Source organism: Phascolarctos cinereus, unplaced genomic scaffold, assembly GCF_003287225.1.
Source record: "Phascolarctos cinereus isolate Bilbo 61053 unplaced genomic scaffold, phaCin_HiC Scaffold_726;HRSCAF=1367, whole genome shotgun sequence".
Classification (NCBI taxonomy): Eukaryota; Metazoa; Chordata; class Mammalia; order Diprotodontia; family Phascolarctidae; genus Phascolarctos; species Phascolarctos cinereus.
The window spans coordinates 347,843,841-348,107,133 of NW_027556098.1; the positions used below are offsets into that span (position 1 = coordinate 347,843,841).

Here is a 263,293-nt window from a genome sequence, read left to right on the forward strand (position 1 = left end):
ACTTTAGCTCTTCCAGGAATTCTTGCTGGGCTTGGGTCCAATTAGCATTTTTCTTTGAGGCTTTTTTGGTGGTAGTTATTTTTACATTGTTGTCTTCTGAGTTTATGTCTTGGGCTTTCTTGCCACAGTAGTATCTTTTGATGGTCAAAAAAAAATTTTTTGTTTTGGTTTGGTCATTCTTCCACTCTGTTTCTTGACTTTGAACTTTATGTTAAAGTTGGGCTCTGCTTACCTGGGAGTGGGGAGGCATTGTCCCAAGCTTCATCCTTTTTCATGCTGCTGTTTTCAGAGGTAGTTCTGGGACTTTTGCAAAGTTTTGGTGTTTCCAAGGTGATATGATCCTGGGAAGGTATGGTCATTTCTCTCCTAGTCTGCTCTCTGATCTAGAGGGGGCAGCTAAGTGACACAGTGGATAGAGTGCGGGCTCTGGAGTTAGGAAGACCCGAGTTCAAATCCAGCCTCAGACATTTACTAGCTGTGGGACCCTGGACAAGTCACTGAATCCTGATTGCCTCAGTTTCCTCATCTATAAAATGAGCTGGAGAAGGAAATAGCAAACCACTCCGGTATCTTTGCCAAAAAAACCCCAGATGGGGACATGAAGAATCAGACATGACTGAAACAACTGAATGATGGCACATTTACCCAAGAAGTGCCCCTGATCCCTTGCAGCTGCACACTCTAGCACTTTTCTTTGCCTTGGAACTATAACGAGGGCCTCTTCTCCCTTGTGACTGATTACTAGTCTTCCAGTCCATTCTGGATCTGCAACGTAGGACTGCATATGGGCAATAGCGTTTCCAATCAGTGTCAGCTTTACCTAGTGCTAGCAAAGGGTCCCCTGTAATTTTCTTTTAACTAGTTGTCCGACCCATTTACCATCTCTGGGTGCCACTACACGTGTGGGCTTTGGACAGACCTCCGCCTCTTTGTTACAGGCTTCTCCTACTGAGCTCTTAAGCTTCCTCAGGCCATAAAAATGTCTCACCTCAACTTTTTATTGGCTCTGACACTCCAGAGTTTGATTTGAGGGATTATTTTAAAGTTATTTGGAGGGGAATGTTGGGAGAGTTCAGCTGAGTGGCTGCCGCTAATCCTCCATCTTGGCTCTGCTGCCTTATAATCTTTCACTTAAAAGCAACTGGAATACAGTTATGTATAAAATTGAATTAAAAAAATAACTAGAATCAGTGCTCCTCCTCAACAAAACTTCACCATAATCATCATGAAAGGTACCATGTTATCAAAGGCCCCAGAAATGGATACAGCTTCCAGAAATACAGAAGGAGTTGCATATGATTTCTGTTAGGAACTATTCCGCTTTTGCAACATGCTATGGTTCTCATTGTCTCAGGCTTATTTATGTTGGAGGTCTCCATCACCATTACAAATTTCACTTTGGAATTTTGTACAGCTTTCTTGTGGCGGTACAGAAGTCCGAGTGGAATGCTCTTTGATCCAGAGGTCTTTTTGATTGGAGAGAACTTCTTATCTATTATATTAAGTGATATGTGTAATGTATAATGAACCTTTAGTTTATTTTCTGTGGGGATACCTCAGAAGCAGAGAGGTTTAATTTTCATTGGAGATTGCCTTAATACACATCGCCACCTTGAGAGTAGCAGGTTGACCTGCTGAGCCTGGTCACCAATTTTTTTTTAAAATAAATTTTATTGATATCTTTTATTTTGATCACTTGCATTTCCTAATGTATCCATCTCCCTCTCCTCCACTTCAAGAGCAGTCTCTTATAATAAAGAACAAAAAGAAGGGGAAAACAAACTTAACCAACACATCAAAAAAGCCTGACATACATAATGTTCTGCAGGAAGAAAGGAAAGGAAAGGATTAAGCAAATACTTGTTCCTACTCTGTCATGGACACTGTGCTAAGCACTTTACAATATTATTTCATTTGATCCTTACAACAACCCTGTGGAGTTGGTGCAGACAGAAGTTAAGTGACTTGCTCAGAATCACAGCTAGTAAGAGTCTGAGCCTGGATTTGAATTCAGGTCTTCCTGAATCCAGGCCAAGGGCATAGTCCCCAATTTCTGTAAAGAGGTTGTAGAAATGTCATCTGTTTCACCAAGTGTTTGAAAGGCCTTTTAAAGGGAAAAGTGAATGGAATGATGGTTCTAAGGAAAACTGCCTGTATTTTGTATTTAACCTGCATTTCTCCCTCAAGAGCCCTCAGTCTAACTAACACTGCCTCATTAGGCATCCCTCTTGGGAAAGAGGCAGTTAGTAAATAAACTCTAGATTGTGTTTCTGAAATAATAAAGACAGAGATATTGTGCCTCACCTCTTCCTTAGCCAGCACCTATTCCTTCATACCACTCTTTTCCTAAGGTCACCTTGAGAAAGAGTCCTAGTAATTGGTAATTCCTTTACTTCTCTATTCATTAACTTGATCCCATCCCCTTTGGAAGATTGCCCCTACAGTCATCCTGTCTCTTTTTTTTATTCTTGAGTTTGTCTTCTTTCCTACCTATAAATCTCCGCAGGTTTCTCCTAGCCTTTAAAAATATCCATCACTTGTCCCTGACAGTATCTCTAAGCTATCATTTTATGTATCTTTTCTTTTTCACAAATAGAATCCTAGAAAAAGCTGTCTATACTTTTTGCCTCTGCTTACTTTATCATTCACTTCTTAACCCTTTGTAGTCTAGTTTCTGACCTCATTACCTAACTGAAACTGCTCTTTTCAAAGTTTCCTGTGATCTCATAATTGCTAAATCCAATAGCTTTTTCTCAGCACTCATCCTTATTGACCCTTCTGCAGCATTTTACACTGCTCATCCCTTCTTTGGTCCTCTGTCTACTATGGGTTTTTATGACACTAATCTTTCTTGATTATCTTGCCTATGTACTCATTCTTTTTCAGTCTCCTTCCTTGTATCATTATTTCCTATCCTGCCACCTAACTATGAGTATATTCCTAAAGGCTCTGTCCTGTGCCCTCTTCTCTCCACGCTCTTTCTCCTGGTGACTCCATTAGCTTCCATGGGTTCAGTTATCATGTCTATGCACATACTTCCCAGATCTACATATCTTAGACCTAGTCTGTTTCCTGAGCTATCGTCCTACCTCATCTTTTGGAAAGATTGTATTTGCCCCATTTCTCTTTCTAGGAGCCCTCAAAATTGGACGTTTTTTAAAAAATTGTCATTTTTTCCTCATCAAAATTTTAAAAAAAATTTATTTGTTTATTTTTAGTTTTCAACATTCACTTCTATAAGATTTTGAGTTCTAAATTTTCTCCTATTCCCTCCACTTCTCCCTCCCCAAGACAGCATGCAATCTGATATAGGCTATACATTTACAACCATATTAAACATATTTCCACATTAGTCATATTGTAAAGAAGAATTAGAACTGAAGGGGAAACCACAAGAAAGAAGAAACAGAGAGAGAGAGAGAAAGAAGATAATATGCTTCAGTCTCCATTCAGACTCCATAGTTCTTTCTCTGGATGTGGATAGCATTTTCTATCATGAGTCTTTTGGAATTATCTTACATCCTTGTATTGCTGAAAAGAGTTAAGTCTCTCAAAGTTGATCATTACCCAATGTTGCTGTTACTGTGTACAGTGTTCTCCTGATTCTGCTCACTTCGCTCAGCATAAGTTCATGTTACGTCTTTCCACATTTTTCTGAAGTCTGCCTGTTCATCATTTCTTATGGGACAATAGTATTTCATTCCATTCATATACCACAACTTGTTCAACCATTCTCTGATTAATGGACATCCCTTCAATTTCCAATTCTTGGCCACCACAAAAAGAGCTGCTCTAAATATTTTTGTACATGTGGATCCTTTTCCCATTTTTATGATCTCTTTGGGATACAGATCTAGAAGTGGTATTGCTGGGTCAAAGGGTATGCACATTTTTATAGCCCTTTGGGCATAGTTCCAAATTGCTCTTCAGAATGGCTGGATCATTTCACAGCTCCACCAACAATGCGTTAGTGTTCCAGTTTTCCCACATCTTCTCCAATGTTTATCATTTTCCTGTTTTGTCATGTTAAATAATCTGATAGATATGATGTGGTACCTCAAAGTTGTTTTAAGTTGCATTTCTCTAATTAATAGTGATTTAGAGCATTCAGAATTGGACATTTTGAACTGGATGTCCCACAGGCATCTCAAATTCAGCGTGTTCAAAATTGAACTCACTATCTTTTCCCCATAAACCATCCGTTTTCTAGACTTCCCTGTTATTGCCAAGGGTCCCCCCATCCTTTTTGGTAGCCATTTACCTTTGGACTACAGAGATAGCCTTTCCATTTTACACATGGAGACAACAAGTCACAGGGAAGGTCCACTCAGTGGCACAGCTAGAAGTAGAATTCATTTCCTGACATTTTTCAGTGCCTTATGAACTAGACTTTAGATTTTGGCTTTTTGAAATCATTGCATCTTATTTTCCCCAACATATACAACTGTTTCTTGTTGACCTTATAGTTACTCAGTTTTCTAATCTTGGAGTCCTTTTTGATTCTTCACTCTTCTTCCATATTCACTCACTCAACAGGTCTGATCAATTTGACTTCCTCAGTATTTTTCACATTTCTCCCCTTTTTTCTTTTCCCTTGGCTATTGCCCTAGTTCAGCACGTCATTTCCTGTACTATTGCAGTGACCTCTTAACTCATCTCCTTTATTTCAGTCTCCTCTTCTAAAGCTCAAGTCAAGAACTGAGGCATGGAAATATTTGCTTTTAAAAGTATTATCTGTAGTAATATTTATACATGAAAAGAAATTGAGATCCAGAATTTACCCAGTCAAAGATATGATCAAGACTATTTTCCTAAATATTGTTGTCAAGTGGTATTTTAACATTTAAGTTCATAAAGGTGTTTGGCAGGGTAGAAATGTGTTGAGTCTTTTGTATTTCCAAAACCCTTTCATCCTTTGAAAAGTTTTTTAGAGACTGGAAATCCACTGTTAATAATGACCAAGAAAAAGAATCTGCTAAGTGTGTTGAATTGACTTTTTAATATACATAAAGCCTTATACTAGGCACTTAGAGTCTGTAACCTTAAAAAATCTAGTATAGAAGATTAAACAAAGACCTTGATAAAAAAGAGGCAGAAACTGAGCAGCAATAAGAAGCACTCTTAGAGACAGAAAGCCTGGGTTTGAATACCGATATTAAACTGAAAATGAAGGAGGCAGCCATTCTCTCCCCCTCCCCCCAAAGGGTCAAAGGATATGAACAAACTGTTTAAGAAAAGAAAGAAATCCAAGCTGTCAATCATATGAAAAATTCTCTAAATCACTTATAGTTAGAGAAATGAAAATTTAAAGCAATTTTGACATTTCAACCTCACACCCATCAAATTGACAAAAATGACAAATGTTAGAGGGTTATATGGGAAAACAGGTAAAGAAACTGCTTGGTCTAGCTATTCTGGCAAACAGCTTGGAACTGTGCTCAGAAAATTGACAATCTGTACATACCTATTGACCCAGTTATACTACTGTTAGGCCTGTGTGCCAAAGAAATCGAAAAAGGATCCATGTGTACAAAATATTTGTAGCGGCTCTTTTCATGGTAACCAAAAATTGGAAATTAAGGGAGTGTCTTACTGGAATGGCTAAACAGATTGTGGCATATGAATGTGATGGAATATTCTAGTGTCACAAAAATAATGAAATGGGTAATTTCAGAGGAAACAGAAACTTTTATGAACTGATGCAGAGTGAAGTGAGTAGAAATATAGAACAATTTATACAATGATAACGTGATAGGGAAGAGGAGCTTTGAAAGACTTTATTTAGAGTGCTGATTAACACCATGATAAATTACAAATTCAAAAGAATGAAGATGAAACCCACCATTCGCCTCCTGACAGAGGTAATGAACTTAAAATGCAAAAATAGATGTATTTTTGGACATGGCTAATATGGCAGTTTGTTCTGGCGGACTGTATAGATACATATTGAGGATATATCTTTTGGATTTGTCTGTGTGTTTTTAAAATTTGCTTAATGGGGGAAGAGGGAAGGACAGAATAATTTAAAAATAGTTGTTACAAAACATGGACATGACAGGTAGACAGCCAGAGTGCTTCATTGGAGCCCTGGAGATGTTAGAAGAAAAGTGAGGAAGGCCTCTAGCACACTGGTTGCTAGGGTACCCCCTCTGTTGAATTTATTAGAAAAAAGAGGAGGCTCAAAGAAGGGATAAGGGACAGCAGAGAGAAGGTATAGCTCCCTAACTCTCATTTGGCTTTACTTCTTTCTGCAAAAGGGAAGGGTTTTAGACTGGAAAGTTTGAACAGAAGTGTCTTGTAGGGAGTTAGAACCCAAGGTAAGTAAGAGAACACCTGATTACCCTTAATAAGTTTAAGTGACTGGGCCTAACCACCTAATCCCATGGTACTAAAAGAATTGGCCAGTGTGATTACTGAGCCACTGTCAGTGATCTTTGAAAGATGGTGGAAGAAGTACCAGTAGGAGGAAGGAAAATGTCCTGATTCCACACAAACATATATGCCCAAATGGAAAAAGAATGGAGTCTTCAAACTAAAGACGAGTATCTGTCAATTTATTATGTGCCAGACCCTCCCCTTAACTAAGTGCTGGGGATACAAAGAAAGGCAAAAACATAGTCCTTGCCCTCTAGGAGCTCATACTCTAATGGAGGAGGAAACATGCAAATAAATATGTATATACAAGATATATAAATCTTAAATGGAAGGTAATCTTTGAGCAGTGATAACAGGATCTAGCCTGATGGGGGAGGGGTTTGGGGAGGGGTACAGGTACTAGGAAAGGCCTCGTGCAGAAGGTGAGACTTGAGCTGAGTCTTGAAGAAACTGGGTAAGCTTGGAGGCAGAGATGAGGAGAGACCATGCCAGTGCAAGTAGGAAGAATCAGAAGATGGTATATTCTGCATGAGGAGCAGTAAGTAAGCCAGTGAGGTGGGATCATTGAGTGCTTAGAGGGGAATATCCAGCCTCTAATCTGTGGATGGCTGGAGCAGGTTAGAGACAGGAAAGTCAGGAATCAAAAAGAAGTTTAATTTCAAAGTGAGGGAAATGGCTTTCAAGGAAGAAAAAAAGACAAATGTGCCGGGCCTCACTTCTAGTAGGGGGACCTCCTTCATGTGGCTGAACCTTGATTTATGTATTTGTGGCTAGATAAAGAGTCGATCAGTGTAGCGTAGCCATAGTAGTGAGGCATGACGGCAACAGTGAGGCAAGGTTGTTTAGTGACAAAAAATCCATTCCCTACCTAGCAGGGCTATGACATGAGTCTGGGCCTGTTGGTGCTTGCGCAAGATCAGGGACCATCAGTTCATCCAGAGGGTGAGCAAAGGATTGTTGTTATGCCAGGCTCCAGGCACAGCTTTCTTACTGGGCCTTAGCTCTGGGAAACAGGATTTCCCCCAATATCTTAATAGGAGTAAGGTGTAAGAAGACTGGAAGGGTAGGAAGGGGCCGGGTTGTGAATGGTTTTAATTGCCAAGGATTTTATATTTCATCCTGGAGGTAATCAAGAGCCCTTGGATTTTATTGAGTTAATGTGATAACATGGTCAGATCTGGGCTTTAGGAAAGTTAGTTTGGCAGCTGAGGTGGTTTGGAGTTAATTCCTAACAGAATTCTAGAATGTAGTATTAAATGGATCATTAGTAAATGTCTAGAGAGAAAGTGATAGAACAAGTCATGTCACACAAACCTAATTTACTTTTTGGCTAGCATTATTAGCTAGGTATTTGGCAAAGTCTCTCATGGTATTTTGGGAGGCTAGATGAAGAGATATGGGCTAGACCATTGCTGTCCAAACTTTTTTGATTATTCATCCTATCAGTAAAAAGTTTTTCATATGCATATATTTGAGCTCGAATATATGAATATTTCTTTTTTTTTTTTTGGCAAGGCATTTGGGGTTAAGTGACTTGCCCAGGGTCACATAGCTAGTGAGTATTATGTATCTAAGGCCAGATTTGAACTCAGGTCTTCCTGACTCCAGGGCCAGTGCTCTATGCATTGCCTCAGCTAGCTGTTCCATGAATATTTGTTTCTAATGATAAAATAAGCAATACTTTAAAATAATTTTTATTTACTACTAGCTCAAAATGTTTGCCTCATTAAAATACTATTAATTATTATTAGCATGTAAATGTTAATATTTTCCTTAGAGTAGTATGTTTCATTTTTTAATATCTTGGTTGATACTTTGTGATACAGTGATTTGAAGATATGGTTCTAAATTCAATTTATTTAAATATGTAGTTTTAATGACTGTCATAGTTTAAAAAGATAGCTTACAAAGATACTTAGATCCAAATGGGGCAAGTGTATTGTTGATTCAACTTTTTAAATCTTAACCAAACAAAGGTTTTTGTTGAAATTTCACTAATAACCTTCCATCATTCTTGATTTCAAGCTGTTCTTGCAAACTAATTGGAAGATGTCACATTTTTATATTATTACTGAAAGGGTCCATAACCAAATGAAACTATTCATCTGGAAAATTTTAAACATTAAAAAATTCTCTTCCCGTATTTTAAGTGTGTAGGTTTAAGAGCTTTGATAGGTAAGAGGCTTATTTTTTTCCCTAGCAATACGAGCTTAATTTTTAGATTTTACTAGTTCTTATTGTTTCATACCATCAATAACTATTATCTCAAGGCACAAATATACTTTTGGGTAGGGTTCTTCACTAATGATTATGATTATAAATCTATGTTTCAAATAATCTTAATTTCAAATTTTAGGAGCTGTCATTGTTTTAAACCTTGTAATATGGCTGACAGTGATCTTATGCCAGAAGAAAAAAATGTCAGTTATTCCATTTTCCTGTTGTTCATATCTACTCATGTTATTAGTATTATCTTCAATTTTTAATGTCTTTGCAGAAAACTTTTTAAAAACCACTTATTCATTCTGTGAGGGTTCGTTTAGTTAAAACTAGGCAATCCACTTAACATAAATCCTCTTAACAGGCAAATACAAACTGCAGTATGTCAGTCACTGTATTCTAAAAGTGAGCAAAGTAGGGAGGGTACCATTGCCAATCCCTCAACATTGTGCAACTTCTTCTCTTCCCTTTGCATACCTCTCATGGTATAGCTGACACATAGTTCTCTGACATGTGGACTAGATAAGAATACTAGTATCTTTTTATTAAATATTAGTAAATCTCAAGTCCCAGTATCTGCCCCCCACACCTCGGTGCTTCATCTTGCCCAGACCACTTTGGAAACCACTGAGCTGGACAGAAGTGTTTTTTAGTGGCTTGAGAATTGGTTGACTGACTGGCAACATCCAAAGAATTGCCGTTTAATGGGTTGAGGTGTTCAGCAGTGTGTCCCTAGGGATCTATACTTGATGATATAATGTTTAACATTTTTTAAAAATGGAACTTAATCAAGCAACTTAGAGTTTAAAAAGAAATGTACAAAAAATGGAAAAAAGACCAGATAGGTAACACGATGAATTTGAGAGCATCACTTGGCCCAGTAAAAATGGTGTCAGGAGTGTTCAAGCTTATAAAGAACTGAAGCTGGTGTGGAAGACTAAGGACAACAAAAGGAGAGTTGGTTGGTTTGTTTTTAGGACCTTACTTGGGGTGGGTGATCCAATGATAACTGACAACAGAGCAAAGGAAAAGCTGCTCAATTTTTATTTTTTTCTGTTTTCACTGAAAATGAAAGGAAAAAAACCACGACTAATTAATACCCAAGATAAGAGAATACTAAGAGAATATCTAGTTGTCCTGATGAATTCAAGTCATCGTGACCCAGATGAACTACATCCTTGGTTAATGCAAGAACTGGCAGATGTGATGGCTGGGTCCTGCCAGTGACATTTGAAAGATAATGGAAAATGAGAGCTACCAAGAGTTGGAGAATGGTAAACGTTGTCCTGATTTTCAAATATGGGAAAGAACAGAGTCTGCCAACTATAGGCCAATGAGCTTGACTTCTCTTCTTGGGAAAATTCTGTATTGGTTCATTAAGGAATCTAGAAGAAGAAGCAGAGATTACAAAGAGCTAGCATGGCTTCATCAGAAAAGGTCATGTCAGACTAACCTTATTTCCTGTTTTGACAGGATTACTAAACTAGTAGATGAGAGAGGATGCTTTGAGTGAAGCAGCTCATTTTATTCTTGTGGAGAAGATAGAGAAATCTAAATAGATCTCTGGAATAGACGATAATACAAAAAAATGATTTCAGAACTGATTAAATAGCCGGACTCAAAAAGTAGCTGATAATGCCTTACTTAGTGTCAGCATGATAGGAAGTCTCCTGTTGAGTACCTCACAAATCTTTGTTTTACCCTGTGATGTTTAACATTTTATCAGTTTTAACATTTATGCCTTGGATAAAGGCATAGATGGCACACTTAACAAATTGGGAGATGATATAATGCTAGGAGAGAGAGCTCACACATGGAGGAAAGAGTCAGGATGCAGCAAAATCTTGACAGGCTAGAACATTTGGCTAAATCTAATGAGATAAAATTTAGTAGGGGATAAATGAAGTACAATTAAGTTTAAAAAATCAACTTCACAAGTACAAGATGGGGGAGACATGATTAGACAGCAATTCTGAAAAAAGTCTGAGAGTTTTAGTGGCCTGCACGCTGAGTCAATGAGTCAGCAGTGTGATGTGGCAACCGAAAAAAGCAAATTCAAATTTCAGCTGCATTAAGAGAAGTGTGACATCCAGGAATGGGAAATTCATAGTGGACCCGTACTTCACCCTTGTCAGACTTCATCTGGAGTATTGTATTACGTTTCTGGGCACTACAATTTAAGAAAAACCTTGGCAAGCTAGAGAATGTCCAGAGCAGGACAACCATAAGGTGAAGGGCCCTTGATTCCGTAATGTATGAGAATCAGTTATAGCTATTGGGCATGTTTAGCCTGGAGAAAACTCATGTGAGATGTAATGGCTGTCTTCAAGTGTTTGAAAAGCTGTCATATAGAGGAAGGCTCCAGAGGTTAGAATCAGGAGCAGTGGCAAAAGTCGAAAAGAGGCAAATTCAGGTCTGGTGTTAGAGAAAACTTCCTAATGATTAGAACTGGCCAAAAGTGGGTTAGGTTACATCAAGAGATGGTGGATTCTTCCTCCTTGGAGGTCTTTGAGCAGCGGCTGGACAACTTACTTGTCAGGCATGTTATAATAGGCATCTCTTTCATGTATGATTGGTTTAGACTTCATGGCCACTGGGGTCTCTTCCACCTCTCAAGTTCTCTGATTCTATGAATGACTTGCCTAAAGGTGGAGATGGAATGCTTATCAGATGTGTAGATAATAAAAAGCTGGAATGGGTAGCACATTAGTTGAAAGGATTCAAAATGATCTTGGCAGGATAAAATGGGGCTGAATCGAATTGAGGTGAAATTTGATGGGGATAAATGTAAATTCATACACTTAGATTCAGAATTGTCAATTTTATAACTCCAGCATGGGAGGGTTTTATAGTATATACAGCAGTATATCTAAAAAAAGATCTGGAGGTATTAGTGGTTTGTAAACTTATACTGAGTCAGTAGTGTGATATGACAGTTGCAAAAGCTAATCCAATTTTATTAAGAGAAGTCTAGCTTCTGAGTCAAGGGTGGCTAAAGCCTGGCTGGCTGTAGTATGCTTTGATCATACTACACCTAAAATATTATGTTCAGTTCTAGACACCACATTTTAGGGTCAACACTGATAAGGTAAAGAGTGTCAACAGTAGGGTAACTGATGTCATTAGGTCATTGTGATTGTGCTTTATGAAAATGGGTTGAAAAAACTGGGAATGTTTAGCAGTGAGACTTTTAAGGGGACATGATAGCTATTTGAAAATCTATCACATGGAACAGAGAATAGATGTGTTCTGTGTAGCCCTACAGGATAAAACTAGGAAGATGGAAATTTGGGCTTGAGATAACAAAACAATTCCTAACAATTGTATCTACCCAAAAGTGGAATGGGCTGCTTTGAGGAGTGGTGGTTTTGCTCTCATTGGAGGTCTTCAAGCAAAAGCTGAACAATCACTTGTCAGGCAAGGTATATAGTAGATTCTTGAAAAGGTACTATTTTAACTCCTGAGGTCCCTTCCAACTTTGAGACTCTGTCAAACTGTGAAGTAGTATATAAATATGACCATTATTAAGCAGGGCTTTGAAGAATAGATAGAATTTTGACAAGTAGCAATGTAGGGTAAGGCATACCAGGAACAGGAAACAAACCCAGCAAAACCAGAGGTGAAAACATTCCAGTCAGGTCCAGGAAATGAGTCATCTAATTAGGCTGGAATACAGGGCAGCTGGGAGTGGGGGCTGGGGGGCACAGATAATAGTGAGAAATAAGAGTGGAAAGGTTAGTTGGTGCCATGTTATATTGTGGATGCTCAGATATTGAATTTTAACCTGTAGTGGAACTAGTGAAGATTAATTAGATAGCTGAATTATGACACAAGAGATTATTATAACTGGAAGAGACTCTGGGATTATTTGGCCCCCTTTTTATATCATAGTTATGCATTAGGAAGTTCATTTGGCAGGAATATGTAAAATGGATTAGAGACAGGAAGAACTAGAAAGGAGACTATTTTGGTGACTATTGCAATAATCTATAAGTGAGAGATAATGAGGGTCTGGCCCAGGATAGTAGCAATGGCAGTGTCTAAGATGAGATAGATTTGGAGAGGCCTCAGGCTAGACATGGCAGGATGGAGATGTACTGATTTGGAAATAGTAGTAAAACTAGAAAAGTGTATTGGGGCTAGATTGTGAAAGGTTTTATTTACTTTTAATTATATATATATTTTCAACAAATAACCATTTATTTTCTGTCCCTCCTACATCTCTCTCCTCACATTGAAAAAATTAAAACATAACCCTCGTAAATATGCATAGTCAAATAAAACAGATTCCCATGTTGGTCAGGTACAATTTTAAATTTATTTTTTTTGGCCTCTTGATTATTATCTCTCTGTCAGGAAGTGGGCAGAATACTTCATCATTAGTCCCCTGGAATTATGGTTGGTTGTTGTATTGATCAGGGTTCTAAAGTATTTCAAAGTTGTTTGACTTTACAGTGTTATTAATTATTCTGGTTCTGCTAACTTCAGTGTTTATCAGTTCATATAAGTCTTCTCTTTTTTAAAAAAAACTGTTCCTTTCATCATTTCTTACAGCACAATAGTATTTATCTTTTTAAAGAGGCAGTCAGGTTTAAGTGACTTGCTCAGGCTCACACAGCCAGTATCTGAGGTCAGACTTGAACTCAGATCCTCCTGATTCCAGGGCTAGTGCTCTATCTGTGCCCCACCCAGCTGCCCCAACAATAGTATTTTTAAGAAATTATTTTTGTTAAAAATATTTTTTCATAAAAGATTTTAAATACCAAGATAAGCCAACTGGGGTTTTTCTGCCATGAAGCTGTGAAGAGGCATTTGATCAGAGATGTCACGTAATATCTTTGTACCTTACTTTTCTTATATATGAAAAAGGAATTTGTACTATGCAGTTTATATTTCTTTGCTGCTTTAAGGTTTGTAAAACATTTTTCTTTCAATGACCTGTGATATAGCAAGTATAGGTATCATCATCATTGTTGTGAAGATGAAGAAACTGGGGCTCAGGAATATTAAGTGAATTACACATGGTCACACAAAAGATGATAGGCACTATGGTTAGTCAGTGACTACTGTTTTAATAAGTAGTGAGAGGACAGGCAGGGAAGCAGGTGCTCAGCTCTAGGGTATGAAGAAGTCTGGAGGAATGCAATTTAGTGCAGCTTAGTGGGAAATGCAAAAAGGGGTGGCTTGGTGCTATCAGGAAGACTCATCTATAAAATGAGTTGGAGAAGGAAAGAGCAAACCACTCTAGTACCTTTGCCAAGAAAACCCAAAATGGAGTGATAAAGGGCTGGACATGACAGAAATGACTGAACAACAACAAAATATGGGGCTTCCTATGTGCCAGGAACTTTATTATCTCATTTGATTCTTATGACAACCCTGCAAGGTACGTGCTGTTATTATCTCTATGTACAGTTGAAGAAACTGAGGCAAACTGATGTTAAGTGACTTGCTCAGGATCACACAGCTACTTAGTATCTGAGGTCAGATTTGAACTTGGCTCTGCAATACCCTGGGTCCAGCGTTCTATCATACCACCTAGTGGCTCGAGTCTCATCTCTGACACTGGCTATCTACGCTGGCTATGTAACCTTAGGCACATCACTTAACTTCTTCATGCTGCCGGTAATTCTCCAAGACTTAAGTTTGCAGAAGAGGCTCTGGCCTGTATTGTTAGAAGGAGTTTATTTACTAGAGAGTTTTGGGTAACAATGAAATTCCAGGTTCAGTCTCTATTTCTATCCAATGCATAGGCCACAAATACAATGTTATAATGAATAAGGCTGACAGTCTTCACAATGTAGGCAGGGTTACAAGGCATGGACACATAACTCCAGTATAGTATGAGACGATTTAAGAGAATTAAAAAGGTTCCGGTAAAGTGCCATTTAAAGACAGAAAAATCAGATCTGCTCAAGAAAATCACAGAAAGCCTGCTGGGTGGAAAAGGCAGCCTTTGTTTGGGGTTGTGGGGATCAAATTCGACATATAGAGATGCAGTGGGGAAGGAAAAAGGATAGGGAATAGTGCAACCAAGGGCAAAGAGCACAAGCAACAGACTAGCTCATTTTGGCTGGAACATAAGGCACAAAGGTGGAGGTAACTCGTAATCTGACTGAAGAGGCCAGTCTTCTGAATTCCTAGGCCAGTGCTTTTTGTGAAGCTGTCTCTTTTGTGATCTCCAGCTCCAAATTCTCTGATTCTAAAGAGAGATTGGGGAAACTGGTTGCAATCTTTGAGACACTCTGGTGAGGAGGTCCGTTTTGATGGTCTGGTAACCAGAGAGAGACTTCTGAGAAGGATTCAGCCAATGGCCATGCAACATAGCTTTAATATAGGACAGTGGAAGGCTGCCATACTTCACTGAGATGTAGTACCTTTTTTTCTGTATCTAGCAGTGAGACATAGTGCTTAAAAGTTCCACATTTTGTTATTCTAGCTTGTGAGAGTCTCTTAGCTATTTTCCACTCATCCATTTCTTAGTAGTTTTTTTTCCTCTCTTGACATGAGCTTTAATAGCTGCCTTGTTGATGGAGGAAAGTGGCAGGGAAGGGAGCCTGATGAGGACTTATCCTTTCCTGAACTTAGAGCATATGGTTTGGAGTTAGAGGGTTAGAAAAAACAGCAATAGAAGCAGATAAGAGGATGGGAGGTGGTGGTAGCTCTGGGACCACCAGGGACATGATACGAATACTGTGGGAAGTATAGGAAACTTACTATCACACAAGGATTTGTCTATTTCTCATCCCCTTTTTATGTATGAGTGTGCATGTCTGTGTACATGCCTGCGTCCATACACACATGCCCAAATCATATAATTATCAGGGCCCTCCCAGCTTCTCAGAGTTCTATACAGGGAGAGAAGAAAGATAGGAGATATTGGGCTTCCTTTGTCTGTCTCTACCCCCCCCTCCCCATGCCAGGTTAAGCTAGATTATCTGGGTGAGTGTTGAAGCATCCCCTTCAGGCTCTGTTAGGTTGCCTTCTCTGATCCCATCACATGATGCTGCTGCCACTCTTGGCTTGATTTTTGCTCATCTAAGCCTTAGCATCCACCCGCATTCAATGATGTGTAGTAGGAAATGTGTGTACTGGACTTGGAGTCAAACAGCCTGAGATTAAGTCCCGTTTCTGATTTAGTAGTGTCCAGGGGGCTTTGGACACTTTGCAGGTCACTGAGCTATAGTTTCTGCATGTGTAAAATGGTGATACTTGTAGTAACTATAATAAGATTGCCATAAACAAAATGTTTTGCAGGTTCAGGTGATATGGAAATATGTTCTTCTTTGGTAAGTTTGGATTTGGAAGGCCAAATGTTGCTGATTGAAGCCCTCTTAGTCATCCAAATACTGTGCATGTAATTATGTTCAAGAACACAGAGGTGTTCAGGCACATCAGTAATGTTATTGGTTCTGGGAATTTAGAAAATCAACATTACAGGGAGCATTTTATTTTGGGAACCAGGTCACTACCTGACTAAAATTCACACTATTCAATTCTTACATCTTTTAAAAGGAGAAGGATGGGGCAGCTTGTTGGCGCAGTGGATAGAACACCTGCCCTGGATTCAGGTGGACCTGAGCTCAAATCCGGCCTCAGACACATAACACTTACTAGCTGTGTGACCCTGGGCAAGTCACTTGACCCCATTGCCTAGTCAAAAAAAATTAAAAGGAGGAGGATGTGGTGGAAAGCAGACTAGACTTTTAAGTCAGAAGACCTGGTTTGGGTCCTGCCTCCTCTTCTTACTTGCAGGTGACGGAGTCATCTCTGTTCTCTGAACCTGAGTTTCCTTTTCTGCAAAATGAGTGTACTGGACTAGATGATCTTTCATATCTTTCAGTTCCAGGGCAGCTAGGTGGCGCAGTGGATAGAGCACGGCCCTGAAGTCAGGAGGACCTGAGTTCAAATCGGCCCTCAGACCAAACACTTGACACTAACTGTGTGACCCTGGGCAAGTTACTTAACCTTAATTACCTTAAAAAAAAATGAAGATCTTTCAGTTCTTTCATTCTATGATAATTTTTATAATGGTAATACCAATTCTTCCTTCCCTGCTCCAGGCTAGGGTGGGTGAGGGTGTGCCATTAGGGAACTAAGTGGATAGAATATTGGACCTGGAGTCAGAAAGAGCTGAGTTTAAATTTGGACTTGAGACACTAGCTATATGACCCTGAGCAAGACACTTAACCTCTGTTTCCTGTCAGTTTCCTCACCTATAAAATGGGGATCATAATAGCACCTACCCCCCAAGGTTGTTATGAGGGTCAAATGAAATATTTGTGAAGGGCTTACTTAGCATAGCCTGGCATATAGCAGACACTATATAAATGCTTATTTCTTCCTCCTTCCATCTCTTATATACCTTTGCATTTATGGTAATATAGGAAATTAGAGGCTTGATGGGTGGTGTTCTAGTCTTCTTGGTCTTAAAGGTAGTATGGAAGGTGGAGATCTCATAACATTTATAGGCACTGCTGTGAGCTTGCTCAGCAGTTTTTAAATTTTAAATTTTTTTTTTTTGCTTTTTGGTGAGGCAATTGGGGTTAAGTGACTTGCCCAGAGTCACACACCTAGTAAATGTCAAGTGTCTGAGGCCTGATTTGAACTCAGGTCCTCCTGACTCCAAGGCTGGAGCTCTATGCACTGCACCACCTAGCTGCCCCATAGCAATTGTTTTCTGATGGGCTGTTTTTTGAAAGGCTCCCAGGCTACTCTCAGAGGATCATCACTCAAAGAGTAGATGGAATTTGCATTTCTAGAATTCATTTTTTTCCTTTATGGAGGGTTTATGGAAAGACATAGTTGAGAATTACACAAGATGGTAGGCTGTGAAGGGACTAAGATCTGTGCCACTGGACCGATTACCCATATTAAATGACACAGGGCCTGGCACATAGTAGCTTAATAAATACTTGATGACCTGTAAACTTCATAACATTACAGATCCAGCCAAGAATCTAAAACTGATGTGGCTTGGTTATACTGTATTGACATTAGTGCAAAACAGTTTTGTTCTGGCTGACCTCATCTAGGTCATGCCTGTATGAGACATCATCCCTACCCTCAGAGAGCTTTTATGCTTTTTGGAGGGAGACACACAGTAACTGACAATATCAGGCAAATAGATGATGTGCCAAATAAGTGATACAGTTATTAATAGTTCAGAAGATGAACAGTTCAGAATAGAGTGGGATAATGAGAGGCCGATTCACAGAAATATTGGCACAGAATCCAGTGTAGGTCTTAAAGCTTAATACTCCTATTTTATAAAACAGGAAACAGGCTTAGAGAGGCAAAATGAATTGCCCAAGATTATACAGATACTTGGGATTTGAATGTAAGGTTCAGATAGACAGGAGAGGAAGAATAGTATTCTAGTTATTTCTCACAGTTAACACAGTATTTAAAGGTTATCTAGTTCCACCTTCTATAAGCCTGTCTCTCACCTCTGCTTTGAACACTGCCCGGGATAGCAAACTCATTTTTACTACTGTAGTAATGGCATGAACTGGTATGCTGAGACAGGAATCCCCACGATTTTCATTGTAGACAGTTTATAGACAGGATTGGCTGGAGCCAGAGGTGTTTTGTAGGAGAGAAAGGTAGATAAGTGATAGTCAGAATGTAGAAAATCTTGAATGCCAGGCCTAAACTCTGTTTTACTTAGGATTTCTATAATAATACATAATAATTTACATTTTTATAATGTTTACAGAGCACTTTGTTCATAACAATCCTTGTAAAGTAGGTGGTACAGCTGTTGCTATCTCCATTTTATAGATGATGAAACTGAGACTAGCTAGGAAGTATAGGAATTGGATTCAAACCCAGCTCTCCTGATAAGTCTAGTGATCCTTCTAACAACTGTTTGTATAAGATAATGTTACAGAAATAAAATTAGATTAAATAGCTGCAAAGACACCCTGGTTCGTGGTTTTTGCATTGGGTGTGGGGGTGGCAAGCCTTCTCCATAGATGTTGTATAGGATTCTCTCTGATCTGTCTCTATTTCTGCTATACCTGTAGACTTGGGGGAGAGCAGTGAGCTTTGGTCCTACACCCTATTTCTGCTCCCTGGCTCTTCCTGCCCCTCCCCACAGATGCACAGCAGAACAGGGGATTAGGTTCTGGCAGCTCTGCTGGGGTTTTGTCAGCTATTCCACACTGGACAATAGCCCATAGTAGCCCGTCCGGGAGAGTAGCAGGCTGCACACTGGGGCCACAATCATTTTTGTTCCGGGTAGCCGAGGGGGAGGAGCAGACAGCCTGGAACTTGGCCTTGCCAAGCAGAAGGTATGGAGCAGAGGGAATTCTTTTGGGGAATGGATGTGACTGGCAGCCATGTCCTAGAGCTGGTGGCACCAGCGGAACTGGGGTGTGGGTGTGTGTGTGTGGGTGTGTGTGTTTACAGGCAGAAGCCCCGCACCAGCAGGAACCTGACCCAGTTAACCAGCCCTTGAAGGCTTCAGGGACTCGCTGAAGGCTCAGCTGGTCCTTCAGGGGAGCCCGTCGGTCCTGGGGAGCTGGCTGAGCTCTCACTGATGACGGGGTGGGGGGGGGTTGCCCTGAAATATTTGGAAAGGGAATTTCTGGGATCGGACAACAGGTCTGACAGCCAGGCCTCAGAAAATGCGTTTCATGCGTCTAGGGTAGAGCAGGCTGTGGCCACAGCTCCTCCCCTTCAGGCAGGGCCCCCAGCAGCCCGGGCCCCCCCCAGCGGCCGCCCCCCACCCCCGCCTGGGAGGAGCGCGCCTGGGCGGAGGGCTCTCCCGGCGGCGGCGAGAGGAGCCGGGCTCGCTGCGCCTTTAAAGAGAGCAGACTCGGGCCGTGACGCACGCCTGGCCCGCCGCCAGCCCCCTCGCTCCTGCCAGGCTCGCCGAGGAGAAAACCAACAACTTTTCTTTTGTGCGTGGGGGCTACTTTTCTTCCTCCCTCCTCCCTCCCCATTTCCTCCTCCTCTTCCCTCCTCCCTCCTCTCGAGTCCTTTGCCTTCCAAGATTTAAACGCTAATGGCGGATTAAAAGGCCCAGACGCCTTCGGCTTTAGAAGTCGGGTAAGGCCCTTCGCACGAAGACTTTGTCTTGGGGTTTTTGTTCGAATTTGGAAGGAGGGGGTGGGGTGGCTTTTGCGCCCCCTGCGCTTGCTGCGCCATCCGGCTGGTGGGGGGAGGGGGAGGCGGAGGGGAGGGGGCCGAGCGGAGCCGAGCGAGTAAACAAGCAGGCCCGGGAACGCGGCTTGGTTTGGCTTGGCCACATCCGGGACTTGGCGCCCTTCGGAGTAAGGGGGTGGGGGACTGGCCTGTTTGCTTCGCCCCCTTGTAATGTCAGCGGGTTTTTGTTTAGGGGAACGGTGTGTTTGTGTGTGTATACGTGGGTTTGTGTGTGTATACGTGTGTCCGCGTGCGTCTGTGTCGGCCTGCGCGTTGAGCTACCGAAGCAGGCCAGGAGACGGTTCTTTCTCTCTTGGGAGGCCTGGAGGTAGTAGAAACAAATGGTGTCCAGTGGTGGGGAGCAGGCTGGCTTGAGTCAGGGCGGGGGCGGGGAGAAGACAGGTGTGGGAGCGAGGTCTGGAGAAGGGCTTCTGAAGGATTGGTCACCAGCCTGACAGGTCAAGGGGGATGTGTATATGACTGTCCATCCTCATAGCTTACCCCAAGTCTTGTGGCTTTTTCCAGGCCTGACTGGGCCGATAAAATAATTTAAAATGGAGTGATAAACCGCAGAAAATAGCTGAGAGTCAAGCTTCTCCATTGCTCTCTAGGGCCTTTGGGTCAAACTTCAAAGAGAAAGTTAGGCTATGTGTAAAAGGGGAGGGCCTGAACCCAGATTTGCTCTTTTCAGAAAGCCAGGTTATATGGAAGGGAGCCCTTCCAAGAAGCCAGTTGGCCTGACTCCCTAACCCAAAAGTCCAACAAGACCCTACAGACCAGAGAGCCATCAACTTGGCGCTGTCAAGAATTAGGATCTCGTTTTGTCTCTCTTGCCTTTTTTGGGTCTCCCTTCCTTTCATGCATTTCTAACCTTCAATATAGAGAGACACAGGTGTACCTCTTTCTTTCTTCTTCCCCTTTAGGGGGGATACGAAGTAGGCACACAGTTCTTATTCCTCTCTGTATTCTGGACAGATTTGTCCTATATGCCCCCATGGAGTTTCTGAGAAGGTGAAACCTTGATGTTGTCCCTCTAACCCCACCACACCTCCATATACATTGTTCTGAAGTTGCTGGAGGAACAAGAGAGCGAGGGACTTATTCTGCAGGTGGGTGTAATTGCATTAGAGGCAGTCTCAGTGTTCCTTTTGGAGACAGATAAGGAATCTGGGACCTTATAGCTAAGGGCAGATAGAATATTACTCACTTGAGTGATGTGATTGACAGTCCTGATTTTCAGGAACCTAGAGGAGGCATTTGATTTATCTAGGAAATCTCTTTGTCCTCAAACCCTTTGATTGGTGAGAAGCTAACTTAAGGGAGTGATCTCTTTGAGTGGGCAGCCATGTCCTGGTAAGGGAAGGAAAATGTTAGGAACATGTAAAGGAATGAGAAGTCCTGCATGTACAGGGAACTTTGGTTAACTCCTCTGTGGTGTCAAAGGTTACTGTTTTAGGTATTATGTCAAGATAAGCCTGCAGTTTAAGTCGGGCAAAAGGAAATAACAATCTTCAAGGGAGCTGTGAGCTACCTGGGTGGAGACACCTTGATCTCCCCATTAAGGCTACCAGGAATGGTCAACATGAATCTTTCTGTTGTCTCATTTTCCTCCTATGAGCATGTGGTTTGCATTAGCTACAGTCATAGGCATGGAGCTGACTTTGGTTAACCCGTTGAGTCTCAGGGAAGGTTTAAACCTGGAAGCCCAACTGACTGGTAGGTGAGAAACCGCCTTCCCTCCCTACAGCTTGACTCTCATAGCACTGAGAGGGTTAAATATAAAAATATGAGAGTAGGTCCTGCTAGGGAGGAGTCTATTTGCTTTATCACAACTTTGGAAATATGAGGTGACTGCTAGTCTTTAGTTAAAAGCCAAAGAGAGCAGGAGTCCTAGTAGGCTTCCTTTAGGCATCAAAGATAGGGAGAACTAAAAAGCTGTGGGAACAAATGCTGAAGGTCATTCAGAATTATGGGGTGGGACCTAGCCTGACTGAGATCTCTGTAAAATGGCCTCAGGTTCTGTGAGTGCGGAGGATCACCCTGTTTTTCTGTGTCGCCATCACCATGGCTGTGTCTTATGGGTGGGGCCTTCCTCAGATTTCAGAGGGAGGGAGGAGAGGATGGAGCTCTGGCTGAAATCCCTTGGGTTCCTAGCCAATGCCTCTTTAAAGCCATAGTACCCTCCTTGAACAGAAGGACTGGCTATGCCATTCTAGAATAATTCATTAACCCTGTTTTTACTTAGAAGGAAACAGTGGAATGACTGACTCCAAGAGGTGAGGAATGCTTCTGTATATACCTTAGATTAATGGCTCATAGATCGAGTTGGAAAGTACCTAGAAGCTAGCTGGCACAACCTGTGAAGCACATAGGGATTGGGGGGAGAGGGGAAGACAGGACAAGGGGAAAGTGGTGCATATAACAAAAAACTATATTGGTTTTTCCAGCAAGGGCAGCCCTAAAGTGGAAATAATGATTACTAGATGATATCCAAGAGTGGGGTCAGGGAGAAGCTCTACTCATTCCTTAGGATCAGCCCTTAAGAGCTTTTTTCTATACAAATCTCAGATTGTCAGTTGATAGAACCACTTTCTTACAGAATCATAGAATTTAGATCCAGAAAGAACATTAGAAATTATCTAGTGAGAGATGTTGTGACTTGATCAAGATAATAAAGTACTAGTACAGTAGTAGTAGTAACAGAGCCAAAATCTGAACCAGCTGCTCTGACTCCAAAGTCACATATTCTTGGAGTAGAAGGGACCTCAGAAGCCATTTAGTCAAGCCTACATCTGAACAAGAATCCCGTCTAGTAATTAATCATTTTTGAAGGCCACATGTGGTGGAGGAGCCACTGGTCCTTCCTAAAATGTAGTGGTTAGAATCAAACACTATACTCTGTGATTTTGCCAGTGTAGATTAGAACAGACCTTTTCACAATCCTGCCACTATATACTATGCCTTTCATAGTGCAGTTTAAGATTACATTAGCTTTTTTGGCTGCCATATTATGCTCTTAACTCATATTGAGCTTAATGGCCAACAGTGAGTCCCTTAAAACATTCAGATCTTTTTCAGATGAACTTCTGTCTAGACATACCTCTCCCATCTTGTACTTGTGAGGTTGATGCTTGGAAGCAAAGTGTAAGACTTGATAAATATCCATATTAAATTGTATGTTATTTAAAATGATAGTATTTTTCAAAAACAGTTTATATTATCAAATTAGGAATCTTGGAAAGTACTCCCATACACCCATTCTTCAACCCCTTATAATCAAATTTGTGTCTTTACTGCTCTGCTGTCCACTCTTTCTAGGGCAGTAGTTCTTTGGTATTCTTTTATTTCACGGAATGTGAATACCAGTTTTGGCAGGATCATGTTGATACTAACACTACTTTTCCCTCATATTAAATATAAAATTATGCATTAAAATGGCAATTTGGGAAAATAGGCTTGATTTTCCATATTTTGGTGCAGAATTTCTCCATTTGACTTTACCCCTTTAATCTGGGTATTCTGGATCCCTGGCTCCGAAGACTAATATCTGGAGAGGCAACAGAGTGAAGTGGAAAAAGCAGTTGATCTGACAGAGGACTTAGGTTTTAAGTCTAGGCTTCAACACTGATAGCAGTATGACCCTGAGCAAACCACTTAATATCTTTGAGCATCACTTTTTTCATCTGTTAAATAGAAGTAGTGATACTTGTATCCTCCAAGTTTGTGTTGAGAAAAGTGCTTTAGAAATATAAATGTGAACTGCTATTACAGACTTTAAATGTATTTCAAAAACATTTGGCCAAATTTGTTTAGGAAACACAGTTCTAGGGAGTGGAATAGTGTGACCTTGGGCAGTATTTTACCAACTAGACTTTTCTCCTCGTCTGTAAAATGGTTACTAGTGGTTATATTAGGTGATCTTTTAAGTTTCCTTTTAGTTCTAATGACATAACTTTTACCCTTTACTCCTGGAGCAGGAGTAGAAACGAAATCTGTTTACAAATGTCTTTTCTATCACAAGCTTTTGTTCTCATCACTAGGAAGGTAGATGATTGGTGGGAGAGTAGAGGAGACCCTAAGGAGTGATGGGAATAATCCAAGGATGAGTTTGGTCTCAAAAAGAAAGATTGAGATTGAACTCTTGCTCCAAGGTGGGAATGAGCAGAGAAGGAATTTAGCCTTACTCCCCTTCCCAAAAAGCAAGGGAGACCCAAGCTGAGCCAAGAGAGTACTTTTGTCTGGCCTCTGACCAGAGTATTTCCCCTCAGGATTCTTGCAGTTTATAAACCAGCAAAATCTTACTAACCCCAGGGCTGGTCAGCTATCACGTAAGGGCTACCTAGTGATCATGAGTAGATCTTGCTGTGTGGTTAGGACTTAGTCAATAATAGAAGCTTACATTGATCAAATAATTTCACATCTGTGATTCTCAAAGCAGTTCCGTAGAGTAGGCATTCCATTACTTGGGCTCCCCCTTAATTTCTTTGTTCTCTTTTTTCAAATCTCAAGTGAATCTAGTTTATCTCTAGGACTCTGACAATGGCATAACATGAAAGAGTCAATAGATTCAAGAGGCCTGAATTCAAGTGCTGGAGCTGTGTGTGACCTTGTAAACTGTAAAGCACTATAAATGTGATCATCATCAGAAAGCACTTCCTTGATTATATTTAGCAAATATGTGTCACTAATATTGTTAAGTGTTATTTCAGGTGTGTTTGTCTTCCTTCTTCAACTAGATTATAAATTCCTGCAGGTTAGGGATTGGGTGGCACAAGGGGATAGAGCTCCATCCCTGGAGTCAGGAAGACCTGAGTTCAAATGTGGCCTCAAACACTTACTAGCTGTGTGACTCTACCAAACCTGATTGGCTCAGTTTCCTCATCTGTAAAATGAGCCGGAGAAGGAAATGGCAAACATCAGTAAATTTGCCAAGAAAACTCCAAATGAGGTCACAAAGCGTAAAACACGACCAAACAACAGCCTCTCTAAACTTGAGAATATAGAAAATCTTCTAAGCGCATGGACATAACCTTACTGCTCTAGCTCTTCTCCAAAAGGTCAGACTAACTATGGGGCAGGGTCTGGTTTTAATCATTTCTGGTTGTCAGGAAAGGGTAGTGTGAATTACTGGGAGGTATATTGACTTCCAGAGCTAAGGTTCTTCAGACAAGCCAGCATCTGCATTGATTACTTCCTAGGGCTTCAAATTGAAGGGAAGTTGGGGCAAAGAATTCTGGGACAAAACCCTATTCTAAGACTAATGTGGTTGGTTTTGAATATCCAACACCTGATATATCTTACATGTATTTGGCACATAAATGGTGATTTGATTGGATTATGATTATGTATTATAGCCATCTGTGTTGTTGTCTTATCTGTCTACTAAACTCTAGGAAGGCAAGAACCTTATCTAAATTTGCCCTCCTTAGCAAAGTACTCTCTATATCTAATAGGTACTGAATAAATGTCTGTTAAATTCTAAATGTCCTAAGTTATCTCATGTTCTCTTGAAGAGCTGGATTTATATTTACTTAAGGAGCCTTGGTTTTGACATACAATTCTAAGGTGAGGCATCTTGATAGAGTGAAAAGGACACCACTTAGATTTGGAATCAAACTTGGATTTGAATTATAGCTCTCTCTACCTATGTTACCATGGACAGATCACTTCTCTCTGGACCTCAGTTTTCTTATCTTTATGTAAAATGAAGAAGTTGGATTATGAGTAAAGTAAATCCTAGGTAACTTAGATTTTTAGAAGACCCTTTAGGTTCTTCTACCTCAACTAGTAATATTGAAAACTTAGGATGGGAAAAGTGAACCCTTCCCTGAAGACCTGCTTATGTGAATCAGGCAGGATTTTAGGAAGCCTTAGAATCTTGCCATCTTCTGCTTAAGGGGGAGGTCTTCACAGAATACGACTATGGTCCAGCCTAAAAAGTTATCTTTTCCAAAGTACTTGGATAGAGCATGAACGTTGAATTTAGTCCAGTAGTCTTCTCTGTAAGATTGTCAGTGATAATCTACTTTTGGGCAGCAGTAGCAACTTCTCCAATCTCTGGAAAAATTGTCTTATTACCTAGAATGTTGCCATAATTGGGCCTAAGCAGTGGGTACAATTTGGATTGCTTGGAAGCCTAAACAAAAACAGTTTTTCTTTCCTCTTATAACATAGTAAGTTAACCTGACTTCCCAAACTCTAAACTGCTGCTCTTCTTCTCTTTAGGTTCCAGGTGTGGTGGGCTGACCATCTGACATCGCCAGTATGACTCTTCATGCAACCAGGGCAGCTGCACTCCTGTCTTGGGTAGGTGATTATTCCTTGCCATTTTCTCTCCCTTGTTTCTTCTTGGTGGGCAAAGGGATTCCTTTCTTTGTTCCAGTGTTTTGTATTTTCTAGAAGCTGGCTTTTGAGCTCTGTTAAACTTACTGTAGACTGAAACCAATATTGAAAGTTCATTTAATTTCTTCCATAGCCTTCAACCAGGAACTCACTTCAACTACTAGCTTTCTTTGTGTACTTGAAGAGTTATTAAATCTCCCCTAAATCACCTCCAGCCTTATTGAATTGACTTCTCTTCACCTTTCATTTAAGACCTCAAGTTCACTAGTACCTGAACAAGAATTCCATCAGCATACTTTACAAATAGCCATCCAGCCTTTGCTCAAAGATCTCTAGCAAGGGGAGGACCCAGTACTGCAAGAAGCAGTCCATTCCTCTTTTGAACGGTTCTCATTTCTTGAGGTTTTTCCTTATATCAAACTGGAACCTGCCCAGTAACTTCCACCTTGTTCCTAATTCTGTTCTTTTGCCAGGAAGAACTAATTTAAATCTTTTCTGTGTGACAGACCTTCAAATACTGGAAAACCTTTTTTATGTAAAGGTCCTTCTCCCAATTTAGATAATAAATAATATATAGTTAACATAACCATCTCCTCATTCTTTATGGAGAAAAAGTGGTGTCAGGGCAGCTAGGTGGCGCGGTGGATAGAGGGCCAGCCCTGGAGTCAGGAAGACCTGAGTTCAAATTTGGCCTCAAACACATAACACTCACTAGCTGTGTGACTCTGGGCAAGTCACTTAATCCCAATTGCCTCACCAAAAAGAAAAAAAAAGTGTATATGAGGCAGAAAATGCTATATAACAATAAAAGTAGAAAGAAAAAAATGGCCTCCTTGCTGTTCTTCATACAGAACATTCCATCTCCTATCTCCATGTCTTTGCATTAGCTGTCTCCAGTTCCCCTCCCTCTACACTTGCAGTGTAATCTTTCTTCACCTTTGCATCTTAGAATCTCAAATTTCCTGCAAGTTCAGCCAGTACCCACAGAGGCCTAGAAACCTTTTTTGATCCCCTCAGTTTCTTGATGAAATTACCTTGTGTTTTTCATGAGACATAGTGTCAAAGTGTATAGAGATATGACCTCTGAGTCTGGAAGACCTGATAAAATATTGCCTCTTGGTACATAGTTGCTATTTGAACCTGGGCAAGTAACTTCTCAGTGCCTCAAGGCAACCCTCTGTGACTACAAATTGCTGAGCTCTTGCTGATCCGTAATAGAAAAGGGAGTTTCCTTGCTGGAAGTCCCCTCTACCAGGGAAATCACAGGTCCAAATTTAAAATATACATTTTGCACATACTTTGTGTGTAAATGCCTTTTCCTCAATAGAAAGTAAGATCTTTGAGGGCAGAGATTGTGATTTTTGTCTTTATATCCTCAATAGTTAATGTTGCTGTTGTTTAATCATTTTCAGTTGTTTGGCTCTTTCTGACTTTATTTGGGGTTTACTTGGCAAAAGTATTAGAGTGGTTTGCCATTTCCTTCTCCAGCATATGTTACAGATGGAGAAACTGAAACAAACAGGGTTCAGTGACTTGTCCAAGATCACACAGCTGTTAAGTGTCTGAAGCCAGATTTGAACCAAGGAAGAGAAGTCTTCTTGTCTGCAACCTGGCACTCTATCCACTGTACCATCTAACTGCTAGTTAATAGTAGGTGTTTACTAAAAGCTTGTCGAGCGCAGCTAGGTGGCGTAGTGGATAGAGCACTGGCCCTGGATTCAGGACGACCTGAGTTCAAATTCGGCCTCAGACACATAACACTTACTAGCAGTGTGACCCTGGGCAAGTCACTTAACCCCATTGCCTAGCCAAAAAAGAAAAGAAAAAGAGAGTATGCGTGCACTTTAGGGGCAGTTAGGTGGTGCAGTGGATAGAGTGCCAGCCCTGACGTCAGGAGGACCTGAGTTCAATCTGGCCTCAGACCAAATACTTGATACTTACTAGCTGTGTGACCTTGGGTAAGTCACTTAACCCCAATTGCCTAAAACAAAAAAAAAACTTGTTGAATGACTGATTGGTCAGCCATATCTCCCAGTTTTGGGCCATTTGCAAATTTAATGATCATGTTATCCATCCCTTTAGCCAAGTGGTTAATAAAAATGTCAAGCAGCTCAGGGCCAGGTGGTTCCCTAGAATATTACCCTAGAAATATTCCAAGTTGACATCAAACCATTAGTGACTTTTTGTCTCAGGTCCTGAAACCAGTTCTTAATCTGCCTTAATAATACTGTTTAGCCCACCTCTCTCTTGTCTACTAGAAGAACATGAGAGGATTTGGTAAATGCTTTGATAAAATTTAGGTAAATTGTTTACAGTAGTTGTCTGTTCTACCATTCTATTAACCTTGCCCCCCCAAAAAAACTGAGTATTGTCTAGGATGAGACTTGCTCTTTATGAAACCTTGTTGGTTCTTAGTGATCTCTGCTTCCTTTTCTAGTTGTTCACTAGTGATTTCTTTAATAATACATCATGGAATTTTGCTAGGAATCAAAAATATTTTTTAAAAATTTATTTATTTTTAGTTTTCAACATTCATTTCCACAAGTTTTTGAGTTCCAAATTTTCTTCCCATTTCATTCCTCCCCCCACCCCAAGATGGCATGCATTCTGTATACCCCTTCCCCTAATCTGCCCTCCCTTCTGTCTCTCCCCCCCTTCTCTTATCCCCTTCCTCTTCTATTTTCCTGTAGGGCGGAATGGATTTCTATACCCCATTTCCTGTGTTTCTTATTTCTCAGTTGCATGTGAAAACAATTTTTTTAACATGTCTTTTTAAAACTTTAGGTTCCAGATTTTTTCCCTTCCTCCCACCCCACTCACCCTCACTGAAAAGGTATCTGGTCTTTTCATCAAAAATGCTTGAAAGTCCCCTATTTCACTGAATGAGCATTTTTTCCCCTGAAGGATTATACTCAGTTTTGCTGGGTGGGGGATTCTTGGTTGTAATCCTGTCTCCTTTGCCCTCTGGAATATTATATTCCATGCTCTACAGTCCTTTAATGTAGAAGCTGCTAAATCTTGTGTTATCCTGATTGTGTTTCCACAATACTTGAATTGTTTCTTTCTGGCTGCTTGCAATATTTTCTCCTTGACCTGGGAACTCTGGAATTTGGCTACAATATTCTTAGGAGTTTTCCTTTGAGGATCTCTTTCAAGAGGTGATTGGTGGATTCTTTCAATTTCTATTTTACCTTCTGGTTCTAAAATATCAGGGCAGTTTTCCTTGATAATTTCTTGAAAGATGATGTCTAGGCTTTTTTTTTTTATCATGGCTTTCAGATAGTCCAATAATTTTTAAATTCTCTCTCCTGGATCTATTTTCCAGGTCATTTTTTTCCAGTGAGATATTTCACATTGTTTTCTAATTTTTCATTCTTCCAGATTTGTTTCTACAGTATCTTGATTTCTCATAAAGTCACTGTCTTCTAATTGCTCCATTCTAATTTTTAAGGAAGTATTTTCTTCAGTAATCTTTTGGACTTCCTTTTCCATTTGGCCAATTTTTCTTTTCAGGGCTTTCTTTTCCTTGTTGGCTTTTTGGACCTCTTTTGCCATTTGGGTTAGGTTATTTTTTAAGGTGTTATTTTCTTCGGTATTTTTTTGGGTCTCCTTTAGCAAGCTGTTGACTTGTTTTTCATGATTTTCTTGCATCACTCTCATTTCTCTTTCCAGTTTTTCCTCTGCTTCTCTTACTTGTTTCTCAAACTCCTTTTTCAGCTCTTCCATGGCCTGAGACTGATTCATATTTTTCTTGGAGGCTTTGAATGTAGGAGCTTTGACTTTGTTGTCTTCTTCTGGTTGTATGTTTCGATCTTCTTTATTACCGAAGAAAGATTCTGTGGTCTGACTTTTTTTGGACCTTTGTTTATTCATGATTCCAGCCAATTATTTGAGTTTTAAACTCTTTGTTAAGGTAGGGGTCTGCCTCCAGTGTGGAGAGTGTACTGTCCCAAGGTTCAAGAGTTTTGTGCAGCTGTTTTCAGAGATACTTAGGGACCTGTAAATTTTCAGTTCTTCCAAGGGGATATAAGAGGTGAGGCATTTACTCTTTTCCTAGCCTGTGCTCTGGCCTGTGAGTGACCACAAGCACTCTTTTCTGCCTTGGAACTATGAGGAGGATTTCTGCTCCACTGCCACTACAAGCTCCACCATGCCAGCACTCTTTCTTGCTCTAGGACCACCACCCAGAACTGTGACCTAGATCCAAGCACAGGCAAAGCAAGAGAATCCTGTACCAGCAGAGAGATCCCTGCAGTCCCCTTCTTATCAGCCACTTGATTGCAATTCCCCCTCAGTCTGTGGGTTGGAAGCTCAGGAAGCAGCTCTTGCCCTGGGGTCAAGCTTGGGGACTGGGACAGGAACAGTGATTCTTTCTTCCACTGCAGTAACAGACTTTTCCCACCAATCTTTTAAGTTGTCTTTGGTGTTCATGGGTTGAAAAGTCTGGAAACTGCTACAGCTGCCTGTGATTCAGTCCTCTGAGCCCTGCTCCAGGTTTGCACCAAACTCTGTTCCTCTCCCCACCTGACGCAATATGCCTTTCCAGTCAACCATCCAGGCTGTCTTGGGCTGGAAATTTGTTTGTCTTTTTGTGGGTTCTGCTGTTTTAGAATTTGTTTAGAGCCATTTTTTATAGGTATTTTGGGGGAGAGTTCATGCAAGTCACTGCTTTTACTCCGCCATCTTGACTTAGCCCCCTAAAATATTTTTAAATGACACATATTTTTTAAGGTTTTAGGCTTGTTTCTTTAAAAAAAAATCAGAACAACATTTGCTCTTCTCTGATTCTTTGGTATCTTTTTTAACTCTTTATGGTTTTCCCAATTCAGTTTTTTTCAGGTTCATATTCTCTTTCTCCTTGGCCACTGGGAAATCAAGGAAACGAAAATTCTTCTTATACATATGAGTAGTTAAAACAAAACAGATTCTTACACTGGCCATGACCAAAAAAAGTATCATCTGTATTCTGAGTCCATCGCCTTTACTTTTAGGAGTTAAATAGTGTGTTTCATTATGAGACCCCTGGAATTGTGGTTGGTCAGGGTATCAATCAGAGTTTTTAAGTCTTTCATAGTTGTTTTGTCTTTTTGTTGTTGTATAAATTGTTTTCCTGGTTCTACTTAATTTTTTTTTTTAAAGTAAGGTAATTGGGGTTAAGTGACTTGCCCAGAGTCACACAGCTAGTGAGTGTTATGTGTCTGAGGCTGGATTTGAACTCAGGTCCTCCTGACTCTAGGGCCAGTGCTTGATTCACTCCACCACCTAGCTGTGCTGTCTACCTACTTTTGCCTCATTTCATACAAATATTCTCAAGTCTCTCTGAAACCATTCCCTTCAACATTTCTTACAGCACAGTTACGTTTGATCACATTCATATACCAGAACTTGTTTAGCCATACTCCAGTTAATGGACACCCCTGCAGTTTCCCATTCTTTGACACTACAAAAAGAGCTGCTATAAATATTTTTGTACATATGAGTCCTTTCCTTTTTTTTTTTCAAATCTCTTTGAGGTATAGTCCTGATAGTGGTATTGCTGGGTCAAAGGGTCACAGTTTCATAGTTTTTGAGCCCTGTTATCTTTTTTTAAAATAAAATTTTGGGGTTTAAAGGCGACCCAGCTGAACTCTCCCAATATTCCCCTCCAAACAATTTTAAAATAACACCTGAAATTAAATTTTGTAGTGGAAGAGCGAAGAAAAGTTCAGAGTGAAACATTTTTCCAACCTAAGAAAACTTAGGACATCAGCAGGAGCATCTTATGATACTGGGGTAGAAGCTTGTACATGCAGTGGCAGTAATAGCGGCTATAGTAGCAACTTTGAGAGCTCTCAGTCCAGAGACTGTAAGAGGGGTCAGACAGCTGGTCCGAAAGAGATTATAGCTCACCCTTAGCTGGCACTGGGTAAAAATGGCAATGATTGGCAACCCTATCACCCATACACAGTTCTGGATTGCAGTTCCAAGGTGGAGAGGAGTGCTAGTGGTCAGTCATGAAGAAACAGAAGCCCTAGTTGTAGTTCCAAGGCAAAGAGACTTCTAGAGTTTGTGGCTGCAGGGCTCCAGGGATCCTTCCTGGGTAAAGATCAGAGTACAGACCAGGAGAGCAGTGATCATACCTCTGCCAAGATCACACCACTTTGGAAGCACCAAAAAATTGCAGATGCCCTCCCCCTCCCCAAACTAGCTCTGAAAACAGCAACACTAGAAAGCTTGAAGCTTGGAGCAGTGCCTCCCCACTCCCAGGTGAGCAGAGCCTGACTTTACCATGAAGTTCAAAGTCAAGAAATGGGCTGGAAACATGAGCAAAAATGGTGGCAGGGAAGACCAAAAAATAAAATCAGAAGGAGATGACAATATGAAAACAGCTACCCAAAAAAGTCTCAAAGAAAAATACTAATTGGACCTAAGCCTGATGAGAATTCCTGGAAGAGTTGAAGAAAGAGATGAGAGCAGTAGAGGAAAAATTGGGAAAAGAAATGAGAATGATGTAAGAAAATTATGAAATGAGAATAAATAGCTTGGTAAAAAGGGCACAAAAAAGTACTGAAGAAAATAACACATTGAAAAACAGAATTCGCCTAGTGGTAAAAGGTACAAAAGCTAACAAAAGGAAAATAATTCCTTAAAAGTTAGAATTAAGTAAGTGGAATCTAATGACTCCATGAGACACCAAGAAGCAATAAAACAAAGTCAAAAGAATGAAAAAAATTTAAAAAAGTGAAATATCTCATTGGAAAAACAGCTGACCTGGAAAATAGATTGAGGAAAGATAATTTAAATTATTGGACTACCTGAAAGCCATGATCAAAGAAAGAGCCTAGACATTATATTTCAAGAAATTATCAAGGAAAACTACCTCAATAGTTTAGATCCAGAGGATAAAATAGAAATGGAAAGAATACACTTATCTCCTAAAAGAGATCCAAAAATGAAAACTTCCAGGAATATTTTAGCCAAATTCCAGAGCTTCAAGGTCGAAGAGAAAATGCTTCAAGCAGCTAGAAAGAAATAATTCAGAGAGTGTGGAGCCACCATAAGGATCACAAAAGATTTAGCAACTTCCACATTAAAGGAATGGAAGTCTTTGAATATGATATACCAGAGGACAAGGAGCTGGTATTTTAACCAAAAATCACCTACCCAGCAAAACAGAGTGTAATTCTTCTGGGGGAAAATATGAATATTTAAGGAAATGGAGGACTTTCAAGCATTCCTGATGCTTGAAAAGGCTAGAACTGAATAGAAAACCTGGCACAAAATCAAACACAAGACATAAGAGAAGAATAAAAAGGTAAATATGAAAGAGTAATCATAAGGGGCAAATAAAGTTAAAGTGTGTACATTCTTATATGGGAAGATAATACATGTAATTCCTAAGAATGTTATTATTATAGCAGTTAAAAGTTATTGGAAAAATCTCAAAAAAAATGAAGAGGTGAGAAAGATGGATGCATTGTGAAAAGAGTGAAGGGGAGGGTAAAATGGAGAAAAAATTCCACATAAAAGAGATGCACAAGAAAGAGCTTTAATGGTGGAGGGGGAAATGGAGAGTGGGGAGAGGTGGACAATGTTTGAACCTCTCTCTCATTGAAATTGATTCAATATTCAGTTATGTATGAAAGTGTAACTTAATAGGGAAATAGGAGGGGAGGGAGATAAGATAAAGAGGGGAAGGATGATAAAAGGTGGGACAGATCAAGGGATTATAAAAGGAAGGACAGATTAAGGGAGGCAGTGGTTAGAAACAAGATAGACTTTTGAGGAGGGATAGGATAAAAAGAGAAGAAAAACAGTAGAAAATGGGATGGAGGGAAATACACAGTAATCATGACTGTGAATGTGAATGGGATGAGTTCAGCCATAAGATGGAAGCAGATAGCAGAATGGATTAGAAAACAATCTTAACAAAATGTGTGTACAAGAGACAGGCTTGAAGTAGGAAGATACACACAATTAAAATAAAGGGCTGGAGCAGATTCTAATAAGCTTCAGCTGAACTTAAAAAAAAAGCAGGAATAGCAATCATGATCTCAAAGTAAAAGCAAAACTAGACCTAATTAAAGAGGATAATCAGGAAAACTACATTATGCTAAAAGGTGTCAGTGAGACAATGAAGTAAAATAAAAAATTTTTGTACCAAATTTCTTTGATAAACACTTCATTTCTCAAATATATGCTGAGTATAAAACTGAGTCAAATTTGTAAAAATAAGTCGTTCCCCAGTTGATAAGTGGTCAAAGGATGTAAATAGTTTTCAGAAGAAGGAATCAAAGCTATCTTATAGTCATATGAAAAAGTGCTCTAAAACACTATTGAAAAGAAAAAGGCAAATTAAAACAACTCTGAGGTACCACTGCACACCTATCAGAAATGATGAATGCTGGAGAGTATGAAGGGAAAATAGGTACACCAAGGAACTGCTAGTATAGTGAACTGGTCCAGCCATTCTGGAGAACAATTTGAAACTATGCCCAAAGGGCTATAAAACTGCATGGCATTTGACCCAATAATACCACCACTGGGACTGTACCACCAGCAAGATTAAAGGAAAAAAAGGAAAAGGACTTATATGTACAACACACACACACACACACACACACACACACACACACACACACACACACGCAAAATTTCTTTGCGATAGCATAGAATTGGAAATGAAGAGGGTGCTTATCAAATCAGGAAATAGCTGAATGAGTTGTGATATATGATTGTGATGGATAACTATTCTGCTATAAGAAATGACAAGAGCGGTGTTTTCAGAAAAACATGGCAAGACCTTTATGAACTGATATGAAGTGAAAAGAACCAGAAGATCATTGTATACAGTAGTGGCAGTGTTATAATAATGATCAACTGTGAAAGACTTGGTTACTCTGATCAGTACAATGATCCAAGACAATTCCAAAGGACTTAAGGTGAAAAAATGCTATCTACCTCCAGAGAGAGAGAGCTGATGAACTCTGAGTGCAAATTGAAGTATAATTTTCTCATTTTTTAATTTTTTTTTTGCTTTTGGGGGGGGAAATATTTTTCATGATTTTACATGTATGGTTTTTTTTTACATGTAAATTGATATAATATATGGATGGGGGAGTGGGTGGAAGGGAGGAAGAGAATTTGGAACTCAATTTAAAAAGAAAAAGCAGCTAAAAATACTTTTTAAAAAAAAATTATTCTGAGCTTAAATTGCCCAAAAAAGGGCATTTCTGGGCATATAATAAAACACAAAAAGATGATTTTCTATGAAATTAAATCTTTATTTCATGTCTTATTTTGTTTTGATTTTAAATTTTTTTTTAAGGCAATTGGGGTTAAGTGACTTGCCCAGGGTCTCACAGCTAAGTATGCGTCAAGGTGTTTGGTCTGAGGCCAAATTTGAACTCAGGTCCTCCTTACTTCAGGGCTGGTGCTCTGTCTACTGCGCCACCTAGCTGCCCCCTATATGTCTTGTTTTTTAAATATATATATACAATAAGTTCTACACATTACTTTCAAAACTGTCCTTCTTGTCAGTACTTCTTCAGAACTTCTTTCACTTTTTTTCTATGTGCGTTTAAAAAATGTTTTAATAGTTTCAGTCTTCCAAAGATCATTGTTAGTAGCACAGCAGTCATATCTTCTCAATTCTTTCATAACCCTAGAATCTAGTTTATCTGGACCTGGTGACTTGAATTCATTAAGGGCAGCTGTGATTCTTCCTTTCATCTCCTTGCTTATTTTGGGGGTGGGGGGAACCCTTATTTTGATGTTCTTCATCTTTTCTCAACCACAGCTTATTCTGAGTTTTGGTGTTCCTGGGAAAGTTCTTATAAAATCATGATTTTGTTAAAAAAAATTTTCAATTTTATTTTCACTTCTGAATTCTCTCCTTCCCACTGCCCCTTCCCCATCCATTGAGAAAGCAAGAAAAACATTACCTGTTACATATATGTATAGTCAGGCAAAACAGATTCCCACATTAGTGAGTGATGTCCAAAAAAATACAATGCTTCACTCTGCACTCTGAGTCTGTGATCTCTCTGTCTAAAGGTGGATAGCATCATGAGGCCTTTGGAATTGTGGTTGATGACATAATTTTCTATTTATCATCTATCATCTGCCTTTGCATCTTCTGTATTTTAAAAATCTAAGTGATTTGATAGATTCTCTTTACATTTGTATAGATTTCTTTGAATAATTTTTCTTTTTTCTCTCCACTGGACTGTTTCTTACAGCTTTACAATCTTATTTCTGAGAGCTTTCTGTCCCTCTTGACTTTTGTAGAATTTTAGTCCATGGAATTCTACCTGCCCTTTCTCTGGTCCTTTGAAGTCAGCTATCCAGAAATCTAGGGTGCATATCATACAATCCCCAGATTTCCTTCTTTATCAAAATTAGTTATTTCTCAATTATCAGTGTTCCTATTATTTCCCTCAAGGAATCAATTCTACCTTCTTGGTGAGAATTGAGTCTATAATAATAATTCTCCTTGTTGGTTCCTTTATCTTTTAAAGGATGAAATTATCATTAAAACAAACCAAGAAATTAGCTATTCTCTTTAGCCAAGGGAGGACTGTGACAGACATCAGAATAATTGAAGTCCCTCATAATTGCTATATAGGGCTTCTGTGCCAACCTTGTGATTGGTTTGCTGAAGTCATATTTGCAGTTGTAGCTTTTAATGATGTCTTTTCCAAAACTTTTTCATCTTTGATTTCCAAAGATGGTGTTTATGAGACCTGTAAATCATGGCTTACCACTTCAGTAGTGCAGAGACAAAGCTCTATGAGGTAGGGACATACATGTCCCCTATTGATATGGAAAATCAGGTAGTCCTTAGCTGTGCTACTGAGAAGCCTACAGGCATTTACATGTAAATTTGATGGTAATTATTTCCCCATACCATTCTAGGAGGTAATTTTTTGACATCCAGGAGAATGAGCCAGAAGAGGTCATATTTGCCTTTGGAGGCCTGCAGAAATGGGGCTGTTTCCCCCAAATGAATAGTTTGATCAGTATATCTAGCAAAGTCATCTTAATTGACTACCTGTCATCATTTCTTCAAATCTTTCTTTTGACTTTTTCTTAGTATTCTTTGTCATCTACTTTTGTAGTACAGGATATGGCTGATTATTTTGGCAGATAAAAATAATAGAGTGGCATGTAATAAAACTTCTAAGGTGGCAATAATAATACTGTAACAATTTCTTAGGAATGGATGACATATGTAAAAATTGGTTCAAAACAACCACTTTTTTGATTGCCCATTTTGTTCATAATACTGTAGCTGGCACTGAATTATCCCCGACATCTTGGAACTTACCATTTATTGAAAAGCTCTTGTCTCTTTAAGGGTCTATAAACACTTTTCCTTACAACTCTGTGAGGAAGCCAGTACGAGTGTCATTTTTTCCCATTTTGTAAATGAGGAAATTGAGGCTTAGCGAGATTAAATAACTTGCCAAACAGCACTCAGCCAAGACACTCAAGTCCAGTACCTTCTCCTTTACATCTTGGCACTTAAGCAGTTCAAACAAATAGAGGAAGAAGGACCTTAGGGAAATAATGGCTCACCTGTCTTTTTTTTTTTAATTAATCAATTTATTTTTCAGCATTCACTTTCATAAGCTTTTGAGTTTTAAATTTTCTCCCCTTCCCTTCCTGCTTCCCTCCCCGAGATGGCATGCAATCTGATATGAGCTCTACATATATATTACTATTAAACATGTTTTCATGTTGTAAAGAAGAATTAGAACCAATAAGAGAAACTACAAGAAAGAAGAAACAAAGCAAAACAGAAGGAAAAACAAAAAGAGCAAATAGTATGTTTCAATCTGCATTCGTTTTTTATTTTTATTTTTCAGCCAAAAACAAGATTGATTAAAGATCTGCCATGTTAGCCAGATTCTTAAGGAATCTGAGCATCTGTGGGCTATTGGTTAGATTGTAAAAATCTGAGCAGTGGCTAGATTATAAGAATCAGAGCTCGATCTGTATTCAAATTCCATAGTTTTTTCTCTGAATATGGACAGCATTTTCCATCGTGAGACTTTTGGAGATGTCTTAGATCATTGCATTGTTGAGAAGAGCTAAGTCTATCAAAGTTAGTTATTGCACAACATAGCTGTTACTGTGTACAACGTTCTCCTGGTCCTGCCCACTTCACTCAGCATTAGTCCATATAAGTCTTTCCAGGTTTTTCTGAAGTCTACTTGCTCATCATTTCTCATAGCACAGTAGTATTCCATTACATTCATATACCACAACTTGTTCAGCTGTTCCCCAATTGATGGGCATCCCCTTAATTTCCGATTCTTTGCCGCCACAGAAAGAGCTGCTATTTTTGTACATGTGGGTCCTTTTCCCATTTGTATGATCTCTTTGGGATACAGACCTGGAAGTGCTATTGCTGGGTCAAAGGGTATGCACATTTTTATAGCCCTTTGGGCATAGTTCCAAATTGCTCTCCAAAATGGTCGGATCATTTCATAACTCTGCCAACAATGCATTAATGCTCCAATTTTCCCACATCTCCAACATTTATCATTTTCCTATTTTGTCCTGTTAGCCAATCTGATAGATATGATGTGGTACCTCAGAGTTGTTTTGATTTGCATTTCTCTAATCAATAGGATTCACCAGTCTTAATTTGAAAGAAATGCAGATTCATTACTTTCAAATAGTAGCATTTTATATAAATCAGATTACCTTAGATGATGATTTAAATCATCATCTAATTTAGTATTCTCAAGAAAATTGAATTTATTCTTCAGAAAGTACAAGAATTAATCAGGTTAGTTTTAGGTTGAAGTTAACATTTTGTCTCCTCATGCCTCCTGTGAAAAGTGTAATACTCAAAGTTATCCTAGAGGTCAGCCACTTCTGTGTATTTGGTATGGGAAATAAGCAGTCCAAGTGGTTGAAATTTAGGAGAGCAAAAAGGCCATTTTTTAGCCTTAGTCGCATTGAATTTGGAAGGGTATGATATGTGGCAGCAAGAGAGGAAGCCCTTAGATATGATTTGGGAAATCAGGGTTCTGGTCCTGTGTTTGCTGCTTTACTGTGTGATCTTGGGCCAAGTCACATCCCATCTCTTGGGGCTCAGTTTCCTCATAAAGGAGATTGAACTAAATGGTGTCTAAAAGGCATTCCAGTTCATTTCTTGAAAAAGGATATTTCCTGCAATACAGATTACAGCCTTTTCATTATTCCGTGTGAGTGTGTGTGTCTGTGTCTGTAAACGTGTATATGTGTACACATACATACACACACACTTTTTGAGACTCTTCAAACTTAGACTGGTCCTCAGAAGACATGGACCTTGTACTCCAAACCTATCAAACTTTTCCACCTTTTTGTTCTACTGACATGTCCTTTTTGAGAACTAAAGTTGCCTTCAGGGTTTGGAAGAGGGCTTTAGTAGAGGATCCTTGAGTACTTTTTTGCCATTGAGAGAGAAATTTAATTTTTAGAAGGTGTACACTTAGCTTTTTCCACAGAGCAGTTCATTTGAGTGTGTTTTGTAAATTAAATTTATAACTCCATTAAAAATTTGTATTATTTCCCAAAATTAGAAATGTGATGTGTACAGAGCATTTGTCTTATACCTGAGAGACCTGAATTCAAGTCCTGAGCTCCATTTTATAGTAGCTGTATGACATTAGTTTTTTAGCTTCTGTAAGCCTCAGTTTCATTTTTTTATTCGATAGGGACAATAGTATTTAGACTACATACTTCAGAGGTCTATTGTGAGGACAGTACTTTGCAAACTATAACCTGTTACGGAAGCATGAGCTACTTATTATATGAACTAGATATTTTGCAAATTCCAGGAAGAGATTAAATAGATGTTTAGAGAACCATTTGCTATGTTTTAGGAGGGAAATTCTGTTACTAAATACAACAAATGTCTAAATTGTCTTAACTAAAAAAAGGAACTCATTCTGGGTATTTTTCTTTAGCAATAAACACATATTTTGCCAAGACAAACATAGGCTTCATTTTTGGATGTGTAACTTAATTATGTTCACATTTTATTTTTAAACAAAAGTAGTCTTTGAGTTAGGGCAGTGCAAGAAGCCTAAAACACCAGATTTTGCAATGATTTGTCTTTATTTTTCTTTTTCTATTTATTCATTGACTAAAAAATAAAAAAGCACTTTTTGACTTTCTAAATTCTCAAATGATTCTTTACTTTTGAGTTAATTATTTTATTTGATTTTTAGGCTATACATATACATTCCTATTAAACATATTTTCGCATTAGTGATGTTGTAAGGAAGAATTAGAACCAATAGGAGGAACAACCAGAAAGAGGAAACAAAACACAACAGAAGAAAAAAAATAGCAAATAGTATGTGATGATCTGCATTCAAACTCCGTAGTTCGTTCTTCTTTGTGGATCGCATTTTCCATCATGAGGCCTTTGGAGATGTCTTAGATCCTTGTATTGCTGAGAAGGTTTAAGTTTATCAATACCAGTCATTGCATAACGTGGCTGGTACTGTGTACAACATTCTCCTGGTTCTGCTCACTACACTCAGCATCAGACCATGTCTTTCCAGGTTTTTCTGAAGTCAGCCTGTTCTTCATTTCTTTTTTTTTTCTTTTTTTAAAAAATTTTTATTTTTTTAAAATTTTTTTTCCATATACTTTTGAGTTGAAAATTTTTCTCCCTTTTTCTCCCCCCCACCTTCCCCAAGACAGCGCACAATCTGACATAGACTTTACATTTACATACCCATTAAACATATTTTCACATTAGTGAAGTTGTAAGTAAAAATTAAAACCAATAGGAGGAACCATCAGAAAGATGAAACAAAACTCAACAGAAGGTAAAAATAAGTGAGAGCGATTCGACTTCCATAGTTCTTTCTTTGAATGTGGACAGCATTTTCCATCCTGAGGCCTCTGGAGGTGTCTTAGATCCTTGTAATGCTGAGAAGGGTTCAGTTTAACATTCTTAGTCGTTGCATAACATGGCTGCTATTGTGTACAAAGTCCTTTTGGTTCTGAAGCTCACTTCACTCAGCATCAGACCATATAAGTCTTCCCAGGTTTTTCTGAAGTCAGCCTGTTCATCATTTCTTATAGCACAATAGTATTCCATTACATTCATATACCACAACTTGCTCAGCCATTCCCCAATTGATGGGCATCCTCTCAATTTCCAATTCTTTGCCACCACAAAAAGAGCTGCTATGTATATTTTTGTGCATGTGGGTCCTTTTCCCATTTGTTTGATCTCTTTGGGATATAGCCCTAGAAGTGCTATTGCTGGATCAAAGGGTATGCACATTCTTGTAGCCCTTTGGGCATAGTTTCAAATTGTTCTCCAAAATGGCTGGATCATTTCACAACTCCACCAACAATGTATTAGTGTTCCAATTTTCCCGCATCCTCTCCAACATTTGTCATTTTCCTGTTTTGTCATGTTGGCCAATCTGATAGCTTCGATGTGGTACATCAGAGTTGTTTTGATTTGCATTTCTCTAATCAATAACGATATAGAGCATTTTTTCATATGACTATAGATGGCTTTAATTTCTTCGTCTGAGAACTGTCTGTTCATATCCTTTAACCATTTATCAATTGGGGAATAGCTCTGTTCATCATTTCTTATAGCACAATAGTTGAATTAATTATTTTAAAGAAATCAAAGAGTTTTTCTTTACTTTGAAAAGATTCTTTTACTGTCCTAATGATTATAGATTGAAAAAAAACTAAATAAAATTTTATCTAACAACATATTAACAGATTATTAATCATGACCAAGAAGGGTCTGCCATAATTAGGTATGCAAAGCTGTTTAAAACTATTGGCGTAATGGAACATATAAACATATTACTTTAAAATGACATTGATAATTGCAAAAACAGACTGAGAAAATACCAATGTTCATTCTTGACTTTTAAAAAGAATAGGAATAGAGACATTTTTCCTCAGCATCTGCCAGTCATTCAACAAGCATTTGTTAACTGCCTATCATGTGCTGGATGCTGGGGAAGCAAAAACAACAAATGATGAAATGCACACCCTCAAGGAGTTTATTTAATAAGGGAAAATAATTTATACGTATATAGATACAGAATCATTTTCAGGATGGGCAAAATGACACTGGCCTCCTTGGAGGGTCAGGATGAACCTCTTATAGATCATCTGCAGTTGAACTTTTAAAGGTTGCTCAGCATTCTTAAGAGCAGAAGTGAGAATTAAAAACATCTCAGGCATAGGAAAAAGTCTTTGCGAAAGGGAAAAAAAAACAAGAAATGGAAGGTCATGTGTGAAGAATAACAAAGAAGGCCAGCTTGTTTGTATTACAGAATATGTAAAAGGCAGTGCTATGTCAAAGTAGTGGGTTGGAACCAGTTGTGAAGGGCTTTAAATAACAAATAGATGAAGTTGTAATTGATCCAAAAGGCAGTAGGTTGCCACTGGAGTGCTTATTGCTCAAGGGAATGACCTAGTTAGACCTGTGTTTTAGGGATAACACTTTGGCAGTGATATAGCAATGTATTGGAGAGGGAATATCTAGACCAATTTGGAAGCTAGTGGAATAACTCTAAGCAAGAGGTGATGAGAACCTTGAACCAGGGTGGGTGGTGTTGGTGTGAGTGGAGAGAAGGGGATGGATGGGAGATGTAGAGGTAGAATCAAAAAGACTTAGGAACTGGTTGGATTGGTAGGGTGAGGGAAAATGAGGAGTCATCTAAAGATAACTTCAGGGTTATGAACCCAAGTGAAGGGGAGGATGGTGGTATCTTCTACAAACAGGAAAATTTTGGGAAAGGGTGGGTTTGGAAAGAAAGATTATGTAAAAAGGTTTTGTACATGAAAAGATTATGTATAAAGTTTTGTACCTGTTATTTTGAGATCCTTATAGGACATCCAGTTGGAAGTATATTTTATAGGCAATTTGTGACGTAAGACTGCAGTTCATGAGATAGAAGGTGAGCATATAGATCTGGAAATCATCTGAATAGATATGGCAATTGAATCCATGGAAGCTGATGAAGTCACCTAGAGATAGAAGAGAAGAGAGCCTAGGATAGAGCTTTGGAGTACACTCCCAATTAGAGAGTAGGACATAGATCTAGCAGAAAAGACTGAGATAAATGGCCAGACAGAAGAATCAAGACTTGGCTTTGTTTCTGTTAAATAGAAAGAATTATTGGGACAAGACAGATGTACTTGGTTGCATGACACAGGCAGTTTTCTCTGTAGCCGTACACACATGTTCTCACTTTACATAAATTCACATTATGCAAATTTGGATTTATGTCAAGAATTCTGAAATCTGCATTTCAGAAATATTTTTTGAAAATTCTTTATGCAAAGCAGGCATTGTACAATGCAGGTATCATAAATGGTGAGCTAAGAAGCCTCTCTAAGTAAGTTCCCACATGTCTACAGACAGTGAATGATACTGTACTTCTCCCTGTGTTCAGCAGTGATCCTTATGTTTTCATCATGTCTGGCGGCAAACGTGCCCTTAAGGGGAAAAGTGAACCATCTCCTAAGTGTAAGCTAGTAGACTTTGTTATATAGACTAAGTGAAATGGGTGGATAAGGGAACGTTCACCTTACATAAAAATCACTTTATGTAGAGGACCACTTGAGTAAAACAAGAACCATAGAACTATCTAGAAAGAGGGAGAATGAAGAATAAAGTCTAAGAGTCATAACATGGGAGTGATAATATTGAAAAAAAGAGAGAACATTGGGAAAATATTTATATCAAAAGTGACAGATAAAAACCTGGCATATAAAATATGTAAAGAACTATTATAACTTCATCAAGACAATTTTCTGTCCATAATGGATAAATGGCCATGGGATGTGATCATTTTGCAGAAGACCAAACAGAAATTGTTGGTAAACACTTGAAAAAAATGTTCAACTCACTAATAATAACTAATAATAACAGATACAAATAACAATAATATATTATTATATTATTAATCTTATATATTATTATAATATGTATTACATGATAATGTAATCTCACTAGTAATAATAGATACAGATTAACATAACTTATAAGTATTACCTCATACCTACCAAATTGACCACAAAACCCAACAATGAAACATTGCTGTTGGAGTTGTTGAGAACTAATCAGATATATTAATTTATTGCTAATGAAATTACAAAGTGGCAGAAGGTTTTTTTAGCTAATAATTTCATTGTTAGGAATATTAGTTTGGCCAACTAAGCTATTGAGAGAACATTCCTTGGAACCCAAAAAACCCAAACAAACCTGAAAGGAATTATGTGTTCCTTTATATATTCAATAATAGGGAATTATGGATTAATGAAATTGTATACTAATGAATATGATAATATGGTTAAGATCAACCGGTATGAGGATCATGGAAGATATCTGGAAGGAACTTTCTGAAATAATTCTAAATGGGAGGAAAAAAAGCAGAACCAAATTAAGGGGTACAGTCTTAACTACCACATGTAAACAGAAAAGTAAATGGGAATGTACAAAGAAAGACTGTTGGAGACTTACGGGAAGCAACTAAAAAATTAGGACTTTATGTGTTGAAATTTATTTAAATGTAACAGAAGCTGAAGTAGTTAGTGATGATTAATGTTGTTTGTAATAAAATTTAAACTGTTATACTGAATTATCACTTGTTTAATTGATAAGTCCGTGTTATATGAGTTATTACATTTATATTATTATTTCAGTCTCATCAATAAATTTATATTACTCAGCCCTTAGCAAATACCAGTAAAATAGATGTATTATGATGGCATCATTGCTAGGTCCCGCTATCATTGGTGACTCTTCGTTTTCAACAATTAATATTGAGTCAGTTTCATAGGATCATAGCCTTAGAGCTAGAGGAGACCCAAGAGGTCTCTCTTATTTTAGAATTGAAAAAAGTTGGGCTCAGAAAATTTAAGTAACTGTGTAAGGTCCCACAAATGGTAAGTGGTAGAGCTAGGATTCTAATAAAGGTACTTTGATTCCAAATCTAGCCATTGAGTTTTGAGACTACTGCCACTAAAAATGAGTTTAATGACTATGCATAGCCTATTGTGACTTAGTTGCCACAACACTTATTAAACATTTTGTAAAAGTTTACAGAAATATGTTGAATACTCAGTAGCTTTCTCTCTCCCAATATTTTGTAGCACATTGCCTAGTACAAAGGTACCAAATACGTACTCATGGACAGCGTGTGGCCTGCAGCACTCCTGTGTGTGGCCCAAACCGGATTAAAATGTAATTGGGACAATTACAAAACAAGTAAAACAACAAAATAAGTAAAAATTTAAGAAACCACAGATAATGTTAACATGTGGTTTTGGAAGTATGTACAGAGATCTTAATGGCTTTTGACCTTGACCACAATGACCTAGTACACTGTCTCAAGCAAAATTAATGCTTGATTATATTTATGTATGCCAGGGATACAGAGACAAAAAGAACATAGTCTGTGATGAAAAGAGCTAACATTGTATTGGGCAGATGGCATTTATGTGTGTGTAAATAGATTGAAAATAAATACAAGGTGATTTTTTTTGAGGGGGAGCGTTAGTAGTTAGGGGGAAGGTGTGCTTGAGCTGAGATTTGAAGGGAAAAGGAACCTAAGCTGAGAAGGTGAGGAAGGGAGTACCCTCAAAGCATGGGGGACAGTCAGTGCAGAGGCACGAGGGAATGTAATACGTGAGAATCAGCAAGAAAGTCAGCTAGACTGCATAGAAAGGGGAATAATATATAATGGGACTGTTTATGAAGGTCCTTAAGTAGCAGCCAGTTTGTATTCTACCTTATGGAGCCGCTAGAGCTCATTGAGTTGGAAAGGGGCATATCAGAGAGTGCTTAACAACTCTGGTCACAATTTGGAGGATGGAATGAAGGATGGAGAGAATTGAGTAAGGGAGACTAATTTTTAGATTTGTTGTAATAGTCTAGGCAAGAGGTGATGAGACTCTGTACTAGGATATGGCCGTCCGAGTATATGAGTGCTAGCTTTATCATCGTTATCATAATAGAGAGAAGGGAATGAATGCAAGACTTCTTGGAGAGAGCAGATCAACAGGACTTAGCTGAGTGGCATGGTAAGTGGAGGAAAATTCAAAGATAGAAATAAGGTTGTAAAGCTGAGAGGCTGGGAGGATGCTTGTCTCCTGAATAGTACTGGGGAATACTGGAATGAATTCTATTAGGTTATAGTTTCTTTGAGTCTTGGCTCTATTACATACTAGCCATATGACTGTAATCTCTCTGAGCCTTCGTTTCCTCATCTGGAAATTATAATCTTTGCCCTGCCTATTTTGTAGGGTTGGTGTGAAGATTAAATAAGAGATAACCAATGTAGAAATTTGTTCTGCTCGACTATACATGTTTGTTATACCGGTTTTTTCTTTTTTTTTCTTTTAATGAGTGAGTAGAATTTGTAGACTGAGAAAAATAGGGGCAGCTAGGTGACACAGTGAGTAGAGCATTGGCCCTAAAGTCAGGACGACTTGAGTTCAAATGCCATCTCAGACCAAACATTTGACAGTTACTAGCTGTGTGACCCTGGGCAAGTTACTTAACCCTAATTGCCAAAAAGAAAAAAGTTAAATTTTAAAAAGATCAAATGAGGTAATGTACATAAATAATCAGATTGTGTATGTATGTGTGTATATATAATATATATAATTTATGAGTTTAAAAAATACTAGCCTAATAATAAATAATAAAATACTAGATAATACTAGTAGTATTATCTCTGATTTACAGATGAGAAAACTATGGGCCAAAGAACTTAAGAGAGCCTAAGGGTTAGTGTGGTGCTTTGTAACCATACAATTATATAAATGTGGGCTGTCATTGTTATTCTCTCCTTAAAAATTGTTGAGGGCTTTGTTTCCTTTTTTAAAAATCATATTAATGCAGCTGTGTGACAAGTCACTTAACCCCAATTGCCTAAAAACAAAACGAAAAAAACAAGAACATATTAATGCAAATACAAAATGAGAAAGCAATGAACCACAAGTCCAAAATATTCTGGAGTAATATTCTATCCCCCTGAGAAAAACACTGTCCTAAAGCTCTGAAAATCCAGTAAAGAAAGCCCTGCTTCCCTCTCCCTACTTCGCTAAGCTTAGTGAATTAATGAGATTATATGGTCCCACGGCTTGGGGCTGAAAAAGATCTTAGAAGGCTGTTTAATCCAGCTGTTCATTTGGGGGAGGGGGGGTGAGGCAGTGGGGTGCAACATCTGGGAGAAGTGACTTACTAAGGTAATGCAGGCATCTTCTCTGGCCTTATACACCTTCCATTACACCACGAGATAATATGGGTCATGTTTGAGCCATTTGTGAGGCAGCCATATGACAATACAAAGCCTTTTTAGCATCATTAGCAAGTAATTAAGTTCCTGCTTTGTCACATGAAGAAAGCATATTGGGGAAAATCTAAACTTGATATATGTATTTCATTCTTGTTCTTAAGCAGCATGCCAATTGGGGACACCCATTACAAGGCAAAATATAGCAGTAGGTTGAACAGCAGCAAACTTGACCATTGATTTTGACTGAAATGACTTGAATATCATTATTATTTTTACTATTCTACTAAGGTAATCAAAAGAGAACAAATGATCAGCACCTTTCTTGGTGTCAAAATCTGGAAAGTCAGAAGGAGAATAAAAGTTGCCAGACCTGGGAGCCTTCCCAAAATGGAGGCCTCAGGAGGGAGGGGGCCAGCACAGCTGAGTGATATTCCAGAGTGAGAAAGTTGTAGTTATTGAAGGGTCTCAAAAGTAAGAAACAGCTACAGGGCATCAGGGGACAGAAGGAGATAGATACCTTGCTAGGTCTGTTATATTCTTATTGCTTAGAACTGTCATCATTCCTAACTTTTATCCAGCATTCTACAATTTTCAAAGGTTTCCACAAATATAGTATGCCTTTTTCATTGTAACAATTCTTTGATCAGGTAGTATATCCATTGTTATTTATACCTATTTGACATGTAAGGAAACTGAGGCCCAAGGTCATATAGAAAGTTAATTATTACTGAGAATATAACTTAGTTCTCTAGACTTCTAGTGTGGTGCTTGGTCCACTGTTTATAATAGTCAGAAACTATTTGTATGCAAATAATTACTGTATTAAAGTTCTTAGCAATTTACTATTTAAATAAGTTCAAACTCACACCCCTCTCTACCCCCCACTCCTTGGTTTACATTTACATTTTGCTTTGCAGGTTCTTATATTTGATAATGTAGTGACAAATTCTTGCCAACAGTGGCTGGTTTTGAATGTTACATGAACATTGGATTTTTAGTCAGAAGCCCTAGGATCAAATCCCAGTATATTCTGTTCTCTCTAGGTTTCTGGGACACCTTTCTCCTGGTTCTCCTCCTATCTGACCACTCTTTCTCAAGTCTTTATCCAGATCATTTAAGCTAACCTTAGGTGTTCTTCTGGGCTATCCTGGACTCTCTTCTTATCCCCCACTATACTATTTCACTTGGTAATCTCCTCAGCTCCCTTGGATTCAGTTATCATCTCTATGCTGATGATTCTCAGATCTCCAGTTTTATATCTCTAGTTGTCTATTGGACATCTTAAATCAACATGTCTAATACAGAGTTCATTTTTCCCCACTAAATCCTCCTTTCTTCTGAACTTCCGATGTAACTGTTGAGGGCCCCAGCAATCTCCTAGTCACCTAGGCTGGAAACCTAGGTGTCATCTTCAGGTTCTTACTCTCATTGCCCATATCCAATCTCTTGCCAAGTCCTGTCATTTTGATCTTTAAAACATCTCTCCAATACACCCCCTTCTTGTCTCTGACACTGCTTCCACCCTGGTCCAGGCCCTCATCAGCTCATGCGTGGACTTTTGCAGTAGCCTACTGGTAAGTCTGCCTGCGTCCAGTCTCTCCCCACTCCAGTCGATCCTCTACTCAGCTGTCGAAGTGATCTTTCTATAAAGTGCAGGTCTTACCATGTCACCCTCATACTCAATAAATTCCAGTAGCTCCTTATCAGCTCCAGGATCAAATATAAAATCCTCTGGTATTCAAAGCCCTTTATAACCTCCCTCCACCTTTTCCATTCTTCTTATTCCCTCTTCCCTCTTTTTCTCCCTTCCCCAACAAACTCTTCCATCCAGTGACTCTGACCTCCTTTGCAAGCATTCTGTCTTTCAACCCAGGTGTTTTTACTGACAGTCTCCCCGTGCCTAGAATTCTCTTCGTCGTCTCTTCTTGGCTTACTTGGCTTCCTTCAAGTCCCAGCCAAAACCCCACCTTCCATAGGAAGCCTTTCCTAATTCTTCTTAATTCTAGTGCCTTCACTCTGTTGATTATTTCCAGTACATCTTGTTTGTATGTAGTTGTCGTCTCCCCAATTAGACTGTGAGCTTCTTGAGAGCAAGGACTGTTTTTTACCTTAGTATCCCAAATGCTTAGCACAGCACAGGTGCTTGATAAGTGTTTACTGACTGACTGACCTTCTCTTTGGGCCTTAGTTTCCTCATCTTTAAAATGATATGATTGTAAAAAACCAAAACAAACTAGAAGCAAAATAAATAACGATTGATTAGGGAATAGTCAAACAAATTGTGCTACATGAACGAAGTGGAGGAGGAAAGAAAGAAGCATTAGCATCTTCTGTGTGCCAGGTGCTGAGTGCCTTACAAGGATTACCTTACTTGATCCTCACAACAACTCTAGGAGATTGGTGCTGTTATCATCCCTAGTTTTACAGTTGAGGATTGTAAAAAGTTAAGTGACTCGCCCGGGGTCACGCAGTTAGTAAGTGTCTGAGGCTGAGACTTTACCTTGAGTCTTCTGAAGAATTCAGAAACATGGAAAAACATAAACTAATGAACAGTGAAATAAGTAGAAATAGAAAAACAGTATATACCAAGATTAATAATAATATCATTATTAAGGTTTTCAAAGCACTTTACAGTAATTACTTTATTCTTACATTAACCCTGGGAGAGGTAGATGCTATTATTATCCTCATTTTACAGATGAGGAAACTGAGGTTGGCAGAAGTTAAGTGATTTACCTCAGGTCACACAGCTAATATCAAAACTCAGAACTTTCTGACCACAGTGTAAATGGAAAGAATTACTTTTTAAACTCTGAATTCTTTGTAATTATGACCAGTGAAAAGTTGAAAAAATCTACTTCCCTCTCTTCTTTGCGGTGAGGGCTGTAGGTGTGGAAATGGTACAAAAGACTGCAAGACACAGTTGATATATGTTGGTTGGTTTTGCTGAACTTTTTTTTTTCTTTCTTCTTTGTTACAAGTTATGTCTTGCTAAGTGGGAAGAGGGTGAGAGAAATAATCAGGTTACTGAAACGTAAATAGCATGAATGAAAATTTTAAAACCAATTAAGGATTAGATGACCTCTAATGGCTCTAAATGTATTAAACATGAAGAAATATTTGTCACTCCTTATTGTGGAATTCCACCTATTCCTGAAGGAATATCCTCTGTAACATTTCCCAATAAATGTTCAGCCTTTGTTTGAAGATTTCAAATGAAGGGGAAACTCACTATCTCTCAGGGCAGCCCATTCCACTTTGGCAGAGCCCTTAGGAGTTACTCTTTTTTTTTTTTTTACATGAAGATCAAATTTACCTCTCTGCAGATTTTCCCCCTTGCTGTTCCCTTATAGAGCCAAATGGAAGAAACCTAATGTCTATAATAGATCTTTGGATACTTGAAGACAGTTATCATGTCTTCTCTTAGTTTTCTGTTCTGCAAGTTAAAAATCACCAGTTCCTTCTTCCAATCTAAATATGATGTGATCTTGAGGACTTTCTCTCTGCCCCCAAAACTAGTTATTTGCCAAGTCTTTTTTATTCCTTAACAATATCATACGTCTGTCCTCATCTTTCTGTTCATACAACCCCAGTAGTTAGTAGAAGGGCGTATGCATTGACCTGAGTCCTAAAAGTCCTAAGCCTAAGAAAGGTCTGACCTTCGAGACTGCCCTGCTAAGGGCCAGTGACTGCTGCTTTATCTGGCTCTCTTCTGTCTTGCAGGTGAATAGCCTCCAGGTTGCTGAACCTGTGACTTCAGTGCTAGAGCTCCAAGACTGCAACATCTTCATCCAGATCATCAATCGCATGTGAGTAGGAACCTTCCCTTCTCCGGTGACCTTTAAGAGAAGCAAGAGGCTCCTGGATGGGGAACACAGTGTCCAAGAGACCCTCTCTCCCTAGGGCCTGTGTCCTAAGGGGATAGATATGACAAGAATTGGTTGTCCATAAGTGAGTAACTAGAGTAATGTAGATTGGTCTATGTAGGGATCATGTAAAGGAACCTTGAGATGTTGAGCACAAAAGAGAAAATTTGAGGGTTGAGAGAGACTAGCTCACTATCTTCCAATCTCTGAAAGGCTTAATTCAGGGAAGAGGGATTAAAATACCTTAAAGGGTAGGTATGCAGATGGTAATTATTGATGATTACCGAAATCCCTAGAAGGTATTCTAGGATATGCCCCAGTTAAGTATTTATGGTGGGATTGGATGGGGTCTGAGAGTGGAGATCCTGTAGTCCAAAGGTGTCAAACAATTCTTAGGCCAAAACATAGATAATATTAGCTTGTAATTTTCTAAGTCAGTATGAGGTCCACAGGGATCCTTATGCATGGTATATTGGCCCACATTTCTATTTGAGTTTGATATCACTGACCTAGTACACCCCTCCGGCCTTCTTCTACCTAAAAGGACAAACAACAGTAACACAGATAAGCAAACTAAAGTGTTAAGAGTGGAATGACTTGCCTGAAGTCATACAGATGATTTATAGCAGAGATGGAATTCAGTCCCAGGTCCTGTAATTCCAAATCTGGAGATCTTTTTGCTATAAGAGGCTAGTTGGCACAGGGTTGATTATCCTAGGAATCTTCTTTGTCTGAGAAGTATTGCACTGATTTCTGCTTTGCAAATGTTCTTTACTAGCAGTTTGGCAGAAATCTTATTTTTTTTCTTTTTTCTTTTTTAATTAATTTATTTTGATTTATCAACAATCATAAAAAACATAAGCTTTTGAGTTTAAAATTTTTCTTCTCCTCCCTCCTGCCCCTCCCCAAGACGGCATGCAATCTGATAAAGGTTATACATGTACATTCCTATTAAACATATTTTCACGTTAGTCATGTTGTAAGGAAGAATTAGAACCAATAGGAGGAACCACCGGAAAGAGGAAACAAAACAGAAGAAAAAAAATAGCAAATAATATGCTTTGATCTGCATTCAAACTCCATAATTCTTTCTTTGGATGTAAATAGCATTTTCCATCATGAAACCTTTGGAGATGTCTTAGATCCTTGCATTGCTGAGAAGGGCTAAATCTGTCGCTGTTAAGTCATCACACAACATGGCTGTTATTGTGTACAACATTCTCCTGGTTCTGCTCACTTCACTCAGCATCAGTCCATACAAGTCTTTCCAGGTTTTTCTGAAGTCAGCCTGTTCATCATTTCTTATAGCACAGTAGTATTCCATTACACTCATATACCACAACTTGTTCAGCCATTCCCCTGTTAATGGGCATCCCCGTAATCTCCAATTCTTTGGCAGAAATCTTATTGAGCAACATCTTACACGACATACAAAATAAGTAAAGGTAGATACACAACCTCAATATTAAAGGTCACTACTTTTTTTAAAAGCAGAAAAAAAATCAGATCAGGTACACCTTTGGTTGAAGGGAGAATTCTTAACCAAACAAAACTTAAAGGGAGGTAATGTACCATTTTGTTTACGTGAAAATGGAAAATGTTTTGCATGAACAAAATCTTTGCATCAAATATCTTTGACTAAAGTCTGATTTCCAGAGTATGTAGGGAACTAACAGATTATGTGACCATGAGCAATCCCCAAATGGATGTGGTCAAAAGAGATGAACAAATGGTTCTCAAAAGAATTGCAAATTCTAAATAGCTATATGAAAGACTGCTCCAAGTGCACATCAGAACAACTCTTGAGGTTCTGCCTCACACCTAGAAAGCTGGCAAATTTGTCAAAAGATGGAAAGTCACTATTAGAGGGGTTATGGAAAGACAAGCACACTAACATACTATTGAGAGAGCTGTGAATTGGTCCAGCAGTTCTGCAAGCAATTGGGAATTAGACTGAGTCTCCATGTGTCCTCTGTCCTGGTTATACCACATGTAGAGGGTCATATCCAGTTATGGAGCCATGTTTAGGGAGAATGTTGGCGAACTGGAGATTCTTTAGAAGAGAACAGGATGATGAAATTGCAGCAGGTTGTGCAAGGATCAATTAAAGGAGCTGGAGATTTAGCCTAGAAAAGAGAACTTAAGAGGGCTTGATTTCCTGGCTACAGCCATTCTGAAGGCATATATGTGGAACTGGAATTTGAGTTATTTTGTTTGGCCTCAGAGGGAAGAATTGGGAGCAAAGGAGGGAAAATGAGAGAGAAGGGACTAAGTTTGACTAGATACCTTCTGAGCTTATAGGACTGCAGATTTAAAGTTGGAAGGAACCACAAAGGTCATCTAGTATAACTTATTTTACAAATGAAGGAACAAATCCATAGAGACTAAGTGACTTGCTTAAAGTTAAGTGCAGAGATTGGGCTTTGTTTGAAAAGAGGTCCTTGATTCCAAATCCAGGGCTTTTTCTACTAAATCCTCATGCCTTCTTGTAAGAGTCTAATTTTCAAGTCTGATTCTATGATTCCATGAAACTTCAGAGTATACTGGCCTTAGCCCCGGGCCCTGTTCTTGTGGCCAGAGATACTTCATTGTACTCCCCAAAACCTCAGGTACTTTTGATTCTTTCTCGTTCCTCTCTCTCCTCATCCATAACCCCAGCCAAGCAATTGTCAAATCCTATCGATTCTTCTTTGAGTGTCTTTCCTTCCTGTTTGTCTTCCCCCCCCATAATCCCTGCCCAAGGCACTGCTGCTGTGCTTAGAAAGCTACTGCAGTAAAGGAGAAACAGTCTTTTCACTACCACCTCTCTCTGTCTTCTGATACAGTCCATACATTGATGTCAGGCCAATCTTTCTTAAATGCTGCTTTCATCATATCATTTTGCATATGAAAAATTTTCCCAACCCATCCATGGCTCTTTTTCCTCCCCTCCATGCCCAAATCCTATTTTGTCTTTCATTATCCAGATCAAGGCTTACTTAAGACAGAGACAAAGAGAAAGAAATAATTTAAAACTGATTAAATAAACATTATTAGGACAAAAATTGAGGTTTCCACCTGAGTACAGTCTTTTAACCAATTGGATATATATGTGTGTATGTATATAGGTTGTATGTGGGTTAGGTGTACATCTGTGTATGTATGTTGTATGTGTGTATGTATATAAGTTGACACACGTACATAGCATCCCAGTGGAAACCCTTTCACAGGGGTTGTAATGTAAGGAAGAAACCTTAGGGATGATCTGTTCTAACCTCCCTCCTTATGAAGAATTGAATTCAGTTCAGGAAAACATAAGGTTCCTACTGTGTCCTTTTGAGAACAGGAAGCTGAGAACCCCACCACTACATATGAGGAATAACAAAAAGAATGCAGGGAGGCCCACTGTGGCCACGCCAAGGGAATAGCAAAGACTTAAATGCGAAGAAAGTAGACCCAAAAGAACAAGTACAGGTTGACGGTGTTGATAAGGACAACAGTAACAGCAGAAATCCATGTTTGAAGCTAAAAAATGATCCCAAAACAAGGGCGTTCTAAGTTCTGTGAGGTGAAAGCAGCATATACATATATATTTTTTGGATGGAGCTGATCTATAAATAGAAGTTTATAGACTATGTAATTTATAAACTCGGTTTTGGTTTTCATTGACTCATAATTCTTTTGTTATTCCCTTGTTTCTGTATTTGTTACTTGTACTTGCCAATGGAAATTAAGGTAATTTTTATTTTTAGAGAAGAAAAGTCTTGGAGGAATGTGGTCACCATCTTTTAACCAAGACTGTCATGTGAAAAAGGGATTAGATTTATTATACTTGGCCTTGGACCAGTGGCAGTAGTGAGTTCCCATCACTAGAAGTCATTAAGCAGAGTTAGGAAACTGAATTTCTCTTCAGGAACAGGTCAGACTAGATAACCTCAGAGATCCCTTCCATCTACGAGATATTAAAATGTCATAAGAGAAAGAGTTGTAGGAATAAAGCAGGGCTTGTTCCTGGGTGGGAAAGCTCACAAGCTAAGGAAAAATTAACGTGGGTTTGCCTTACCTAGCATTCAGTCTTTGCTACTTCTTGTCTTGGGATGACCAGTTAAAGCCTTATTTTTAAAACAGTAAGGTGACAAACTAGACAGCTTTGAGGTGTACATTGTGGCCAAGGCAGTGAAGATTGACTGATGAGCTCTGCCAGGAGACTGAGTAGTGAGGTTAACAAGGCACGTTTTCTTGCCTCTGTTTAATGTATAGGCTAGCCCAGGTCTGTCAGCCAGTAAGGATGCCTTAAGCACCGTGCTATGCATGATAGAGAATACGAAGACACATAAGATATGCTCTGTGCCTGCCAGGAACTGAAAGTGCATTAAACTGTTAGAGAATGTTTAAGTACTAGCTTTGTGACTCAGATTATGATACAGTAGTTCAGACTCAGGAAATAGGACTGGGGCTGGTGTACTAGAGACTTCTTGGAAGAAAAGAAGAGACTTACTGGGGTGACCTTGGCCTTGAAGGATGGTCAGTATTTAGATGGGAAGAGAGGCATTCTAAGGTGGGGCAGGTAAATGTGTAAGTTATTAAGGCAGGAACTAGCAAGAAGGATTTTGTTGGATTTTAAAGCCAAACTTTTGTTCCTTTTATCTGTTGTGGTCTGTAAAGCTGTTGGTTTTTACTCTGATTTGAGAGCTCCCCCTGCTGCCTTCTTCTCTGTCATGGTTGGCTTTGTTCCTGTTTTGTGCAGCCTACTAAGTAAATACTAGAGATGGTGGGATTCTTGTTCTCATACCCAAGTTCTGTTAAAACATGTAACAACTTGGTCTTTTTACAGATTCTGTTTGCCTTCAGCCTTGTTCAGTGGTGAATTCTGCCCTGTCTCTCCAGAGCCTCTCTTCTCTTTTCTGTACAGTCATTTTCATTTGTTGGTCACATCTCAGGATCTCCACAGTCCCCATTCAGTGTTATCCTTTGCTATGTCCAGGACTTTTCTAACATCGTGTCCTTTCTTTGGTAGCTCTTCAAGAGCCATTGGCCTAGCTTTCCACTCATTCTTCCTTCTCCCATCTGTTTTTACCCTGCCCATTCTTGCTTCTTCCGTTTCTCTGGAATCCTGAGAATTGCAAACAAACCATGACCACTAAATGTGTACTATTTATAGAGCCCCAGGTTGAGGGTTGGGGGACATGTAAGGTTTAATGTAGCACAGTCTCCTCAGGGAGGTTAGAGTCTGGTAGCTGAATAAGATCCCAATACGGGTAGTCATGGCATACGTGAGTAGTGACCCTGAGTACATGAGAAAACAAAGATCCAGAGGGCAAAGACTTAACTGACTGAAGGGTTGTAACAAAAGCTTCCTGGAATGGGTGGTATTTGAGTTAGATTTTAAAAGAGGTATAGGAAGTTTAGTAGGTAAAGAGCAAGACAAAGGGCATTTGGACACAGGCAATAGTAGTGCAAAGTCATGAAAGTGCAGGTATTTGGAAAGGCAAAGAACTGTCCGTTTTGACCGGATTTTAGAACAACTGATGTGAGATAAGACTGGAAAAGTAGAATGGTACCAGATTATTATAGAGGTCTCTGAATACCAAGGAGAAGATTTTTATGATAGGCAGTAGTGAGCCACTGAAGACTTTTGAGCAACGAAGTGACTTGAATAGATCTAATCTTCTGTTGAGCTTTCCCGTATTGGGAGGTAGACTACATCTGACCTCGGTCTTCCCCAGATTGTAAAATGTCTTAAAGATTTCTATCTGAAAAGACTTTAGAGAGCATCTAGCTTAGCTCCAGCAGCCCTTTTACTCTAACATCCTTAAAGAGTGGTCATGCAGCCCCGTTATTTCATCCTTCTTCCTTCCTTTATACAGAAGCAAACACTAGATGAGGAAGGTAAGAAGGCTGTGAATGGTAGACAGATTGTTTTTTTATTCTCTTTCCCAGAAACAAATGCGGGGCTGGCCTGCTTGTAGGACTCTAGGCCTCAGGCAAGGCAGGACTTGGGAGAAGTTGTTTGGGGATGGAATGGAGCAGTTATCTATCCAATCACCCTTGTCTTAATATGTCCTCTCTTTCTAGCCATGGCACTGAAGAGGGGCAACAGATCCTGCAGCAGCCTCTGCTGGACAGATTCAACTTCATCTCCAACTTTCTGCAGAGTAAGCATCTTTCTCAACTTGCTGGGAAAGGAGTTTCATTTTCTTATCCCTTGGGGACCAGGGAGCCAGAAGGTGAGGTCTTAGGGGCCCTTGGAGAAAGGAGAAGGCCTGGCCTTTTTTAGAAGAATAAATAGGACAGAGCCAGCTGTGATCCCACAGCCACCCTCAAGACCTGGAAACATCTACACACTGAGAGATGTAGGTGTCGTGGCTAAAGAGAACCTTGTGTTTTATGAGTCTGTCTGAGGCAGCATGTCATACCGTGCATGGCTTTCTTTCCCTCTCAGCCCTGAGGAGGGAGTGGGGAATTAAAGACTGAGGTCTCTCTTTCCTTCCTTGGATATAAAAATTGTATAAACTTTTGAGCATATTGCTTCCACTTTGCCTGCTGAACCTCACTTTCTTCACCTGTAAAAAGTGGGGGATAGCTACCTTCCTTTCCTTATAAGGTTGTGGGGAAGGTGAATTGGCACAGATAAAAATTCTGAAAAAGTAAAAACAGTAAGATAACTCCAATTTCTGTAGTGCCTTTAAAGTGCAAACAATGTTCTTCAAAACCCCACTGTTAGGTAGGTAGTGCAAGTATTGTAATTCCAATTTTGCAGCCCAGGAAACTGAGGTTCAGAGATATTGCCTAACTTTCCCTGGGGTTACAGTCCAGTAAATATCCATCCAGGACATGTGACTCTAGGGCCAGAGCACTTTCCATTATAACACGTTGTTTCTACTGATTCAAGTCAATTCAGCTCAACAACTGAAGTAGTTGTTTATTAGGTGACTACTATATGCAGAGTGCTGTGCTAAGTTCAGGAGGTAGTAAAACAGGAACAAATGGTCCCTGCACTCCCTCAGAGTACATGTGTCTCAGGACAGTCTGCTAGAGAGACATCCTGTATTTATTTGGAGAGGAGAAGATCACTAGCAACTGGGAGACGTCAGAGAAAGTAACCCTTGAGAAGGGTTTGAAAGGAAGCAAAGAATGTGGATGACCAAGGGCTTTTCTGGTGGAGGAATGGGAGATGAAGTATCACACACCAAGAGCACCTTCTCTTCCTACTTGCCTGGAATGTAACTAGTGTGAATAAGGCCAGGCTGTGGAGGGGCTTCAGTGCCAAGCCAAAGCATTGCTGTTTTAGCCTCATGATGATGAGAAGCCACTGGAGCTTTTTGAACAGGAGAGTGACAAGGCCATACTCCCGTTTTCATAAGATGATTTGTCAGCTGTGGTGAGAATCGTTTGGAATGGAAATTCTAATTAGGGATCCGTTATTGTAGTCCAGAAGAGAGGGAATAATGGCTTTGACTAGGCTGGCGGCCACGGAGAAAAGGCGGTGGATATGAGAGATGAGGCAGTTGAATTGAAAAAGGTTGCAATTGGGGCAGCTAGGTGGCGCAGGGGAAAGAGCACTGGTGCTGAAGTCAGGAGGACCTGAGTTCAAATTCGGCCTCAGACCAAACACTTGACACTTACTAGCTATGTGACCCTGGGCAAGTTACTTAACCCCGATTGCCTCACCAAAAAAAAAAAAAAAAAGGAAAAACGAAAAAGGTTGCAATTGTTTGTTTAAAAAGAAAAAAGCAGATTTGGGGAGATGATGAATGGTTCTGTTTTGGACACATTAATGTTTAAGCTGTTAATGGGATCTCCATTAGGAGTTATCTAGCTGGTAGTTGAAAATTAAAGACTAGAGTTGAGAAAAGACATGAAAGCAGGCTATGTGGATTAGGAAGTCATCTGTTTAGAGAGATCATTGAACTATGAGAACTGCCATGATTATCTGGGAGGAGAATACAGAAGGGAAGAATGCCCAGGTTCTTAGGAGGCATCCACTCTACAATGATGAGAAATGGATGATGATCTGGTGAAGGAGAGCATGAAAAATCAGTCCAAAAGGTAGGAGAAAAACCAGAAGAGAACATTGCCACAAAAGCAAAGGGAGGAGAAAGTATACAAGATGAGAGAAGGTAATTATGGTGTCAAGCTGCAGAGAGGTCACGAATAGGATGGGGATTGAGAAAAAGCTGTTTGAATGAAGAGATCTTTGGTAACCTTGAAGAGAGAGCAGTCCCATTTTGCATTCAGAAGTCAGACTGCAAGTAACTGTGGAGAATTGAATGGGTGGTAAATGCTAGCTAGCTATTGATAGGAAATGGAAATGAAGGCAGTGAGTGTAGACATTGACTGCAAGGATTTGAGCAGTGAAAGGGAAAGGAGATATAGGATTGTAGCTTAAGGGGGCATAGTAGGCTGAAATGATTTTTTTAAAGAATGGTAGACTTCTGTATGTTTATATGTAGCATGAACAGAGCCATTAGGTAGGCAAAAGTTCGAAATAGAGAGAAAGGAAATAATTGGTGGAGCAAGCTCCTGGAAGAGATAGGAAGGAATGGAATCAAGGGCATGGGAGAAGAGGTCATCCTCATCAAAGAGAAAGACTGTCTATCCTCAGACATATAGAATAAAAGGAAGAAGAGATGGATGATAATGTAAAGGAGTTTTGAGCTATGGAGCTAAGGTCTTAGGGCCTCTCTAGAATTCTGGGCAATTAAGAATTCATAACCTGTTATGTTATAACCTTATAATCTGTCTTTTTTTTAGTTTGCTTTTACAGCAATAAGGAATGACTAAATCAGACTATTGCAGGCCAAAGTAGACACTATCCCCCTCCCCACTCCCAAGTCAGTTGTCTTCCATAGCTAACCTGCAGCCTCAAGCAGGGAAGATCTGTGTTGTGGGAGAGACATAGATGTCACTGGATCTCTGATTACCTATCTGTCAGTCAATGAGTATTGCCTGGCAAATGACTTTCAGGGATACCATACTTATGATCAATAAAAAAACAAAGGTCAGGCAGAGTAGGCAGTTACCTGAGATACAACATGCTCACGTGTTGGCCAAGGGTAGGACAGAGAGGAACACTTTGAGATATTACTTTTTACTAAATATAAAATCGAACACTGGTGTAGGGGTCAAAAGACATGGGATCAAGCTGTTTTTACATATGCACGTGCTTTTAATTTTACTCTTTGTAACTTGGAGATGTTGATTTTATTTTTTCACTGTCAAATGCATTACAGTAATGACTCAGAGCTTCTGACAGAGCATATAACACACAGGGGGCAAAATTTACGTGTCTCCCAAAGGTGTAGAAGTTTACCTTGACTCTGGCTGGCGTATTCCTTAGGCAGGGTTTAGAGTGTACTCACTCATGCCTTTTTCCTGCTTTTTTGTCATTGTAGAGAACCGCAAACATCAGTCCTCCTCAGAGAGCCTAGTGTCTGTGCAGAAGCTAGAAGATGGGGAGGAGCTGGAGTTGGCCAAGGTAACTAGTGGTGCCTACACCTGGGTGGGGGGTGAAGCAAGATAGATCCTCTTAGGCCTTTAGTCCCATATATAGAGATGTTGTGGGCACTCTGTTCTCAAAAATAAGCAAAGCCTATATGTCTACCTGCCTTGGTTGGTTTAGACATTCACCTGCTCAAGGAAGGAGGGAAAAGAAAGTTTGGAGTAGACACAGCTTCATTTGTCTTTCCAAACAATCAGTGAAGACTCCTTTCAGCTCAAGGATTGTATTAACTTGTCCCTGTGTCAGGGGCATCTGAGGAACAGGAGATAGTAAGGAGCCAGCAGGTGGACCTTATTTGAGAATTAGGGCAGTGTCACCTTCCAATTTTAATTTAGGTCTGCTTATCTCCATCTAAGCTCTCAGCTTCTTTTGCTTTTCTTCTGGAAGGTAGAGATAAGCGTGTGTGCTAGGTGGGGCAGCAATGCTTAATTAAATCGTTCTATGCAGCATGCTTCAGACCTTTCCTCACAGCCCTTGACCTGACATTATCTGGACCTGTGATGAATGCTAACATAGGATCTTCCCCACTGCAGGTACTCAGTCAGTGTTTGTTGACTCGCGAGTGCCCTCTTGGTCCATCACATGGGCTGGGAATATGGAACAAGACACTTAGCCTCAACGTCCCTACACTTTAGTTCCAGTAAGGCAGGCAGATACACAGATAGTACCATTGGGTGTTGGTGTGTAGTTACAGTATGTAAATGGATATACAGACCCAAGTTGGGAGCATTGGGAAAGGGTGACTGAGAACTTGTCTTCATAACTGATTCTAGGTGATCATGTTACTCTTATACCATTCCACCATGAGTTCCAAAAGTCTGAGGGACTGGAACCAATTTGACTACAAAATCCAGGTAAGCACTTGCTTCTCCACACTCTATACTGTCCAGATGTTTGGAGCCCTTGGCTGCATCATTAGCTCTCCCCATTTTTTAATGTGAATCTTTTCTCCAAGAGGATGGGGTAATGAAACTATGACCTCTGCCTTCCATTCTTCTGTTGTTCTGGGGCAGTTGTTGCCATTCCTTTCTTTTGTGCTGTTGGCCCTCTGGCCTCATTTCATGGTGGAGTGGATGGATGTGGTTCCCAGAACAGGTTTCGGACATGGCCCATCATGGTGCCATCCTAACCTTCTCTCTAGTCTTACCTTTCTATTATTCCTCCACAAACCTTCTGCTCAGCTGAATTGGTCTACTTTCTATTCCTCTAAATGCACAATACTCCCTGTCCTCAGTGCCATTGTTTGTTTTTCCCTGTGCCTCGGATGGCCTCTATCCTGCTCTGCCTGTTGAATTCCTACCTATCTATCCTTTATATCTCAATTAAAATGCCTTCTCTGGTTCTCACCCCCACCTTCTACTTGGCAGCTACTTGTACCCTGGAATCTCACACACAGCCTTTTCTTTCTTTTTTTTTCTTTCTTTTTTTGTTAGAGAACAGCAAAAGAAGTTCAAAGAAACCTTAATTTTTTTATTCCTGGATTCCTTTGAAGAAATGAAAGAATGAAAAAATTAAAAAATACTTAATTATGTGCCAAGCACTGTGTTAAAGCATTGGGGATACAAATACAAAAGCTAAGATGGTCCTTGCCCTAAAGGAGCTTTAATTCTAAGGAAGGGGCAACACACATAGACAAGTGGTAGCCAGAAAGGAGCACTTTGGTCCTGAAAGTTAAAGAGATGGTGAGTGGAACTGTGGGGGAGTCAACTGACTTACCCCGTCCAGGAACAGTAACCTAGTTTAATATATCATGGTTCCTTACCTGTATAGGGGGGAGAGATGGAAGGTGTACGTGCTCACCATCAGAGGTTGGCCAGGAGGCCCATGAAAGAGGATAAAGCACAGGCTTGAGAGTGAAGTGAAGCATGGCTGGCACTTCCCTGAAGTCATTGTACTGGAGAGGAATCCATCAGGAAGAGCAAATTGCCCGAAGTTTGTAGTGAACTGAGCCGTAGGCTACTTCTTACTGTCTTCAGCAGGGAAATTTGGAAAGGAAAGAAATTAGGGGAGCTACAGTCCTTATTCATATTCCTCATGCCCTGGGCATATATTCTCTTTCTGTTCCATCTCTGTCTCTTTCTCAGGCGGAGTTGGCTGCCATCCTTAAATTTGTGCTGGATCATGAAGATGGGCTGAGTCTGAATGACAGCTTAAAGAGTTTTCTGCAGAAAGGTGAGCAGGCATTGATCTGCAGGCCTGAGGGGGTCCAGAGCTTGCCAGAGGCACAAGCAAGGATCTCTTTAGTTCGCGTTTCTGCTGTGTCCTCAGAGTATTAGAGAGATATCCATGCAATTCACGCTGCTTCCCAGTCCCTAAGGCTCTTTTGCTTCTTTGTCTCAGCAGCAGTTTAGCAAGTTTTCAGATGATTGTTTTATCCATTGAAGTATGTTCTAATAACCAGTTCATTGCCTCCATTAGTCCTGTCCCAGGAGTTACCCTAATGAGACCAGTCACTGTCGTTGAATTGGCTTAAAGATTCTAGTTTCCCTGATGGCAGAACCCCAAGTTGTTCTCTGTGTTTTGTGTTTGGTGAATTGATTAATGTTGTCCTTTGCTGGGCCACAAACAGGCTGTTCCTTTGACCCACCTAGCCTTTCATTAACTTTTGTTTGTTTTCTCCCCACTCAGCTCCTCTCCCTCCCAGTAGTCCTAGCACTAGCTCTGAGGAGCTTTCCCCAGTGACTCCCCAACAAGCCAAGAAGGAAGTTCGATTCTTGGAACTGCAGAAGATTGGCTCCTCATCAGGCCTCAACAAGTGAGTCCTGGGGCGTGTTCTTTTCAGTTCTAACCCTGGCATCTTTGCAGCCCAGAGGCTCAAGAATTCTCTTCTTTTGACTATAATGGAACATTTTGGGGCTCAGTGGACAGTGTAATGTAATCTTCTTTACCTTACTTAATTCCACCTAGGGAAGTGAGTCCAGGGGTATATTGGGCAAAAACTGAATGGTTGAAGGAATGAATGAATGACCATAAATAAACTCTTTTTTCCTAGAAATTTGACTGACTTGTATCAGTCCTCTTCCTCCTTATAAAACCTATGTTACGGGGCAGCTAGGTGGCGCGGTGTGGATAGAGCTCTGGCCTTGTAGTCAGGAGGACCTGAGTTCAAATCTAGCCTCCACACTTGACACTTACTAGCTGTGTGACCCTGGGCAAGTCACTTAACCCCATTGCCAAAACAAAAACAAAAAATCAAAACCTATATTGGAGTCTTCTTTCCATTCTGTAAAGAAAATGAAAACTAGAAAATGAGATTTGCCCCAGGGTCATTTTGAGAACAGAACCAATTGTCTAGGCTGTTGTCCTGGCGTCTGCCTTTCCTGGGATGTGGGTGGCTTCTCCAGCCTTGACGTCCAATGTTCTGATTTGGGGTCCCTGGGATATCTTCCTCAGCTTCTTGTCAGGGTCTCCTGCTTCTCCAATGGGTGATATCCTTCAGACCCCCCAGTTCCAAATGAGACGGTTGAAGAAACAGTTGGCAGATGAACGGGCCAGCCGTGATGAGTTGGAGCTGGAGTTAGCCAAAAGCTGCCAGCTCCTGGCTGAGAAGGGTGAGTAGCTAGGCGAGCAGATACCCGCCTGCCATCTCCTCCCCTCACAGAGAACTGCTACATCGGGTCCCTTCCCTGAGGGAGTACTGGGCTTACCTGGGAAACGTCCCGTCAGTGTCCTCTTCATCTCTCCCCACAATCAGGCCATCTCCTCCCCTCGGCTGTCCCCAGCTCTCTGGGTTCGTGCAGAGAAGAGGGCAGGTGAGCCGCGGGGCTTTGACTTTTTTGGAGGTCGGTCCTGTGACTTTGGCTTTCTAGTCTTTACCAGATTGTGGGAAGTAGCCCAGTTAAGAGAGTGGTGAGGTTGGTTTCCTGGGAGGGCCCCTCTTCTTGCCCTTTCTCCTCATCCATCATTTCCCTGTCTTCAGTTGGACCTTAGGCTAAATACCCCCTTGCCACTCCCATTGCTACCCATCCCCTAACACACACCCTCCCGTGCTGTGTTAAAAAGTGCCACATTTGGGTTCCTGCCTCTGAGCATCTCTTCTTACCTCCTCCAATCTTGGCAGACACCCAGATCTCCACGATGCAGCAGCGTGTTGATCGCTTGGCTCTCCTAAATGAGAAGCAGGCCACAGGATCCATGGAGTCTAAAGAGCTGGAAGAACTGCGTGGCAAGAATGAGAGGTATCACCTTCCCTTAACTCCCTTCTTCCAGCCTCATCCCTCTCACTCTGGGCCACAGTCTGGCAGTCAGGGGTGGGAAATGAGCTCCCCTCACTGTTCTCCTTTTCTTCCAGTCTGAGCATACGATTACATGAAGCCTTGAAACAGTGCCAGGACCTGAAGACTGAAAAAGGCCAGATGGAACGCAAAATTGACCAGCTATCTGAGGAGAATGGGGACCTTTCTTTCAAGGTGTGTGGCCTTAGGTGTTGTACCATGGTAATGGGATGTCATGACTGTGCATGAGGCAGCTGGCTGTGATGCTCCTGGAACAGGATAGAAGGGTCACAAGGTAGCCTTATGTCTCTCCAGTGAAATACTCTGGCTTTGCCTGTTCCCAGTCTCCTATGATTGGTTGTTACTTAGGTTCTGGAAAGCATCATCAAATTCTGATCTGTAGGGACAGCTAGGTGGTGGAGTGAATAGAGCATCGGCCCTGGAGTCAGGAGGATTTGAGTTCAAATGTGACCTCAGACACTTGACACTTATTAGCTATGTGACCCTGGGCAAGTCACTTAACCCCTCGCCAAAACAAACAACAAATTCTGATCTGTAGGAACTGAATCAGGGATGTGATTGGTGGTAGCTGCCTATCTCCTTTTCTTGGAGTGTGGAAGTGTTCTGTTCCTGGCGGGGGGGGGGGGTGTTGGGCTAGGAAGAAAAATGGCTGGTCTAGGTCTTAGATTTAGAAAATTCTTTTTGTTTATCTGTCTTAGCTTCGAGATTTTGCCAGCCATCTGCTACAGCTACAGGAGGCTCTCAATGATCAGACAGAAGAACATAACAGCTCCACAAAGGAATGGAGGGAAAACAAGCCCACCTGGAGACAGAACTCAGCACCACCCTGCAAGACAAGGTGATAACCACCAAAGTAACAGCACTTTCCTGAGAAATGAAGACTGAGAACTTTGCCCAAGATCCTTTCCCAGGCACCTGATGAGGAGCCAGCACATCCCCAGTTGAATCTGCCGATTTTCCTCTGCTGGGCCTTTAATTTTTCTTTTAGTTTTAAGCAAGGATGAGAATGATTCCATTGTGTGATCCCAGAAAGAATAAAGAACCTGAGTTTATTGAGCTTTTTTCATGCAGAAGTCATGGTAGGTGGTCAGGAAAGTAGCCTGAGGAGGAGGGCAGGCTGTGATCAGGGCTTCTGCAGAAGTACAGTATTATAGAGTAACAAAGCCCTTAGCGTAGGAGTTATCTGGGCTGACCCTAGCTCCAGCTCTCTGATATTTCTTCCCAGGTTTACCAGCTGAATTTTGTCACCAGGTCTGTCATATAAGCAGGTTTACATGATTGATCTTTGACTATTCAGGTATGAGGCTAAGGGACCTGAGAGTCTCAAGGGACTGTTCTGTGGCTCCTGACTACTGTTTACTCATTTTGGTATCTTGTTTCTTTCTTAGAAATGCCTAGAAGAGAAGAATGAAATCCTCCAGGGAAAAATCTCACAGTTGGAAGAGCAGCTGGCGCAGGTTGGGAAGAATCCATCCCTAGAGAAGGGAGAGGTGTTGGGCGACATCTTGCAGGTAGAGAGATGGTGATGTGGCTGTTGAGGCATCAAGAAAAGACCCTGTATTCCAGGCTCATCCCTTCAACTCTGAGGTCTTAACAGTGTGCTTGGGATTGAACTGGAGGCAGTTTCTTTGTCTGTTTCTCTAGTGCTCAAGAAGGGGAGCCTGGAGATGGACACTCACAACCCTAAAAGCTCACAGTTACTGCTTTTATTAATGGTTTCCTCTCCACATGTTCTTATAAAAAAATACCTGTACAAGAGATGTTCTGAAGAGATCACATGGAGAGATGGTATGGTATAGAAAAAGCACTGGGCTTGGGTTCAGGAAACCCTCCTGAAGGGAAATCATAGATCTGCAGTTAACTTGATGTGAAATCTTGAGTGAATTGGTTCATTTTTCTTAGTCTGCTTTTCCCATCTTTGAAAGACCCACCCCCTATAATCCCTGCCAAGGTGGGAGGATCCCTTGAGTTTGAGAGCTCTTAGCTGCAACAGGCTAAGAGATATCTTTTATCAAGTTCTTCTTTAATTTGGTGGCCCCTATGGAATTGGGGGAGGGGGGAGGGCTGCGGGAAACCAGGCTGCATAAAGGAGGGGCAAACCAGACCAGGCTGGAGTTGGAGCAGATCAAAGTTCCCTGTGCCAGTCAGAGTGAGCTGACGCTCACAAATAGTCCCTGACACTTCAGCCTAGGTGAAACTGGGAGTCCGGGTTTTTTGTTTATTTGTTTTTAACCAAGCGCAAGCTGTGGAGAGTAATAAGATATCACCCGTTTTCCTTCTTTCCATCCCTCTGGGCTGCAGGCATGGGGCTAGCACCTAATGCGTGTCTCTTCTTCTTACTAGTTGGAAGCCCTGAAACAGGAGGTAGCCAGCCTTGCTGCGAAGGAGGCTGAGCTTCAAGGCACAGTAAAGCAGCTGCAGAGTGAACGAAATCAGTGGGAGGCAGAGCTGCGAGCCGAGCAGCACCGCTTCGAGGAGGAGAAGCAGCAGCTGGAGCAGAAGGCTCAGGCCCAGGAAGCTCAGCTGACCGCCCAAGTGGCCACCCTCCACACCACCCTTCAGCAGCAGGACCGTGATGTGGCTGACCTGAAGCAGCAGGCTGAAAAGGAGCGAGCGCGACTGACTGAGACCCTTCGACAGCAAGAGCTGGCGTCCCAAGGCCTCCGGCAGCAGGTGGAGCACCTGAGCGGCAGGCTGAGGCAGGAAGAGGGGAAGCTACAGGAATTGGTCCGGGATTGGGAGGTGACCAGCCAGACCAAGGACCGGCAGCTAGCAGCAGCGACGGAGGCATGCGAGGAGGCCCAGCGGGAAAAGGGGGCAGCCCTGCAGCAACTGGAAGAGCTGGCGAAAGAGAAGGCCACGGAGTCGGGAGCTCTGCAGCAGCAGCTCCGAGCTGCCAAGGAAGCCTGTACCAGTGCCCAGGCTTGTGCCACAGAGGCCGAGCAGGAGAAGACTGTGATGAGGCAGAAAGTGGAGGAACTTGATGCTCGGGTAGTTGACCTGACAACCTGGCAGGAAGAGCATAAGGCAGAGGCTAAATCAGCAGAAAACCTTCGAACTCAGGTCCAGGAACTGGAGAGCCAACTAAAGGCTGAGCAACAGAAAGTGGCAGAGAAAGAAGGGCTAGCTCGGGAGAATGCCCAGCTCCAGGAACGACTGCTCTCCTTGGAAGAATCAGTACAGAACACTAAGGGCATTCTTGAAGACGAGAAGCGACGGGCTGCAGAGGCCCTGGAGGGGCAGCTGCAGCGCATTTCAGAGCTGGAGGCAGAGACGCAGAGCCTGGCGCAGCAGCGAGAAAAAGATCGGCGGCAGCTGGAGGAAGTGAAGGCTGGGCGGCGAGGTCTGGAGGCTCAGCTCCAGAAGCTCGGGGAAGGGCACCAGGCCAAAGTAGAGGCCTTACAGCAGGAGCTGGCGAAGGTGGCGGCTACCCAGCAAGAGGCAGAGGGAGAATGCAAGCAGCTGGCTGCGGAAGCAGCCTCCTGGCACGCTCGTTTTGAGGAGAGCCAGAAGGAGGAGGCACAGCGTGGCGCCCGGCACAAGGAGCAACTGAAGGCTCTGAACGAAGAGTGCGAGAGAGTGCGGCAGCAGCTGCAGTCGGCCCAGGAGAGAGTGGTGGCGCTAGAGGCACTCAACGATCGCCGGGATACCAAGCTACAAGAAGAACATGCCCGACTCAAGGCTGACCTGTCAGGCACTCTCCGGCGACTCCAGGAGAAGGAGGAGCAGGCTGACAGTCTGGCTGATGGCCTGTCCAGGCTGCAGGAGGAGGTGGCCCAGCTCAAGGCTGCAGCCAGGAAGGCAGATGAGGAAAAGGAAACCTCTTTACAGAGGCTGGCCGAAGAGCAGCGGAGGGCGGGAGAGCTTGAGGCCGCAGCCCAGCAGCTGGAGGAGCAGCAGGGCCAGGAGCTAAGCAGGGCCAGAGCAGCCCTGCGGGCCAAGGAGCAGGAAGCAGAGCGGCTAGCGAGGGAGCTGGAGCAAGCACGTGGCACTCTGGCTGAGAGCCGTGGGTGCCAGGAGGAAGAGCGTGCCCAGCGGGAGCGGGAAGTGTTGCACGTGGGAGAGGAGCGAGACCAGGCCAGGGCAGACCTGGCTGCTGAGAAAGCGGCCAAGGCAGAGCTGGAAAGGAGGCTGCAGAGCTCCCTGAGTGAGCAGCGGGTGGAGTTCGCTGCCCTGCAGGAAGCCTTGGCCCAGGCCCTGGAAGGATCCGAAGGGAAGGAACAGCAGCTCAAAGAGCTACAGAAACAAGAGGCTGCCCTGCAGGTAGAACGGGCAGAGCTGCAGACGACCATCAAGAGGTTGAGAGAGCAGCTAGCCAAGGCGGAGGAGAAGGCTTCCCAGACAGGCACTCCTGGAACCATGGTGTCAGGCACCCAGGAGCTGGAGGCTCTGCGCACTCAGCTGGGCAAGTTGCAGCAGCAGTGTCAGGAGCAGGAGGAGAAGACCTCCGAGCTGGAGCGCCGCCTCGAGGCTGCTCGGCTGTCCCAGGCCAGTCAGGAAGGCACCACCACCACTCTTCAGGCCCAGCTGGAGGAGAGTGCCCAAGAGCTGGCTGCCCTCCGAGCCACCGCCCAGGAACAGAGCAAGGCTGAAGAGGAGTGGAAAGCCCAAGTGGCCCGCAGCCAGCAGGAGGCGGAGAGGAATAACAGCCTTATTGGCAGCCTGGAGGAAGAGGTGTCCATCCTGAACCTCCAGGTCCTAGAGAAAGAGGGCGAGAGCAAAGAGCTGAAGAGACTGGTGCTGGCCGAGTCAGAAAAGAGCCAGAAGCTGGAAGAGCGCTTGCGCCTGCTACAGGCAGAGACAGCCAGTGCCAGCACACAGGCAGCAGAGCGCAGCGCGGCCCTGAGCTCCGAGGTGCAGGCACTCGGGGAGGAAGCCGAGAAGCAGCGAGCAGCTGCAGACAGTCTCCGGAGGGAGCTGGCCTCCCAAGCTGAGCGGGCCGAGGGCCTCAGCCAGGAGCTAAAGGCATGGCGGGAAAGGCTCTCCCAGAAAGAGCAGTCCTTGTCCTCCATGCAGCGTGAGCTCACCGCCGCCCAGAACCTGGTTGGGGAGCTGCTGCCTGTCAAGCACCTCTGCCAGCAGTTAGAGGCCGAGCAGAGTGTCCTGCAGAGCCGTCACCGCGAGGAGCTCGAGCAGGGTGAGAAGGCCGCAGCAGCGCTGCAGGCGGAGCTTCTTCGGGCCCGCCGCGAACTCGGAGAGCTTTCCACACTGCGACAGAAAGTGGCAGAGCTAGAGCGGGCAGCCCATCAGCTGCGGGCAGAGAACGCCAGCTACGTCGATCAGCTGAGCGCGCTCCAGCAGGCCCATGGCCAGCTTGCCAAAGAGAACCGGGACCTGGGGGAGCGGGCCAGCCATGGGCGGCAGCAGCTAGAAGCTGAGCTCAGGAGGGCCCAAGAACTTGAGGCTATACGGGCCAAGGCAGAAGCCCAGGCAGCCCAGAGCCGAGAGGAGGCTGTGGACACAGCCCGGCAGCTGGAGACCATGACAGCTAAGTATGAGAGTGCCAAGGGCAAGGTCGTGGAAGAGAGGCAGAGGTTCCAAGAAGAGCGGCAGAAACTCACTGCCCAGGTAAGGTGCCCAGCCCCAGTGTTAAAGCAGAGGAGGAGGGACCTAGTCACCTCAGGATATCCCCTCAGAGTCCACAGTTTAAGATCCTCCCAGACCCAGTTTTGTTCTGCCTACTGTTTTTTGTCTCGGGATATTGAGAAAGTTGGCAACTAACTACCTCTTCGTTCCCTGGGTAGGCTAGAAAATGCTGATAGAACCTGGAGGACCATGGTCCCCTTATCATGGCCTAGCCCCAGGACTCTTCTTTCTCTTCACAAGTCCTGAGGTGTTGTCAGCCTTTTTTTCTTTCCTGTGATGGATCTGAGACCAATGAAGAGGATTTGTGGTGAAGTCATTGGCCTGTTCCACAGGGGCAAACGTGTGTTTTAGGTGTACTGGATCACTGCACAGTGTGGTCTGGCTGCTAGCTGAGCAAATGGAGGTAGACATTTGGCTGAGCTGAAAAGATGTATTCCTCCTACCCCCATCGGGAAGCCAGTGTCCTAGGATAAGCAGGAGATCTCCCTATCCTTACCCTTACCTGACCCTTGGGTGCCCACCCCAGATCCCCAGCTCTGAACCCCAATTGAGGTAAGCCTGGCAGCAGGACCATGCCTTCATCTTGTCCCTATCCCTAATCTCACTGTCTCTATTGCTCCCTCCCACTTACACAGGTGGAGCAACTAGAGGTATTTCAGAGAGAACAGACTAAGCAGGTAATGCCTGGGGTTCCCGCTAAACACTGGCTGCTTAAGCGGTGACAGTGCATGACCCTGGCTGCAGCTTGCCATCATCATCTCCTGCTGGGAGCTGTTTACTGCGGTGGGGCCTCCCCCCTCTCTCCCTCGGGGTGGGGGATGAGGACGGGGGGTGTGCAAGTGAATAGAGGCCCAGGTCCTGGGCTGCTGTGGAGTATGCTGGGTCTTCCCACAAGGAGACAGGGCCAATGCCTTGACCTCATCTGCCAATTCTTTCTGCAGGTTTCCTCAGTGGGCCTCCTCTACCTGCCATGCTCTCTGTCATGTTAGGCCAGTGGGGTAGGAATGAGACACACATTCCAGTGCTACTTCTTACTTTCCGTAATTTGGTTGTATCCTCTCCAAGCTGCGCTCCAGAGAGACAACCCTTTTAACTTCCCTTAGGCTGCCTTCTGCAGCGTAGATCTTTGGTTCCTAAATGAAGTCTGCAGCCGGCCACCCCCCAATTACCCTCTAACCCAACCCTTCTGATCTTGTTCCTGAGCCAGCTGATTGCCAAAGTGAAAACTAGTGGAATTCTGGGGTTTAGCCTTTAAGTACCATCCTCCTGGTAACTGTGATACCAGTAACTGAGTTCTAGGCGCAAGCCCTGCCCTCTAGCGGGAAGGAGAGGAGCGGTCTTCACAACCTGCTCTTCCCAAAGTTCTATCAAAGGAGCAGAATTGAGCAGGAAAGAGAGCTAAGCAAGGAATACCTTCCATCCTTTGTAGCCCTTCCTACTCCCTCCCCCCCCACCTGTGATTATGTCTGTTTCTCCAGAGCATTTTGATAGGAGTAACCTGGGACAAGACTTTGGATGGGGGCACAAGGAGTAGGAAAATGGCATGGAGGTCAAATTCCTTAAAAGCATTGCTTTTATACATACCTGGGGTAAAGTTGGACCCCTAGACATCTATAAAAGCACCAGCCAAAGAGGCATCATGGTCAGGGCAGATTAGGCTTCTTCTGTCTCAGAGAGAGACCATAGTTTGTCATAAGTCATCACCGCTTCCTGTTGGAAACAGCTCAGAGAAGAGACCATTCCTCCGTGCTGAAGGTAGTAGTAACCCATCAGTGCCCTTCCCAAGTCAATAGCTGGATTCCTACCCCTTCCTCCTGTAATGGACCCCATAGACAGTTGACTCTTTGGACATCAAAGAGTTGACAGTGGATACACCTCCTTATCCCCACCACATAACCTGAGTTGGTGACTTTGTTTCCCTTCCTGTCTCTTGGTGGGATCTGGGTATGCTGCTAACTTGTAGTGCTTCCTAGGTGCTCACTCACCCCTCCATCCAGCACTCCCTCTCCCAACGCTAACCACATCACCGTAAGCTACTAATGCCTCTGGCAACTTGCCTGGCTGTTTGTGAAGTGGGAATTGGAGAGAACAGCTAGGTTAGGAGAAGAAGCTTAGAAACTGGTTGGTGCTTCTGAAAAGCTGATAAGATTTGGCTTTGCTACTTCTAGCAAGGGGGTGGGGTTTAGAGATTGGTTGACCTAGGATGAGTGGAAAGGAGATGGAGGAGATAATATTCCTACCACTGTCTGGGAATATAGGCAGCTGAGGTAAAGATGAAGCATACAACAGCTACATCTGCCTATAGTCCTTATCAGTTCCTCGAAGATAATTCTTCAAGCTTTGGCTTGGAGGTAGATCTGTGTCTTGATTATCGGGGGACAGAGGAGGAGTGGGTTGGGAGTACAGGAGGAAAAACAATAATAACCCACATAGTACGTGTTCATTGTGGACGCTGAAGCCTGCAACTACTAGTACAGAGAAGGCCATTGTTTGTGTTGCATCACCACCTCACTCCTAGAGCAGGTCTGGGGATTTGGGCCCTTCTTTGCATGCTTAGATAGGCCTTTAAAACCTGGTCCCTGTATCTGAGTGGGGAAGGCTCTTCTAAGTCCTTTCTCCTTCCTCCTGTCTGCCTTTCCTTCTCTGTAGGTGGAGGAACTGAATAAGAAGCTGGCCCAGCAACAAAATCTGAAGGTAAGTTATGGGAGCAGGGAAGGGTATTGATTTTGTTCCAGGAGGAGCAAAAATAGTGCCTCCAGCTAGTTCTAAGTTGTGTCTCTTTGACTCTTTGTGTCAAGGTTAGAGGGGAATAAAGAAAGTGGTTATGGCACTGTGGGTGCCCTTACCTTTGTGAGCAACATCTCCAGAGGTTACCTGGCTCTGGTTCATGGGTCATTGAGTGCAGAGGGGAAACTGCTCTGAGGAAGAGACTGGGGTTTTTCTTTCTCCTTCTACCCTCCTTGTAGCCTGAGCCCTAGTCAGATGCCACCAGGCAGGCTAGGAAGCCATCACTCATTGGTAGGATGTGCCCAAAGTTCTGCCAACAGCAAGTGAACCCATTTGGACTGAATGTGGAGTACCTGAAGAGGAATGGTTAGTGTGAATGTCTGGAGAAGTGGTCTAGAGCTAGGTTATGAAAGGCTTTCAGGTCTAAGGTCAGTTTGTATTTTATCCTTGAAATAACAGGAAGCCAAGGAAGCCTCTTGAGTTTAAATAAGGCAGTGATACAGTTGGTCAGGCCCATCCTTTAGGAAAGCTGTTGTGTTAGCTACTGTAGGGTGGGATGGGTTAGAGAGTGGAGAAACTGGGAATGAGGAGACCAATTAGGAAACATTCACAAGAGTCCAGGCAAGAAGTGGTTGAAGGCCTAAACAAATCTTGGGGTTGTGTAAGTAGAGGGAGGCATGGTAAGAGATGGACATAGAATTGACAAGATTTTGGCAACTGTCTGGGGACAGGGAGGGAATGGGACAAAAAGATGATGATACCGAGGTTGCGGACATCTGTAGTCTAACATGCTTCAACCTTCAAACCTACCCATACTCCTTTATGTCTGGCCCAGTGCTAGGTGCTGTAGGGCAGAAGGACTTAATAAGTATTTAATGAAATATGTATTTGAGAAAAGAATACTAGATTTGAGCCCTGACTGTCACGTAGGATTGCTGTTCTTGGGCAAGTCATATAATCTCTCTAAGGGTCAGTTTCCTCATCTGTAAATTGAGGATACCTCCCTGATTGTATTTGGCTGGGGGGGGGGGAGGTACCACATGTGTTGAGTATGCAAAAACACCTTGGGAACTGGCGTGGTTTAATCAGATGTGAGGGGGTAACAAAGGAGGTGAAGCACATATTGGGACAATCTTAGGAAAGGTGCGCAGAAGAACTGCCAGTTAGATGATTCTGCTTTTCCAAGAGGACGGTATCAGCAAGGAAAGGAGCAGTGGGGACAGGAGCTGCCTGGCAGACTCAGGTCCTCCCTGGGTGTGCCGTGTCCTCTTTTCTCCGATGGTATCATGGGATCACAACTAGAAGGGACCTTCAAGGCTCCCTAGTTGAACACCTTCGTCTCACTCATAAGGAAGCTGCATCCCAGAGAAGCAGTGTGCTCACAGCCATACCCTAGCAGTTGGCATAACCAAGATTCAGACTGAGACCAGCTGACTCCAGATCCAGTGCTCTTTTCTGTTATGTGATGCCAACTTTTTACCTAAAACATTAAGAAACAGGACTCTTGGGAGAAAAGACCCAAAATGTGGGGTTCCCAGGCATTGGTGGGGGCTGCTTGAGTCGGGAAGAGTTCGAACTGGCCTCATGGTTAACCTCTTCCTCCCTCCTTCTGTAGCCCCATGAAAGTGAAATCCAGCAGGAAGCTCATCTTCACCAGGCTCAAATTAGTGAGCTGCAGGCTCTACTGAGCCAGAAGGAACAGGCCGCCGAGCACTACAAGGTGCAGGTGAGGAGCCTCAGCCCCTTAGTACCATGATGGTGGACCCACTTCTGGGAGGAAGGTCTCCTGAGCTCTTTGTTGTCTTCCCCCTCACCTGCAGATGGAGAAGGCCAAGGCTCACTATGATGCCAAGAAGCAGCAGAACCAAGAGCTGCAGGAACGGCTACAGAGCATGGAAAATCTGCAGAAGGAGAATGCAGAGCTTCGGGCCGAGTCAGAGAGGCTTGGATGGGAGCTGCAGCAGGCTGGGCTGAAGGCCAAGGAGGCCGAGCAGGCCTGCCGCCACCTCACAGCCCAGGTTCGGACGCTGGAGGCACAGGTGAGAAATGAGAGACTTCTGGGAGCTGGGGGCAGGGCAGAGCAAGGAAGACACAATCCTAACCTGGAGAAAAGGTATGGGAAGTTGTCAGGCCTTCCTCTTGAGCAAGGGAAGGAACCTTTTGGGGTTCTCCTACTTTTTTGTTTCCTTGGTGGTTTGGTGCCCACCACAAGTTAGAACCCCAGTCCGTGGGCACCCCCTTTCCTTACAATCTTTTACGGTCCCTGCTCTGAATGTTTTTCTATACAAGGGAACTTTTTCTTCTGTCTTTGACTTCCTTAGGGGTATATGCCTAGTAATGATGTTGCCTCATTCGAGGGAGGGCATATTTTAGTGACTGTTTTATTTTAATTCCAAATTATTTTCCAGAACGATTGGACAAATTGGCAGCTATGCCAGTAGTGTGTTGGTGTACCTGCCTTCCCATAGCACCTGCAACATAGATTATCTTATTCTTTTGTTATCTTTGCCAAACTGATGAACACAAGGTGAAACCTCGGAGTTGCTTTGATTTGATTTGCATTTTTCTAATTAGTGTTTTGATTAGTGATTGGCTCATTGTTCAGTGATTCTTTTTGATAACCTGCGTTTATTTTTTTTTTTGTAAACTTACCTATTCATAGCCTTTGACCACTTATCTCCTGGGGAATAGCTGTAAGCCAAGTATTTCTGACTTCAAGTCCAGCACTTTATTTATTACTCATTGCTGTCTCTCCAGGCAAGCTTTTCACAAGTATCAGTTGAGCCTGATTCTAAGTAGGTTTCCTCTTCACCTTCCTGAACAAGGACAAACAAGCATTTCTCTCTCTCTCTCTCTCTCTCTCTTCTCTCTCTCTCTCTCTCTCTCTCTCTCTCTCTCTCTCTCTCTCTCGCTCTCTCTCCCTCCCTCCCTCCCTCCCCTCTCCTGCCTGCCAGGTTGCCCATGCAGATCAGCAGCTCCGAGACCTTGGAAAGTTTCAGGTGGCAACAGATGCATTGAAGAGTCGAGAACCCCGGGCACAGCCCCAGCTGGACCTGAGCACTGACAGCCTAGAACTGAGCAGTGAAGAAGGGACACCACTGACCTCTACGAGATCAGCAGCTCACCGTACCCGGTTTGTTACCTTAGCAACATGGTACATCTTTGCCTCAATCCAGCCTTTGAATGAGAAATCTCAGCTATGGCTAGATCCTGAGATTTGATAAGGGCTGGATCCTATGTCTCCATCTAAGATGCTCCAAGGGCAGCATCCATGTGGTAGAGGTCAGTATCATGCCACTGGCATAGCCTTCATCAGGCTGCAGTGGAGTCCATTCCAGGCACAGCACATGAGCAGAGATGTGGAGATGGGAGAGAAGAGAATGAGAGGATGGAATGTAGACTGCTATGACCAGAATGAAGAGTTTGTAAAGGGGCACTAGAGGAGGCTAGAATTGTAGGTTGGAGTCGTCTTAGAGGACCTGGCATGGCAAAGTAAAGAGCTTCTCCATCAGATGGCGCTGGGTAGTCACTGAAGGCTTTTGAGTACGGGAGGAACATGATCACAGCAGGGCTTAAAGAAGATAACCTAAGCAGTGGATGAATGTGGGAGGAGGTGGGGAGGCTAGAGACAGGGGGAACAGGACAGAATTGGACCTGAACAGGATTTTCAGTGGGCATGGAAAGGGCACAGATACAAGAAAGGTTCTGAAGGTAAAATTGACAAGACTTGCCTGCCACCTGATGGGGTATGAGTGAGAGGGGAGAGGCAGAGGTGACTTTAGGGTTGCAGCCTGGGCTGGTACAGGAAGATAGGTAGAAGGAGAGATTTGGGGCATGCATTCAGTGTTGATCACTATGAATAACCATACAGTGCTTCACAGTTTTTAAAATGCCTTCATATGTTCTTTCATTTGAGGGTCACAGCTTTAGTAGTCTGCAGTTCCTTAAAGAAAAGGACAAGTGTAAGAGCTATGGTCGACTTTACCATCTCTAGTTCTTAGTCTGAGTTTTCTTGTCCTTTTATGTCGTCTTTAAGTAGTTGTTAAAATGATATATGTCATTCTTTTTGGTTGGACTTTTCTTCATTCTGTGTCACTTCATTGAAGTCTTTCCATAGTCTCATACACATCATTCCTTATTACCCACTAATAGTCCATTGCATTCATGTAGCACAATTTGTGCAGTAATTCCTCTAATTTATTATTGTAAATACTGCTTGTGTGAATATTTGTGTAAAAAGAGGTAGCAATTTAAGCTGACTCTTAAGTGATAAGTAGAATTTCAACAGGTGAAGATGCCATAGATGAGAAAGACATTCTAGGGGATAGGGTAGCATGTGAGACAAAGGGCATTTGTTGGGGCTGTATAGGTGTATAGGACCTGTGGAGTATTGACAGGCAGGCTGTTCATTAGGGAAAGGTTTTCCAGAAAGCAATGATGTTTGCAAAGGGAGAAGAGAACATGACTTATTGTGGAAAATGAGTAGGCCCCTCTCTAACAGGGCTTATCCTGTCATTTCAAGATTCAAGGTTTAGAGATTTGAAACAGAAAACCGAATGCAATTTTAGTTCATTTGCATCTGTCGTTTCTTGCCACAAAGATAGCACAGATCCACCAATGGCCAAAATTGGCAAATTTGTGCTGCATATCTTAGGTGGTAGACCCAGCAGGGATGAAAATGGTTACAGTGCTGCCCAGACATGAAGAGGCAGCATCAATAGCCTCCAAAATGCCTTGCAGCCCCAAGGGTTTAATAATAGGTTTTGCCTCCATAGAAAGTCATCCCGAACCCAGCCTGATGGCACCAGCCTCCCTGGGGAGCCAGCCTCCCCCATCTCTCAGCGCCTGCCTGCCAAGGTGGAGTCCCTGGAGAGCCTGTACTTCACGCCAATCCCTGACCGAGGACAGGCCCCCTTAGAAAGCAGCCTGGACTCCTTGGGTGACATCATGTTGGATTCTGGTCCCAAGACGCGCTCAGCCCGAAGGCGTACCACACAGATAATTGATATCACAATGCTATCCAGGGTGAGGCTGAAGTCGGGGAAGAGGGGAAATGGGGATGATTTTGGACCCAGGAGACTAAATTCAGGTGCCTCAAGTGGGCACTCATCTAGTTACTTTCTCATCACTTCTATTAGAATGTAAATTCCTTCAGGTCAAATGAGATGTTATTTGCATAGCACTGTGCCTGCACCTAGTAGGTTTTATATAAATACTTAGTTCCTTCTTTCTTCCCTACCTTCCTCTCACTTTTGCTTTTATGTCCTGAGTGCCTAGCCCACAGTAAAAGATCCTCACATCTCTTCACAATGACAGAGCTAATTAATCACCCCTATTTGATAATATTTTGAAAGTGAGCGCAGAACCTGGTATCAGGTGTTGCACAAAGGCACTTGGTAAGTTCACATTAGAATTGGCAAAGCCCAGGTCTCCTGACTTCCTCCCATGCCGTGCCGTGTGTACTTCATTCGGTCTCTAATGAAAGAGGATAAAGAAGAGTGGAATGAAGGAAAGGGTTCAGGCTCCTTTAGATTCTCTTTTATGGCTGAGATGTCATTGCTCCTCCAAAGTAAGTTGTGGCTCCTGGCTGTGGTCTGACCTTGCACTCCCTAAACCCGTGACTCCATATTTTTACAGCATTTGGTATGACTCTCAGGAGCCTCATCTCTCTCTGGCTCAGATGGGGAAACAGAATGGGAAGGTGTTCTGGGTGCACAACTCTCTTTTCAGAACAAATTTTAAAAATAAGAGAAGATAGTTGCTGACCTCAGGAAGCTTAATCCTAAACATATTTAGGGCTAGGAGAAAGAGAGCAGAACTGAGAGTCAAGATCTGACCTATATTCTTGGCTGTTCTGAATCTCTGAACCTGTCAAGTTGTAAATGTAAAATACTCTACAAATGCAAAGGAGTGTTTTTATTAGCAGATGTTGCCAGGACTGACAAAAACAAGAATGTTTACAAAGGAATGTAAACATAACAGCTAGATGAGAGGGTTCCACAGTAAATAAGTTCTAAGTCTGCGGGGTAGATCAAGGTAGGTTGGCTCAGGAGCAAAAAAGGTGAAGCCAAATGATTTCTGTAGAGAATTGGGCTGAGACAGCCTCTCCCCTAAACTGTAACTCAGCCATCCTGTCTTTCAGAAGCTGGATACAGATGAACCTGACAGCTCGAACACATCCTTCTACAGTACACAGTCAGCCCCTGCCCCACAGCGTGGCCTCCGTGGTGGCCTTCGCTCTGCATCCTCAGCTCAGTCCCTGGGTAACTGCCCGTCCCGGGAGTCCCGGACCAGGCTGAGTTCTCTGGAGGATGGTAACTCAACCCTGTTCAGCCTTCCTGGCTACAGGCCCACCACACGCAGCTCAGCCCGGCACTCCCAGGCCAGAGCATCAAGTGGGGCCCCTTCAGGTGAGAGACCCCAGGGGAGAGGGATGGTCTACAAAGGGGGCTTAGAAGTCGGCAGGTTCCTGCCAGGGGACCAGGCATACAACTAAAGTAGGCTGTCAGCAGTCCTAGCGTTGAGAAGCTGTTATCTACTCACAACACTTTGGAATATTTTTAATCTACCTTGCGTGGAGCTGCATTGTGTCACTCCTTGACATGCTCCATTCGGCCTCTGGGCCAAGCCAATGTGTGTTCTCAGGGACTGCAAACTAAATTTAAAATCAGTCTGGGGCGGGGATTCATAATTGGGATGCTGAAGAAAAAATCATACTGCAACCCGGTGTTTGAAAGCTTGTGTCCCTCGGGCTATTTGCCGTCCATGGAATCGGTAGATCCTGGGGTCCTAGATGTCCAGTGGGGCCAACCCTCTCATTTTACAGATGAACAGCAGAAGCCCAGAGAAATGAAGTGACTGACCTGCTTTGGCACAGGTGGCAGGGCTCCTATGAATCCAAGTTCTTGAGAATAGGGGTTGTTCTGTTTTTTTGTCTTTGCATTCTCATCACCTATCCCAGTGCCAGCAGACATAATAGTAGGTGCTTCATAAATATTAACAGTGTGCGGTGTGGTCACGATTTGTGACCAGGTCTCCTGCCTCCAAATCTAGTTTCCTTCCACTGTGAATTCTCTTTTTGCACTGTTCCCTGGCATTAGCTTAGGATTAGCCTTAGGTAATCAGAAGCAGACTTCACAGAGACCACGGAAGTTAGATTGCCTGTTCCTGTGTGTGGCCCCAGGTGTAGTCTTCTCGACTGGCTCAGGATAATAATCGATTATCTTTCGCCCCTTGCCTCAGAATCTGGAGTTCTAGGCATTTGCCTTTTGGTCTTACCACTCCCCAGGTCAGTGGGAGGCACTGGGGGCTGCTGCTCCAGTCTCTTTCCCTGGGTCTCTCTCACCCACACCTATCTGTTGAGCCTTATGGGAAGGGATTTGGGATAGAAGGAATCCCTGGTCTCCTCCAAATTTGATCATCTCTGAGGGTCAATGGATTTAGAGTACATCAGGGAAGCAGAATGTTAAGTGCAGGAAAGCCGGCTCATCTCCTCTAGGCCCTGTCTCTTTTTCCTGTCCCACTGCCCCCCTGTCCATCGCAGGTCGAAGCAGCTTCTATACTGGCACCTGCCAGGACGAGCCAGAGCAGCTGGACGACTGGAACCGAATTGCGGAACTGCAGCAGCGTAACCGTGTCTGCCTCCCCCACCTGAAGACTTCTTACCCCTTGGAGGCCAGGGTGAGGCCGACTCCACCAATTGGGCCCCCAACCCTCTCCTCTTCTCCCCTGCCCACCTAGAGTCTGGTGTTTCTCCCTTCTCCTTGGCCACTTTGACTTAGCCCAGCTTTGTACAATTTTGTCAGCTCTGCTGTTGAGCCCTTTAGGCCCCCAAGGTGGATATGGAGATCAGGGGCTCAGGCTTCTCCCTCTCTTCCTTCCTGTCCCCCGTGTCTGAATGTGCTTCTGCCTAGAAAGGATATCTACTTTTACTTATCCTTGCTCTGAGTGTCCATCCCCACTTATCCTTTATACTGAGTCTTCAGGTAGACATTTCCATGGCAGAAACTAATTATATTTACTCTGTCCATGGGTTTCTTAGATCAGTTTTCTAACCTTAGGTAGTCATTTCAAGCAGGATAGGAGCCCTCTGAGTGAGAAGATTTAAGTTTCTTAAGTCAAGTATGGCCATTATACACGGGCCCTGGGAACCTCCCCTGAAGTCCCAGCCCACACTATGTTACAAGCTACTTGCCTGTCTCATACCTACCTTCTTTTTGTCCCATGCTTCCCTCAGCCTTCCATGAGCCTGACCACAATTACAGATGAGGAGATGAAGACCGGAGATCCCCAGGAGACCCTTCGCCGAGCCAGCATGCAGCCGGCCCAGATCAATGAGTACAGTGCTACACATCGTATCCCCTCAAGTGTCACTACCCGGCAGCACCGGAAGCGTGTCTCCACTGAGCCTGACCAAGGCCTTGGCACCCCAGAGGTATGTGGTCCCCCGTGCCTCATTTCCCGTTATCAGATCCTCACAGGGAGATGGGATTGGGGGGCCAGTGGTTGGAATTACCATCACTTCTTTACAGCGATCAGAATGAATCTCACAGAGGTGGTTGGTAGTGGAACATGGCCTCTGGCCCCATCGCCCAACTTGAAGTTCAGGCTTTCTGTGCTAGGGCACATTGTGAGGAGAGACCCCTTTTTGTGTTGTCATGGGACCCTGCTGGGTCCCATTAACCTGTTCTTTTTTGTCTCCATGTTTGACCCTCCACTGTTTGCCCTTCCTGAGCCTGCTCTCTTCTCCCAAGCTCCACGCTTCTGACAGTAGAGCAGGGTTCAAGCCAGCCCCCACACCTCCTCCCAGTCTCCTTCAGGAGAATCCAGGAGGATCCAGCTCTACTGTCACCCGCTTCCTCTTCCACAGGCTAAGAAGCCAACCAGCTGTTTCCCTCGTCCCCTTACTCCCCGGGATAGACATGAAGGTCGGAAGATGAGTGCCGCTGAAGGCCATAAGAAAGGGGCTCTTGCGTCCAACAAGCAGGTGAGGGGGATGGTGCTGAGAGGCGTACAAGAACCCTTGAGGGGTCATTGAGCTCACCTCAAAGATAAGGCTGTGGATGGGGAATATTCTCCCACAGAGCAGGGCACTGCCCACCCACATGCAGGCAGCTTTCTTTTCCTCCTTCTTTTCAGACCAGCAGACGCCAGTCATTGGCCTTCAACATTCTGAACACACCCAAGAGACTGGGGAACAGCCTGCTTCGGGGGGCTGCTAAGAAAGCCGCAGCCAAGGCCTCTCCCCTCACTCGAAGTGGGACCCGCCGCTCCCCTCGCATTGCCACCACCACTGCTGGCAGTAGCACTTCTCCCCGGGCTAGGGGCAAGGTAGGGAGCCAGGGAGAGGGCGGGTCTCCCCAGGCATCAGAGTTCCCAGGACAGTGTTCCTCCATCCAATCTACTGTCCTACCTGCAACCCTCCTCAGACCAGGGATCTGTCTTCCTGCTGCATAACTGCCCCACTATGCCCCAAGGATCCTGTGCAAATAATGATGGTCTGGGGACACCTTTGACCAAAGACAGAAGTGCTCTGACCCTCTGCCCAACCTTGGGGGGAGCTCGGTCTGGTTTGGAGCCAAGATTGTTTCAGGACCCCCAGCTTACTCTTGTGGGGAAGCTTAAGGGCATTAGATAGCCAAGGATTGTGAGAAAAGAGACGGCCAGTCCCCGAGTTCAGGGAGTGGGTTATTTGCTCCAGGGCGCTTCACCTACCTGCGTATCTCGTCTCTTTCAGGCAAAGCACTGAGGGACCAGGATCTGTGAGCATCTTCTGCCCATATCTTCCATGACAGCTCCCATTCCCCCTCGGGGCCCTCGTGCTGGGCCTCAGCCCACTGTTCTCCAGTGCCTTCTTTCAGTGCCCCAGCATAGGGAGACTTCTCATCTCCCTAGGGACACTGATGCCTGCCTCTTACTTCCCCTGCCTGGAGTCCCACACAGCACACCTACCCAGGGAGGCAAGTGGGGAACCAGAGGCTGCTTCCTGGGAGCTGGGGCCTGGCTGATTCCTAGCCAGATCATCCTCTACCTGTCCCCCATTTACCTTGAAGCACAGTAATCCCTCTTAGCTCTCCAGCAGAGAATGGAAGATCCAGTCAAACTGAGACTGTCTAGGTGGCCAGGCCCCAGGGACCAGCCTGTCTGGCTCCCCTTTCCTCCCTTCCTGAGCTTGTCTCAGCTATGAGTTTTGGAAAGTCCTGTCAGTCACAGAAGCGGGTCTGCCTCCTGGTCCCCTGTGCCTCCCATTAGCTCTATCCCTAGGGGTGATTCTTGTGCTGATGGCTGTGGTTGCTCCAGGGGCTGACATTGGAGAAGCCAAGTTCTCAAAATTAGTTGGAGAAGAGTCTCTGCTACCTACATCCCAGCTGCCTGGGCTTTTCTGCCTTTCTCCCCAAAGGTGGCCCCCAGCCCCCATCACAATCCTCCTCCTCGTCTAATGACTAAAGCTTCAGCAGCCCCTGCCACCTCTAAGCCTCTTTCCTGCTTCTCAGTGCTTAGCTGCTCTGAGGAGGCATTTGCCAGCAGACAGATGACCCTGAGGCCCTCAGGTCACCTCACCCCCAGCTGATGGAACCCGTTTTAAGGGGAACCTGGGGAAACAGACTGGATGGCTGTGTCCCCTTTCCCATCCTCTGCTCCTGTGGTTCAGAGGGTAGTCAGAGGTACCCATCATGACACTTCCTTCCTCTGGGTACTAACTGCTTCCCTGCTCCTTAAAGATTTTGAAGAGACAAGGAATAGGGAGGGTATAATGGGACCTGGAGTAGAAGGGAGGGGGGTAGGGTCAGGGGTCATCTGTTTGAATTTTTTAAATGTTATTACTTGTAAATAAAGTCTTATTTTTCTCCCTGAGGGCTGGGCTGGCTTTGGGGTTGGGGGGAGGTTTAAACTACTTATTCTCAACATTGTCCCTTTTCCCCTGTGCTGGCTGGGGCCCCCACGCCTGCTTCTCCCGCTGGTGTTTGCCAAGGGCAGGCGAAGCCGCCAGACTGCTTCACTCAGAGAAGGGGTTGTGAAAGCACCTGCAGGTTCTTTCTTTGCCTGGCGTTGCCCCCACCTGTCCCTGAGATCCTGCTCATCCCCTTCTGAGCATTGGTTCCCCACTTCTTGGTTTCCCTTGCTCCTCTTTTCTCAGATTTCTAGGGCTCTTTTCCTCTGGGTTTTAAAGGGTTTAGTAGAAAGATTTTTGGATTTTGAAGTAGAGTTCCTGAGGTTCAGCTGTGATTATTCTTTTTTGTCAGTGGGATTTCAGAGAAATCACTTCTCCCTACACCTGTTTCCCCATGTGCACAATGAACAGATGCTCTCTTAAGGAGCAGCTCCAAATTGCATGATTCTGTTGGTGTGCAGACCCCCTCCCCACCTCGCCCAGTCAGCCAGCTCAGGGTGCTGGGCTATCGGGCTGAGGCCTGAGGAACAGATCAGAGACCACCTATCACCTGCTGTGGCCCTTTTGAGGAATCTGATGACTTGGACCCAAGGATGAGGACCAGACAACGCCTGGGGTTAACATTTTATTGTGAAGGCTTCTTGTCCTGTCTCTGCTGCTTTGACTGGTCAGGGCCGGTTGGATGTCATTGGGGTGACTGCCTGGGATTCTTCCCCAGGTCTGGAAGTAGTCAGGGATGTGACTGGACTGGGACTCCTCGGCTGGTGGCTGAGGTTTGGAGTTTGGGATGTTCTCATGTCAGGTTCCTGATGGGAAGTAGAAGGAAAGGCCTAGGATTGGGTGTGCTTCTGAGGGAACCCCCCCCCCCCAGCCCTTCGTAGGACTAGGCATATCTAGCAGGTGCTAAAAAAGTGGCCCCTTCTTTGCTTTCTGAGTCTAAGAGAACACCTGGATGGATGACCTGGGCAAGGCCTTTTCTCTAGCTAGGCTTCTGTTTCTGATGTGTTAACTGAATCTCTGGACTTTCCTAGGTTGGAGCAGTGAGTCCGTGCTTCCTACTGTTGTCCTCTGGGTCATCCTCTAGACAACAGGGAAGGGAGGAGGGGCTTATCTGCACAATTACATTCACCTTTTCACAGACAACCCTGACCTGTGTGCTCCAGCGTGTGCGCTTGCGTGCACACACACGTGCGTGCACACACACACGCCCCCCACCCCATCCCTCCTATTCTTAGCATCCACCCTCGGTCAGTGTGCTTGCTCCACTCCTTCCCTTGGTCCATCTGGCCACTCCCATTATCCTCACCCCAAGCTGGGCCAGGAGCACATGGTGCTGAATGACCTGGGCCGGGTCCACTAGAACGCAGGAGAAGTTGGTGCTTTGCAGAGTGGGGCTCAGCTCCTCCAATACAAGGTCTCGCTGTAGCCAGGTTACTCCACTCTGTTGCTGCCTCCTGTGGAGGGTGTGAGTAGGTGAGGGAGAGAGCAGAGCACCCTGGGCCTTGGATAGACTTTCTTCCTAGCCTCCCTCACAAACCCTTTCCCCTAGTTACCGAGTCTTGTCCTCCCGTAGTTTGCCTGGAAGATGTTCTATGAAGGAATGGTTCCCCAGCCAGTACAGGAAGCTGGAGTGGGCAAAATGACTACAGCCTTTGCAGGACAGGATCAGCGTCCCATCTGAGGAGGTGTGAGACAGTGTTCTCAGTGCTAGGGCCAACCATCGCCCCTCCCCTTTTCTCCCAAACTTCAGTCTCAGTTGGAAAAGACTTACTACACACCTACTGTGTGCCCTCAACAAGCGTAAACATCCATTTTCCCTCCCCACCCTCATCTGTGCACAGGTAAGGAATCTAAAGCCCCTGGAAGAAAAAGGCCTTACCTGGAATAGAGGATAGACCCTAAGGCTTTTTAGTTCTCATCTCCCACTCCTTAAGTTGTTGGCTTCTTACCTGTCTCTGCTGGAACCACTTTCTGGAGGTCACTAGCAGCCTGATTCCAAATACACAGACCTAATTTCAGTTTTCATCCTGGCCGCCTCTGCCTACTCTGAAGCAACAGATTGCTTCCTCCAGCTAGGTCCTCTCTTTGGGCCACAGTGGAAAAGAATATTGGGCTTGGAGTCAGCAAGACCTGGGTTTAAATCCTAATTCGGGTATCTTCTAGCCGTGTGACCATGGCCTAGGTCATTTCAGCTTTCTGGGGCCTGAGTTTTCTCATCTGCAAAATGGGGGTGATATGCCTCCTCATGGGGCAATTGTGAGGATTCAAGGTAAAATGAGAAGGTAAAGTATTTTGCAAACTTTCCAATGCCATGTAAATGTCCTTTGTTGCTTATTTTGTTACCCAGTCCCTTCCCTGACTCATCCAACTTTCTCATCTCCTTCATTGAGAGTATTCTCCAAGGCTAGTCCTGAGTTGCAAAACTGTAACCAAGGTGAAGTTCTCAGGAAGCAGGTGGGCAGTCCACTTGGAGAGCCTGTTTATTCCACTCTCACTTCTTCCCACGTCCGGGACCACTTCTAATGGTGTTCTGCTGGCTCTATGCCAGGACCCCAGTTGCTGCCTCTTCCAGTTTCTCTGGAGCAGCCGACCCTTAACCCTGTGCAGCTGCCTAGACTATTGGCTTGCTAGTTGACCTGAGCTTCACAGAATGGCCACCTCTAAACAAGCAATGCTAGAATCCCAGATCCCAGGTGAGCTGCTCTGTGCCTGGCTCTGCCCAGCTTCCTCCCTCTTGATCTCCCAGAGGGCTTTCTGTCTCAGGACCTGAAGTGTTTTCTACCTACTTCCATCCCCATCCATTTGCCCCAGGTACCCAATAATGAATACTGGCTCTATCAAGTTCCCTTTTGTCTCCACCATCACCCATGTCTCTTCCATGCCCACAACTCTTAGAACTTGGGTAAATGAGTGAAGGTATGAGTGGCTAAACGAAGGTGGTGTGTGGTGGCTTCAGGGTAAGAGGAAGATGGATCAAATAACGCTTGTTCTTAAAATATCACAGCTGAAAAGATCCTTAAAGATCATCAAATCCAAGGGTGGCGAACTTGCAGCCTTGAGGCCACATGCGGCCCTCTAGGTCCTCAAGTGCAGCCCTTTGATTGAGTCCAAGTTTTACAGAACAAATGTTTAGATTCAGTCAAACGGCTGCACTTGAGAACCTAGAGGGCCACATGTGGCCTTGAGGCCACGGGTTCCCCACCCCTGATATAATCCATGCCCTAATTTATAGATGGGAAAACTCGGGCTCAGGGGGTTATGATTTGCCCAATGGTAGTGCTCGCAATAATGTCAGCTAGAACTTTTCCTCCAGCCCTATGATTTCTCCTAAGCCAAGGGATATTACTCCTTAGGGGTGGGTGCCCTTGTCCACCTACCTTCAGCCCCTGCCCACCGACCTCCCCCCAACCCCTGCCTCCCAGTGTTCTCATGCCTCCTTACTCGACATCTCAGACTCTGTCCTTTTCACCATCACATCCAGGGCCGTCTCTGGGCACAGCAGCACTGTGGGCAAGAGTGGCTTATAGTAGAGTGGGTATGCACATTGCTGTACTCTGGGGCAAGCGGTTCTGCCTCCCGTCATATTCCGGGTGAAGAAGCTTTCATCCACTCCATAGCATAACCCAAGCACAGAAGGCAGTTAGTGAATGAGAGACCTTCTTCCTAACCAAGTCCCCTCTTCTCTCCTCACCTGTATCCTGGGCCCGGGCCAAGCCCAGCGTCATTGTCAGCAGCATTGGGAAGATGAGTGAGCCAGACTGGACCTCGGGGCCTAGAGAAGGGAGTGGAGTGGGTGATTGGGGCTGTGGAGGGGGAGGGAGGTGTCCCTTGCTGTGTTTCTCAAATCCTGTCACTGGGGAGAGGGAGCAGACCAGGTAGGAAAGGGGCTCGAAAGGGCTTGGAATCCTCTGAGGTTCTCAGACTCTAAGGAGCAGGGCCAGATCTAGGGTCCCAAGTATCACAGCACTTGCCCATGTTGATTTGTCAGGCAATCCTATCTCCGCTGCCTCCCTCCCACACGATCACATTCACCTTTTCACAGACAACCCTGACCTAAGCGCACGTGCGTGCACACACGCACACACACATTCTTACACTGACTCCTGTTCACCATAGATTTCATTCACCCACCTCCTGTCCTAGGCTTCCTACTGTTCATGGTGTTGGTCTCTCTCCTTGGGTATGTTACTGGTCCAGCTAAGGCTGGACTTTATATTGTCTCCACTTCCCTCCCACGCCGGTTCCATTTCCTCTACTCATCCCCACTTCCCTGGGTGGTGAGGGCTGGGAGGGGCAGAGACGTCAGATCAGTGACCACCAGTGTGACCCATGAAAACGAAACGTGTGTGTGTGTGTGTGTGTGTGTGTGTGTGTGTGTGTGTGGTTTCAGTAGCACCATAAACCATCTTCACATCCATTGTCCATGGGGTCCATATAAGTACCCGAAAGGCTGAATCACACAGTCAACTGGGAGTGAAGCTACAACTGGAGGCAGTGATGCAGTGTTGCGTTTGGAGTCAGAAGACTGGTTTCAATCCTAGCTTCACCTCTTACTAGCTATGTGTCCTGGGGTGTCGCTTCATCTCTCTAGGACTCAGTTTCCTCACCTGTAAGATGAGGAGGCTGGGCCAGATGATTTCTAAGGTTTCTTTCAATTCTAAATTCATAATACTATGATCTGTTTTCCTGACTCAAGCCTGTAAGTGTGATACTTTTCTTACCTTTCCAGTCTTCTTATATTTTACTCCCCTTCTCAAACTTTTATGAGCCCTTGTAGCACGTGACTCTAGGGACGTCTCTTGATTTCATGCCTTTTCACATTCCAGCCTGGAATGATCTTCCTCTTCACTGGTCTCCCATTTTCTCCAGGAGATGTTTCCCATTCCCCTATTCTCCCCTCCCCAAGTCATCACCCCTGCCCCAATTTCTTCCCTCTGACACTCTATGCTGTATTGATCTGGATTGCTATATATGCAGTTGATTTCATGTTTCATGTAGACTGTGAGTGCCTTGAGGGCAGGGACTATGTATCTGCCTTTCTTTGTACCCTCAGAGTTTAGCAATGCTTATTACTTAATAAGAATTTAATACATGTCTGTTAATTGATTGTGTGCTCAGGTACCACTTCTCCAAAATCACAGAATCAGAAGAGCTGGAAGAAGCCTCAGGGACCATCTCAGCCCACTCTTACTGGGAATAATTTCCTCTACAACATCCCTAACTAGTGGTTATCTGTCCTCCCCCTGAATAGCTCTAGCAATGGGAAACTTACTACTCACTGAGGTCATCCATTCTACTTTGAGACTGTTGTAATTTTCCAGAAATTTTCTCATTATATTTAACCAAAATTTCTTTGCAACTTTCCAATAATTATTACTAGTTTTGCCCCTGTGGCTAACCAGAACATAGCTAATCTCTTCATGACAACCAAAACTCTCATAATCTAGTTGGTGAGATGGGACTTCCTTCAATGAGTTTAATGACAGTAAAAGAGAGATGTCACAAGATAGTTTATGAGCCACATGAGTGGGAAGAGACTATGAGGACCAGAGGAGTTCTGAAAAGTGAGACATCCTTAGTGGGTGGGTTGGAAAGACTTCTTGGAGGACTCGGAGATCTGCATTGGAGGATCAGTGAGATTTGGGAAAGAGAAGTGAATAGAAGGAAGAGATTTGAGTGTGTTTGTAAGCCACAATTAGGAAACCTAGAAGTTCAGGGACTTCGTGTCCCACTAGGGCATTTCCTGATATTACTGTGATCAATGATAGTCCATTAACTCTTCAATCACTAGAGAAAATTCTCCCTTTTTAAAGCATTGGTAATAAACATACTACAGCCCATTTTCATCCAAGAGTATTTCTCCATTGCTTTTTGGATCATTTTCAAATGTGATTCTTTAAAGATCTTGGTGTTCCATGATTCCCAGACACACAGCATCACAAGATTGGTATTTAGAGTACTTCCCACAGAGCTAGGCATGTGCTCTGGCCCCTTTGACATGTATAACTCAGCAACTCCTGAGTGGCTCCTCAGTCTCCACGATTGGGGTTGTGTGAAGACAATAGATGCATGAGTCAGGAAGAGCCTGTCCATTTCATAACCTAGAGAAGAATTGAGGAGAAAGGCTTTACCCCTCTTTAAGCAGGCTTTTTTTTTCCTTTTTGGGGGGAACTCTGCCAACTCTCCCTTGGACTTTCACTGAGGGAGGGGAGGGATTTATTTTCTTATTTCCCTTCCTCCTCCCCAGTAGCAATATGGGCCACACCTTGAGCTCATGGCAGTGAGGATTTTTACTTGCCAAGTCCTTGATTCTGCCTGTTTCTTCCCTGGTGATCCTATGAAATGGACCTTTCTAGCTACAGAGGCTACTTCATGAGGTTGAGTGTTCCTGGGTTCTTATTGGTAGCAACTATCCTAATGCAAGGTGATTCCTGCAGCTATGCTTCTTGGAGATGGCCACCTACCTACAGGAGCATCCGATCTGTGCAGGAGAGCCATTTCCAACCGGACAGGACACCTGGACCTCGTAAATTATTCAGCTAGTACAGGTCTGGGGTAAAGCGAAATGTGTTCAGCAGCCCCACAAAAGCACCTTTACCTTTTGAGGTGATGATAATGATAGTGGAGAGGCAGCATGGCAGAGTAGATAGAAAGCTTGCCTAGGAGTAAGTTTCAAGCCCTGGTTTCCAGTGCTGCCTCTGACACTTACTGGTTGGGTGATCCTGGAAAAGTCAGTTAACTTCTTCATGCCCCAGGTGACAAAAATGATGCATTGCAGAGCAGCTGCCCTTCTTCATTGGTGGTGGGACCAAAACAAAATAATGATGGTAATGGGTTATTGTTTCAAATCTGAGAGATTTGTCAATGTATGCTTATGAGTTTACTTTAAACATTTCTTTTGTGGTAGAGGAAATAAATAGCTGTTATAACTAATACCTCGTTTTTCTAGAAGGGATCCTATTAATTTCTTTGTGGGAGACTCCAGATGAAATGGAAGGAATTAGTCCTTGACCAACTAATTTTCTCCACCCCAGGATATAAACACAGACAAGTGAGATGGTACATGAAGCAATATGGCAGCTAGAGGTGGTGCAGTGGATAGAGTGCCAGGACTGAAGTCAGAAAGACTTCTTGAGTTCAAATCAGTTCCCAGACACTTACTAGCTGTGTGACCCTGGGCAAGTCACTCTTTGCCTCAGTTATTTATCTGTAAAATGAACTGGAGAAGGAAATAGCAAACCACTTCAGTATTTTTGCCCAGAAAACCCCAAATAGGGTCATGAAGAGTTGACACAGTTGGACAACTAGAAGCAGCTAAGTGGTGCAGTGGATGGAGTGCTGAGCCTGGAAGACTTGAGTTCGAATCCAGCCTCAGACGCTTACTAGCTGTGTGACCCTGGGCAAGTCACTTAACCCTATTTGCCTCTGTTCCTCACCTGTAAAATGAGCTAGAGAAGGTAATGGCAAACGATCACTCTAGTATCTTTGCCCAAAAAAATCCCAAGCGGGTTCATGAAGAGTCAGACATGCTTAAAAAAATGACTAAACAACAAAAGTAAGCAAAGAGCAACAGAGATGATGGTTAGTGTTCAACAAGGCGTCGACACTCTCAATCAATTGATAAACATTTATTTAGCACCTACTATGTGGCAGCCACTGTGCTAAGCACCAAAGGTACAAAAAGAGGCAAAAGACAGTCCCTGCCCTCAGGAGCTCACAGTCTAATGGGGAAGACAACTCTGCTACCTCTTTAGGAAGTATGAAGCTCTCTCCCTGATGGAATTAGAGAAGCAGTTTACTTTGTTGGCTGGCGGGAAAATGACCACTTCCTCAGTCACCTTTAAAAAGCTTGCCTGCTAAGCTCTGAAGTCAATGAAGCTAAGAGAGGGCCCCATGAGAGAAGGGGGTATGATCTCTATTCTCATGCTCTTTGGCCATGGCGGGAGAGCTACTCCCTGAGTAGGAGATAAAGCCTCCTTCGGGGAGCACAGACCTCCCCGCTCTCGGAAAGACACACAGGACCCACAGAGAGGGAGACCAGTTTAGTCACCCGAGGCAGGAAGCGGCTTCACAGAGCGGGTCCTCTCACAGTAAAGAAGATCTATCTATGGGTTCTAGAGAGTAACAGCCCTAGCAATTGGGAATTGAGCTTCATCAGGGAGCAGCTCCTGGGAGCACAGCTCGTTGACCTGCCTAGCAGAAACTCTGTGGCCAGAGGAAGGGAGGAGGAGGATTCCACAAGAAGAGAAAGTCTATATGGAAGTCCTCCAGGACCAGAGACATGTTGGTTGCATGTGCTCCCTACATGGGGGTCACTAAGTCTGAGCTCACTCTTCCTATAGATGGAGGGATGGATGGATGGATGCATGTGTTTGTGGGAGAGTAAATCCCCAGGTTTATGGAGAGAATGTTTTGTAGCTATTATTCTTACTATGCCATTTTAGGAAATGTCATTACTTTTGAGTTAATTGTATCTATTGGCTGTTAAAATGAATGTGATTTGTTGGGGAGGGGAAGTCAAGGCTCATGAATTATATAATTTTGGGAGGTCTGGACCACAGATTGTTCTAGCAACAGGAGGTAGCAGCCACCCTCTGGGTGCCTGACCCTTAAATACAAGTGCAACTTGGGAGAAAAAGGGAAAGGAGGTGTTACATAGGTAAGAGCCATACCTAAGCTTCATTTTAGATTTTTTCCATACTTCCTCCAGAGTGGGGGAATAATGAGTCAGAGAGTGAGAGAAACCTGATCCCTTCTCTTTGGAGTTAGGCTGTCTCCAAGAGGAATCTGGATTCCATATAAGTCCAGAGTAGAAGTCATTTGGAACCCCGAGGCCATAGGGCACTTTGAAAAAAAATGAAGTTTTGCATCGGGGAACAAATACAATAGGAATCACTGCGAGCATTATACAACATCCCAAATTCAAGCCAGTCCACTTTTTTCATCCTATTCAAATGCAAGCCCATTTCATTAGCTATGTGTAAGATCTAAACAAGATACGCATACTAAATGATTAGTTCAAGTGGGTTGTCTGTCCAAATGCATATTATAATTTAACAAACTGATCACGCCTTCGTAAAGAGATTATGAAGTTTAGCGGTTGCAGCCTTTCCAGTTTCCCTTTTTTTCCTCTTGGTTGATAATTATAGCTTCTGTAATCTTTTCCATTCTTTTGGAATCTTTTACTATTTCACTCGCAGTAAAATCCATCACTTGAGAGCCATCACAACTGCATGGACTTCTTCTAGGTGTACTTGATTAGGTGGGGCTGCTTTTCCCTCCTTCCTCTGCTCCAATGCCTCCTCCATTTCCTCATTTAGCATCTCAGCCACAGAGCTGTTAGAAGTCCGCATGTAGAGATTGTCTTGTCATCACTGATGAGACCTGATTTGAGAAATGTGGTCAAGGGGCAGTCAGATGGTGCAGCGGATAGAGCACTGGCCCTGGGGTTAGGAGGAGTTGAGTTCAAATCCAATCTCAGACACAGGCTAGTCACTAGCTGTGTGACCCTGGTCAAGTGACTTAACTCTGATCGCCTCGTCCCCCCCCCCAAAAAAAGGTGGTCAAATCTGTTTTATTTTGCAGCTGTTTGCTGTTTTCGTTCCCGTTTTGTTTATAAAAGCTTCTTGAGACTTAGCCGAGTCTTGTGGCTAAGTTTTCTCTGACTAGTTTGCTTCTCTAATGCTGTTTGCATGTTTATGAGGTCGATCAAAGACTTAGAACATCCTGCCATTTTTTTTCATAATGCTTTGCAAATGAGCTTGTACTCTAAATACATGAAGCCCAAGGCTGCTGTATCTCCTTGTTTGTAAAGGAATCCAATGCATATACTAGCATGTGGCCTTGGGCAAATCACTTATCCTCTCTGGGCCTCAGTTTCCCCCTCTGTACGATAAAAGGGTTGGACTAAATGACCCTCTAGCTCTAATTCTATTCTAATCCTATAACCACGGGGATTTCTGGACTCTTTATGGTGACTTTTTTTTTAACCTCCTCTGAACTTCTCAAGAAACAGCGACAATCAGGATCAGTGTCCATTTCCCACTTTTCCAGAGTCAAGGGTTTGTTTAAATAGGCTGGGTTGGAGCTGTAATTACCCCCAGCCGTCTTCTCATCTAGCTCAGTACTAATTTTGACCTTTGCTTTAGCAAAAGATTTGACTGCACATTATTCAGAAATGCCTCCCACGTCAGTAATGAGTAATTTCCTTTCTAATGCAAGCCACTTTCGTTTTGGGGGGATGCTGTTTCACTGCTCACCTCGCACCTCCTGACAGTCTTCGAGTCGCACAGGCAGGCCTCTGAGTAATCAGTCCACACGCATCTCACTTCACGCACGCCTTACTCATGACCACATTTCCAGCTTTTTGTCCTCCCTGATCCCACCTTCATGTAGAAGTCACTGAGGAGCAAGGGATATGGTATCTTGGTGGAGCCTGCCAGGCTCTTCGGGGAGTGGGGGAGGGATTCTCTGAATCTTGTTCCACCACAGGGTTCAATGCAAAAGCTGCAGCGATCTTCACGGTGGTTTGTTCACCCCAGCTCTTCACGGGTGCTGCAATCCGAGGTGACCAAGCATCCCATGAAATGATGTCAAATGAGGGGGTTGGCTTCCTCTCCTCAAATGTCACTTCCATTTTTTTCACATTTCTGAAAATTTCATATTTCATATTACTGCTTCCGTCATCAGCTAATAATAACGACTAGCATTTATGTTGTATATATGCGCTTTACAGCTAGGTGACTCAGAAGATAGAGAGCTAGGCCTGGAGTCAGGAAGACCTGAGTTCAAATGTGACCCCGATACTTCCCAGCTGTGTCACCTCGAGTAACTCTCTTAACCTCCGTTGGCCTAAGTTTAATGCGATCTACCTCAAAGCACGGTTGTTGTGCGGATCACATGAGATATTTGTCAAGTGCTTAGCACAGTGCCCGGCACATAGTAGGTGCGGCCGTCAATTCAGCTTCACAATAAACCTGGCCAGTGGGATTTTCAGCCCTATTTTATGGATAAGAAAAAAAGGCACAGAGATCTAAGTGACTTGCTCAGTGTCATACAAGTAAAGTCTGAGGCAGCAGACAAACTTGGATTTTTCTGACTTACAATTCCACACTTTTATCTCCGGATTCTCCTAGCTGACAACAAACTGACCATTCCAGAAATGCTGCCTTTCCTGTAGATGGTCTCTAGCATCCTTTGCAGCTCTCCAGCCTACGTTCTATGACCCTAGCTCAGGCACCAAACTCCCTCAGCTTCTTTACCTTGTCCTCCAGGTGTAAAGCACAATTCTCTCCCGAGTCCACTCAGTTCCACATTGATTCTCTTTGGCTTTATCCTCTGCTTGTTGGGGAGGGTTAGGGTATTTTGTATCTTCACTGGGTTTAGGATTGGGGTGGGGAATGAAGGACTGGAGGAATTTCTCAGGGATGGAGTGAGGGCCAGGGAAAGGTTGAGAGAGGAGGCTCAGGTACTAGGACTGTGACTTAGAGTCCTCCAAAGTTCTGCCTCTGCCCCCGTACCCCCAGCCTCTTCAACAACGGGAAATGAGTACAAACTCAGAACCCTAAAAATATTTAGAAACCTCACCTCAAGCTCCTCCCATTCACTTTCACTTTGACCAAGAGACAGGGAAGCCATCCAAGACACACAATGATCTCCGTAGTCAGACTTAGTTTCACAAATACACGACACATCTTTACTCTCAGACTCCCTTCCAACTCCCCAAAACACACCCACATAAAATGCTACCCAAGGGGGTGCCTGTATAGTCCAGCCAAGTCTGAGGGTGAGCGTGAGTCCAGTGTCTTCCAGCTGGGGTGTCCAGTCACGTCAGGGGGTCAGCCAGTGACTGGAGGCTTCCTCTCAGATACGAAAGCCTTGAGCACTGGCCAGATGGACGTCAGCCCTGGAATACTGATTCAGGGGGATGGCCAGAGACTCCCACTGCAGTGCAAAGAGGGAACATTTTTATCGCTTGGCGGCCTTATTCAGCAATAGTTTCCACAGTCATATCCAGCGTCTCCTGTGGGGATGTCTGTCTTGCCCTCCGAGAGGGCTTCTCTTGCTGACTAGGTGGGCTCTGCTGCTGCCTTATCACACATTGAAGGTGTGACTCTCTCCCCACTGTTCTGCTTCCCTCTTGGGTCTGGGAGCTTCCTGATGCTGCCTCATACCTCATGTCCACCTGCCCAGTAACCATCAGGCATAAAAGATCACTCCTGTTGCCCTCTCCATGTTTCTGGTTCTTAACCTCAATTCCTTTGCCAATCTTGTCACAACTGTGGTGATGGGAAGATGGACGTGGGGTAAAGAGGGCTGAGGTAGGGATTGAAGAGGTTCTCCCATCACACTCGTCTGGCCAGCTCCACCAGCTGGTGTGGAGAGGCCTTAGATGTCCTTCTACCGTAATCCCAGCAATTCTGGGTCCCACATAACGCCAACCCATCTTGAATTGTGTTTTCCTAAATATATTTTAAGTCTCTCAAGGGCAGTAATGTATCCCTTTTTCCTCCAAACTTCCAGTACCCAGAAACAGCCCCAGCACCCTTTGTGCCTGGTTGGATCAGGTGTCCTGGGGAACTCTGAGTAGATGAGGAAATGGAACTCAAGCATATAAGAAATCTCATGCCAATTTTGGTAAAGTTCAGACAGCCAGGATCAAAAACCTCTACCGTCTGGTTTCAGTCTCCCTTTTTGGGCTTATTATCACATCTTCCTCAGGTCAGTATCTTCTCAGGCACCACAGTCAAGTTCCACTTCTCCATCTTTGCTTCCTCCCCTTCACCTCCACTCTGCAACCTGGAATGTCCTTCATTCTCTTTCCCACCCAGCACCTACTCATCATTTGAGGGTCAGTTCCCATGTTCCCTCTTCCAATAAACCTTCCATGGCTTCCTCCCACTCCATGTATATTTACCAACCTGTCTTTGTTTTGCTTCCAATTGCTTGGACATCATTCTGAGTTTTCCATTGCAAAACCTATCAGGAGCTTCCCCATCATACTGGCAGGGCCCAGAGCCTCCATCAATGGTTTTGACACTGAATAAGCTCTTCCCATTATCTCTGATGAAGTTAGAAGATGGTTCTGTAAATAAAGGTTGTACTACATAGCGAATCCCCTAGCCCCAATATGACTGTAGTCATAGGCAGGGGGTAAGCTGGGGGCAGCAACAGAAATCTGGTCCTTGGGGGAGTGAAGACTAGCTCAGCGTACTCCAGGAACAATGACTGGGAGGACATGAGTAACCACAGGAAGGGATAGCTAGCTAGGTGTTCGGGTGGCAACTTTGGCAGAATCATCACTTGAATAATACATATCGATCACAGACTCAAAGATCTAGTCCCAAGCCCTCATTTTATAGATGAACAAACTGAGACCCAGTGAGGCTGTGACTTGTTTGGCCTGAAGCATAGAGGTTTAGGGAGAGCCCTAGGTGGGCAGGAACAGGCTGGTGCAGAGATTGATGGTTGGCCCTGTCTCCAGGGAAAACAGCCCTGGACTGCACCTCTTCCTCTGGTTACAGCGATTCTGTGTTTGGTCAGTATCTTGTAAGCCCTGAACAAATGAACCCGTGCCTCATTGGTATGGAAGCAGGCAGAAGATTCTGAACGCGGTGGCATTGTGCCAGCGAGGTTCAGTCTTTCTTCCTGGAATTGAGGGGATGGGAGAAGCCAAGGAAAAGGAACTCAGGAATTTCTCTCAGCTCACTGGGTTTTATTAAAACTGGAGTTGTGAGAAAGCGTGGGCCCACCACCTCCCTAGGGGACAGGCTCCAGGCCCTGGAGTTGACCCCAAAAGCTGAGGGCTCCCCACTTCCCAGTCTGGCTTCTGCCCTCCCATGATTCCCACCCCCTACCCCGACAACAACTGCAACAACAGTAACAAGAAAAACCTATTAATAACAGCCCTCCCTCCCTGGGGGGGGGAGGGGGGTGTCCAGCCTGGGATGTGGCCTCTAGTGCAGAAGCCCAGGCAGACATGTGGTGCTCCTTCTTCTTTCCTCCCTAAAACTAGTGGCAGCCTCAGCTAGCCTGAGAACTGAATGTGGGAAAGGAGAAAGAAGAGTTCTGGCATCTTTAGGGATTCCTTAAGGCCAGGAGATTCTTCAATTGGGGGGGGTGATGTCCCCAGTTTAAGGGGCCATCCTCTGTCCTCTCCTTTCTCTTATCTCTGGTTCAATGCTCCTCCTAAACTGGACCAATGACTCCTGACCTCAAGAAGCATGGTGTGGGCACTGTCTAAAAGCTGTCACCCCAGTCTTTCTAGCCTTGTGGGGCTCAAGCTCGCTTTTCCTATTGAGGGTTCTACCCCCAAATCTTAGGCTGCTCAGGGATGCTGATGATAATCCAGATATGCACAGCTGATGACTGGCCAGCTTTCTAGTCTGTGAGCCCATGAAAGTAACTTCCCTCTCCCCTCACAGCCCTCGTTACTGGCCCAGTAAAGAGCCAGGCCAAGCAGCAAACGTACCCAGCCCTTGCGTCGGGGATTCCCTCCCTGGGTTGGCCTATTCTCAGCAACATAAGCACAGATCCAAGAATCTAGGAAAGTCATTACTAGGGGAAGGATATGATTTGGCTTTGGCTCCAAGATCCTAATTTCCTTCTGACCTTTGGCACATCAGTCACTTCTAATTTCACTTTGAAAACCTGCTTCATCACACACGCTTTCAGACTTTCCTGCCCTGGCCCAAATCAAGACCCAGTGTGGACTTTCTCTCCAGTTCCCGAACGCCTTGGTTTCTCTGGTTCCCACAAAGCTGTGGGGGACAACTCTCCAGCCACTTAGGGACAGTGATGGTTCTTTCAGGGTGCTTACATAGCCAGATGATTAACATAAAAAGACCACCACCCCACCCTCAAAAAACCTGGCCATAATGAGGAACTCCCAAAGGAAGGAGTAACTTCACATGGTCAGGTCATGATAGCTCTTCCTGAGGGGCAGGCTCAGCCCTCTCCATGCTGCTCCCCAGGCCTATAGAAGGACCACTGAATGCAACTATTTTCAACTGAGATCTCCAAACCACTAAAACAGTCTTGGGTTTCCAATTTTGAAAACATCAAGAAGTGGGGATGAGGAGGTAGGGTGGATGTGGATGCATACATGTGGGTATGTCTGGTGGGCCAGGACAGGATCCAGGGGGAAAGGATGGTTCACAGATTTGGAAAACTATGTCCAAAGCAGTGGTCATTTACCCTGGAAGAGGGCCCCACCCAACTCGATGGAGGCTGCTGAAGGCCAGAAGGGAAGGCACCCAAGGAGATATCACTGGCCAACTGAGCACCTCAGAAGAGCCAGCATTACCCAGGTGCACAACTGTCATCTCTGGGTATGTGACCACCTTAAGAGGAGATGGGATCCTGTGGCTAAGTATATAAAAGGCAATGTGGCCTCGTGCTCTGGCAGACGTAGGTCCTTTCATCTCTGCAGCCCTAGCCTCTGCAAAGAAGCATTAAGCAGAGATACCTCATGGTCTGGCTGGCTCTTTGGAATGCTAATACCCAGAAATCCTGACTGACAACACTGCTTAGCCACAGAGGGGGATTTGGACACACTTCCTTATGTAGGCCCAGATTTCCAGGTATAGTAGCTGTTAGGGAAACCCTCCAACTCTGCATATCATGCAGGGCTATGGCTCTTTCCAGAGCTGGGGAGACCCTCTTTTGGGAGTTACAAAGCGCTCCAAAGGGGAGATGGAATGATGATTCTTTCAGGTTTCTGCCACACGTTTCCCATTTCAGTTTTGGGCTCTCAAGCCAGCAGACAGGGATGAGGAAGGGTAAGAGAAGTGGGGAGAGGGGAAGGGAGGGTGGTTGTCACTGCCTCACATTCTTGCAATAAAAAAGGTTTTTAAATATAGTCATTAAAATAATTTTCTTTTAAAAAGAACCTCCCTGTCCAGGAGCCCTCATGGGCTGGTTCACTGCCACACCCCCAGAAACAAGAGTCGTCCTTGGAGCTGAGGGAGCGAGTGTTCGGAAGTGGTTGTAGAGGATGACGAAGTCTTTGCCAGCTGTGCTGAGGGGAGGGGGCTGGTTTGGCCCAGGGCCTTGGACCTCGGGCTGCTGGCCACAGACCCCTGCGCCTCGGCTTCCCTTCTGCTCCATGGAGTTACTCCAGACCCAGGGTATAGTTGATTCCCTGCACCAGCCCGATGATGACCGGCTGCCAGGCCACGAGGTAGCGGAGCCAGTCGAGCAGCTGTCCATACATGACGTGAGGCCGCTCCCATCTTCAGTGCACACAGGTTAAAGAACAAACAGAAGGTTTGTTAGTGGGTCAAACAAGTGATCTGTCAGGACCGCAGGGGACTTTCTGATTCATGACTTGATCCTCCCTGGTCAGTGACATGCCTAGACTAGGCCTCCTAACTTCCCTGACAACCCCATAATAAGACAACTTCCACTGAGAGAGCTTCTGATGCCCAACAGAAGCTGAGTGAGAGAGAGGAACTGAAACCACTTAATGGCTGCCCATCACCATTCCTCCACCCCCAACTCCCCATCCCTGGCTCTAGCAGGGTCTTACATCAATATGGGCAAAAAGATGGGGACGGACACACAATACAGAAGCGATAAAGAGAAACGGAAGAAGGGAGGGCAGGGAAAGAGGAAGAAGAGAGGAATGAGGGAGAAAAAAAAGGGAAGGAGGTAAAGGGGAGAAAAGAGCAATGAAGAAGAGGTGAAGGAGACAGGAGGACAGCAGATAAGGACAAAACAACCATCTCGGAAATGCTGGGCTAAGGCAGACAGAAGGATGAATGGGAAGAAGGTGCCAAGACCGAATTTTAAAGATTTGAAGAGTAATTCCCAAGTTGCTGATTATCAGGGAAAGCAAATGCTTTCCACTTTCCTTGGATCAGAGAATTTGAATTCAAATCCTAGCTCTGCTTGGACACTACCCTGGACAAGACACTCACCCTCTTCAGGCTTCTATTTTCTCCTCTACAAATTGAGGGGGCTGCACTAGATGACTTCTAGGTACCTTCTAGCTTTGGATTAAGCCCCCCCCCCCTTTTCTCTTTCCTGGCCTGCCAGCCAGGGTTAGTTGCAAAGCTGCTGTTTCTTCCCCAGGTGCATAAGTATTCTCCAGCTGGCCAGGCAAAAAGAACCACACCTCCTGGCTCCCCGGGTATGGATGAATAGGGAAAGGCCATCATCCCAGATGCTGCATGACCAAAGACGAGGAGCCATGATCAGACTCTCACTTAAGAGGTCTCAGTCTATCTGGAGTCCTACAATTAGACATGGCTATGGAGAAGCTGGAGAGTGATGCATGAGTATGACTGAATGACAGGAAAATAAAGCTGATGGGAAAAGGAATTGGTTTAGTTTAACTTGAAGAAAAAAATCTAGAGGTGGGAATGTGGAGAGGAAGGTTGTGGTCTTCAAGCCTACAAAGGAACACAAGGCAGTTGTGCTCCTTAAACATACTGACTTTAACTACAGCATGAGGGCCTGAGGCTAAAGCTATATAAGGAAAAATTCCTTCATTTTCAGAGGAAAATAGGGGGGAGCTGCTAAAATATCTAGCTTTTGAGTAAGAAGGCTGTAATATCTCTTCTTTGTGTTATAATCGTAAGGGTCTGATGTGATTGCCTGTAAGAAATTAGAGATACCAACAGTGAAGACAGCATGGACATAATGTCAGAGCTGGTAGAACATCCAACATCTAAGAGAACATCTAATTCAAGTCATGCCTGAGGAAGAAGCCCTTCATTAACATTACCAACAAGTGGTACAGACACAGAATAGGGAAGGCAGCTAGAAGACCATGCATGTGGGGGGAAAAAAACCCAACAAACGAGGAGGTTTTAGTGGTCAATATAGATAAAAGAATGACATGACAACCAAAAAATGCTAATGCTGCATGAATAGAAGCATTATATACAGGTTGAAGACAGTCAGAGCACCTCTTGCCCTCTATTCCGGTCAGACATCTTGAATATTATTTACACCTCCCAGTACCATATTTTAGGAATGGCAATGACCAATTGGAACACATTCTGAGAGGAGTGGCAAGGATGGAGAGGGACCCGGAAAACACCAAATCAGAATCAACTGAAGGAACTGGGGAAGTTTACTCCGAAAAAAGTGACACTTCGGGGGTTTTTTTTTTTGGGTAGGAGGGAGAGGGGCTAGTGTCTGTAAAGAACAGATCTCTTCTTATTGTTGAAAGCATGTGTGTGTTTCGCTAGTTTAAACCTGTAGTAGGGTCCTGGCAATGACCACTTCCCAGGGAACTAAAGGAAGAATTATCTGGCAAGTGGATAGAATGGTAACCTATACTGTGATTATTCATAGGCTCAAGACCAGTTCTGTCAGTGAAGCGAAAATTAGGGGAGACTTTTGAATAATAAATAAGAACTCATCTGGAAAGCTCCACCAGGGGTACAGGTTTTGCGAAAGGAAATGAAGTGATTTGTTTTTGGAATAAAAAACACAGAAAAAAATACAAGTTCATGCCCTAGATGCGTGATGGTGGACTAGACATTTAGATGTTTACTTTCTTCCTTTGCAAAATGAAAGTAGTAATATTTGCACTGCCTACTTCACAAGGCTGTTGTGAAGAAACATTCTATTCTATGCAGCTCTTTAGGGTGCTCTCTGGTCAGTCATGGCTAGAATAGGGGGCTAGTTAACTAGTCTTGGAGCTAGCCTAGGTCGACAGGTGAAGGAGTTGAATCACTGTTATAAAACCTTGTTAGGGCTGAGACAAGGAATAGGAATGGGCTTTCTAGTCCATTTCCCTCTGAAAACACGTCAGCCAAACCCATACATGGCTAGACTGTAGTTACTTTGAAGACAGACAGATTACACATATGAAACTTGATTGTAGCTTCTATATTTCCCACTTCTTTAACACCTCATTTGCATAGTGATTCAGAGGTTTACAAAGTACTTTCTCCAGTAAAGTTCCTTTTGAAAATTCCTCATCTTGACTAGGCTGAGTTAACTGAAGGGGTCTACCCAAATGAAGACTTAGGAAGCTAAGGGGGATGAAAAGTCCTTTGGAGTCAACAATCCTGGCAGCTGGTGAAAGCAGAAGAGTTTGAGCTGGGGGATGGGAAACTGGGCCATTAGAGAAATGAAAACTGAAGTGATCTATCTCTTTGAATACTTGAGTCATATGAAATAGGGAATAGACATGTCCTTGACAGCTCCAGACAACAGAATTAAGAGCAATTGGAGGGAACTGGGGAGTGTTACCAAAAGAGAGTTCAGCTCAATACCTAGAATTATCAAAATAGGTAAAGTGGTGGACTTGGAGGAAGGAAAACTTGGGTTCAAATCCTGGGACTTACTGTGCGACCACAGGCAAGCCAATGAATTTTTCTGAGCCTGTTTCCTCACTTAAAAGGTAGGAACAACAATATCTGTAGTATCTCCCTCACAGGGTTATTATGAGGTTCAAATGACAAAACATCTGTAAAGCACTTTGTAAATCTTAAAGTGCTAGAAAAATAAGCTAGAAAGATTGCTATTAATAACAATTAGCTATCCTCAAATAGGCCTAGCCTTGCTAGGCAGGGGCTGGGTGTCCCATCAGAGGCTGGCAGGGAGGCCAATAATCAATATGGCTCCATTTTTATAGCACTTTTACATTTTACAAAGAAGGACTGCTTTGGGAAGAGGATGCTACCAAACCTCTATATTCCTTTCTCATCCTACTGAGGCAATACATTGAAAAGCACTTTGAAAACTCTACTTCGCCATGTATCTAAGTAAAAGGCAGCATCGTGTAATGAAGAGAGCATGGAATTTCCTGCCATCAGAAGACCTCAGTTCAAATACCGGCTACAATTCTTTCTATATGATCACGGGCAAATCACCTTTGTAAATCCATTTACTCATCTGTAAAATACTGACACTTACACTACATACCCACCTTCACAGGGACTCAAGTGTTTTGTAAACCTTACAATGCTATGGAAAGAGAAGTGATGGGTATGTATGGGGTTACTGATAGCAGCTACAGAGAGAAATCAGAGTAATGGAGCACTGTAGAGTGTGGTTAAAGGAGACAACGAAACAGGCTTGTCCCCTGCTGTGATGTAATGGAAAAAGCACTGGACTTCAGAGCCCAAATCTTGGCTCTGCTCTTTACTAGCTGAGTCTCTAGGCAAGTCACTTCACCTGATGCTGCCTCAATTTCCTCATCTATAAAATAATCCCTGCTCTATTTTACGAGGTTGTTGTGAGGTTCAAATGAGATCATATGAGGGGGCTTTGGAAAGGGTAAAATGCAAATGCACTGCCAGCTGGCATGACTGCTACTATCCTTCAGTGACAAGAAGCTAAAAAGGGATGAAATTAGAGACAATGAAGGACTATGAAGGAAAACCAGGCAGAGCTAGCTCTTAGCTGGGAAGGGACTGAAGGGAGACATCCTAAGAGGTCCCTTCAGGGCTGAGCTGTGTATCTCTATGCCTACAGTGAAGGAATGTTGATAGTCTCAATAAACTGGCCTAAGAATGTGTTGCCACTGGTGAGGAGTCTGGAGAGAGGAGTTTGGGAAGAGGTGAAAGGGCTCTGGTCCCAAGGCTTTAATGCCCAAGTTCCTGGGGAGCAAGTGCATAGACACCAAGAGAGGGTCATGTTGCTATAGTGACCTTAACAAGGCCTCTGAGTAGCATCTCCTCCCCACCACAGGTTTGATCTTAAGAGGCAACACAGCCTGAGGGGCTGAGACTCTCTCAAACGGCATACCTGATAGATCCATTCCTGAAAAGATGTCACTGGGAATTAAGAGTCAACAATGCTAAAGGCTGGGGGGAAGCTTCAGTAAGAAGTCTGGGTAAGAGGTTCAGAAAGGAAAAGGGGACAGATGCAGGGAGGGAGAAGACTGAAGAAAGTAATTCTGAGGACCAGTGTGGGGGCCGTGCTCTGCTTTCACTAGCAAGAAGCCAAAGAATGCTGGAGAGAAACTTATTTTGACTTCAGACCAGGACATTCCATCATAGTGCTCCTTCTAAGCTCATCCCATTCCTTTGTTGCCCAGCCTTCCAGAAGGCGTCCTTGGGAGGGAATCCATTGATCCAGAATAGGCCCAAAAGGATACGGGTTACTGAACATCCGCTTGAGATCCACCTTCTCTTTGCAGTAAGGACACGTCTGCTTCTTTCCCACGATACACCATCCACGGATGCAGAACTCGTGAAATCTGAGGACACATTGTGGTTAAGAGAAACTAGGAGAGAGAAGTGAGCTCATTTACTGTGGCAAAAAACCCTCCTTGGGCCAGCTCAATTTATCCCCAAATGATTAACATTTCTCTGTTTGTCCCATCCCCTACCATGGTCTGGCTCTGGGCCATCCAGATTGACCTTACAGCATGGCTGGAAAGCCACAGTTAACCACTCTAAGGGAAGAGATATAGTTGGGAATGTCTTCCTCTATCTCAGACTGAAGAGGGAACCACTAGGATCCACTTGGCCTGTTAAGAGGCCACAGAATATCTTTTCTTCCCCCCAGCATTTCAGCTTCTTTCTTGTCACTGCCCTCTCCCTACATCTTATATGTTGCTTCTACTGAAAGTCTTTATGGCATGAGTCACCATAGGAGCTGTGAGTCGACTTTAGGTATTGAGTCCAGGTAAGGGAGCTAATTGCCACTGATCTCAATCAAGGATTCAGAACTGAGAAAGACATCAGAGGCCATCTAGTTCAACTAAACTGAAATGAACTAAAGCCATGAATCCCCCTTCACAGTCTTCCAAGCCAGCCATTGTTCAGACTCCATTTGGAGACCTTCAGTAGTGGGGAGTTCACTATCTCTCCAGGCAGTACATTTCATCTTTGGACAGCTCTATTAGGAGATGTTTTTCAATATGCTCACCCTAAATCTGTTCCTTTGCAACCTTCTCTCTCTCCCTTCCCTGTTCTTTGGGGGAAAGTAGAACAACTCTAATTGTTCCGCCTTCCACTCGACAGCCCTTTAGTATCTGGAGTCAGATAAAATGAAGCTTCCACTCTAAACATCTTTTATTCCTCAAATTAAACACTGCCCAGACCTACTTTGTCATCTAGGTTGGTGTCATCCCGTTAGCAGGATATAAGTAGTTACATCAGCAATTGGCAGCTTTTCCCAGGCTACCGACCCCCACTCTTTACCTTGTCCAGTGCTTTCTGGGGTTCAATTTCCCCCTCCTCCTCCTCTCCCCACACCACTGAAGCCCTGGTCTCCCTTTCTCAGTACCTGATCTCAGCAAGACCTGATGTTCCAAGTGAGCAGTCAGATTCTACTCAGTGTAAGACTCTTCAGGTCAAGTCAAGGCATTTTCCTCTCCAAAACTTCTGGATCAGATACCTGAAGTCACATAACACCATGTCTTGCCCCTCCTGTTTGCACTACGATTCTTCTTTTAGACAGCTCTAATTGTTTGGAAGTTTTTCCTGACATGTGGCCTAAATCCCCTTCTCTATGACTTCGACCCAGTGACCCTGATCCTGCCCTCCAGATCGGGACCAAATCAAACAAGTTGAATTCCTCTTCCATGACAATTCTTCAAGTATTTGAAGACTACTGTCCCCCCCTTTCCCAATCTTCTCTTCTCCAGGGTAAACATCCCTAGTTCCTCTATCCTCTAGACAGGTTTTCCAGTTCCTTTTACCAACTTGGTTACTCTGTTGTGGATGCTCTCCAGCTTGTCTACGACCTTCTTAAAACGTGGCACCCAGATCTGAACACAATATTGCTGATGCGGCTGACCAGGGTATGCCAATCTCTTTCCTTGCTCTGGACACTAAGCTGCTCAATGCAACATAGGACATAATTAGCTTTTATTGTTGTGCTGTGTCACACTCATACCAAACTTGCAGGACACAAAAAAATTCCCCGTCTTCTTCATGCTGTCTGTTGTTTAACCACATCTCTCCCACTCTGTACTTATGAAGCTGATTTTCTTGAAAACAAATGTCGAATTTTATATTTATACTTACTGCATTTGATATTTGACTCAGCCCATTGTTCTAGACTGAGACCATCTTGGACACTAATTCCTCCCAACTCTGTGTCATCCAAAAACCTGATGAGTACATCTAAGTCACTGATAAAATGCCGACAAGCAGAGGGAGAAGAACAGATCCTTGAGGCACTCCATTAGAAACTAACCTCCAAGTTAATATCAACCCATTAATGATTATTGTAGGGGTCTGATCTTTCAACCAGTCTATCTAACTACCTTATTTATCAAGTTCAGCTCTCCAACTTTTCTATGAGGACAGAATGAGCAATTCTGTCAAATGCTTTGCTAAAATCTAAGGATACCATGTCTTCAGAATTCCTGTGTTTTAGTAACCCTGTCAAAAAAAAGAGGAAGTTTAATCTGGCATAAGACTTGTGCTTCATGAGGCCATAGGAATTATTAGTGATCACGGGTCCCGTTTCTAAATGTTCACAAGCCATTCCTTTAATGTTTTCTACACTTATGCCAGGAATATAAAATTCACTGGACACTACCTCTGCTCCACTTTTTGGCAAATCAGGACACTTGTCTTTTATCAATCCTGTCATGGTTCTCCAAGACTTTTCAAAGATCACTGATGGATTCTCAGTAATCATATCACTTCATATCCGAGCCATTGCAATAGCCTGCTGATTGGTGGTCTCGTTTAAAGTCTCTCTCTACTCCAGTTCATCTTTCACTCAGTTGTCACACTGATCTTCCTAAAGTGCAAGGCTGATGATATCACACTGTACAAACACCCCCTTCCCCCATTCAACTGCAGCTGAATCTCCTCCTCTATCACCTCCAGGACCTCATAAAATCGTCTCTTTGGCTTTTAAAGCCTTCCATAACTGGGCCTTTTTCTACCTTTCCAGTCTTCTACCTTCCTCCCCTTCATGTACTCTGTAACTCACTGGCATCAGCTTCTTGCTGTTCCTCAAACATAGCACTCTATAGGCTAACTCTGGGCATTTTCACTGGCTGCCTCCCATTCTTGGAATTCTGTACCTTTCATCTCCACCTCCTGGCCTTCCAAATTTCCTTCTAGTCCCAGCTAAAGTCCCACATTCTACAGGAAGACCTTTCCAACCCCCTTAATTCTGTGAATTATCTCCAATCTATTTTGTCTATATCTTGTCTATACATAGTTGCTTGCATACACTATCTCCGGCTAATATTAGACTGTGAATTCCTCAAGAGCAGGGTTTTTGCTTCCTTTGTACTGACAAGCATTAAGAAGGAAGGAAACAAATATTTATTAAGCCCCTACTATGTGCCAGGCATGGTGCTAAATATTTTACAAATATTTTCTCATTTGACCTTCACAACAACCCTGGGAAGTAGGTACTATTATCTCCATTTTACAGTTGAGAAAACTGAAGCAGACAGAGGTTAAGTGATTTGCCCAGGTTCAACTCTGGTCTTCCTGACTCTGGGCCCAGTGCTCTAACCACTTCACCATCTAGCCACCATGTAGTAGGTGCTTAATAAATACTAGTTGACTGATGGACATATGCCAGTTCTTTTGGTATGTTGGGATGTAGTTTGGTCAGCCCTTGTGATATGAACTGAGGATAGTTAGATGCTGCTTTACTTTTGCCTAACTTGCTAACCATTGTTATTCTTTCCTAATACCAAAGATCATTTTCCTTAGAAGAAAAAATAGAAGTAAAATAAAAGTTGAATCATTTATGCTGTTATTATCAGGCCATCCACTCCAAGCAAAGATCCTATGCACTTTCTAAGGGAATTCTTATTCCTCATAAATAAAAACCATCTCCCTCTGTCGTCCTTAGTATTTATCAGCAGCCTCATGTCAATCCAGATGTTGGCGCTTTTGTTATTACATTTATAGGTCTGTGCTACACTTCTTTATTAATCCTTATTTGCCTTTGTGTGTTCTGGACTTGTCTTTACCAAAATCTTGTTCAGGGCAGCTAGGTGGTGCAGTGGTTAGAGCTCCAGCCCTGAAGTCAGGAAGACATGAGTTCAAATCCGGCCTCAGACCAAACACTTGATACTAGCTGCGTGACCCTGGACAACTCACTTAATCCCAATTGCCTAAAAAAAAAAAAAACACCAAAAAAACCCCAAAACAATACCAAAATCTTGTTCGGTCACATTAGTTTCTTTAGGTAACTCCCCTTTTTCCTTTTCATGGAAATAACTTAGGCTAATCTCTTCAGGATTATATTACGGAGACATTTCTGTCTCTCTTGAGCCAATTTCCCCCTCCAGAATATTAGGCCATGGGAGCCTACCTTTCCTTTCTCTGAACTCTTTGAAATCCATTCATCTAAAATTTGGGATATAAGGCATATTCTGCCTAGCTTAGCTCTCCATTCCTAGCATTAATTCTATAATGGAAAGAAAGCTCTTGTACTGTAGTATTCAGTTTCTACTGGTTTGTTGTCTGAATTGGGCCCCAGAATAGCAGTTCCCTTTGTTGCTTCTTCTACCTTTTAGAAAGATGAAGTCATTAAGTTATGGCCTGATTTCGGCAGAAATAGACCTCAAGCAGATAACCAGATCGAGGCCCCCATCATTATATCATCATGTTTCTGTTTGTGATTGATTTCCTGAATACCTCATCAAATCTCTCCTTCCTGGTAGTTCATAGTGCAGTTCCATGACAGTAACATTTTATAATGGTTCCTCCCACTATCTCTTCCCCTCCAAATGCTTCCCACCATATTTTAGTCCTTAGTGTCCAGATTTCAACCTAGGTATATCTTTTTAATATATAATGCTACTAAATCATCCCTTCTACCTATATTCCTTTTGAAGAAGGTATGCAGTTTTAGAACCATTTCTCAGTAATGAGTTCTATCCTACTATATCCCACCTAAATCCATAAGGTCAAATTGGCCTCCTTAGGTTTGGATATCTAGTTCAACTGGTTTACTAAACACACTCTGTACATTTGTGTATAAAAAGTTGAATTTTATTCTTGAATATTCTTTCCTATAAAGTCCAGGTCCTCTCTTCTGTTATCTTTCTTCCAGTGGTACCCATCGCTGCATATGTATAGGGGTAGCTTTTTTCCCCTCCTCAATCCTTTTCAGTTTAAAACTCTACAGATTATAGTTTTCTTAGGTATCTATACCATCCCTGATGAAGAATCCATCATTCTTCTATTTTAAACTGCGGCTAAGAATTCCAAATCCTGCTCTCAGACACCATCTTCTTAGCTAGATAGTCATTTCCCAAATCTGCCTTTCTCTTCTTAACCTCCTCCCTTCCATTCATAGTAGTGATGAGAGGACCCTAAAGTCTTCATTTTAATTTTTTTCCCCCAGGATTTCATGGTTCTTAGCAATGTTTCCCAGGTTCCTTTTGGTGATTTTTCTCATCACACTGACATATCATTTGTCTTCACCTTGATAATCTGAAATGTACAGTAATTACTGAGTCTGACAAGTCTTGGAAGCCTTCTAACACTTCCTAGATTCATGCCCAGGAAAGATAGCAGACCACTTTACTATGTGCTACAGGTCAACAAATAGCCACCTTAGTACCTCTCAGCAGGAGTCACCAACCACTGCAGCTTGTCTTTTTCTCTCTGATGATCTCTCAGCTAATGGCCCCTTTAGTTCCATAGCAGACGGTCCAGTTCTACCCATGACTGGAAAAATCTTAACTCTGGTGCTTAGTTCCAAATGTTTGGTGGTCTTCCTTCTTCCTTTTTTTCTCCTGTCATAGTTCTCTATTCTACAACCAAGTTAGAATTCCCTTGTGTCTTATCACATTTGCTGTCTTATTTGTCTCCTCCATGAAGGATTTCTTCCATTCTTTCTTGGAACAATTTACTCCCCACCAATAGACTGTGAGTTACACGAAGAAAGACAATGTCTTATCTAAACTCTGTATCTCCCTCAGTGCTGAGCACAAGCCTCTGAACACTGTAAGTGTTTAATAAATGCTTGCTGAATTTAATCGGCTTGCTGGTCCCCCCCACCTCCCACCTGTGGCTAGCTTGGGTCATAGATGCAGGCCCCAGTTAGCCTGGTGACATGGATACCACCCTTTCCTTCTTCCACGGCCAAAAGGGAAGCCTAATGGAAGGAGTGTGGACTCTGGGCAGGATACACATGATTGCAGGACAGTCTGTATGTGTTCTCAATGATTCCCTCTTCATTGACATCCACGAAGATCTGCTGGCCACACACTGCACAGACACTGTCCGAGAGATGCTTGGTAGGCATCCCTGATGCACTGTAGAACTGGAGGTGAGACAGAGAAAGAGAGAAAAAGAGAAAGAGAGAGAGAGAGAGAGAGAGAGAGAGAGAGAGAGAGAGAGAGAGAGAGAGAGAGAGAGAGAGAAGCAAGAATGAGTCAAACTCTGTCCTTTATGGCAGAACAAAAAATGACCATTATCTTGTGAAAAGAATGTTGGAGCTGGAAATGGGAGACCTAAGTTCACAGTCAGAGTCATAGAATCATAGATTGAGGACTGGAAGGTGCCTTAGAGGTCATTTAGTTCAAAACCCTCATTTTACTTATGAAGAAACTGAACCCTAATATTTCCCAGCTGTGAAACTATGAGCAAGTCATTTCCCGGTCTAAATCTCAGTTCCCTCAACTGTAAAGAGAGGAAAATAACACATATACTACACCTCCCTCCTTTACTTCTATTTCTTTAGTCACTTATACCAAGGCCCAAGGTTGTTATGAAAGAAATGCTTTAGCAAATCTTGAAGTACTAGAAAAATGTGAGCAATTGCTATTATTTTAAACAATAATATGGGTTGATCATGGCTGCTGAGATTAAATGTGAGTACGGAGGAAAGCAGAGTTATGGACTGAGATTGAAAAAAAACTGGCTCAGCTAGTAGTGGACTTTAGAAAGTCCCAGTACCTTTAGGCCTAAATCTTCTCCTCTGTAAAGAGAGAAGGATAGATAAAACTATCTCCAAGTATTTTTTCCAGCTCTGACTTCTATGGTTCTATGACCTTTAAAACAGGTGGAACATTCCTCCCTTTCCTGATTCCCAGGGGTTCATGAGGAAGTGGAAGGACATTTTGTGAAAATCTGGGAAGTCCTCAGAAAAACAATGCTATCTCAGCATCAGCACTAAATGTTCTCATTTTATAGAACAGACATAAAAATTTCATGTCTATCGCTGAAGTGTGGGAAGGATGTAGGGTCAAGTAAGTAGATAGGGAAATCATGACTGAAATACAGCCAAGACTACCTACTGTGCTTGGCCATGGTTTTGCTGGTCCCTGGGTATTTCTTTAACAGTAAAGGAGAAAGCAATACAGACCTACCAATAGGGAGCCAGGGCTCCTGTTCAAAACAGAGGAGACCAATAAAAACAACAGCAACCACCCTTTACATCTGTATAACTCCTTACCATTTACCAAGTACTTTCGCATTCATTATCTGGCTAGCTGTGTGATCTTGGGCAAGTCACTTCCCCATTCTAGGCTTCACTTTCCCCATCTGTAAAATGAGGTAATTGGATTAGATGATCTCTAAGGTCCTTTCCAGCTATAACTTTGTGATGTGGATAGTTTTACCTGAATGTCCTGTCGGCAACCACAAATTGAACTCATTACCTTCTTTCTCAAACTTAGCCCTCTGCCCCCCAACTCCCTAGTTCTACTAAGGGCATCACTATTGCCTCAGGCACCTAGACTAAAACACAAGTAATTTTTAACCTTCCTTTTCCCAGAACAGATAATGAGATACCAAATCCTGTTAATTGAAATGTCTTCTCAATCTCTCTCATACTGGCCCTCCCTCCCCCTCTCCCACCCATTTACATTGCCAATACACTAGTCAGGACCCTCCCAGGATTATCATAACTATCTATCAGTCTTGAATTCACATAGCTACCCTAGTTATCTTCCTAATGCACAGTGCTAATCACATTGCTCCTCCATCCCAAAATCCTCAAGAGGCTCTGTCTTTCCTATCCAAGGTCCTCTATGATCTGGTTCTGACTGACCTTTCCAGCCTTATCACATATTATACCCTCTCCATCCATTCTAATTCTAATCCAATAGGGTTATTTCCATAACCTCTTCTTCTCTCTCATTTCTTTGCCTTTGTTTATGATATCTAGTATATATAGAATGACTTCTTTACCTAATCTGTCCACTGAAGTCCCCTCTCTCTTCATGAAGCCTTCTTTGGACACCATCCCCCCCCCCCCCAGCTGAAAGTGAACACTAACTCCTTAAACTTAATATTGTTTTGCATGGCTTTTGTATACAGGAAATTGACCTTTTTTTTTTAAGCCAATAATGAGCCTTACAGGGTTTAGTCCAATTTTCTATCCTATCGAGATCTGTTTGGATCATGACAAGATCTTTTTTTGGGGGGGAGGGGGACCTAATAAGTGAGTCTGGCCTGTAAAACTAATGTGTCTTAGAGTGGAAAGAGTCATACACTGAATTCTTTGAGATAGTTTTGAGTCTAGGCTCCATCACTACTCATGCATTCACTCATCTGTAATGGAGACAGAGTAATACTTACTCAATATCTCTAACTTTCCTCACCAGTTCAATTCAGCAAATGTTTCTTTGCCTATAAAGGATGTACAGTGACTTGTTTCACACACACACACACACACACACACACACACACATATGCAGAGAGAGAGAGAGCAAGAGGGCACGCACATAGGTCCTACTCTCAAGGAGCTTACAATCTAAAGGACAGAACAGGGAAGCAAGCAGTCAAATCACTGATGAAAGAAAAAGTTCAAAGGATCACTTTGGATTCCACAAACATTTGCTAATTATTAAAATACTTACTGTGTACAAGGAGCTGTAATATAAAGATGAAAGTGACATATCTTTGGGCTCTTAAGGTGCTTTTGGCCTAACTGGGAAGAGTAGGGAGATGAGACTATAAAATGCAGACAAATACTTACAAAACAGAATATGATGACGACAACAAGAGCTGTTGGACAGCTCCTCAAATCAAGGTTGGATGACTACCTGTTGGGTATTTTGAGGAGGAAATTCTTTTTAAAGTATACATTGGACTACATGATCACAAATGTGCTTTACAAATATGAACTTCTTTAAGATTAGTTTTGGTGTAAGAACCATTTCTATAGGTTACTGGGAAGAAAGTGCTATAAGACAGTAATGCCCATTCCAAAGGAAAAATCCATAGAAAGAAATAAATGTGTCCTGTTCAAGTACCAACTGAAGACTTCTACTGAAGTGGAAGTTATATAAATGGTTACTTTCTTGAGATATTGGAGGATTAATCCTAGGAATTGACTTAGAAGGAGGGCAATCTGAGAGCACAAAGGGAAATGGCACTGATATAGGTCTAAGTGAAAACCCTTTAGGATCTCCCAGTCCAAATCTAAAACCAGCATCACTTTGGAATGCAAGGTGATATCCTGGATCATGCACTAGGCTGGGAGCCAGGTTTAATGAAGGTCCAATTCAGCTTCTTCATGTTCCAGGTTCCTTGAAATAAAATTGATCTTTTCCTCTTCAAATTTCTCACAATACTTAAAAAAAAAAAGCTCTAACACCCTCTCTATACATAGAGTCTTCCTTATTAAACTGCAAACCTGTCAAAGGCAAAAACAATCACTTGTAAATTTTTCATATCTAGTGCCATGTGAGGGGCACACTACCTGCAGCAGGCATTGCAATGTCTGATGAGCTGAAATGAGATGAGTTCTAGTCCTAGTGATGACACTAACTCTGTGTGTGACACTTGTTTCTCTGGGCCTTGGCTTCATCATTCAAATGAAGATGACCTTTAAGTGCCTTCAAGTTCTAAAGCACAGTGATACTTCATCATTACAAGAACAAGATTGACAGAAGAGACTATGAAGAACTGGGCTTTGGCCAGAAGGAGACAGATATGCCAGGATAGAGTTCCCTCTGAGAAGTAAGTGATTCAACTTTGAAAGACTTAGAAACTCATATCAACAAGATGATCAACCATGACTGCAAAGGATGAAGAATGCTGTCCATCTCTTGACAGAGAAGTGATAGAGTAAATAAGCAGAATGAGACACACATTTTTGGCCACAATGTGGAAATCAGTTCTGCTTGACTATGCATATTTTTCTTTTCCTTTTTCCAGCAAGGGAGAGGAGTGGAGGTGGGAGAGAAAATAAATACTTGATTTTTAGAAATAGAATTTAACATTGAAAAAAAAAAAGGAATGAATCTTAGCTAAGCCCTAGTTAATTCTGTGCTTTCAGATGGGACAAAAGAACAACAATAAATCCTTTCCATTTTAAAAAGAGCTTTCAGAAACAAGTTCAGAACAAGGAGCGGATTTCCCTTCTGTTTCTACCTAAGGGAAGGAGAAAATCCAAGAACTCTAGGGAAAAACATGGCATCAGAGGATTTAGAGCTGGGAGGGCCTTAAAGACTATTTAGTGCAATCCCCTCAATTTGCAAATGAAGAAGTCCAGATAGCCTTTAATGTTATAAATTTTGATGCTGAGTGAAGTAAGCAGAACCAGGAGGACATTGTACACAGTAACCACAACACTGTGCAACAACCAACATTGACAGACTTAGCTCTTCTCAGCAATTCGGTGATCGAAGACAATTCCAAGGGACTCATGGTGCAAAATGCTGCCCACATCCAGAGAAAGAACTACAGAGTCTGAATGTAGATTGAAACATACTATTTTCTCTTTTTTTGTTTGTTTTTTCTTTCTCGTGGTTTTTCCCTTTTGTTCTGATTCTTCTTTCACAATATGACTAATGTGGAAATATGTTTAATAGGATAGTACATGTATAGCCTGTATCAGATCGCAAGCTATCTCAGGGAGGTGGGGCTAAAAACTGGAACTCAAAATCTTGTAAAAGTCAATGTTGAAAACTATCTTTTCATGTAATTGGAAAAAATAAAATACTATTAAGTGGAATATAAATTTTATAACACAAAAATAAGAATCTAGCAAATATTTGTCAATATTTAGTTTTAGACTTTATTTCACAAAATTACTATTTTAATACCTTAATTCTTTTCATAGAATTTTAGTTCTGGATGGGACCTTAGAAATAGCTTTTCTCCTTAAATCCTCTCATTTTACGGATGAAAAAAACTGAGGCCTAGAGAGAGGGGGAATGGTTTGCTTAGAATCACACTTCTAGTAAGCATCAGATTAAGGATATGGGATTACACAATCTCACAGCTGGACAGGATCTGAGAGGTCATCTAATTTTACTACTCCTTCAACAGAACCCTCCTCTAACAAAGGTAAGAAATAATGAAAAAATAATCTTTATCTATCTCAAAAGATTTCTGAACAGGAACCTTGCAGGTTCATGAAGGCAAGTAGCAATCTGACTTGAAATCCAGTGCCTCTTTTACTATATGTCCCAATGATTCCTGACCCCTGCAGGTCAGCAACCAAACCCCATTCTCCATCTCTCACCACCTGATTCCCATCCCCCTCAATCCATCTACCCCAAAGTCCCAACCAACTGCTTCCACTGTGCCCTCTGGAATGCCTGTTTCATAGGCAACAAACTTGCTCTCATCTTAGAGCTTTTCCTTTCCCCCTCCTTCCATCTTCTGACTCTGAGACCTGGCTTCCCCCAAGTGACAAAGTCTCCTTGGTCACCCTTTCCAGCATTGGTTGCACTAATTCCCTTTGGTTCACTGGTTTGGCTCACCATTGCCACTTTCAGGTTTTCTCCCTACCACTATCACTAAGTAACCTCTCCTCTTTTGAAGTCCATACAATCAATACCTTCCACACAATCAAAATCCTGGTAGCTTTTGTCTATAGATTTCTAGGATGTTCATAATCTTTCTCCCTTCCCAACTCCTGTCCTCATACTAGGGTCTTCAATATATATATATATATATTGATACTCCCTCAAACATTCTAACCTCCTAGCTCCTCAGTCTACTTCTGATGACCTACTCCTCTACCCCACCTCAGATATACACAAACATTGATACCCTTGATCTTTTCATCACTTATAAATGCACAACCTCCACATTCAAGAACTCTGAAATTCCTTTATTTGATCTCAAGTAACTGGCTTTCCAACTCTCCCTCTGCTCACGTATACCCAAACCTCATTCTTCATCCATACCGTGATGTCCAATCCCTAGACCTCTCAGTCTTCTCCCAGGCCATCACACCTACACTAGCTATTCCCCTTTCCCTCACACTAAATTCGTGGTGAACCAATTCAACTCCATGCTGTCCTCTTCTCAAATCCCTTGCCTCCTTATCAATAGTACTGATTGTGGCCAGCCAACTCCCAGTGCTGGATTAATCCCAACATGCACTGCCTTCACTGGGAACTCTCTGCTGAACAAAAGTAGATAAAAATCACAAACCATTCTGAGTAGGTCCACTACAGATTTTTGTTACATAACTTCAACTAGGGCCTCATTTCTACAACTTTCTTATCAACTCTCTGACAGCTTACCTCAGTGCCTGGCACATAGTAGGAACTTAACAAATTTTTACTGACTGAGCTAAACTTAATAAGATACAAAATGGAAACACTCCGTGTAAACCTTAAAGTTTTATAGAAACGCAAATCATTATTATTAATAAAATCCCAGAGTGCTGTAAATTATTATCTCCATTACAGAGATGAGGCAGCTTAATATCAGAGAGATTAAATGACTCGCCCATGGATCACATATTAGTGTTAGTGGCAGAACAGAACTTAGGTCTCTCCTAAGTCTGGTGTTCTATTACACTACAATGTCTACACTATGCTTCTAGTAGTATTAGCTTTGGACTACAATATGTTAAGAAATGAACTAAAAGAATGAATCAGTGATAGAGGGAAGAGTTAAGAAAAATTAGGCTGAACTCCATTGACGTTTCACCACAGTCCATGGCTACTAACCATTTTTTAAAGTATTATTAGGTAGTATTTTTAAGCTTTTTGTTAACTTTACCCCTTTGTTATTTCAACCCCCTATCTGCATGCTTGGCATGATAGTAACACCGGTTAGAAAGACTCAATTTGTTTCAGAAAACAGTAGGGGCAGGGAGGGAAAGAAAGGACAGGTAACCTCAGTGGTTAGATCAGACCAAACTATGCTTCCTAGTCCATTCAGTAGTCCATCCAGGACTATCTCTCTGCTGCCATGTGCATACAGCCCCACTCCATATATATTGATACTCTCCCTCTTTCCAACTCTTGCTCTGGACATAGTAGTCAAATCAATGGCATCATTGTTTTTGGAAAGGGCATGTCAATTAACTGTCCTATGCACCAGCTTACCATTCCTATGATTCCTCAGAACAAAACGCTCTTCCTTGGCTAATCCCCCCTCCCCAAATGTACTGGATCTCATCTGAATGTAAGCTCCTTGGAGACAGGGACTACCTTACTTTTTGTATATTTCCTGTGCTTAGCACAATGGCTGACACATACAAGCTAAAAATTATATATTTTTTCACTTCTTCATTCCATGTTGGCAGGGCACGCTGGCAAAGATAGGCAGGATGATAGTAGCAGTAATATCAAAGGCCAAATCAAGCTTAAATCTCTCTGAGGGAAGAGAATAAACATTTACATAGCACCTACTGAGTGTCAGGTACTGTGGTAAGTGCTTTTATAAATATTACCTCATTTGATCCTCACAAACAACTCTCCAAGAGAAGTGCTATTATTATCCTCATTTTAGAGTAGGAAAACAGAGGCAAACAAAGGTTAAGTGATTTGCCCAAGGTCACACAGATACTAAGTGCCTCCAGCCACATCTGAACTCAAGTCTTCCTGAATCCAGGCCCAGCACTCTTCTCTACTATGCCATCAGATGGCACTCAGCCTTCTGACTGGACATGGCAGCCCACCCTGTAATCCTGGCTGCCGGGAAGGCTGAGGCTGGCCTATGTCTTGAGCTATAGTGAGTTCTGCTGATCAAGCATCCACACTAAGTTTGGCATTAATATAGTAAGCCACTGGAGAGGGAGAGGAGGCTGCTAGGCTGCTTAAGGAAGAGTAAATGACTCAAAGCTGAAAGTGGAGAAGGTCAAAGCTCTTGTGCCAAATAGCAGTGGGATCAGGTCTGCCACTAACTAGAATCTACACTTTCAGGGTGAGATAGCATTTTAGAATTATTTTAGAATTATTAATGAAAAGCATAAAGAAGTCTCTCTGCAGGTTTCATGCCTGGTAAATAGCCCCAGATGACAATGCTCATTTGATCATTTCTCAGGCTTTTATGTGATGACATGTGGGAGGATAAAAGAAAAGACACATTTTCCTAGTGATTTCTCAAGAATAATGGAAAGCTCATTAGTGAGCTCCTCAAGGGCTGGCACTATCTTTTACCTTTCTTTGTATCTCCAACATTTAGCATAGTGCCCAGAACATAGCAGATGCTTCATAAATGTTTACTGACTGACTTTCTCTTCTACTAGTTGAGTAATCCCATTAAAAAAGGAAATAAGGAAAATGAAAATGAAAAAAAGGAAAAGGAATTTTCTCACTCTTTAATGATCTATTCTAGAATCTATTCTAGTCCCAGTTAATCAAGAAATATTTATTAAGAATCTACTATGTGCCAGGAACTTTGCTAAGCAATGGAGATACAAAGAAAGGCAAAAGACAGTTCCTGCCTTCAAGGAACTTACAATCTATGGGGGAGACAACACACTAACAACTGTTTACCAACAAACTGTGTACAAAATATGTGGACTGGAGACAATCCATAGAGGGAAGACACTAGAATTAGGGGAATGTGGAAGGCTTCCTATAGAAGGTGGGATTTTAGATGGGCCTTGAAGGAAGCCAAGAGTCAGAGAAGACTGAGACAGTTCCAAGCATGGGGGGCAGACAGTGAAAATTCCTGGAATGAGAAGATGGCATTTCTTGTTTAAAGAACAACAAGGAGGCCAGTGTTACTGGACTGAAGACTATGTAGGGGGAGAAAGGTATAAAAAGATTGGAAATGATGGAGGAGAGAAGGTTATTAAGAACTTTGAACAACAAATAGTGGTTTTGATCCCGAAGGGGACAGAGAGATACTGGAGTTTATTGAGTAGGCGAGGGAAAGCTGACATAGTCAGACTTGCACTTTAGGAAGATCATTTTGGAAGCTGAGTGGAGGATGGACTGGAGTGGGAAGAGATTTGTGGCATGGAGCTCCATCAGCAGGCCACTGTAATTGTCCAGGTGTGAGGTGATCAGGGCCTGTACCAGGATGGTGGCAGTGTTAGAGGAGGGAATCAAGTACACACAAAGATGTTATAAAGGTAAAATTGACAGATCTTGGTAATAGATTAAGGCAGGGAAAAGAGTGATGGGTCAAGGATAAGAACTGGGTTGTGAGCCTGGATGACTGGGAGGGGGTGATATACTTGTCAGCAACAGGGAAGTTAGAAAAAAAGGAGAGTTTGGGAGGATATTCACATTGGATATTTTGTATTTAACATGTCTATGGGAATGGAGTTCTAGATGTTTAATTGGAAGTAGGAGTTGCGAGATGAGGAGGTCAAGAGGGAGGTTAGGGCTGGATACGCAGACCTGAGAATCATCAGCATAGAGATGAGAATTAAACCACAGCAGCCAATACAAGTAAATGAGTATAGAGGAAGAACAGAATAGGGCACAGGATAGAGCTCTGTAAGCAGACCTGATGAAAACCCAGTGAAGGAGACTGAGTTCCAAGGAACAATCAGATAGGTAAGGAAAGAACCAGGAGAGCAGTGTCACAAGAACCTACAGAGAATACAGTATCAAGGTCTTAGAAGAGGGTGATTAACGATGTCAAAGGCTGCAGAGAAGTCAAGAAGGATGAGAACTGAGATAAGATGAGATCTGACATTAGATATGACAACTGGGGCAGCTCCTTACTCTCTCTCCTCCTTTTTATTCCAATTTAGTTTAAAGTGAACAAATTCATTTTTGTCATCTTTTTTTTTTTAAAGGCAATTGGGGTTAAGTGACTTGCCCAGAGTCACACAGCTAGTAAGTGTCAAGTGTTTGGTCTGAGGCCAGATTTGAACTCAGGTCCTCCTGACTTCAGGTCTGGTGCTCTATCCACTGTGCCCCCTACCTGCCCCCATTTTTGTCATCTTTAGTGTCCCTTGACAGCCTAAGTTCATCTGAATTTTAGCCTTCTTACTATTTTTATAGGGCTGTGCCACGCTCTGTTACTTAGCCTTGTGTCCATTTTATGTACATGTCTTTTTAAAACTGAAGTTGCTTAATGACTCAGTTCCCCTTTATCTCTTCAGACAAATCCAATTTTTCCTCCTCATCTGAATTGTTTTTCTTTGCGTCCTTGGAATTTTATTCTTCTGCATCTCCTATCCCTCTTGGGCTCATGCTCCCTGAAGCATTTACTCCATGGGATTTTATCTTCCTTCTGAGCTCTTTAAAATCTGCTTTCCCAAAGTCTCAGGTGTATATTAGACAACACTCAGATTTCTCTCTTGCATTACAAAGTCTAGAATGAAGTGGCCACTTCCCCTCAAAGTCCCCATCATTTCTACCACAGCTACTACCTACTCTCTTGAGAATGAAATCCAGAAGAGAATTTCCCTTTGTTGGTTCAATTATCACTAAGGCAAGACTTGGGAGCTATTGGTTACTCAGCTTTCTTTTTTTATTTTATTTTATTTTATTTTCTTGTATAAATTTATTTATTTTTAGTTTTCAACATTCGCTTCCACAAGTTTTTGAGTTCCAAATTTTCGCCCCATCTCACCCCTCCCCCACACCAAGATGGCATGCATTCTGACTATCCCTTCCCCTAATCCGTCCTCTCTTCTATCTCCCCAACCCATTCTCTTACCCCTTTCCCCTTCTATTTTCCTGTAGGGCAGGATAGACTTCTGTACCCCATTTCCTGTATTTCTTATTTCCCAGTAGCACGTGAAAACATTTTTTTAAAGATATGTTTTTAAAACTTTAGGTTTCACATTTTCTCTCTTCCTCCCTCCCCACCCACCCTCATTGAAAAGGCAAGCAACTCAGTATAGGTTGTACATGTGTAGTTATGTAAAACATGTCCATAGTAGACATGTTGTGAAAAACTAACTCTATTTCCCTTAATCCTATCCTGCCCTCCCATTTATTCTATTCTTTCTTTTGACCCTGTCCCTCCTCAGAAGTATTTACTTCTGATTACCCCTTTCCCAATCTGCCCTCCTCTCTATCATCCCCCTGCTCTCTTGTCCCCTTCTCCCCCTATTTTCCTGTAGGGTAAGACAGATTTCCATACCCAATTGAATGTGTATGTTATTCCCTCCTTAAGCCAAATCCTATGAGAATAAGATTCACTCATTCCCTCTCACCTTCCCCATTTCCCCTCCACTGTAAGAGACTTTTCTTTTCTGTTTTTTTTTGTGAGATAATTTACCCCATTCTACCTCTCCCTTTCTTCTTCTCCGAGTATAATCCTCTCTCATCCCTTAATTTTATTCTCCAGATATGACCCCTTAATCTTCAACTCACCCTGTGCCCTCTATCTATCTATCTACATATACATACATACAATTTTTTTTCCTCCAACTACCCTAATACTGACAAAGGTCTCATGAGTTATAAATATCATCTTTCCATGCAGGAATGTAAACAGTTCAATCTTAATAAGTCTCTTATGATTTCTCTTTCCTGTTTACCTCTTCATGTTCCACTTGAGTCCTGTATTTGAAAGTCAAATTTTCTATTCAGCTCTGGTCTTTTCATCAAGAATGCTTGAAAGTCCTCTATTTCACTGAATGACCATTTTTTCCCCTGAAGGATTATACTCAGTTTTGCTGGGTAGGTGATTCTTGGTTGTAATCCTATCTCCTTTGCCCTCCGGAATATTATATTCCATGCCCTGCGATCCTTTAATGTAGAAGCTGCTAAATCTTGTGTTATCCTGATTGTGTTTCCACAGTACTTGAATTGTTTCCTTCTGGCAGCTTGTAATATTTTCTCCTTGACCTGGGAACTCTGGAATTTGGCTATAATATTCCTAGGAGTTTTCCTTTGGGGATCTCTTTCAGGAGGAGATCTGTGGATTCTTTCAATTTCTATTTTGCCCTCTGGTTCTAATATATCAGGGCAGTTTTCCTTGATAATTTCTTGAAAGATGATGTCTAGGCTCTTTTTTTGATCATGGCTTTCAGATAGTCCAATAATTTTTAAATTCTCTCTCCTGGATCTATTTTCCAGGTCAGTTGTTTTTCCAATGAGATATTTCACATTGTTTTCTAATTTTTCATTCTTTTGGATTTGTTTTACAGTGTCTTGATTTCTCATAAAGTCACTAGCTTCCAATTGCTCTATTCTAATTTTTAAGGAAGTATTTTCTTCAGTAATCTTTTGGACTTCCTTTTCCATTTGGCCAATTTTTCTTTTTAGGGCATTCTTCTCCTCATTGGCTTTTTGGACCTCTTTTGCCATTTGGGTTAGGCTATTTTTTAAGGTGTTATTTTCTTCAGTATTTTTTTGGGTCTCCTTTAGCAAGCTGTTGACTTGTTTTTCTGATTTTCTTGCTCACTCTCAGTTTTTCCTCTACTTCCCTTACTTGCTTCTCAAAATCCCTTTTGAGCTCTTCCAAGGCCTGGGACTGATTCATATTTTTCTTGGAGGCTTTGGATGTAGGAGCTTTGACTTTGTTGTCTTCTTCTGGTTGTATATTTTGATCTTCTTTGTCACCAAAGTAAGATAATATAGTCTGACTCTTTTTGCACTGCTTGCTCATGATCCGGCCAATTACTTGAGTTTTAAACTCTTTGTTAAGGTAAATCTGCTTCCAATGTGGAGAATGTACTGTCCCAAGCTTCAGGGGTTTGTACAGCTGTTTTCAGAGATACTTGTAGGGACCTGTAAATTTTCAGTTCTTCCAAGGTGGTATGATAAGGGGCGAGGTGTTTACTCCTTTCCTGGCCTGTGACTACAAGTACTCCTTTCTGTCCTGTAACTGTGAGGAGGGTTCCTCTCCACAGCCACTACATGCTCCACCACAGCCAGCGCTCCTCCTCACCCCAGCAGCCGCCCAGAACTGTGACCCAGATCCAAACGGGCAAAGCAAGAGATTCCTGCCTCAGCACTGGCAAAGAGATCCCTGCAATCCCTCTCTGATCAGCCACTGGATTCCCCCTCAGTCTGTGGGCCGGAAGCTCGGGAAGCAGCTGCCCCCCCAGGGCCACGCTCTTGGGGAATGGAGCTGAAACCCCACCTTCCTTTCTCAGCACCAACAGAAACAGACTTTTCCCACTGACCTTCTAAGTTGTCTTTGGCATTCATGGATTGAGGAGTCTGGAAACTGCTGCAGCTGCCCGAGATTCAGTCCTCTGAGGCCTGCTCCAGGTTCGCTGCAGCCTCCACGCCCACACTGTGCTGCGCTTCCAGCCCAGTGTGATAACACCTTTCTGATCAACCATCCAGGTTGTCTTGGGCTGGAAATTTGTTTCACTCTGTCTTTTTTGTGGGTTCTGCTGCTTCAGAATTGTTTAGTGCCATTTTTTATAAGTATTTGGAGAGGTTTGGAGGAGAGCTCAAGCAAGTCACTGCTTTCACTCCGCCATCTTGGCTCCATCCTGGTTACTCAGCTTTCTGCAACTGTCTGGATCACAGAAGTGCCCTGTCACTACTCTATTAGGCCTCTATGCCATCCTTGTGAGCTGTTTCCCAAACTCATATATTTCATCTTTCTGTCTAGAGGATCTACTCCAATACTCCAATGACTGAAGGTCTTCTTATTTCTCTCTTCTTTAATGCTCACATAAATACTTGCTTCCTCACTCTGGTTTCTGGATTTCCTCACATGACTATGCTTTCTTAACACCTAATCCTATGTCACTGCACCTTTCCCATCACCAGTTTGTTTTTTTTAAATAAAAGTATATCCATCTAGAGCCACAGACCACTCAAAAGTTTCATAGCACCAAGTCTCAGTGATAAATATGAGGTCCAATTTGTCTCTTTGCATTAGACTAGAGGTTCTTAAACATTTTTGTGTCATGGACCTTTTGTGGAGTCCTACGAAGTGAAGCTTATGGACCCCTTTTTGGAATTATGTTTTTAAATGCATAAAATACATTACAAAGGAAGCCAATTATATTAAAAATATCAAAACATTTTTTAAAAGTTCACAGATTTTAGGTTAAGAACTTTTGCCTAATTAAATTGTATCATAAAGCAGCAATCATCAAAACTTCTTGATACTGGCTAAGAAATAGAGTGGTGGGTCAGTGGAATAGGTTAGGTATGCAAGACACAGTAGTCAATGGCTATAGTAGTCTATTGTTCGATAAACCCAAAGACGTCAGCTTCTGGGATAAGAACTCACTATTTGACAAAAACTGCTGGGAAAACTGGGAAAGTATATGGCAGAAACTAGGCATAGACCAAAATCTTACATCATATACCAAAATAAAGTCAAAATGGGTACATGATTTAGATATAAAGGCTGATACTATAAGCAAACTAGGACAGCAAGGAATAGTTTACCTGTCAGATCTATGATGAACAGAAGAATTTATGACCAAATAAGAGATAGAAAACATTATGAAATGCAAAACTGATCATTTTGATTACATTAAATTGAAAAGGTTTTTGCACAAACAAAGCCAATGCAACCAAGATTAGGAGGGAAACAGAAAACTAAGAAAGAATTTTTACAACCAGTGTCTCTGATAAGAGCCTCATTTCTAAAATATATAGAGAACTAAGTCAAATTTATAAGAATACAAGTCATTTCTCAATTGATAAATGGTCAAAGGATATGAACACACAGTTTTCAGATGAAGAAATTAAAGTCATCTATAGTCATATGAAAAAATGCTCTAAAGCACTATTGATTAGAGAAATGCAAATCAAAACAACTCTGAGGTACCACATTACACCTATCAGACTGGCCATCATGACAAAACAGGAAAATGATAAATGCTGGAGAAGATGTGGGGAAATTGGAACACTAATGCATTGTTGGTGGAGTTGTAAACTGATCCAACCATTCTGGAGAGCAATTTGGAACTATACCCAAAGGGATATAAATATGTGCATACCCTTTGACCCAGCAACAGCATTTCTAGGGCTATATACCAAGGAGATCAATAAAATGGGAAAAGAATCCACATGTACAAAAATATTTATAGCAGCTCTTTCTGTGGTGGGAATGAATTGGAAATTGAGAGGATGCCCATCAGTTGGGAAATGGCTGAACAAGTTGTATATGAATGTAATAGAATACTATTGTTCTATAAGAAATGATGAGCAAGTAGACTTCAGAAAAACCTGGAAAATCTTGTACGGACTGATGCTGAGTGAAGTGAGCAGAACCAGGAGAATGTTGTACACAATAATAGCCACATTCTGTGATGACTAACTTTGATAGACTTAGACCTTCTCAGCAAAGATCTCCAAAAGTCTCATGAAGGAAAATGCTATCCACATCCAGAGAAAGAACTATGGAGTTTGAATGCAGATTGAAGCATACTATTTGCTCTTTTTTTTTCCTTCTGTTTTGTTTTGTTTCCTTTTTCTTGTGGTTCCTCCTATTGGTTCTAATTCTTCCTTAAAACAAGACTGATATGGAAAAAAAAAACTGAAGAGGTCTTAAAGTCATCAATCCAAACCATTCCTTTGATAAATGAATTCCATAGAAGCAAAGTGATTTTCTCAAGGTAAAACAACTAGTAAATAGCCAAACCAGGGTTTGAATTCAGGTCCTCTAACTCTAAATATGGTACTCTTTCTACCTCACTAGGATGTTCTGCTTCCAACTTGGTGCATTTCTCCTGTTTGACAAATAAAAAGTCCCAGAGACATAACTTCTGGGTAACTAATAATCAGTTTTCTTAATTATGGCTAGCAAATAATTAATAAAATGAAGTCAGTGGCACTTGGGGAAGCCAAAGATTCCCCTGTCTAAGTCAACTCCTCTCTGCAGAGGAAGAAACTAAGGTTAAAAAAGTAGGAGGAACTTGCTTAAGAGCATTCATCTTTAATAACTAAAAAATTTAAAAATATTCATGATTTCACTGTGGTGACTGGTTAAATACTAATATGAAAAAAGTCCCATGATCCTTGAAAGTACAAATATGAGACTACTGCCCAGGAAGTAGTGCTGAATACTGTGCATTAGAGGTCCAGCAAAGAGGCCTGTCTCCTGGTTTAATCACCATACTTAAAAACCAATGTGGGGGCAGCTAGGTGGCGCAGTGGATAGATCACTGGCACTGGAATCAGGAAGACCTGAGGTCAAATCCGGCCTCAGACATGACACTTACTAGCTGTGAAAGTCACTTAACCCTGATTTCCCCAACAAAAAAACCAAAAAATAAAAACAAAAAACACCAATGTGGAAACACTGGAGAGGGTCAAGTAAGGGTAAATAAAATAGGCAGAGGGACAGAAAGTAGGTGTTAGGAAGAGAAGCCCAAGGAATAAGAATAGCTTATTCTGGAGAAGGGAAAGCCTAAGAGGGTGACTCAATGACTCTGGAATAGGTTACTGAAGAGGACTGTGGAGTCTCTATCCTTACAGACTTTAAAGAAATGACAGGCAGGGATTTGCCAAATAACTTCTCAAGAGCCTTTCCAGCTCTGCCATTCTGTGACAGTAACTGGGTGACAATCTTGGTGTTTCATTTTGTTTCTTCATTAAAAATAAATACTTCATCTATCAAGGGTAATTGGTATAAGTCCTTCTCCGACTAATATTCATCCCAAACCCTTGATGCCTTTGTAAAAAGGTCTTCATGTGTTTGTTGTGGCCCAAAAAATCATTACCTGGAGGCCTACTTTGAAAGGAGCAATATTTCTTTTTCAGGGCTGGTAGATTGGGCTTGCTTTTCTTTTCCTAAGGCTCTGCCCCATACAGGTTAGGCTAATTCTGTTCCTTAAGAATTTCAGCATTGAAATTTTTCTTGAGACTGGATTGGCTAAGAACTGGCTCAAGTTGCTAAAGGACCTTCCTGATTGTCTGAATACAAAAGGCCAGGAAGAGCTCCAACTTTCTCCCTGTGCCTTATGACTATGAAATGACAGTAAGAGTAGCACTACAAATTGGTGCTCACCTGAATTAATGTGTATACTCACTGGATACCTTTGCTGAATGTCTTTCGTCAGCGATGGACAAGTACACTCCCTTCTGTTACCTGCTGAATGGCTTACTATCATCTCATTTCATTCAAACTATCAGGGGACTGGTCTGTGTCAGGCCTCACCCACCACAGCCATGCTTTGGTGATGACCCTGTCCACAATCAGCTAGGATGATCTTGGATGACGGACATACAATCTATAGTGGGAACAACCCAAACTCAGTCTTTCCAGATTGGTAAAGTACTGGCAGAAACTCTGACAACTAAAACAACTCCTCTGCTACAGTGAAGCATCATAAGAGAACATGTACATTAATGGTAATAGCTCCTGAACGTCATAACGCTTTACAGGTCACAAAGCAGTGAGTTACCTGACAAGAACCCTTTGAGTTTGGGAGCACGAGTAATGATATCACTGAGGAAGCCAAAGCTCACAGGTTAAGTGGACTGACTATATTCACATGGCTAAGAAGTAGCTCTTTCTACCACCTCTCTCTGCGATACTGAGCCTGGCTTCTCTGGCCTGTAGGAAACAACGATGGAACAAGGAGACAAATAATATTACAGAGAGAATGGATCTCAAGGCCAGGATTATGCCTTATATGGGGATATAATGGAGTGCAAAGCTGATCGATTTAACTGTACTCTATAACATCCTGAAAGTGAGGGATGGATGCTGAATATCCAAAGTTACCTGAATTCCACATTATATTAAACATGATCTACTAAATAAAGTACTTTCCCCCTGGAAAATACCACAAAAGTGTGAACTGTTATTCAATCCATTCTTTGACCTACTTGTATTTTCAGCCCACGTAACAATTTTCACATATAAATACCCATTGGGCAAAAGAGTATTTCCCTTTATTGACCTACCAGACCTTCAGAGAGCAGACTTCTGAGACTTGGTCAACAAGTACACGTTAACTTTTATTTTCATGCTTAATGATTTTAGAGACTTCAATCATGTATTCTCCCTCGGCCTTTATCTTGATAGCCTGTTCTCAAAATGGTTGACATCATGTCAAGCTTTGCAGTTTGCAAAGCAGTTTATAAACTATTATTGGATAGTAGCCTGGGTCAGTGAAAAGTACAGTGATATAATTGTGGAGTAAAAAGACTTAGATGAATATCCTAGCTCTGACACTTCTTAGCTGTTTGACCATGAAAATGTCACTTTCCCTCTCTGAGCTTCAGCTTTCTTATCTATAAAAGGGGGATAGGAACACATAGACTACCTGCCTCACAGGATTTTTATGAAGAAAATAAACCTTAAATATATGAAAAGAAGGAGCTATTCTTCATCTATAAAAAAGCTATCATACCTATAGTACCTAATTTAAAGTTACTGTAAGGCTCAAATTAGAAATACACACACACACATACACACACACACACACACACACACACACACGTATATATAGCACTTTATAGACCTTAAAACTTTACATAAATTTCAGTTATCACTACAATTTCCATTGTACAGATAAGGAAACTGAGGCCTAGACTGGTGAAGTGACTTGTTCAAGGTTAATACAACTAGAAAGTGACAAAGGATTTTCAATTTCATATCTTCTGACTCCAAATCCAAAGTCCTTTCCATCACATTTCCCCCAGCCCATTCCTGATACACTCACACCTGAGATATTATCCATGGTTCTCTGGTGACAGCACCAAAGTGAGCCTTGTCTTTCTGGGTGAACTTACCCCTATTGTGGAAGCCATGTAGTCTGCACACATTTCCGCAAAGTCTCGCTCAAGGACTCCATAGTAAAGGCCATAAAACAGAAGGGAGATCCCAAAATCCATTGCATCTTCTGGTTTGACTCTGTAAGGGAAGCAGGAGGATCACTCAGGGAAGCATAGGATTGCCCATGGCCACATCTAGTCCCTGTCTGGGGTATCCCTCTGGCTCCAGCACAAGCCTAAGATTATAACTGAAAAAAGAGCACAAAACTTGAGGGGGAAGGGGCCCAGCATTAGGGATGGGGATGGCGCATGGCAGTACACTTAAAAAAAACCCGCCTCAAAGCAAAGCTTGCCTCAGAAAAGGAGAAGCCCAGGGGCAGCTAGGTGGCACAGTGGATAGAGTTCTGGCCCTGAAGTCAGGAGGACCTGAGTTCAAATCTGGCCTCAGACCAAACCCTTGACACTTACTAGCTGTGTGACCCTGAGCAAGTCACTTAACACCAATTGCCTAAAAATAAAAAAAAAAATTTGAGGGGCAGCTAGGTGGCTCAGTGGAAAGAGCACCGGCCCTGGAGTCAGGAGGACCTGAGTTCAAATCCAGCCTCAGACACATAACATTTACTAGCTGTGGGACCTTGGGCAAGTCACTTAACCCCACTACTTGGCAAAGGAAAAAAAAAAGGAAAAAGAAAAGGAGAAGCCTTTTTTATCCCTTGCATCACAGATGACCTCTGAGGATGAGTACAGGAAGATTCTGGTTTCCATGACAGCAACATGCTGTACTAGACGCAAAGCCACTCCTTCCAGCTCTAGGTGTACACAGCATCACTAACAATAGGCTGGAAAGCCAATAAACTTGGGAGACTGTTTCAAATTACTCTACTGTGAAGTTAATTCCTGGATCCCTAACAGCCTGCTCTTAGTTTTCTTTATTTTAGTGGACAGAGCCTAGAATCTCAAGTTACATAACCTTATTAGTTCATTTACTCAACAGGTATCTATAAAAAGGCTATGTTAAATTCTCAATGCTGGACATCATCCTTGCCGTTAAGGCTTAAAACAGTGCCTGGTACATAGTAGGCACTTAATAAAGGTTTACTGAATGATTTTAGTAGGGGTAAATAGAACCACACACAAATAAATATAAATTAGAAAATCAGTGGATAAGGATTATATAAAGTTCTATGAGATCAGATGAGGGTGAAATGACTTTGAGATTGGCAGGAGAGGGGAGGGAAAGTTTCCCAGATGAGGTACTCTACATATAACAGATGTTTAATAAATGAGTTGTTGAAGGAATGAATGAAGGAGTTGTGCCTTAAAGCATGAATAGGATGTTAGCTGGCCATTATCAACTCTCCTGCCAGAAACCTTCAGTGGTTTCCCATTGCCTTTAGGATTAAAATATAAACTACTTTGCCTAGCATTTAAGGACTTCCCCAAAGTGGCTACAAACTATCCTTTATCTCACATTATACTTCTACTTCATGCATTCTACTTTCCAACCAAGATGGACATTAACTGTTTCCTAGTTTACCCCCTTGTTTCATTCTACCTGCTTCTATGCACAGGCAATAACCCCAGGGCAAAAATACATTTCCTTCCACATCAGCCTGTTCAAAGAAAGAAGAATTCTTCTCTTTCTTTAAGGCAAAGCTCTGGTGTCACCATTCTCTATACTTTTCCATCTTTTCCAAAGCTGAAAATATTCTCTCTTCCTCCTCAGCATTCTATCTGGGATTCTCATTTGTTCCCATTACCTCACCCCCTCCACACACACTTTAGAAGGGAAGCTCTTGAGAGAACATAATGTGTCATTCATCATCTTTGTATCCTCAGAGCTGAGCACAATGTCTGGGCATGTAATTGGTGTTTGTTATCTGTTTGCTAAGTGGGTGATGGTGGTAAAGATGGCATTCCCGGTGTAGTAAATTATGGAATATGTTTGGGGCCTGGCCACTACTCTAGTTTGGTCAGACACAAAATAATATGATGAATACTAGTATGAAATAGAAGGGAGAAGGAAGGGAATAAGCATTTATACAGCATCTATTATGTGCTCGACACTTTACGAATATTACCTCATTTGATTCTCACAACAACCCTGGAAATAGGTACTGTTATAATCACTATTTTACAGATGAGGAAACTGAGGCAAACAGAGGTTAAGTGATTTGCCCAGGATCACACAGCTAATAAGTGTCTGAAGCTAGATTTGCATTCAGGTCTTCCTGATTCCAGGCCTGGTGCTTTACCCACTGTGTCACTTACAAATGATAAGGCTAAAAAACTGCTGTACGTGGAAGACCCTAAAGACTTAAGAAGAACATGAGAGGGATCTTCAAGTATTTGAAAGGGTTGTCTTGTGGAAAACATATACTTACTCTGTTTGGCTACAAAGGGCAAAACTAGGAGCAATGTGTAAAAGCTGCAGAAAGATAGCTATTGCCTTGATACAAGGAAACATTTCCTAACAATTAATGCTACAAGTGAATGGGCCACCTTGGGAGGTTATGGGTTTCCCCTGACTGGAAATCATGGAAGCACAGATTTAGAGGAGGAGTGAGCCTCTTTTAGTTCCAGCCTCCATTAAGTCCAGCCTCATTTTACAGATGAGGCAATGATTACAGAGAGGCTAAATGATTTGTTGAGGATTACACAGATTTTAAGTGTCTGAGGTAAAATAAGAAACCAGATCTTCCTGACTCCCAGTGTTCCATCAACTACAGCTCTACAAGTCTTGTAGCAAAGGTTGGATGACCATTTGATGTTATAGAGGAACAGATGCCTGTCTAGGTAAAGACTGGACTCTAGATAAACTCTGAGATTCTTTCCAAGTTGACAATTCTGTGATCCTAATTGAACTTTCTCCTCTAGGCACTGGAGGCCAAAAGAATACCACTGAAGGTTCTGAGCTAAGGAGGGACATGACTGCAGCCAGGCTTTAAGAAATTTAATGTGGCTATAATGTTTTGGGTGGATTAGAAAAAGCTAGAAATGGGAACGCAGGTTAGGATGCTAATTTAATAGCCCAAATGAAAGGTGATAGAGGTGACAATGCCTGTCCTAGGTTAGGATGCATCTTTGGAAAAACTGAGGATGTCCTCATATATCAAATGACAAAAGGAAGAGAACATCTATTCAATTATTTCTGACACAACTTACCACGGGCATGTTTCAAGAGCTACAACTTGAACACTGCGGTCATGGGTGGGACCGGGTAATTGCTAGAAACTGAAGGAAGAAAGGCACATAAGAGTTGTCATCTTTAGCAGACCTACAGCAGGATGCAGCTAGGTACTAATGTGCCAACCTGTAAACAAGCTGCCAGCTCTGACTGCTTGTAGCAGGGGACTAAGTAGCTCAAAGTTATTCTAGGAGACAAGTTTCATGGGGGAAACATAAACTCTGGACACAGCAGGAAAGATCCTAAAGACTTCTAGGGAGATCTTTACTGGCACCTCCCTACCTCAGCTCAATTTAAGAAGCATTTATTAAATACCTAGGTTCTGTGCCTTGGGTGCTAGAGAAATGATGAAAACCAATACAATCCCTGCCCTCAAAGAGCTTGCAATTTCCCAACAGATATATAACATGTATACAGATAAATATGATACAAGGAAGAAATATGAGAAGGGCATAGGAATGGTTAGAAAAAGTACTCTTGGCCCTTGAAGAAGCAGAAAGACTTCAATTGGTAATGATGTGGAGGGAATGTATTTGAGGCATGGGCAATGGCCTTCAAGAATGCACAAATCAAATATTAAATGTATCTGTCTATGCATGTAAAGTGTTTAGTAAACCTGAAGCCATCACATAAATGTGAGTTATTTTTTATCATTATTCTATTCTCTTTACTAAACTGCAAATACCACGAAGGCAGGGACAATGTCTTGGCAATAACTTTCTCTAGCACCTGGCAAGGTGCTGTGTGTATTGCAGGTACTTAATAACTGTATGTTACTACACTAGAATGTATTTACAATCTAATTACATTAGATCGGAATTTGCTTAACAAGACAGTGCTACCATGTACCTATGTATATCTGAGAGGACTACATTCCAAGGAAGAGACTGACAGGGACCACTGAGGGCATGTGTTCTGGGATGACCAGGCCCACAGAGCATTTTTGGCAAGCCAGGTGAGTCCTTCCTGGGTTCTTCCCTTCTAGAACTGCTCTATTTCTCCTGGTTTTCCCAGGATCCCAAGCTTTGGTCTTGGACTTGGCTAAACTTAAGAGGAAAGGGATTTGTTCCCACCTTAGTCTGAACAGAAACATAGATCAGGGCACCCAGGAGAAGCCAGGCATGATGATGGCTATGCCTGTTTATTTTGGGATCCCAGAGGGGTGGGAGGAAGAGACGGAAAAAAAACACAGACAAGGAACAACTGAGAACCTGGATCTGCTCTTGCCTCGGATTCATAAGAAGCAGCCCAGTGATTGCTATGATGTTGGTTGGGCTCAGCACAAGCAATTAAAAGCTGCCCCAAATGGAATGGGTGGTGATTTCACCATCACTGGAGGTCTTTAAGTGGAGTCTACATGGCTTTATGACAAGCTTTTTACAGAAAGCCTCAGGTAGAGGTTGTACTAGATGACTACAGAGGTCCCTTTAAGGTCTGATCTTTTTTTGACAATACATAAGCTCAAACGAGAGGAAATTTCCAGGGTTTATAACATAAATGCCATAGAAGAATAAGGAGGAAGACTCAGAAAGCTCCCCAACTGGAGGTGGAAACATGACCCCCAACTGTAATCCATAATCCAGAAGGAGAGACAGATCTTTGTTTGTAAGGCTAACTTATTCAGCTTTCTGGATAACTAGAGAAAAAAAATAGTTGTACATAGTAGCATTTTTTTATCTCTTGACCAACCGACTGGGTGGAGGGAGAGATGCTCAGGGCAGTGACATTCTAGTGGGGAAGATGTATTTTGTTTTGGGGTTGAAACAGAATAGCACAATGGGCTGTGGGCTCTAGGCCAAAATCAAATTAGGTTTGGGGACTTTTAGATAAGGATGATGTTGGCAGGCTTAACTATTATCCAGCTGGAGCCCTATTCTTAATCATCATACAATTTTCTTTTCCCTTGTGAGTAAACTCTAGAAATGAACTCTTGTAATCCGGTTATGTAGAGATGATAAGAAAGGTGAGAGACAATGAATACCAGAATTGGGCACCAAGAGGCAACAAGAGATAAGAGGAATTAGTAATTAGAGATCTGGGAAGCAAGTTTCTAAATCAAAGGGACCAAAGGGACCAAGCAAGCTCAGGGGCCAGTAAAGTTGAAATTTAGGACATAGGATTTACTGACAAGTATGTAGAGCAATAAAAGAAGAAAGGCTCAGGCAAAAGGCAAGGTCTCCAGTATTGGTTCCTGGAAGGAGTTGACAGTAGAAGGTAAGGTCCTTGAGGATAAGGATGGTTTCTTTTGTGTTCTTTGTAACCTTGGCTACTAATACAGTGCTCTACATGGTGCAGGTGCTTAATAAATGTGCTTAACAAAGAAGAGTTGAAGATATGATGCCCTAAGAACTACAGCAGTCAGCAAGGCCTAGAGGCCACAGCAAGATGCTTTCCACAGTCTCCTCTACCCCCTGATGTCCTTGCCACGTATTGTATTGCGTATGGTAGTTATGTTTGTAGCTTAGATCCTCTACTAGGTTCCACTAGCTCCAAGTACTTCTCTAGTACCCAGAACAGAGTTTTACACACAGGAGGTACAACCCAATATCTGTTGTTATTGACAATGACCCATTATGGAAGCTTCATCCAGGAACAGAAAGCAAACTTGCTTTTCATTTGTCCTAAAACTCTCCAAGTCTCAAAAGCTGTCCCCAGGGGGCAGGGAAAAGTTCACAGAATACCCTCTCCTTTCTCTTCATAAATTTACACAATCAAGATCTTTACAGCCTAGATGAAGGGTAGGGAACCTGCAGCCTTGAAGCCTTATGTGGCCCTCTAGGTCCTCAAGTGCAGCCCTCTGACTGAAACCAAACTTCACAGAACAAATCCCCTTAAAATAATGAATAAATAATAAAAATAAGTTTGGATTCAGTCAAAGAGCTGCATTTGAGGACCTAGAGGGCCACAAGTGGCCTAGATCTTTCCACAACAAAGTTCTTCCTGAGGCAGTGTGGTATTTGAAAAAGTACTGAGCCTGGAGTCAGAAATCCTAGGCTAGAGCTTCAGTTCCAACATTTAATAATGCATAATTGCCTGCTCAAACCACTGTATTTACATCAGGATAAAACAGAAACTTCTTAGATCATTGTAACCCTTCCATAATATGGCTCCAATCTATCTCCTCTAGTTTCAATTTCATATTACTCTCTCTTTGTACTCTTGTTTTAGCCAGATGGACCTACTTGCTAACACTTAATCAAATCCCGGCTCCTCCCACTTAAGTGCATCAGTCAAGACGTCAAACTCACCCCTTCTCATCTGTAATTATCTATTCCTTGGAGGCACAGCTTGGGCATTACTTCATCCATAAAGATTTCCCTGACCACCCACCCAACATGACCCCTTATTCCTCCCTTGTCTACTGGAAACACTTCTTATTTGCTTACCCATACCCACATTAGTCTTTCTAAGCAATCTCCTTTAGGGCAGAAAACCTAAATCTGTGTTGAATGGAACTGAATAACAAGCTAGGAAAGCTGGGACAAACTGCTTAACTTGGGCAAGTCACTGAAGTTTCAGACTCCCCATTTGTCAAATGGGGGTAATACTTATATTGCCTACCTCCAAGGGCTACATGAAGGTTCAATGAGGACGTCTGTCAGCACCTTGGGAAAGTCAAATCCATCAGAAGAGTGAGCTACTGTGCTTGTTCTTATCTGCAGCTGAGCTTGGAAAGTGCATTAGAACTGGTCTCCTTGGGATTCCAGCCTAGTCCTCTACTTCTGCTGTAAGCCAACAACCAGGACCTGGGAAGCCTGGACTCATATCTGCTCAGTAGGAAAACTTTTCCAAAGACTGTTCACGTTCATTTTCTCATCTATTTCTCACAATAGCCCTAGGAAGAAGGCAGCTCTCAGAGCAAGGACTTACGTTCTAGTCCCAACTCTGTCACTGACTTGCTATATGATTTTAGCTAAGTCTCTTTCTTCTGCTTCAAACCACTTTTGGGCCTCAGGATCCTTCCCCGGAAAATGTAAAGGTTGAACCAGACAATCCTTAAGGATCTTTTTAGCTTAAAATTCTATAATCAATCATTGCTATTGTTCTTTATGTCTCAGGGAGACATTCAAGTTGGATAGATCTATTACTTCTCTCCCACATTATTTTGACCTACTAGTCAGTTTTAGCTATCTAGACTCTTCTGCTCTTCATTACCATAAAGCACTGAGAATACGTTCTATTGATAATGGAAATACTGTCACTTAGATAAGGCTTTACCTTCATTACATCATTGGACCTTCAGAATAGTTCCATCTGGTAGGTAAACTTCATTCTCTCTGTTTTACAGGTGAAAGAACTAAGGCTCAAGGACATCACGTAAATCAACTGAGGTCAGAGAGTCAGTTTTCCTAGCTCTTGGTGAAGGTTTCTTTCTATCATACCAAGGCCTCAGATGCAAACCCCTCCCCTGCTCTCTGGTACTGGCCCCACATACACTACTATATATAGTACACATATACTAAGCAGTGCTTTTTGTAGTGTTCTTAAGAGAGTTAGCACTTAATAAATGTTTGTTGACTGAACAGATGAATAAACATTTCACTCAGCTGGGAACCCCTTAGAAAACAAGGCCAAACCCATCCTTTCCCCAACCTGGGAACTAAAGCACAACATACACTGGGCATTTACTTACCTGAATAACAAGTTAATCCCGAAGAGGGTGAACATCACAGCCATGTAGCCAACAATTCCAGTGGCATAGCTGATTTTGTATATTAGCAAGAACCACTTATAAACCAGCCTAGAAAAAAAACATGGAGAAGGGAGGATCAATACATCCAAGTTCTCAAAATCTCTTCCAATTTTCTTCCCAAAGCCAACGAACATTAAAGGAAGTGCCAAGGCGACCTACTGCTTTTTTGTTTATCTTGAGGCAGTGGCAGCCCTGCTCAGTCCTCAACAGATGGAATTGTGAATTCTGGAGGTTACTTCCCTTAAGTTAGTTGGGATTTGCCAGGACCAGAGGTAGGAGGAGATAATTTCTCCTTTTAAATGTCATGGGGCAAAGTCCCTGACATCTGGAACAGCAAGAATTACTGGGTACTAAGGCCAATTCATGTAGCATATCCTCTCCACAGAACCATCCTCTTTTCTTCTGCAACCTCAGTAAGATAGCGAAACAGGCCTAACCATTACAATGCCATCTTGCTCTGCTGGGGTCCCGAGGTTAGCTTCAAGGTCTCTCTATCTCTAGGGCTGTTTCTTAATGAAGATACTTTGAAGAATTCCATCATAACCCTTCTAGACGTTTTTAGAAGACAGGATGGTACAGTGGTGAGATAATATGTCTTGGACCTGCCTTTGAGTTCAGGTACAAAGCAATGCAATATAAGGGAAAGAGTACTGGTCTTGGAGACAGAAAATCCTCTGGGTGTGGGTTCAGATGAGACTGTTACTATATGGGTAAGTCACTCCTGCCTGCCCTTAACCTGGAGTTTCCTCAACTGTAAAATTGAGTTCAAAATATTTGTATAACCTTCCTTGCAAATTCTTAATAAACCTTAACACAGTAAAAAAAAACTGTGTTATTATTATTTCTATCACCCTGGGACAGGGATGGAATATGCTCCATATATCCTGGACTTTCCTTAATGGCTTCCTACGGCTCTATCATGCATACAGCTATGCAAAGCTTAAGTTTTACATGCACTCTAGCTAAGGAAGGCAAAAGCCTGGAGAACCAAAGAAAAGAGCTCTCCATTTCCCTGGTAACCAAGAAATCACTGGAGTGGGTGGAGGGTAAAAAACCAAAACAAAACAAAATCAGGGTGCAATGAAGAGGAAAACAGGCTTCTTAGACAAGTAGCAAGTAGATGTGATGGAAGAAGGTTAAGTTCAAAAGGCTGGACAGAAAGATACAAGACCAAGGTATCTGTCTCACGATAACCTCACGTTGCACACTGGTAATTTTGCCAACCCACATGTAATGTCTATTCCTCTACATCCACACTTTACAGCACCTTAACTGGCTGGTCTGAGGGTAAGGTTGCTATTGTGAATGATGCCAAGCTGTGACCTTGTGGTCACAGCCCAGGAAGGAGGCTGGCCAACTTTTTTTTGAGGAGGAAGAGGGGTGTGGCAGAGGAAATAATGAAAATAAAAGGAGATGGAATGATCTTACTACTTCCCACAAAGAAGGAGTAAGGGATGCAGAGGATGGAGGCCCTACCTGAGTGATCTCAATGTCTCTAGCCATGCTCACTTGTCAGAAACATGGGGACCCGAAGGCCCCAAAATCAAATCTTCAAATCTGGGATCACATATTATTAAAGTATAAGAAGAGAATAGAGACAAGGCTGATACCTGTACTTCAGGTCAAATAGTCCAAACTTCTTCTCTGCTATTAAACAGCTTCCTGACCCATGGAAAGGCACTTAACTTCTCATTTATTAAGCCACCAGCCCCACCCTTCGCATTTACTGTGCACCTACTGTGCGCTAGGCACTGTGCTAAATGTTGTGTGGTGTGTCAGGGGTTGACACTTACTTCACGAAGTGGTAGTGACAATGCCAGATCATGGAAACAACACAACATAGGATTAAACCTGACACCGCTTTACATGAGAAAACTCAAAGAATCCAAGAGCCTTGCCCAAGGTCACGCATCTAATGACTGGCACAGCCAGGACTTGAAAGCCTCTTCCTTTAGGCTCCCAGACCACAGCTTTTTCCATTACACCAGGCACCAGGACTACAGCTATATTTGTGATTAAAGGGACAATATCACTTAAAATATCCTTGCAAAAAACACGGGGAGATCTGGGCTACATGATAGTAAAATCAGGGGGACTTTTTAACTGGCAGAAAAATTGAACCTAAAGAATAATTCAAGTCAGCCTGGAGGGAAGTCTCAAGGCGCAGCCTCTTGAGACTGGTCTCAGACAACTTTTCTCATCAATAATCTGAACAGTGATGTTGATGACATGCGTGAAGAGAACCATGAGAGAACAATATTAAGAAAACCGAGGCAAGAAAAGGTGTCTAACAAATAGAAAATAGTCAACCGTGTCAAATATGGCAGAGAATTCAAGGATGAGCACTGAGAATAACCCATTGGCAATTAACAAACCACTGGTCATTAGATCAGACATCAAGCTGCAGTTGAGGTTGGGGACTGAGGAATGTAGAAGTCTTGGAGTATGAGAAGGAACACTTGGGGTGCAGTGAATTAACATTCTGAAAGCAATAAATATTTGTAATCACTTGCAGTTTGGAAGGACATTTTGTTTTGTTCAGAGTTTGATGGTTTACAACATTAACTCAAGCTCAAAAGCAACTGAATTTCTAAGAATGGCCAAAGTACGAAGTTTACAAATAATAAAGTTTTAGATATCTGGAGAGCAAAATTTCATGGCATCTTTGGTGAAAATCCCCTGGCCCATACCCTTGGAGAAACACTGTGTGAAGACACTGGGCTTCTGGGCCAGATAATGTCGACTCACGAAAGGTTCTACAGTCTCCTTACTCATTCTTACCAATTCCCCATTAACCACTTCTGCATGTTTTTTTTTTCCACTCTAACATTCTTTTTGGCAGAGCAAACAGAAGCAAAATAAAGATTAGGCAACATTATCTTTCCTCTGTCATCAATTATCATTGTCCCAAATACTGCTAGCTATAATCCTAACATAGCTTAAAAAAACCCCAACAACAACAACCTATTTCTTATTCTTAGCTTTTCTTGTCTATTTCAACTCAATCTGAGCTTTGACTCAGGTATTTGACACTATTTTTACAGACTTGAGACATATTTTTACATTCATCTTGCTACCTGCTATACATTTCATTTTCTGTACATGTCTTATAAATTCTCTGTGAATCCTCATCAGTCCCTTCCCACAACTCCCATTTTCCCTCCAAATCAGAACTGTTTCCCTTTGTGGCTGCAGACTCTCCTTTTTGAGGGCTTTCCACGTCTCCTGAATTGACTTCCTTTGTAGAATTTTAGTCCATGGAATCCACGTTTCCTTTGTCTCAAACCTTTAAGATCTGCTTTCCCAAAATCTAGACGAATGGCAAACTAAGCCTGGCTTCTCTCTGTCTCTGATTTTATTTTTATTATTATTTTTTAACATTCATTTTTTGCCTTCCTCATCACAAATTCTAAGAGGGAGTAGTTTTGTCAAAAAGTACCCATTATTTCTATCCCAGAAACCAGTTCTTCCCTATAAGTGAAAATCAGATGTAGAATAGAATTCTCCCTTTCCGGTTCCAGCACTATTTTGAAGTCCATCTAGTCCAATTCATATCTGAAAAAGTGTTCCTTTTACAACAGACTTTACAAGTGATCATTCAAATTCACCTTGCAGTTCTACAATGATGGAGAGTTCACTATTCATCCACTTCACCCCTGCCTCAAGGAAACCTAATGCCATGTTTGGTCATCTAGTCCAATCCCTTCGCTGTTTTTTCATTTTGTTTTGTTTTGCTCAGCAATGGGGTTAAGTGACTTGCCCAGGGTCACAGAGTTAGTCAGTGTTAAGCATCTGAGGCCGCATTTGAACTCAGGTCCTCCTGACTCCAAGGCCGGTGCTGTATCCACTGTGCCACCTAGCTGCCCCCACAACCCCCTTCACTTTGAAGATGAGTCCTTCCTAATCACATTTTGCTTGACTACTGACTGCGGTTACAAACCTGGAATGGACTTCTAATGGCAAAACGCCCAGGAGGAACCAAACTGTAAGGCAGCATGGTCTCTAGAAGCTCTACACTGCGATGACTAGCCTATCAGAGAGCTAAAGCATCCCACCAGGCTTTACAAGGCAGAGGAGTGAATTCTGCTCAGACAATTCATCTCTATATTGGTGGAGAGAAATGGGGGGGGGGGGGAAATGGTGAAAAGTAGGGTGGCATTCTAGATAGAGCTGCCTCTACAATGCTACGATTCTATGACCCAATCCCTCCCCTTTGCCCTTCTCCCCTGCATAATTCTCACCTCGGGGTTGTCTGCACCAATGGTTTTCGAGTGGCTCGGAAAGTAACAAAGGCAGTAACAGCAGAGAACAGGACCCAGATCACTAGGAACCTCCACCAGTGTAGCTTCACTGTGAAATAGAGGGGGACAACCCACATCTGAAAGAGGGTCACCATCTGAAACACAAATACAATGATGATAACACAGCTTACATATATAAAGGCTTTATGTTAAAAAGCCCTTCTACACTTACCACCTCATTTCAATTCAACAGATATTTATTAAGTATCAACTATGTGCAGAGCACTCACTATGTTAGGTACTGGGGGAATTACATAGTTTGACTAACACATAACCTCTGTCCACATGGAGCTCATAGTCAGGCAGGGTTAATATGAAAGATACACAAATGATATAAAAAGATAAATGGTTAAATACATAAGGGAAAGGCAGACAAAGTGTTAGGTGAGAAATACTGGAGAGAATTGGGAGAGCAAATAAGTAAGAACAAAGTGAAAAGTGCACACAGCAGAGAACAAAAGAAATCTTACAAGGAAGCAAAGAAAAAGATGGACAGCTCTCAACACAATGCATAGTATTTATTATATGGGCTTTCTTGAAATGGAAATTATTACTGTATATTTTGGATCCTCTTACATTCGGCTATGCATAGCAATGCTTTTTTCCCCTTTTCTTATTTCGTATTTAGCTTTCCATATTTAAGTTTATGTTTCTTTTTCTTTGCTTATTGTGTATTTAAGTCTAAAATTTACAAAATAAAAGCTTATTGATTGAGAGATTGATTGTAGTACCTCCCTCACAAGGCTGTAAAGATCGAGTGATATAATGAATGTAAAGCATTCTGAAAACCTTCAAGCATAATATCTGTTACTATCAAAGTAAGAGTGTCAACAGGGCAATCACAATGTCACGAGGCTTACGTGAAAACCAGGTTTATTATAAGAGAAATGAATACGCATGTGGAACCCAAAGAGTTCACAGTCCTTACAGAAGCTTGCTTAGTTAAGACAGTACAACAAAAGAAGGAGCAGAAAACATAAAGGAGCATGGCACAGGAGGGGACAGGTGCAGTAACACTAGGGAAAAGGACAAAAACAAGGGGATGGCAAAAGTCGCATTCTTTTCTCTTGGGAACCACTAGGCTATGAAGATAGGAGGGTTTGTTTATCAGCAAAGGACCCCAGCTGCACAAACCTTTTCCCAGCCTGGCACAGATTGCCTAGCACCTGTCTTGCCTCCCAAGGATACAAAGGGAATCCAGCTTGGGGTGCAAATTATGTCAGCTGGGGAGTTGGGGGGGCCTCCTGAATGCTCTGGGTCCAGTGTTTCTGGAAAATATGGAAATTTAAAAAGACAAGTTCAGGGGACCCCTTAACAGTACTTAACAAAATAGAGCTGGCTTTGGAGTTGGAGGGCTTTGGTTTGAATCCCAGCACTGCCATTTGCTGTCTGCGTGACCTTGGGGTCACTCCCTGAGCCTCTGGTTCTTCACCCAGAAAAACGAGAAGATTGGATTAGATGGGTTCTGAAGTTTCTTCCAGCTATAGATTTATGATCCTATGACAAAACGACCTCTGTGGTCTATTCCAACTCCAGATCTGTGAACCTATGACATGCCAAGTATAGAGAATGACATGAACTAAAGGCACAGAATGGTGAGGTCTGATCTGGCTCAATGATTCCTGGGGTAGTGTGAGATGAGGCTGCACAAGGAAGGAAGTACCAGACTGTGCAGGACCTTGAATAACAAGCCCATGGTGAAAAAAGGAGTGACATAAGATATGTATTTAAGGAAGATTAGGAGGAGGGTAGATTGTCCAGAGTACCCAGAATGCCAGCCTAAGGAGTTTATACTTTATTAGTTAGGCAGTATAATATTTATTCTCTAGGGCAGGAGTATTTCATTTCCTGTCTTTGTATCGCCAGTACCTAGCAGAGTGTCTTAATGTCTGTTAAACTGAATTTAATGGGCAGTAAAGAGCCACTGTACGGTTCTGAGAAAGGAGTACCAGCCATAAATAAGATAGAAGGAGTGTTATGTACAGGGTAGATTAGAGTTAAAGAGATTCAGTAGCTTCGTTCTTCAAAGCTCAGCTCCAAAGCTGAAAGCTTCTTCATGGTTCTTGATCTCAAAGCTCTACAGCATTTTTAAAACACGACACACACTACAACAGGTTGTGGAAGAACTATTCCTACCCAAGCAAAGTGTGTCCTACTTGAAAATGTTTCTGTACTTTTGGCCTCCGGTAAGCTTTTCAAATAGCTGAGTAGTAACTAACAAAGTAACAGTCATGGTGCTCTCCCCTGTTCTTAGGATCTGAGGTTGTGAAACAGCACTGAAGACAAAAGCTACAAGCTTAGGACACATGCTTCCAAGACGGAAACTCAGGATGCAAGAGGAAGGAGGACAAAGCAAAAAGATGAGTGTGGCTTGGTGGCCTTAGAGATTGAGAGATTTGATTCACAACCAGAAACAGTGAACATGATTATGAACAGGCCTATCTTGCAACATAACTGAAACAAAGTAAAGGATTTTTCTAGTTTTATATGCTATGTTATATGATATATTATATACACATACACACACACACGTTGTGTATATAAGCACATATACATATGCTTATATGCTATATATATATCTGTTCAGTGTTTAGCTTTCAACTCCGAAATTTTAAAGCTGTTAAAAAAGCAACCTAATGGGGCAGCTAGGTGGTTCAGTGGATAGAGCACCGGCCCTGGAGTCAGGAGGTCCCAAGTTTAAATCTGGCCTCAGACACATAACACTCACTAGCTGTGTGATCCTGGGCAAGTCACTTAACCCCAGCTGCCTCACCAAAAACAAAACCACAAAGAAACAAATTCCCTAAAGAGTTTTAAGCAGGAAATTCTCCAACCCATTTTTCTACAGCAAACACTAGGGTGATTATCACTCCGCCATTTAAAAAAACCTTCAGTGATGCTAACAGCTTTATATATCACTTGGAGGTTGGATCCTCACAATGACCTTGTGAGACAGGTGCTGTAATCATTCCCATCTTACAGATAAAAGAAAAACTGAGGCTGAGAGAGGCCAAATTTGAACCTAGGTCTTCCTGACTCCAAATCCAATACTATTCACTACACTACCTAGCTGTCTCTGGGGTTCTTCACTGTCTCCCAGAGTCTAAAGCTCTGATACTAGCATCCTCAAGGTTCCAGAATCTAATGGCACACTATTTTTCCAGCTCACTCATACTACTTCCATTCATGTACAGGACATTCCAGCCAAACTGCCCCCAGGCAGAGAGGCAGCATGGCATAGTAAAGAGTTATCTTGGAGTCAGGAAGACCTGAGTTCAAATCATGCCTCAGATACTAATGAGTGCTTCAGTTTCCTTATTTGTAAAATGAGATAGCTGGACTCAAAGATCTCTCAGATCTCTTCCATTCTGAGTCTACGATTTTATCTTATTCTCTCCTCTTTCAATACCTAGAATTAAGCTTGCCTCTTTCAGCCTCCTCCCATCTACTGACACTTTTTCCTTCTCCCTCTGTTCCTCTGAGACCATTTCAGATGCATTCTCTCCATGAAGCCTTCTCTGATACTCTCTCACACACAACTCTTGTGAAAGAGCTTTCCTCTGCAACTTTCTCTAATTACCTTACAGAGATCTCACATTTGCAGCTAATTTTCCGTTGAATCACAACTGTTAAACTTCCATCCTAGCTACTCCCTAGCATCATAGATACAAGAATTAAATTACAGGCTCCCTAAAAATAGGGACTATCTCTTATTTGTTTTCCCAGTGCCAATTACAGAGTCTTGCTCATTAGAGGTGCTTAACATATTTGTTGAAATCAAATGTTCTTTCAAAGAAATCACATGTTCTTGTGACCCTTGAGATGACCAGAAAATTTAGATGCCTTGATGAAGCATTGTAGAGCTTTGAGTCATAGGAGGCACGGTAATGTGAGAGAAAAAAATGTAGATTTGGAGTAAGAGAAAAGACTGTGGTCCAAATCCTAATTCTGATACTTACACTTTTGTAACGTTGGGCAAATTACTTCATCCTTTAGGCCTCAGTTTCCTCCTCTATAAAACAAGGCTGCATTTATTGGCTTCTAAGAGCTCTTCCAACTCTATCCGTGACCCTAAGATCTATGTTTTGGCTATGGTTCTGCCACCTACACTCTCTCTACCTCTGAAAATTCCCATCTCCTTTCTGAGCTTCAGTTTCCTCCTCTGTAAAATAGAAGGATTTGAATTAATGATCTTATGTCACATTAAACATTAACATCCTATGTCCTGATGAATAGGCAGGGTTGAATGAAAACTCATAATGATTGAGAGAGCATAAAAGGAGACAAGAAAGCAAAGGCCTAAAGAATAGATACCAAGGTTTGAGATGAAGTTAAACTCAAGGATGAGTTCAGCTTTCAGACCTTCCTATGGCTAAGGTAAATGGTAGCGATACAGGCAAAACAGAATTACCAGGGACTTTTAGTTAGCATATATTTGGCCAGCATACATTTGGAGAACTTTGTTCAACTCTGGAACTTAAGTTTTAGGAAGGATATGACAAGCCAGAATATGAGAGAGTGACCAGGACTGGGAAGGGACTGAAACCCAGGCCACAGGAACATAAGAAGATGATCAAGTGGAGGAACTGGAGATGTTTAAATCTGGAGATAAGAAGAATTGGGGGTTAAGGGTGGGGTAACAATCATTGTTTTCAAGTATTTGAAGAACTGTCCTGCTCAGTCACTGAAGAAAGAACTAGAAAGAAAAGGGGGAAAGAGAGAGTTAATGGGAGGTAGACTGAAATTCAATGGAAAGAAAAACTTCCTACTAAGAGTGGTCCCAAATTATAATGGGCTCTTTGACAGTTACTGAACTCTCCATCACTCAAAGGTCTTCAAAGGGATGCTGGGGGTAGAGGGGAAAGACTTGCCTGGAATGATGTAGAAGGATTCCATGATTCAGATTGTGTTGGATGACCTCTGAGGTCTTTTCCAGCTCTGAGATTCTATGATGTTAACATGAAAAGTGAGCAAATTAGTCTCTTGTCTGAGTGTTTTCTCCATTTTCTTTGCTCTGAAAGTGTTTTCTGTGTTATTTATCATTGTTTAGCTTAATAATCTCATTTTAGAAGCTTTACTATAGAGCATTATTAGAAGTTAGTGTTGCTAACAAACTCAGAACCCCAACAGACTCTCCTGACATCTGGTGGTAACAAATGAATACGCAGTATAGAGCAGCTTAGATTTATAAAGTGCTTGACAATTTACAAGCACATTCCTTATCATTTTCTCATTTGAACCTTATAAAAACCCTATGAGGGAGGTAAGGAGAAATTAAATTATTCTTTTTACTTAACAGATAAAGAAGCAGGCTCAGAGAGAGGAAAGAACTTACTTATATTAGGTCACACAGCTAATAGGCTGAGGAGCCAGAATCTGATTCCAAATAGTGTGCTTTCCATTACACCCTGCTGAATGTCTCACTACCAAAAAATGCAATGTTGGTCAAAAGGCTATAATGTATATGAGAGAAGGGCTAGATTTGTTCTGCTTGGTTTCAGTGGGCAGAACTTGGACCAAAGGATAAAAGTTTGAGCAAAGAAAATTTCAGTTAGAAATAGAGAAGGACTTCCTAACAATGAAAACAATCCATGAGTAGAATAGACCGTTTTTGTACATAAGGAATTCTCTACCATTAGATAGGTGCCCTCAAGTATATCTGTGACCGCAGACAAATCATTTAACTTCACTGGGCCTAAGTTTCCTCATGTGTAAAATGAAGGGTTTAGACTGGATCACCTCTAAAGTCAGTTCTGGCTCTAAATTTAGCATACAGTAGTCATTTAATAATTGTTAACTAATCCTAAGAAGATGTAAGTCTGGATGGCCATTTGTTAGGGGCACTGGAGAAGAGATTCTAGCTAGATGGCCTGCTGGCTACATTCCTTCCACACCTAGGATTCTCCATATTCACTAAGCACTCTGTACAAAGCACTCTACTCAGCTAGTGGGAGGCAGGGGAAGGAGGGTGTGGAGAAGTGACTGGGATGTGATGATAAGATGACTAAGCAAGATATCTCTCTTCTAGCTATTGGAGAGATCAAAGTACACTTGAAAGTTCAGGGAAGGCTTCCTGGAGGAGGACAGAATCATGTCCAATCTTGAGGAACGGTAGGGTTTCCCAACAGAAAGTTGTAATAAAGGGCTGAGAAGGGAAGAGTTCAAAATCCTCTAATCAGTGCTGGAGTGTTGTGACGTTGCTCACCTTGAGGCAGTGCAGGGAGGGCATAGGAAAGATGAAAACTGTTAGTAACAGCAATATTGTAACAATGATCAACTGTGAAAGACTGGGCCACTCTGATCAATACAATGATCAAGACAATTCCAAAGTACCCATATAATGAAAATACTATCCACATCCAGAGAGAGAACTGATAAACTCTGAGTACAAATTAAAATATACTTTTTTCCACTTTCTTTATGTTTCTTGGTTTTTCCTATTTTTCTTTTTTTGCAAGATGGCTAACATGGGAGGTAAAAAAGAGAGAAGAAATAGCGAGTGGCAATACTCAGCTCTGTGCCCAGGCCCTCTGACCCCAAAACTAGCCCACTTTTTACTACAGCCTCTCCAAGTGTTCCAAACAACATAGCATCATTCTTCCTAAGTCTATAGAAAATGGTCTCTACTCTTAATTGCCTCCATTTCCTCTCCTCTCACTCACTTCTCAAACCTCTGTAGTTTGACTTCCATACTCTTCATCCAACTGAAAAGGTTTTCTTTAATGCTGTTAACCTTGAATAGATTGTAAGCTCCTTAAGGGATTGTTTCATTGTTGCGCTTGTATCCTCAATAGCACAATGTCTGCCATATAGTAAACATTTGGTAAGTGCTTGTTAGTTGATTGGAAAAAAAAAAGGAAAAAAAAAGAAAAAAAGATGAAAACTATTAGATTCTTCAATCTAATGTCCCTCAAGATCTGAAGATAAAAACAGGAAGACGTTTATACCCCAAGAGATTGCCAATCAGACATCTGCACTTTATACTTTTTATCTTCCCAGTGTATCAGGATCTTCTATTACTTTATCATTTCCATATCTTCTTAAAGTATGAAGCAGGGAGGAGACACCATTGTTTGGCTAATGGGGAAACTGAGGTCTGAGAGCTTAAACTTGCTTAAAGTAGTCTGTAGCAAAGATGGCTAACTGGGCTGAAGACAATACAGAACTGGTGGTATAAAGAGTGTTAATTAATGGATCCTTGTCAAACTAAAGAGAGACAGAATGAACTGAGGATATTTAGCCTGGAAAAGAGTAGACTTGGGGGACAAGATAACTATCTTCAAATATCTGAAGAGCTATCATAAGAAAAATGGAGCCAACTTATACTCCACGGTCCCAAAGGGCAGAATTAGGGCCAGGAGAAAGACACCTCAGGGAGAATTTTTGGTTTTATTTAAGGAAGAACTTTTAAAGTGTCCAACAATCTTTTATAAGTTTTTAAAAGCTGGCTTATAAAACAGGAAGCTCCTTGTCACTTGAAGTGTTCGAGTCATGGCTGTATGACCTCCTCTGGAGTGCACTGGCTAAGTACCTAAACTAGATGACCTGCAAGGTCCCTGGCAATCCTAAAAATTTTTTTAAATTACCTCAAAATAGGTTAGGAATAGGGCTTACTAAGGGCACACTGGTAGGCCAGAGGCCCTTTGGGACACAAAGAAATGAAGGATTTATATCAGAGGATTAGTTTTATTTTTCTTCAAGACTTTAGGATTTTACTTTTATAGATACTCCCACTCTACCATCATTGGTTGGTTAGTTTCAGACTTTTTCAATGTGCTTACCAGTTATGATGATTTTTTCTCTCTTACCTTTTTTTTTCTAGAAAATGTTATTTGTAATATGGGATAGTTTTCTGAGAGGCAGAGGGGAAGATATACTGGGGAAACTTATGGTGATAAAAAAAGAAACAAATGACATCAATAAAAATTTATTTTAAAACAAAGCAATAAACAAAAATTCTTTCCTACTCTTAGGATTCTATGATTCTCTATTTCTGAATTCATCATGATGGGGAATGGTTGTGAAGTGCCTTAGAGGGGATATTTTAAGCAAATGGGAGGTCTAATCTAACCTTTCATATCCAACTCAAATAGCAACTCTTTCATGAATCCTTCACTGATCTCCCAGTAGTAATTATCTTCAGAAAAGGTTAATTACTTCCTCCAAAGAGTATCTGAAATTTGGGGACTGAAAAGAGTAGGACATTTTTAACCCAAATGGCAGAGAAATGTTATGCTTAGTCTACATTCTCTCTTCTCTGGAAGCTAAGGCTGCAATAGAATACTCTGCTGCCAAAATTTTACTTGACTCATGTTGACTCCATGTTAGCATTCCTGAAATGGATACTAGTAGAAATTACGGTGACATAAAAAAAGGGGCACTAATAAAAATATATTTAAAAACAAAGCAATAAATAAAAATTCCTTCCTACTCCTAAGATTCTATGACTCTCTGTTTCTGAATTCAGCATGGGAAATGGTTGAGGAGTGCCCAGAGGGAGACATTTTAAATAAATGGGTAGCCCAAGCAGGGAAAAGCATTTTAGGTGAATACCAAAGGTAAGGCAAGTACCCCAAATCAAAAGAGGCAAATTTCAAAATCTGGCTAGATGGAAGCTAATGATATCACCTTAGTGACAAGTTGTACCCACTGATCCTATCTCTAGCAGTTTCCAGGACTAGACAGCCTGTTGTTATCCTTTCAATAATACCTTATCTGATAGAGGAAGTTGTGAAACTGGGCCTCACTGGTCTAATTCAGAATTGGAATAGCAAATAATTTTCTATAGTACATTATGCTTTACATACAAGGTACCTCCTCAAACAACCTGTAAGGCAGACAACATAAATATTGTTACATTTCCATTTTATGTAAGAAACAGGCTCAGTAATATGAAGTGACTTGCCTGAACTCACACAGAAACTATGAAGGCAGGATTTAAACCCATTTTTCTCCTGGCTTCCAAGTCCAGGGCTCTTTCCAACTAAGCAACACTGCCTCTTAGTGTAAACAAGACACTGGAGGTAATCTAGAACTTTCTACTCACCTAGAGTTAGCTAGGTGGTACAATCAAGAGAGCACTGGAACCAGACTCAGTAAGACCTGAGTTCAAATCTAGTCTCAAGCATTTCCTAGCTATGTGACCCTATGTGACACTTAATCTGTCTGCTTCAGCTTCCTACTCTATAAAATTGTTTTAGCACCTACTCCTCCTAGAGTTGTTGTAAAGATAAAATGAGATAATATTTGTAAAGTGCTTTGTAAATCTTAAAATGTTACACAAATGTTTTTATTGCTTATTATGATTATTATTATGATTATTATTACCCAAGGCAAGAATCTTCTCTGGCATCTCCAACAAAGGTAACCAATCAAAGCATTAACACTTCTAGTAAAAGGGACCTCACTACCTCATAAGTCAATTATTTGAAAGTTGGACAGCTTTGATTGTTAAGAAGTTACTCCTTGAATTGAGAACAAATCTACCTCATGAGACTTCTACTTTCTGGTCCCTAATTAATGATAATATCAACAAAAACTAACATTTATACAGCACTTACTTTGTGTCAGGCACTGTACTAAGAGCTTTACAATTATTATCTAATTTGATCCTTACAACAACCCCCTCGAGCAGGTGCTATCATTTCCCCCACTTTACAGATGAGGAAACTGAGCAAACAAAGGTTAAGTGACTTACACTCAAGGTCACATAGATTTGAACTCAGGTCTTCCTGACTGCAGGATGGAACCCAGAGCTATTCCCACTGTGTCATCTAGCTGGCCTAACTCTGTCCTCTGTGGTCGTCATAAGCCGCTGTAGTCAAAGAAACTATCAGCAAATGACTTCACGCTATCCATTGCTGGGCTCATGGTTGGAGCCCTGACAGCTTGGTAGGACCTGCCAGACCTTATGTTTCACTAGCATAGCCCTCGAGATCCCAGGTCTGCCTCTCTGCTTTGATGAAGCATCAGAGGGGAATTGATTATTATTCAAACCTAATTATCATTTAATCTTTCAAATACTAGGAGCCAAAGATTAGCTCAATTACAGGGGAGTCTAATTCTTACCTATTTCTGAGCTTGCTCATTCCTTTTGGTTGTAATACTCTTTGGCCAAGGACAGCACTAAGAAACCTGCACTGAGAGAAAGGGACTTCTCCATGGTTATGTGTCACAGCAGGAATGGAGCTGACACAGGAAGTATAGTTTAGGGAGACATGAGAGAAAGCCTACTGAAGTGAATTCTGGGCATCATTCTAATCATACAATTATGTCACCCACTATGATGACAGTCTTGTCAACAGTTTTCAGGCTAGCTGAATTCAAATGCTAGTTGGAACCAAGTGTAAGGTTAATAAAAAGCCTCACATCTGAATATATCCACGTTGGACCTCTATCTTTCCTCTACTCAAAGGCCCTTTTACCCCACTGTCCTCCACTTAGCTTTGAGAATTATTGTGGCTATGCTGTATACACCGAATGCCCTCCCTGGCCCATCATTTACTGTCAGTAAAGAGCTCCTGGAAACCACTGAGTTCATGAAGGACCACTCTGGTTACAGAGACCCATAAGTCTTCTTTCTTTCTGAAGAACCCACTTACCTGGATTACAGTCAAATCTCAGCTTTCTGGAACCTTTAGGGAATAAGGCAATTGGAATGACCAATTTTGGAGACCTTCTTTGGAGAGCTAGGGGTTCAGCTTGCTATGCACTCAAGACCTATTGTATTTTGAAAATTTTCCTAAGACATATGACACTACCTTTCTTTTTCTTTTATTTTTCAAATGACACTACCTTCTTAAGCAGAACACATAGGTCATAATTTTTACTCTTTTTCTGTCAACTCAGAATTATAATTATAAATACCAATTATTGCACTAGTTTATAAAATAGCAATGCTCTCAGGGGATTTTGAGATGCGTGACACTATTTCCTTTCTTTTTTTTTTGGTGAGGCAGTTGGGGTTAAGTGATTTGCCCAGTCACACAGCTAGTGAGTGTTCAGTCTGAGACTGGATTTGAACTCAGGTCCTCCTGACTCCAGGGCCAGATTTCTATCCACCGTGCCACCTAGCTGCCCCATTTTTGTTTGTTGGTTTTTGCTTTTTGGTGAGGAAATCAGGGTTAAGTGACTTGCCCAGGGTCACACAGCTAGTAAGTGTCAAGTGTCTGAGGCTGGATTTGAACTCAGGTCCTCCTGACTCCAAAGCCGGAGTTCTACACACTGTGTCACCTAGTTGCCCCTCGTGAGACTATTTTCTGCAGTACTCAGGGGCCATGAGACTACTGGTTTTAAAATAATAATTCACACTTTAAATAAAGTTTTATGGTCTGAAAAATACTTTTTCTTTCTTAAAAAAAAAAACCAAACAAAATAAAACCCAGCAGACAGTGCTTTTAAGTTTGAAATATATTAGTTACTACTTTTGATAATAAAAAAAGCTGCTCCATTTTCTACTCTTCTTTAAGTTATACAAAACGCTTTCCTCAATTAACTTGTTGAGATTGGTGGAGATTTTAGCCCATTTTACAGCTGAGGAAAAGGATACTCAGAGTACATAAGTGCTATGCCATAGCAAGTGACAGAATCAGGCCCTGAACCCAGTCTCTCTGACTCCAAGTCCAGTGGTCTTTTCCTTATACAATGCTGTTTTTTAGCTCTAACATCAGCTTTTAAAATGCATTTTCTGTCTCTTCTCTCATTATCAAACTCTTAGTTGTGACATCTTGCTGCTGCTAACGTTATCTCTTTCTAGCATATAAATCACAGGACCTACAGTTCAAAGTTAGAGATCATCGAGGCCAAGTTCTTCATTTTATAGGTCAAGAAAATGAGGCCCAGAGTGGCTTATCCAAGGCCACACAGGAATAAGTCACAAACATCCAAAATGTTAATTTAAGTCCTCTCATTCTAGGTTCAGTGTTTTTCATTTTTTTAATTTAGTATTTTATTTTCCCCCAGTTACCAGTGTTTCTTTTACTATGCTAGGTTGTAGCCTCAGCCCACAGTCCTAATTTGTTGTGGACTTAGAAACTAGAAATCCACACATATTTGGATTTCACATAAAATAAAAGTTAACAGTATGAGTAGGAACTGAGGGGCTCATCACTACATAAAAGGGAAAAAGTTTTTAACCACCTTAACTACTTTCCCTATTTAGAGACCTTTAAAAAAATGTTCTACCTCAGCCACAGACAGCCTGGTGCAATAGAGTCTTTCTTGTATTTGGAGTCAAGAGACCTGGGTTCAAGTCCCAGCTATTCCACACCCTTAGCTACGTGACCTTGGGCAAGTCATTTAACTGCTTAAGAGCCTTAGTTTCCTCTTCTGTAAAATGAGGAAAATAGTATGTGCCAGACTTATCTCACAGGGCTCTTATAAAGAAAGCATTTCATAAAGCTTAATGTGTTAGAGAAATGACTGTCTTATCATCAAATTATTATGATATAGGGATGGTTATCACAAACTGAGTTCAAAACAGGTGGGATGTTACTGGATATATACCTTCCCCACATATGCATGTGTACTGAATGGCTTTAATTTTTGGTGGAACTGTTGTCTGTATCAGGGTTGCTCAGTTCACACAAGTTCAAGAGAACTTGCCCGCTGCTACATGCATGTAAGGATTCTCTAGGAATAACAGAGGCAGAGGAGGAAAAACGGCTTACATTATAGGATCGTGGATGCCTCTGCTTCCATTGCACCAAGAGCAGCTGTGCCACCACCAGGGTGGCGATGAGGATGAGGACCATCTCTGCATGCATGGCCTCGTGGCCACGGTGCTTGGCGTGCATCCGTGCGTGCTCGATCCTGAAAGCCAAACAAATGTGTTAGACAGGCAGTGGGGGAATTAGAAGCACCCCATCCCTGCTACTACAGATTTAGAATTGTAGCACATCATAGCTGGAAGCGCTCCCAGAACACAGAATGTAGAATGTTGGAACTGCGAAGGACCTGAAACAAGCATATAAAATATTCCTGGCACTGGTGATCTAAAGCAAAGGGAAGCCTAGTTGCAGGATGGCTCACAATAAAGTCTCTTATCATCCAACCTCCAAACTGTAGCCTAGATCTAGAAAATCCTTCCATTTACCTTTTTGCCTGCTGAATCTATGTTGTTGTTGGTGGTGTTGTTTTTGTTCAGTTATTTCTGTTGTGTCTGTTCATTCTTTGTGACCCCATTGGGGTTTTCTTGACAAAGATATCAGAGTGGTTTGTTTCCTTCTCCAGCTCATTTTACAGATGAGGAAACTGAGTCAAACAGGGTTAAGTGACTTGCCCAGCATCACACAACTAGTAAGTGTCTAAGGCAGACCTGCACAACCTATGGCTATTTTCCTCCACATTTTTCATACGCCACTTGAAATCCTTTGGTGTGCTGCAAGTGGCCCTCGGGCCATTATGGTTCACAGGTTGTGCAGGCCTGGTCTAAGGCCAGATTTAAACTCACGAAGATGAATCTCCCTGACTCCAGGCCCAGCACTCTATCCACTGCGCCACCTAACTTCCTTGCTGAATCTATACCCCAACTCAAATGATACCTTATCTCCTTCATGAAACTTCCTTGACCTCTCAATTAGATAAGGACTCTTTCTTCCCAAAAGATACACCTCAGACTAACAAAGTATTGTGTACCCCTCCAACTCATTTATATGAGCGTATATCATATACTGATTAGACTTTAAGTTCAAAGTAGGGGAGGGACGGTGTCTTACCTAAATTCTGAATCTCTCTCAGGTTATATTTTCCAAGGCAAGATCCTTGTCTCACTCACCATTGCTTTTCTTTTCTCAAATCCTGTATCCAGTTCACATTCTTCCTCTCCAGCTGAAACCCTTGTCCTTATGCTTGAGAATTATAATATAGCCATTGATGTTCTCTCAAACACTCTAGCTTCACCAACTTCTTCATTCCACTGTAACCCCCAAAGTGACAGCTCATATCCTTGATCTCATTATTACTTAGAACTACCTCTATATCCAAAACTCTGAATTCTTCTCTAAATATAAATTCCTATCCTTGCAATCTCTCCCTCTGCCTCACTCTTCCTAAACTTATTCTTTGTCTTCACCACAATCTCTACTCTTTTCATATCTTCCTGTTCTCCCAGTCCACTATTTCAGTCTATCTCTTATTCAGTCTTGACTCTATGGTTAGGCAATTAAACTATACATTATCTTCCATCATTGAACCATTTACCCCCTTGTACTACTGCCTGACACACTTTGTCAAATTCCAAAATTGGGTTACCCCACCATCTATTCTCACTGTTCCTCTAAATGTTGCTAAATGTTGCTAGGGGGAAAGGCTCATTACCATGTTAACTGGGTTCATTAAAAATTTATGTTATCTAATCTCAATTGGGCCTGCATGGCTACATGGTAACCCTTTCTTCCCTGACCTGCTGTCACACTCACCACAGCAGCTATTCAAATCTCCTCAAAACCAGGGCTTCTTAAGCTCTTTCCACTGAGGACCCATCTTCATGTTTCAGAAGCAGGTGTTGCGTGGCTTGGGGGCATGCACGGTGCAAAGCGCACAAGTTTTGTGTTCAGAACCAAGGCTACAGTGAAGTGGCCTGCTGCAACAAGGGCAAGTGCTGCCAGAAATAACTCGGATTCACTACGTGTTTGATTTTAAATTAGTTTTTGGTCGTTGGGCATTCAGAAATATTTTACTGTTGCCAAATTTTTCACAAACTCACATGGGGTCGTGACCCACAGTTTAAGAAGCACTGACAGCTATATCATCCCTTTCTCCTCTGTCTCAACAGAATTTGCCTCTTTATGGAAAAAATGTTAACCACCTGTCATTAACTCCCTCTTTCTCTCTTGCTAGAACTTCTTTTACATCATCCTCCCATTCTCTCTTCCTCTGTTCCAATCACTGACAAAAAACAGTCCTTCTTGCCAAGACCAAGCCTTATACTTGTAATTTTAATACTCATCTCCCAAGTTTTCTCTGAAAGTTTGCCCCTTTGGTGACTTCCTTTCTTTTTCTCATCTTCAAGCATTTGTTAAATGACTGTTACTTAGGTTGTAGACATACACGAAACCAAAAAACTAAACTGTCCCTGCTTACATTTTACTGGGGAAGACAACACACACTTGTAGATATAAAGTAAACATAAGGTAGGAGCACTAACCAGCTGCCAGAGGGAAGGGAGTGGATCAGGAAAGGCCCCATGCAGAAAGTCACACTTAAGCAGACTTTGAAAGAGGCATTCTAAGAACATGAGGTGAGTGGGGAACAGCATGTGCATAGGTAGCAATGACATGTGCAGGCCAGTTTGTCTGCAGTAAAGGGGAGTAAGTTCCAATGACTCTGAAAAGGCAGTCTGAAACCAAATGCAAAGGGCTTTAAAAAACCAAACAAAGGAATTTGTATTTTAGGCACAATAGGGAGTCACTGGAGATTCCTGAACAGGGCAGTGGCAGTCAGATGTGTGCTTTAAGAGTAGTCCTTTAGAAGCTGTATGAAAGATGGACTGGAGGAGAGACAGGCAGGAAGACTCATCAGGAGGCTATTTCAATAGTTTAAGAGAAAGGTGATGAGGGTTTGAACAACAGAGGTAGTAGCTACATGAGTAGAGAGGAGATAGACATGAGAAATGTAGAGGGACATTGACAAGACTTGGTAATTGACTGACAAGAGGAGTGTAAGAATGAAGAGTCAAGAATGACTCCAACGTTAAGAAACTGGGTACCTGGAAGGTGGGAACTTCAACAGAAACAGGAAAGTTAACAAGAGCTATCAGAGTAGATATAAGTTCCAAAAAGAAACTCAATACTATTTCTCCCCAACCTATCCCTCTTCCAAACTTTCTATTTCTCTGCTGAGGGCAATATCATCCTACTAGTCCACCAGGTTATAACCTGAGAGTTATCTAACATTTTTTAAAAATAAATTTTTATTGCCTTTATAAAACCTACATTTCCCAATATTATGTCTCCCCCTCCCAGAGAGCCAGTACTACCTTCAAAGGATAAAAAAAGAGGAAAAAAACCCCTAAGTAAACAACAATAACCAACGCACTAAAAAAATGTTCTACACCCACAGCTGTGCCACACCTTTGCAAAGAAGGAGTGTAGTGGAAAGGTAGTCTCCTCATACCTCTTCTATGGGACTTACCCTGGTCATAATAATTTTATAGCATTCAATTTCAACTGTTTTACTGTTGTCATTCTGTCCATTTACTTCACTGCACTCATTGTATATATTATTGTCCTCTCTGGGGATAAAGACAGTTTCTTATGTAACTTGGTATCTTATCTAAGACCTAGAATAGTCTTTCGTATATAGTAAGGAAATAATAAATATTTGTTCTATTATATTGTAAATCCTGTGATTCCTTGTCACCCTCCTCTGAATGCATTCCAGGTTTTTATGATATTAATTGCTAGTAACTCATATTTACATAGCATTTTCTCACAACAGCCAACGTAAACCCCTCTACATGCACAAGTAATGCCATTCTGTCTCATCTCCTCCAATATCATCCCCACACTCTCACTTACCTTCAATCTCTGCTATCTACTGCCTGCTTCCCTAATACCCATAAACATATCCATATCTCCTCCATCCTCTCCCCACCCCCGCAAAAAAAAAGCCTCATTTGATTGATCCATTTCTGCTACTTATTGGGCCTATATCTCTTCTTCCTTTCATGGCTAAACTCCCTGTGAAGACCATCTACAACAAGTGCCTCCACTTCCTTTCCTCTCATTCTCTTCTTAAGTTTCTGCAGTCTGACTTCCAATCTCATCATTCAACTGAAACTGTTCTCACCAATGTTACCAATGACCTACTGACAAATGTAATCAATCCTTATCCTTCTTAACCTCTCTGTAAACTTTGACAGAGGCTGCAGAAATTTCTAATAGGTGTGAAAAGGTGGGTTGAAGCCAGATTGTGAAAGGCTTTAAATACTAAACAAAGGAGTTTGCATTTTATCCTACAGGATGTCTCCCAAGACTATGCCAAGGATATCCTTAGGACTCCTAAGGCTCTGTCCTGGTCCTCTACTGTTCTCTCTTTACGATATTTCATTTAGTGACTTCATCAGCTCTCATTGACTCAGGTATCTCTAAGCAAGTATTCTGGTCTATCTGTCTAGCCCTAACTTCTCTCTTGACAACACCTGCCTATCAGACATCTAGAACTGGATGTCCCACAGAAATTTTAAACTTGCAATCTAAAACTGATCTCATCCTCTTTTCTCCCGAACCCTCCCCTCTTCTATTACTGTCACTTCTATTACTTCTATTACCACAATCATTCCAGTCATCCAGGCTCAAAACTGAAATGTCATCTTCAACTCATATCCCACAACCAATCTGTTGCCAGATCCTTTCATCCTTTCAATTCTACTTTTTTTTTTTTGGCAATTGGGGTTAAGTGACTTGCCCAGGGTCACACAGCTAGTAAGTGTCAAGTGTCTGAGGTTGGATTTGAACTCAGGCCCTCCTGATTCCAAGGCTGGAGCTCTATCCACTATGCCACCTAACTATCCCTACTATCTTATATTTTTAAAAAATAAATTTAAATTGATATCTTTTGTGTTTTATATAATTAGTTATCCCAGTATTCCTCCCCTTCTCCCTCAAGAGCTATCCCACATAACAAACAGTATTTTTCAGAGGGGGAGAAAAACCCCTGCACAACTAACCTGCCATTTTCTGTCTTTTCTGCCCATTTCCATGGTGTGAGATGACACCTCAAAGTTGTTTTGATTTACATTTCTCTTGTTAGTTAGTGATCTGGAGCATTCTTTCATGTGACTGAATACTTTGCAGTTTTTTTGGAAACCATTTGTTCATATCTTTTGACTACCTATGCATTAGGGAATGGCTATTAGTCTGATATATATTTATCAGTTGTTTATATATTTTGAATACCAAATTCTTATCAGAGAAATTTGATGTAATTCTCTCCCTGCCCCCCCCTTCAATCACTTCTGTTGCAGAAGCTTTTTAGTTTCATGAAATCAAAGTTAGCTAGTTTATTTTTTGTAACTGTCTCTATTTCTTGTTTGGTTCAGAATACGACTCCTACCCATAGCTGTGAGAGTTACGTGATCTGCTTCTTTTCTAATTTTTTTAAAATAATATGACCTTTAATATTAAGGTAATATATCCACTGAGACCATATCATGGAATATGGTGTAAGGTGTTAATCTAAACCTAATTTCTGCCAGACTGCTTTCCAGTTTTCCTAGCAGTTTTTAATCAAATAAGGTGTTTTCTTCTTAGATAATTTATATTTTCTACTTAACCAAACACAGTTATTGAGTTCTATTGTTTCTGACTCCCCCTTGTCTAGTATGTTCCATTCATCTATTTTTTAACCACTACCAGACGATTTTGACAACTGCTGCTTTATAGTACAGTTTGTAGTTTAGAAGTACTATTCTTTCTTTCATCCCTACTTCTTTTCATCATTTCCCTTAATATTCTAGATCTTTGTTTTTCTGAATGAATTTTGTTATTATTTTGTCAAATTCAATAAAGTATCTCCTTGTAGAATCAAAAGTATAAATTAAATTTGGTTATCATTCTATTATTTTGGCACAACTTAGCTATGAACATTGAATATTCATCCACCTATTTAATTTCTTCTGTGGGAACTGAGAGAAAACCATATTGTATCATTTGAACCTAGCTCTGCATACCTGGTAAGCTGGATCACCTCTTAGAGACCCTAAGATTGATGCAAGGAGTTTTCTCACAATTATACATCTCAAGCAACCCATACGTCTTATCTGAAAACTGGCCCCATACTGATCACTCAGTTATTGTTTCCATGTTGCTTTGGTTGTTTACAAACACGTGGGTGAGTGGGACGCCTCTTTTTCTGATTTCTGAGAATTGTACCTGTTTGCTGTCCCTCTCCCACCTTGCAAAGTCCCTAATCTTTCCTCCAATTAGCAATCAGATCACCTAATGTTGCATCCTGGTTGCTTCCTTTTAATTAATTGGCCTTATTTGATTGTTTTTAACGTATAAGAATCTGTCTCTCCCTATATTCAGGGTCCAGTGCCAAAGCTAAGGAAGGCTATTGCTTTTGATTTGTTAGGCAACTGGCATGCATTGCTTAATAAATAAAAATGCTTAGAAGCTTGAACCTTTGTTTCCTCAGTCATTTCAACTTTCACTCCCACAGTTCTTTATTTCCAATAAGGAGTCCTTTGTGACTGAATCTATACAAGTCTTTTGGGTGCTCTGGTAGGTTGATCCCTAGATATTTTATATTGTAGTTATTTGAAATGGAATTCCCTTCTTAGGTTTTATTATATTGAAATGCTGTCGATTTTTGAGGATTTGTTTTGTAGCCTGCAACTCTGCTGAAGCTATTAATTATCTCACTTAGTACTTTTGCTGATTCCCTAAGATTTTCTAAGTATATCATTATACTGTCAGTAAATAAGGATAGTTCTAGTGATTCTCCTACTGTATCATGCTCCCTCCCAATGTGTCAATACCCCTCTTAAGGCAGAACTCAATACAATACTCCAGATATAGTCTAAGTATTAAAGAGAAGTATGGAATTATTAACTCCCATGACCTGGACACTATCCTATTAATACAGCATTAATTTCCTTTAGGAGTTGTATCATACTAATGGCTCATTCTAAGCTGAGAGTCACCTACCTCCTCAGGTTGTTCTTCCAGTCATGCCTACCCCACCCTACATTTGTACATTTGAACTATTTAACCTAAATGCAGGACTTTATTCCTACTTAATTCCATTTAGTTTATTTTATCATAGCTTTCCAAACATATTCTTTTTTTTTATTTTGTCTGGAAAATTACTTTAATAAATGCCAAGTTGTTTAAAAATAGCATGCTGAACGTGTAGTACACAAGAGAGAAATCTGAAAATCCAGGCACTAATCTTCTATTCCCCTTTATCTCATTTTGTTTCATGGTATCTTTTAATGCCTACTTTTCAAGAAATAATTATATAGTCTTGAACTTTTGGTCCTCAAGTGTGGACCTTTAAAAAAAATTTTTTTAAAAATAATTTATTTTTAGTTTTCAACATTCACTTCCATAAGATTTTGAGTTCTAAATTTTCTCCCTCTTCCTCTCCTACCCCCGCCCAAGACAGCATTAATCTGATACAGGCCCTACTTATACATTCATATTAAGCATATTTTCACCCAGCCCATTCCTAATCATGGTTTCATCATTCAACATAGAAGCCACAGCTTTCAGCTCTATATCACCCCCAAATTATTTGATTTGAGCTTTAGAGAAACCTTGTCAAAAAGGAAGAATATGTGTTAGTTCCATTTTACAGAAGAAAAAACTAAGACTGAGGGAACTTAGATGACCTGTCCAAACGTAATATGTTTTTTGAATAGCATCTTACCTCCATGTAAGTTCAGGTTGTTCCCCATTCCTTGAATGCATTCCTTTTGTATCTCTGCCCTTCAGAACCCTTCTCTTACCTCCCCTGGGAAGTCTTTTCTAAGTTCCCAACAAAAGTATTCTCTTTCTCTTCAAATTATCTTACAGCACTTTAACTGCAACTCTTTGCCTGATCACATTCTATCTTGTATATTTATCTGAATTTCCCCTCAGTTTTGCAAACTCTCAGAGAACATCCAATTCTAACCTTACCTAATAGAGTCCCTTCTATAACATTTCCTAACCCTAAATACTTTGAGTGAGGGGGAAGCCACCACCTACAGAGACAGCTCATATTGCCTTTTTATTCCTTACTTCAGTTTTAAATCTGCCTCTCTGCAATTTGATTTATTCTTGCAATAAACATTTATTAATCATCTACCATGTGCAATGCACAGTGCCCGTCACTGGAGAGACAAATGCCAAAAGGCAAATAATCTCTACCCTTAAAATGATTACATTCTAGTGAGAAGGAAACAAATGGGTACCTAGATTAAATCAATTTAAAAATATACAAAGTAATTTTGAGGATGTGTAATGGGAGGACACTAACAACTGAATGAATCAGGAAAGAACTAAGCCATAAAGATTAGAAATTCTAAGAGGCAGAAGTGAAAAGAAAGTATATATTTCTCATTGTAGACTCTCAGGTCAAGCAACACAAGTTGAATTCCTCTTCTGTAGGACAACCATTAAAATATTTGAAGGCAGCTATCATATCCTATCCTGATCCTCCCATCATCCTCTCCCTATGTATTCTCTTCTCCAGGTTAAACATCCCCAGTTCCCATCCCACAGCATGATCTTGAGGCTCTTCACCAACTTAGCTTCCCTACTTTAGATGTTCTCCAGCTATACAAAGAGGACAAGCTGTGGCCTAAGCAGTGCAATGAACTATAATAATACTTCCAACATGCTGGAAACTATGATTCGTTTCAAGGAGATGAAGGTCAATGTAATAGACTGCAAGCTCCCAGAGGACAAGGACTGTCATTTTTATCTCTGCATCTAACACAGTGCCCTGAACATAAAGGCATTTAATATTTACTTGCTCACTAAACAGTGAGACAACTGATTGTTAAAAAGTTGTTCACAATGTTTAACCTAAATCTGCTCCCAAACTCAAAATTTTCTGACTCCCAGGGTTATTGCTACAATGGGATTTAGTTTGTTAAGGGGATTAACGTGCTCTTTTTCCATCTGCCCCATCCTTCACTGCAAAGGAGAGGAACCTTGAGTGTGGAACACTGCACAAAATAACATCAAACTTTTTTGATATGCTGATTAGTCTTGTGGAATTTTTTTTCTTTCTCTTTTTAAATTCTTTATTATAAGTAATGGCTGTTTGGAAGGTGGGAGGAGGGATACAGTAGATAATGTAAGTGATATAAAAACAAAAGATATAAAAATTCACTTTAAAAAGCAAAAACAACCCAAAATTTACTATTCTTCAGGTGCTGGAAGGGACTGATTACAGACTGAATGACCCATGTCCTGGGCAGAAACCCTAAACTTTTTAGTATTCTTGAGGTCTTTAGGAACAAGAATGACTTTTAGCTTGGCTGGATACTATGATGCTGCTGTCAGATATTCGCTTCATATAGAATGTTAGGCGTCAGGGGCCCTTAAGAACAGGGGTCAATAAACTGATTTTAGAAATATTTTGTTAACTTTTTGACTTAATTGGTTTCATTTGTAATCCTATGTATTTTATGCATTTAAAAAACATGATTTTGAGGAGTCCATTGCTTTCAGCAGACTGCCAAAGGGACCTATGACACATAAAAGGTGAAGAACTCATTTTATAAGTGAGAAAATTAAGATCCTGAAAGATGAAGAACTTGCCCAAGGTCACACACACAGCAGAACCCTGACCTTCTAACAATAAATCTAGGACTCTTCCCACTGAACCAGACTACATGATGAAGTCAATGGACAATCAGTTCACTTTGTTCAGTTCCATGCAGGTCCATCAGTTACTGGGCCCTCATCTGGAACAGTCCCAGCAATAGCACTTACCTCCATCGTTCCTCAGGGGACAGGTCTGAAAGATCAACCTGGAGAGAAACACCACCAGAAAACCAGTTACTAAAACTGTGACAAGACAAACCCTGCTAAACATTTTACTGACCATAAGCATCTTCAACAATGGTCACCAAGGTCCCTAGACGAAGTACCAGGCTCGTCGCCTCTAAGGAGCTTTCCCTGATTACTCTATCCCATACTGCTCTCTCTTCTCTACCTCCCAAGCACATCATCACTCACTTTGGTCCTTAATTGTACAATGAAACAATTATTTAACTTTCAGAGAGATACCATGAAGCAGTAGAATAAGCACTGAGTTAGAAGCAATGGAGTTCAAATCTTGCCCCTGCCACTTACAAGACATCGCACTTGGTCAAATCCTTCACCCTCTCTGGGCTTCAGTTTTCTTATCTGTAAAATGAGAGGGCTGAATCACAAGGTCCCTTTCAGCCCTAAATCTATGATCCCATGAATATTTGTACCAATTTACATCACCATCACTCATTTTGGTCCTTAATTACTGGCATTCTTATGTTATCCCCTCCACTAAGGCCTACTCCCAATGCTTCTACCACAACACAAAGGTGAAGGCCCAGGGGAATAAAAGTTCTGGCAAATACTACCAAGCAGGAAAGGATTCCAATGTGACTTTGGAAATGGTTTGGGTGCCTGTTATGCAAACACTAGACCAGCTAAATTAGAAAAGGCTTGCCACCAAGAGGCTAGTTATTAGATGCTGATTTTTTTAACCCCAGAAACTCCTGAAGTACTCTGACTAAGGCCTAGAGTGAGTAGGTATCAAATCTGGTGGAAGGAGGACCTACATCAGTGAAATCACAGATTCTTGAAGTGTTGAAGAACTGAATATGGAGTCAGATCACCTGGATTCAAATTCTGATTCTCCTAATGCAACGTTAATAATGATCGTAACAAAAGCTGACATGTGTGTGTGTGTATGTATGTATGTATGTATGTATATATGTATGTGTGTGTGTACATACATTACCCGCATATATACATATGTAATTTTACAGTTAATAAACCAGTTTAAATGAATTCTCGTTTGATACTTTAAATAATTCTATAAGATAGTCAGGGCAGGAAAAAAAAAAGTCAGGGCAGGTATGTCCCTATTTTGCAGATGAGAAAATGGAAGCTCACATAAAGTGACTTATTTTCACATCTCTACTAAGATTCAGCAGGGAATTCATGCCAGCTGGGATGCAAATCCAAGTATGTAGAATCCAAACCCAGAGCTTTTTTCCACTAGACCACAGATGATGCTACAGTGATTAAATAAAATGATGAAACATAAAGCACTTTGTAAACTGATATGACCTATTATCATTATCATGAACACGAGTTAGAAAGCTGAGAAACTGTTGGTCTCCTACCCATATGCTTTCACTCCTTTTGAGAAAGGCAGGCTAGTAGGCAAAAGACCATAAAAGCTGATCCTGTGATCTGGATAATAAACCTAAAATCTGGTTGGCACCTGGAAACACAAGTTGATAGTCAGCAAGTATTTATTAAGTGCTTATGTTCCAGGTGCTATACTAAGCACTGGGGATTCCAAAAAAGGACCTACTCTCAAAGAGCTCACAGTCTAAGACATGCAAACAACTATGTAAAAAAAAAGATACATATGGGAAAATTTGGAAATAATTAACAGAGGGAAGATACTAGCAGTAAAGGGGATAATGAAAGGCTTCTAGCAAAAGGTAGGATTTTAGCTGGGACTTCAAAGAAGGCAGGGGATGGAGATGAAGAGGAACAGAGTTCTAGGTATGGGGAGAGCCAGTGAAAATATAAGAGCTGGAAGACTGAGTGTTGTGTTCAAGTAACAGCAAGGTAGCCAGTGTCCCTGGATCACAGAATGTATAGAAGGAAGTAAGGTACAAGAAGACTGGAAAGGTTAAGGTGGGGTGGGGTGGGGTGGGGAGGAAGGTTATGAAGGACTTTGAATTTCAGAGAAAGCATTTTATCTTTGGATAGCTCTGGAGGTGATAGAAAGCCACTAGAATTTATTGAATTGGTGGGGTGGGGAAAGGTGGACGATATAGTTTGACTTGCACTTTAAATAGACCAATTTGACGGCTAAATGGAAGATGTACTGGAATAGGGAGAAACTCGAAGGACCAACTAGAAGACTATTGCTATAGGCATCCATCTTGACCAGCAAGTTGGGTTATTTAAATGATATTCAAATTTTCCTCTGGGTAAAGTGGCCATTCATTCAGTGTAAGAACAAGGAAATTCACAAACCATACCTACAATTAACCGGTATGGAAGTCTAGAAAGTCACCTTTATCTTACTGTGTGAGTTCATTCACACAGAGCTAAACACCCTGTAGCCTAAGTTACCCAGTCTGGAGCCCAGGAAGTCAGCAAGTAATGCTGTTAATTACCATGTATTCTGATGCAAGGAGATATTGAGATCCAGGATTTTCATCCTGTAAAATCCTTATCTATAACTTTTGGTAAACTGTCCAAAGCATATTAACCCAAAGTATTAGAGGTCTTCCTTTGGTTCTTTTAACATTTCATGTGTACTATCAGAATACTCTATCTCCCTACTCTTGTTACATGACCAGTCATCCTTTTCCATAATGACCAAACGTGTATCATTTAGAATTAGAGTCGGAGGCATTTAGTACTAGATTGGGAATAGCTGGATTAGAGTTCATCTAGTTTAATCTCTTCATTTTATAGATGACAAAATTGAGGTCCAGAGAGGTTATACAACTTTCCCAAAGTCACGGTGGTAAAATGTGCCAGAGGAAAGACTGGAACTCAGGCCCCATGACCCTAAGGTCTGCATTCTCTGCATTGGGCTGTGTTTCCTAATATCCTTCCAGCCACTGTTTTTGTTTGTAAGTGACCATAAGATATATGTGAGCAACATTACCAATACTACTACTAGCTCCTTGCCTTTTCTGTAATGCTTTAAAATTAACAAAGCTTTTCCCCTACAAACACTGTGAGCAGGTTGTGCAAGTATTATTATTCCTATTTTACACAAGAAAATGTATTCTAAGAACAGTTAAGTGGCTTGCCTAAGGTTACACAACTGATAAGTAAAAGAGCCCACACTTGAATACAGGTCTTCTAATCTCAAGAAGTAGTCATTGGCTCTGGAGTCAGAACCTGGGCTCAAATCTTGCCTCTGATACTACTTGTGTGACCTTGGGCAAGTCACTTAACCTCCTCAGGCCTCAGCTTCTTCCTCTGTAAAATTTTAGAGATGGACTAGATGGCTCTGAGGTGTCTTCCAGCTTAGGACCTAGACAGTGTTATTTCTTCTCACTCAACAAATATTTATTAATCATCTATCCAGCAGGTAGTATGCTGGGTCTTGGAAATATGGATACAAGAGCAAAATAATACCTACCCTCAAGGCTATTATGTCCTGGGGAACATGTACACATATAAGTAAAAACAAAATATTTTCAAAGTAGTTGGCAGGAGGCATTAATAGCAGATACAGGAAGTGGCACTTGAGTTGAGCTCTGAGTCTACAAGACTAGGGAGTACAATTTCAGGTATAAGGGGCAGTCTGTATAAAACCACAAAAATAAAAAAAGGAATGTTGTATTTCAGAAACATAAAGAATAGTTTTGCTAGAATATAGAATATATGAAAGGGAATAATGTGTTATAAATCCGGAAACGTAGGGTGGAGACAGACTTTTAAAAGCAAACAATAACCACCACAAGCTTGTTATTGTACTTCCTTGACCTCTTCATACTCAAAGACCTTCCAGCTCACTCAAAGAAAGAAGCCTATTCTTACTATCATAGAACTCAACTGCTTGAGTTTTCACTCAGTAGGCTCACTCCCTCTTCTATAACAATCATGTTCTTCCCTCTTTTAAAGATCATGGTCAAATTCACCTGGCCCAAGGAAAAGCCCCTGGAAAAAGTACTCAGTGATTCTAGTCAGAACCTGGCCTCAAATCTTGCCTCCGACACTACTTGCGTAACCTTGGGCAAGTCACTTGAGTTCCTCAGACCTCAGCTTCTTCCTCTGTAAAATTCAGGAACTGGATTAGATGCCCCTGAAGTGTCTTCCAGCTTAGAACCTAGACAGATACTATGATATTCCCTTGAATAACCCCACTCAATTCAGACGACTCACTCTATATTCCAGTCAGTCTGCAGTGATGTGACATTAACAATAACAACATATCTATAATATTTTAAGGGCAAAGATTCCCTAACAACAATTTTATAAGATAAGTAGTTTAAGCATTACCACTTCCATTTTTTTCTCCAGATTAATGATATACTAGTGCCTTCTCCTCCAACTACTTTGTATTTAATTATCTTGCATTCATTTGTATTAATCTTTTAATATTTATTTTGTATAGTCTTAGATGTGCTTGCTGTCTCTCCTGACAGAAGGTAAGCTTCTTTAGGATAGAGACTGTTTCATTCTTCATATTTGCATGCCTAGTATCTAGGCATTAATTGGTTGATCCAAGAAGTCAAAGCACATCTATAACTGTTCTCTAAGTTACAGACTTAGAGCAAGGGTTTCCCAACCTTTTCGGGTCCCCTTACCCTTAGGCTTCCAATAAATCTTTCATTAAACCCTACTGAATATGAAAGGATATAAATTCCAGAGTTTGCCATGTCTATACATGTAAGAAACAAAATGTTCTTAATGCCCAGTATTTTGATGCAAAAAGACACAGGGATTCAGGAAATCTGCATGACTCTACTCCATGGGGTCGTGGTTCTTGAGATAGTATTGGATAAGATAATAGTTCATAACTTTATACTTCCATAGCTGCTGTTCCAAATTTCCTCTCACCAAGTCTTCCATGTCATCCTCAACTCTCAACTACTTAGATGAGCTCACCTCTTACTTCACCAAAAAAAAAAAAAACTTCCAGAGCCCCTCCTTTTCCTCTCCTGCTCATCTCATATCATTTCGACATATTCCTACACTATCTCTCTCTTCCTTCTGGTGAAGAAGTCTCAGATGAAGAGGTGGCCCTTCTTGCCAAGGTAATAACAACCCTCACTTGATCCATCCATCCCTGCTAGCTATTGTCCAATTATCTCCTCTCCCTTTCCCAGTTAAACTAGAGTAAAACATCTACAATCAGTGATTTCCTTTCTTTCTTCTGCCTGTCTTCAAAATTCCTTTGCAAATCTGGCTTCTTCACCTGAAGTTGCCGTCCTCAAAGTTACCAATAATCTAAATGCCAAAACCTATACTCTTTTCTCAATCCTGATTGTCCTTGATTTCTCTGCATCATTTCACACCATTATCACCTGTTTCTGTCTCCCCAGTCAGTTAATAAACATTTATTGAGCGCATACTACATGCCAGGAACTGTCGTAAGTGCTGGGGATACAAAGAAAGACAAAAGACAGTCCCTGCCCTCCTGCTCTCAAAGAACTTACAGTCTAATATATGTGTGTGTGTGTGCATATGTGTGTATGTACATACATACATACATACATACATACATATACATGCATATGTGTATGTATAAATATAGAAATAATTAAGAGGGATAAGGGAAGGCTTTTAGTAGAAAGTAGGATTTTGGTTGAGAATTGAAGGAAGCCAGGGAAACCAGAAGGTGGAGATGAGGAGGGAGATTTCCAGGCATGGGGGACTGATGGTGAAAATGCACAAAGTTGAGAGGTGAGAGTGTCTTGTTCAAGTAATGGCAAGGGGCGCACGTTAGTGAACTTGAGAAGGTAGCGGGTAGGGAGAGGAGTGAGGTGCGTCTTTAAGAAGACTGAAGGGGGTAGGGAAAGGAGGTTATAAAGGGCTTCGAAAGCCAAATAGAGGATTTTATATTTTATCCTAGAGATGACAAGAAGCCACTTAGAGTTTACTGAAAATGGAGATGACATAGTCAGACTTGTACTTCAGGAATATCATTTTGACAGCTGAGCAGAAGATGAAGTGTAGTGGGGAAGACTTGAGGCAGAAGGCCAATGTAATGGTCCAGGTGTGATGTAATGAAGGCAGATGATGGTGGCAATGTCAGGGGAGAGAAAGGGGCATATATAGAGATATTACAAAAGTAAAATTCACAAGCTTTGGCAACAGACTGGGTATGTGGAAGGTAAGAGAGTGTGGTGTGGAGGAGGCCAATTAGGTTGAAAGCCTAAGTGGCTAGGAGGATAGTTGGTACTCTCAACAGTAAGAGCAAAGTCAGGAAGAGGGGAAGGTTTAGGGTAAAAAATAATAAGCTCAGTTTGGGATATGTTGAAGTTAAGATGCCTATGAGGCATCAAGTTATAGATAGGTAGTTGGAGATGGAGTTGAGATCAACAGAGAGATTAGGGCTGGCTAAAAAGGTTTGACAATCATCAGCACAGAGATCATAGTTAATCCGTGGGTGCTGATTAGATTGCCAAGTGAAACAGTATAGAAAGTAAAGAGAAAAGGGGCCAAGACAGGGCCTTCTGGGGCAGCCTCAGTTGGCTGTTGTGACTTGGATGAAGATCCAGCAAAGGATACTGAGAAGGAGCAATCAAATAGGGGAAAATCAAGAGGAAAGTAGCATCACAAAAACCTAGACAGAGCAAAGTATCAGGGAGAGGTGACTGCCTGTCAAAGGCTACAGAGAAGTCAAGAAGAATAAAGATTGAGAAAAGGCTATCAGGTTTGGCAATCAATGGATTGTTAGCAACTTTGGAGAGAACAGTTTCTGTTGAATGAGGTCCAAAGCTAGACTGCAGAGAGGAAAGGAAGTGGAAGCACCTACTGGTGTTTTTTTTTTAAAAGGCAATTGGGGTTAAGTGACTTACCCAGGGTCACACAGCTAGTAAGTGTCAAGTGTTTGGTCTGAGGCAAGATTTGAACTCAGGTCCTCCTGACTTCAGGGCTGGTGCTCTATCCACTTTGCCACCTAGCTGCCCCTAGGAAGCACCTACTGTTGATGGCCTCAAGGATATTAACCTCAAAAGGGAGGAGAGATACGGGATAACAGCTAGCAGAGGTGGATGGATCAAGTGAGGGTTGGTTGTTTTTTTCTGAGGATGTGGAAGACACAGGCATGTTTGTAGGCAGTAGGAAAGCAGCTAGTAGACAAGGAGAGACTGAAGATAACAAAGTAAAGATAGAGGGCAAAATCTGCTAGAGAAGACAGAATAGAATGGGATCACTTGTGCTTGTAAAGGGGTTTGCCTTGGTAAGGAGAAGGACCACCTCATTAGGTGAGACAGGAGTGAAGGAGGAGATAATGGCAGAACGCATCCAGGTCATGTAAGATTAGGAAAAGGGGGAAATAGCTCTTGGCAAATGGCCTCAATTTTTTTCCATAAAAACATGAGGCAAGGTTCTCAGCTGAGAGTGTAGGGGCAGGGTGTGAGAAGAGATGAAAAGGTCTAGAACAGTCACTGTGGTGAGTGGGATAATGTTAATTAGGGAGGTGTAAAAGGATTACCTTGAAGCAGGAATGCCTAGTTCAGGTTGTATAACATAAATTTGTAGTGGATCTAGTCACCTTTCAAAATTTTCATGACTCTGCTCTTTTGTGTCTCCTGTCTGTCCATCACTTTCTAGCTGAACCTTGGGCAAGTCACCTTTCCGAGCCTTTACTTCCTTATCTTTAAATTAGGAATGATAATAATTGCACGCCTTTACCTTTCTTACCTTAGCTTCCTCATATGTAAAATGGAATGATAATAATACTGGCATTCTTCCAGTAAAGTCTTTCTCTAATGCCTTACAATATAGAAGTGACCCTGGGTCTTCAAAGGCTATACCACTGAAACATGAACTCTAGCAAGACCACCAAGCTGAAAAGGTGTGCTGCATATCCAAGAACTGATATTCATCATTAAGCACCAGTCTAGTTAAGGACTGAATAGGCTCAACACCAAAAGGTAACCATAAAATGATGCGTTTTTCTTTTGGCCATAGCAATTTCTACAGATGGAGGAGTTGCAACTTTGTTGGAGAAGCAAGTGACTATACTGTTGAAACCACAGGTTCTTGACATAATACTTGTATTACCTACGTCAGAGGGTAGCTGAGGAAATGCTTTAGAAAAATTAAACTGCTATATATAAATTTAACGGTTAGCTATGGGCTGGTCAGAACCCCTCGGCTTTAATTTCATAAGTTGTAAAATGTAAATGATGGAGGAGAACGGGATGTTGGGAAAGTACTCTTATTCACAGATCATTAAGGTTTGCAAAACTATCCTACAAAGTAAGACAGGCAAACACGATCACCATTTTACAGATGAAAAACCTGAGGCTCAGATAGTTTTAGTGATTTTTCCTTTATTACACAGACCCAAAAAACCTAGGGGTAGGGGTGGAGAGGAAGTTAGAAGAATGTTTCTTAAATGTCTTACTTTGTAATTCATACTACCTCAAGCTCGAGTTCAGGTCCTCATCACCTCTAGCCTAAATTTGGCCTCCAAATTCTGTTCCATGTTCCCCACCTTCCCTCTTTCTCTGATACATTTTACACAACAATGCTATATTCATCTTAAAACTGTCTTGCACAAGTGTCTCCTGTGTCCAAAACTTTTCAGTGGCTCTCCAGCAACCAAATAAGTATGAACTTTTTTGTCTAAATTCTTAATTCTGACCTTCAAGGGTCTCCTGTAATCTGGGACTAATCAATTTCTCAATAAAACTCAACAAATATTTATTAAGTACCAACTTTGTACAGAAAACAGTGCAGAGTGCTGGGAGAAATACAAAATTCAGATTAGAAGGGGCAGCTAGGTGGCACAGTGGATAGAGCACCGTTCAAATCAGGCCTCCAACTGAACACTTGACACTAGCTGTGTGACCCTGGGCAAGTCACTTAACCCCAACTGCCTAAAAAAAAAAACCAACCCCCCCCAATTCAAATTAGACAGAGTCCCTGCTGTCATGGAACTGGTGTGTGGTACAACCTAAGACATCACAGATCACTATAACAAACAATATTAAATGATAAAGGCAGTAGACCAGGCTAGAAAATGGCTTTGGTTGGATACACTTTATTTGAAAGAAACAGGACAAGTTAAAGGGGGCAAGGATGCAGCATTGTATAGTAGGAAGATACACTCCTGTGAGGAAATCCAGGAACCAAGGATGAAAGCATGGTGAACAAAATTTGGATGAAGATCAATGGAGAAAGAAACAAGTGATTCTGTCATCAAGAATATATCCTACAGACTACCTGAAGAAAAAGAGAAAACAGAAGAGAAGATCAAAAGTCTGGCAAAGAGCCACAACACAGTAATGATGGGACATTTCAATTAAGTAGACATGAATGAAGGAGTGAATGAAAAAATACTTTTTATGGCTTACTCTGTACTAAGTACTACTGTAAAGTGCAGGAGAAAAAAAATATAAAAGCAAAGACAGTCATTGTTCTAAGGGAGTTTATATCCTAATAAAGGAACACTGGGGCCAGGGAGAGAGAGATTTTGGTTTCTGACAATTACAATTTAATCCTTTAAAAGGTGGAGGAATCAACAATAGGACACTCTATTCTGGACTTGATTCTTAGGAATGGGAAGGATCAGATTCCTGGGGTTAAAAAGATGGTAACCGGGGCAGCAAGGTGGTGTAGTGGATAGTGTACTGGTGCTGCAGTCAGGAGGACCTGAGTTCAAATCTCCATTCAGACACTTGACATTTACCAGCTGTGTCACTCTGGGCAAAGTCACTTAACCTGAATTGCCTCGGCAAAAAAAGAAAATGACGGTAACTTTGGGAAAAAAAGTGACCACTCCTGGAGTTTGTAAAAGAGGAAAGTAAAAAAGAGTCTGACTTGAACCCCAAATTTTGGGAAAGCAGATTTCTGAGGTATCAGAAGTAGGCTATATAGGATCCCATGGCCTAAAATTCAATAAGGAAAGCCAGTTTAGGAGGAATGATATACTCTCCAGAATGAAATTCTGAAGATACAAAGGAAAATAATTGCAATGCAGAGGAAAATGTTGTCTCAAGAGATCACTGTGGTTAAAAAAAGAAAAAAAGGTACAAAAGAAGCAAGGGCAGGGAACAGGATGAATATACAGGATCCAGCTCTTTAAGAGTGTTAGGAATGCTAAAAGTCAGACTGAGCTAGAGCTGGAGAAGGAAACTAAAGTCAATTAAAATTTTTTTTTTAAATTATATTTACGGAGGGGGTTGTAGGATGGTAGGAACATTAATACACTGCTGGTAGAGCTGCAAACTGTTAGAACCATTTTGAGCTTATACCCCAAGGAAGCCACTGATAAGAATAAAATCCCTTATACACCAAAACATTTATAGCAGCACTTTTTGTGACAGCAAAAAATTGGAAACAAAGTAGATGCCTATCTATTGGGGAACGGCTAAACAAATTATGGCACATCAGTAAGACAGAATATTACTATGCTATTAAAAATTATGTATGTAGGGGCAGCTAGGTGGTGCAGTGGACAGAGCACCGGCCCTGAAGTCAGGAGGACCTGAGTTCAAATCTGGTCTCAGACACATAACACTCACTAGCTGTGTGCCTCTGGGTAAGTCACTTAACCCCAACTGCCTCACCAAAAAAATAAAATAAAATAAAATAAAATAAAATAAAATAAAATAAAATAAAATAAAAATGATGTGTATGATGAATACCAAGAAGTGCAGAAAGATCCATATGAATTGATGCAGAGGAAGTAGGCAGAGACAAGAAAACAATATACACAATGACAACAACATAAATGACAAGAACCACCAACACACAAAAAAAATCAAAAGTTAATGTTAAGAAAATTATAAAGCTCAAGCATGACTCGAAAGAAGAGATGTGAGAGGACAACCTTAATTCACCCCTTCATGAAGGTAAGAACACAGGTGTTACACATTGCACATGTTTTCAGACTTTTCCCATTGTATTGTTTGATTCTGCTGATTTTTTCCTCTTTTTTTTTTTGTTTTTGGTCCTTTAAAAATTCTGTTATATGGGATGGCTCTCTGGGAAGAAGAGGGAAACTAGGGAAAACTAAGATAATATGAAAAACAAAAGCACCAAAAAAACCCTATACAAATTATAAGAATACTAATTTCAAAAAAACCCTTTTTTAAATAGAATTATGTGAACAAAAAGAGGATTCCAAAAGAGATCAGACTATTTAAGGTGAATCTGATGATAACTGAAAACAGAAGGCAGAGATGCTTACTTTTTGCTTTGCTTCTATTTTCTCTGCTAAAGAGAATGATCTTTGGAATGCAAAAGACAGAACAAAAAAGCTAGTATGTTGTAAAAGAACACCTTTATTTATTTATGCCCTGGATGAATTTAAGTCACCTGGCCAAGAAGAATAACATTGTAGGGTAGTGAAAGAACCGGCAGAAATGTGATTACTGAGCCTCTGCCAATAATACGTGAAAAAGCATGAAAAACAGAAGAAGTGCCACAGGCCTGAAGGACAAATGGTGACCTAGTTTAAAAAATAAATATGAGAAAGAGTCTATAAACTATAAGGCTAGTGAACTTTACTTTAGTTCCTGGGAAATTTTTAGAATCGATAATTAAAGAGAGGATCAGTAAACATCTAACCAAGGAATCAGTGATAAAACTTATGAAGCACAGCTTCATTAAGGTCACATCATGGCAGAGTTACTTATTTCCCTTTCAAACAAAGTTACTAAATTAATGGATCAGAGGAATTTCATAGATACAGTTTACTTACATTTCAGCAAAGCAATCAATAAAGTATCTTATACTGTTCTTATGGAAAAATATGAAGGCTGAGGACTAAATGGTAATACAATCAGATGTATTTGGAACTGGTGCAAGGGCCAGATTTTATGAGTCAATGTCTCCAGTTAAGTGCTCCAGGGCTCTGTGGTCACTCCAGAACTATTTAAAATTTTTGTGAATAACTTGGAAAGTCACAGATGCACAGTAACCAAACTTGCAGATGACTCAAAGCTGGAAGGGATAATTAACACATTGGAAAACAAAGTCAGGATACAAAAGGATCTTGACAGGCTAGAGAACTGGGATAAATCTAGGCAAGAAATGAAAAGCTCCCTACTGAAGGTGGTTTTTGAGTTAAGTCTTGCAGCCAGGGGATTTTAAGAAGCAGAAGTGAAGAGTGAGAACATTTTAGACACAGAGGACATACAAAGACACAAAAAAGGGAAATGGCTTCATGTCAGGCAACTGGAAGAAACAGCAAGTAAAATAGCATGGCTAAATGTCAGAGCAAGTGGAGGGAAATAAAGATAAGAAGGGGGGCCAAGGGATTGAGATTTAAATGCCAAATAAAGGATTTTATATTTGATCCTGGAGCTAACAAGGGACTACTGGAGTTTACTGAGTACAGGAGTTACACATGATCAGACTTTAACTTAAAAAAATTTTCTTTCAAAGGTGAAAGGATGATGGAATGGAATGAGGAGAAATTTGAGGCAAGGAGACCAACTAGAAGGCTACATCAATAAGCCATTTCAAGGAGCCCAAACTAAGGACAGTACTTGTATAAGTACAAAGAAAGCGATATAGATAAAAAATGTGAAGGTAGAAACAAAAAGATTTGGCAACTGACACAGCAAGAGTGAGAATAAAGAGTCAAGGGAGACACTGAAGTTGTAAAGCTGGTGGTACACTTGATAGTGGGAGGGACATTACAAATTGGATGTCCCATGGACAGTAACAGGGAAGGGGGGTGGGGTTTAGGGGAAAAATGATTCATCAAGTTCTGTTTTGCATGTGCTGTGTCTGAGATGCCTATGAGACATATAATTTGAAATGTCCAATGAACAATTGGTGATGAGGGTCTGGAACTCAGGAGAGAGACTGGGGCTGGATACACAGGTCTGAAAATAAATGAACTCATGGAAGTTGATGAGAGAGTGTACAGAGAAAAGAGAAGATAGTCCAGAGATTGGAGGGGGGCGGGGCGGAGAAGAGAATGAGGATGACATAAATGAAAATCCAGACAAGGAAACTGAGAAGTGTCATCTAGGTAGGAGAAAAGGTGCAGTATCATAAATACCTAGAGGGGACCAAGTATTTAGAAGTTGGTCTATAGTGTCAAATGCTTCAGAAGTTAAGAAGGATGAGGATTTGGGGGGGGGGAAAGGCCATTACATTTTGCAATTAAGAGCTGACTGGTATCTCTGAATAAAGTAGTTTCAATCAAGTGATCAGGTCAAAAACTAGATTGCACAGGGTTTAGAAGATAGTAAGAGAAGAAGCTGAGTTACTGAGTATCTTTTTCACAGAGTTTAACTAAGATGGAGAGGAGAGATACAAAAAGCCAACAAGGAAAAAATTAGTTGATAGGAAAGGATGGCAGATAGAAATCAAGAACGACAGTGAGGATGACAACCCATAATACATTTCCAAAGTTCCCACTACACAAGGTTCATGGGCATCTTGTGGGGATTGGGAAGGAAGGGAACAAACATTTATTAAGTGCCTACTATGTACCAGGCATTGTACTAAGTTCTTTACAAATATCTCATTATCTAAGAATTAACTGCAAAAGGAATTGGGAGAAATAACTATGGAAGATTAAAGAAGGCAGTCTTTAATGAAAAACATTGCAGAAGGGAAGAAGAAAAAGAAAATGAGAATAAAGCCAAAGAGCAGGAATCGACACCATTTCAAGAGAAGCTGGCTGCCAGTTAATAGGCACAGTCCCAAAGCTGCTATTCACCTTTCTGTTTAATTTGCCTTGTTCTAGGCCAGGCACACGCTACCATCACAACCCAGCCTCTGGGGCAGAGGGGAGCCCCCCAGTGGCTTGAAGTGGAAGTGTAATCAGTTGTGTAACGAAGAGAAATAGGGTAAAAGAGGACTTCTAGGAAGGATCTAAGCAGACACACAAACAGTCCACCACATTTCCTTCCTAAAAGCAGTTTGGAGAATAAAGAGCTGGCTTGATTTCTTTATAACCAATTTCCCTGAAATAGAAATCATTCTTAAGTCTCCCTTCTTGCCATTCAATGAGAAAACAATTACATCAGAACTTCTATTAACACTCTGCTCCTCTCCCTCCAGAAAAGGCCTTAGTTCTGGCTCTAGATTGGAAGTATCTTCCAGAGAGAAAAGCAAGGAGAAAACCTGTCAGGCTGGTCTCACCGAAGTACTGCAGGAAAGACTTCCCTGGGAGAGTTAGAGTTACCAGGGCAGTTGAAGGTCTAATGTCACTGTACCCAAAGGCTCCTAACCAGGATTCTAAATGCCACAATGGGCTGCACAAGTGCCAAGGAAAGTCTCAGCGGCTTGTGTAAGGGGTGAGAATTAAAAGTTCAAAAGGTCCAAGGTTCAACACCTGGTAGCCAATATGCTCAGCAAAGGAAGCTTTTGTATTTTCCCCAAGGGGACCAAAAGCAATTCACAAAGCACATGAATGCCAACTACATGCCTAACACTGGTTTAAGGCTCTAGGTCAGAGCATAGTGAGGGAAGACTTTATGGAAGGGTAATGTGAATAACAGTAATAACAACAATAATAACAGCTATAACATTTCTAAAATGTCCTATAGCTACCCCCAAGCATGGGACACACTTCTCCAATATCTTTGCGTATTGAAATCTGGCCAGGGAAGCCAACTCAGGTTCCCTGTTCCCCTCTCCTGGGAGTGACCCTTTCCTTTCAAAATTTTCCTAGAGTAATTTCTTTAAATTTCTCCTTCATCCTTATTACGTCCTCCTTTGTATGATGTTTATTTGTGAATATGTCCCTAGTAGACTGCAAATTTCTTGAAGGCAGAAACTATTATTTTCCATCTTTCTATCCCCTAAGCCAAGAACAGTCTTACACATGCAAAGTGCTTCAGTATCTGTCAAACTGAACTAAATTTACATAGGGCTTTTCTTCTAAGGAGAAAGAAGAAAACTGATTTATGAACAAAGAACTGGTCAAAAACTGAATTAATCAAGAGTGCCAGAGAGAGCCAGGTATGAATAAATTCATGTGTCTTATCAGTCTGCATTTTTGTGACTGCTGTAATAAAACTGTGGTGAACTGTTAGTATCAAATAGGCCAGCAGAGACTTCAGTTATCACAACCTGAGGCAGATTGAGCCTGGTCTCCTAAGAGACTCCATTCTCCAGGGATGTCTGTGCTTTCAAGGCTCAGTTCCTCCTGCTTTCTATCCATTCACTGCTCTGGGCACCAATCCAGGGCACTACGGGCTAGGGGGAGAGAAAGATACACAATCTGAGACTCAATGGTTAGAGGCAATGTGAGATTAAGAACAGACTACAAGTGATTTATAATCAAGAAATGTTAGGTCTTGGCTCTGCCTAAAAACTTGAATAGTAGGTAAACATACATTAACATTTGCAATTTAGTCAACTATGTTTACTCATGAGCAGAACCCAAGGGACCCAGGCATTACCTTGTTAACTATTATAAAGCAAGAGGGTATCAGTTTCTTACTATATATGAATATTAATAACAACAATGATGATTCATGTTCATAGTTTATAAAACACTTTCTCAGAATCATGTAATGCTGGCCAGGCAGGGATTATCAACTCCATTTTCCAGTTGGCCATGAGGCCTATGATCACATGGTTAGTCAGTAGATGAGCTAGAACTCAAACCCAGATCCTCAGGTTTCAAATTCAGTGCTTTTCCCATTACAACAAACTGCCTGTGGGTCTTCTGAAGGTTTTTCTCCCAGTTAGGCCTCACTTCTCTCAACACAAAACAAGTAGCACTTACTCTAAACTTTAGAATATCAACCCAACTGGATGGTAATCACTTCCTGGAGGGTAGTGAAAACATGCCTTTTATTTTTCCTCTTACTCCCATTCAGCGGGAGCATAGGCCTAAGCATTTTGAATAGCACTCCATAAATTCTGGTAAATTATTGGGTAAAAGTATATTCTTTACATACAAGGGCTGGGCAATTTTGTACAACTATGAATGTGAGCTAGGAGTAGCTTTTACATTTAAAATAAAATTTTACTTAAAAGAATATACATTTATTCATTCAGTCATTTTACAAGTATTTATTGACAGGAGGCTCCCTCCCCCTTCCCCCACAGGGGGCAAAGAAAAGAAATAAAAGGCATGTATTCATTGTTCTCCAGGAACCAATTACTATCTGGTTGGATTGAAAAGATAGATATACAGACTTGAGTTCTATGAGTGACTCCACCTACTGGGTACTTCAGCTGCATTTATCAGTTCAAAAGTTATTTTGTCACTTTCTCTTCCAAGAAACTGACAAGTTGTCAGTTTCCTCCCAGGTAAAAGGAAAGGCTGAACCTTACCTCTATAAGGCCCTTTTAAAATTTGTGATGCTAAGATGAAAAGGCAATGTGTCACAGCTGGCCTTTAAGTCATGAAGACCTGATTTTGTCTCTGACACATACTGGCTGTGTGACCCTGGAAAAGTTGATTAATCCTTCAGTGTCCTAGGCAACTCTTAAAACTATGAATTGCAAAGCTGGTGGCAATCTGCATTGGTGGAGAAAGTTTCCTCAGCAGGTATTCTCTCTATCAATGAAGTAACAGATATGGACCAGAAAAAAAATAAAATCAGCAGCAGAGCTGAGACTAGAACTTGGGCTTTGATACCTGAAACCCAGGGCTCATTCCACTAACTTATGAGAAACACTGTAGTAAAGTAGTAATAATACTCTGGCAAAATGGCTAAAGTACAATTCAATTCAACAGCTGTTTATTAAATGCCTGTGTATAGAACAGAATACTTTTGGAGCACCAGTACTTTTTAAGAATCTTTGTTTCTTTAAAAGTGAGTCTACAGTTTTTTGATTCTCTATTAAGAAGTTTCTTTACTTTTGGTGTTAGTTTAGGCTTGGGCTTGAGGCGAACTCTGTATCTATCCAGCACCAGAAACTGATAACAATATGGACACTGGCCTTCTGAAACCAACTTTTCATTCAACAACTGTTTATTAAATGCCTGTGTGTAGAGCTCTGTGCTCAGTGCACAGAGATCGGTGTAGATTAGCTCCCCAAGGAGCTCATTGCATTCTACACTCTGAATGACAGATACAAAGATAAATGCAATACACAATAATAAAAGTGCATTGGAGAGATGCAAACAAATACTTCTATAAGGAACAGAGGGAAGACAAGTTTGACTGGGTCAAAGACAGGTGAGTGGTGGTGGTGCTGAATAATATCCAATAAGGCTGTAAAGACAGTTTGGGGCTAGATTGTATATGGTTTAAAAGCTAAAAAAAAGAGTTCAGATATGATCCTAGATAGAAGTAATAGGAAGTTCCTTGTCAAATCAACAAGCATTTATTAATCAGCTGCTATGTGCCAAGCATTATGTGCTAAGCATTGGGGATACAAAGAAATGCCTTCAAGGAGTTCATTTTTTAATGGGGGAGGCAACATGCAAACAACTATGTACAAGCAAGATATTTACAGGATAAGTTGAAGGTAATCACATAGGGAAGGTACTAGCATTAAGGGACACTTCTTGCAGAAGGTGGGATTTTAGTTGTGACTTGGAGGTTAGGGAAGGTAAGGAGGTTGAGCTGAGGAGGGAGAGAGTTCCAGAAATGGAGGAATGCCTGGGAAAATGCCTAGAACTGGGAGACAGAGAGTCTTCAAGAAACAGCAAGAAGACCAATTTTGCTGGATCAAAGAGTGTGGCTGGGGGGCAGCTAGGTATTGCAGTGGATAGAGCACAGGCCCTGGAGTCAGGAGAACCTGAGTTCAAATCTGGCCTCAGACACATAACACTCACTAGCTGTGTGACCCTGGGCAAGTCACTTCACCCCTTTGCCTAGCCCAAAACAAAACAGAGTGTGGCTGAGGGGGGTGGGGGGGGTGGGGAAGGGATTTGTGTATAAGATATAAGAAGACTGAAAGGTAAGAAAGTGTCAGATAATGAAGGGCTTTAAAAGACAAACAGAATTTTATATTTGATCCTGGAGGTGACAGGGAGCTACTGCAGTTTATTGGATATCGGAGTGACATGGCTAGACTTGTGTTTTAAGATGCTAGCTGTGCACAGAGGAGACTAGAGGCAAGGAGACAAGCTAGTAGACTTCTGAAATAATCCAGGCGTGAGGTAATATGGGCCTGCATCAAGGTGGTGGCAGTGTCAGAAAAAAGGAGGAAAGAAGGAAGTGAAAAAGCATTTCTTAAACACCTACTATGTGCCACTATACTTTACAAATGTTACCTAATTTAATCTTCCCAGCAACCCGGGAGGTAGATGCTATTATTATCGCTATTTTACAGGTGAGGAAAGTGAGGCAGATAGGTTAAGTGATTTGCCCAGGATTTGGAACTCAGGTCTTCATTACTGCAGGCCAAGAGCTCTGCCTGAAAGAAGGAAGTAAACAGCAAAATTGTACAGGCCAGCCTCTGTGTTTGGAGTGTACCCCTTTCTGAACTGTGTCTCATATTCAAATGAGCTTATTAACTGCCCAACAGGCACCCCCCCCCCCACCATGTAAATTTAGTCAATGGGAGTGGGGATGGTTTCACTGTACTCCCAGCTCTGCGTCAGTGAGTTCATCCCAGACTTGGGATGTGCCTCCAAGGCCCTGTGCTAGGCTCTAAGGACATTAAACAAAGAAATCCTCAAAATCCTTCCTCATAGAAGGAAGCCATATACTTTTTACATACAAGAAAATACAAGGTAATTTTAAGAGAGGAAGAGCACTAACAACCAGGGGAATCAGGACAAGCTTCACAATAGAGGTGGGACTTCTTGTGGCATCTAAAGTTTAGTTTTGAGAGTACCCTGACCCCCTAGAATTCTTATGGGGCACAATGGCGTAGAGTTTTAGGCCTGGTGTCAGGAAGACCTGAGTTCAAATACAGTCTCAGACACTGACTAGGTGTATGACTCTGGGCAAGTCACTTCACCTGTTTGACTCAGTTTCCTCAACTGTAAAATCGGGATACTAACAGCACCTACTTCCCAGGGTTGTTGTGAGGATCAAATGAGATAATAACTGTAAAGAGCATGGCTTCCCCGCACATAGAAAGTGCTATATAAATGTTAGATATTATCATCATGTTCTTTCTAGGCTCAGCTCACTGGCTCCTCCCAGGTAAGGTTTTCCTAGGTCCCTTCAGCTGTAGCACCTGCACCTTGCCTCCACCCCTGGCCAGGGGAGGAACTCGTTTTTTTGTCTTTGTAACCCTAGAACCAAGCACAACACTTACATACAAGAGGTGCTTAATTAATGTTGGCAGAACTGAATTTAGTCTAAGCTTTAGGCAGGTTTTCTTTTGGCACAAGGTTAGTAGTACTCATTTAATCCCCTAGTTGGGAACTGGCTCTTCTCCATGATAAGAAAAAGCTTTCTAAGGTCCAAACTAGGCTGGCCAGCTACATAGGGCTATTTCCAGTGGAGTACACATGCTCCATGTGTCTTTGCACCTGCCAGAATAGTGGGCATTATTCCAGCAGACTGAGTTTCCTCTGGTCAAGCCAGCTTATTTTCCTCACAATTCAAGATGTACCTTTCTCTTAAACTCTTCCTTCCCTTCTAGTAGTACCACACCACTCAGACACCAATTTGCTCTATGACCCTATGCAAGTCATTTTCCCTCTCAAAGTTTCCATTTCCCCTCTATACAATGAGAATTGGATTAAATTATCTTTTACTCTAACTGAACTAATCTTATCATCTCCACTCCTTTCAGTGAACTATCTCAAAGTTGCAGAATGCTCTGGCCCAGAAGTCAGAAAATAAGTTTTGGTCCTGACTTTTCACTGATTCACAATGTGACCTTAGGCAAAACCATCTTTTTTTCCTGGGTCTTAGTTGTCTTATAAAGTGAGGATGTTAGATTACTTGTCCTCTTCAGTCTCTTCCATCTCCAACAGTCTAGAATCTGAGTATCCAAGAAGGGTCTAGCAGGGATGGGGAACCTGTGGCCTAAAGGCCACATGTGGACCTCTAGGTCCTTCGACTGAATACAAACTTCACAGAACAAAGCCCCTCAATAAAATGATTTGTTCTGTAAAACTTGGACTCAGTCAAAAGGCTACACCCAAGGACCTAGAAGGCCACGTGTGCCTCGAGGCCACAGGTTTCCCGCCCCTGGCCCTAGTACATAGAGGAGAGGCTCTGATGGCATCCCCCTTTCCAGCAGACAATCAGGTTCATTCTTGCTGCTGATCCTTTGCTTTACTTTGCTTCCTTTCCTCTACTCTGTCTATTCAATCTTATCTATTCTTCAAGGTCTAGCTCAAGTCCTCCAGGAAACCTCACAGATTTCTTAGAGCTCTTATAGCCTTGCTCTCTCAACACTGCATTTGGACATTTATAGTATCTGAACAACTTTAGGCAAAGGATTATAGGCCTTACTTTCTCATCTTTAAATTGGAAGTATGTCTTCCCCTTCTCCTACATAGGAATGTTATGAGAAGTCTGAAGCAGTGAGAGATGAATTCTGTCACAGGGAGGGAAAAGAGAACAAATCAGAGTTGATGATGAAAGCTCACACTTATATAGAAAGGGCTTTATAGCTTCCAAAGTGATTTCACGTACATTACTTATTTTGATTTCCAGAATGCTCCTATGAGATAAGGAGAGCAAAGATTGTAATTTTCATTTTACAGGTAAGAAAACTGAGGTTCAGATCAAGGGACCTACACCTTAAATCACAAAACTGACAAAGAACAAAACTGGATCTCAAACTTGGGTCTTCTGATTCCAAATCAAGGCTCTTTCTTGTCTAATCAGCAAGTGTTTATTAAATACCTACTATGTGCCAGGCACTGAGAGAAGCATTTTTCACAAAAGCAAACAAGGCATCCTCACAGAGCGCAAAGAAAGCAATGATAAACACTGGGCTACTTCCTTGGTCAATACAGTCTTTTTGTTTCATGGTATAATTTTGGACATGTTAAGGTTTCCAAGAACCTTTCAAAGAGTACTGCCTGAAGGGCATAAATGTTAAACTGCCTTTTCTCAGTCAACAATTTCTACCAATGGCATTAGACAGGTTAGAGCAGATGAGCACAGAAGTGCAAATCCATTTTGCTTTGTAATGATACAAGTTTTCAACAGTTTCCAGGAATGTACTGTGGGACCAAAGCAGGAACTGTACTTTAAAAAAAAATTCTTCCCTGTGATCCTATAATTCTATGAATTTATATGGTAACAGTGAAACTGTATACAATTATTTAAAATAAAACTAACATTTTCTCTATGCTTTGATGCAAGACAGAAGGTACTCGTTTAATAAAAGCATTTGGTTTTAGAGTTGCAAGACCTGGATGGGTTGAAGTTCTGGTTCTGCCACTTATTAACTGTGTGATTGTGGATAGGTCCTTCCCACATTTTGTACCTTACCTTCTACATCTGTTAAATGGGAATAACAATACTCAGATTAGGATCTCATAGGCCTGTTGCGATGAAAGTGCTTTATTAATTGTAAAGTGCTACAGAAATGGGGATTATTTTTTATGTAGCATAAAAATGCAAAATGCTTTCCAAACCTTGATCAGTTTTTTCAATTCACTAGGAGGTTAAAAGGAAATTTGTATTGCCCCTGACAAACAGAGGCAAGGTAATCCCAGCAGTGATATTCCACAGCTAGGTGAACTTAAATATCTGTAATGCAAATCATGATGGTTCATGTACTACAATGTCTCTTGTTCTCAACAGGCACAATACTTGGAATAACCATTCACCATGTCCCATATTCAAAACCTTTTACTCTTTCCTCTCCCAGCATTCATATCCAATTACCAAGCCCTACTAACCAACTTAGTAGATAGTCTTTGAGAGGTGCTATGGTTGTGATCAATCTCTGTCTTTGTATTACATGCCTAGTAGTCAGTCTAGCACAAAGTACGTACTTAAAATGCCAGAATTTAGCACAAAGCTAATGTATTTTCTTTCATTCATTCATTTGGTAACCCAGGTTTCACTATAACTTTAAGTTTTAAGGCAAGTGTAGATGGGCATTTTGGCAGGCAGGTAACAAGCTGAATATCACAGGTCCAGTCAAAATCAAAAACAAAACCATGCAGAACTTTCTGGTCCAGTACTGTCATCTCTGTAAAGAACAAACACTACACGCCAGGATTTTCTTGATATCTCTTCTTTCTGGGTTCTCCCACTTATATTAATACTCCTCAGCATCCTTTACAGGATCATCATTCAAGTCCCGTTTCCTTTTCAAGGTGTATCCCAGGGCTTTCTCTGACTTGGGCTATCATCTATTCTCTTTCTTGATGACCTCCTCAGCTCTCATGAGTGAGCGCAAACTCATTAATTCACTACCTTTAACAAGCTTCACATATACCTCAGATTTGCCCTGCCAGGGTGCACATCCTAACCTTCTCCCTGTCCTTTCTACCTCTTGTCCAGGAAAAGTAATCAAATCAATACTACCACTTCCCTGGCTACCACTTCCCTATATATGTGTCTCACTCAATTAGAACATAAGCTCCTTGAGAGCAGGAGTCCCACATCAATGGATTCCAATGACTGGAGGAAAGAGTAGGGCTAATCACTTTGCGTAGTTCTGCCTCACCTAAATCCAACCCACTTGCAAGTCATGACACCCTGTCAATCCTGATGGATTGATCCTCTTCAAGAATGAAGGATGAACAATAGTGTTTGGCACAAAAGAGCTTAAAAATGTTTTTTCATCCATTAATCTTTATGCAGATAACTCTAATTTAATCTTTCTCCTGAGTTCCAGTTTTGAATCACCAACTGCTTATTTGATATTTCCCTTTGGATTCCCATAGACATCTCCAACTTAGCATGTCCAAAACAGAACTCATTCTTTTTCTTCCAAAATTTCCTAACTTTCTTCTACTAGGGGCACCATTATTCTTCCAGTCACTCAAGTTCACAACATCAGAGTCATCCGAACTCTTTGTTCTCTCCAATATCTAAGCAGTTGCCAAATTTGCTACCTCCACAACACCTCTCAAATCTAACCCCTTCTCTCAAAAAATACCTCTGCTTAACATTGTTTCTAGAATCAAACAGATTCCTTCATTTGGCATTTGAAGTCCTTTGCTATCTGGCTCCAATCCACTTTTTTAAGCATCTACCCTTTCCAGTATTATACAATACTCCCCTTAACACACTTTACAATCCAGCTAACTCGACTTCTTACTGCTCCTCAAATAAGATATGTCTTCTCCAGTTTCTATGCCTTTGCTCAGACTGTCCCCAAAGCTTGGAATGCTTTCCCTCCTCACCTCATCTTTCCAAATCCCTAGTTCTTCAATGCTTGGCTCAAGTGCACTTGCTATAAGACCTCTTCCATCTACTCCAATTCTTAGTACTCTACTCTCCCAGACTTCTTGAAATTACTTTGTATATTTTCGTAGCTCATGCGCCACCTCCTACAGGAAGCCTTTTCTGACTCCTCCAGTTCCTAGTGCTCTCCCTGCCTCCACAAAATTACTTTGTATATTTTGTCTTTACTTATTTGTTTAAATGGTCTTCCCACAAAAGCTTCTTGTAAGCAGAGGTTGTTTGAATTTTCCTTTGTATTTCTGGTAACTAGCTCAATATGTTGTACATAGGTGAGGGCTTAATAAATGCCTGTTGACATGAATGTTTTCTGTTTTCTCTCCACAATGCCTATGTGAGATACTCAGGATGGTCCTTGGCTCTCATTATGTGGAACCCAGGACCAATAATCTAACTCCACACGGAGCAGCAAACCAACCATTTACTTCAGCCTTTTTTCTTTGTGAGGCAATTGGGGTTAAGTGACTTGCCCAGAGTCACTAGTAAGTGTCAAGTGTTTGGTCTGAGGCCACATTTGAACTCAGGTCCTCCTGACTTCAGTCTTTTTAATAGCTTTATTCCTTTACATCAAGGAGCTCAAAATTCTCTCAACTGTCAGCAATTCTGATAGATTTGCACATTTATTAGCTGGGGAAATTCTACAATTTCAACAATTTAAAATTCTACAATTTTAACAATTCACCCTGACACAAACAGCAGCACAGGAAACAATACCACCATCCATACTGAATGTAAGTTCCCCAAGTGGTTTCATAATGAAGTAGAAAAAACTTTGATTTGGAGTCAGAAGATCTGAGTTCCAGTCCTAACTCTTGCCAAGAACTCCTTGTATGACTTCAGTAAATATCCTCCTCAATTTCACTTCTGCAATATGAGGGCACTGAATTAGACAATAGTCCCTAAGGTTCCTCCCAGTTCTGACACTTCTGACTCTGACATTCTCTATTCTAGTCAATCTAATGCTCTATTCTAAAGCTCCTTTCTATACCAACATCCAATGTGAAATAATACAAATAAAGCCCTTTACAAACATTAGCTATTAACATGGTTTAAGATCACTTCTAGCTCTAACATTCTGTATCTTGTACCCTATTTAGGACTTTCTCAGTTCGGATATTCTGGGGTTCTAAGATCACAGTATCATCATTAATTAGGACTCTCAATACTCAGCCCATTCTTCTAACCACCTCACCAATACATAAGGCCTTAGTTGATAAAGCCCCATTTCCCAAGTTTTAGGATTATCCAAAGGGGGAAAATAATACAAGCTTCTAGTAAGGAACATACATAATAGATGGACTAACAGCTCCCCCTTCACAGCTCGTATTGTGTTAACAACATCTTAAACCCGTGTTCCTCATAGCTGCCTCTACAATTCTTGCACATGGCAGGAGCCATTTTTCCAAAGGAAATGAAAATGCATCAGTCCTACCACTCAGCCAAGTTGTTCATTATCTAAAGAGCTTTCAGGCTCTTCTTCTTTGGATAACTGAGACTCCATAGGAGTATAAACCCTCTACTACTACAGTTGGGCAGTTTGATAATAACTAACATTTTAACTGCTCATTATTGTATATTTACAAAGTTAAGAGGGGAGAGAACATTGAACCTGGATTTTTGTCTCTGCTCTGCTAATACATGGCCTCCAGCAAGTCACTTCCCATCTCTGGGTTTCTGGAGATGATCTTCAATGTCCCTTCCAACTCTAAAAAGTTCAGAGATTCTAAGAGTTGGAAGGAACTTGAAATCATTTAGTTCAAACCATACCTAAGCAGGAATCTTCTCCAAAACATCTCCAATATTACAGCCACTCAGCCTCTGCTTAAAGACCTTCAATGACCGGCAACTCGCTACCTCATGAGAAAACCCACCACACTTTTTGACAGCTTTACTTGTTAGAAAATTTTCCTTACATTAAATCTAACTCTGTTTCTCGGCAACTTCCTTCCTCTGCTCCTAGATCTGCCCTTTGGGTCCAAGATGAACAAATCTAATAACTTTTACAGTTCTGTGATACTGGTGCCAGATGCAAAGAGTATTAAATGCTCTCCTCTGTGGATGAAGGATTCTCAAATTCAGGTAGAGCCACAGAGGTGAGAAATGCCTGGTCCTTTTACAGTACAGTATGTTGGCAATATTCTCACTCTAAAGTTAGTTCCTAAATCAAACGTAGGAGTTTCTACCAGTCTAGAGTTTCTAGTCAAACAATAATTTATAATAATAATAGCTTATGTTTATGTTTAAGGTTTTCAAAGTGCTTTAAGCACATTTTCATATTGTATTTATATATATTATACCTTGATCATTTTCCTCAACATATAAAACCAGTTACTTGGGTCCCCTCTCAAGGGACTAACAGATAGTTATATGAGAAGCCAGGTCCTAGGTTTTATTCCCACAAGTTATAATGCAAAGACACCATTCAGAAACAAGGATGTCTCAGAAATTAGAAGAGAAGAAATGTAGTACAAATCCCATAAGGCTTGTATTTCTTTTATATTTAGCTATATCTCTGACCACCCATAAGGTCAGTAGGCCATGATACTTAAATTATATACCCATCTCACCTTACATGTATATAATACTTCATACTTCTCTCTTCCTCTTCTCAATCCCTTGAAATCTGACTTCCAACTACATTGCTCAGCTGAAACTGCTCTCTCCGAAGTTACCAATTATCTCTTAATTACTAAATCTAACGGTCTCTTCTCAAGCCTCATCTTTTTTTTTTAGTTTTATTAATTTATTTTGGTTAATCAACAATCACTTCCATATGCTTTTGAGTTGAAAATTTTTCTCCCCCTTCCTCCCCCCCTCCCCAAGACAGAGCATAATCTGATATAGGCTTTACATTTACATTCCTATTAAACATATTTTCACATTAGTGAAGTTGTAAGTAAAAATTAAAACCAATAGGAGGAACCATCAGAAAGATGAAACAAAACTCAACAGAAGGTAAAAATAAGTGAGAGCGATTCGACTTCCATAGTTCTTTCTTTGAATGTGGACAGCATTTTCCATCCTGAGGCCTCTGGAGGTGTCTTAGATCCTTGTAATGCTGAGAAGGGTTCAGTTTAACATTCTTAGTCGTTGCATAACATGGCTGCTATTGTGTACAAAGTCCTTTTGGTTCTGAAGCTCACTTCACTCAGCATCAGACCATACAAAGTCTTCCCAGGTTTTTCTGAAGTCAGCCTGTTCATCATTTCTTATAGCACAATAGTATTCCATTACATTCATATACCACAACTTGCTCAGCCATTCCCCAATTGATGGGCATCCTCTCAATTTCCAATTCTTTGCCACCACAAAAAGAGCTGCTATGTATATTTTTGTGCATGTGGGTCCTTTTCCCATTTGTTTGATCTCTTTGGGATATAGCCCTAGAAGTGCTATTGCTGGATCAAAGGGTATGCACATTCTTGTAGCCCTTTGGGCATAGTTCCAAATCGTTCTCCAAAATGGCTGGATCATTTCACAACTCCACCAACAATGTATTAGTGTTCCAATTTTCCTACATCTTCTCCAACATTTATCATTTTCCTGTTTTGTCATGTTGGCCAATCTGATAGGTGTGACGTGGTACGTCAGGGTTGTTTTGATTTGCATTTCTCTAATCAATAACGATTTAGAGCATTTTTTCATATGACTACAGATGGCTTTAATTTCTCCACCTGAGAACTGTCTGTTCATATCCTTTGACCGTTCATCAATTGGGGAATGGCTTGTGTTCTCATAAATTTGTCTTAATTCTCTATATATTTTAGAAATGATCAAGCCTCATCTTTCTTTACCTCTCTACAGCATTACACACTATTGAACACATTTTCTTCTGTTTTTGTGACACTGTTCTCTCCTGGTTTTCCTCCTCTGTCTCCTTTGTTGGATCTTCATCCTTGTTACACCAAATGTGAGTGGACCCCAAAAGTTATCTTAGACCTTCTCTTTTTTCTACATTTTCTTATTTTCAGAGTCTCTCTCCTGAACCTCAATTTTCCATTGCCAGCTGCCTAGTTCACATTTAGATGTGGATCACAACTCCTCTTTCCCCACAAACTCACTCCTTTTCTGAACTACTCTATAATCATTACAGGACAACAACATCCTTTAGAACACCCAGGTTCCCAGCTTCGATATCATTCTTGACTTATCACTCTCACTCACCCTGCACATCCTCAGTCAGCTGCTAAATCTTGTTTCTATCTTTTGAATATTCCCCCTCTCCTCTCTTCTACACTCACACAACAACCACACTAGTTCAAGCCCTTATCACTTTTCACCTGGATAAACGGAACAGGTTCCTAATTGGTCTCTCTACTTCAAGCCTTTCCTCATTCCAAACCATCCTCCATACAGCTATTCAAGCAATTTTTCTAATCAGAAGGTCTGATCATGTTACCTGTCCCCAATCCAATTCAAACTCCAGTGGCTTCTTGTTAATTCTAGGACAAATTATAATTCATTATAAATACAATGGGACTTAAATCTTTTCCTAATCTGGCTCTTTTAACCTTTCTAGGCTCCCTAAACATTACTACTCTCCATGCACTTTATGATCCAAACACAGGAGAATTCTCAATCCACCTCCCTGTCTTTACAACTCTGCATTTTTCCTCCATGCTAGGAATTCACTCCCTTCTCTCTTCTGCCTCTTGGAATTCCTGGGTTCCTTCAAGATCTAGCTCAACCACCAACTTCTACATGAAACCTTCCAGGTCCCCAAGCTTCTAGTGTACTTCCTCTCAAAATTATCTATTTGTCTGGTATATATCATGTGTACATACTCACATATGTACGTGCTGTCTCCCCTGCTACATTACAAACTTCTCGAGGACAAGGCCTGTTTCACTTTTGTCTTTGTATCCCCAATGCTTAGCACAGAATCTGGCACGTCAAAAAGCATTTATTAAGCGTCTACTATGTGCTAGTAACTGGCCAAGCAGTAGGAATACCAATAAAGGCAAAAACAGTCCCTCTAAAAGGGTGCTTATAATTTAATGGTCATCAATTGATCAATTTTCAAAATGCTTTCATACGCACTATATCATTAGTATCTCAGAATCCTAGGGCTGGAAGGGACCTCTGAAGGCATCTAGTCCAAGTTGAAATATTCTTTACAGACAGCCAATTAGTCTCTGTTGGCTCCAGACTGCTCCAGTGACAGATAATCATTAGATAAGAAAACTTAGGCCAAGCTCACAGAGCAAGTTAGCAGGCAGGGAACTACAGGAACCTGGTTCTTCTGAATTCCAGCCAGAGACTGCTAGGACAAAAAGCTTAAGTTTCTCAATTCTTATCAATTTCTCAGGCTCAGTCTCTCATCTATCCTCTAGCCCCTACTTGTGACACCCTTGGCTCCCCCTGGCTCAGAGGCTCCTTTCCCCTTTTTATGGGCCCAGGCAGAGCTCTTACTAACTAGTTGCCTAGCAATCACCAAATCTCCACGATTCTATAACACGCTTCCACAGATGTTAACAGGTAGGTGACTTTCCCTTTGCTAGAAAGGCACTCTTTTCTCTCCCTGGACCCACCGGGCTTCCTTCTTGACCCTTCAAAGTCCTTTCCCCTCTATCCTAGTGACTTCTGCACCATCTTCCCTGTCCGACTACAGGATCATAGATTTAGAGACTGAAGGAGCCTGACAGCTCTGGTTCAACCCCCTCATTTTATACAGAAGGAAAGAGGTGCCCAAAACAGTGAAGTGCCCAGGAAAATGAAAATTCCTTGAAGCCAGAACCGGTCTCATTTTTGTATCTGCACACCCAGCATCTATCACAGAGCCTGGCAAACAGCAGGAACATAATAAGTGCTTATTACTTGACTGCCCAAGGTCACATCGGTACTTGGTTGCAAATTTAGGATTCGAACTCAGGTCTTCTCTATTCCGAAACTACCACTGTAGTTCCCCCGTTTCGCTGCCTCTCCAAGCTTTCCCCTCAGTGACCCTCCTTGGCACGCCCTCCCCTCCCCTCTCTTCTCAGGATGCACTAGCGCCCCAGTGACCCCCTCAGTCGCCCCTCCTCAGCACCCGCTCTCGTCCTGCAGGGGCTCCCTCAGGCCCTGCGCCTTCGGAGCTCCATCGCTGGTCCCCGGGAGCCTTCGAGGGTCCGCCCCCCCGTGACCCCTCAGGCCCTTGTCCCTCCCCCACGCCTGTCACCCGTCGCCCGGGGACCTTCCCCCAGGGACCGCTCCTCAGACTCTCTAGGGATCCCCCCAGGCCTCTCACCTCCTCCAGGTCCCGTTCGCCGGCGGCACCTCCAACCTCCACCTCCACCACCGCCGCCATCTTCCCCACTCTCGCTCTGCGCCTGCGTCCGCCCCCTCAGTTTTAGCGTCAGCTGCTTCCGCCGTTCGGTATCTCCTAGCCAATCATCGGCGGCAGCTTGGTCCGGGAGGGGCGGGGCCTCGAAGCAACCTAAAGGTGCTGTCAGTGTTTGAGGGAGCGTCGTCCTGCTCCTCCCTCCGGACTGCTTCCGTATGTCCCCAACGGAACCGCCAAGCTTTGGAAACATTCCCCAGTCCTATGAATAATGTAAGCGTAGGTCTAGTTGAGGGAAGCTGTGCATCTCTTTCTCTGAAACTCTTCCTGACTACTCCTCTAGGGCCCAGTATGGTCCGAGGAAAGGACGCACTTGGGTGATGCTCCCTTAGCTCACGCTCAACGCTCCTCCCCCCTTCCACATCGCAACTCCCGGCTCTGAGGACTACGGGTCCCAGTGTGCACTGAAAGATTGTGATGTGGAAAGTTACCTAGGAGAGGACGCCCAGAAATAGAAAGTCGCGCCTTCTCTCCCTAAGCGAGTAAAGGGAGCCCGCGCGAGGGCGGGGCCAGGGGTTGGAGGTTGGAGGTCAGAGTGCTGTAGTGGCGGGAACCTAGGCGATGTGGCTGGAGACGCGAGAAGGGGAGGAATGAAAAGTGAGGCTGGAAAGGTAGGTTGGGGGCAGCTTGTGTAGAAGCTCGAGGACCTGAACTTTAGGAAGATCCCTTTGGACCGGAGTGGGGAGAGAGCTGGGACAGGGAGACCGGCAAGCAGGCTCCGCGATCCTGGCGGGAGGGGAGGAGGCTCTCAGCAAGACGAATCTGCAAGCACTTATTAAATGCCCACTGTGTTCCAGGCTGGGACAGCTAGCTGGCGAAGGGGGTAGAGGTCCGGGCTTGGAATCTGGAAGACCCAAGGTCAAAGGTGGCGGCAGACACCTACTAATTGTGAACCTGGGCAAATCACTTAACCCTGTTTGTCTCGGTTTCCTCATATTGAAAATGAGCTAGAGAAGGAAATGGCAAACCAGTCCAGTATCGTTACAAGAAAACCCTAAACGGGATTACGGAGAGCCGGACACAATTGAAACGACTCAACAACAACAAAGCGTTCCAGGCGCGGAGGGTGCAAAGAAAGGCAGGAAAACAAACCCAGTTCATAGTCAAATGGGGCAGACAGCAAGGAAACAGCTACGTACAACAAGAAGACTAGGAAATAACCGACAGAGGGAAGATCCTAGCATTGAAGGGCTTCTGTAGAGGACCGAATTTTAGTTGGATTTGAAGGAAGCAAGGGTGGAGGGGAGTCGGAGATTGAGGAGGGAGAACATTCCAGGAATCGGCGACAGCCAGCGGGAAGGCCCAGAGTAGAGATCCAGCAAGGAAAGGGATAGAAAGAAGTAAGACCCTCACCTCCACCATTGTCAGCTTCCTTATGTGTCTGGTCTTCCCCTTCTTTAGATTGTAAGCTCCTTGAGGGCAAGGACTTCTTCTTTTTCTTATATCCCGGGTACTTAGCACAGTGAATAGACACTTAATTATCGAATTAAACTGAAGTATGAGTAGAGAGAAAGGGATAGATAGGAGGATGTGAAGAATGTAGATTTTAGGAGTCACCTTCCTGGAGAATACAGTATTTAAACTTGAGGGAGCTGATGAAGTCTCAGAGAGAGAAAGAAAAGAGAAGAGGGCTCAAGACCTGAACTTTAGAGAACACACGCGCACACACACACACACACACACACACACACACACACACATACGGTTGGAGGGAGGGGAGGAGGAGCTGGGGTAAGATGTGGGGAGTGATTCCACAAAGGAGACTTGAGAAGGAGCCATCAGACAGAAAGGAAGGGTTCAGAGAAGGAACCTAGTCACAGAAACTCAAAGAGAGTATCCAGGAGCAAAATACCCAACAGTGTAAGGGGGAAATTTAGAGATCGTTTGGAACTTTGGAGAGCATAGTTACTGTAGAACTGGCCTGTGCAACCTGCAGCCTGCAGGCCACCAAAGGATTTCCAAGGCCCATGAAAAATGTAGAGAAGAACATCCTTTATATGTAGAGGAAATCCTTTGACTTGCCACAGGCTGCAGCCATAATCAGTGGTGGGTCGTGCAGGCCTGTTGTAGAGTGTTGAAGTCAGAAGCCTCTTTGCCTAGGGTTAAGGGAGTGGGAGGTGAGGAAGTGGTTGTCCGGGACTATACACCCCTTCTGGGAAAGGGAAGAGAGATAAAGGATAATAGCCTGAGGGGATGGTAGGGTCACTTGAGGGTTTTTTTTTTATGGCTAGGAAGATCTGGGCTATTTTGTAGGGTTGGAACCAACCCATTAGAAGAGATTGAAAATTATAGGTAGAGAATGATTTGTGGGGCCAATTTGCTTCCATCCTCACACTCAAACCTACCCTGTGAATCTCTCCATCTCTCCCCACCAGCCAGCCCTTTACACCGTGGCTCATTTCCTGTACTCTCTCCTTGTTCTATGTTACAAATCAATACCTCCTTCCCCACTGACCTGCCCTACAACCACTCCTTACATCCACTACATTGTATACCCCTTACATATGACCAGCCCTACCTGCCCTGATCTATCTACTTTATCCCTCATTGAATATTCTTACAAGTCTTTAAATGGACCTCATATACCCTGTCCCATTCCCTAGGTCCCTACACACTGGGTGACATCCCCTGCACACAGACTGGATGGCTCTAGACACATGCATACCCAAGAATCTACATACATCCCTTCCACATCTCCTGAATAGTGTGTGTGTACCTCAGATATCTCAAATTGCATATTCCTTCACATATGTATGCACACAGCAACCCACCTAACATTCACAATTCCTGACCACATGACACTACCCATTCCCCATTATGCACCCCGTCTTATCCCCTGTACCCTCCACACTGCACATTCCCTCACACTCATGCTGACCTGCTTTCCCCCACATTCCCTATATTATCCGTATGATACATTACACACAAAAACAGATTCCTCCACTACGTACATGCAGCCCATCTCTTTCCCCTATAACCTCACTGCACATACCCTTACAATGCACCACTAATCCACTCTTTAAACCCTCTTGTTATCCTCTTTAGCCCCCAGCTGCTCCCCACTGCACACATTCTCATACATAGTGACTAGACCTACACACCCTTGGCCTCATTCCCAGTGGCCATTGGATTTCCTATCCACATGCATACTCTCATCATTCTCACCCACTGCATCTGTTCTATTCCCTTACAATGAATTTTTCTTACTCACACTGTACTTATATGACCAACCCTAATGCTCTACTTCATTCCTTACCTCACCCCCTAATACCACCATATACCGTTCTCTAACAGAGTCTAAATACAGGCACACCACCCCTCATGTAGCTACACCCATTGACATGCTTTTTCCCAGCATCCTCTCATATGCATTCTTTGACTGGCCTAATCTCTCTACACTGCACAATTCCTGTCTCACTAATCACTACCTATGCTCTCTACCCAACACGACCCTGTCTGGTTTAACATTCCACTGACCAAACCAAGTAGCCAAACCCACCATACCTCCTACAACCCCTTCTACTCCATATGCACTCAGACCACAGACAAATCTCTATGCAATTCATATGTTCACCGTGTTTTTAATTGAATTTGTCCTGCACGGGCATGTTCTGGTTGCTGTAGGGGATAGATAGAAGAAGACAGGTCCCTGTCCTCCTGGAGCTCACAGGCAACTATTGTACAAGACAGTGTATAGCTCCCATCTCTCATGTGCTTTGACATTTATACAAGTTTTTGCATAATAACCTTATGAGAAAGGTAGTATGAAGTGTTATTTTACAGATAAGAAAACTAAACCTTTGAGAAGAAAAATTACCAGATAGCTACTAAATGGCAAGGATTTGAACCCACAACTCCGTCCTCTTTCCATGATACCCCACTGCTTCTCAGTACATGATAAATGCTATAGAAATGGTACAGACTATATAAGTATTAAGTTCAGAGGAGAGAGATCTTTAAGTGGCATAATTAAAGGCTTCATGGAAGGGAGAATTTGAAATAGGGTTTAAACTATGGCTTTGAATTCAGTCAGTAGAAACTGAGATAGGGCATTCCAGGCAGAAGAGGGAAAGGCATAAATGTGAGAAAGCACAGGTATGTTCCAGGCTCAGTGGAAGGATGGCCTGGCTGGAGAGTGTAAGTATAGGGTGTAAGAAGGGGACCAGTGGGAAATGTGATTGGAAAAGTAAGGCTAGGGGCAGCCCCCAGAGACTTTGGAATGGAAGGTGGAGCAGTCTGGATTTTATCCTGTAGGCAGTGGGGAGCCATCGTTTATTTTTGAGCAGGAGAAGAGTGTGCATTAGGAAGAGTAGTATACAGAATCATAACTCTCAATTTGATGGGACTTCAATTTTACCAAGTTATTTTTCTTACATTGACCCTATGAGGAAACCAAGGCTCAGAGAGGGTTCAGTGACTTGTCCGTGATTGCCTATGAATAACTCACGTTTATATCATTACTGATGATTCACAAAGTGATTTTCTCAAGATAGTCGGGGGGGGGGGAGGCAGGAGAATCTTCATTAGCCCTATTTTATAGTTAAGGAAATACAGGTTCAAAGAGCATGAATGACTTGCTTAAATTGTGCAGCTGTTGTCTGTTAGAAGGTAAATTGGAGGAAAAGACGCTGCAGGCAGAGGGGATAGTTAAATGTTATTTTGCATTTGTTCTCCATTTGTTTCTTGGGTGTGCTTCTTTGCTAGAAGAGACTAGATGTTTCTCAGAGACCAGAACAGGCCTTCCTTCCCGATGTCCTTTCACTGCACCTAGTTGAGGGCTGTCTGTTTGTATACAAATTGACCACTTCACGGATGCTTCTTTCCCAATAGATAAGTGGACTGTTCCTTTGGGCACATTTTCTTCTCTTGCTTCACCCTGCCCCACACTCCCTCCACATTTCTTTCTCCTCAGAATCATCGTCTACTGAAGGGACCAAGAAGAAGCTGAGAGGGCCAATGTGGTGACAGGGTTTGCGTGCATCTTGAGAGAAGGGGCTTGTGGCTGCCCACCTTCTGTGACTGTTTTTACACCGCCTCATGGCTCCTGTGAAGATCAGTCACGTGGTATCATTCTCCTCTCAGGTAACGGGGAAAATTCAGGCCAATAGGATCCTCCGTGGGGTAAAAGATGCAGCCCTTGGGCACCTCTGAGTCAGGGGGGAAGTGTGGTCCTGTTCTTGGGGTGCCCCAGATCTGATGGCGGGGATGTGGCCCTTGATCTGATAGAAGGACACAGCTCTCCTCTTGGAAAGCCTCCAGTTTACTAGGGGAGATACGATTCCCAACCAGGTGGATCCACGTGCTTAGGAAGGAGATGCCTGAACAGCCATTTGGTTGCCCTTTGTGACACTTCCCTCCCCAGCATTTGTGATAGGCCATATAGGGATGCTGGACTTGGCATTGGGAGAACTGGGTAAAATCAGCTCCTAATACACGTAGCCTGGAGAAAGTCACTTAGTCTCCCCATCTATAAAATGGGAATAATAATACTTAGACTATCTACCTCTCAGGATATTATGAGGAAAGCACTTTTTTAAACCTTAACATACTGTATAAATGAAAATTATTAATCATAAGGCAGATCTTTTTTCTTAGATTAGTAGTGTTACATCAAGCGCATAGAGAGCCCTCCTCAGAGTCAGGAAACCTGGGTTCAAGTCCCACCTGACACATACTGGTTGTGTGATCCTGAGTGAGTCACTTAAACTCTCAATGCCCCTAGTAACTTTAAGACTATAATTTACAAAGCAGAAGTAGAGAATGTTCCCCCGGGGACCTCTCTGTGCTGATGAAATCACAGGTCAGACCAGAATGTTGGGGAACATCCTTGCCCTCTGAGGCTGGAGTCAGATAGTGGCAACAGTGGCCCTGAGCCAGAGCAAGTGGGGGAATGACAGAGCTGAGCCCACGTGGGAGCTCCTGTTCTCATGGCATTGTGTTAGCCTTTCTTCCACTGTCACCTACTCTGCTGCTCCTTCTCAGATGATCCTCTCGGGTAAAATAAAGGAAAACCAACTTCTCTAGCTTTCCTTGGCACAAGAAGTTGGGGCTTATTCTCAAAGGTATCCCCCCCACTCTGAGGAACCCCCTTCCTTCTGGCTCAACGAGGCCTCCCTTTGATGACCTCCACTCTTTTTTGTGGCCCCTGGCCCAGGACTCCAGGTACCCTGTGGAAAACCTGCTGGACCCAAATGAACCAGTGAGGCCTTGGCTTTGCTCCCCTCAGGACCGCAGTGGGCAGCTCAAGGTGGAGCTGCAGCTGGAACGGACTGTGCCCATCAGTTATATTGATGTGGGTAAGGAAATATAGCCAGGACCCTTGTGGTACAGGGTGGAGGAGGAGGACAGCAAGAGCACTAAGATCCACTCCAGATTCACTTCCAAGGGGGGTTCAGCAGTTCTCAAACTTCTTGGTCTCAGGACCCCTTTACACTTATAAATTACTGAGGACCCTTGAAGAGCTTTCATGTGTGGGGGTTATAGCTATCAATATTAACCACATCAGAAATTAAAACAACAGTATTATTATGAAAAGAGTTTTGACCTTGCAGATACCCTGAAAGGATCTCAGAGACCTCTAGGGTCATTGACACTTTGACAACCATTGAATAAGGTCATTTTGGTTGTAAACACTGAACAGCTGCCATGGGTAGAGTCATTTCACACTTGAGGAAAAACAAGGACGAAGAGACCTAAGTCTAATGTGGGAACCTGGGTCCCTGTCCTCAGTGATTCCTCAGGGACCTTCTGATTTAAAGGGAGAGAATCTGCCTTGAGGACGCTCCTAGTCTGAGAGGGGAGAACACACACTGATCTCTGCCTTCAGGAATTCCCCCTTTCCCAATCTGATCCAAGAGATAGGCCTCAGGTACTAAGAAGTAGTTGTCATCTATGCCAAATCATAGCCGTGAGCTGCTGAAGGGATTGGGGTAGGCAGAGGCTTCTTGGAGGAGATGGGGCTGTGTAAATTGAGAAGGCTATATAATAGGGATAATATGAAGTGAAAGGGCTTGGCAAGGATTAGCAGAGACTTCTTCATGGGCAGAGGGGGATGGCTTGGATGGTGTTGAAGCACCCAAAAGTCATTAGACAGAGCCAAGATTTAGCCCTGTCTAAATCAAGTCCTGGAAGGAAGAGAGTACTCTTAGCAAAAGCTAATTGGCTCATATTCAACCCCCCAGCCAATTGTCTACAAGTAAAAAGAAAGTGCTCATCACTCTCCTGCCCTGTTTGTCCCTAGGGAACTGTGGCTGCGCCTTCTTGCAGGTGGATGTGGGACGTTCCTCCTGGCCCCCAGGCAGGCCTTTTCTGACCCTGCTTCCCATGGCCACACTGATGTCACCAGCTGACTCCAAACTGGGAAAAAACCGTTCAGGGGTCCGCATGTTTAAAGACGGTAAAGAGGAGAGGGGAAGAGAGAGAGAGAGGGTGTAGGTATGTGCAAAGTGTGATGGAATTTAGCATGAAGGAATGATGCTCTATGGGAAGGCGTGTGGGGTATGTGTATGTATATATATATATATATTTTTTATGTGTATATTTTGAGGAGGTATATGGTATATGATATTGGACGTAGAGTATATATGCAAAGTGAAAATATATTTCGTGCTTACAGGCTGTGTGAGAGAATAGGTCTTTGTATAAGGGGTATGATCTTGGGTATGTGAATGTATAGACAGTGATATTAGGTCTACGCATAAAGGGTTTGATATTAGGGATACAGAGGGTAGTATTGGGTATGTGAGATGTTTGGTCTGTTGTGTGTAAAGGGTGCGATACTGGGTGTGTAGGAGGTCATGGATGTGTTGGGTCTATGCATCGGGATGAGGGTGAGGGGTGATAAATATGTATAATGTCTGATCTGTGTGTGCAAGGTATAATATTGAGTGTGTGTGCGTGTGGCAGGTGGCAGTGATGGACTCTTTTTGGAAGGGGTTTGTATAGAGTGTGTGTAAATGTATAAAGATGATATGCGATGTGTGTGGCAGGAGAGGACTGATAGAATAGACATGATGTCAGCTTCTTAGGCTCAGGGATTGTTTCATTTTTGTCCTAGCACCTGGCGTGCAGTAGCCACTTCATAAATCTTGTTGCTTAATCAGTTTGGGTAGTAATATTCCATGTAAACCCAGACTGGAGAAGACCGTCTCAATCATGTCATTTAGGAGGTGGTTTGGGAGGTTGATGATAAAGAGTTTCCAGTGTCTGCTGTGTGCTACCTATAAGCCAGGCCTTCTGCTCCTGTTTGTCCCAGTGTTGAACATTAGCCATAGCAGACAGAAGTAATGCAGGAATACTGAGAAGGTGGCTGCTGCTGGGGGGCCAAGGAGGTGGTGCTGCTGGGGCATGGTGGGAAATGAAGCTAGTAAGGCAGGCTAGGCCAGACCTGGCCTTTCTTTTGGCTGCAAGGCTCAGCTGCACCTGGTCAGACCCTTTGTACTCTCTCGCCTGAGGGAGAATATGAGAAGGCAAGCTCTTTTTCCCTTCCTCCTCTTTCCTTTCTGTTCTCTCTTCCTTCTATCCACATATCTTCTTCTTCCTTCCCTTTCCTGTGTTTACATTTCCTGCCTCTTTCTTTGTCTTGTTCTCTTCCTCCTCCCTTCTGTGATCTCCTCATGCTCCCATATCTCTGTTTCTTTTCCTACCACCTTCTTTCCTTTTCTCCTTCCCATCCTCCACCTCCTTCCTAATTTTGTCTTTCTTCCCTTTCCTTCTCTTGTCTTCCTCCTCTTCCTACTATTTGTTTCCTCTCTTACCTTCTCATCCTCTCTCCTTTTTTGTTCCTTTATAACCTCATTCATTCCTTCTCCTTCCGATTCTTCAGGGGATTTTCTGGCCTCAGCAGCAAGTGAGAGCTGGGATAGGCTTCGAGTGACTTGCAGCCAGCCCTTCAACCGTCGGCAGCCCTTTGGTCTCATGTTCCTTCGTGTGCGTTCTCTGTTGGAGCCCAGAGAAGACCCTGAGAACTCTCAAACACTTGACCACAATCAGGTGTGTCAGAAATTAAAAGGGTACTCAGGGAACAACCTATGTGCTTCCTCCTCTTCCTGTACCACTATTGGGACCCAATTAGAAATCATAGGACAAGGAGAGTCAGAACCATACATATGTAAATTTCTGTGTTCATGTGTACAAATCTATACATAATTAGAATCAGTCATTAAACTTTTATCAGGTTTGTCATATTCATATAATGGTTTGAAGCTTGCACAGAAAGAGATACGTAATTTAAGTATTCATCCCGTAAAGAAGTAGGTTCTAACACTATACCCATTTTCCAGATGAGGAAATCAAGGCTATCGTAGGTTAAATACTTTGCCATGTTCACACATCTGGTAATTGTCTAAGGTGGAATTTGAACCCAGATCTCTTGATTCTAAGTTCAGCACTATTTCTTCTATGTCATGATGCAAATGCATGTGTACAGTTACACTCAATTTTTCTTATATCCATCTTATCATTGTGATTAAACTAAGGAACTGTGTCATGTTCATCTTTACGTCCCCCACAGGTTCTTAACATAGGGCTTCCTCTACATCAGTTAACTGTAAGTGCTCCCTAAGCACAAACGCACATAGGCAGAAAATAGGATTATGGAATTTCAGTGGAAACTGAAGTCATTTGGCAGAAATTAGATTTAGGCCAACCACAGACCACAAGAAGTCCCAAATGAATGTGTGACCTAAATATAAAAGGTCATGTCATTAAGAAATTGGAGGAGAAGGAAGTAAAACTATGGCTGGGGAATAATTCTTAACTAAACAAGGGATAGAGGTCATCATAAATGATAAAATTATCAACAGCTTCATGAAATTGAAAAACTTTTTTACATGACTGAAATCAGTGAAACTAGAATTAGAGAAGTAGTAATTGAGAAAAAAAAATTTGCAGCAGATATCTCCAATCAAGTAAGAGAACTGCAGATTGAAATAACTCTGAAGTTTCACCTCAATTCATCAGATTAGCCAAGATAACAAGTGTCAGAGGGCCCTCACTAATGCACTGTTCTTAGAACTATGATTTGGTCCAGCTGCCCAAAATAATTTGGAATTATTTCATCACTTTTTGTAAGAGCAAAGAGCTAGACAGAAAGTGGACATCCAGTGAGTGTATGTTCAGTCTTTTTTCAGTCGTGTCTGATTCTTCATGACCCCATTTTGGGGTTTTCTTGTCGAGATACTGGAGTGGTTTGCCATTTCCTTCTCCAACTCATTTTACAGATGAGGAAACTGAGGCAAACAAGGTTAAGTGATTTGTCCAGGATCACACAGCTAGTAAGTGTCTGAGGCCAGATTTGATCTCATGGAGAGGAGTCTCCCTGATTCCAGGTCCAGCATTCTTTCCACTGTGCCGGTAGTTGGGGAATGGCTAAGGAAATTATAGAGGATGAATGTAATGTATTATCATTACTCAGAGAAACTGGGAAAGACTTTTATGAAGTGAGACAGGATGATAATTTACCCAACCGCATTAGTGTAAAAGAAAAGAACGTTGACGCACGTGACTCTAGCAGAGTCCCATGGATGCAGAGTGCTCTGAAGAAGCCTGCCTCCTTGGGTGGAACTCACATTTTCAGACATGGCCTCTGTGCCATTTTGTTTTGCTTGACTCTATGTATTTGTTACAAGAGAAGATTTAACAGAGGGGGAAATGAGGTATTAGGAAGTGACAAAATATAAAAAAAGAAAAAGCATCAATTAAACATTTAAAGGGATAGGTAGGAGACATTCAGGTGGGCAAGAAATAATTTTCAAGTCAAGGTGACTACCCCTGAGCTGGGTGTCAAAAGAAGAAAAAGATTTCAGTGGGCAGAAATGGATAGGAGAAAAGGTTCCAGTCCGTGTGCATAAAAATAATATATCAATCATAAATCCACTATAAACGTAGACACTGTAAACTGGATCACAGATATTGATGAAAAGATATACACCTGCATAGTGGGGAGAGGCCTGGTGAGCTGATGTTTGCCAATGGTGCTCCCTGGTGGTGAACATTTGTATTTCGTGTGTTTTAATCTCCCTTATCAAAGGTGGAATCCTCTGTACAAGCGCCTGAAGCCAGCCCTTGGCTTGCCAGCCCCGCCATCCGAAGAACATTCTTCCCAGAACCACAGCCGTATGTAGCTCCAGGGGCGAGGGAGAATGCACTGAGGGAAGCAGAGGAGGCCCCTTCGCTGTGGTGTCTCCAGTGGAGTTTGCTACTCCTGCTAGTCTCTCACACTGTATGTTATCAGAGCAGAAGTGTAGCTTCCAGAATAGGAGTATTGGGGCCTGAACCTGTTCCCATTCCTTTTCACCCTTCCCTGACCTCCCCAGTTCTTCCTAACCCTAAAGCTGACCTAGTCATTTTTCCGAACAGTGACAAGGGACTGTGGGACAGGTTTCTTTGCTGCCTCCTTACCCTCCTTACCCTCACAACATCTTTGTAGATCAACAGATCCAGTCCTTCTGAAGGCAGTATTTCACCTGATGAAAATACCTAGTCCCATACCCTCATAGCCCCTCAATTTGACATACACATTAAACTGTTCCTCCAGGGGCCCCCCCAGTCTGAAATAGACTGGACCTTCAAAGTCATCTGCCTAATGGACACAAACTATCTTAGATATAGAAGTGGAAGGAACCTCAGAGGCCATGTAGTCCAAGCCCATTTTACAAATGAGAAAACAGAGACCCAGGGAGGTTGTTATATTCCAAGGTTATGGAAGTAGTAAGTGTCAGAGTAGCTGATTCCTGGTTATTTTTTATGTGTGTGATATTGGTGGCATTTCAGGCCAGGATCTGTGGGCCAGATAGAATATCCTTGGGAGTGGGATCTGGGTGTCTGTATTAGGCTGTGTTCTCCAAAGTCAAGACCCAGGTCTTGGTCAGATTGGAAGCCTATAAAAGCAGGATCACATTGTTTGCTCTGATGTCTTGCCCAGTCAAGGAAAGAATATGTAGTTCTGGTAACCATAGAAGGGGCCCTTGGTCTTGTGCTTGTAACTAAGCACATTGCTAACTCTCTCTCTGTCCCTGCAGGGGCCTCGGGCAGGTGACTGAACTCAGAAGCCGCCTCCAGCAGCTACAGCCTGGGGCTTTAGGACGCTCAGCCCGCATGGTGCTTTCTGCTGCCTGCCAGACCCTTCCATCTACCTCAAAGAGTCTTGGGTGCCATCAAGGGGAACCATCCCCCAACCACACAGCTAGCTCAGGTTAGGCTATCTCATGTATATTTTACCTTGGTTCCCAACCCCCCACTCTTTTTGGCATTTGTCGTCCTTATACACCACCCCCCCTTCCCCAATACTTAGGGCTGTCCACAAACAAGATATCAGTTAGAAAAAGTTAAAGCACAGAATTGGACAGTTTGTTTACATTGAAGGAAGAATAAAAGGGGGAGAATTCTTGAGGAATAAGAAAAAATGATGAAGGGAAATAATTTGTGCATCATATTTTTTTTCAGACGAAAAGGGATTATTTATCATTCTGGGGGGAAAAATAAGGGAAGGGATGGTATCACATTCATTCCTCATGTCCTTTATGGTTTCACTGTGTACCTGAGTTCACCCCATGGTCTCATTGTGGGTATTTGTGACGTCTTGCCTCCCAAACATTCTCCTCTAGGAAAACAAGTACTAATGGTGAGCCTTTGGGTGCCCGGAGGCTTCGTGCAGCAACAACTGTCTCCTTAGTAGCAGTTTATAGTTAGTTTTTACAGCACTTGCCATACATGGTCTCGCCTGCCCCTCACAACAGCCCAGTGCATTGGGTACTCCTGGTATTATTAGCCCAGTTTTACAAATGAGGAGACCGGTGTTCAGGGAGGTTCAGTGATTTGCTTGTGGTTGTAAAGCTAGTAGGTGTCAGAAGCAGGATCCAAGCCCAGGTCTTCCTGACTCCAAAGCCAGCACTGTTCCCTACACTGCACTATCTCAAGATGAGGAAACCCTATCCATTTCATTGTTTTCTCAACTCCCTTGGGGAAATCATCTTAGGATATCCACTCGTCATGTTGACTCTGACCTCAGGTAATGGTACTTTGACTGATGGATCCTTTTGTTTAAAAATAAGGGGAGTATTGAAAAGGCAGAATTGAGGACTAAGGAATTTGTCATCGTGTTATTGTGGGCTCTTTGCTGGGTGACCAGTCCTTGTTATACAGGGCAGAGAAGGGAACCTCAGCAGGCTACCACAACTTGGTTGAAATTCTCCTTAAAGGATGGCCAGTTTCTTTTGCTGTAACTCTGTGCTCACTCACTTAACAATCCCCTATATTCTGATTAGAGGCTTCACTTCCTTCATTGGTAAAAAGGAATTAATAAAAGATTTGGTTGTGCGAATAAGATCACATCCATTATGCCATTTGATCTTTGTAATGACCTTGTGAGGTAAGGTGGGGTAGGTCTTGTTATCCGCACTTTACAGATGATAAAACTAAGGTTCCTAGAAGCTGAATAAATTTACTCAAGACCATACAACTAATAAGTGGCATATCTGCAGTTGGAACCCAGGTCTTCCTTCTAGTTAAGTGTTCTTTCCATTGCACCCCACTGCCTTTCTAAAGCAGTTTGACAAGAACGGTCCAAAAAATGGAATGGAGTGCCTCAAGAGAAAGGAAGTTTCCAATCCCTTGGTAACACTTAGGTAGAGTTGGGATGGCATCTATAAGAATTGTTGTGTAGATGGCATTCCTACTTAGGTAAGGCTGCACTGTATTTTTGGACCAGGTCTATGATTTCACTGATTGTGCTAAATCCACCTCGAAGACCTATGGTCGTTTAAAGGTGACTCTGATGTACCAGCATCCAGCTCTGAGAGCCTCTGATTCTGAGCCTGAAGTGCTGTACGTATGTGGGATGTTGTCATTAGTGAGGATGATGATGACAGCTATGATCTTGGGTCGACAGATGTGGCTGAGGAGCCAGGGTCACAGAAGCAGAACTCAGAGAATGAGTCAAGAAGGACAAAGAGACAGAAGCTACAAAACCCAAGGAGAAGGTAACTGAGAAACCCCACACCACCTCCCCTCAAACGACTCAGAATTGCCCTCCTTGGCCCCCCATGTGTCCTCTTTGGAAGGAATTTTCTTGCTTCCATGACCTTCTTCCTAACATCCTTCTGATGACTGTCTGCTTTGTGGCAGACAGATCCCAGGGTCTCAGTGGGCTACCACCTGCTACTACTGCCGAGTTGAATGGACAGGAGCAGTGTCCACAGAAATTTGGGACCATTCTTATTCTCCCTGCTGGGAGCCTCTGGTCAGTAGAGAGATATACAGCTCTACCCAGTGAGTGAAAGCCCTCACAAACCCCCTGAGGGTTATTTTTACAGAGTAACGAGTTATCTGTTGACCACAGTTATTCTAGTATTACCAAAGTGTACACAGCTGAAGGGCCTTTCAGTGGAAAGCTTGAGAGGACAGGGTGGGGTCAGTCATGGAAAGCTGTCTGGAGGAGGTAGGTTTACATAAAAGCTCTGGCCCTGAACTGATAGTGAGTCCTGGGAATAGAGTTCTGGATGTAGTGACTATGCCACTGTCACTCCTTTGTGGCTAGTGACAGATTCTGCATTGTTTGTCCAACAGACCTCTAGCCACTCCAGGTCCACGGCAGTGCAGGAAGGTGAGGCCAAGACGACAGCCCCCCCAGCCACAGACGAATGGTGACCGTGATCAGGAGAGTGGCCAGTGCCCCATCTGTGCAGGTGAGGGGAAGCATGACGGCAACACTACCCTTTCTTCTCAGAAGAACTTTGGACTGTCCCAGGCCAAGGTTACACACCCAGCCTGACTGAGTCACTATTGCTAGCACTCCCTTGGGGTTTGGTGCAGCGGTGGTGGTCTGGTTCCTCTTTTCCTCCTCCTTCCTCTGTCTTCCTTCCCCCCCCTTCCACATCTTACCTTCCCCTTTCTCAAATTCTCCCTTAGCCTAATCCAGTTATAGCAGAGTGGGAGAGGGATCCGAGGAGGAATATTATTGTTGGTTGCATTAATTAAAATGCATTTAGATTTTTGAAGTACCTACTATGTGTCAGACACTATGCTAGGTACTAAAGATACAAATACAAAAGTGAAATAGTCACTACTATGCTCAAAAAGGAAGAGGAGTCAGCACAAAAGCACCCGTAAGAGAATGGTGGCCAAGAAAGAGGGCTTTGGTTTGAAGAGTCCCAGGAATGATGAAGGGAGCCGTGAGGCACTTGATTGCCACGCCTCTTCCCAGAGCAAAACGGGGAGATAGTGAACACAGTGGCGGAGCACATGGCAAGATGCCCAGAGCAGAGGAGCTGATTGGGATGTGAAGCATGGGGTGGGGTCAGGTGTGTTTGCATTCATTCATCGGTCAGGACAGTTAGCCCTCGGGCAGAGATCCAGATCTGAATGAATTAACCCTCCTCACACCCCTGAAAGTAGAGGAAAGAGGTGAGGAAAGAATGAGGTCCATGGGTCATGTTCCAGACCAGGAAGGGGGAAGGAGAGAGTGAATGGTTGAGGGGGATATGTGACCCTTCCACCCAAGTCCAGCCCCCACTTCTGTGTTCCACAGTAGAGCACTGATGTTCGGAGTCCAAAGACCTGGGTCCAAATCCCAGCTCCAACAGTTCTTAGTCACGTGAGTAACCAAATGACTTCAGCTCTCTGAGCCATACCTGCACTGCCTCTTTCACAGGGTGGGTATGAGGAAGCGCTTGGTCAGACTTGGAGCACTCAAGAAAATGAGAGTTTGGGTTTGCTTTTTCATTCATTGAACAAATATTTTTCATACATCTACTATATGCAAAGAACTTCACTGTGAGCTTGAGAGATATAAAGATAAGAGGCAAAACTGGTCTCAAAGAGGTTGCAATTTAGTAACAGGAGAGCACAGAGAAGGATCATACAGTAAGTGAACGCAAAGTGTGCACACTGCTTGGGAGGTAGAGAACGATGAGGAGGAGAAATTATTGCTCATTGTCTCCACGTCTGAAATCATGGGGTTTTTGGACTTGTGTCATTTCCTCATCTTTCAGTGCCAGTCAGTTACCAAGTATGCTGATGGAACCTTCAAAACATCCTTTCAGTCTCTGCTGCCTTCTCTCCATTTTCACTGTAACCACCCTAATGGAGATCTTCATCTCCACCTCCCTGGACTATTGTAACAGTCTCCTGAAATGTCTCCCCACCTCCACTCTCCCTACTTCCAGTCATCTTTCCATAGGCCACAGCACATCATTCCTCTGCTCAAAAGTTCCCTATGGCATACTGAGTAAAGTTCCCCTGGCATTTGGGGCTCTCCACACTGATATCACCCTGGCTTGTTGGCTTTATGTCATTTATTCCTCTCTAAGCTTCAGCCAGATTGGACTTAATTCTGTGTCCACAGATATAGCCTATACTTTCCTGTCTCCATGCCTTTGTTGACACTTCCTCAAGCCTAGAATTACCGTGCAACAGCAGAGGTACATGAAGTCCAATGGGTGTTTAAATTTAAAAATTAAAAATTTAAATTTAAAACCCAATTTACATAGGCTGAGGATGGGGTGGGCAGAATAGCTTTTGTATATTAAAAAAATTGACTTGAGGAAATCCAGGACCCAGATGAGACGGCATGAGGTAAGGAGCATTTGTGTCTCAGCAGAAACAGGAACAGAAGCAATATTGTTATCAGTATACTAGGATGACCTGGAGAGAATAGATTTTTAAAAAGAATTTGAGAAACAGGTCGCAAGTCCAATATGGAAGCATGATAGAATGGGAGAAGGGGGACTTCAGTTATCAGTAGATCAGCTAGAGGACTCTGTCTAAAGCAGAGTAGCTCAGGATTTCTTAACTTACAGATAATTTCTGGATTCTTACCAACATGGAGGAAGTACCTGCTGAAGTGTAAGTCATAGGCACCTTAGAAGAAAGTGACCACTCCATCTTAGAGTTTGAGATAGAAGAGAAGAAGGCTGGTCAGAATCTAACAGGCACCATAGATTTTTGAAGAGCAGCCATCCTAGGGATCAGAAAAAGAATTGGCAGGATCCCATGCCAAGGTAAGCCAACCAACAATTAAATAACAGGCATCATACAGAGCACTGTGAATTAGAAGAAAGGCAAAACCAGTCCCTGTGTGTAAGGATCATATGTTTTAATAGAGGAGCGAACAAAAAAATAAGTACATAATATAGCACCTACTGTGTGCCACGTATTGTGGTAGGTGCATTTTTACTTTCACAACAGCCCTGAGAGGTACAAATTAAATACAGACTAGGTGGAAGGCTGTCTGAGAAGGGAAGGCACTAGAAGCTGGGAAGGCCTAGGAATTAGAATTCTTCAGAGGAAGTTAACCCGTAAAGGGTGGAAGTGTTCAAGAATGAAATTCTGAAGAAATATAAAAAAACAAAAGAAAAGAAAAAAAGAACAAAGAAAAATATTTCTGAGGAGGAGGAAAAGGAGGAATTGTCTAAAAAGAATGATGTGGATGCACAAGGAGCTCCCCATCCAACTCAGATTTTTTTAAAAAACTCAGAAAATGGAAACAAGGACCAGTGACATGTGTGAGCCAGTACTGTAAGAGCAGTGTCAGAGGCGCTAGAGCGCAAGGGAGCCAAGCCTGATAAAGAAAGCCAAGGGCGAGAGGGTTTTGTTGTTGGGATTTTTTAGCAACATTGTGGAAAAGGAGGCTCAGGAAAAGGATAGGGCCATGGCATAGGGTGGGGGAGATGGTGAATGACTATGGCCAGATGAACAGAGCTTTCCAACTCTTCATTTGCTTCTGACTTCCCCTTCCCTTCCAAGAAGAATGATCTTTGTACTACAGAGGACAGAACACATGTGACTAATAGGGAGTGGATACTCAAGATAAGGAACAGGGTAGTAAGAGAACACTGGCCATCCTTGATGCCAGGGGGCCCAGATGAACTGTGCCTCAGGATAGTAATAGAGTGCACAGATGGGATTGTTGAACTCCTGCTGGTGATCTTTGAAGATCCTTTAGCATAGGAGAGGTACTTCAGAACTGGAGGGGAACAAACATCCTGATTCTCAAAATCAGGAAGAGAGTGGAGTCTGTCATAGGTTTGTGAGCTTGATATCAGTTCCTGACAAAATTCTAAAAGACATTAAGTTGATGGGTTGTGAACCTCTAGGAAAGGATGCAGTGATCACAGAGATCCAGCATCACTTCAAGAACACGCCACGCCATAGCCCTCTCATTACCATTTTAACAGCATTTATGGGAATTTATAGAAATGCAGGAGCCAGACTGTGAAGGACTTCAGATAGGAAACAGAAGAGTGGGGTTTTTATTCTGGAGGCAATAGGGAGCCCCTGGAGCTTTTTGAGCAGAGGATGATAAGCTCAGATTTGAGCTGTGTCCTGAAGGAAGTGGACACTTTGGCATGTGTGGGGTATAGGTTAAAGAGGGGAGAGACTTGAAGCATTGATACTGCTTAGGGGGCTATAAGAGTCATATAGAAGAGAGGTGATAAGGGCCTGCACCAGGGTGGTTGTGATGTTAATATACAGAACTGGGGAGATTCAAGAGAGAGATTATGGAGATAGAATCAACAAGATTTAACAGCAGAGTGAGGAATTCAGGGTGACCCAAGATTGGAGGAATGTTGTAGATATGGTTTACCTAGATTTCATCGAAACATTTGACAAAGTCTTTTGCAATTCTTTACTTATCTCAAAGTGGAGTGGAGGACCCCACCCACCTCCTCTTCATGGGGGTCTCCAAGAAAAGGTCCAATGGCTAGTGTTGAAGACAGGTAGAAGGGCATCTTATTCAAGTCTGTGTGGGATTGTATGGGCTCCGAGGGCCTCTCTAACTCTTTAGATGCTGTGAAATGTCACTGAAGCTTTCCTGCATCCTTTGAGTTGATCATGACATTTCCCCCTGGAGTCTCATGTACCGGTTTGTACCTCTGTAACACATTTAACATACACTGACTCAGCATGTCCCCCAAACCCACTCCTCTTCTAAAACTTCAATATTTCTGTTGAAAATAGCATCAGTCTTCTAGTATCTTCTGTTAATACCCTCAGCATTATTCTCAACCCAAGTATCCAAACAATTGTCTAGTCTTGCCATTTCTACCCCTGCTACATCATTCTCATTCAGTCCCTTCTTTCTGCTCGCACCCTCAGATCACCCCAACCTCAGTTCAGTTAATCACCTCTTGCCCAGAATTTTGCAAAGGCCTCCCTGTTTTATGCCTCCCCACGCCAATCTCTCACCCTGTTGCCAAAGTGATTTTTCACCCCTTAGTAAACTCCAGTGGCTTCCTGTTCCCTCTGGGATAAACCATAAACTTCTTCATATGGCTTTTAAAGATCTTCACAGCTTGGCCCTAGGCTATCTCTCTAGCTTCTTCATGCATCCCTCCCTTTCCCACTTTCTACTGTTCCCAAATGGCCTTCTCTTTCTTCTTTTCTCTTGGCACGTCAGAGCCAGTGTCTTTGCGTGGGCTCTCCCATAGTGCTCCTTCCTCACTTCTGTTTTACCAAGTCCCCTTTTTTCCTTTAAGGCTCTTCCCAAGCCTTCCCTAGCCTAAATGGGGGTTCTCTCTTTTCCCAACCACCTGGTATTTGACTACGTCATATTCATTCTGCACATGCTTGCATATGTACATGTGCTTGCCCCTGACAAAATGGAAGGTCTTTGAGGTACGCCCTTGTTTCCGATTTTGTATTTGTATTCCCAGCACTTAGCACACTGCCTGGCACATAGTAGGCTACTAATAAATCTTTGTCGATTGGTTGACAATTGCAGTTTCCTCTTTATGAGTTTTATCCCTCGAAGGATCAGAACTCTACTGTTCCTGGTCCTCCAGCAGGTGGCTCTGTTGGTTGATTGATCAAGGAATGCTTCACAGAGGCAGTATGGTAAAATGGAGTATATTTACTTCAGACTCGGGGTCTGCTAGCTATGTGGTCATGGGTGAATCCCATAAGCTAAGCCTGTCTCTTCATTGGTAAAATAGAAGTAATAATAGCATTCTCACAAGACGGTTGAGAGACTCAAATGAGATGAATTATGTAAAATGCTCCACAAACCTTGAAGGGCTGTTATCATCATGGCATAAATGGCATTTGAGCTAGGCCACAAAGGATGGGGGTATAGGTTCTACAGGCAGAGATGAAGAGGGAGGGCAGGTTGTTTTGTCTGCTTGCTTTGTGCCCAGCGCTCTTTGCTGGGAGATATGTAAGGGAGAGGCAGATCTGACTAATGTGCAGTGAATAGCTATAATCCAGTCCAGGTCAGGAAGGTATGATACATATTCATAGTGTTCAGGTCATCCAGGAAAGGAAAAGTGCTTTGAGTCTGAGCTTAGTGTTAGAAGGTTTCTTAGTGGAGAAGAGATTTCTGGAGCAGTGAGAAGGGGTCAGCATATAATTACTGATCACTTGCTGTATGTGAGTGAAGGTCCATGTTGGCCCAGGTTGTGTGAGTCAGGAGCAGGAGATGCCTGGGGAGATAATACACTGTGTTAGATGGAGGACAAGGCCAGGCAGGATAGGGTGTGCTTCTCTGATTCAGAGTCCCAGCAGCTAGGTTGGCTTTTCCCAGAAGTAGCTATCTTTGCTGAGGAGCCTCTTCCTCTCTCACTCTGGGGACTTTAGCTTAGTGCAGGTTTCATGAAAAGGACTCAGGCCAGTTTTATTCACTCCTCTACCCTTCTCTCTCACTTTCCTCTTCCCCAGGGTCCTACAGCTTTGAGGTCCTTCCCTTTCATGCTGCCACCTGTGGAGAGAGCGCCCCAACTCACCCAGCCTCACCTTCCTCATCCTTGTCTTCCTCCTCTGCTTCCTCGTCCCCATCTCGGACTCCACCCTCACTGCACTCTGAGTCCTCTCTGGAGAGCACACCATTTCCCGCCTGGGTGCAATGCCCCATCTGCCAGTGCCAGTTCCCAGCAAGGGAGGTGGCATGGCATGCCAGCAGGTGTGGGGAACCCCCTGAGAGTCCCTGGATGGGCCTGGACTAGACCTTCATGCCCTACGTGCTTTGACTTCTGCACACTGCCATCTTGCTAGATTCCAGGAATGTGGAGGTACAGGCTACTAGATAAGGCCAGAGAGGACTTGTAGCCCTTGATGCTAGGGTCCCAGCCCTCTCCCCACCCCCACCTTTATTTTTCTGATGGTTGTAGAAGAGCCTGAAATGGCGAACTTGGGAGCCTGTGGGATTGCTGATAACACTGGGCTCAGCTTCATTACTATTCCAGGTTGCCATGACAGCGGTTGCCAGGGCCTTCAGCTCCCTGCCAACAGTCCTACCCCTCTCCCAGGGAAGTCAATTTAGACTAATGGATAAACAGACCTGGGCTATGGTGTTCTGCCTGGTGCCCCTCCCTCCTGGTGGCACAAAAGAATCTCAGCCTTGTTCCAAATGTATTCAAGTAGCAACTAAGGCCCAGTGGAGCCAAGGAATGATTGTGTGATCCAGAAGAACCTGGCCTGGGATATTAACCCTGTGTTCCCTATGGCACAAGGAAGGAGGCAAACAGTGAAGATGCTTTTTATGTAAAAACTTCATGTTTAACTCCAAATCCTCTGGTGAGCTGAAAGTCAGAACAATCTGAGATGCCACTTAATTAATGATGTGACCCTGAGGACACCTGTTGAGACCCTGTTGGGTCTCAGTTTGCTCATTTATGACTAAGGGATTATTATCTACACACCTCAGTATTTCAGGGTTTTTGCAGGTAGCCTGAAAGTTTTGCCATCATCTAAAAACTGACTTGCAAGCAATGAGACAGTAATCTTCATGAAGTATTGGAGGAAGGCTTCTTGGAGAAAGTTTCTCCCTCTTACCCCCAAAGACCTGATGGGACCAGTGGCTGAAGGGGATGATGGGCCAGAAAAGACTATGAGGAGTGGAGAGCCCACAAGGCAGGGAAGGATCAAGGGCCAAAGCAGTGGGGTGACACTCAGATCGGGGGGCAGGGCTGCTCCCCGAAGAAAGGTCCCTCCCCTCCCGTCCCCTGTGGAGAGATGGCCGGCTGGAGCATCAAGCAGCACTGATGCATCCAGGAAGGCCTGGAGGAGGAAGTCACATTCTTGGAGAAACAGCTACATGCTGAAGCAAGTACAGAAGAGAGTGACCAAGACAGAGAGGCCTGGGAACCATGACATATGGGGACTGGTTAAGGGCAGAACTAGGACCAACGTTAGGAAGGTGCAGAGAAACAGAATTCAGTTTAATAAAAGGAAAAACATTCTGTAAATGGCATTGTTTTCCAAAAATGAAATGGACTTTTTGAAGGTGTTTGCATTGCCCATTACTGGAGGTCTTCACATAGATGTTGAATGACTGCTTGTTGAGGGATCCTATAGAATGGGTTCTTGTTCGGGTACAAGATGACTAAACCACCCGTGAGGTCCCTTTCAGTTCTGAAGTTCAGTGATTCTATGCCGGGGAAGGTATTCGAGGAAAGGGTGTGCCGAGAGGACCCAGCTAAGCTTCCTCCCATCCTGCTGCTTTTCCATAGTTAAGGTGAAAGGGCCTGCCCCCCACTCCACCCCAAACATGCTCTGATGCATGTGTTTATTCTCCAGGTCCCCAAGGGGCAAAGCTGGGCAGAGGATGGGGAGCAGCTGGTCCTGGCAGGGGGCAGGGCCCAGCCTAGGGCGGGGTCTGGGTGCATAAGAAAGAGTTGGGCATCCCAAAGGCAGCAAACAGAACAAGAGGACTAGAAGGGCATAGCCATGGATTCTTTCACGGTAAGGACCTTTACCACCGCCCCATCCCCTGCCTTCACTGAAGGTCTCACTAAATCTTAGCATGGCACCTGCTGTCCCAGAAAGAGCCTATGTTCAGCTACTAGACCAGCACTGAGAATTTTTTGGTTGGAGATTAGAGATCCCTTCATCTTTTCAGTTTAGGGTTGGAGGCAGTAAGAGAAGTCAAGGGCAAGAGGGGATCTATACCTAGTAAGTGTTGGGGTCCTGCTGTGGGAAGGTGTTATTGGAGGGTTTGGAAAAGACCCCAGGGAACAGTCTCCAGAAGCTGTGAGCTACAGTGTACCCAGTGTACTGTGTTCATTTCAGCTTCAGGGCGGGGGCCCTGGACAGGAGGGCTCCAGGGATTCATTGGAGGGGGGGTAGCAGCTGGCAAGAAACAACAAGGTGGGGGCAGGGAGTAGGGTCCCTACCATTTCAACCTACAGTTACTTATGCCTAGATCAGGGTTGGGTACAGAGATCATGTCTAGCCTAGCCTCGTTCAGGGGCTGGTGCCAGGATTTTAATTTTAGCAGTAGAAGGGACCTTGGAGATCAGAGTTTTGGGAGTCAGGAGTACAGGCTCCCAGCCCATTGGATCAAATAGCCATCAAAAGAAGGAAGAGGTAGGCGGACTTTCCAATCCTTGTTCATAGAACCCCTCTACAATTTAGCTTATCTTCCTTGTTTGCCCATGAGGCCCTAGGCTAGGTTAGGTTGAGTGAGGTACAAAGGTGCATAGAGCTGGACATGGTGGTACACACCTGTAATCCCTGTTACCAAGGAGCCTGAGGCTGGTGGATCTAAGCTTGGGAGTTCTGAGTTGCCATAGGCTATACCGATTGGGTGCTCCCACTCTACTAAGTTTGGCATTAATGTGAGCCCCCACGTTGCTTAAGGGGAAGGGAATAAGTCTAGGTCAGAAATAGCAGGTCAGAGTTGCTATCTAGATCAGAACGGGCTTGGAGGCTCCTATGTATGGCCCCTGCACTTCCAGCCTGGTTAAGATAAGGAGACCTGGTTTTCATAAAATAATTATTTTTTTTTAAACTACCAAAGGTGAATAGAGACATCTGACCCCTGACCGGCCTCAGATCCTTTACAAAATAAAACACAAGAAATTTCATCTATGGCTCCTTGTATTATTGCTTAGAGGGTGAATGGGAAAAGGCAAGGATGGCTTAGGTTGGGGTGGGGGAGGATTGGAGAGACAGGAGTTTGGGAGGGAGTAGTAGAAGGAGTGGTAGAAAGTGAGCTTGAGTCACTAGGGGTAGACAAGTGGAATAATCACCAAGGGCAGGAAAGAAAAAGATCCTTAGTGTGGAAAAGAGCATCCAAGGTTAAAGGATTGTAGGTTGAGAGCTCCTTGGTGCAGGGGTTAGGAGAATCAGGTCAGAATTCGTGGCATCTCCTTCCTTCTAGCCCCAGCCCAACTGGAGTGAGATCGTGAACCGGAAACTCCGTTTTCCTCCCCCCCTGCTTGGTGCTATCCAGGAGGGTCGGCTGGGCTTGGTGCAGCAGCTGCTAGAATCCGCAGGGACAGAGGCAAGTGGCGGTGCAGGTGGGGGTGCTGGGGGGCCACAACGTCAGCTGGAGGAGGCCGAGGACCGCTCTTGGAGAGAGGCACTGAACCTGGCCATCCGGCTGGGCCATGAAGCCATCACTGATATTTTGCTGGCCCAGGTCAAGTTTGACTTCCGGCAAATCCATGAGGCTCTGCTGGTGGCAGTGGACACAAACCAGCCTGCAGTGGTGCGCCGCCTACTGGCCAGGCTGGAGCGTGAGAAAGGCCGCAAGGTGGACACCAAGTCTTTCTCTCTGGCCTTCTTTGACTCGTCCATTGACGGGTCCCGTTTTGCCCCTGGTGTTACACCGCTCACACTGGCCTGTCAGAAGGACCTGTATGAGATTGCCCAGCTCCTCATGAGTCAGGGCCATGCTATTGCCCGTCCCCACCCCATCTCCTGTTCTTGTTTGGAGTGTAGCAACGCCCGCCGCTATGACCTGCTCAAGTTCTCCCTCTCCCGAATTAACACCTATCGGGGCATTGCCAGCCGTGCCCACCTCTCCCTGGCCAGTGAGGATGCCATGCTGGCTGCCTTCCAGCTCAGCCGAGAGCTCAGGCGTCTGGCCCGCAAGGAGCCAGAGTTCAAGGTTGGTCTCTCACACCCCAGAGATGGTCAGAATCTTATGCTGGGTGTTCTAGGTGGGAGGGAAATGATTGGCCCCCGCCTTCAGGAGCATCTGATCTAAGGGGGGGAACACAGTCCAGTCTCTCAGATTCTCTAGTCTTCAATAGGAGTGGGTGGACACTGCTCCTACCTTGGGTTAGCTCCTGGTCTGAGTAGGAAGATGGCCCTGCATATCGGGGAGTTTATATTATTTGGGAGATGAGACACATGAAATATAAAACAAGCACTGATTAAGGACCAAAATGGGTGCAGGCTGTAAGGGTTCATAGTAGGGAAAGAGCAATACAGGGTGGAGTAATTGAGGAAGACTTCATGGAAGAGAGATTTGAACTTCAGTTTGGCTAATCGGAAGAGGGAAGAGTTATTCCAGACCAAAAGCGCAGAGATCAAAATGTCCACAAAATTCGGGGGTAGGGAGGGGGAGGAGGATGGAAGGAGGATGGAGGGAGGATTTTGTGAAACCAGGCCTGTCTGGAAGAAAGGTTAAGAAGAGGGGGATGTGGTCAGGAAGAGAGAGCATACTTGCTCTCTTTGCTTGGCCCCTTTGCTTGGCCCCAGGGAAAACAATGAGTTGAAGCTTCAAGGAGGAAGAAGAATTGGGTTCCACATAAGGAAAACAGTTGCCCAAAGAGGGGGCAGCCCCTAGAGACAGTAGGTTCCTAATCACTGGAAGGCTTTAAGTGGAAGCTAGAAAGCTACATGTCAGGTGTAAGGTAGAAGGGGTTCCTTTTCCAGTATAGAATGTACTAGATGATTCTGAGGTTGCTCCCAGCTCTGAGATTCTGTGGTTCAGTGAATTGATCTGGTCTTCACCACAGCCTTGCATAGGCAAGACAAGGGTGATAATCCCCAGTTTGAAGAGGGGGTAATTGAGGTCCAGAGATGGGATACTGAAGTCCCAGTATAGCACTCAATGCTGCAACACACACACACACACACACACATACATATAACATATACATTACTATATATTAAAAGTATGTAGGCATAATATCATGTATATATATTATATAAGGAGTCCCAAATTAAGCTATTAAAGTTTATTAAGAGACAGGTAGGTGGCGCAGTGGATAGAGCACTGGCCCTGAAGTCAGGAGTACCTAAGTTCAAATCCAGCCTCAGACCAAACACTTGACACTTACTAGCTGTGTGACCCTGGGCAAGTCACTTAACCCCAATTGCCTAAAAAAAAATTTTTTTAATTAAAAAAAAGATTTATTAAACTACTAAAGCTTAAAACTGCACTAAAACTGTTGAGATACCCCATATACATATAATGTACTATGATATATAATATCTGAAATAATAGATGCATGTATGTTATATGTAAATAGTAATTGTATGTCTTACAAGGGAGTCAGGAAAGGGAGTACACATGTGTATTTGCATCTACACACACTCTCAAACACACACACACATATACACACATGTCTAATTCTCCCGGTAGTTAGCACAGTGCCTGGTACATATAGTAGGCACTTAATAAATGCTTATTGATTGATTCTTCCATTTGATAGCCCTTCAGATACATAGATACCTATTATATAGAATACTTCTCTTTACATTGCTATCCCTACCCAAAATCCCCCCCATCCTGACAGTAGAAACCTCCCTTGAAAGACTAAGGTAGGAACAGCTAGGTGGCACAGTGAACAGAGCTCCTGCCTTGGAGTCAGGAGGACATGAGTCCAATCTAGCCTCAGATACTTGACACTAACTAGCTGTGTGACCCTGAGCAAGTCCCTTAACCCCAACTGCCTCACCAAAAGACAGGAAAAAAAAAAAGGCTGAGGTAGAATTCAACAAACTGACACATCTGACCGTGTCTGGCAGCCTATTTCTCACTCCATACCTGTGGTTTGCCGCCTTTCTAAGGAGAAAAGGGAGGTATATATTATCCTTATTCCTCTGGAATAAAGGGAGGTATATATTATCCTTATTCCTCTGGAGTAAAGGGAGGTATATATTATCCTTATTCCTCTGGAGTAGAAATTAGTCCACAGCCTTTGAGCTACACCACAAGCACTATCAGTGAGGCTCTTAGCTTCTCAGTGTTCACTAACCTCAGCCATGCCCTTCATCTGGAAGAAGGGCCTTGGGTTATACAAGGCCATGGCTGTCTTTAGAGGTTTTCTTCCTTCAAAGAAGCTCCAACTTCTAGGAAGGAACCAAGACCCAACCCTCTGCCCCCTTAATAAGCTACTAGGTCAACATCACACAAAATCACAGATCAGCCCTCTTGAATTTGAAGGACTGACCCATACCTGAAGAAGAATCTTCTACAATGTTGCTGACGAGGGGCCATCCAACACTTAAAGGCGTCCAGTGCTGTTCCTGAGACTGGCCGCTGTGTTTTGGGATGGTTGGTTTTAGAAAGCTTTTCTTTACACAGAGATAAATTCTTCTGGTGGGCGACATCACCTCCTCTCTGGTTCCTTTGGGGCTGAGCATGACACGTCTAATTCTTCCAATGCTTAGCACAGTGTTTGGCACACAGTAGGCACTTAATGTTTATTGATTCTTTCACTTGATAGTTGAAAATAGTTGTATTCCACTTGAGTCATCTGCACCATGAACACGTCCATCTCTTCCACCCAATACTGTCCATGGAGATCACTGGGGACAGGATCTGCAGGGCCCCAGAGTGCTTGAAGAAAAGCATTTCCTCATGTCCCAGATAGCCTGCCTCCTTGGCTGGGGGCCCTAGTCACAGGCGACAGAAGGTGAGGCTGGAGATAGTACAAAGTTCAGGTATAGATGACCCAGGCTGAGGGCAGAGGGATCAAGGGGCTAAGAGAAGACATAGGGTTGGGACAGAGGTAACCTCAGGTTAAAGCAGAGACGCTTTAGGGTTTGTGCAGCACTTAAGAGACTTAAGGCTGATGTGGTCCTGGGGGACCCAAACTGGAATGGTACCGGCTCTCCCATCTCATAGCCCGAGTACATCGCCCTGGAGCAGCTGAGCCAGGACTATGGATTTGAGCTGCTCGGGATGTGCCGCAACCAGAGTGAGGTCACCGCCGTACTCAATGACCTGGGCGAAGACAGTGAAACTGAGGCTGAGGGCCTGGGCCAGGCCTTCGAGGAGGGAATCCCCAACCTTGCCCGCCTGCGTTTAGCCGTCAACTACAACCAAAAGCGGGTCAGATTCTGTTCCCCCTGCCCCCATTCTTCTGTCTACCTCACCCTACCCAGCTTGAGACCCTGGCTTGACCCCGGGGCTAGCCCCTACATCATCAAGACTGGCTTTGGACCCCAGCCTGGACCTTAACCCCTTCCCCTAGCAGCAGCCCCCAGCATCCTCCTGTCTAACTCTCAGAACCTAGCACAGGCACCCACAACCCTACCATGTTCTGGTCCCCTGGTCTAGCCCTCATACTTGGCCTCCCCTTCACCCTCCCTTACCTTGCCTAGCCCCAGTTCCCTCTCCCTTTGCCTAAAACACCTGAACCTAGGTTCATCTTAACCTGCGGCCCCTTCCCCCCCATCCCAATCTTCCTCACGCCAAATCCCAGTCCCAGCTCCCATCTCTCTCACTTTCCCTCAACACCTACTGATGCTTTCCCTCTGCTCCCTGCCCTATCCCTGATCCCCTGTGTGAATCCACTACCCCCAGAATTTCCAGCCTGAGCCTACTAGCTTTCCTCCACATCCAATATCTCCTGTCCTTTTTCCTTTGTCCTTTTCACCTAGTCTCTTAATCTCCCAGACATCTTTCCCAGATTTCCAGGCACAGTCCTAGCTATAGAACACCATTCTATTGGCTCCCTCACTAGTCAGTGGCCTCACCTGAACTGCCTAAAAAACCCTGAGAGAACTCCACCCTGCATTCCTCAGTGATGAACACGCAGCCAATCCCTCCCCCATCCCAGTGAGTCTGAATCCCAAGCTGTCATTATTCAAATTTATTTCCCCACCCCCCACCATCTGCTCCCTTATTTCCATCCACTTCAACCCAAGTATGCCGATGTCCCATTTCAAGGCCACCTTCCCTTTCCACTGTGCTCTTCTGGAATGCCTGCTTCATATGTGACAAGCTTGCTCGCGTTTTCCTTTCCTACTCCTTCTATTCTCGGCTCCTGATGACACAGCTTTCTTGGTCACCTTTTCCAGCACTGGCTACACTTTCACCTCCCAACCACTGGTGAGGTGGAGGAGTTGGAATATTCGTTGCTCCACATTGCTGCTTCTAAGCTCTCTATATTTTTATTTATTTTTTTTTTTGGTGAGGCAGTTGGGGTTAAGTGACTTGCCCATGGTCACACAGCTAGTAAGTGTCAAGTGTCTGAGGCTGGATTTGAACTCAGGTCCTCCTGACTCCAAGGCTTGTGCCACCTAGCTGCCTCCCCAAGCTCTCTATACCACCATTGCTCAGTAACCTTTCTTCTTTAATGATTCACTCAATCTATATTTATCACCCAATCAAAATTCTGGTAGCTGTTATCTACTGACTTCTAAGACACTCTCTTCTTTCCTCAATGAGTTCAGTGCCTGGCTGATCCCTTCTCCCCAACTCCTGCCCTCCTACGAGGGGGCTCAACATACATATTGATACTCCTTCAAACAAGTCCTCTACTTAGTTGTTTCCCATGACCTACTCCTCCACTCTGCCTCAGCTACACAGAGCTGGTCATACATCTGTTTTTGCCATCTCCCATAAGTGTTCCACGTCAAGGTTCATAAACTCTGGAACTCTCTTATCGGATCACAATCTCTTATCCTTCCACTTCTCTCTCTGTTTGCAACCCCAAACCCTTCTTACTTCTCAGTGTGACCACCAATTCCTCAAGCACTCAGTTCTTTCCCAGCACTGGCTACATTCTTCTTCCTTCCCTATCTTGACCCCATTAATGAACCAGTCCAACTCTACCTATCCTCTTCTTTCCAGTCCATTGCCCTCTTATCCCATCACCTATTTAGCCCTGCCAAGCCTCAGCCTTGGATTACTACCCTCATCTGCTACCTTTGCTCCTACTAACATATTGATGAATGAAGAAGCTGTATTGGATCCACTATAAATCTATGTTACGTCATATCAGCTGGGCCCTCACTGCCACAAGGCAATTCTCTTACACTTCTCTATTCGACTCACTGTCCCATTCATCACAGCCCTTTATCCCAAACCTTTCCATCTCTCTGCAAATCTCTCATATCTTCCTCTCCCTCCACACTCTCAGCTGAGAACTTTGCTTCATATTTTACTGAGAAAATTCTAACCATTTCCTGAGAGCCCTCTCTTTTCCCTCCCTCCTCATCTTACATGAGCTGGATGCTTTCTGCCATTATCCCCTCCTACATCCCTGTCTCACATGGAGAGGCGGCCTTTTTCCTTGCCAAGGCTAGTCTCTCTACATACACAAGTCATCCCCTTCTATTCTGTCTTCTCCAGCAGATTCCCCCCTTTATCATTCTCACTCTCTCAATTATCTTCAATATTTCCCTTTCTGTTGGCTGGTTCCTTAATTCCTACAAACATACTCGTGTCCCACCCCATCCTCAAAAGATCCTCCCTTGGCCCTGATAGCTACCATCCCATTTCTTTCTTCCATTTTGTGGTTGAACTCTTGGAGAGTGCCATTTACAATTAGTGCCTCCTCTTCCCTCTCTTTTACTCTCCCTGTCTTCTTAACTTTCTATAGTTTGGCTTCTGATCTTGTCATCAGTCAAAACTGTTTTCTCCAAAGTTACTAATGGTCTCTAAATTGAGAAGTCTAATGGCCTTTTCTCAATCTTCATCCCTCTTGACTTCTCTGCAGGCTTTCACACTGATGATCACCTCTTTTACCTTCTTTCCTTTAGCTTTTCATGACACTACTCTGTCTTGTTCTCTTCCTATTTATCTGACTGCTCCTTCTCAATCTCCTTTACTGGATCTTTGTCCAAATCATGCCCACTAAACTTGGGTGTCTCCCAAGGATCTGTCCTGGGCTTTCTTCTCCCACTATACTGTTTATCTTGGTCATCTCAGCAATAATGGATTCCAGTATATCTCTACACAAATGATTCTCAGATCTAATTCCCAGCCCTAACCTCTCTACTGACCTCCAGTCTCACTTTCCAACCACCTATTGGACATCTCCAACTGGATATTCCATATAAATCTTAAATTCAGTATGACCAAAGCTAAACTCATTATCTTTTTCTCCAAACCCTCCCTCCTTCTGAATTTCCCTATTACTGTTGAGGATACCATCATCCTTTTAATCACCTAGGCTTGCAATCTAAGTACCGTCTAAGGACCTTCCATATCCATTTGTTGCTCTTGTCGTTTCTACCTTTGAAATATCTGTCATGTATACCTCATTCTGTCCTCTAAAACTGCCACCACCCTGGTGCAGTCTCTCATCACCTCACACCTAAACTATTACAATAGCTTGTTACTATTCTTATCTCCCTGCCACAAGTGTCTCCTCACTCCAGTCCTTCCTCCACTCTATTGTCAGATTGATCTTCCTAAAGAACAAGTCTGACCATGTCACCCCTTATTCAATAACTCCAGTGTCTTCTTTTCACCTCCAAGATCAAATATAAAATTCTCTGTCTGACATCCATCATAATTCGGCATTCTCCCACCTTTCCAGTCACTTTATATCTTACTCACCCAAGGTAATCTGTGATGCAGTGACACTTACCTCCTTGCTTTTCCTTGAACAAAGTCCATCTCCCAAGTCCAAGCATTTTCACTGGTTGTCTCCTATACCTGGAAATTTTCCATCTTCCTCTCTACCTCCTGGCTTTCTTCAAATTCCAACTAAAATCCCACCTTCTATAAAAAGTCTTTCCTGATCCCCTTTAATGTAGGGCATTCCTTTTGTTGATGACTTATCAGTAATCCTGTATATAGCTAGTTTGTACATAGTTTGCATTTTGCCTCTCCCCTACCACCCCCTCCACTTAGACTGGGAGCTCTTTAAAATCACAAGTAACTGTCTTTTGCCTTTCTTTGTATCCTCAGTGCTTAGCACAATGCCTAGCACATAGTAGGCACTTAATAAATGCTTATTGATGAGGCAGCTAGGTGGAGCTCTGGCCTTGGAGTCAGGAAGACCTGAGTTCAAATCTGACCTCAGACACTTGACACTTACTAGCTGTGTGACCCTGGGCAAGTCACTTAATCCTGATTACCTCACCAAAAAAAAAGTGCATATTGATTGATTAAAGCTCAAAATTATAAGATTTGAAGCTAGAATAGATATAATTTAATTTAAATTTTTAATTGACACTTTTTGTTTTTATATCACATTCATTTCTTCCTCTCCCTACTCACTGTCTTCTCTTATAAGAAAGGAAGAAAAATCAGCACAGCAAAACCAAGCAATTCATTCAGTTTTGTCTGATAGTGAACATAATATTCAATACCCATAGTCCCCCACCTCTGTGATGAATGGAGGAAGATGCATTTTCTCACCTTCTCAGGGTCACTTCTTGTCATCAAACTATATTCAGTTTTGTTGTTTTATTGTTCCTTCTGTTTGTGTTGTTATAGTCACTGTGTATATTATTTTCTTGATTCTGCTTATTTCACTCTGCATCAATTCACACAGATCTTCTTAAACTTTTCCTAAACTCTTCATATTTATTTTACCATATTTATTTAAGCCCCTCATTTTGAAGATGAGGAAGCTGAGTTCCAAAGACATGAAGTGCCTCAAGTCTCCGCTTAGCCCTTCTGCTGTTACTGACCCCACTTAAGTTTGGACCCCACCAGCTCATCAGCCTCAGCCCCTCCCAAGTCTTTTCACCCCATTAACAGCACCCTAAGCCATAGTCCCTGGGCTTCTCTGACCTCTCACCTTCCTCCCCTTCAGGCCACTTGGGGTTTGGAGTCGGAGGACAGCCTCAGGGAGGAGGAGAGGGTAAGGTCATAGTGGAGATGGCCCTAGCCATTTTACTTTCCTATTTCTGCTCAGTTTGTAGCCCACCCCATCTGCCAGCAGGTCCTTTCTTCCATCTGGTGTGGAAACCTAGCTGGCTGGAGGGGCAGTACCACGATCTGGAAGCTGTTTGTCTCCTTCATCATCTTCCTCACCATGCCCTTCCTCTGCCTGGGCTACTGGCTGGCACCCAAGTCAAAGGTAGGTGGCCTTTACCCTTCCCCTTATCCTCCTTTCCTTCTCTCCCCTCTCAGGGTAGAAGCTGTTCCATGTAAGTCAGTTTAACAAGGGGTCATAGGATCATAGACATAAGTCTAGAAATAGACCTTAGAAATCATCTGGTCAAACCCCACCATTTTATGCATGAGAAAACTGAGACCCAGGGAAGCTAATTTATTTGGCCAAGGTCACATTAAGTGACTGGCCTAGGATTTGAACTCAGGTCCTGTGACTCCAAGTTCAGTGCTCTTTCCACTGGTCCACTGGTACATGTGCTGTGCCTAGCACATGGTAGAGGCCTAACAGATATTCCTGAAATAAATGATGGAGATAATCTGGGCCAGTCTAGGAAATGGGATGGTAGAGGTGTGTTACTTGGGTCCCAGCTTTCAAAAGGGGAAATTCTACCACAAAACTTCGGGTCTTTGCCTAGGGATTTTAACCCTTAAAAGGCAAATCCCCCCAGAGAGGGATCTTATTGAAATCTATTATCAGTCATCTCTACCTCAGTGTGAAGAGTTGTCTGTTCCTTTTCTAAGAGCCGGATCAAAGAGCAAAGGGAGGAAAGAGCAGGAAGGCCCGTAAGTGCTTACCATGGCCCAGGCACCGTGCTAGATGCTGGGGATGCAAAGAAAGGCAGAAGACAAGGTCTACTCTCCGAGCTCCCACTCTGAAGGACACAAAACAAAAGGCTAATAGAACTGAAGACAAACTTCACCAGCCTCAGAGTTCGGCTGAGAATAGGAGCTGGAGCTGGGACCTTTCAGTACACTATAAGCTCAATACTGATGAGCTAGATAACGAAGTTCATGGCCAGGCCTGTAGTCGGGAAGACCTAAGTTTAAATCCAGCTTTCAAACACTTACTAGCTATGTGACCCTGGGCAAGTCATTTAACCTCTGCCTCAGTTTCATCAACTGTAAAGTGGGAATAATACTGGCACATAACTTGTAGGGTTGTGAGGACCAAATGAAGTGATATTTGTAAAGTGCTTAGTACAGTGCCTGGCACATAGTAGGTGCTATATAAATGCTAGTTATTATGATCATGGTTATCATCGTCACTATTATTATAGACACCAGTATAATGATGCAGCCAAAAAAAGCTTATGCCATGTTGGACTGCATGGTGGTAGGAGGTATGCTTGAAGAAACTGTTGATATTTAGGCTTGGTAGGAAGACAGGATAATGATGTTTAAGTATTTGAAGGGCTGTCCTGTGAAAGAGGGATTGGACTTATTCTGCTTGACCTCAGAGGAGAAATGTGTATGTGTGGGAGGGGGTGCAGGGAAAGTTGTACAGAGGGCATATTTAGATTTGATAGGAGGAAAACATGATTAAAGTAATCCCAAAGTGGAATGAGCTACCTGGTAGTCGTGGACTTCACTAGAGTTCTTTAGTGGAAGGTTGGATGACCATTTGTTAATGATGTTTTAGAGGGGCTTCCTATATAAAGACAGATTAAATGGCCTCTGAGGTCCCTTCCAACTCTGAGGGTAGGTGATTAAAACAATAACAAAGAAACAGAGATGGGGGAAACTCATGAAGGTGAATTGATTTGCCAAGGTTACATAGATAAAAAGTGTCAGGAGTAGGACTTGAATGCAGATCTTCTGATTCCAAATCTAATCTACTGTACTGGATGGGTGGGTAGATTGATCTGGGTTAGGTTGAGTTAGGTTCAGTTGAGTTGAACTGGGATGAAATGAGTTGAGTTGGGATGAGTTGAATTGGGTTGCATTGGATTGGTTTGGGTTGAGTTAGGTTTAGTTGGGTTGGGTGGGGTTGAGGTGGGTTAAATTGAGTTGCATTGAGTTGGGATCAAATGAATTGAATTGGGTTGGGTTGGAAGGGGTTGAGTTGGGTGAGATTGAGTTGAGTTGAGTTGGTTTCTGTGACATATTCTTAAGTCTATAGGAGATCACTGTTGACTGATACAGTTAAAGAAAGAAGTCTGGAGAAGATAAGAGAAATTAGTTGCTGGGTTTAGAACCCTCATAGTTACTCCTCTTCCTGCAGCTGGGTCGTCTGCTGAAGATCCCAGTGCTCAAATTTCTTCTACACTCAGCCTCCTACCTATGGTTCCTCATCTTTCTGCTGGGAGAGTCACTGGTCATGGAGACTCAGCTGGGCACCTTCAAGGGTCGAAGCCAGAGTGTCTGGGAAAACTCGCTGCACATGATCTGGGTTGCAGGTATGGGGTTTGGTTGGGGGGGGGGGCAGATGACCTCCCTGGCTGGGGATGCCTCACCCCTTGTGGGTCACCCAGAACAATGTCACTCATTCTGCCCCAAGATGGCCTTGATGGGACTGAAGACAGTGATCATGGTTCCCCTGAGTCTTCTTCTCTAGACCAAGCAAACTCAATCTTGGAACCTCAGCATCCCTCAATCCCTTTCATTTACCCTATACCTTTAAAAGAATTTCATATGATTTAGACCTGGAAATTTTAATTTAGTTCATCTAGTTCATCCCCCTCATTTTATAGATGTGGAAACTGAAGCCCAGAAAAGTGAAGTGACTTACCCAAGGTCACACAGATCGTAAGCAGCAGAGCTGGCATTCAAACCAGGGTCCTCCAACGCCAGTGCTGTATCCACTAACTCCCCTTTCTGAGTCCCAGAGGCAATCACTTCATGGTAGCAGATGAATTGAGGCAGTATTTTGTAGTGAATGGAAAGACCATCAGAGGACTTTTGAGTCTTGGTTCTGGTGTTTCAATTAAACAATCAATATTTACTATTAAACAACTACTAGGCTGCAAAGATAAAACTGAAACAATTCCTGCCATTAAAGAACTTATAATTTCATGGAGGGGGATGTTGGGGGTGATTGTGACATGTACATATATAATTATACGCAAAATATTTACGCAGTAAAAACAAAGTAATTCTAGAAGTATCTAGAAGCTGCAGAGGTATAGGGGTCAAGAAAGGCCTCATAGAGGAGGTCAAATCAAGTCAAGTCAAGTCCACAAGCATTTATTAAATGCTTATAGGCAGGCACTGTGCTAAGCATTCAGGATACAAGGAAAGGCAAAAACACAGTGCCTGCCCTCAAGGAGGTCACATTCTAATGCAAACAACTACGTACATGCAAGATTATATAGGCATACCTATATCTATATGAAAATTGGAGGTAATCTTAGAGGGAAGGAAGGCCCTAGCAGTGGGGGGAGCTGGGAAAGGCCTCTTTCAGAAGCTAGAGATGCTAATTGTGACCACAGGCAAGTCCCTTTCTATCTCTGGACTTCTGTGTTACAACCCCTCCGTAAATGGGATTGGAGCAGGATAAAGAATCTCTAAGATCTCTTCCAAATCAGAACGTCCCTGATTCCATAAGAGTGGCCAGCCCTGGGAGGTGGTCCCACCTTAGGGAAAGACCCGGGCTGAGCCCTCCCTACCCTGACCTCTGACCACAGGCTTCCTGTGGTTCGAATGTAAGGAGGTGTGGATTGAGGGCCTGCGAAGCTACTTCTTGGACTGGTGGAACTTCCTCGACGTGGTCATCCTGTCCCTGTACCTGGCTTCCTTTGCCCTCCGAGTGCTCCTGGCGGTGTTAGCCTGGCTGCACTGCCGGGATGCTCTGGATGGTGCTGCCTGTCACTACTTCACCACAGCTGGTGAGTGCCATGCCCTGAAGTCATTATTACCTTTGTTCTAGGACCCTAACTTCTTGACTCCCAGGCCCCCAATTCCCAACACTCCCTCCTTGGCAACTATGAAGTCTTCCAGGAGCCCTCCAAGTCCCACAGGGCCTCTACCCTGCAGGCCCTCAGCCCTTCAGCATCTTCCCAACCCCACAATTTTCCTACTCTGTCATTCCCCAAATCCTCAATTCCTTCACCCTGTGATCTCTAACGCCTCCAAAGCTTGCAGTCTTACTATGTCCCCACCCTGTGAATTAAAATTTTAGATTATTTTCTCAATGAACCAAATTTATTTTCTCTCCCTCCCACCTTCCCCTTCATTGAAAAAAAAGGAAAAAAGAAAACCATTGTAACAGATGTGCACAGTCAAGCAAGTATTATGGTGATATCGAAGATGCTTTCCACCAGGCCTCTCCACCATCTTGTTCCTGGATTTCCTCATAGGATTTTAATTTCTTAACAGACAGCGGTGCTCTGAATCTTCCCCTGGCCCACAGTGCCCCTACCCTGGAATCCCTAACCCTCTAAGGTCTCCATAGACCCATGATGCCCTTGAACAGTAATCTCTAGGCCTCCCTAGCTTAGTGACACCCCACCCTATGATCTCTACCCCCTAAATCTACCCCATTTTCACAATATGATGTGCCATCACCACCTGATGCTCAAGCCTCTTCAAACCTCTTTGGCACTCCATGCCTCTACCCTCTCAACTCTAAATATCCTCAGCCAGAAAACAACAACAACAACAATAATAATGGAAATTTCTGTAGCTTTAAGGTCAAAGTACTTTATATCCATGATTTCATTTGATCCTGGGAGGTAGAAATTATTATTCTCCCCCATTTTAAAGATGAGGAGACTAAAGCTTAAGGAGAATAAGTTACTTGTCAGGGTCACATAACTAGTAAATGCTCATGAGGCAGGGTTTGAACTCAAGCCTTTCTGATTTCTAATCCAGTGGGGGAAATCCGATGGGCTAACCTTAAAGATCATCTCATATTAGCAGCTAGGTGACCCAGTGTATGGAGAGCAAGACCTGGAGTTGGTAAGACCTGAGTTCAGATCTGGCCTCAGACAGTTATTAACTGTGTAACCTTGGATAAGTCGCTTCACCTCTGACTACCTTGGTTTCCTCATGTGTAAAATAGGGATGATAATAGTACCTACCTCCCAGGATTGTGGTGAGGATAAGAGGATATCATATATGTAAAGCTCTATTATGAGGGTAGTAAGATAAAGTCAATAAAAATAAGATGAGGTCAATAAAACAAATTGTTAAGACAATGCAAGGGGTTAGTGAGAGAAGAGAGAGGAAATTGAGTGTGGCTGACAGGTGAGGAAGGGAGTAACTGTTCTAACGTTCAAAGCGCCCATAAGTCGTTTGCCAGACAGTTCTACGGGGAAGGTCCTAGCAAACAACCTGTGAAACAGGTGGGTTAATCCACCAGCCTTCACAGATCCAGAGAATGTTACTCTAATCCCTAGGGCGGTGTTTGGGGGTCCTTCCCGCCCGCTACCCATTGCACATCTCCTCTTGAGCAGAGCGCAGCAAGTGGCGCGCAGAAGACCCCCAGTTTGTGGCTGAAGTCCTGTTTGCCATCACCAGCATGCTCAGCTTCACCCGCCTGGCCTACATCCTGCCTGCCCATGAGTCTTTGGGCACCCTGCAGATCTCCATTGGCAAGATGATTGATGATATGATCCGGTGAGGACAGCCTCTCACTTAGTTCCCTGGTCTCCTCAGGACCATGTGGGGTGGGGTCAGGGAGAAGAAGGGGGGAATAACCTCTTCCTGGTGACTCCCATCAAACTCCCTTGTCGTGGGAAGACCCAGTCATTTGCCCCTGACCTGCCTCCTCATTAGTTCTCTTTTTTTTTCTTTTTGGTGAGGCAATAGGGTTAAGTGACTTGTCCAGAGTCACACAGGTAGTAAGTGTTAAGTATCTGAGACTGGATTTGAATTCAGGTCCTCCTGACTCTAAGGCTGGAGCTCTATCCGCTGCACCACCTAGCTGCCCCATCAGGTCTCTTCTGTGCATAGAAGAGCAGAACCCTGGTCTTAACTCTTACTCAAACCATAATCTGAAACCTGGCCTCAATCCATTTCTTGACCTTAATAGTGACCTTGACTTCATCCTAAAAATAATGGAATCCCCAAATCTCTGAGTTGGCAGGAACTTCAGAAGGCATTAAGTCCAGTCCCCACCTTAGCAGGAAAATGAACTTTAGAATTTCCTGTTCCATCTTAACCTTTACATGGCCTTAACACTGCTGCTGACCTTATCCTGTCACCCTAATTCAGAGGTTCTTAACCTGCAGTCCATGGACTCCAGGGAGTCTATGATATATGACAGGAAAAAATTACATCTTTATTTTTACTAACAAATCATGGAAATCGAATATTTCCTTCAATTACTTAAAAACCTTATTCTGAGAAGAGCCCATATACTTCAGTAGACAGCCAAAGGGGTCCCTGACACAAACAAGGTTAAGAAGACCTATTTTAATTCTAACTTAACCCTTTCCCTGGTAAGGTATCTGTGAGATACCTGATGTTGACCCTGAGTCATCTCGATTCTATCCTCACCCCTACCCAGAAACTAACCCTTTCCTGAACCCTCATCCCCTCCAACCCGGTCCTCCTGAAAGTGACCTTTAATTGAGTCCTCACCCAATTCCATCCTAACCCTTGACTTCATTATGGCTCATCCTCAGCCTTAACCTAATTCTGTCCTGACTCTAACCTTTTCTCTTAATTTATTCTGAACCTTGCTCTGACCAGAACCCCAACCCTTTACCCATTCTATCATCATCTTGAACCTAACCCTGACCTTTACCTCTCACCCCAATTCCATCCTAACTTGTGCTGACATTAAACTGAAGCTGCAATTGAGTATTCTTACTTAACTAACATTCTTCCTACTTCAGTCCCTCCTGGCATGCCTCTCTTCCCAGAGACTTGAGCCAATGTTGGGGGATTAGGGCAGAGACAAGGGGAGAGGACAGGAAAAAGTAGCCAAGGGCCCTCCTTGACCAAAGCCTGATTTCCCTTAGAGTCTCATCCTTCCTCAATCTTCCTACAGGTTCATGTTCATCCTTATGATCATCCTGACAGCCTTTCTTTGTGGCCTCAACAACATCTATGTGCCCTACCAGGAGACAGAGAGGCTGGGCAAGTATGTGAGCTGGGGGTTGGGGAAGGAGATGGGATCTGGGGATGGGGTAGGAAACGTCCAGAGATGAGGGCATAGCCTAGGAAAGGGGGCTGGCCTCCTAGAGTCTTGCTAGGAGAAAGGTCAGGGACCAAGTTGGGGAAAGTGCCAGGTAGGAGGTAGAGAAAGGGTTGGAGAAGGTATGTGACCAGTTTAACAAGCAGGACTGGCTCATGACCTTGGTCAAATCACTTTAATCTCTTTGTGCCTCAATTTCTTCATTTGTAAAGTGACCTAATCAGGGGTGGGGAACCTGTGGTCTCGAGGCTACATGTGCCCCACAAATTCTGTGAAGTTTGGATTCAGTCAAAGGGCCACACTTGAGGACTTAGAGGGCCACATGTGGCTTTGAGACTGCAGGTTCCCCACCTCTGCCTAAACCATACTGATTGCCTCCTCTGGAAACTTTCCCACTATTCAATGTCCATCTTAAACTATGGTGCCCAGAACTGAACATAATGCCCCAGAAGAGGTCTGACAAGGGTAGAGTATGATGACATGGTCACTTCTTTCTTCCCAGGGATCGTGCCTCTCTTAATGCAGTTTCCAGCTGCCACACCTCAATGCTACTCATATTGAGCTTCCAGTCCACTAAAATTCTCGGGTCCTTCTCAGAAGAGCTGCTGTCAAACCGTGCCTCCCCTATCTTATACTTATGAATGTGATTTTTTTTAACCCAAGTATAAGACTTTACATTCATCCCAAGTGGATTTCATTATGCTAGACTCAGTCCAATGCTATTTATCCTGTCAAAATCCTCACTCTCTATGCAATGGCATGCTAGTAAATATTTAACACCCAGCTCTCTGAGGGGAGGAAAAAAATCCAACCATTTACCATGACAAACTTTTAAATTTAATCTGCATTATTAACATTTTCTCCCTCACTTTCTTAAGTCTAGACAACCAACAAAACTATAAATCAAACCTGATGTGAGGCATTTGCTGATTTTCAAAGTGTAAATGCTCACATTGAGAATTTAAAAATCAATTCAGGTTTAGCTGATTCCAGGACACATAAGACACTCTTGCATCTATGCCTTTATCCCAGTCATTGATAAAAATGTCAAACTGTATAACTAAGCAGGGATTCCTGGAGTATTCAATCATCCAATCAACAAGCATTTATCAAGTACCTACTGTGTGCCAGGTTCTGTGCTAGGCATCAGGGATATTCCAATGAAGAACTTCTGCCACACTGACATTAGTCGTTAACAACTATTCTTTGAGTCCAACCTTCTAACTGTTTTATCATCTAGTCCATAACTCTCAATTTTCTCCACAAAAACAGTATGAGATACTTTTCCAAAAAGCTTTATTAAAGTCTGGGACTCAGGGGTGGGGAACCTGTGGCCTTGAGGCCACATGTGGCCTTCTAGGTTCTTGAGTGGGGCCTTTTGACTGAGTCCAAATTTTACAGAACAAATCCTTTTATTAAGGGATTTGTTCTGTGAAGTTTGGATTCAGTCAAAGGGCTGTACTAGAGGACCTAGAGGGCCCCAGGTGGCTTGAGGCAGCAGGTTCCCTACCCCTGGTCTAGGTGAATGATGTCCATAGCATTCCCTTTATCTGTCAGTTTAGTAACCCTTTCAAAAAAAGAAGTGAAGCTAAATCTGGCATGACCAATTCTTGAAACCATGCTGGATCTTTGTAATTATTGCTGGCCTTTCTAGATGTTCACCAACCATCTCTTTAATGCTTTGTTCTAGAATTTTCTCAGAAATTTAAATCAAGATCACTGGTCCATAGTTTGTATTTTGAAAATCAGGACGTTGCCCTTCTTTGGTCTTCTGCAATCTTTCACGTATTAATGGTAACCACATCTTTCAGTTCTTTGAGAACCTGGGCATGTAGTTCTTCTGGGCCATGTGACTTTAATCCTTCCAGGACAACTAGACACTCTCTTATTATCTCCCTACTTATCTTGGATATCAGTTCCCCATTAGCCACTTGTGTTTTGTCCTTTCCAAAGCAAAGGCTAATCTCCTTGACAGAGAAAACAGAAGGAAAATAAAAATTGAGCAGCTGTGTCTTCTCTGTGTCAATCTCCAGCATCCCATCCACTCCAAACAAAGGTCCTATCCCTTATTTGGTCCTTTTTCTCCCAGTAGGATAGGGACTAAACCTATGATTTCATTGACATAGGGGATTTTTTGGGGAGGAAGCTCCCTCTACTAAGGCAGGATGGCACCTTCTTTCCATATTATAGTCTTAAAGAGTTGCCTAGAGCCTAGAGTCATATAGCCAGTATGTATTAGAAACTAGACCCCAACTTGGGTCACCCTGGTTTGAGGCCAGCTCTTTATCTACTATGCCATGATATATCTCCTTTCTTCCTATAATTCTTCCCAAAACAGAGTATCCTAAAAGTCTTAGTGCAGTTTTAATCTAAGACTTTTGGGAAACCATGTATGTCTTAAAAAACACCTTTGTTGTCTTTAGTTTCCCCATTTTGCAGATGAAGAAACTGAGGCTGAGAGGAGTTAAGTGATTGCCCAGGGTCACCCAACTAGTGAATATCTGAATCAGATTGGCACTCAGATCTTCCTGACTCTAAGTCTAATGCTCTATTCCTTACACAACACTGCCTTTCAATTGATATAAGGAGATAATTCTAACTGGAGACAATACCCCAATAAGGCAATACCCCCAACATCCCATCTCCCATGTGGTTTTGTTACTGACTGAGATAGCCAGCTTTCTGCAGACAGTGATATTAATGTAAAGGGGAAAGCAGAGGCTGGGCCTAGCTTAGCTCTACTGTCTACCCCACAACACACATCTTTTCCTTCAGCTTCAACGAGACATTCCAGTTTCTCTTCTGGACAATGTTCGGTATGGAGGAACACAGTGTGGTGGACATGCCCCAGTTCGTGGTGCCTGAGTTTGTGGGCCGTGCTCTTTATGGCATCTTCACCATTGTCATGGTCATCGTGCTACTCAACATGCTCATTGCCATGATCACCAATTCCTTCCAGAAGATTGAGGTGTGGGAGAAGTGGGGATAGAGTAGCACAGGAAGGTTAAGGACGTGTAGGGAGATGAAGGGGATGATGGGGAATGGAGGAGCAGAGGAAGACCAAGTACCTGTAAGGGATAATGAGAGATGGAGGAGAGGATCTGGAACACAGGCTGGATCCAAGGAAGGACATGAGGAATGGCAGAGCAATGGAGGAAAGACCCAAAGGGATAGTATATGATTTTGTTTTTGGTCAGGCCATCAGGTTAAGTGACTTGCCCAGAATCACACAGCTATGATTATAGACAGATTTAGAACTGGAAGGGACCTTCCTTAGAGGTCACTTAGTCCAACCCCCTTGTCTTACAGAGGAAGACATTGATTGAAGGAGGTAAAATGTGAGGGTAGTGGGGTAATATAAATACCTAATTTCTGCCCTTACAGAGCTCACATTCTAGTGAGAGAAAAATGTGATAAAGGGAGATTCTTTTCAATTCATCAAACGCTTAAAATGCCTGATTTGTTCAGATCCCTGAATCCAGCCCTGGAGGAGTTACAAAATATAGAGAAAAGCCCAGTCCTTGCCATAATGAAAAATATAGCCTATTTAATAGAGAGCTAAGATACATATACTAGATAACTGGAATACACAATATTGTGTTAGAGGGAGATAGAGATATAAAGCAAATACTGTGTGAGGGAGGATTTTATTTGGGGATGGGGGAGAGGGAAGATCAGAGATTTCCTGGAGGAAATTGAATTGGACTTTAAAGGAATTCAGTAGGCAAGAGGGAGAGGAGATGGGGATGAAGAAGGGTTGGGGAGGAGAGAGGGAAGATTGGGAAGGGTTAGAGCAGTGGCAGAGTTAGGGAAGAAAAGTGAAGAGAGGGACAAGAGGAGCAGACTGATTTGAAGACAATAGGACTGGATGAGTCAGTGGACCTTTAAAGTCTTGATAAAAGATTATTGATTGACTCGTTGAGTACCTAAAGGCCCTGTGACTTAGTGACTTCTCTGAGGCTGTAGGTGCTAAATAAGTGTTTATTGAATGAATTAATGAGTCTGCAAAATGAAGGAGTTGGTTTAAATGACATGTATGATTACTTTCAGCTCCAAATCTATGATCATGTGAGCCTGTCTCATAGCTTGTTGTCAGAGAGGGATTTATTAAGTGCTAAAGAAATATATGGGCAGCCAAGTGGCAAAATGGCTGTGTGACCCTGGGCAAGTCACTTAACCCTGTTTGCCTCAGTTTCCTCATCTGTAAAATGAGCTGGAGAAGGAGGTGGCAAACCATTCCAGTATCTTTGCCAAGAAAACCCCAAATGGGATCACCAAGAGTTGGACATGACTGAACAACAACAACAAAAAAATAGAAATATGTACCTGTTTTTATTAGAATGCTGAGAAAGGATAAGGGGAGGTATCTGGTGAGAAAAGGAGAAAAGAAGTATGAAGTTTAGGGATGGAGTGAAAAGATGGGGCCAAAGAATAAGAAGGGGATGGGACAGGAGACTGGGAGGACCAAGAGTCCTCCCAAGGGAGGAAAGAGGGAAAAGCAGAGGCTAAAGTAGAGGACTGGGAAAAGATATGAGTGACTGGGGTGGAGCATAGTGGAGAAGGAAAGGGGTTAGAGAATGGCATGAAAAAGGGGCTGGGACAGGGGCAGGGAATAAAATGGGTATTATAGTAGGAGAGTAGGAGATAATCAAGAAGGGTGGGTAGAGAACTGAAAGGAAAAGGGAAAGGGAGAAGGAAGAGAATGGGGATAGAGATAGGATCAGAGAAGAATGGGACAAAGGGATGGAGGTGGGAATATGGTGAGGCAAAAAGGAAGAGAGGGAGGGGAAGTGAAATGGAGGGAGAAGGGGAGATGGGGAATGGTGGAGGAGGAGAAAGAAGGATTAGTGTGAAGGATAGGGAATGAAGGATGAAAGGAGATCTGTAGGCATAAAGGAGGCTAGGGGTCCCTGAGCCCCTCCCCCATCTCTGGCCCCCAGGATGATGCTGATGTGGAATGGAAGTTTGCCCGCTCCAAACTCTACTTGTCTTTCTTTCGGGAGGGCTTGACACTACCAGTTCCCTTCAATATTTTGCCCTCACCCAAGGCCTTCTTCTATCTCCTCAGGTAAATTTTTAGGGAACCTCCACAGCCTCATCCCTCCCATCTCTCATCCCCTTACTCTATATGTCTCCATCCCTCCTCCAAGAACTCCCCACAGCCCCCAATCCTCCCAAGTCCCAGTCCATCCCTCAACCTCCTTTTCTCATCCCCCATTTCCTATGACCCCTAACCCTAGCCCCACATCCCACCCCCCTCTGACTCTTCATCCAATTCTCTTAGGAGGATCTTCCGATTCTTTTGTTGCTGCTGCTGCAAGACCAAGGAGACTACCTACCCCCCCATCCCCACCTTCGTGAGTGTCCCATATGATTGCTTGTTCCATGCCTCTCTATCTTACAACTGTCCTGGATCTACCTTAATCTTCTCTTCATGCAGCCCATCTCTGCTCCGTTCTGTCTCTATGTCCCACAATTTATCAAATGTTTCGCATTTGTCCTAGTCTGTTGGATGTTCAACTCTATCCCTATCTGTCTGCCTGTGTGTCTTTGTGATGTCTCTCCACGTCTGTCTGTCCTAGTCTGTTCCAGTTGGCTTGACCTTGTGAGGGAGATGCCAGACAGGAAGGGACCAGCAACTAAGAGCCACCCGCTCCATCTCCCCTCAAGCTGGTGGAGAACTCTTCTCTACTAGCTGTGTTCCTGAAGACTATTTACTACTGCTTTGTCTCTGTCCCTCTCAGCCAAAATCTTGACAAGGGTCACACTCTCCCTTAGTTGTCCCAGCTTGGCTAGAGATGGATTATTCCCCATCTCTCCTCAGGGCTGCCCAGATGAGGCTGGCATTTGTCCAAAGAAGCTTTACCAAGTGACTTAGGGGGAAATTAACTGGAATCCCAAGGCAGAGATCTACCATGAGTGATGAAGCAGATATTTCTTAGTTCTGATGGTATCGTTCTGTGATTCTAAATATAGTGACTAGTAACAGCCTGGCTAAGACAATAATGATAATAGCTCAATTTCTGTGGAATTTAAACAATTTTTTTTACAGTATCTCTGAAAGGTGAATAGTGCAGATATTATTTTTTTTTTTACAGAGAAACTGGGGCCCAGAGAAGTAAGATGGTTTACTCAGGGTAACACAGCTAGTAAGTATAGGAGCCTGGATTCAATTCCAGATCCCCTGACTCAAAGTCCAGTGCTGTTGCCCTTATGCAAGGCTGCCCAGGGTTTGTCTGCAGCTCACTCAAGCCAGGATAGGGGTGAGGGTGGAAGAAGCAAAGCCCCAGGCAACAGGTCCTACCCATCGGCCTTGGGGAGCTAGCCTTGTCATAATCATTACCAGGTGGTGATTCACAGGAGTTTCAGGAAAGGGGACCGTAGCCAGAGAAGATCCCCCAGCAATAGTCTGGGGGGAAGTACGTTATGGACTCCCTGCCCTGTCCAATCTGCACTCTCCCTGGAGAACCTTTGGACTGGAAGTTGGGAAAACTGGATTACAGTCCCAGTTCTGTCACTGACTCATGGAAGAACCATAGGCAAGTCATTTTCTCTCAGTAAAGTTAAGAGGAACTAAGCTACCCTTAATTACTCCCCATGGTTACCTCTATGGGCCTCAGTTTCCTTTTTTTGTAAAATGAGGAGATTGAATTAGATCTCTCAGATTCCTTCTAGCTTGAGCAATCTATAATCTATGAATTTATGGATTAATGAATCCCTCTCCTCTGTTCCTGACCCTAGTTTCTTACTTTATCTAGAAAGGAATTTCCCCTACACCTCTAAACAGGTATGAGACCCTAGTGTCTAGAGCTACCAGTTGGAGATTCTACCCATTGGTTTTCTTTTTCCCTGAGCTTTGGTTCTGAGGGTGGAGAGAACTATCAAGCAATCAATCAATACTTATTAAGCACCTACCTTGCCAGGCAAGGTGCTAAACTCTGGGGATACAAAGAATCTAAAGGTAGTCCTTGCCCTCAAGGAGCTTATAATCTAATGGAGGAGACCACATGCAAATAAATACATACAAAGCCAGCTATATACAAGCTAAAAAGGAGATAATTAACAGTGGGAAGGCATTAGAATTAGGAGGGGCTGGAGAAGGCTTTCTGCAGGAGATAGGATTTTATTGGGATTTAAGGGAAGCAAGGGTAGTCCGCAGTCAGAGCAGAGGACAGAGAATGTTCCAGGCATGGGGAACAGAGAAAATGCCCTTAGCCAAGAGATAGTGTCTTGTGTATAGGATAGGAGGCCAGTGTTACTGGACTGAAGAGTATATGTCAGGGAGTAAGATATAAGAGGATTTTGAAGGTAGAAGGGGGATAGGTTATGAATGGCTTTGAATACCAAACAGCATTTTTTATTTGCTCCTGGAGGCAATAGGAAACCCCTGGAATTTATGGGGTGATGAGAAGTAACATGGTTGGTTGGACCTGGACAGCAGGAAAATCATTTTAGTAGCTGAATGGAGGGTGGACTGGAGTGAAGAAATACTTGAGGCACACAGACCCATCAGCAAGCTATTGCAATAAACTAGCTGGTAGGAATTGGAGGAAGTACAGACATTGGGAAATGGTTCATACTCTCTTCTCTCTAAATATATATTCCAGGCAAACTCTGGGGTAGGGGCCAGGAATGGGGAAGGTGAGGGTGGCTCCTACCGAGTCCGAGTCATCAAGGCCTTAGTGCAACGTTACATTGAGACTGCAAGGCGAGAGTTTGAAGAGAGCCGTCGGAAAGGTCAGTCTCCAGACCCCAGACATTTCATTCCCCAAAACTTGTCCCTACTCCCAGCTTCCTGTTTTTATGTTCTCCAGAACCTGTCCCTCCCTCACACATCAAGGCCTGGGCCGTGGATCCCTTGATTTTTCTGCGTCTTTAGTCTGCCCACCCTTTTCCTGAATGTCCTCTCTGATAGCCCCTATTCCCACCAACCCATGTACCTGGATTAAATAATCTCTAGGTGAAGAGGTCTAGGACTTTTGGGATGCTGCTGGGGGGACACCCCAAGATCGTAGTACCGGGCCCTGTCTGAAAGAATTCAACTCAAATCTTCTTCTAGCCAGAGGAGAAGTTTAATAGTGATAAATCACATTGGCCAGGTGACGCCCATAAGGATGTGGGCATGAGAAAGTCTCAGCCTTTTGGGCTTGAGATTCTCAGCATCTGAATGGGGGCCAGGGTGGATCTTAAATACTAAAGTAACTTTGGGTGGCCAGAGAAGGGGGCTGGGAAAAGGGTCTAGGTAAGAATTCTAATGGGGAGGTCTGAGAGATTGAATAGACAATGGGAGTAGCTAATGGAGGGAACAGGAAGGCAGAAGTTTGAAATGCATCTGCACAAGATCAAAGGGCGGGGCTAGGGCTGTCAAAGGGAGATAAGGGGAGTCAATAAGGAACTGTTTGAGACCAGAATAAGGCCTTTCTGGGGCCCATAGACAAAAGGGAGTCAGATTCTTTTTGAGCAAGGGGCCAAGACACATCTGAGATTTTCAAAGGGAGATGCAGGGCTGGGGACTGTAGACAAATGGGAGTCAGATCTTGGTTTGGGCCACACCCCATCATGGAGTCCTTTCTAACTCTATATACTATTGATCCTGTAATTCATCCTGAATTTCCCCCTCTTCTCATAACCCTGAAACATTTTTAGAGCAAATGAGTGCCAGCCCATAGGCCAAAGTGTTTCCAAAAAGTCCAGTCTGAGAATTCTGAGTTCTCTCGAGCTTGGTGACTCATGGAAAGTTCATTCAGCTTTGGGCCTTTCTGAGATACCCCCAGAAGTGGGAAGCACATCCCCTCAATATTCCTCTACCTCCTTTCTTTTTCTTCAGACCTTGGCAACCGACTCACAGAGCTGACCAAGACAGTGTCCAGACTGCAGGGTGAGGTGGCTGGTGTAAGGAAGACACTGGCTGAGGGTGGAACTCCCCATCTTCCCGATGGTGTCAGTGTCCTGAGCCGCTACATAACTCGCATCCGAAATAGCTTCCAAAATCTAGGACCCACCATCCCTGAGACCTCTGAGTGAGAGGAAGAGAGGAGGAAATGGGTTATAGAGTGCCTGAGGAACTAGGGACACAGATATCTGAAGAGATGGGGTGCCAGGAGTCCAAAGCCCCAGAGTTAGGAATTCAGGATACTAAAGAACATGCAACTGAGGAAGTTGAAAGGGCCAAGACCCAGGCATCTGGGGGCTCCTACAAAATTTCCACTGCCCAGGTGGAAATTCACAGGGAGTTTAGGGAAGAGGGGGACATGAATGTGCCTCCAGAAGAAGGTCCAGTGGCCAAACACAATCCCTCAGCCTCAGGAGCTGATTAAAGAAGTAGTCTGTGCACCATTTTACCTAATCCTGTGCCACCCATACAGCCAGTTCTAGGAAGAAGTGCTGATGAAATCTTCCTTTCCTCCCCTAGCCCAAATACCTTGCTGCCTTAATAAAATTAGATATGACTGACTGTTGGTGATTACTGATTGGAAATATTAAAGAATTTGTTTTTCATCATTGTTCAACACCCTTACAAAAACTGACCTTGTGCTAGGATAAAGAACTTATAAATAAATGCAGAAAGGCAGAAATTAAATACATAATTTGCTGACCAAAAACACAAGAAAAGTTGTAATTGATAAGGGAGATTTGACCAAAGAAGTCATAATTCAGAGACTGAATAATATAATCCTAAATAGTGACTTGAGTCAAAGAACAAATCAAAGGAATAAGAAATGATCATATTAAAGAAAATAATAAAAAGATACCTACCAAAATGTGTGACAGGTGCTAAACTTGTACATTAACAAAAGAAATAAAAGACTGGTGAATTGAACATTCAAATTAAAAAAAAAACCTAGACAATCCACAGATTAACCCCAAAAGAAGCATAAAAATTAAAATCCTGAAAAATCAAAGAAAAGATAAAATTGAAAAATTTGTTATTAGTGTGATAACTAAAACTAAGATCTGGGTTCTCTTTTTAAAAAAAAACAATGAAACACAAAATATTAGTTAATTTGGTCAAAAAAGAGTAGAAAATCAAATTACCAAAGTAAAAAATGAGCATACAAAGTCCACAAATAAAACAAATGCAATTATTAGTGTAATGGAGTGATAGAGCTGGCCATTCACAGTGATCTCTTAAGAGTATCACAGCTTTTATAATGTTGAAGCAACCTCTTATTAGTTCCCATGACTAAGTGTCAGAGGACAGGAAGAACTGCCCACTCTTTAGATTATAAAATGAAATGTGAACCAACTCCTTTTGACTGTGTTGCTAGGGACTCTCACAGCTTTTCTTTGGACTTCTAACGAGATGGAGGTGAGAGAAAAAGCCTGACCTTACAGGTATCACTAAAACTTGCTGGGATGTGATCCGTAACTAGACTGGTTTTGGAAGAAAGATCTTACTCAAAAGATATAGAATAGGTAAAGTGGAAAGCAGGGTGTCATTGCATATTAAGAGGATGTACTCATGTGAGGAAGTCCAGGAAGCAGGGTAGAGAAGAAGCATGGCAGAGAGCATTTGGGTGAATATCAATGGAGGCAGGAAAAGAAGCAATAGTATTTGGGGCAGCTAGGAGGTGCAGTGGATAGAGCTCTGGCCTTGGAGTCAGGAGAACCTGAGTTCAAGTCCAGCCTCAGACACTTGACACTTACTAGCTGTGTGACCCTGGACAAGTCACTTAACCCTGATTGCCTCACCAAAAAAAAAAAAGAAGAAGAAGAAGCAATAGTATTTATGGAGTGTATTACAGACCACCTGACCACAAAGAGAATAGATGAGGAGCCTGGGAACCATCAGAAGCCTATTACAGAACTACAATAAAGTAGGGATGAGGGACCTTAATTTTCCAAACATTTGCTGGAATTCTTTTTTGCCCAAAGCAGAAAGCTTAATTGGCATTTAATAAATATTTGTTGATTGATTGATTGGTTCAGAAAACGGATAAGATGCCACAGACTAAAATGTTATAGGGGAAGCGAGTTCAGTAGGGATAGGAAGCTCTTGAGAATGAAATTTTGAAGACACAAGAAATAGTAATTCTGATGAATAAGAAGAGGTAGTTTTGCCTAAAGAAATTATCTGGAAACACAGAAAATTCACCAACCAATTTGAATTTAAAGACATGTATGGAAGATAGAGAGAAGCAGCATGGTATAGTTGATAGAAAGCTGACCTGCAACCAGGAAGATGAGTTCAAATTCTGTCTTGACACACATTGTCTGATCCTGGACAAATTACTTAACCTTTCAGTGCTTTAGGCAATTCTTTAAGATCATCAGTTGCAGAAAAGATGAGACCTTACATTGGTAAAAGTCTCCTTTGGTGAGAGTTCCCTATACCAATGAAATCCCAAGTTCAGACCTTATTCCTTCTCTGAAACGAGATGGAAGCAAGAGAAGATGGTAAAAGTCTGGTATAGAGAACTCCTAGCGAAGAAATTTCTGGAAACTACTCTGCAATTTTTAGCCTTACAAAGTTTCTTGGAGGCACTGAAAGTTTAAGTGACTCCACCATAGTCACCCATCTACTTTGTTTCAGAGGTGGGACTTAAACTCAGGTCATTCAAGATGATTGGATCCACTACAGATTTATGTAAACTAATCTCAACTGGGCCCTCACTCCAGCAAGGCAATCTCATTACTTCAACAAGAGTTCTTTCTTCTCTCCTCCTCACCTTACATTCCCCTGACATTGTCCCCCACTATCCCCTTCATCTTAGACTCTAATGAGGAGAAGACCCTTCTGCTTGCTAAGGTCAGTCCTTCTACATATATGCCCTTGACCCAATCCCCTCCCATTTTTTCCAGTAAATTACCCCCAAACTATCCTCCTCATTCTCCCTCCAATCTTTAGTTTCTATCTACTGAACTCCTACTACCTACCAAAACACTCAGGTCTCTATCATCCTTTTCAAACATGTTCATTAAATCCTACCATGGCTGCTAGCTGTCATCCTATATCTTCCCCTTCTATAATCAATCTACAACCACTATCTCTAATTCCTTTCCTCTTACTCTCTTTTAAACCCTGTGCAACCTGGCTTCTGGACTAAATTATTCAACCAAAACTGCCCTCTCCAAAGTCATCAATGATCTCTTTTTTTTTTAATAGCTTTCCCCCCCCCGCCTTTTGGTGAGGCAATTGGGGTTAAGTGACTTGCCCAGGGTCACACAGCTAGTAAGTATCATGTGTCTGAGGCCAGATTTGAACTCAGGTCCTCCTGACTCCAAGACCGGAGCTTGATGTCACATCAAAAATTGCCTATTTTATTTTCCACACTGGATGTCCTATAGGCATCTCAAACTCAACATTTCCAAAATTGAACTCATCCTCTTCCTTGCCCTAGCCCTTCCCTCTTCTGAACTTTCCTGTTATTATCAAGGTCACTGCCATCCAACAGGTCAATGGTTATGATATGGATGAAGATCAAGTAAAGGAGACTAAGAAAGAGTGGTCCACCACATAGGAGGAGAACCAGAACAGAGTAGTGTTCTGAAAAACTAAAAAGAAGAGAACATCAAGGAGATGAGCTTGATCAAAAGTGGTTAAGAGTGACAACATAGAGAGCAAGAAGGATGAGGATTGAGAAAACCAGCTTTCAAAGAAAGGAAAACAATGGAGTCAGAAAACTATAGGTTAGAAAACTTGATTCCAATTCCAAGTATCATTCTAATCGTCGCTTTTTGCTGTGACACTAGAGCTTAGGGCTGGACAAATAGATCTATAAATCATTTCCATACAGATGATAATCATTGATGAGAGCATCAAATGAGGTAGTATAGACAATAAATAAACAAACAAACAAATAAATAAATAAAAAAGCAAAATAAAAACAAAACATGATTATGGAAAAAGAAAACAACATCTAGCATTTGTATAGCGCTTCAAGGTTTGTGAAGCACTTTTTGCAAATATTATCTCATTTGATCCTCACAACAGCTCTATAAGTGCTATTATTCTCCCTGCTTTGCCACTGAGGAAACTGAGGCAAAGGTTAAATGATTTCCCCAAGTTCACACAGCCAGTAAGTGTCTGAGGCTGGATTTTGAACATAGGTCTTCCTGAGTCTAGATCCAGGACTATATTCACTGTCCCACTTAGCTGATAGTGATCTTTTTTTTTAATTTTTAGGCAATTGGGGTTAAGTGACTTGCCCAGGGTCACACAGCTAGTAAGTGTCAAGTGTTTGGTCCGAGGCTGAATTTGAACTCAGGTCCTCCTGACTTCAAGGCTGGTACTCTATCCGCTGAGCCACCTAGCTGTCCCTTAAATTTTACCTGAACAACTTGGAGTTCAGGGGGTTTTTTGTTTATTTTTTTGTTTTTTTGGGGGGTTTTTTTGGTGAGGCAATCGGGGTTAAGTGACTTGCCCAGGGTCACACAGCTAGTAAGTATCAAGTGTCTGAAGCCACATTTGAACTCAGGTCCTCCTGACTCCAAGGCCAGAGCTTTATCCACTGCGCCACCTTGCTGCCCCAGCTGATAGTAATCTCAAAGAAACAGTACAGCTTTATCAAGTACAATAGTCTTGGGGGCAGCTAGGTGGCGCAGTGGATAGAGCACTGGCTCTGAAGTCAGAAGGACCTGAGTTCAAATTCAGCCTCGGACCAAATACTTGACACTTACTAGCTGTGTGACCTTGGGCAAGTCACTTAGCCCCAGTTGCCTAAAAAGAAAAAAAATTAAAAAGAACAATAGTCTTGAATGGGATGTCCCAGTGAAGACTTCTCAGTGTAATTAAGGTTTGTGGTAAGACTATCCTAAATCTGGTAATAGGTTCAGAAGGTAGGATAGGGTTAAGTATAAATTTCTATAAGTTTTTTTTTAGTGCCATATATCAGTAGTTAACATTTGTCTAGTTATTAAGCATTAGCCTACCTTTTAATCTTATTCAGATGCACCTTTGCCCCTCGCCCTAAAAGAATTTGGCTCCAGAAAACCCTTAAAAGATTCCTTATCTACTCCCCTTATCTCCCTTTGAAAGGACCTTACCCAGATGCCTTCCAGTTCCCTCCATTATCTATTCCCATTGTCTAGTCCACAGTACAAAGTCTAGCTTGACTGCACATTTTTTACTTCTTTGACATTATCTCAACAAACTAAGAAATATAGAGACAGTTGGTGGGAGGGGGATTTGCCCCTTAGGGCTATTTAATCTGGTTCTCTGCTTCTGTGTCCTTGTCTCCCCTCATCAGAGTATACTGGTGGAGGGACACCCAAATCTCGAGATCTGAAATAATAATAATAAATTAACTTTCTGTTTCTCCTTGGATACCTCTGTGTTTTGTTTTGTTTTGTTTTTTTAATTTGAGTGGCATCCCACACAGTCTGCTGGATGGTCTCCCTGCCACAAGTCTCTCCCCATTCTAGTCCATCTTCCACTTAGCTACCAAATTAATCTTCTAAAGTGCTTGTGTCATCCCCTACTCAATAAATTCCAGTGACTTGTTATCACCTCCAGGACAAGATATAAAATCCTTTGTTATTCAAAACTCTTAATAACCTACCCCCTACCTTCTAGTCATTTTATACCTTGCCCCCATATACTCTGTAATTCAATGACAATGACCTCCTTTCTATTCCTCGAAAAAGATACTCATCTCACACCTTCGGGCATTTTCATTGACTGTCCTCATACCTGGAATTCTCTCCCTTCCTGTCTCCACATCCTGCCTTTTCTGGCCTCCTTCAAGTCCCAGCTAAAATCCTACCTTCTATAGGTTATTGTTGTTTTTTGTTATTTGGTCATTTTAGTTGTGTCTGACTCTCTGTGACTCCATTTGGAATTTTCTTGGCAAAGATACTGGAGTGGTTTGCCGTTTCCTTCTTCAGCCCATTTTACAGATGAAGAACCAGAGGCAGACAGGGTTAAGTGACTGGCCCCAGTGAGGCTGGATTTGAACTCATGAAGATGAGTCATCTTGACTCCAGGCCCAGCACTCTAGCCACTGTGCTACCTAGCTACCCTTGGCTTCTACAAGATCCTTTCCCAATGCCTTCTTTCTGCTGATTCAATTACATATATATTATATTTATTATATGATGTTATATATGTATATCTTCTATGGATCAAATGAGATAACATTTGTAAAGTGCTTATCACAGAGTTTGGCACATAGTAGGAGCTATATAAATGCTTATTCCCTTCCCCTTATCTTTTTATATTTACATAGGTCTTTGCATGTTGTCTCCCAATCAGATTGTGAGCTCCTTGAAAGCAGGGACTATTTTTTGTCTTTCTTTACATCTTTAGCCCTTAGTGTGATATACAGTAGGTGCTTAATAAATATTTATTGACTAAAATCCTGTCAACCAGACTAATTTCATTTTTTGACAATGTGACTAGACTGAAAGATCAGTGGAAAGTTGTAGCTTTAGTTTATATAGATGTTTGCAAAGACTTGATAGTTTTTTTCATGATGTTTTGGAGGATAAGATAGAGAGGTGTGGTCTGCATAATGGAAGTTAGCTGTGTTCAGAACTGATTTAATAGCCAGATGCAAAGAGTCATTAAAGAGAAAGATGCCTTCAGTGGAGTGCTCTGGGAATCTGTGCTTGCATAAAAGTGTACAATTGGTATACTCATGAACTTGGCAGATGGCACAAAGATGGTTACACATTGTATGACAAGGCCAGGATCCAGAAAGGTCTTGAAAACAATGAACAATGGTCCCAATCTGATAAGATAAGATTTAACAGGAATAAATGTAAAACCTTACACTTTGGTTAAAAAATTCATCTCATATATACAAGATAGGAGCAGCATGGCTAGACAGTAGTTTATCTGAAAAGGGATCTTGGAATTTTGATTTGCTGCAAGATCATTAAGAGGAAATAGCCAAGAAAGCTTGTGTGACTTTAGGCTGCATTAAGAAAACTGTGGTGTGTAATGGAATTTTACTGTGCCATATGAAATTATATATGTGATGAATAGAGAGAAGCATGGAAAAATCTACATGAACTAATGCAGAGTGGACTCAGCAGAGTCAAGAAAACAAAATACACAGTAATGACAGCTATGGATGGAAAGAATAACCACACACACACACACACATCTCACAGATCAGAAGTGAATGTTACAAAATTATAAAGCACAAGCATGACTTAAAATAAGAGGATATGAGAACATGTTCCCAACCTTCCCCTGTGCAGACATGGGAGGTCCACACGTGTTGTATGGTGCATGTATATTAAGACTTCGTTGATGACCAGTTATGCTGACCGTTTAGAAATAAAATTTAACAAAATTGATTTATTAATAAATTTCTTATATTTATGTAAATTTTTATATTTATATTTATATAATTAAAATATTTTAAAATAAATAAATTAATTAAAAATAAAATTCCATAGAAACTTACTTTAAAAAAGAAAAGAAAAATTGCCCAATACTAGGGATGTGATGGCCCTGCTCTACTCTGTCTTGATCAGCGGATATCAGGAGTATGGTGTTCCGTTCCCAGGGCCACTTTTTGGGATACATGTTGATGAGATGAAGAACAACCAGAGGAGGTTCATATTTATGCCTTGGGATTTTTGTTAATGGCTATGTGGAAATTCCTGGGTGCCTCTACTACCCTTTTAATCTTATCTCACCTCGGACCATCTCTGTCATGCCTAAGCACAGATCCCATCTTTGTCAACTTTAAAACTCATGCACCATGCTATGAATAATACTCCTGCCCTCTAATACAGCCAAAATTCTTATTCAGTTCTTTTCTCTGGGTTAAGGGTCACTTCTGTCTCTCAGCTCATTGGTAGAAGAAAGGCAATGGACAAGTCCTAGTCCTAGTAGCTCTTTTTCTCAGCTTTGATTACCAATTCTACTCCTTTCCCCAGTTCTCTTCCAATGATGAGTCATTATAATCTTACTCAACTTTTACAGTTTTCAATAACAACAGTGTTTATTTAGCACCTCTTATGTGCCAGGCACTTCACTAGGTAGCAGAGACACAAAGATAAAAATGCAAAAATACCTTACATTACTTTCCCTCAAGAAACTTTCATCTTTACAAGTCATTACCCAGTTGATAAATGGTCAAAGGATATGAACAGGCAGTTTTCAGATGGAGAAATTAAATCTATCTATAGTCATATGAAAAAATGTTCTAAATCATTATTGATTGGAGAAATGCAAATCAACACAGCTCTGAGATTCCACATCACATCTATCAGATTGACTAACATGACAAAACAGGAAAACGATAACTATTGAAGATGTGGGAAAATTGGAACACTAATGCATTTTTGGTGGAGTTGTGAACTGATCCAACCATTCCAGAGCACAATTTGTTTTTTATTTATTTTTAGTTTTTAACAATCACTTTCATATGCTTTTGAGTTTTAAATTTTTCTTCCCCTCCCTCTCCCCCTCCCTCCCCAAGATGGTGTGCAATCTGATATAGGTTACACATATACATTCCTATTAAACATACTTTCGCATTAGTGATGTTGTAAGGAAGAATTAGAACCAATAGGAGGAACCACAGGAAAGAAGAAACAAAACAAAACAGAAGGAAAAAAAAGAGCAAATAATATGCTTTGATCTGCATTCAAACTCCATAGTTCTTTCTTTGGATGTGGATAGCATTTTCCATCATGAGACTTTTGGATATGTCTTAGATCCTTGCATTGCTGAGAAGGGCTAAGTCTATCAAAGTTAGTCATCACACAACGTGGCTGTTACTGTGTACAACGTTCTCCTGGTTTTGCTCATTTCACTCAGCATCAGTTCATATAAGCCTTTCCAGACTTTTCTGAAGTCAGCCTGTTCATCATTTCTTATAGCACAATAGTATTCCATTACATTCATATACCACAACTTGTTCAGCCATTCCCCAATTGATGGGCATCCCCTCAATTTCCAATTCTTTGCCACCACAGAAAGAGCTGCTATAAATATTTTTGCACATGTAGGTACTTTCCCCATTTTTATGATCTCTTTGGTATATAGCTCTAGAAGTGCTATTGCTGGGTCAAAGGCTATGCACATTTTTATAGCCCTTTGGGCATATTCCAAATCCAGAGAGCAATTTGAAACTATGCCCAAAGGACTATAAAACTGTGCATACCCTTTGACCCAGCAATACCACTTCTAGGTTTTCTAGAAGTCATTTTTTTTCAAGGCGTTTGGGGTTAAGTGACTTGCCTAGAGTTACACAGCTACTAAGTGTTATATGAGGCCAGATTTGAACTCAGGTCCTCCTGACTCCAGGGCTGGTGCTCTGTCCACCACGCCACCTCGCTGCCCCTAGAGATCTTAAAAATGGTCTTCCAGGTCTTCTAGAGATCATAAAAATGGGAAAATGACCCATATGTACAAAAATACTTGTAGCAGTTCTTTTTGTGGTGGCCAAGAATTGGAAGTTATGGGGATGCCCATCAATGGCTGAACAAGTTGTGGTATATGAATGCAATTGAATGCTATTGTTCCATAAGAAATGATGAGCAAGGGGGCAAATGGTGGCGCAATGGATAGAACACCGACCCTGAAGTCAGGAGGACCTGAGTTCAAATCCGGCCTCAGACCAAACACTTGACACTAGCTGTGTGACCCTGGGCAAGTCACTTAACCCCAATTGCCTAAAAAAAAAAGAAAAGAAATGATGAGCAAGCAGACTTCAGAAAAACCTGGAAGCTTTTACATGAACTGATGCTGAGTGAAGTGAGCAGAACCAGGAGAACATTGTACACAGTAACAACAACATTGTGTGAGGATTATCTTTGACGGACTTAGCTCTTCTCATCAATGCAAGGATCTAAGACAACTCCATCATACTCATGATGGAAAATGCTACCCACATCCAGAAAAAGAACTATGGAGTCTGAATGCAGATCAAAGCATACTATTTGCTCTCTCTTTGTTATTATTGTTGTCTCTTCTTTCTTGTGGTTTCTCCCATTAGTTCTAATTTTTCTTTACAACATGCCTAATGTGAATATGTGTTTAATATGAATGTATATGTACAGCCTATATCAGATTGCACGTCATCTTGGGGGAGGGCAAAGGAGAGAGAGGGAGAAAATTTAGAGCTCAAAATTTTATGGAAGGGAATGTTGAAATAATTATTTAATTAAAAAAGAAAGAAATTTTCATTCTTATGTCTCACAAAAACTTCAGTGATTAAAGGTAGGTTTTTGGAATGTCATTCAGACAATAATTTAAGGAAAAATCACTTGAGAGTTAACTCTTTATCTCAGTTCACCAACCTTCCAGTAGCTCAGCTCAGTACCCAATTTCCTCTTGTTTCCCATGAATACAGATAGAACACTATGGCACCACTTTCAGGCACACAAAGGAAAAGCTATTCCTACCTCAAAGCAGTGCTGGCAGCTTTAACAGACACTTTCTGCTTTATTGGATGGGTTGGTTCAGAACCATGGCCAGCATCCAGCATCTTGTAAATGTAGCAACAGCAAGTTTTCACCTCTTATGAAAAGATACTTTCATCACCTGAGGTTATTTCCATTTTAGAAGAGGAGCCAAGACAGGGTAATAACTAGCCAAAGGAATTTTGGGGCCCCATGGCAGGATTTTGGAGAAAATGTTAGGGAGCAGGTGAGCCCTGGAATCTCAGAGCCAGAAAGGATCTCCCAAGGGCGTCTAGTTCCATCTGTGCCAGAGCAGGAAGCCTCCTATACAAGCAATCAGCAGCTTTTATTTAAAGATTTTTAATATTGGGAATCCACTACGAACTTGAGAGACAGTGTGGAATAGTTAATAGAATGCTCAACTTGGAGTTAGGAAGATCTGGATTCAAATGTCACATCAGGCATTTATTAGCTATTAAAAAGCAATTAAATATGTCTGAGCTTCAGTTTGCTTACGTGTAACATTGGGATAATGATAATGCCTGCCTCACAGGGTTTATTGGGAGGACCAAATGAGATAATGTAATAAAAACACTTTGCAAACTGCAAAGCATTATGTCAATGTCAGTTGTTGTTGTTGTTGTTGTTGTTATTGTTGTTACCATCTGAGATAGTCCATTTTGCTTTCAGACATTTCCATTTTTAGGAAGTTTCTTCCTTATGTTAATTTGCCTCTTTGTCCTCGTGGAAATCTGACTTCCTTTGGTTTCTACACATTATTTCTAGTTCTGACCCTATGGGGCCAAGCGGAATAAGTCTATCGTTTGTCTTCTTGATGACTCTTTAAATACTGAAGACAACTATTATGTCCTCCTAAGTCTTCAGTTCCCCAGACCAAATCTAGTTCCCTTCAGATGATTCTTACATGGCATATTTTCTAGTCCCTTTGCAATCCTGGTTGCCCTCTTCTAGACACACATACATGTTTTTCCTAAAATGTGGTGCCCTGAACTAATCACAGTCATCTAAAAGTATGCTCCCTAGGACTCAGTGGAACCATTACCTCCTTTGCCCTAGACCCTATTCCTCCCTTATTATTGTTAACCAAATTTTAACAGAACTGATCTCTAACCCGGGGAATAGTCAGAGATGAAAACAGAGCAGGCTAGAGATGGATGTGTCAAGAATTAAGTAGTGGTTTTATTAATTAGTTTCAGAGTGAGGGATGTAGTTTGCAAACCTGAGGTTGTCCTGAGAAGGAGGGCTCAACATGCTAGAATAAAGGCACAATTTATATACATGAATCACAAGTGAGAAAGGGGGGGAGGGGAGGTAGATTATGACACAATTATTTTCAGGGCCTGAGAGGTTTCACATGACAAGCTCATAAGTGCAGGATAATACAGGTGTTCTTGAATCCTATGGGAATAGTCCTCAAGTTGATTGTTTCAAGTCTTGGTGGTCATTAGGTCATCTGATTGCTTCACTTAATGCACACAGGCACAGCACAAACACAGAAATGTCAGAGTGATTGATAACTCTAAGTTGCATTGTGAGTTTCTGACTCTCTGATTCACTGCTGGTGAAATGGTAACTCTGAAAAATCTAAATTATTGGTATATTCATTACATATATCATATCAATTAATATGAAAATCATAATTCCCTTCATACTATAGACTAGGATAGAATTAATATTTTTTTTGGTCATCATGTCACACTATTGACCATTTGAGTTACATGAAGATACAACAGAAAGGATCTGTGATTATGTTGGTTTGAACTCTCTCCACCAATATAGATCAAAGCCAATCTAAGCCTTGGGACACAAGTCCTAGGGAGTTGCCTAAAGTACATAGGTAGTGAATGTCAGATTCAGAACCTGAACCTATATCTATCTGATTCTATATCCCCGGGGCTATGCTGCCTCTTCATTAATTTGTCTAGTTAATTCTGCCAAAAAGGAAAAGAGGTTAGTCAGGAATACCCCATTCTTGATGAAGCCATGCTAACTGATAGTAATTGCTGCTTCCCTGTCTCAGTATTCACATAGCATTCCCTTTGCCAAATTCCTTTGTAAGAAATAGAAGTCAAATTCATTAGTCTCTATTGCATGACAAGAAGATGCATTATTACAAATTTGAACTTGTACTCATTTATGAATAAGACTACTCTCCCACTGGTCATAATAAGATTGAGTTTGGCAACTCCAGGGAACTCCAGAACTTATGTATTTGGGATTAGGAAGAGTAGAAGTGGGTAAATTTTCCCTATTCTTCCATACAAGGTGAATGCTAAATGGATACTCATGCTGTGCCAGAACTATTGGAAAAGACATTAGCAGGAACTCTATAGGTACAACAACAAGAAATATATATATATGGAATCCTCTTTTTATGTTGTGCTGTGTACATGGAAATGTTCTCCTTTTTGTGTCTTTTTTATTTGAGTTCAAAATGAATTTGAAAAATAAAATAAAAGGGGCAGCTAGGTGGCGCAGTGGATAGAGCACCGGCCCTGGAGTCAAGAGGACCTGAGTTCAAATTGGACCTCAGATACATAGCATTCACTAGCTGTGTGACTCTGGGCAAGTCACTTAACCCCAATTGCCTCACCAAAAAGTAAATAAATAACATAAAATAAAATAAAGGAAATGCTTTAGTTAGGACTTGATGCATGGTATAATTATATGCCACACAGATCTGACCGTATCATTCTACTAAAAAAATAAAAAACACCCTCCATGCTGCCTTTTTGCCTCTAGGATAAAACACAAACTTTTGAATTTATCATTCAAGGACCTCTGCTTTATCTCTTCTTAGTCTATTTCTGCTATAGGTGATCTTTTTTTTCTTAGCCAATGTTTTGTGTGACTGCCAGAGCTCACCCCAAGATTCAAAGTACCATTGACATATTAATTTCTACTGGGAGGAGTGAGGCTATGGGATGTAGTGAACGACAGTGTGGGATTGATTGCATTAGTTATCTAATCATATACTGAAATTGCCAGTGCAAGCCCCAATTTGGGAGATTACCTTCCTAAGCAGAAGGGATAATTTCATTAAATATTGTGTATTTAACTCTTTATGTTGTTAATAATTTTCTTTGACATATATAAGTGACTGTCTAAAAATTCAACAGTTTTTTTTCCTTTTGAAACTTTTGCGAGAAACCTTACTGCGCAGACTCCTTTGCAACCCCCAAGATTACAGTAGCTATTTGAAGATCTTCTTTAAGTTTAGATCAACTGCTTAATAAAGGTAGCCCATCCAGGTATTAACTATCTGTGACTAAGGCTGCTAAGGTTGTTAAATGCATACAAAGGCTAACTTGACCAAAAGACCAATCACGAATTCAGAAAGACTGTCTCTGAGTTCAGCTATCTGCACCTTCATCAAATAGTCCTCACCCAATCCATCAAATCTAGATCAAAAGCAATACTTTGATGATAATCACATCAAAAGTGAGAGTTTTAGGGGAACTAGGTGGACACTTACTAGCTATGTGACCTTGGGCAAACGACTTAACCCCAATTGCTTAAAAAAAAGTAAGTTTTTTTTCAATATAAGCAAGAGAAACCTAGATTCAAATCATATTGATGTTGAAGATTTACTGCTATCTGTCCTTCACAGACGGGAAAAGCTTAACATTGACATGGAGGCGTGAAGACTTGGCACAATTCTGGGAGAGATGGCCAGGGCAGTCAAGTTTCAGCACCTTTCTCCACCATCTTGAGACCCAGTTATTTCTGCAAGATGCTTCAATAAATTTCACTTTGATACATGTTATGCAGTGGGCTTTTCTTTCAGTTCTTAATCATGTGGACCATATAATTATTTAGAGAGCATTTACTTCTACTCAAATGTTTCTATGATTTCATTGTTTCAGAAGTTCCCTCCAACAATGTAAATCACAATTCATCCATGACTTCCCATCCTGAGCTAATCTTATTTATGTCCTTCCATACGTTCATCCCAGGGGAATCTACCTAACATTCTAGGGACTTTCCTTGCTTTTTCCTGACATTGAAAGGGTCCTAGTAGAGCACTCTGGTGGTCTACCTGTCGTCCCTTGTCCTTGCCTTATGACCAGTCCATCTTCTCTTTATATAATTCCTTGTTGATATCTCAATCCTGCTCTTCAAAGTTCATTGATTATATTTTACATCCTGCTCCCAGCCATCATATGTCTCTCCATTGCCCTCTGTGTGACATTCATTTTTAATTCTTTGGAGACTCTTTTATTCCATGTCTTTCTGTCATATAATAGAATGCTGGTATTAAAATGCTGGGCCTTTGCTTTCACAGGAAGCATACTTTCAGAGGATGCCTTGAAGTTTCCCAAAGGTAATTTAGCCTCAGCTCCTCCTGTTCAGTGCTAAATCCATTTGCTTCTAAATGTGGGGAAATGGGCAAGAGAGACTAATCAATTGTCTAGGCTCTGAAATTAGCCTTAGAATGGTCCAGCCAAATTGGATTACCAATTGTTCCCTGAATTTAACATTTCATTTTCTAACTCTAATTCTGATTGCTGAAACCTTGAAAGATGTCTTGAGGTTTACAGGCTAGATTTCTTTCTTAAGGACCATGCTTAAACCCAAACCACCTTGGCTCTCATTGATTGGCCAACAATAGGCCCCAGGCCAAGCCCCACTAGTAATTGTTTGGGCCCTGATTGGCTCAGAGTGAATGTAAATAGCAATTGTTTCTGTTTTGGCCAGAAACCTTGAGGTTCTTCCCTCCCAGATTTTTTTTTAACTAGGTAAAAGAGACCATTCTCTGTCTCATTTCTTACCTCTCCTTAATTGTTGATTGGTCATTGCCTCAGTCAAATTGAGACTTGTTAAAACCTTAACTTAAAAAGGCCAAATCCGCATCCAGGGCTATCTCCAATCATCCTGAGCTATATCTTACCACTGGACTCAGATGGCTCTGGAGGAGAAAGTGAGGCTGGTGACTTTACACAGCCCTGCCTCACTTAAATCCATTCACTTGCATGTCATGGCATCTCTCCTCTTCAAGAATGAAGGACAAACAAGTCCATTTGCTTCTAAATGTGGAGAAATGGGCAAGAGAGATTGATCAATTGTCTAGGCTCTGAAATTAGCTCTCTGAACCCAGAATGTCCCAGCTAAATTGGATTACTAATCATTCCCTGAACTTAGCATTTCATTTTCTGACTGAATCTGTTCACATTGGCTCTCCTCCATGCCAGAAATTCATTCCTCACCTCTGCTTCTCAGAATCCTTGTTGTTGTTGTTTTTTTTTTTATCATGGCTTAGCTTAGCTTACCTTACCACCTCCTTTAGACAGCTTTCCTTATCTCCCCCAGTTGTTATGACATTGTTTACATAACTCTTACTCCAAATTGCATTATAACTTACAGATTGAGTTCTCTTAGAGAAATAGCTGCTTCTTCAGGTCCTAGGGTTATCTGACTCTTATAGGTCCTGAGCCCCCACTGGTGTGCTTCCCATTAACACTCAACTAATAGACAACTCAACAGAGGCATTTACTCAAATGACATAGAAAGAACAATAGTTATAACACATCCCTCCTATAAACCCGGTGCCACATTCCCACCAATACATAATATTCATGACAGGGAGTGTGGGCACAAACTTCAAGTCCAATAATAGTGAGGTACCTATGGAGAGAACACATGTGTCTAAGGCAACTTCAGATCTGCAGGGCCTCAATGTTCCTTATCTCTTCAGAACTGTAGGTCTTCCATGTCTTTTCTTTCTTGAACTCTCTCTTCACAAAATTTGCTTCTGGTAGTAGTATCTGGGCTAGAAGAGTGACTCTGCTGCCAAGCTGAGCTGAGCTAGATCCTCACTGGGCATAGTATCTCAAGCAAGATGAGTTGCTCTGCTGGGTTCTCTCATCTGGGCTGTTGGGCTACTGGGATGCTCTTGGGCTGTTCCTCAACTTGAGTGGGCTTACTTTTTGATGACAAGTATAGTTTCTGCTACTTCCAGTGTCAGGCTCAGCTGAAGTCCTCAGCTGGGGAAGTATTGTGCCTTTTCAGAGACTACAAAGACCCTTAGCTTGAGATTAGTAGAAAGCTTTGCATTTCTGGGCTCTGAGTTTTCATCTTTCAGGCATCAAGCAACAGTATAGAGAGACAAAGCCTCTTTTTTTCTTTCCTTTGATGACAACTAGGTTGAGTCCCTTCAGTGAGAAACCTCACTTTAACTTACAGAGGTGGGGAGGGAGCGTTTACCAGGTACCTACTATGTGCCAGGCCCTGTGCTAAGTGCTTTACAAATATGATCTCATTCGATCCTCACAACAACCCTGTGAGGTAGGTGCTATTATGACCCCCATTTTACAGTTGAGGAAACTGAGATAGACAGAGGTTAAGTGACTTATTTAGGGTCACACAATTAGGAATTGTCTGAGGATGAATTTGAAACCACAGGTCTTCTTGACTCAAAGCCTGGTGCTCTATCCACTGTGCCCACTTAGCTACCTCTGCTCTGGCTAGCTGCTTTTATGGAAACCATCCAGTACATTTCCCAAATCTCATCTCTACAGTCTATGGCCATTTGTCCAATAAGCAATAGACAGCTTTGGGTTCAAGCTCCCCCAGTTCTTTGACACTTAGGTTTCTCCTGTTGTCCTTCTGCAAACAAGTGGCTGGGAAGCAAGGTATTGAGACACTGTGTTCTCAGGAACAAGTCCATTGTTTCTGATGCTTTCCTGTATTTTCAAATCAGTCACTCAAAGTCTTACGTTGTATCTATCTTGGCTGTGTACACCTATAAACTTAACCAGTTCTGGAAAGAAAACACTATATTGTATCTACTTATCAGATGTGTATACTGTATCCTTCCTAATAGACTCTAAACTATTGGAGGGCAAGAGTGCCATTTTTGTATCTCCAGCCCTCAACACAATAACTAGTCCAAAGTAGGTATTTAAGAAAATGTTGTCGAATTGAATTAAGGCTAGGGAATTAGACTTCTCAAACAGACCTTTTTGTGGTTACTGGAACTTCCCATGTTTGACCAAAGTCAGCAAACAACAATCACTTTGCAAATATAACCCATGTTGTGAAACAACTTGGGTTCTCAACCCTGCAATTTCCTGGATCTCTAAGCAACATACAAGGACAGGAAATGCAATCAGGTAGGGAGATGAATTGCCCATAATGTTTAAAGGGAGATGCGTAAGTTTGTTTGTATTGGGAGGCAGCAGAATATTTAAAACAAAGGCAATAAACTGCTTTATTGCAGCACAACAGAGTAGAATGCGTGGAAAACCCTGCCTGAGACATATTAGGTGCTGACCAAATGACAAGCTCACTGGCCAGTGGATCTACCAGCCAAAGAGGGGCCAACCCCTGTGCTTAGAAGAATGAGGCAGACATTTTGCAAGGTCCTTTATTGAGAGGTGGCCATGGCAACAACCACAAAGTGGAGTGGCCTCACCCATTGTAGCTCCACATCCGCCTGGTCTGAGGGGCCTGAGGCCCCTGCCCTGATCCCGGATACGGCTCACAGATCAACTCCCACACACCTTCATCATTCTCATCCTCATCTTCATCTTCTTTCCTCTGCTTTCTTCTCCAGGCTGCCGTCAGCCTGGCCGGGCATACACAATAGTGGGACCAACAGGTCCCTACAATTTCCCAGTCCAGAACCTGGAAGATCAGGGCACTGGGCCCGAAAGTTGGAAGGCTCCATGAGGCAGGAGCAGGGTCCTTGGCATCAGCTGAGGCCAAGATCCTGGGAGCAGAGCATCCCAACTTTGTCCTGCCAGGAAGAGAAGGGAAGGGAAGGGATCAGTTGGATCTGGGAAGAGATCTAAGACCTTCTTTCTTTCCCAATTCAGAGCAAAGTAGACAGGGGACTCACCTGGGTTAGATACACAGCCTTCCTTCTTCTCTCCTGGAATACCAAGAGAAATAGATGACAGCCTTAGTCTGGTTTCACTGCCCCAAAAATTTCCCAGAATTTTTCTTTTCTTTCTTCATATCCTGACACAGGCTATCCCACTCAGCCACCCCACTTCCAGGAGAACTCTTTCCCTTCCCCCTTTCCTTTCTGCAGTCTTTTCCTCCTTAAAGATCTGATGCTAATCTTTCTTCCCTCAGCAACCTTGTTCTATACCCTAGTTCCAGTTTCTTCATGCTATCTTTATGGCAGGTGTACTCTTTCATTCCAATATGGGTTTTGAGAGTGAGGGCTGTCTTCTCTTTCTCCTTGGAGATCAAGTTCTGTACTCCCACATATCTTACATAGAATCTTCAATCTGGAAGAGCTCTTGAAGACAGTGGACCACTTCATAGACTCTACCTAAGTAGGAATACCCTCTCTGATGTTCCTGGCAAGTGGTTATCCAGCTTCCCCTTGAAGGAGTGATAGAGAACCCACTATTTCCTGAGGGAGTCCACCAGAATTTTGGGTAGCTCTTATTATGAGGAAATATTTCCTGACATCAAGCTGAAATCTGTCTCTCCACAACTTTTCCCTTTTGGTTCTTGACCTGGACTCTAAGACCAGGTAAAACAAGTCTGACCCTGTCCTACGTGTTCACCCTTTAAATACTTGAAAATCTGAGTCTTTATATCCTATCTGATTGTTCTCTTCTTCCTGCTAAATATGGCTAGCTTCTTTCAGTCTCAGGGTTGATGCAGAGATGGAATATACTCCCCTAATAGCAATAGGAACCATTGAGCTTCACCTTCTCTTGGGAAAGGGGACATCTTTTGGGAACATTAGAGATGACCCATGGGTGGAGTTAAATCTTTCTGACTTTTGAGATGATAGGAACCCTGTTAACATCCATTCTTGTTTCTCTCTGCATTGGGACAGGGAAGGAAAAGAAGGTATTAAGTTAGGTTGGTGACCATGTTGTCATGCGGATAATGTCCCCAGTCCCAGTGGGAGGAGCCAAGGTTGTGGAATGGAGCATCTTGCCTCTGTATATCCTCAAATCAGCCAGGGCCAAGGATTCCATGATAGTCTAACCAAGGTCCATAGGAGCTGTAGTTTGAGAGATCTTAGACATACCTTCTAGCCTAAGGCTAAGAAGCTTTCCTTTAGACAAGTTTCTAATTACCTTTTCAAAATGTTACTATTGAATTTATATGTTCTCTTCTCTCTTTTTAATGTCCTAGAAAACATTCTCATTCTATCTGGGATGTGTGGAAACTGGAGGCATGGGAAGTGGGGACTGTCAGAGCTGTGTGGGAGAATGGTAAAATCATTGGACTAAGAGTCAAAGGACTGGAGCTCAAATGCTTCCTCTACCTCCTTACTAGTTTGACCCTGGGAAAATCCCTTTCCCTCTCTAGGTTTCACTTTCATCTTCTTCAAAACAATAATGGAATATGATATCTAATGCTGTATGGAGTCCTGGACTTGGCGTCAGAAAGGCTTAAGTTCAAATCACACCTCAGACACTTACTAGCTCTCTGACCCTGGGTAAGTTACTTAAGCTCTCTGCGCTTCAATTTCTTCATCTGTAAAATGAGAGGATTGGACTCAATTTAGCTTTTAAAAGAGATAATTGTAGCAATAGGAAAAAAGAGGAAGGTGGTTGGGAAATGAGGGCAGCTAAGGGAACCAAATAGGCTTAGGGGCCAGGAAGGTCCAAGATCAACAAAGTTTAGAAAATAGGGGGAAATGGAAGTCCTGAGAAAAGGACTTGACTTGACACAGCTCCAAGAGGAGCTGGTGTCTCAGGAGACTGATGCAGGTTAGTGATATCTGAATTCTGGGGAAGGGCCCTCAGACTTAGAAAGCAGCAAAGTGGTGAGTCCCAGGAAAAGTATCCAAATGGAGAATGGATGATCCCATTAGAGCAAAGGTGGGCTTTCCTGCATTGGAGATGGAACTAAATGCCCACCAAGGACTCTGCCACTCTGAAGTTTTAGATTCTGAAGAATCTATCACTCTGATTCTATAATCCTATGCTGTCTTCCTCTTTCCTAACAGAAGCATAAAATCACAGGTCTTACAACCAGAAAAGAATTTCCTTTCCCTAACCAACCAGGATAAAGCACTGACTTGGGAGTCAGAGGACCTGGGTTCAAATCTTGCCTCTGATGCATACCATCCCTGTGACTTTGGGCAAGTCCCTTAACCTCCCTGGGCTTCAGGTATTCATATATAAGACTTGAGAGTTGGATTAAATTACTTCAGAGATCCCTTTCAGTTATAGATCTAAGATCCTAAGCATCCTCTAGGCTACAACCCAGATAAGAAATTATTCATCTTCCCCAGAAGACCTCCAGGGATTGGAAACTCATCCCTTCCTAAGGCAAACCATTCCACTTTGGGAAATGTC

General features: G+C 42.4%; 6 protein-coding genes across 9 annotated transcripts in view; 3 read left to right on the forward strand and 3 right to left on the reverse strand.

The window, feature by feature from the left end:
• The first annotated feature begins 19,351 nt into the window (after positions 1–19,351).
• Positions 19,352–84,121, forward strand: NUMA1 (nuclear mitotic apparatus protein 1). Its single transcript, XM_020967828.2, is given in 27 exon segments — positions 19,352–19,650; positions 25,972–26,052; positions 51,096–51,181; positions 57,293–57,372; positions 60,613–60,695; positions 61,493–61,573; positions 62,804–62,891; positions 63,348–63,474; positions 64,113–64,270; positions 64,780–64,897; positions 65,011–65,128; positions 65,653–65,740; positions 65,743–65,792; positions 66,343–66,465; positions 67,298–70,522; positions 71,176–71,217; positions 73,190–73,234; positions 74,883–74,993; positions 75,088–75,306; positions 76,222–76,400; positions 78,043–78,292; positions 79,410–79,677; positions 80,811–80,947; positions 81,504–81,701; positions 82,137–82,253; positions 82,406–82,597; positions 83,004–84,121. Coding segments are annotated over 26 exon segments (6,237 nt in total). The 5' UTR covers positions 19,352–19,650; positions 25,972–26,010; the 3' UTR covers positions 83,016–84,121.
• A 649-nt stretch (positions 84,122–84,770) lies between these two features.
• On the reverse strand, positions 84,771–88,396 carry IL18BP (interleukin 18 binding protein). The gene is made up of 6 exons (XM_020967843.2): positions 88,290–88,396; positions 87,850–87,930; positions 87,600–87,662; positions 85,712–85,835; positions 85,465–85,612; positions 84,771–84,964 (listed from the first exon to the last, which is right to left on the reverse strand). The coding sequence occupies exons 1-6, from the start codon at positions 88,315–88,317 to the stop codon at positions 84,827–84,829; spliced, it is 582 nt and encodes a 193-aa protein (XP_020823502.1). The 5' UTR covers positions 88,318–88,396; the 3' UTR covers positions 84,771–84,826.
• Positions 88,397–100,180: 11,784 nt separating this feature from the next.
• RNF121 (ring finger protein 121) lies at positions 100,181–193,856 on the reverse strand. Its single transcript, XM_020967652.2, has 9 exons — positions 193,762–193,856; positions 164,383–164,420; positions 154,621–154,762; positions 141,893–142,047; positions 137,592–137,699; positions 129,790–129,910; positions 111,196–111,329; positions 105,220–105,321; positions 100,181–100,390 (listed from the first exon to the last, which is right to left on the reverse strand). The coding sequence occupies exons 1-9, from the start codon at positions 193,819–193,821 to the stop codon at positions 100,270–100,272; spliced, it is 981 nt and encodes a 326-aa protein (XP_020823311.1). The 5' UTR covers positions 193,822–193,856; the 3' UTR covers positions 100,181–100,269.
• Positions 193,857–194,227: 371 nt separating this feature from the next.
• On the forward strand, positions 194,228–226,699 carry LOC110195009 (short transient receptor potential channel 2). 3 transcript variants are annotated; one of them, XM_078156992.1, is made up of 10 exons: positions 194,228–194,465; positions 198,767–198,936; positions 200,009–200,150; positions 201,095–201,250; positions 202,679–202,845; positions 204,884–204,969; positions 205,875–206,047; positions 207,743–207,833; positions 208,420–208,538; positions 214,507–217,652. In XM_078156992.1, exons 2-10 carry the CDS (start codon positions 198,892–198,894, stop codon positions 214,788–214,790), a joined length of 1,263 nt encoding a protein of 420 aa, XP_078013118.1. In that variant the 5' UTR covers positions 194,228–194,465; positions 198,767–198,891; the 3' UTR covers positions 214,791–217,652. The 3 variants fall into 3 exon arrangements, with proteins under 3 accessions (XP_078013118.1, XP_078013117.1, XP_078013119.1); XM_078156991.1 differs by lacking the exons at positions 194,228–194,465; positions 198,767–198,936; positions 200,009–200,150 and having other exon boundaries at positions 201,161–202,845; XM_078156993.1 differs by lacking the exons at positions 194,228–194,465; positions 198,767–198,936; positions 200,009–200,150; ... (3 more) ...; positions 205,875–206,047; positions 214,507–217,652 and adding exons at positions 217,949–218,680; positions 221,654–226,699.
• On the forward strand, positions 222,558–243,143 carry LOC110195007 (short transient receptor potential channel 2 homolog). The gene is given in 13 exon segments (XM_078146203.1): positions 222,558–222,589; positions 222,832–222,862; positions 226,602–226,793; positions 228,831–229,005; positions 230,233–230,433; positions 232,003–232,165; positions 233,544–233,636; positions 236,466–236,658; positions 238,631–238,758; positions 238,975–239,047; positions 241,298–241,427; positions 242,518–242,709; positions 242,712–243,143. Coding segments are annotated over 13 exon segments (1,899 nt in total). The 3' UTR covers positions 243,008–243,143.
• A 15,344-nt stretch (positions 243,144–258,487) lies between these two features.
• The window catches only part of ART5 (ADP-ribosyltransferase 5), an 11,697-nt gene continuing 6,891 nt past the window's right edge, over positions 258,488–263,293 (reverse strand). For both annotated transcript variants that reach the window (XM_020967913.2, XM_078156994.1), the window contains 2 exons: positions 260,857–260,889; positions 258,488–260,754 (listed from right to left, as the gene is read on the reverse strand). In XM_020967913.2, the coding sequence (XP_020823572.1) occupies positions 260,651–260,754; positions 260,857–260,889 (137 nt within the window). In that variant the 3' untranslated portion in view covers positions 258,488–260,650. The remainder of the gene's footprint in view (positions 260,755–260,856; positions 260,890–263,293) is intronic.

Bases quoted from the DNA above. Each gene is read 5' to 3' on its own strand.
- LOC110195009 (XM_078156991.1), top strand. From the start codon at position 202,315: ATGAGAAGGCAAGCTCTTTTTCCCTTCCTCCTCTTTCCTTTCTGTTCT. The intron at 202,846-204,883 runs GTGTGTCAGAAA...CCCTTATCAAAG, and splicing joins AAACACTTGACCACAATCAG to GTGGAATCCTCTGTACAAGC. The intron at 204,970-205,874 runs GTATGTAGCTCC...CTGTCCCTGCAG, and splicing joins TTCTTCCCAGAACCACAGCC to GGGCCTCGGGCAGGTGACTG.
- RNF121 (XM_020967652.2), bottom strand. From the start codon at position 193,821: ATGGCGGCGGTGGTGGAGGTGGAGGTTGGAGGTGCCGCCGGCGAACGG. The intron at 154,763-164,382 runs GTAAGTGCTATT...TTTGGCTTTCAG, and splicing joins TCCCCTGAGGAACGATGGAG to GATCGAGCACGCACGGATGC. The intron at 105,322-111,195 runs GTATCCTGCCCA...ATGTGTCCTCAG, and splicing joins AGACTGTCCTGCAATCATGT to ATTTCACGAGTTCTGCATCC.
- IL18BP (XM_020967843.2), bottom strand. From the start codon at position 88,317: ATGAACAGTAGGAAGCCTAGGACAGGAG. The intron at 85,836-87,599 runs GTAAGGAGGCAT...ACACCTCCTCAG, and splicing joins GACAGAGTCTGAGATGTCGA to ATGGGACGCTGATCCTGTCC. The intron at 84,965-85,464 runs GTGAGGATAATG...ACTTCCCATCAG, and splicing joins TGCTCCTGGCCCAGCTTGGG to GAACCTGACATGAGAACATC.